This window comes from Pantherophis guttatus, chromosome 1, assembly GCF_059756535.1.
Source record: "Pantherophis guttatus breed Tessera chromosome 1, ASM5975653v1, whole genome shotgun sequence".
NCBI lineage: Eukaryota > Metazoa > Chordata > Lepidosauria > Squamata > Colubridae > Pantherophis > Pantherophis guttatus.
Window position 1 is genome coordinate 302204075 of NC_142063.1, and position 288358 is coordinate 302492432.

Consider the following 288358-nt stretch of genomic DNA (forward strand, 5'->3'; position numbering starts at 1 on the left):
CAGCAGTAAATGAGAAGCAGTGGATCATCCTCCCTGCTTCTACAGATGCCCCCAAATATACAAGCCTGACATACCTCTCTGTCCAATTTTCCTCTTTCCTGCTGTGCTTAAAGAGGCGGTGGTTCGACCCCTCCTTAAGAAGCCTAACCTGGATCCTGACGTACTTAACAACTACCGTCCAGTCTCCAACCTTCGCTTTTTAGCGAAGATTGTTGAGTCCGTGGTGGCACAGCAATTCCCTCAATTCCTGGAGGAAACTGACTACCTGGATCCTTACCAATCTGGTTTCAGGCATGGCCACAGCACGGAAACGGCATTGGTCACCCTAGTAAATGATCTCTGGCGGGCCAGGGATGAGGGTTGCTCCTCCATCCTGGTCCTTCTTGACCTCTCAGCGGCGTTCGATACCATCGACCATGGTATTCTGCTGCAGCGGCTCAGGGGGATAGGGTTAGGAGGCACTGTTTTACAGTGGTTCTCCTCCTATCTCTCGGGCCATCTGCAGTTTGTTTGGGCGGGGGGTCAGGGATCCTCCCAGAGGCCTCTCACTTGTGGGGTGTCTCAGGGCTCGGTTCTCTCTCCTCTGCTCTTTAATATCTATATGAAACTGCTGGGTGAGATCATCCGTGGTTTTGGGGTGAGGTATCATCAATATGCTGATGATACCCAGCTTTACATTTCCACCCCTGACCACCCTAGGGATGCCCTTTCCGTGATGTCCCACTGCCTGGAAGCGGTGCGGGTTTGGATGGGGAGGAATAGGCTTAGACTCAACCCTTCCAAGACTGAGTGGCTGTGGATGCCGGCATCCCGGGATCTGGAGGTTCCATCCTTAATGATCGGAGGTGAAACCCTTGCTCCCTCCGATAGGGTCCGCAACTTGGGTGTCCTCCTGGATTCTCGGCTGTCTTTAGATGACTATCTGACGGCCGTAACCAGGGGGGCCTTCGCACAGGTCCGTCTTGTGCGCCAGTTGCGCCCGTTCCTAGACCGGGATGCCCTCGCCACGGTCACTCACGCCCTTGTTACCTCTAGGTTGGACTACTGTAACACCCTCTATATGGGGCTGCCCTTGGGATGTGTCCGGAGGCTTCAGCTAGTCCAAAATGCAGCCGCGTGGGTAGTTACGGGGGCGTCTAGATACTCCCGTGTAACACCTCTCCTGCATGAGCTGCACTGGCTACCAGTGGCACTCCGGATATGTTTCAAGGTGCTGGTGCTCACCTATAAAGCCCTTCATGGCTTAGGCCCGGGGTACTTGCAGGACCATCTCCAGCCGTTCTCCCATCGTCCTGTGCACTCTCACAGAGTCGGCCTCCTCAGGGTGCCGTTGGCCAAACAATGTCGGCTGACAACCCCCAGGGGGAGGGCATTCTCTGTGGGAGCCCCGACCCTCTGGAATGGATTGCCCACTGAGCTCAGGACAGCCCCCGACCTTCTTTCCTTCCATCGCGAGCTGAATACGTGGCTCTTCCGCCAATTAAACTGATCTGTTTGGGGGTACACTGGTATAATTTTAAATCATTTTTTAATTGGGTTACTGATTTTAATTTGGTATTGTATTGTGATTTGTATTGAAGTTGTCATTTTGTAAGCCGCCTTGAGTCCCTAGGGAGAAAGGCGGCATATAAATCGCAATAAATAAATAAATAAATAAATAAATAAATATCATTACCAGGAACTCCAACTTACAACATTGTGAAAGAACAATCAAAAAAGCTTGGGCATCTCACAAAGAGAAGCACATACTTTACCAACTCCCCACTATAGTGCCTTCAAAGAATCAAAGGCATGACAATAGATGATGATGAAATCATGGTCTCATTTGATGTTATAGCTCTTTTCACATCCACTGACCCAGAATTAGCCAAATAATCTATGATAACATTGCTCTATTGCACACCCAATTTAACCAAATACATGAAGATTGAAATATCCAGGATCGTGGATCTTATCAACCTCTATCTAACCATATACTTTCAATTTGATGGACAAACCTATCAACAAAGGTACACCTATGGGATCACTGCTTTCAGGACTCATAACAAAGATTCTAATCCAATGTCTGGAATCAATAGCAATCCCAAAAATACAGTTCGAACTATGGATCAGATATATAGACAACACCTTCACCATAATAGAAAGGACCAATTAGAGACTACCTACAAACTCATCAACTTCAAAGAAATCCAATTCACCAGGGAAGAAGAAAAGAACAAGTCATTACCCTTCCTGGATATCCTGATCAGCATAGATCATGATGGCAATCTAAAAACACAAATATACTGAAAAATCACCCACACCAATCAAATGCTCCACTACCAAAGTAATAACTCAGCTTCCCATAAGAGAAGCTGCCTAAGAACTCTATTCTTATGAGCACAAACACACTGCAGCAACCCTGAACAGCAGAAAAAAGAAACAGATTGTAAGCCCTGGAGGCCATCTTTTTCTTTGGATCTTCAGGGCTGCCACACTTAATGCTGTGGGAAACTGGGAGGGGGGATTGAATGGAGTTGCAGGGCAGTGGTAGAATGCTGCCATGAGCATGCACTTCCAAGTCCAAAAGTAAAGAAGTAAACAATATCCCAAACAAGGAACTGCCAAACAAGCTAACAGTAAACAGCCAAACCAAAGGACCTCCAAGACCACTCTGACCAACAAGGCAAGCCACTAGAAGAGCGGTGTCAAACTTGCAGTGTCACGTTGTCATCACGTGATATATTGTGACTTTTTTCCCCTTTGCTAAACCGGGGGTGGGCATAGCCAGCTCATGACCCATCTGGCCCATGGGCTGCAAGTTTGACACCCCTGCACTAGAATATAAACTGAGATTAAACTTCATCTTTACTAGGATTTAAGGCCAGATAGTTCCTAAGTACGTAGATGAATCCTCAAGTAATCAAGCAAGGCAAAATGAAACACATTCATCTGGGAAGTGAATCAACAAGTTCACAGGCCATATCAAATGGTTAGAATATCTGAACCCATCAAATTGCAGCATTTGGTAGAATTTATTTACTTATTTAAACATTATTTATCTGTTTATTTAACCAAATAAGTAGATAAAGTATTCTCACCCTCCCCCTGAAATAATTGATGGGGTGAAAATGTTAATTAACTGAGAAGAACTAAGAATTGTTTGAGTAGGCTTAACCTCTGTAATGGTTGGTGCTTGTTTCCTTTTGCAATTTAGGGTTGAGTGAGGGAGGTTGGAAAGAGAAAAGAATAATTGGTGCTGGAGCTGAAGGTTGCATTACGAAAGGGAACTTAAATTCTTGAAGGATTGGGGAAGAGGAGATAATTAAGGGACCAATGAACAACGACAGGATCGACCTGCAGTAGTCTGAGAGAAGCTAGGATAACTTGGTAAATAAAATGCTACCTGCAATACTACCTGAAAAGTGCACTTAACCATAGTTTCAACTAAGAAACTCTGACCATCCTAGACTAAGACAAGTCCAAAAATGTTAGAGAATTTCTGGAAGCCTGGCACTCTGAAAAATTGATCATCGATAGACACATAGACATAAACATACTGTACTATGCAAAAGAGACAGTCAACAAGCCAAAAAGGCTTGTTGGGGCCAAAATGATAAGAACTATTCTTATCATTACTAAATTTAATATTACTAAATTTATTATTACTAAATTTATATGTGTTATGCAAACTAACATACAATTATACAAATATAACTTAAATTAATATAAAATGTGTCTTTTTTAACCTTAAACTTTATTCCATCTATGAATGTTCTTTTTTTTTCCTGCTATTGTTATTTGGGGGAAATTAGTTGTTGCACAGGCTTTGGAGCTTCAGTTGTTTGCTTGTAGATGTTTCATTACCTGACTAGTTAACATCACCTCTGTGAGTGAGTGTGGGGTTTGCTCCCTGTTTATATACAGTAGCTTGCCTTGCCAATGTTGGTGGAAGTTTGGTTTTCTCCTTGATTAGAGAACTGTTTTCTGTTTGACTGTTTGTCTGGTGTTAATCCCTGCTTATCTGGATACTGGCTGCTTGATGTTTTTCTGTATTTTTGTTTCCTTCTTGGCTTTTTTTATTATCTCTATTGAACTGTATGTAAATGTGGCTTATTTCTATTCATGGCTGATGTGCATACATAGAGACTTTGTTTGTGTATGCATGCATGCATATCTTTCTATTTCTCCTTTTTCAGGAATTTTCTGAAACTTAAGGTAGGTTTTTTTTGGGGAGGAGGTAAACATTGTATAAAGCTATGAATAGTCTCTTTAAAAAATTAAAGTACTTGGATCCAATATGTCTTCAGGAGAGTATTTTACCATAAATACATTATGTAATTATCTTCTTTCAACTTTGTTATGGAGCCAGTTTGGTCTAATAGTTATGGCATCAGGCTAGGAACCAGGAGACTGAGATTTCTATTCCCTCCTTAGGCATGAAGGCCAGTCAGTTACTTTCAGCCAAATTCATCTGACAGGGTTATTGTTATGGGGAAAATGGGAGGAAAGAGTATGTTCACTGCCTTGAATTATTTATAAAAAAGTAATAAAAGTGGGATTAAAAATATCTAATATTAAAAAATTGAATATTAAGCTCTTCTTCACACATCTTCTTCCTGGGCAAAGAGATACACATTTTGCATGGACATTCCGACTATTTCAGTTCTTGCCATTTCCATGTAGGATGGAAATCCTGCTGAGACATTTGTGTTCCACAGGGGGAAATTTGTCCTGTCTTCAAGATTTGATTGTTTCTCAAGTTTTATGCATGGAACTGCATATCAACAGACTTAGCAGAGTCTTGTGTTGACATAGAAAGAAAGACTGAAAGAATCTCTCCTTCATTTGTTAGATTGCTTCGTTTCTCTTTGCATAGAGAAAGGTGCATTGCTGATAGTCTTACTGAACAATTAGTAGGAGGAATTGGATAGTGGTGTATATTTCTTTCCTTTAGGTCGGGGGTATCAAACTCGCATTATCATGATGGTGTCACATGATGTATCAGGACTTTCCCCCCCTTTGCTAAACTGGGTGTGGCCGTAGCCAGTGCGTGATGCATCTGGCCTGCGGGCCAGGCGTTTGACACCCCTGCTTTTGATGCATGTAACTTTATATTCTTACGTAATGGTTGAATCTGTTTTACTTTAGTCACTAAAGGGTTATACTTGGGTAATACTTTGTTTTGGGATTCCTATATAAAGTAGGATAATCTTTCTCATCCCCTCTCATCATTCCCCAAACTGTGAAAAACAGATACTCCTTAACTTTGTAATGGTGTCATCACTACTAGACGTAAACAATTATTTCTAAATCTTCTGATCTCATTTTGGCAGAACTAGTAAATGCATTCCAAGCACCAGATTTTGAACTCCAGTAAAATGAGACTATCAAAAAAAGGATGCAAGTGATGGTGATTTAAAGTCAATATAATTCCCATAGGATGGAACCTGGATGCAGATCGATAGGGGAGGTTTTGAAAACCATATTTGCTGGTTTTGAAGAAGTCCTCCCACTGCCATCTCTTTGAAGTTCCCTGAATGTCAAAAGGTATAAAGTCTTACTTTGGCTTATTGTAACCTTCAATATCCTTCAATATTTTTTATTACCATCCTAGCTTATATTTTTTAGTATTCCTGAATATTCTTTGACTGCTGTTTTATTATATTATTCTGTTATTTTTTTTATAATGCCTTGGAATAAAGCCTTAAACACTCACATTGTGTGGTCATCATTGCTCCTGAATCAAAAAAAGCTCATAACCTATTTCTGCTGGGCAGTAGCACCTTCCTCTGGGCACATAAGAGCAATAGAGGAAACCCAACCTCTTCATTCACTGGAAGATAATTGTATGCTCTGCATTAAAAGAAAGGCAACTTTATTCTCTATAGGTACATCAGTTCAGTAATACCTACAACAAGTGGCATAGAAATCATTCGATTGATTAAATGATTATAAGTGTTCCAGACATGGAATGGGGTTTTATGAAAGAGACTCTAGGGATATAGTGGATAAAATTCACTGACTGACTTTGTCTCAGCCTTGGACTGTTCCCCATCATTGCTCCAGATAATATTAAGTCAGACAAAGTAGTGAAATGCAATCCCAGTCAATGAATCAGAGAAGAAAGAGCCAAAGCTTTCCTTAAATGGCAAGGAAGAAAGCAAAAAGAAGAGAAGCAGTTAAGGAAGGTGTATTTCTACTAATAAAAGGAGATGAAGAACTATATGCAGTTACATACTTAAAGTTAAACAAAATTAATATATTTAACAGAGAGCCTTTGGTATTAAGACCAATTAATTAATTGGTAAGACCTGGTACAAAAGGTTTTTTTTTCTCATTTTTAGTCTAGTACATTTGTCCCCAGCCAGAATTGTAGCAGTTGAAGTCCACACAGGTACAAGTTGGTGAGGCTGAGAAACATTGGTCTATGGGAAAGCCTTTGCTTACTTGCATGCAAGGTGAATATGTTTTTTTGAAATATCTATGAATTTGCAATACAATTTCATTCTTATTTTATTTTTTTGTGGAAGGAGGACATTCAACATTCAGAATCAGCATCCAGAGAGAAGTTACTCTTCTTATAAAAATCAAATAAATATTTATTGGAGAAGAATATGCAGTGTCTCCTAAGGCAAAGAGAGAATTCACTATCTCTAAACAGAGGAGTAGAGTTGCTTCTGATCTCTAAATGACTGCTCCCGTTTATATAAATGCAAGACAACAGCATTTCCAGGTTCCAGTTCCCTAAAAAACCAGATCAAAGCTGATCTGCATTGTATTCATGTTTGCTGACCCTGAAATTCAGAGAAACCCATGTACTAAACAGTTCTTTTTCTCTTGGGGATCAATAGCAAGGTTCCTCACCATATACTAGTTCACTTCCTGGAGCAATAAAAATCTCCATAGCCACCATTAACATAAAACATCACACACACACAACACACACACACACACACACACAGAGAGAGAGAGAGAGAGAGAGAGAGAGAGAGAGAGAGAGAGAGAGAGAGAATTTCAGTCATTCCTAGTGTGAATTCCTATTCATGTTTCCAGAACAAATTGCATTTATTTTATAATTTGCAAAATCATCATGAGCTTTAAAGGGAGGATGCCAAGCCAACTTTTCTGTTACATTTAAAAGTTTACTAAAAGGATAAAATGTCAGCAATTTTGCAAATTCAGTTGATGTTTTTTTTAGAAGTTGTAACTGTGTTACATATTGCTGGAGTGGAGGAGATATCTTTTAAACAAGGGTAACATCCAGGAACAGGATGCCGAAGATTGTCTGTAAGGGGATAGTGATAGACTGTCCTAGGATTAAAAAAAAACAAACATTATTCCATATCCCATTCTATAGAAAATTGGTGGGGGGGACTATTTAGCATCTCCTCAACCACCGTTGAACAATCCCTAAGGAAAAAAATCCTTAACCTTTGGACACCAACTCTTCCCCTGTCAAAGAAAAGAAGGAAATAAAATTCTTATCAATTTTATCTCTTTCTACAAGAACAACTGCAAGCACCTGAAAATGGGCAAAACAGTCCAGGTCGATTTTATTTTGAAGAGAAAGCAGGAACACAGTGGTATTTTGTCTGGTTTCATGGAATCTATTTTTCTATCTCCACATTCCCTGCAAAAGGACTTGTCAATCCATCATGTGACATTTTCCCTTTAAGGATCTGTGAGCAGAAAACTATGGCAGCTGAAATCTGTGAGGTGGGAGAAGCAAGAGTTTAGGCTAATGGGAAAACATTCCCGCAAGTCCTGAAGAATTCCATTGATCATCCATCCATCCATCCAATAATTCAGGCTACACTACAACTGAGCCAGAAACAAATTGGACCAGCTAATAAACACAGAAAATGTCATGCTATTACAGAGGACCAGAGCTGATTCTTAAGCAGTGAAAGACCCCTTTTGGATTTTCTCAAAGTATGGTTGGGAATAAAATGTTATTTCATGCTACTGTGTAGTACAATTGCAAGAAGCTAAATTCATCAAGAGCTGGCTTCTGTAATTGGGACCCTGAATGCAAATGACTCACTGTAGAATAGTATTTTCTGTCTCCATATTCCAGAGATTATCCCATACAATTAATAGATGTTATCCCAATTTGAAATTGGGTGGGGGTTGGGGCTGATTAAAGATGATTCAAGCAAGCACCAAAGGTTATTTTACTGACAACTCCAGACCAGGGCTGTCAAACTTGCGGCCCACGAGCCAGATGTGTCATGCACTGGCCATGCTCATGCCCAGTTTAGCGAAGGGGAAAAAAGTCCCGATACATTGCGTGACACAGCTGTGATGATGTGAGTTTGAGCCCCTGCTCTAGACTGCCCTTCAAAAATGCTGAAGTTAGACTGCCACTACTTTCTTGGGGCTCTTTCCATAAAACATGCTTGACTAACTGTAGGGGTAATTGGGCATTAATTATCCAGAGATAAGTAGGAATTTTCCCCAGACATACAAAGATATGTTGATAATCTGGATTTCCCCATTCTTCTTTGAATAGTCCCTGGGACAAAATGGGAGTTTTGCATACCAGCTCCTCCCCATTTCCTTTCCAGGTGTCTCATTAGCTTTCCCCTCCCATCTCCTTGCTATTCCAGTTCTAATATTCTTTAATGTAAATTCCCTATTTTGAAGTAAATTTTAATATGATGTAGACATCAGACAATTTAAGCAGAATTTTAAAAATCAACCAACTTCCACAAGCTTGTGATTATGTGAAAGTTTTTGAAACAGGATCTCCTTATAATTAATTCTGTAGCAAATGCTTCTTACTTCCTTTTGCTTGAAATATTTCTTATTCATTGAATTTAAAGGTTAATGAGAAATCTGTTCATTAATCTTATTTTTTCCCAAAAGAGTAACTGAAATTATATCTAAATATTTTGTTAATTTTCTCTTTTACATTTTGATTTAAATGCCATATGGGGGAAAATATTAACACATGAAAATAAATATATTATTTGCACAGATGAACAGCTAACAGATGCCCCTATTACTAAGAAATCTCATTCTCCTTCAATGGTAGATCCTCTCTTAATTCAATACAACCAGATTTCATTCAGCCATGTTAAATTGATTTAAAAGATTTCCATTTCCTCTCATTATCAGAGCTAAGAAGATGGCCAAAAGATCATGTAAAAATATAGTTAAACTGATAATTAAGTGAAAACAATAAGTCAATAATACAATCTATTAAAACCCAGGAAATAAAAATGCCTTCTGCTGCTGTTAGTTAGATAACAAAATGCTGTCAATCTCATGGCCTGAAAGAGAAGTAATGTTACTACTGAGAAAGCCCTAATTTTAGTACCATCTCTGTATTTTGGAAAAGCTGTGAAGCCTCAAACAGGACACTGGAACAAAATTTCAATAGGAAGGCTTTAAAAAAAAAAAATCTCTAGTATTAAGCAAGAAAGAGTTTGGAGGTTTGGGGCAGGCAGTGAGATAATGAGAAAGTGCAGTATATGGAATATAACTAAGAAATCAGCAAATTAGGTTAATTAATATACAATCTATACTAGAGCCCTCTTTATTTCAGAATCATGGCTTCCCAGGTGGACGAGTTTCTCTCTTTCTCACACACACACACACATATACACACACAGGTTTTTAAATGTGCATTAAGCCTTTTTTTTTGAAGAAGTAAACAGCATTTCCAAGTATTGTAAACATTGTTAGAGTTAGATATTTTTGCATTTGGCCAGAGATCACTTATACTATTTATTGTTCTGAGTGCCATAGGAAAGAGAGGTTGCTCTAAGATAGGCATTGCTGGCATATGTTTTTTTTAAAAGAAACAATATTTGCTAAAACATGTTTGCCTGACAAATTAAGGAATGAATCTTCCCCTTTCTGCACATGATGACTCCTTTCTTTTCTATTGTTATGTCCTCCCTCTTCCCAAACCTTACTGAATCAGTACAGGAAGGTGATCTGCTTTGCTATTGCAACTCTTTTTTTCAACTTCTAAATTGTCCCATTCCCCTTTAGAAATTTGTAATTTTCTTTATTATGGTTAGTTGCACAGTCAGTCAGATGTTTAGACAAGATTTGATAGTTTTATAGTCATGTTTTGTTGCACAATCACCCAGATGTTTAGACTAGATTTTGCATTTTAATCCACCTATCAAGTCCTTCCCAAAGACCTGGGACAGGGAGATGTTGCTTTAAGGTTTAAAAACACTGTCTTAGGGTGTAAGCTGTTTCAAGTAGAGCTGCCTTTTGCAATTGACTAATGATTTTGTTTCAGTTCCAATGGTGTTCAAGTGGTGTTCCAGGTGTCTCCAATACTATTACTTTGCTTTCTTTTGTCACATTCATTCTACTTCTATTCACACACCTTTGCATTTTGTAATTTGCTCTAGTTCTTTTTCTTCTATTTTGCTGTCTATGATGTGCACTATGCAGACTTTTTTGTCTTTCTTATCAACTGTTAAGACTGTGTTGTTATGTGACAGGTGCTTGTCTGTTTCAATTCCAAAGTCTCAGAATATCTTTAGCTTTTTCATTTTCTATTATTTTATCTATTTTGTGGTCTCGCCAGTTGTTTGCAAGCAAATGGTATTTCTTACAACCTTCCAATGCACCATTGTGGCTATTTTGTCATGTCAGTGTTTATAAGTCAGTCTGTGCAATCTTCTTGTAGCAGCTAACTAAATGGTCTACTGTTTCTTCAGCTTCTTTAGGATGTAGCATTTGCTGTCTGTTGTTCTCAATTTTGAGTTGTATGAACTTTTTAAGAATGTTGTTCTTAATACTTGGTCTTGTGCAGCCAGAATTAGTCTCTCTGTCTCTTTCCTCAATTTTCCTGCTGTTAGCCATTGCCCTGTCTTGTTATCTGTTTTTCTTATTATTATTACCGCACAGTCAGCCAGATGTTTATAACTGGATTTGGCATCCAATATTATGTGTCCCTTAATGCATTTGTCTTACCTGGCACAAGCTCTCCCAGTCTTCTGAAGAAAAGATACCAGTGCTCTTGGAGCAAAGATAAAAGGGAGACTCTGTTTCAAGTAAAGTATTTCCATCTATAATACAATGAAAAGGTACATTCATCAACTTGTATTTGACTTATGAATCTTTCATTTTTGTTTCTTCATTTAGTTTCTTCCATATTTCTTGGATTGGAAATATGTCTGAGGAAGAAAATGATTTCTAGATTTTAACACATGAATGAAGGCATGTTATTTTACAAAAAGTGTTCATTTTGAACTTGAAAATAGACATTTATACTAGATTCAACTTGATTAGAAAGTTTTCTCAGCATAATCTGCCTCATAGAGTAGTTGTGAGGATAAAATGGGGCAGGTAGAACTTTGTATACTTCTTCTGTACCTTGAGCTCTTCAAAACAAAAGTGAAATCTAAAAACAAAGTCTTCCCCTCCGCTTTTGTTTTTCCTTGAGCATTCTGAATGAGAAGTACTTTAGGCATATCACTGACAACCAATTACATATTTTTTTCTTTTAACTTCAGAAACATCCAATGCTTAATTTTGCCACAACCAAGTAAGCCACTCTTAGTGTCTTACATTATGAATAAGTTCTAAATATATTTGAGATCTATGCAAAGATTTATTATAATTAGATCTGCTTTGGTTTCAAGAGTCTTTCACAAAAACTCCACTGCTAAAATGCTGAACATTGATCTGATGAGGATGTTATATTTCCATTACAGTGATTAGGAAGTAATTGTAATCTCAGTTTCATTAAAAAAAAAAAAAAACAGCACCCATCTGAACTCTGTAGGTTTTTGAAAAACACCAATAATGTATTTTCTGAATTCAGCTGGTTGAATATAACTTATACCATAAGCAGGAAAACAAAGCTTTTTCATTTTGCTGCTTTTCATCACATTATCTCTAAATCTGGTGTTCCTGTATGCAACAGTAAATACAAAGCATTTAAATAAAACACAGGACTGGCATATGCTGCATACAGCAGAGATTTCTTTGACATGTTGAATATATAAAAGTTTATCCAATTATATGTAACAGTACATCAGACACTTGAGGTATTTTTTGTCATACATATATATATTTTGATGCTGATTGCATCCTTTAGAAAGGTAAACATTGACTTTATACAGAAATTCAGTGCCATTGATTTTGACAGGATGAGGTCTGTTTATGACAATGATAAATGAGGAATCAAAAATCATCCAACCTGATCTGGGTAAAAGGTCTCCTTTAATGAAGAAATAATTTGCTGCCATGATATTGAAAATTACTAGTGAAGCAAAATTTTAACTTCATTTTGAATATCAATTATAATCATAGAACTTCCCCAAATACTTTTTAAAGGATGGGGTGGGAATATAAATTCTACAGTGAAGGAGTCAGAAGATATCCACAGATATGGCAACTCTTCCAACATACTAATTTCTAGTTGATCAAAAAAGTGAATGTTGTGCCATTTTTGCACTTAAGCAATCAGGAAATATTTTTCCAAGTCCTCTTCGAAATATTAGAATTGAACACTGCCAGAATTGTTTTCTTCTTAGAGTTTACAGTTTGAAGCAATGAAGTCATAGTTATAGTTAGCTGAATATTTTAGCCCTAAGCGGAGCCACAGCCACAAATTATGATCAGAAGAACTGAAGAGTATAGACAACTTTTGGTTAATCTTTCCAGAAAGTAAGACCCAGAGCAAAAGAATTTGCAAAACACTCATCCACTTCTGCCCCCCATGGTAAGGAATCACCACTCATCAGCACTCTACTTGTAATGCTCCCCTAATCTATTTCTGCTTTATTCTATAGTCTTATATAGTGCAAATGATGGATCAGCTGTTATGTATAAATGGAGTAGCAGCATGAATTACAGGTAGTCCTTGAGTTACAACCATAACGGAGTCTGCCCATTATGGTCATAAGTCATGATTGTTGTAAAGTGAGTTCATCATGTGACTGACCTTATTTTACAACCTTTTTTTGTGGCAGTTGTTAAGCAAACTAACTAAGCAAACACATGGTTAGCTATGAGCTGGTTTTGCAAAAACTGGAAGTAAATGCTGGTTTTTAGCAAAACCATCACAAAACAGTCATGTGACTTTGGAACATTACAAAGAAGTATAAATGCAGCATGCCTGAAGTGGAGTCATGTGACTGTGGGGGGGGGCAACCATCAGAATCCAGGTCATAAGTACCTCACCCCCCAGGTAGGCCCATTGTAACTTTGAATGGTCCTAATAGAAGAGAATGTTTATATCCAGGGTTGAACTGTGGAGTCCTTGATGCTCTCTTGAGCTTGGCTCAGTGGTGAAGTGTAAAATTTGTTACTACTGGTTCTGTGGGCATGGCTTGGTGGTGGTGGAGGTAATATGACTGAGTGGATATGGCCAACTTTTTTTTTTAATTTTTAAAACCATTTTTTCTACAACCTCTTCGGCTGAAGAGGTTGTAAAAAAATGCTTTTAAAAGCCTCTGACAATCCCAGCTGAGCCGCGCAATCATCAAAGGCTTTTTTTTTTTACTTTTAAAAGCATTTTTTTGGGCCGAAGAGGTTGTAGAAAAAATGCTTTAAATTTTTTTTTAAAAAAGCCTCTGATGATTGCGTTGCTCAGCTGGTATTGTGTGGGGGGGGGGGTAGGGATTTTTGCTACCGGTTCTCTGAACCAGCTGCAGCCATCACTACTGGATTGGGCGATCCAGTCCGAACTGGGAGCATTTCACCCCTGGCTTGGCTGGTTGTCAAATGGTTCCTAAGTGACTGACTAAAATTCTTGTGAGATTACTAAGGAGACCCATTTATTTTCAGAGGTGAATATTTGCAACCCTTCTTTTTCAAAATGAAATAAGAAATTTAAACACAATTTTGACTTCATATACATGACCAAAATGTAATCCATGGGAATTGTGTAGGCAAGTAGATCATATAAGTAACAAGCCTGAACTTGCCATGTCTGGAAGATTCAATTCATGAAGGAGTTTAATAAAAAGCATCTGGCAATAATAGGTTAAAGAACTTGCTGTTCGGGCAAAAGGGTGTGGCAGGAATAAAAAGCAATTTCTGGAATTCTAGACTAAATGTTGTCTCCATACCAGTCTCTCTCAGTCAGCAGATTAAAGTACTCTTCAACTTCTTTTTAACTTCAGTAAGAGCAGCAACATCTGCTGACAGAATGAGGATTAGCATTGACATTCTTTTCTCTCTTTTTTGGTGATCAATTTATTTAAAATTATCATCAAGCGGGCCTCGCCTAAATTTTCTCCCTTTTAAATGAAAATTTTAAATTTTTAATTGTATTTTAAAATTATGGGTATTTTAAATTATGGATATTAATTCAGCCAAATTTATTTAATTTATTTTATTTGATTTTAAATTTTGTATATTTATGTGTTTTATTTCATGGCTGTACACCGCCCTGAGTCCTTCGGGAGTAGGGCGGTATAGAAATTCAATAAATAAATAAATAAATAAATAAATCATAGTATCATATACAAATAAAAAAGATAATAGGGGATGTTGTAGCGCGGGAATAACGAGAGGCACAAGCAGGCTAGTAACAACAGCTCTTTAATTCAGGGTGAGATTTCAGCAAAAACTCACAGGCAACCGCCCTCTTTATATACTTTCCAGAGTATATAAAGAACCAATCAGAATTCACTGTGCATTTGAATTTCCCGCACAAAATAGATACATACACAACACCCCTCCCCTCCCAGAAGGCACTTATTCTATCTATTTACATATTTACATACAAAATCATGCAGGTGACCAGGGCGTGTCTTAATTCTGGTTGACCTGCACAGTTCAGTTGTTGGCGAGGCATCGAGCCGGTCGGAGGGACCTCCCGTCTCTCCCGGCTCCGCCAATGGAACCTCCTGGATTTCTCCGGAGGTGTGGCTATCTCCGGTTGGGAGTGTCGGCTCGCTGGGGCGGCGCTGGAGCTCAGGGTTGCCAGATAAGTATTCCGGCTTACTCGGGCTTGAGGTAGCTGTGTCAGGAAGACTTGGATAGTTAGGACACGAGTTTTCATTTGGTAAACATTTACGCAATTGATCTATATGTCTCCTCCAGATTTTACCATGCCCTATATCCACTGTGTATGACTTTGGACCGGTAATTCCTACGATGGTTCCCTCTACCCATAAGGGCCCATTTGTGTAACTTCTAGCAAAACTGGTGATCCTACTTCAAAATGCCTTAGTCCTCCCCCTTCCCCGGTGAAGCTATCGGAGGAATAATTAGGATGCAGTCTGTCTAGAATGCATCGTAGCTTTCGGCCCATTAAAAGCTCGGCTGGGCTGCGGCCCAAAGTGGGGCACGGGGTGGCATGCTGTACCGCTAAGAACTCATCTATTCTAGCCTGCCAGTCCCCTGCATCGAGTCGGGAGAGGGCTTCTTTGGCTGTTCTTACAAATCTTTCAGCAAAGCCGTTAGAAGCCGGATGAAAAGGAGCGGATAATGCATGTCTTATGCCTAATTCGGCTAGGTAGCCTTCAAATTGAGTCGCCGCGAATTGGGGCCCATTGTCGGATACCAGGGTGTCCGGCAACCCGTGTGTTGCGAATAGTTTTCTGAGTACTTTGATTACGGCCTCAGAAGTGGTAGATGGCATTAAGGCAATTTCGAGCCACTTAGAATATGCATCTACAATAATAAGAAAGTTCTGGCCATGGAACGGGCCAGCGAAATCGATGTGAATCCTCCCCCACGGCCCTTTTGGTTTTTCCCATTCCCGAACGGGCGCTATGGGAGGATTTGGGCGGGACTCCTGGCAGGGCCTACACTTTCCCACCCACTCAGTGACATCTTGGTCGAGATGTGGCCACCAAACATAGCTACGAGTTAGGCCTTTCATGCGAACAACACCAGGGTGTCCCTCATGCAGCATTTCTAGAACTCTGTGCCTTAACCACGAAGGAATGACCACCATGTCTCCCCACAACAAGCAACCCCCCAACATTGACAGTTCATTTTTTTTTGTTAAAGTACAATTGGAAGTCACCACTGTCCACCTTGGTCGGCCAACCCCTCGTTACCCAGCCCATTACTGTGCGCAAAACAGAATCTCTGGCAGAAGCCCTCACCACCTCGTTCGAAGAAATGGGGCCCGGGGAAACAATGTCAAGCAGTAAAATCGGGGCTTCCGGGGTCGGGTTGTCCAATAATTCAGGCAATGGACATCGGCTGAGGGCGTCAGCATGTCCTAAGGTTTTGCCCGGCCGGTGGAGCAGTCTGTACGAATATGCGGCCAAGAAAATGGACCATCTGGTCATCTGGGGGGAGAGAGCCGCCAGGGTCGGATTATATCCCGCCAAAAGTCCCAAAAGAGGCTGGTGGTCTGTAATAAGTTCAAATGTGCGGCCAAACAAATACTCGTGAAATTTTTTGACCCCCGCTACAGTCGCTAGTGCCTCCCTATCTAGCTGGCTATAGTTCCTTTCAGCACTAGATAGAGTGCAAGAGTAATAGGCGATGGGCGCCTCTAACCCATTCGGCAGTCTATGGCTTAAAACCGCGCCTACGCCAAAGGGGGAAGCGTCACAGACCAATACTAGAGGTAGTTCAGAATTGTACTGGATGAGGAAACTGTCCTCAGACAAAAGTCTCTTAACTGCGTTGAATGCGGTCGCTTCTCGCTTGCCCCAAACCCACGGAACATTTTTTCCCAGGAGCCTGTGCAGAGGGTCCACAATGGTGGCTTTGTGTTTCAAAAACATCGTATAGAAATTGAGAAGGCCCAGGAAAGCCTGCAGCTTGGATTTCAACTTGGGGGTGGGCGCGCTTTGGATGGCCCTCACTTTGCTTTCTGTGGGGTGAATGCCTGTGCCGTCGATTCTGTAGCCTAAGAATTCCACTGATGGAACCGCTATCCTGCATTTATTTCATTTGAGTTTAAGTCCCGCTTCTCTGAATCTGGTTAGGACTTGTCTAACCCTTTGGCCCAACTGAACTTCGTCTTGGCCACTAATCAAAATGTCATCAAAATACGGGACGACACCTGGGAGGCCTTGTAGAAGGCGCTCCATAGTACTTTGAAAAAGTCCTGGGGCGATGCTGACCCCAAACTGAAGCCTGGTGCATTTAAAAGCACCTCTGTGAGTTACTATTGTCTGTGATTCTGCCGTAGCGTCATCTACTGGCAGTTGCTGGTACGCCTGCGCAAGGTCTAGTTTTGCAAATAGCTTGCCAGGCCCCAGGGAGTGTAGTAGATGGTGGACTATTGGAACCGGATAGGCGCTCTGCTGCAATGTCTTGTTAATAGAACACTTATAGTCAGCGCAAATTCTAATTGAGCCATCCGATTTGACTGGCGTGACTATTGGGGTTTCCCACTTAGCGTGATCCACGGGAACTAGCACCCCTTGCTTAATGAGCTTGTCGAGCTCCGCATCAATTTTGGGCTTTAAAGCAAAGGGAACTCGCCTTGCTTTCAGTCTAATTGGCGCTACGTTGGGGTCTAAATTGAAAGATATAGGGGTCCCCACGTACTTGCCTAGAGTCTCTTCGAAAACGTCCTGAAACTCGTGGAGCAGGGTTTCTTTAAGTGATGATCCGCTGATGCTGTGAACGCCTATGAAGCCCATGCTGAGGGCCCGGAACCATTTCATGCCCAGTAGACTAGGTAGGGGCTTGCTAACGACGGTCAGGGGCAGCTCTTTCTGGAACTCGCGTAGGTGAACCGGAGTGTGCCCACGCCTTCAACAGGAACTCAGTTTCCCTGGTAGTCGAGTAGGCGGATTTTCTGATGGGACAGCTGGTTCTTCTGAAGCTTGGGTAGGAGTGCCTTGAGGGTTGACCAGGACATGATCGATAACGTAGACCCGGTGTCGATTTCCATTTCGCAGGATTTGCCGTTGATTTCTACTTTCGTGTAGACTTTCTCGTTGTCAGTTGTGCTGGCTTGGCCGATTCTCGTGCTGTAGGTCTCCCGCTTTTGAGGTTCGCACCGTTTTCTCGCGCCGTCATCTTTGATTGGCTGTTTTGAACGAGCCGATTCTGGTTGGTCGCGGTAGTCACGTGGCTTATGACTACGCAGAAATTGAGCTCTGCAAACTCGTGCTAGGTGGCCTTTTCTATCGCAACGCCTGCAAATGGCTTCTCTGTATTTACACGACTGCCTCTCGTGATCCCCGCCACAGCTAGGGCAGTTCTCGTGGCGGTGGCTTTGTTTGCTCGATTTCTTGTCTGTATGGAAGACGTCCTCATCCAACTCTTCCTCTGTGCTGGTTCGCACCTCTTCTCTGTGGACGGGGGCTGTTTTCGGCCCGTCCTTGCTTGAACTTGGTTGCTGCAGCGCTTCCGAAGCTTTCATTGAGGCCTCGTGTGCTCGGGCTTTGTCTAGCGCGCCGGCTAGCATTAGGTCTGGCTTGGCTAGAAGACGCCTTTGTACCCGGGTATCTCAAAACCCCGCAAATCAGTTGTTCAAGCAGCACATCGTCTAAGTCTCTGTAGTCACAATGCGTTGTGGCTTTTCGAAGTGCGGCCACATAAGCGCTGACCGGCTCTCCTTCTTTTTGAACTCGTTGCCGGAGTTCGTAGCGCTGAACGAATTTAGACGGGACTGGAGCGTAGTGGGCTCTCAGGTTGGCCTGGAGGACGTCCCAGGGAACCATCTGGACGGGGGTTGGCTCACAGAATGATTCGGCCATCTCTAACACGTCTGGTCTGCAGTGGCTTAAGAACAGGGCCCTTTTCCTGTTTGGCGAAAGCCCTTGCATTTCGCTCGCTTCCAGGGAGCACTCGAACCTGGTCAGATATGATCCCCACTTCTCTCGGGTCGGGTCGAAGGGTTTTGGCGGAATGTAGGCAGACATGCCGTGTCTCCATGTTCGCTAGTCACCCTGGCTGAAACTCCAAGCTCTTTTTGGATTGCCTCTTGTGGCCTCAATCCCATCTTCGTCGCCAATGTTGTAGCGCGGGAATAACGAGAGGCACAAGCAGGCTAGTAACAACAGCTCTTTAATTCAGGGTGAGACTTCAGCAAAAACTCACAGGCAACCGCCCTCTTTATATACTTTCCAGAGTATATAAAGAACCAATCAGAATTCACTGTGCATTTGAATTTCCCGCACAAAATAGATACATACACAACAGGGGAAGGGGAAGAAAAGAAGGGATGCAGGTAAAAGGGAAAAGAAAAACATAGATTTCTATTGCTGCAGTAAACTACAGAATAGAACTTCAGATATTGTTAAATTTGATGAATGATAGCAGTTACAGTAATATTCTGATCCCACGTATCTGGAAGGCACAAGATGACAAACAGTAAATATGCACTTTTACCAAGAAGTAAGTTGTATTGTATTTAATGGAAATACTTCCCAAATAAGTGAGCACAGAAGTACAGCTTTAGTACTACAGTTCCATTACTGGCTTGATTCATTTAGAACAGGGGTGTCGAACTTGTGGCTCGTGGCCCAGATGCGTCACACACTGGCCATGCCCACGCCCGGTTTAGCGAAGGGGAAAAAAGTTGTGATATGTCATGTGATGATGCCATGATGACGCGAGTTTGACACCCCTGATTTAGACAGTGCACATTTGTTCTCTCCAGTAATTGGAATACTGCTGCCTTTACAGAGATGTGATTAAGTTTCACTCTAAAAAAATTTGTTGAATTGTAATAGTGCTTGAAGTGATCAGTAATAATCAGAAGAGTTTCTTGCACAACTTTACAGTCCATTATGTATAGAGAAAACAGCAGCATTCATCATCCTATTTCCAGTAACTGCCATTCCCTCCATCTTGCTTAACTTTTACTTCTTTGAGGCTAATCTTGTCTAATTTTATTACATTTAATTATCCCAGTATCTTCAGCATTGGCCATGCTGGTTCCCCTCCCTGCCTTAGATTAATAATTGGCATGATCAAACAATGTTCCATGCAAATAGAGACAGAAATAAAGCATTGGAACAAAATAAAGCATTAGAACAAAATTGGCCATATAAATCCATAGCGTACCAAAATGAATGAGCTGTGTTTTTGAGAGAGTGAGGTCAATGCTTCTTTAAATATGGAAGAAGCACTGCTGAAAGGTAACTGCTCAATTCTAATCTATTGCAAAGACAGTCACACAAACCTGAGCCCAGCCTTTCCTGTTACTAAGAATCTCCAGCTTGATAAAAGGAGAATATGGAGGGGTTGCTAATCTGGTCTGCCATATTTATCTTCACATAGCACATTCTTTATTGGTTCTAAATGAAGCAAAAATGAGAAAAATATTTGTAGTCTCCAATGCATTCCCTTGTGTCTCTCTGATTCTTAGAAAAGAGAGGGGGGAGGGGAAACCTACCCAAAATATTGGTTTTGGAATGTCTCTGTGTTCACAGAAATGGATATTATACAATATGTATAGAAGAGTGGAAACTGCAGTGAGAGATGATGATTATATAAAATATAATTTTATAGCAAGGAAAAGGAAGGATCTTTTCAGTATATGAAAATCCTTCCCCATGAAAGGGAGGCTTGTCACTGGATAACACATTTCAATAAAATAGAGAGTATGTTACTTAAAATCTAGATGCTTGGTGTATATTTACTGTACCTGTTTATTTGTACTTAAAATAGTAACAGGCTGCAGTAGCATCAGTACTAGGCTATAACAAAATGTAAACAGCCCAATGCTGCTTTACAATATTTGCTTTTTCAATAGGGTTACACAGATAAGGAAGCATTTACTCAAAACAGCTACATTCACAGGTAAATTGAATCTTTGTCCTCTTTCTTCTCTCTGGCTCTTTTAAATGCCATAACCATAATTTCTCAGAAATCCAACTGCCTCGACTTAGTGTTTACTTATGTATGCTCAATCAGGTCTTCCCAATCTTTGCATGCTCAGCCTTTACTGTGAAAAGAGTTGTTAAACTTGACATTTATACTTGAAAGTAGCCAATTCTTATTTTTTCATATTTTTTTCATATATATATATATATATATATATATATATATATATATATATATATACACACACCGTGTTTCCCCGAAAATAAGACCCCATTTTATATTTTTTTGAACCCTGAAATAAGTGCTTGGCCTTATTGCCATGCACTTAAAAGCCCGATTGGGCTTATTGTCAGGGGATGTCTTATTTTGGGGGAAACAGTGTGTGTGTGTGCGTGTATGTGAGAGTATAATTGAAATATGAAAGTAAAGTGAAGCAAAATAATATTTCGGATTTGGGCCATTGCTGGCAAACTTAAGGATGGCCATATCTTTTAAAAAAATAAGTGGAGAAAACAGAAGCCTTTGCTACAATTATAAAATTTCCAGTGTCTCCCATTTGCCATGGTTATGAATTTTGCCAGCTCAGCAAACAATGTTTCTTTTCCCCACTTTTCTATTTCCCATAACCCTTATGAATATATCCCCAAAGATTCTTATAAAATTTACAGCAAAGCAGAACCTTTATCTGTTCAGAAAATATTAAAGATTATTTAGGGATACTCAGCTTCTTTTGTATTAAATATTTAACTTCCATTTTAAGTCATTTGAAAGCCAATTCACATCCATTTATATTTCAGGCAAGCATCTTTGCCAGCCTTAGCTGAAACTACCCAGAACTCAGTTTGTGGCTGTCACTATTGCATCATGTTCACAAGCACTGAGCTACTGCTTTCCCCCTATTCTATCCAATAGGTATTTTATTTGATCAAACATGGTAACATGGACACATGAATTAGATTCACACATTGCACAAAATAATATTTATCTTCACTTGTTTACTATTATATACCAACATTGATTGGATTGTGCATATTAGTAAGACATGGCTTATCACAGTGGCTGAGCTCATAACATATTCAAGATCAGCATTAAATAAATCACCTATGAAGGTTTACAACAATAACATCAGAGAGAGACAGAGAGAGAGAGAGGTAGGTAGGTAGGTAGGTAGTGGGGAATGGACCAGGGGCGGGTTTCAAAACCCGGTTCGCTCATGGGCGCTCGCTCGTGCACGCATATGCTTCTGCGCATGCGCAGAAGCGTCCGGATGGGTAGGCAGAGCCTCCCGCCACTGCCGCTACCGGTTTGACCGATCCAGGGTGAACCGGTAGCAACCCCCTACTGGAATGGACATGGACATAGGAAGCAGCAAGTGAGAACCAGTCCATATTTACCTTTGTATTTAGATTCTAAATTTCTGAGAACACAAATAATACAAAACTGAATACAAATTCTAGCCATTATATATAAACTTATTTCCATTATTTCTTAAGTGAATGTAGTACTTTAGAAGGAGGCAGAAAAGATAAATTAAAGCTACAGTGAAATATATAGAGAGGATAATATCTAATTTAATTTCCAGTGAAGCTAATTAAAATGAATATTTCATAGTTTATGGTTGTTTCAAATTAAAAAGATGAGCAATATTTGTGCTGATAATGTGCTACATTAGAATTTATAACAGCCACAAAATATTCATTTGCAAGTAACGATTCAATATTTGATACATGCTAATATATATGTAATATATATGTCTTACATATAAGATATAAGTATATATCTTATATACTTACAAAATTAGAATGGTTTCAATTGAAGTTGCTCACTTTTTTAACACTGGGTTTGCTTACTTGCTTGCAGTCAACAATTTTTATGCTTTCTTTAAAACTGATTTATAAAAAGTTGATAAAACAGATAAATAAGCAAACTGCTGATGTATTTTAATTATTTTTGTTTAATCATCATTGCACAATTGCACAGTTAGAAGGATGTATTAGGTATTTGAAAAAGATCTTTATAAACCTGATAATATGCAGGTATATTGTAATATCTACTTCACTTTACTTTACTTTTATTTGATTTATATACCGCCCTACTCCCGAAGGACTCAGGGCGGTGAACAGCCAACAATAAAATACATATATACGAAATTTAAAAAGCAGAAATAAAATCGAATTAAATAGTTTGGCCCAGACAAATTAAAACCCCAATCAATTTAAAACAAATTTAAACTTTGAGTATTAAAAATATTAAAAAATATTAAAATTATTAAAATTATTTAAAGAGAGGGATATATATCCATAACACACATACACAAACAGAGCGAACAGGAAAGTTTTGCTTTCTATCATAATATACAAAGTGTGGGCAATGTTTGTCTTCCTGCCTGAAAAGAACCTACACCATATCTGCTGCAAATAGTATCTACTGGAGGAGTTATCTGAGAAGAATAAAATGGATAGATTTCAGAAAAACAGATTTTGATGAACTCTGAACTGAGATCACGTAACTATAAATCAAATAAACTAACTAAACTAACTAACTAACTTGAAATTATGAGGCAAAAAAGTGTCCAAGAATAATGGGAAATCCTATGAAATGAGATATTATAAGGTGCTCTATTTCAACAAAAAGAAAAAATGGGAAAGATGCTAGCATGAAGACATGTAATTCCCTGAAATGTTACAATTAACAGGAGTCACCATGATTTAGATGAAATTATTTCCTTCTTTTATTGCATTAATAGCTTAGATCAGGGAAAACTGAAGACATGGCATATCTTGACCTCCACAAAACTGTCAAAGACAATCATATTTATAAATCTTAATAAAATCATAAAATATGGCCTGGATGAAATAACTATGAAATTCCATTATTAACTGATTTATCACTGACCTATGACTTATTAACTAAGAGAATATACTATGCCAGGTCTTTTTTCCAGAGTTTTTTTTTTTTTTTAATATAATAGCGATAGTAAGAAAGCAGAAGTCAGTGAATGCATATCAACAATGCAATGCTTCTCCCTTACTTCCTGTTTGCCTTCAAAGGAGGTTAAAATATAGTAATTACTGTATAATCTAAATAATCTTCAATTCAGGGGTCATCTCTGATTAACCATGCTGATAATGTTACCAATACTGCTAAAAATGACAAGTGTGTCTCTCATAATATTTAGTTGCTATTGAATTCTAGAGTTAACTAAGCTGGCAACTTCTCACAGCTAGCAACACTTGGGAGTTACTTCCTGATGTTTTTAGTTTCTTTTCAATCTCTTTATATTTGTGCAGGCTTGATAGACGTCATGCTCTGGTGCCCTTATTTGATTATTCCTATTGCAATTCCCCTTTAGTGATCTTGAATCCCTCTGGAACATGCGTATCTTCAGCAGCCCATCTTTGCTTACTAGCTATTTTTCTTTTGTTTCTTACTTCAACTCAACTTTCTTCTCAGCGTCTTAGTTCATTTCAACTCCTCACACCTACCCAGTATGATTCCCTTTATGTTGTTTTCTTCCCCCAGACTCAGGGGATCAGCTACAAGTAGAAATTGTGTATTGGGATGATCATTTAACAGATTGGCAAATGTTTACCTTTTCACTCTCCTTCACCTGAAGAGTGCTTATTGGCTCCACTTCAGTTGGAAGGGAATGTATTTATGTATTTATCATTATTTTTACAAATAACTCAAGGTGCTGAACAGATCTAACACACCTTCCTCCTTCTATTTTCCCACAACAACCCATAAGGTGGGCTGGGCTGAGAGAGTGTGTTTGGCTGGCTTTCATGGTTAAGACAGGTCTTGAATTCATGTTCTCTCACTTTCTAGCCTGGTGCCAAAACCAGGTCTTTTTTCACTAAAACAAATTTTTCAATAAAATGCTTTACCACTTGTTTTCAGAGTAACTTCGTCCCAAGAATTAAATATTTCTCCTTATCAAAAAGACAATCTATGCCCTCCAAAGATTTCTCACTGTTTGCATTCCTAGTAATAAAACCTTTTTGCTCTGTTGTACCAAAATTCTCCCATGTCCACAAGGGAAATAGATAATAGCTTTCCAACATGACCCATAAAGTATAATATTTCATTACATTGTCATTTCATAAACTGATAGCTGATAAAATATAAGCCAAATGTTATTTTTGTAAATATTTTCTTCAAATGGTAATCTCAATTTAGTTAAAGAAAACCTTCGCCTACTAACTCAAATTTTGTAAGTAAAGTATCGATTTGAAGGAAATATTTATTTGGTATTAACATAGGAATATCTCAGAACCGTAAATCAAATGAGGGATATTAATTTTAATAACACTAATTTTATCCTGCAAACTTCAGGGAATTTTAAGTCATTTGTAGCCATCTGTTCAATCTTTTCTGAAAGATTCAACATATTTATTTCCACATATGGGGTATGTAAATTCCAAACTATTAAACATAGTCATAAAAAATACAAAGCCCAATTTTTTAAAAAAAAAACTTTATTGATATTAGGACCTAATAGAAGTAAACAATATTTATCCCAATTAATCTTATCAGTAGAATAGTTTCCAAAACATTGCACTATCTTTACAAAATTATGGAGAGATAATAATACTGTTCATAAATTGCCAAAATATCATCAGCATATAAAAATAAATTATATCCATTCCCTGCTAAATGCCAATGTAATACACTTAATATCTAAAATCTGTCCTACAATGGTGGTCAGAGGTAAAAAGGTCAAATTAAACAGCAAAGGTAAAAGCAGACATCCTTAATAAGTGCCACATTGTAGCTCAAGAGTCTGAAATAATTCAATTTGGCAGAAGTTTTCATATAATAAATCTCAACCCACTGAATAAAGTCCCATATCTAATTATCACTTGTTTTAAAAATTTAATCAGAATCAAATCAAATCACTTTTTCAACATCTGAAGATACTAATACAGAAGACTCCATTCTCTCCTTGTTTAAATCCAATACAGTATATCAATAACATGTCTGATGGTTTTTGATAAACTCATAAAGGGAGGCATGAATTGAATTATTATTTATGAAATCTATATACCACTTTACTCTCAGCAACTCTGGGTGGTTTACAAATGATTTCAAACATGAAAAATATAAAAATTAAAAACCATAAAAACAAAAAGCCTGAGTAAAGATCTAGCTCTTCAGGCCCCTTTGAATAACCAGCATACTGGAAGCCATTCTAAATTTGGGATGGCATCTCATTCCAGAGTATAGGCTCTGCTGCAAAGAATGCACACTTTGGGATCCCAATCAATGGCATTGCTTAATTGAAGGAACACGAACTGCATCCGCTGGGCAGATAAACAATGTGAAATTTTCTGCAACTATCTAGCCAATATAGTGGTAGTTGTCTCAGTATTGACCTTAATTAATGAAATAGAGCTGTTAAGTAGCACAAAATTTAGGATTTTCCCCTAGTTTTAAAATCAACCTTATTTATATTTCTTAAAAGAGTCATTGTACACATCAAAAAATATAGGACCTTGCAAATGCCTTATAAATAGATGTATGGATTGCATCTCTACCCTGGTCTTAATTCTTCCAGATTTTTTGGGGAAATTGTTGGGAATCACATTAAGTCAACTCTAACCCCAAGGTGGATTTACAAAGATCAAAACAGGGGCGACAGTTCAGTCTTTGGTCCTCTTCCTCCCTGGAATTTCACATCCTCCATAAGGAGCCTTGTCCCATTATTTGCAAGCAAGGGACAGGGATGCAGAGCATAGATAGATAGATAGATAGATAGATAGATAGATAGTTATATATAAACTGTTTGTGTTAGTTCACAAAAACAGTTCAACTATGACCTCTGCCATGTGCAACAATGGAGCATGGAATAGGGAAAAAAACAATAAAAAGGTAAAACTTGAGAGTAGGATGATAGCCAACGTGGATTTATGGTCCACTTTGCAACCCAAAGCTCTTCTAGGCTTATGGTGCTCTCTTTTCTCTCAAACTCCTATGGATTTTTGCCAACTATGCTTCGTAGTTGCGTCCCATTTTTGGGGGTATCCTGACACCCTTGGAGATGTAGAAGGTACCCGCGACCACACTTTCTAACCAGGTCAAACCCGGACTTGCCGGTGCTTGCTTGCTTGCGCGCACAAAAACGCCCCCAGTATGCGACTCTTATATCCCCCCCCCACACCCCGATATCCAGAAGAGCTTCCTCTCTCTCTCTCTCTCCCCCACTTTCCCGAAGCCGGGAGGGGGGGCAAGCTTTTAACCCTTCCTCTCCCGAGGATGACGACGACGCTCGCCCACAGCCAACAGCCATCTCTCTTTCTCTCTCTGCCCAGCGACGCAGGCCTGGCCCGCTTTGTTTTAACCCTTCGCCTCCTGCGCTTTATTCGGATCCTCTCCCCCCTCCCCCAAAGCGGGTTGGCCAGAAAAGCTGCAGAGCCGCCCGGCACCCTGATTTGCCCGGGGGCGAGTGGCGTAAAAAGTAGCAACAGCAGCGAGAGCGACTGAACGCTCCTCCCCCTTCCCCAGCCTGGCGGCGGCGGCGGCAGCGGCAGCGGCAGCGACAGAACAAGGAGGGCGCAGAGCGCAGACATGGCGGCTAACATGTATCGAGTGGGAGGTATGTGGGGGTCCTCGGCGGACGCGCCACGCGCCCCCGCCACTGGTTTGCATCCGCCACAAAGGCCCCGGCTCCCAGCCTCGGTCGGTGAAGGGCGCGAAGGGACGGAGATATTGGAGTGTGTGTGTGTGGGGGGGGGGACAGGAAGGAGGAGAGGGGCGTGCAGGTTGGAAGCCGAGCTTAGCCCAACCACCCGCCTTCTTTCCCCCCCCCGCTCCCCCCCCCGGGAGAACAAGCCCCGTGGTTCCTTCCAACGAGAAAACCTGACGAGAGAGGCCGCCGCCCACCGTGCCGAGGTGGTGATGGTGGCGGTGATGAAGGGGGAAGGCGCGAAGTCCAAAGCAACCCCTCCGCCCGGGAATTGTAGTCGCTGGGCGAGAGGAGGTGGGGGGGGGGCGGGAAGGGAAGGGAAACCGAGCATCCGAAGTGAGCTTCGGGTTGGAAACCTTCCCTTCCCTCCCTCCCTCCCTCCCTCCAGTGTGGGGACTCTCAGCCGTGAAGAAACGCTCTCTGCAAACGGGCAGGCGGCCTTCCCCAGTGGGTCCTTTAAGGGATAACCTTCTGTCGTTGAAGGGCGATAATGCAGCAGGGCCCAGTGTTTCCTTGCAAGCGTGCTTGGGATGGCATCCCCTTGCGCGTTGATTTGCATGCCAGTCCCATTCTTCCAGAGTGATGAAGCAGTTTAAGCGTTGGCCTAATGGGTAGCCCAACTAGGTAGACTTGGGTTCAAAACTCCATTCAACTACAAAAGAATTGGAAGGGTTATTTTGGGCTGTTCCCTATCTTTCGTCCCAGGCTGCTGCATAAAATTGGAGGGAAAAGGAATAACCAGTGTGCTGTCTTGAACTCCTGGATATAAGGAAAAGCGGGATATAAATGTGATAAATACATAAAACAAGCATGCTAACAAATAGTTGCCCTGTGATAAGATGAGTGGCCAATACATTATATAAATAAATAAATAAACAGGGGGTATTAGAATTGAAATTCTAGCAAGAACATCCACCAGCAACAGATAGCTGAAGAAACATCTTATAGAAGTTACCAATGCAGTGGAATTCTTTTAAAAACATTAAAAAACATTAAAGTGAATTCTATCATTCACTCAGTGACACTAGTTTGTAGTAGAAGGCAATTCTCTTTCATGCAGGGCATGATTAATCTATTAAGTCTGCTACCCAGAAAGCTGAGATGGGCTCCATAGAAGATAAGTGTGACAAAATGCTTGTCTTTGTAGCTTCTGGCTAGTGTCTAGCATGCTGTAGTTTGAAATAGGATGAACTTCTAAACATCCATTACCTATGTTGGTGTGTGAGTTATAAAAAAAAAAGTTTAAAAGGCTAGTAAGCAATCATTATACTTGCTAGCTGCCATAGAAACAATTCAGATCTCATCCCACTTTAGGCATGAAAGCCAGCTGGGTGACTTTGGGCTACTTTCTTTCAGCCCACATCAACCTCAGCAGGCAAATTGGTTGGTCAATTTTATTTTTTATTTTATTAAATTTATTTGCTGCTCATCTCACTGTAAGATTATCTGTTGCAATGGATCAACCCTCAGTTGATTTGAAAAAAGCAGACCTTGTGGGCACATCCTCTTTGGGAAAAACACTAGGAAGAAAAAAACGTTTTCTGATCTATTACAACTTGAAGCCATCCAATCAAAAATCAGTAAAATATTACTGTGAGTGCCTGACTCTATTCCAGATGCTGTTCTTCACCTTGAAGTAGAATACCTTTCTGTAGCAGCTTGTTTAAGAATCAGCTGCCTTAAATAATGGATAAATCAAAAGTTTCTGGAGTGAGTCATTAGTTCAGCTAATGTACAAATCTTTCTTCCTATGGGCTTTCCATGCCATATCTAATACCATTTGGCCCCAACACGAAGTCAAGGATTGGACTAGATTTTCAGAATGATACATTAAGAATTTCTCTGTACTGTTTCAGGGCCTTTTTCATAGCTATTTCTGATCCTGAAATACTTCTGCAGTAGATATATTCCACATAAGAGAACATACTAATGGGGCTCAGTGCCTACTCTCTGCTAAGATGGAGGGCTTATGAAATGTTTTATATTTTTCTAGAGGTAACTATTGAGTAGTACATGTTTTACTTCTTTGCCTCCTTTATTCCTTTTTGTACCTGGAACTTATATCTTAACTTTTCACCTGATGTGTTGGTTGGTCAAAAAATGAAAGTTGTTCATTTCTTACTGGTACATTCTAAATGAAGATGTCAAGAATTGGAGTAAAGTTATACAAGTACTGTTGGCTTTAGGAGATGGTAAACCTGGTCCTTATTCTAATTGGATGTGTATGATTATTTCTAATGGCTTTAGATTATCATCACTGTCTTTATAATGGACTCTTTTTGGTCCCTAAGTTGTACAAAAACACAGCAAATAAATATTTCCTCCATGGAAATGAAAACTTGAATATGAAATAATGTATGAAATAATATCTGTCATGGGAAGGCCTTTTCTGGTCATAGCTGTTTTGCAATTGTGTGGAGAAATGTTACATTCTGTGACTATAATATAAATCCAAGTTCTTGTAAGTATCAGCTGGAGGATGAGTTACATAGCTATATAAACAAATTGGAGCAATATAAATTAAAACATTGAAAGAAATGTCCTTCTCCCTAATATTTCTAATGCAAAAAAGGAAAGGTGGACTTGGCTTTTCTCTGGTACAGTCTTGCTGTATATGCTGGAAGTTTGCTTTCTTTACTAAAAAAAAAATGACTGTTGAGAGAAACATGCCACCAATCTTCACCTAGAAGGCAAAGAGAAATAGATCCACCTGTCCAGGCCATAGCTACATTCTCAAATAATGATGCTAGAAAGTAATAGTAGATTGGAACAAAGGCAATAGTGGAGAAATGGAAGAAGTGAATGAAAGAACTGTCTGTTGAGGAAACAGAAGCAATGGAGGAGCACAGAAAAGCTATATTTTGATTCTTGAATCTGCAGTTGGAGAAAACCTTGTAGATCCAACAGCCAGGGATTCCTGTTTTCTTACTTAAGACAGATACCGAGGATCAGGACAAAAGTACCAGAATTTAGCAACACTGCCTGGGTCTGAGACCTTTCAGTCTGTGACTCTTTGTGCGGGAATGCTATGGGCACTTTTGATGTCCCCCCCCACCATTTAAATGTACCATTAAAGGAATCTCCAGTACAATTTGTGGTGTTTCATCTCAAGCACACATTTAGCAAATTCTGCTGTTCATGGCAATTAGACATATTTGTTCCCAAAATTAAAAATAAAAGAAGTAGCAGCACAAGCATCCATGATGCCAAATCTGGCCAGAGGTGTGTCAACTTTGGTGATGAGCCTGACATGGAATTACTGTCACTCCTTTTATGGTTATATGTAGACTAGCTCAAGACCAACAGGTTCTTCCTGCTTTTAATAAAATTTATTGGAATAACATGCTGATTGGCTTTCCTTATAACATCATGAAGCCAACGAACAGACTACTCTGACAACTGCCTTTCTCTTGTTGTGGAACAGCATTTGAAATGTACAGCTGAGATGAAAAGAAAAAAAGGGAAGTCATTAACCTTAAATATTCTCCAGATGTGTTTAATTTCTATCAGTTACTGCCTATATGACCAGTCACAAAAATTTTTTGTAGGAATTGTAATCTAAAACTCTAGAAGGCATGAAATTACACTAAATAAATCTGCTAAATTTCCAGTGTCTATCAATGAGAACTGCAGAGTATTTCATATTGCATTTGAAGCTAGAGATGTGTAACATAGAGAAACAAAGAAAATAAAGTGTAACAAATTAACTTATTCACCCCATACCATTTTTGTTTGATCAGGGTTTTCTCACAACATACTCTAATATTATACTCCCATCCATGCTTATTCAAAATTAAACCCAATAAGTTTAAGAGGAAAGTATTCCCTAATAAATGTGAAGGATTGTGGCTATAAATTGTGGAATTTAGGTTGGCCGAAATGTGTTTCTATTGACTTAAGTTTCTTAAATCATACCTGAAGGAAGATGAAGCAAATTCATGCAGCATTGTCCCAAGATAGCAATAGGAATATATAATAATTGATTTCCTTTAGGGAAAAAATGAGTGGTTATAACTTAGCTGACAAACTGAGTTTTCATCTCCAATTTATATTAATTTTTCTCCTCTCCCCTAATTCTTCCTTTCAAACTTGATGGACTCTATAGGCTGCCCAGAGTCACTTTTTTTACGAAACTTGTAGATTTCATAAATAAACATATAGATTTGATAAATAAATAAAAATATTTGATGTCTATAGGAAAATTTCATTGTTGCTTTAATTCCTCTTGGAAATTTTATTAGGTATGTACGTAGTGTACGATAATTTGATCCACCCAACCACAGTTTTACTTGTTTTTCCTCACCCCACCCTCCAAGGTGATACAGTTTCATACAATTCACATATATGGAGATTATGTTGTGGCAATTCATATATCTCTGAAGTGTTTGGCATGTTGCTAAGTGGCCATACGCATGCTCCAGTATTTGCCCAGTTTATTAACACTTGCTGTTGCTCTGGCCCTTTTCAACAACTTTCTAAATTAATCAAACCAAGCATGTTTCACCAGATACTGTACCTTGCTCATCATCACTTTATCCGCTGAGTATTAATTTATTAGTTTAATATTTTACTCTGATCTCTGCCAAAAATGCCAGTATTCTTTCTTTTTATATGTTGTATTTCTGCATATCTTCATAAAATTCATTTAAATGTTCTAGTACAGTCTTTAAGCAGGCTGTATTACATCTAATAGTGGCAAAGGATTGAATATTTGTTTGTTTCCTAATGGAAATAATGCCCTGCTTTATGAAAATCAGAAGAAAGGATTTGGAAATAAAAGTTTTAATATTGATGGCCAAAATTAGTTCAGTTCAGGATTGTGCCCTATTTAATTTTTTGTATATTTGCACTAGCTTAGAATTTCAACTTAGATAAAAAAAGCTTTGGTGAAAAAATGTGCAATTACAAGGTATTTATATAGCAATAAATGCCCTTATTTCAGAATGTCATAAAAAAACTGAGTTTGCCACAGTAGAATAATATGTTTAATTTAACCTAGCCTTATCTTAGCTTTAGATGAATTAGGTGGCTTTTAATAATTCCTTCTCTCCTCTGAATTATAAGTGAATTCAGTTTAGAATGGACTGAAGCAAAGCAATGTATATCTATCCAAATGAAATACAAGTTTTGGTTGTCTTCTCTGAATACAGGAAACCAGGATACTATTTTGCTTTCTCCTGAAAGCTGTGAGAAGGATTGTTAAGACTTTTCTCAATCCTGGAAAATAAATGCTTTTGTTTTTCATTTTAAGGAGCTTTTTACCTCCTGCACCTTTTATCTTTTGATGTACCAGGAGGCCTGCAATCATGCCTCAAGCTTCTTTAAGGTGTGGGAGAATGGAAAGGAGGAGGTAGTATGGCTACTTAATGCTTGCTGTTAGATTATTGCTTTGGGCAATTGGGTAATTGTACCTTTGCACTTCATGTCAATTGGAACAAGGAATTAGAATCATTACTTGGCCAAATTTTGAACAAAGTATATTAGCTTGTAGGCCATATTGGTGCCCCAAAACGTTCTCTTGCTTTCTATTTGTAAAAGTGTGTTGTCTAACTGGTCCAGTATGCAGTTTGTGCTGTTTAATGGGGATGTACAAATCATTTCAAGACATTTTGTATGAAATTTCATAAAATGGAACTGTTACTTTGAATGTGTAGTGGAATTTTGAGCACTTTATCTAGAGTTTGGAATAGCTCTGAAATGAATTGAAATCTCCAAAATACATAAAGTAGTAGATTCATATTCAGAATTAGACGTTTTTTCAAAGTTCATCATGTATACAACTTTTCTAAATGAAGTGTTTTGTATGCTCTCACTTTGTCTTTTACATTGGCTATATCATCAAAGGGTGGCATTTAGGAAATGAAGTGAAATTATAATTGTAATCCTTCGTGCCACTTACTAACGAATAAGGATATTGTGTTTAAGAGAACACGTCGAACAGGAATCTTTCCTACATTTGTGGGCATACTTGGAATATTGAGACCGGGTTATTTCACCCAGTAAATACCTAGAATTATTTTCTTGATTGTGATAGCATACAAACTGCTAAATAAAATGAAATAAAATAAAAAAACCATAGATACCAAAAGGCAAAATGGTGAGGTTGCTGCCCACTACACTAAGTAGCTCCTCAGGATACCCCACTCACACAATCGGCTGTTATTTTTATGGTAGTTGCACACAGTTCTGAATAGAACTCGATTGCAGTTAACTACTGTTTTATTTATATTAATGCTCCTGTGATCTGTAGGGAATACAGTAATGTGAAAAATGCAGTGTATATCTGACTATATACTCAGTATACACGGTAACTTACCTAGCATTCTAGATTCCCACTATTTTAAGATTAAATAAAAATAAACACATGAGAGTATAAATGTAGTGGGTGCCAAAAATTTGCAGGCATGTTGGAGACCAGGATGTCTTGTAGTGTCATCCTAAGAAATAGCTGTATCATAAAGGGTACTTTAAAGCTCTCCTGAAAATGCAGAATTGGGTAGAGGTGAAAAATGATGAAAAGGATTCAGATATGAGTTTAGCTTCATAGTCAAATCCATGTTGGCCTCCCTCCCTCCATTTTCATCAACTACTGCATGATTAATTAACATACAAATATTTGGTAAGAACTGCAAATGACTATTAATATCTGTCAGTCCCATATTCCACATATTCCTTTCATATTCCATGAAAGGATGCCTCTTCCAACTTATTTGGCCGCTCAACTCATAGATGATTCTGGGCATCTTACAGCATTAAAAACCCCAACATAAAAAACATAGGGTGGAAGAGCGTGGCTGGGGTTGGTTTCTGGCCCACTGCATCCATATTTGTTGTTCTGGAAGCTGACCCTTCACTTCCTTCTCCCAATTTACTTTCCCTCCTTCATCTTCAGGCAGGTTTGTTGTATTGACAAAAGTTCGCAACTTGAACATTCATTAGTATAGTAATGTTCATACTGAACAAAAATATAAATAATTGTACATTGAAAGAAAGACATTTTTTCCAGAGAGCTAGATTGGATGCATTGGTTTCATGGGTATAATGCTGCAGATTTTTTACTAATATATTGTGGATGCAGTTCCATCCAAAGAAAATTCCCTTGAAGTTACGGGAACTTATTTGTGAGCAAGTATGTTTGAAATTGAAATGAGTCCTGATTTTCTTAAGCTTTTAAATTCCATTGTGCATTAGTGATTAACTTTTATTGATTACTCTGGATAGACATCTATATAGTGGCCTACAAATCTCTTTTCAGTCTGCTTTCAAACAATCTTACAGGAAGCAGTCCCACTGAACTCTCCCTATAAACTATTATTAATTATTTCAGTCTCCCATAGTAAATGATTTTTCATATAAATTGGATTGCAATTTACAATTGTTCTATAACCCTCCCACAGGCTCTAAAAGGATTATAGAATAGAGCAATACTTCTAAGAATCCCTGGACGGGGTTACCCTGACATAGATTATGAATTCTCCATTCCTGAGTGTAACTCTCATAAAGGATCACAAGCATTTCTTAACATCTTCCTTATTGTTACTTCACTTCTTTAAATTGTTTTCCCCAAGACTAATAAATACCAGCTGTGGCAGAGCTGTTTTAAGGAGCTGTAGAGAAGCAATGTGGTCTACACCTTAGTTCAAAATATCTTTTTTCTTTTGAATTTAAGCACTATCCAGCCCTAAAATTTAATTTGAAGATTAAAGGGGGAGGGGTACATAAAATTGGCCTTTAAATTCTTAACCTTGTCATATAGAAGAGAATAACTATCTTTTGCTCTAGAAAAAAAGGCAAATCAGTTGTGGAAATTGAAAATAAGCAGATTTTGATAAAATTTTGGGAGAATCTTCCCAAGGATAATCAACAATGGAACTGACTGGATTGGATGGTTCTCCTTTGCTACAGTTATATAAGGAAGCAGTTATTAAAGCAGGCACTTGAAAGGCTTTTATCAACTATCTTATAGTCACAAGATTCTTGCATGCATATTATGGTGGCCGGATGGATTGTGTCCAAGATACTTCACAACTCTGTGGTTCTTTATAGTATATGCTATTCAGAAAAAAAAGCCTTATTATTGGATTGGATTAATTATCAACCATTTTTTGGAATGAAAAGCTACAGTCTTGATCCAAAACACAATAGCTTTTGAAACTCTTGCAAAAATATATTTAATTATTACAATAAAGGCCTATAATTCACATTGATGTAAATCTCAGATGCATTTGATAAACTATTTTGCTTTAGCAGACGTCTCTTCCTCCAATAAGTGGCTAAATAATGATTTATCCTATAGTGAAAGTTTATTGTACTAATGTTTGAAATACTACTGAAGAATCTATGTTTTGGAAGGCTAACATATTAAACATATTAACATGAAAGTCAATTTTGTGCTATAACTATTTTTTTCTGAACCTCTAACTTTATAAGTTAGTTAGAAATTGCCATTTTCAGGCCTTATTTGGTGGAAAGCCATTTACACCTACCTAATTTTATGTCGCTCATGTAATAAATTTGTTAGCACCTGATTAATTAACTTCATTGTTAAAAAAATAATTATTCGAGAATTGATGTAATATGGGAACAACATTTTTGAAATTGATATTTTAATGGAATGCCAGTCATTGCTGATAGAATGATTAATGATGTTTTCTTTGGTTAGGCCTAGGAGGTGAGAAGATAATTTATTTATAAACTATACATTTTTTGAAATAAAATAAGACTACATGTTTAAATTGTAGAAATAAGAGCAGTGCGTACTTGAACTTTAACATGGATCATCTGATTTTTTTATTTTGTTGTAATACTGCTTTTTGAGGAACTTTAAATTTATTTCTTTTTTTTTTTACAGATTATGTTTATTTTGAAAATTCTTCAAGCAATCCATATCTTATCAGGCGAATAGAAGAACTTAACAAGGTATATGATGTTTAGGAATTTCTAAAATAAACTATAACTTACTCTTTGGGAGATAGTTTCTTCATTGCTATCAAACTAAGGAACGGATTTCCTTAGAAAATGTATTGTGTTTGATCATTTTCTGCCTAAAAAGAATTAAGAAATATCTTTTCAATTAGCACTTTTTAAAATAAATACTTTAGGGTTTTTTCCTATTTATAATTTTAACTGTATTTTATTAATTATTTTATGCTTATATATTTATTGCATAGTTCCGTGATGGCGAACCTATGGCATGCATGCCACAAGTGGCACGCGTAGTCATATCAGTGGGCACGCCAGCTGAGCTCTGGCGTGCGCCGGCCAGCTGATTTTCGGGCCTTCTGGGTCCACCAGAAGTAGGGAAACAGGCCGTTTTCTGACTATGGAGGGCTTGTGGGGAGGCATGGGGAAGGCCCATTTTTCTTTCTTACCTGGTTCCAGATGCTCTCTATGCATCTGTGGAGGGCGAAAACAGCCTTTCCCACTCCCTCGGAGGCCCTCCAAAGGCCTGAAACAGCCCATTTCCCAATTCCTGGTGGGACAGAAAGTGGCTTTTTTGCTGTCTCCAGACTCCAGGAGTCTCTGGAGGCTGGGGACAGCAAAAAAGTCACATTCTGTCCCATCGGGAGTTGGGAAATGGGCCGTTTCAGGCCTTTGGAGGGCCTTCGAGGGAGTGGGAAAGGCTGTTTTCGCCCTTCCCAGATAAATAGAGAGGATCTGGAACCAGATAAGAAAGAAAAACGGGCCTACCGGGCCATCACGTGCCAGGAGCGGGGGGGGGGGGTGTTACGCGCACATCCACAGGACAGGGCACATAGAATTATCGGTGTGGGTGCGTACGACCATCCTCCGTTCCCCCCCTCTCCTGGTATGCGATGGCAAAAAGGTTAGCCATCACTGGTATAGTTCATAGTTGTAAATATATAAGGAAGGGTATTAATCAAAGAAGGAATATTAAATAACATGGGTATGTTATTAATTCTGCTGTACATAATCTTGTGACTACTATGGTGTAGACAAGCTAGAAAGTTGTTCCAGATGAAATCTAGTTGCAGAATTAATGCGTGAGAACCAATGAAAGGCAGTAATCATGATAAGAGGTGTTGGGTAAATTAAGGTAAGGAAAATGGAAAGTAATCACCAAGATGACAAAGCAGTCCAAGGAAATGATTGCTGCTATAACCAAAACTGATCTGAGTTTTATTAATTGGTAATATCTGGGAAAACCCCACCCACTGATATAGAGTAACTCCTAAAACTACAGGTAGTCCTTGGGTTATGACAGTAATTGGGACCAGAATCTCTATCGCTAAGCGAAATGGTCATAAAGCGCAATGTCATATGATCGCATTGCTTAGTGATGGCAATCCAGCAGTCCTTGTTACCATTGTTAATTAAACCCCACTGGCTGTTAGGCAAGGACCAACCCCAATCCAAGACCAATTCCCAGTTTGGTCCCTCCCCAATCTCAATAGAGTAAGGAACTGCCTATTCTGCCGCCTCTTACAACTCTCCCCATCAATCTCTCTCCCCCCATCTCTCTCCTTTTGCCTAACCTATTCTTCGATGGCAGTGGTGCTGAGGCTGAAGTAGAGGTGCAGGGTCTTTAGCAGTCTGACAGCCGCCACTGCCCCTGGACCTCTATTTCAGTCCCAGTGCCACCACCACAAGGAATGCTGCCTCAAGCCCTGCACTGTGACCAGCTACTTCAGCACTACAATACAAAGACCAAACACTGTTCTTGCAATGCTTTGGAAAGTTGCTATGTTACAAAACATAGCATGAACAGTGTGTTCTATTTGGAAAACAGCATAAGTGTTTCACCTGGTCTGGCCAGCAGCTGCCTTGCATAGGGTTAGGCTGGGGATGCCTTGTCAACAGAGGTAAGAAAATAGTGGTCAGCTGGATGTGGCAGGACTTGCAGAACGCAGGGTGGCAAGGGTGGCTGAGGCTTTGCACTGTGGCGTTGGGGCCTAGTTGCAGTGCAAGGCTAGAGGATGGGTGAACAGGTTGGGTTTAATCCAGGCTGATATGCCGTATTTTTTGGAGTATAAGACGCACCGGAGTATAAAACACACCTTAATTTTGGGGGAGGAAAACAAGAAAAAAAGAATTCTACCTCTACCTACCAGCATTTAAGGTGGCGCTGCTTTACTCTGCCCTCCTCCTCCTCCTGCAAGCGAGAAGTGCCTCAGAGACTTGGCTGGGAAAGAGGCAATTGATTACTGATAAGTTCTTTTCCGGAAAACTTATCAGGGTGCTCCTGCGATCCTCAGGGACTACTCGCTTTCCCCCAAAGAAACCCCTCGCATGCTCTGGGGGGAGGGTCAGAGCACAGCCTGAGGAACAAACCTCTTTGGGACGGTTGGGGGGGGGAGTCTGTCCGGCAGCTTCGGGGAACAAGGCGGGCCCCGCGATTTGCAGCTAGTCACCCCTCTGGCTGCCCAGTGGGCAGCTCAGCAGACTCACCTTCTCTTTCCTCCTGGCCAAATCCGCCGCCTGAAACGCGATGAACTTTTTTTGCCTCTGGACACCCCATGTTTGTAATTGGGAAGGGGATTGTGGCTCTGCCGCCCGAAAACGCTTTCCTTTGGAATCGAGAAGAAGGACGAGGGCATGCAGCTCTGCAATGTGCAATGGGAAGAAAGCATTTTCAGGTGGCAGCGCTGCAATCCCCTCTCCGAATCCAAAACGGTTCACGGTTCCCTGCTGCACATTACAGGGGAACTGGCCGCCACCTGAAACGCGACTCTGAGAATTGGATTGGGGAATCCGGCCAATGGGCAACGGTGGTTGGAAAGGGATGTTTCACTTTAGGGGGTCCCGTTCGGCTCAGCTCGGCTCCTGGGCGCGGAGAGGGCTTAGGCGGCGGCGGCTCCTCACATTGTTGGGGAGTGAAGTCATCGCAACCATTGTCTGCCCTGAGCTGCCCTCCCTGAAACTGCCGGGCAGATTCCCCCCCCCCCGACCATCCCGAAGAGGTTTGTTCCTCAGGCTGTGCCCCAACCCAGATCCCCACCGCCTGGAACTGCCCGAAAATGTCCAAAGGGTGGGGGCCGACAGGTGGACAGGGCTACATTCGGACTATAAAATGCACCCAGATTTTTACCCTCTTTTTGGGGGTAAAAAGGTGCATCTTATACTCTGAAATATATGGTATATCCACAAATGTGGACATTCCCTTCATGTAGCATATATTGACTTTAGGTCAGCTTTCAACACAGTGTCTAAATCTAAACTGCAGTATACATTTAAATACACAATAGAGACAAATGTATGTTTTTGCTGCTCTTTGAAGTTCATGAAAACATTAGATTGATGTTCAGGTGCAGTAACCAAGGACAAGTCATTAAGGAAGTATAAGTCAGGAGGGGAATTAGTGTATTATTTATTTTATAAACTCCTAGGTTCTTCTCTTAAGTAACTCTTACTTTCCATTCTCCCAGATTAGTCCATATAGACATACCAATTTACTATTGTATACTGATGATGCAGTAATACTGTTATCGAGTTCCACTGGCTTTAAAGTTTTCACTTAACACAATATAGTACTGAGGTGAAATTAATAATAAATTATTCCAAGATCAAGATTCTCATTTTTTCTAAAAGCCTGAAATAGAAATGCTGGAAATTAGAGCGGCAGTCAATTGAGCAGGTTAAGATTTTTAAATAAAACATTTTGGAATATTTTCTCAAGATTTAGGAAGCAGAATTGCCCACCTGGATTAAGTATCTCTGAATGCACAGAGATCTGCCTCAGCTATTGAAATTTATTTTGTCAGAGGAGCAGTTTGTTACAATTAAACTGTTTACAGCCAGAGTCTGAACACAAGTGCTATAAGGGACTCAGTAAGGAGTATATAGCAGTAAGATTGCCTTACAAAGAATTCAAACAAAAAATTTGAGACGTATCCTTCAGATTACCCAAAGGCAGCACTTTCAAAGGAGCACTTTTAGGAGTAAACCTGAATTTAGTCTCTGGATAAATATATTTACCTACTAGCTAATATTATATTACAATCCTGGTGAATTGACTTAATACTGGTAGACAACTTCAATTTTTCTTGGGAAACAGTTATCCCAAATTACCAGTGATGTGACCTTCATATCAAACTAGATATGATATGACTTAAGGCAAAAGAGTTTAGACATAGAAGGCCAAACAGGACTTGCTGCTTTGTTTTACAACATATTCATAATTGTCAAATTTTATTTCCAGTGTCAGCTTTATCATCAGATTACAATTCCCAAATTCAGGGGAACTTTAACTTGATTTAGTGTTTTCCCCACATCTGTTTTGGAAAAATCTCTTGTGAAACTTGACACTGTCTCTGTAACTCTGGTGGTATAGAAATATTATGTCCTTCTGTACATAAGGTTTTACAGTAACATTCAGTTGATTATGACTTTTAATCTAAATTTCCAGAGCACTTCAATAATTTTTATTTCCATTATTTATATTTAATAATTATTTATATTAGATAGCAAGGATATGTCTATCTTTCTAAAAATAGCAAACTTTTGCTACATCATGAGCAAGCTTCACCCACAAATGGTTGCCTGTAATCACTAATGTTAGGAATTAATTTTCCTTTGTTTTACTGAATATATTTTTAATGGTCAGTGAACAAAATAAAATTTCATCTGTTGTAATTTATAGGGAATGGGCTTGAATGAAACTCTTTAATAGTTTTCTCAAAAATCATTGCTTCTGTATTAATTTTCAGCCAATATTTCCTACATGTTAAAGTACCATTGATTCAAAGAAAGATGTGTTTGTCTTTTCTAATTTAAATCTGACAGGACACAGACACAATTGAATTAATTTATAGTTTATAATATATAGGAATACAATAATTAATAGGTACTGGAAAATATGGACAAAAAATATTTTTTTTTCCATTTCCTCAAAAACATTTGGCCAAGATAAATAATTAAATAGGCATTTCAACCAGAGATAGTAACACATAGTGATTTAATTATAACTCGTCTAACACAGAAAAGATTTGATTAAGATAATGTAATTTTAAACAACTTTTGTAAATCAAATTCATAAGTCAGAGAAACTGCACAGTTGTATGTTGCTTGCAAATATAGAGACATATTGGTCTTATGATATTAGTTAGACCAATGGATAGATTTTGAGTTACTGTTAAAAAGCAATGAAAGAATGGGATTTGGATTTTCTGTCTTTAACTTCAAATGTTTGAAACTTTTTCTAGTCATGGGGGTATACAAAGCATTTTGTACTTTTCAATACAGTGCCAAATAAAACTGTGAACAAAACTCAGACATTTGAGGTTGGATTCTTTGAGAACGTTCCAAGTGCTGTAGTTCGAATTTTGTGTTGAGACTTGCCATGGAGAAGTTCTTTAAAAATCTCAGAGAAAGAGAGAGGTCCAGTAGTTACCAGAGTAATTTATCTGTCTCCATGGCATCATCATGCAAATGGCATAGATTATGTAATTGCCATCAGTTATGTCTTCATGTATTTTGTGCCATTTATACAACAATGTCATAACTCACAATATCACTTGACCCTCCGTCAGAAGCCTATGGTGGTAGAGCAGTAATTGGAAAAGAGAGAAGGCAGATTAAGATTAAGGGGGGGTGAAGAGACTTGATTTTACCTGTGTCAATAGTGACCTGCCATTTTGGTGGAAGATATTGAAGCAAGGCCCAATTGTGGAGGAGGGAATTCTGCCACCCAAAGAAGGTCACTTTGACCATGTCATTCCATTCCCTTCATTTTAGGTTTGGTGGGGGTGACAGAAGAGGAGGAATAGCGGTAACAAGTCAGGTTCTCTCCTTGGTTGCTTTTTAGAAATTATGAGGGAATAGATTTCAGGGGAAGTTGGAAGTCAAGGACAGCAAATCCTGACATTAGAGTTTTGTGGCTGCTGAAATCCTTGGATGACAAACAGCCAATCATGCTTTGCCGCCAGTAGCAGCCAGGGCCCCATTTTTGTCCTAGGTTTCTTCTTGTTGGACCCAAGCATGTCACTCTCCTTTTGAGGTAGCAAGCGTAGCTCACTGCCAGAGTAAAAACAAATGCAATTCATCAGTTGGCCAGTAATGGTGGGCCAAGGAAGGTGGACCCACTCCTGGATTGGGCAGGCAGTGCTAAGGATGCCCAGTAATTTTCTTGCTTTTAGCATTTTAAGATGTTCTCCATGGCAACGACATGATGAAATGGCAAAGTCTCAACTGGAGACTAACTTTTTTGGAGCAAATCATTTTCCGTAAGATGAATTGCTGTCTTCTACATTTTCTCTGTTAGTGCTGGTGAGGACCTGAGAGAAAATTTTACTTCATTCTCTAGACAATTGGCAGCCACTTTCCACTCAGATGTGAACTGATATAAAAGGTATCGTTAGATACTTGAATCTTCTCAGGCGCTAAGTCACCTAAGCAAATCATAATGGTTCATGGTTCATTGACTTCTCATGACATCTGAAATGAGCATTAAATGTGTTTAACTGGATGTCTTTGTGGTTCATGCAGCACCATCCATAATGCCCACAATTGAATAAAGACTCCTGTAGCCCAGCTAATTTATGCAAGCTGGCCACTGTCTAATCATAGCATCACCTAAACTGAAGTGGGATTTAGCTTTAGCTTTTAACTTCTTTGCAACCTTTCTCCCACTCTCAGCCCCATTCCTATGACCCATTTTCCTTTACACTTGGCAATCAATAAAATTGATTGTGTAGTAACACCTACAGATTCTCAAAAAAAGAAAAATATTTAATTTTTTAAATATGTTTTTGGGAGGTTCTCAGCCAACACTCTAAGCTAGACGAAGAAAGCAGACTGTCTCATCAACATTCCTTAGCCAGCAGTTAACTCACAGAAGCCAGCTAATTAAGCCAGTAGTCAATTAGCAGTAGACAAAAAATTAATGTACTGTTTCCATTTCACTTGTGTTTCTGTTGTTTTGTCTTCAAATAATTTTTAAACATAATTCTTAAGCCAAGTACTGTCTGCATGCTGCTTAATTATAACTCTTACAATAAATTAATTGAACATGATCATGCAGTATGAGACCAAAGTCTGCACGTAAGCTCTGTATAGGACAAAAATCATGGAAGCTCTCACTCATCCTGTCCCCACTCCCAGAGCTGACTCAGTGGAAGTTAGCAGGATGAGGTATATATCAACAGTTCACCAGAACGCTGTCTTGAAATTTTAGATATACCGTGGAATCTAAGCAGCGTCATGGCACAAAAAAATGTCTAAAATGCATTCACAACCCAAAGTTCAGCAAACAACCCAACCCAATTTATGGACTTTGCAGTTTTAAATAGACTCTGCAATTTTAGCATCAGAACTGAAAAGCAACAGAAGGCTCATCTCAGAACTATCAACCTGCCCAAGCCAACATTATATTAAAGTCTTTGCAAGTACAAACTCAACACATTAGCAATACATGTGTGTAAATACTGTTTTCTGATAGTAATTTTTAATTTAATATGATAGGCAGGTTGCCCAATTCTTTGCTTGACGATGATGATTGTAGCAATCTTTCTGAAAGTTGGCTTCATGAACTGATATTGACTTCAAATCTTGTTACCTGTGCTGCAGAGTGAATGAACAAAGGGCTTGTTCTGAGTTTTTATTATTTATTTAAAAGACATATGGCCAGCAACAACTCTGGGTGGCTCACAAAGCCACACAGCCATAAAAATAAGAAAATCAATACTCAGAACATGGTATCACAACCATGCCTCTCCACTGCAGCCAACACCATCATCTTCAGACTCCAGCCTCTCCCTATTCTAGTGGTTGGGAGAAGAGCCAAACATATAGCCTTCCAAAAAGTTAAAAGAGGCAAGGCCTGCTGGATCTCAAGGAGAAAGGCGGGATCCTTGATATTCTCTGATCTTGGTGGTTTTCTTGCAAGACGTCTTTTGCAGTGCTGATGATGTTACTTAGTTTGCTAGCAAAATGTCCATAAGAAAACCACCAAGCTCAGAGAGCACCAAGGACCCCATAGTCGAACCCTGAGCTACAAATATTCTCTTTTAAAGAGAAGGTTGCAGAGCAGAGGCTGTTACAGAAAAGGTACACTTCTAAGATCCAATAGATGGCAGCATTTCAGGGCAGAGATCTGGAATGTACCTACTCTATCTGATCTGGTGAAAGAGGCAGATATCCTCAGGGAAGGGTGGTTCCACCAAAAACCTGGCCCTATATCATGTCGGACTTTGAAAGTGATAAGCATACTAGAATTGCTTTTCCATGTGGAACATTTCAAGTCTTGTTGAGTTTTTTTTCAAGTTTGAAACAGAACTTTTTTTTTTTTTTTGTCTTTTGGGTACACTCTTGGTCAGGGTGAATGAAGTGTGATTAGAAGGATTAGCAGACTTTATGAAACAAATTAAATTACAATGTTACTAGGTGTCCTTGGCTAAACCTACTTTGCTTCACAAAATCTTGAAAATAAAATTGTGTGTGTGTGTGTGTGTGTGTGTGTGCGCGCGCGCACGGAGGAGAAAAAGAACTGTATAGATTACTATATCATATACCACATATGATTAAGAACCAAATACTAGGGTTTCTTCCTTCCTTCATTTTTGTGTTATATTTTGTGTAAGACCCTGTCTTATATTTTTTTGAACCCCGAAATAAGCACTTGGCCTTATTTTTGGGGAGGTCTTATTATTTTGGGCACATGGAGCAAGACGGGGCTCCTCTTGCCGTCTTACCTGATTTCCAGCTCTGCATTTAAATATGTTCAGGGAGGGCTTATTTTGGGGGGGAGGCTTATTTTAGTACATGCGCTCAAAAGCCTGATTGGGCTTATTATCAGGGGATGTCTTATTTTCGGGGAAACAGGGTATTTAAATAATAAACTGAGAACAAGGACTGTATGGGATTCTTTTATATTGAAGGTCCAAATGTTTTAACTAACTAACTAGAATAATAGGACTGTGCAGGCTTTGAAAATGGTTAGAAAGAAGTGCTTTATATTTCAGGTGAGCACAGCATCTTTCTGTTACTTATCAAAACAGCCTGGAAACTTCTTTATGAGGCAATGCTATAAAATGTGTGTGCACGTTTGATAGCCTTAAAGACTGTCTTAAAGACAATATGTGTAACTTGATGAAGATAATAGGAATGGATTGTTAAGGGAAGAAGTATGCAACCTAATCCTGAAAAAGTAGATAGCATGAGAAAGAAGTTCCAAATAACCGCGCCTTAATTCTGTTTGGCATAAGATGAAGAAGACAGAAACTCTGACATCTTTTAAAATTCTGTTACTATGATGCCCTCTAGTAATAAGTACTGTTCCTGAAATCCTTGGGTTTTCTGACCTGTCCTACTTTGATGGATGATTTCAATCTTGTTGTTTAGCAGTTCTTCCAAAGAAGCAGGCTCTGCCCTCATAAATAATTAAATACAGGAATAAAGATATTTTTTGAGGCTCTAACAGTAACAAATAAACAAACAAAACTCCTCAAGAAAAATGTATCAGGTTTAATGGCAACTGGGCTTAATCCTTACATAAAGAAACAGGTTTTCAGTCTCAGAGCAAAGCTAAGAGTCTAAGGTTAAGGGTTCTCTTCAGAAGTTTTGAATGCTTTGTCACTAGAGCTTTTTAAGAAGAGATTGAAGAACAATTTGTCTGGAATGATATAAGGTTTCCTGCTTGGGCATGGGATTGGACTAGAAGTTTTTCAAAGTCCCTTCCAATTCTGTTATTCTGTCTTCTGTAAATCAATTTTGGTTCAACATGATTACTCTTATCACATGTGCCAACATTAAAAAAGATGAATTTTGGCTTTGTGGAAAGTCGATGGTGAATGTTAAGGTTTACTCTTTAATATGTACTTCATTAATTAATTCTGTCATTTTCCAGACTGCCAGTGGTAATGTGGAAGCAAAAGTAGTATGTTTTTACAGACGACGAGACATCTCCAATAGCCTCATTATGCTTGCAGACAAACATGCAAGTAAGTTGTTTTTTATTTTATTTAGAAACAAATAGCATGAATTATGCATTCTTAAAATAATATTTTGTGTCTCTCTATATGAACTCATTAGACTCTGCATGTGAAACTGAATATGCATGCAATTTATTAACACTCCATTACCCTTGGTGGGATGTGCATTCAGAATTTCATGCCTGTCTGCATTTTCATACAAGTAATCAAATATATCTTTACAAGCAATTAGAGTTGGAACTAAGGACTAATAAATTTGCTGTTTTATTTTTCCCCCTTTTTCAGCTACAGCATGATTGATCTAGATAATTTAGTGCAGAATTATTTTTTCTGTATTTATTCATATTGTTAATAGTTCAGTAGAAGAGTGAAATAATTCAGCACATTTTTCATGGTTTCTTTTGTTTCAAACCCTGAAAGATTAACATCTTGACTTTTAAATTTAGTTAATTTAGATTTTGCTTCCATGATTTTTTTTTAATTCTTAATTTGTATTCCATACATCTCGTGATTTCTTCATTTAAAATGTCTCCCCAAAGTTGGGGTGCAATAGGGGATTGCCAGGGAAAATATAATCAAGATTAAATAAGCCTCTGCAAAATTTTGAACGATTTCCCTTTTTTCCAGTATGCTTCTGCCATATTGCATCTGACAAACATTAGGAGGTTGCGAAGATGCTGGTAGGAATAAAGCAGGTGATTGCTAAAGGTGGAGAACACAAGAAACTGTAGGCAGTTTCATACATTACTTCAATTTATTCCAGTGTTTTAGTTATGGTGAATTGGGGATCATACGGTTAGAGATCATGTTGTCCTTTGGTTGATGCTAATTTAACATAATATTTATTTTAAGTTGTGCAGCCACCCAGAATTGTTCTGAAGGTGAGCAGCCTAGAACCTCAATAATTAAATAAACAATTAATTAGAGAGAGTTCCGTGTGAACTGTGTGGTCACTTTTCTGAAATAATTGTTGCTTACGATTTATTTATTAGTTACACTTGCTTTTATGGCACTGCAGTCATTATGAGTGCCATTAAGCCGCTCATAAGCAAGAGTGACAATGCAATATTCATAATTCAATAATTAAAAATCAAAATCATTAAACATGTCCCAACATAGTAACAATTCATCATATCAACAGCACAAAAGATACCACCATAAACCTTTACAGTAGTCTCATATCTCCAGTATCTTTATTATTAATGTCTCAGTTGCTGATTGCTTTTTGAAATATCGCATCTTTAACAGCTTTCAGAATTCCAGGAGTAAACTTGTGATTTTAAAGTCTTTGGTGAGAGGGCATTCAACAGAAAAGAAGCTGTTGCAGAAAATATTTGCCTACAGGTCTCCTCTTGCTGTGGGAGGATTGTCAGCAAGCACTTTCTGCACTCTCCCATAGGCAAGTAGGTTCTATTTGGTGTAAGTGGATATATAGGTAAAAAGGCCCCAAACCACAGAGGGCTTTAACACCTTCAATTGCACGTAGAAACAAATCGCAATAGTGCAGCTCACAAAACACTGAGGCATAGAGTTCTTGCTATTAGTATGTGGATTACTACTGTTAGTATGTGGATTGTTTGTTTTACAGTATTGTTTCCTCAAATGGTAGTGATCTTAAAAATGTGCTATGTTTGATGGCATGCTATGTTTACCCCTGGAGGCCACTGTTCAAAAGAAATATAATAATGAATACTTTTTATTGGCCTAACAGCCATTTCTCCATAGTGGTGGAGATAGCATCCAGGAATGGGTTGACCTTGTCTGCTTAGCTGATTGGACTGAGTCTGTCAGAGCTGTTAGGATACGCCTCTGTTGCTAGGGCTTCCCAGCTTTTGACACAGTAGGTCAGCTAGGACAGATGTGTTAAGAGTTTCTCCCGACTTTTGACAGGAACATTCCTGGATCCTTTCTTCATCAAAAACTTCAAATTCGTGAGTGTGTAACCCAGCTAACTCCCAAACATCTGATTGAGTCGCTGGGATCACCTCAGCAGCGAGGGCTTCGGCTCGAGCCACCAGACAGTGACCTCTTGGCTGGCAGGGTAGCTGGCAGGGTTCTCTCCCACACAGCTAACCCCAGGATTGTCATTTGCAGACAGCAAGAGGCAGCGGAATTTTCACGCTCCCATTTTGATAGCTAGGGAAGCTGGATTGTGGAGCTTCCACGCTCCCGCACGTCCCACCAGGCAGCTGAGCTTTCACGCTCCCATTTTAACAGCCGGAGAGGCCGGATAGTGGAGCTTTCGTGCTCCCGCCATTGATCGAGTCAGGCGGCCATTGCAGGAGCTTTGTGCTCCTGTGCTGTGGCGCCCAATATTTTGAAGTGACAGGAGCTGTTGTGCTCGCCACAAACAGCACAAGGAACCTGTGTGGAGCTTTGTGCTCTTGTTAGGCCCAGGATAGCGGCATTGCCTGGAACCGTAGCACTCCCTTTCAAGCAGCTGTGCTATGGCATTGAGCGGAGCTTTGCGCTCCCATTGTGATAAGCCCCAATGATTGCTGAAATTGGCAAGGAGCTGTAGCATTCCAAATTTCACAGCTGCGCTGCCAAAGGTGCAAAGAGCGTCACACTCCCATTTAGCCAGCCACAGGCTAACAATCCGCAGGCAGGGGAAAGGGCTTCTGCCCATTAGTGCTAGCCAAGGGCTCTCCTAAAGATTCGAAGTGAGCATTGAGCTCCAATAGCCCTAGAGATATCTGAAGCCCTAAGAGCCCTTACCAAGGGAGGAGAAAAGGGCGCGAAAAGTGACAATCTAAAATGGCGGATAAAGTGGCAGCTGACAGCATGGGGAAGCATGCTGCAGAAACAGCAGCTAACCGGGCAAATGCCTCGACAGGAGCCAGGTGTGAGCACAGATCTAAGGCTCACAGCTTGGCTGCACTGTCCAGCAAGGGCTCTAAGGCAGCCCAAAAGGATGAGTGGCGCAGAGATAAAGCTCTGGAAAAAAATTGTGCCAAAGCTGACAGGGCAAGCAACCAACTGTCAAGAGTTCAGAGACGAGCGAAGCCAGTCCAATAGGCTGCATTCTCTGGGCCTGTCACCAGGGGGAGCTGGAGATTAATTTTCTCCAGAAGGCTCATTATTACCTGCCAACAATGTAGGGCTATGGGACTGAATGTCAGACTTGCAAAATACTGAAGGATTTGTAAGCAACCCTGTAAAAGTGCCAGAGCTGTTCCTGAGGCCACCTTCACCCCAACAGCGGCTGGGCTGTGCCCAGAGATGGGGGCAGAATCAGTAATTCCAGAGAATACGCAGGCAATTATCACTGAGGCCATCAGGCAGGGCATATCTGCAGGAATGCAGCAGTCCAGATGTGCATCCTCAGGGGCGTCTGTCTTCTCTGTAAATCCCAGCCAGTGCCAGGCCCCTCAATTCCAAGGGGAATTTCCAACCATCCCTGAACCATTCTCTCCAGCTCCCTCCCCAAAGAGCCAGTCTCCACTCTCAGAGGAGGGAGAGACCAGGGAATTGGACGTCTCAGATGATGATGGTCTAATTCCAGATCAGTCAACCTTTACTGGACTTTTCCAGCATGGCCTATTCAAGTGGCTTCTTTTTAAGGTGAAAAATTCAGCCTGGCTTGGGGCTCACTTTGCAGAGCCAGAACCAGAGGGCCCGACCAAACCAATGGATTCACAACTATATAGGATTGAACATTGCTAATGTAGGTACCTTTCTTCATTCTTTAGAAATGTCTGTCTAAAGTGTTCTGGTGGCTTTTAAAGCATGCTTGAATAAACTTTGTTTTCCACCATAAAGACTATTGACTTCAGCTCCTTACCTGACATTTTAAGCTTGATTTAAGAAATTAAGTAATGCAGCCAAGCATATCATTAGGGGATAAGCATTCTTGCTCTTGTTTAATATCAATCCACTCAAGCAACTGCTGGAGCAGAATTTGAACAGGCTGGCCCATATATCTAGAACTTGAATAATTTCTTCTCTAATAAAGGAGAACATTTGTAGCTCAAAGTTGAAATGAGGGGTCCTTGGTGCTGTCTGAGCTTGCTTGTTTTCTTGCAGACATTTTATTACCCTAACTAGGTAACATCATCATCATAGATAGGATAATGAAACAAGAAAACAAGCAAATTCAGTGAATACCAACAACTCCTCTAATTTCTTTTCCTCCTCCTCCTCCTCCTGTCTTGGCAGTGCAAAAAGTAATTTTATGGAATTGAGTGCTTGTTTGCAGTTACGATATTTGGTTTAGACAGGTCAGAAACAAAGTTTGGAGATGGTTCTTAATTCTTTTTCAAGTTTGGAGACAGTAGTTCTTTTTAAAATTTGTTTATTGGTAATGCCTGGCTTACCACTCTCACGTTTTTCAGTTATTTCTCTCTTATTTTTAATGTTGATTGTAATGCTAGTATTAGGTAATGAGGGCTGAGTCAGTGTAAAAATGTCATGTCGAAATACTTAATTCAAAATGAGTTGGACAACAGACTCCCTATTCTACAAATATCTGGGGCATATGCTTAAACTTTAGAGGTGGAAGTCAGTTAGTTAACATAATGTAACTCTATTTTCTTGGAGTTTTTTTTTTTTTTTACAAACTCCTTGACAAGTTTCTAATTTTAGTTGCCTAAATTGTGTATATCAGACATAGGCCTTTAATGGCCCACAGGCCGAATCTGGCCCTTCGGTCGTCCTTATGTGGCTTGCGGCATTGTCAAGAGGGCGCAAAGCATCAGCAGGGCATTGGCAGAAGGTGAAGTATCAGCAGAGGCATTCTCACCCTGCATAACAGTCCCAGTTTCTCATATGGTATCTTGGGAAAATTCATTTTCCACCTGTGCTGTACATAGTCACTTTCCTAGTATAAGCTGCACTGTAAAATTGGCATCTTCTGATTCTAATTGGTGAAAAATCTCAGTTATTTTGCTGTCAAGAATTTATAATAAAGTGGGAATACTAGGAAAAGTGAAATATTAAAAATTTGCCTTTCCTTTTTTTTTTTTTTTACCAAATTCTGTATTTTATTATGCTCAATTTATTATGCTCTTTGGTTTTTGTAAATAGTTTGTAGCATAGAAACTGATCTTAAATATGGAATGTATTACAAGTATACAGTTTCACCGTTTTGGCTAGAGAGAACAAAAATTTAGCTATTTTGGAATCCTAGTCTCAAGAACAAAAAGGTGAAGAAGACAGCGTGCTTAAAAGCAAGAAGTCAATAAGATTCTCACCAGCCCTATCCTTGTTGGTTAAAACTGTTGGATTGAGATGGAAGGGAGGAGAATGCAGGCAGAGATGTAATCTGGTGTCTCTCACATCAAGGTGTTAAAAAGGAAGAACACAGATCAAGACATTTCTGTTCCCCCTAAGATAGATGGTAATTGCAGGAATGTGCTATGTAACACAGAAGCTGCCCCAAGGCATTAGAGAGGGCCACAGTGTGTAAAATCCAAAGGACTTCTGAGAAGGACTCTTCTCTCCAAACTTTGGTTTTACATACTTGTAGCCCCTTTCTTCTATAGGCCTTTTTCACATTATTCCCTATTAATTAATTACTTTATATGTATGGTGAGAATGTATGAGCATAAATAGAAGCTATACCCAAGGATGAATGCAGATTTGAGCAGGCCCTAGGGTTCCACTGGTATTAGGATTCTTAGATTATGACTGTAACAATCTCTAGGGCTAACAGATTGGTTTTTTAAAAAAGCAAGGATTGGATTAAAGTGCCTCTGAAGACATGCTCAATCTAGACGTTTGTGTAATATCAGCCCAGAAACTTGTATAGAAATTGTTTTTCACATGAATCTTTTCCAGTTTTGTTGTTCGCAGCAATATAACTAAATAGGAAAAGGTTTCATATGGGGCTATTATACCATTAGGAATCGGAGAGTTTTGATATAGAATTATATAGAGTTTTCCTTGTTCCATTAACTTGTCCTTGTCCTTGTCCCATTAACTATGATTTTCAGTCCACATGGAAAAAGCAAGATAACTGAAATCTCATCCTTGGGCTTCTCTCCAGATCCTTCTACTCAGCATGGGATATAATCAGGCCAAAGCACTCGTTTAAGACTTTTGTTTCTTTATATATTTCTGTTCTATATTTTTGAGCTCTTTATAATTATTCTTCGATACTGATATATTTTTATACATTACATTGTCTATACCTCATCCTTCTTATGCTGGTCTATGACCATAAGAAATATTTGCTTGACTGATATAAAGAATTCTTCCTGACATTCCTGACCTGTGATCATCTGATTTAAAATAAGTGCTGCAATTCCAAATAATACTGAATTATTTGATGATATTAAAAATCTAAATCAAAATGTATAAAATCTACATTTATACACCAGCTATTTAAAAATGTATATACAGTGCAGATTCATAAAATAAATGTAAGATAAGAATAATGGCTCAGTCTCAAAAGTGGTATTATAGGTTTTATTTTAAAGAGCTAAATTCAATATAATGAAAGGGAATTTCTTCCAATACATTTAAGGGCCAAGAAGAAATAAAAAGATTAGGAAAAGAAGTTTTCTTCATCTTTTTATTTCTTCTTAGCTCTTAAATGTCTTTTGCCAGTTATACCATTATGCTAATAGAGAGACACAGTTCACTCCAACTCCAATATGATTATAATTGAATTGTAAAAAAGCTCAAGGGTGAAAGGTAGTTCTATTATTTATTGTTGTTGTGTTATAGAAAATAATTCTTGTAAATAGACTTTTCCTGTTGAATATTGTTTTTTGTTGTGATCAGTTTGATTACTGTTTTGAGTTTTTTGCAGAAACAGAAAGATGCAATTCTATTAAAAATAAGGTGGAAAGTTTCATAGAGGACAGAAACCTTCCTTGAAAAATGGTTCTAAAGATAACACCAGGCCTCTCTTTTCTTTTTTTGTGTAGAAGAAGTTGAGGAAGAATCTGAAATTCCCAAAGAAATAGATCTGACCGATAAACAGAAGCACCAATTGAAGCACAGAGAATTATTTCTGTCTCGTCAGTATGAGTCCCTGCCTGCAACACACATTCGGTAAGAAGTACTGTTCCAGTCATGGATTTCTGTGTTTGCTGCTAGCTAAATGATCAGAATAAGAGGTTTTGATGTTTTCATGGGATTCAGTAGTGCCACTGTAGAATTTGAATTTGTAAAATTCAGAAAAAGGATGCAAATGTCCTTATGTCATCTCACAAAATTACTAATTTACATTTTATTTTATTTTATTTTATTATTTCATTTCATTGTTCCAATGTTTTCTTTCATCATTAGCACATCATTAGCACATGTGTAATGCAAATTACACATCCCTGTAATGCAAAGCAGCAAAACACTTCTGAAAATGTAAGTTACTAAATAGAATATGTAGATGAAAACATGCAGTTTAGAAAGTATCCAACTTGGTCAGGTATGAATCTTGGAGGCTGAACCAGCAAGATGAACACATAAATGGGAGAAGTTAGTTCTCTGTCAGATGAGAAGAAAATATTCTGAAGGTTGTTCATTGGCTGGAGGTGAAAAGAGCCTTTCTGCTTTCATTATGTGGCAGGCAATATGTGGAAATGTATCCCCTAATCTATTATATCTGCTTGACCCTTGTCCCCAACTCTCAATTTTTTTCTTTCTAGCCACCCTGAGTAGTGGCAGATTGCTGAACCTAGATAACATTTTAATTCTTTGAGGAACTATAGAAATTAAAGGATAAATAAACCTACCCCCTTCCCCCTTAGTAGGTTTTTGATGGAAAGCAGATGAACAAATTCATATATGTGAATATGCATTCAGGGGATAGAAGAATAAATAAGGAAAGCCTTTTAAGATCACTACTCAGTTCTCTTGGATATCTGGCAATCTTAATCCATGCAGAAAATAAGTAATATTTTACCAGTATTATTTATCCATTTTGATTGATTTTTCTTTTGTAGTGTGAAATGCTCAGTAATATAATATTAATAATTAATATCCTTTAATGAATTATTATTTTTGCAATTATTAGACTATTGTAAATATAATATAAGTCTTGTGAAAAAATAGAAGACAAAATAATTACTGCCTTTATTTTATGTATAAAAGGTGGGGAAAACGTAATAATAATACACATAAATTGGTTAATATTAAGGTTTCTAATGAAAGTATTGTCTTTACTGCAACTATCATAATCTGAATGTGTGACATATCACTATATAATAAAAACTAATGTAGTTTCTATGATTATCTTGGCTTTACCTTTTTTCTTTGTTTCTTAAAGTATGATTCTTTAAAATGCAAATAGTTACTAGAGATTGATGTGATCTGAAGGATGTTGCAGTTGTTGCTTATTTGGGTATTTGCCTCCTCAGGTGTCATTTTGTTTTGACTGTTGTTCATGTACTGTTGAAATGAAATTGTGATACATGATTTGCAAAGAGATACAATTACCCTGCCATGAAATATGATCATCTACATATTTTTAGACATTCCCACTGTTTTTTTTCCAGATGTTTCTCTGCTTTGGCAAAGTTTAAGTTTATTTAGCATTTTAAATAATGTTTTGTAATTAATTGTGAAAAGCATGTAAAATTTATGTAATGTCATAAAAGTGAAATGAAAATAACTAAAATCTGAAATGTTACGGTGAGATTTGCGATAAGTAAAAAAATTGGAATTAGGATTACCAGACAATTTTATTTGTCACAAATGCTTTCATATCACTTGAGTCTCCAGACTCTAAATGCAAGCAAAGAATTAGAATGCAATAGAAGAGAATATATGTAGCTCAGGATTACACTATGGAATCCTTCGTGCCCGTTGATCTTCTTTGTTTGCTTGCTTGTAGATATTTCATTACCCAACTAACTCATCATCAGTGAATGCAGGGTTTGCTACCTGTTTATGTACAATAGCTTGCTTGCCCTGTTTTGGTTGGGATGTGGTATTCTCCATGGGAGTTCCTTGATTAGGAAAATGAAATAATCAGGCAAACAATCAAGCGGAAAGCGATGGATGGATGGATGGATGGATGGATGGAAGGAAGGAAGGAAGGAAGGAAGGAAGGAAGGAAGGGGAAAGCTTCTCATGCTACCTGCTGACTTCCTATAAGGAAACTCAGTGGGGAAACCAGCAGGAATTTAGAAGTTGTTTCCACTTCTACTGTTTCTCTGTTTGTCTTTTTAGGTAAGGAAATATCTCTGAAATGATGATACAACAGGACATGGGTTGTCTAGTACCTAAAATAAAGTTAATACAATATATATCTTAATCTAATCCTCTATGTAATAGAATAATGTGGGGACGGAATGGCTATTTTTCCCTATGACTATCATTAAGTGTTGTATCTTATGATTCTAGACGAATGTATCTTTTTTTTTATGTACACAGAGAGAGTATGCACCAAGACAAAATCCTTGTGTGTCCAATCACACTTGGCCAATAAAGATTTCTATTCTATTCTATTCTATTCTATTCTATTCTATTCTATTCTATTCTATTCTATTCTATTCTATTCTATTCTATTCTATTCTATTCTATTCTATTCTATTCTATTCTTACCAAATTTTACTTAACTTTTATTAAAGGTTTGTTGCATTTGTCAGAGCCAGCAGCAGATTAGAAACAAGGAGATTGCGAGTTCTAGTCCTGCCTTAGGCATATAAGCCAGTTGGGTGACTTTGGACCAGTCACTCTCTCTCAGACTATCTCACTCACAGGATTATTGTTGTGGGTAAAAGAAGGATAAAAACAAATACATAACAGATGAGTTATACATGCCTAAATTGTATATTGAATATAAAATTATATATAAAAAGTATATGTTTATGAAAAGTTTGAACAATATTGTGTGGACTGATATATCAAACAATGGACCGTGTTGTATCCTGAAATTTAAGTTTTATTCATTATGTCAAAAATCTGCTGAAATAATTGCTGTGTGTTTAATAAAGGGGGAAAGGAATTCATTTTTGGCTAGGTATTTCAGTAGTGCCTGAAACATATGAGGGAGGATGGGCTTATGTTTAGAAGACAAAGAAAATGAAGCAAAGGTTATTAAAAGGTTTACAAATCTAGAATGATGGGCTTTTTCTTAGAACTCTTTCTGAGTCAAAATTGAACCTTTATAGTTAAACTGAAGCATGTTATTGGAGATTGAGTATTGGCAATAAAATGTTCATATGAAATTTCCTTAATATTCCTGTTGAACTTTATGTGTAATTCCCCAATGGAGACTCAGTACATGTGCTAGGAACAGGTAAGCCATGTCACTAGATAGCACTGCCTTCATTATGAATCCTGAGAATTTATGAGGGATCAGTTTGTGTGGCAAAATATACATCTAAATCTGCAGTTAAACATAGTTGCTAAGAGAACAATGGTTCAGTTTTGTTTGATCTAGTATTTGATTGAGCTTTTAAACTGCTTTTAATTTTTAGACTGCCACAGAATATTATTAATCCAAAACAGGATATTTCCCTTACTACTTGACTTCAAAATGTTTAATAAAAATAAAATACAATTATTTTTAATATAGTATATTGGAGCACTACAAATCATATCTATCATATATTACAGATTATATTCCCTCTGAATTGTGTATTCATTTTTGAATGATCTCTAACAGTAATGGCTAACTTTTTTGCCATCGTGTGCCAGGAGTGGGGGGAGTGTGTGTGTGTCACGCGTGCACGTGGCCACACCCATAATTCTATGCGCACCGCCTCTGCACATGAGCGTGCGACCCCCCTCTCCCCGCTCCTGGCATGCAATGTCCCGTTTTTCTCTCTTCCCAGGCTCCAGAGTCTTTCTAGGAATCTGGGTAGGGTGAAAATGGGCCTTTCCCACCACCTCCCGAAGCCCTCCGGAGGCAGGAAAAAGCCTGTTTCCCTAATTCTGGTGGGCCCAAAAGGCCCAAAAATCAGCTGGCTGGCGCATGCACTCGCGCTGGAGCTGAGCTCACATGCCCACTGATATGGCTATGCGTGCCACCTCTGGCACATGTGCCATAGGTTTGCCATCACGGATCTATAACATACAGGTAGTTCTCATTTAGAATCACAATTGGGACCAGCAACTCACTTGTTAAGTAAAGTAGTTGCTAACAGAAACTGTGGCTCTGTTTTTGATGTTATTTCAGCTTTCCTTTGCTTTACAGATCTGCAAAGCAGGGGTGAAATGCTCCCGGTTCGGACCGGCTTGGGCGAGTAGGTAGCGATGATGGCCGGTGGTTTGGAGAACCGGTAGCAATGGAAGCTGGAGGCTCCACCCACCTGCCCCATTCCCCGGAGTCAGGGAATGCACCATGAAAGGTATCGGAGTCGCTCACTCTCCTTCTTGAATGAGCCACTCTGGTCCACATGCCAGCTGCACAAGCGCACATCCAACCTGCCGCTGAATTAAATAAAAGTGTGCGCTTCAAGGAGAGTGAGCGACTCCGGTCCCTTTCGGGCGCTTGCCTTCCCTGACAGCCAGCTGCAGGAGAAAGGTGAGCAGTAGGAGTTGGGGAATGGTGCATTCCCTGACTCCAGGAGATGGGGTGGGTGGGCGGAGCCGCGGGAGAAAGGTAAGGATATGCCAGCAGAATAGAAATTTAAAAATTTTTCTTACTGGGTTCTGTGGGCGTGACTTGGTGGGAGGGGGTCTTGTGACTGAGTGGACGTAGCTGAGTGACTGAGTTGGCCGCGCCCACTCAGTCACAGGACACTCCCCCACCAAGCCACGCCCACAGAACCGGTAGGGAAAAATTTTAGATTTCACCCCTGCTGCAAAGGTTGTGAATGCAAAGATTGTTTGCAAAGTTACTTTTTCATCACTGCTGTAACTGCAAACAGTCACTGAATGAGGCAGAGACTAAACAAGGACTACCTATATTAAGCTGTCTCTTTTTATTTCTATGTAGACCTTCTACCTGTTTCAGTCTCAGAAAAAGCTACCACATAAATAACTAGCTACTCTTGCTTATGTATACAGAACATAAAGTTTACAAGTAAGATGCATCCTATTGAAGCAACTTAACACTTATATCTCAACTCAGATATTGATTAAACAGGTATCTTTACTGGTCTCTGCTTTTCTGTTTTTACAGTAATTCCTGGGTCTCTTATCTGATCTAGACTTCTAAGAGCTAGAAACAGCTGGTTAATTCTTCTTTAGACAAATGATACTGTGATTTTATTCGAAGACACTAATTAGTCTTAAAAGAATATTGAAGCCCTTTGCTCACTATTGTATTGATAATCACATTTTGATTGATTAGCAAAAGACAAAATTTGAGTAATTGTAATCCAAGGCAACTTCACTGGACAGATAAAAGGCTTTAAAGATCTGGGTGGTGTTTGATGTCTCAGATAAGAAGACGACTCAGTCTGAAAATGAATAAACAGCACACAAAAGTGTTGTAGGTAATTTAAGATCCTTTTGCTTGAAATAAAAGTTGTGTGTCTGCTGCTATTAAATTATTTATGACTAAAGTAATCACAGATTTTGGAAAGAGCTTATTTTGGACCATTCCTGCATTCTAAATTCCTGAGGGCAATATTTTAGATTCTCGAGTCCTTCTCTAAATACTTTTTTGCAATTAAAGGGTGTTTATTTTCCAACATGGAACATTGTGTTCAAGAATTGTTACTTTCTTACTAAATCTTAACTTCTGTCCAGTGGATGTGATTTAATATTTTATGTTAAATTTCATAGGAACAAGAGTGGCACAGAGTGCATGTAAGATTTGGGCGGATTCAGAATTGTATTTTTGTTGTTAGTTTAAACTGGTGATGAAGCAGATGCAAGAGAATAGCAAAATACTTTTGATTTTTCAGTGTCAAACACAGCTAATTGCACTGCCTATTCTCTGTGCTCTCCTTATAGTTAATAAAAAGTAATGGGAATGTTATTTGTCTTTATAATACATCTAACCGAATAGGTTCTTGAAGCCAATATTTCAGTGTTAAAACAACTCTCATCCTATATATAGAGGGAATTATGATAGAAGATTAGTTATATTTTTAATCCTTTCTGTGTCCTAATTCTGGAATTAAGGGCTTCCTAGAAATTCATGGCAAAATTTCTCTCAGATGGTCTGGTAACTGGCCTACTAGACTTTCGTTTTCTTCTAGTACTGTAATGGCGAACCTATGGCACATGTGCCAGAGGTGGCATGCAGAGCCCTCTCTGTGGACATGTGCGCCATCGCCAGCTGCTCTTCTGGTTTCCAGCACATGCATATGAGCTGGCCAGCTGGTCAGCTGGCCAGTGCGCTGGAGCATATGTGTGTTGGTGTTTGCCAGCAGCCTGTGGAGCTGGCAGCGGAGTTGGACAGTGAGGAGGTTGGGAGGACCATGGGCCAGTCCTGGGGTCTGGGAAGGCTTGGACGAGGGCTCTTCGTCAGAGACAGAGATGGGGCCAGGGCTATCTGGGAGTTATGCACGGACTTCGGAGCCTCCAGAGTTGGACATCAGAGAGGCAGAGGAACAGGAAGAACCTGTTCCTATTGTGCGCATGCACAAAGCTGCCAGAAGGCAAGAACAGTTAAAACAAAAGGGACTTGGGAGTAAGGCCTGGAGATAATTGGCCCCTCCCATAAGGCTTAAAAGAGGAGCAAAGGCACGTTTGGGCCCTTTGCAGGAAAGCAACCTTGTTAATTCTGTTCCCAGTTGGCATCTCTGTTTGATTCTGGACTCCCTGTGGCTTTGCCAAGTAGGTCTTTGGCAGTGTATCAAGGGTGATAAAGGTTGGTGATTATCCCGAAGGACTTCTCCCGAAGGACTTTTTGCAAATAATTGGGACTCAGCTGTGAATGAACGTAATTCACAGCTGTTGCAATAAAAGAGGTTTTTGGGACTACTTGTGTATTTTAATGACTCAGGAAACCAAGATCATAACAATGTGTGCTGACCAACTGGTCTTTGGTTTTCCAGCATGCACATGCATGTCGGCCAGCTGGTTTTTGCATATGCCAGAGTGCTGGAAACCCGAAGACCAGCTGGCCGATGTGCATGAGTGCACACTTGTTCCGGTTTGGGCACTCAGTGCCGAAAAGGTTCACCATCACTGTTCTAGTATCTCATTGCACCCTCTGCATTTAATAGTTATTGTCTTTCTTTAGCACTCTTCATCCTATTCTGATCTTCAATTCACTTCTTCAAATTGTGACCATCAATTCTTTTTAGCAGTACAAATATTCCCCAATTTGACTTAGGTTTACCAGGGCATGTTGTCTTTATTAAAATCCATTTTCAAAATGCACAGCTCCCTATGTCCATCTATTTCCCATACCTCAATTCCAATTCCTTTCCTAGAATTCTGTCTGATTGTTTCACATTTATGCCAGCTCAGTTTAGTAGCCTTTCCTTTCTTCTATGAGATAAACTTTTCTCTGGTAATCTAAACTGTTGCACTGCTTTTAACTTCTTGTTATCACCAGAGCCCCCAAACATTTGTTTGTATTACAGCATGGAAATCTAGACAGGCGGATAAGCTAGAAGGGAGATACGGTGCATCCCAAGGATGATGTTGTATAAGCTACTAATCCTTGCCTGTCCTCACATTTTTGTTGTCCATGCACTATGATCACTTCAATGCTTTTTAAACAGCAAGTCTTGGATGCTGACTGGCAACATAAGGTAACCCTAGTCACTGAGAGTTTTAAGTTCCACATACTGGATCTAAATCTACAGCTAGCTAAATATCTTGGAACTATTTGTCCTTTTTAAAAGTTTAATTTAACATCGTCCCATCTGCTTTGCTGGAAAGTAAATTTCTTAGAAACATATACATCACTTTAGGATCAATATTTTATGTCGATTTTAAGGTTTAAATGTAGCCTTGATGCTCACATTTCTACCAATCTTAATACTGAATATTCTATTTTTGCTTGTTGACTCAGTAACATTGAAGTTTGAGATCACAGGGAACTGTTATCATTTTAATCTGGGCTATTAATATTTTTGAGGTGTTGAAATCTATTCTCATGCCAATAACAGTCAGTTAATTTTATTGGGCTAATAATATATTTCAACATAGATTTCAAATAAAATTATCACAATGTCTAATAACTTCTTAAAGTTAAAATTATACATCCTTTTAATGTATGCATTTTGATCTGGAATTTGTAAATTTTTGGAATTTTCTTGGTTTGTAAACTTTCGAATTCTCTAGAGCTCTTCTGAGTTCTCTAGTGGTCTTCTGCATGTTGGGTTTTAAGCAGAACAATAAAGGGAAAAAAAGGTTGATATGCATGATAGAAAACATCTATATGGTCTGTATGTTGTTCAGAATGTAAGATGACTTAATAAGATTTAACTGTGCTACAAGCAAAGCAGATTTCCAATTACTTCAAGAACTAATGGAACATAAGCAAAAATAATAGCTTTTATATAAGTCTATATAACAAAAAAGCCAACAAGTAGATCTACAGTACCAGGCAGAACAGATTGATCCCTTATGATGAAGAGAAAAGAAATGTATAGTTCTTATATTAAAAAGAAGAAAAATGCAATATGATTGTATGTTAATTGAAAAGGAAGAAGGAAACCCCCCCCCCCCAATTAACTGCCATATTTCGGTGTGAAAATGTATATCCTTTCAGTTTTGTGATTTTTCTTTTGAACCATTAAATATTTATATGTCCACGTAAGCATAACAGACTATACATTTTCATTCATTTCTAAATCTATACTTTCATTTCAACACATCTATTTACATCACTTTTCTTTTCTTTTGGATCACATTCCTTCTAAATGCAGTTAGAATTTTGAAGCACTTGTATCAATACAATTATACTGACTTACTCAAGTCATATCCTGCATATGAGTGGTCAATCAGATCCTGAAGAATGGAACATACTTGCTGTTCTCCTTAACCCACTGTACTGATTATGATAAATATGCATGAGACCTCATCACACCTGTCTGCACACCTCTTTATCCATGGCCAGTGTCTAGTCTTAGATTAAGTATGACATGCAAATACAGAGCAACCATCATTTGTAGTTAATGCCAACCAGAATTTAGAAAGAATGAAGATTTCAAACACAAGTCTATTCACAAATATATTTCAACATGCACAAAATGATACACAAAATAAAATAAAATAAAATAAAATTGATTATTCAATATGGTGTATAGTGAATGGGTAGGCAGCTCCTCATCCCACATTCACTCTTGCAGTCTGCCTTCTTGCCAGGCCTCATGTCAAAAAGCGAATTGCTGGCTCGGACATTCAGGTACAATTTTTTTCCATCTCAAATAGAAGCACATAGATTTTAGCAAACAATGCACCAGGTTCTTCCAAAGCCCTCCCTTTTGGTTACAGGAGAAAATGATTTGTTTTTAAAAATAAAGCCAAAGTTGGCTTTGGCTCAAAGATGAGAGGCTGGAAACCAGGTGGGATTTATTATTTCCCCTTGGCTTCTGATACAAATTGGAATTTTCAGGAAAAATATTTTACCGCATAATTAAATTGGTATAGGGTTAACATTTATGCCTGGAGTTGTCTATTCTGTACAGGAATAAGAGAATACTACTAAGAATATTAATTTCTTTTCTATATTAGTTAATGCTTTATTGTCTCTAGAGGTTATTGTCCCTGTTTACCTACAAAATCAATCCTTGTATGTTTTGACATTACTTTAAAAATGTATGGTTTCCAGAATTTTATTACTTTCTGTAAAGTATCCACGAGAGGTTCTTTAAATATGTCTGTAATTTTATCAGATCTGTATTTTTATCTTTTGCATTATTGAATGTCTTGCATTAGACTACTCAAAATTGAAGAGGAATTTAAGCATAAAGAAAGAATCCTTTCCCTTTTTTTTTTTAATGAAGGATGGGTCTGTGTAAATGTCTTTTAAAACAGTGGGTGCTGATTTTCCTAGCAACATGTCTCAGTGCTCAGGATGAGGAGATGATGTTATAAACTGTTTTAGATTTATCATATCTTTTTCTTTTACTTCCAGTAAGCTAGTTTAAGCACATGCTGGAGGTGTATTACAAAGGAATTTTCCTAAAAGATAGATGAGGATAACAGTGACTACCAAGATGCTACACCAAGGCAGGAGATGAAGCCAAGGTGTGTACCCCCAGAGGATTTGTGAGATTTTTTTTTTTAATTTGATTTATATGCCGCCCTTCTCCGGAGACTCAGGGCGGCTTACAATGCGTTAAGCAATAGCCTTCATACTTTTGTATATTTATACAAAGTCAGCTTATTGCCCCCACAAACTGGGTCCTCATTTAACCTACCTTAGAAAGGATGGAAGACTGAGTCAACCTTGAGCCTGGTGAGATTCGAACTTACAGTAATTGCAGACAGCTGGTGTTAATCACAATGCTTTTAGTCTGCTGAGCTATCAGGCCCGGTAGAGATTGGTAGTTGAAATTGTGAGCCTTTCAGGCTACACACTCAGCCCTGCTGTTACAAAACATACCGAACAGTTTATTGGGAACCTGGAAAAAATGGAAATTGTTGGCCTCTTGACTGCAACATCCAATATAATATCTGCACTGGAGGATTTCACAGATAGCAGCACATAATAACTCTGTTTGTAATAGTTGCTTGACTTGATAATTGTTCAGTTACAGGTTACAAACAAAAAGAAAAATTTACTTAATAATCTTGAATGTTGTGTCTGATTCTCCTACTCAAAAATTATTAAAATAACAGTGTTAATAAGGGCAGTTACCTGTTGGTGCAGGTATAACAAGAGTGAGTGGTTAATCATGCTGTCCACCTGTTGAAATGAAAGCTAATAGAAAAATGCTTGAACATGTTGTTAGAGACTAACTTGAAGAGCTGAATTTTAAAAAAGTATACTAAGGAATCCTTTCCCTACTCTTATATTACTAAGCAAAACAATGTGTACAACTCTAACCAGCAATTTTCAATTAATTCCAAATGGAGCATTTTTACAATTTTACTACCTTTTAAAAAGGGAGATGTTGTATTCAGAACATTATCTTCAGATCTTAGCCTTCCATATTATTTTTATAATTTGGCCCCTGATTGCTGGGTTTTATTTGTTATGCTCTCCTAGTGGTGCTGTGGCTGTCGTTGATACAATAATGTTAATCTGGAATGAAATAGCTTATTGAATGTTTTGCATGAGACTACTCAAAATTGAACTTCTTTTATTTATCATCTTAGTAAATTAATGGATGATTTTTGCATGACATTTTATTAAGTTGATTATTAGCCTTGCATTAATAATATATGTATACTGGTTGTTTTGATTGAACACTGTATATCCTGCCATTTTTCTTCTTACAGAGGTCCAGATACTGTTCTAACACATTACCTATTACATTTTTGGAACATATTATGAGAATAAATGAATTTCCCTTAACTTTTATTTCTTGGATTAAAATTATTGCTTTTGCTGGACAGTGAAAATGGCTCAATTGGAACATAATTGTTATTGTATATTGAGTATATTTGAGGTCTTATTAGCAATTATCAAAGCTCTCAATTTTTGTGGGTGTTATACAATAATGTTGCACATTTTCTCGATAAACTGAAAGAAATCTAATGTGCTGCCAATTGGCAATAATGATTTTGTGAAAATATGGCAAAAAAATGGGTGTGGTTTATTGTCGGGATTCTTAGGAATAATTTATCAGAAAAATATTTTAATTAGTAAATGTCAAAATGGTAAACTGTGAAGTTCTGAGAGACTGGAGAAAGGAAACATGGAAGAAATGCTATTTAGGTGAGAAGACATGATGCAGTCCAGATGTGAAAACTGCGGGAAGGAAGGACTTTGAAGAGTTTCCATCTGAATTAACTCACTCTGAGTCTGAGTGGAATTCACTCTTACAGTTTTCAAGATTATTTTCTTACTTCAGGCTAGCATTATATAAACGTTTCTGAAATTTGTGTGCTTTTTGAATTCTTGGTTTGCCAGCTATATAGGGTGTAACTGTGACAATAACACAGATGAAAAATGATACTCATGGGTGGTAGGAAATGCCCATGTGTTTTTTGGGGCAAATTACGTAAATTAATTTAATGTCCAGTATGTATTTTAAGAAGGATACCTATATAAATTCTATTTCTATAAACCAGTATAGTTGAAATTGATTTTCATGGATCAATCAGACTATGAGATTCTTTCTTTCTAAATTACAGCTGTATGACAAAAACAAAACAAAACAGTATGACAAAAAATGTTGAGATTCTGGAAAGAGTAAAGAGAAGAGAAACAAGAATGATTAGCGGGGCTGGAGGCTAAAACATAGGAAGAACGTTTATCGGAATTGGGTATGTCTAGCCTAATGAAAAGAAGGAGTATCGAGACATGATTGCAGGGTTCCAATATTTGAGGGGCTCCTACAAAGATGAGGGGGGTCAAACTATTTTCTAAATATTCTATGTTCTATGTATGAAGATGAATTTAATTTTACAGAATTTGAAGCAAATACATTTCTGTTTCCTTTGGAATGTGTTAGCATTTGAACATTGTGTTATTATGAGCATTATTAGCTGCCCAGAGTTGCCTTATCCAGGAGATGTGGGGAGGCATATAAATTTAATAAATAATGAATAAATGATTAGAGTGATATTATTTAGATCCTTTGAAACAGTAGGAGGTACTGGGATCTAATTACAGTAGGAATTAAAATGTGTTGTCCTTAAGGCAGTAGGACATATTTAGATGTTATTGGAAAAGCAATTTAATTCTGACTTATTTACTGAGAGATTAATTCTCTGGAATATTCCTTATTTAAAGTTAGTGGATAAACCTTTTGTTTATTATTTTGGAAATCTAAACCAAAAATGTGGTTAACAACTTTAGATTTGCTTCTTGCTGATTGCTTCTTTAAGACTTTTGGAAAATTACAAACAGAATAAAGTGTATCTAATTATTGATTGGCAATATATTTAATTAAACTATTCGTTATATTCCCAGTCTGGGCTTGATTTATTTGTAGTCACAGAAATTTCTACAGTTTTGAGTGTATTATATAACCTTTTTTTTTTAAAATAAAGCCAGTGATTTAGTTACATCAACAGATGGAGATTCTACGGAGATAAAATATTGATAATTTGAAATTTGCAATAAATAATTGAAATATTGAGTTCTAACAAATCTATGGTATTGCATTTTTAAAAAAGTCATATATATCTTTTTTATTTTAAAATGAAAATAATCCATTAAATTTTTTTATAGGGGTTCATTAACATCTTGATGCTTAAAAGGGGTTTGTAAACTGTCTTTTTATGTTTTTGAGTTAGAGATAAAGTTGAAAGTATGTTTATACATATGATTTTCATGCTATTCCACATTGATTGAATTGTTGAATTGTCAGTATTATTATTATGGATATGTTAATGTTGTCAATTAATATTTAAAACCATATTCCTAAAATTTGGAATCTATTTCCATATGAGCTTTGGATCTAGCACATCTAGATTGTTGCAAAAAAAGATGAGTATGTCTTCTTGGATTGATGCTTGTAGAATAGATACTGATGATTGCTTGACAAAATGTGGGCACTGTCAGCCTTTGAAGTGGTTCGTTATCAATATAATAGACAGGTAGAACAATATGATTCCAAGGTTTAATAAAGTATCCCTGTAAAAATGTGTGACAGCATTTAATGAGAAGCATTTAAAAATTTATGTGTTAAATCCAATTCTGTGTATGTGTGTGTGTATACGTGCATATACCTTCAAGTCACACTGATGATTGCCTGGGCAACTCCCTGTAGTTTTCCACCTTGGGCAAGATGTAATTTGGGATAAAAGAAAAGGTTTGTATTTGTCAGTTGAAATCCGGCTAGGTCTGTTTGTCTAGGTTTTGAGTAGTACAACAAGTTCAATCCCAAAATGGGCAAATGATGTTCAATTGTATAATGGGAGGGAGCACTACTTCATAGGTATGTCTGTATTTATAAGGTTAGGGTATAATATTTTCTTGGAAACAATAAAGGACAAACTGAAAAAAAGGCAAATCTGAAAGAGGTTCATAAGGATAAAAAAGATTGTTTATAATTTTGCTTACAAAGGAAAATTCAAAGTAAAACCAACAAATACTTTTTTAAAAAAAATGCATATTCTAATAAAAATACCTAAAATCAAATTCATTTAAACAAGACAATTTCCATATTTTTCACAAGAATGAAATTCTTTTCAAGAATTTCTAAAGTAAAGGACTGTCCTTTATAATAAAAGATTTGTGGTCATTGTAGGTTAGGGCAGAGGTACAAGCTGTCTCTTCAGGTCAGTAATTACTCCCACATCCCTCAAGCTATTCACTCTCATTACAGGGATGGTTGTGGATTCACTCAGATTGCTAGTCCTGGTATGAGAATCATGAACTTGTCCCAGAACTGAATGTCTTATTTTCTTCCTTCTTTCTTTTCGTTTGTTGATCTCTTACATTTAAGCCAGTTGTAAGGTAATGCATTTAATATAATTAAAATTTAATGGTCACAATGGCTGAATATTATTTCCACAGAGAAAATCAAGTTAGCTTGAATTAAAAAAATGCAAGGAGGAAAACTATTTTTGCATTAAGACCTTGTTAGTTTCCTATCAGCATCTGCATAGCCATTGTGGGAATAGAAACTAGAGTAAAATGGCCTTTGGCAATTCTGCAGAGCTCTCCTGAAGTCTGTATGTTTGTAGAAATGATAAGATATACAGTAACTGAACTGTTCAAACTATGAACTTGGTTGACAGATTTGTTTCCCTTTAGCTTGCAAAAAGATATTTCTAGACATAAACACTTCCTTTTTTCTGCTTCCATAGGGGAAAATGCAGCGTTGCCCTTCTGAATGAGACAGAGTCTGTATTGTCGTATCTTGCCAAAGAGGTATATAATTGGTTCACTTATCAATATCCTTTTATTCACATGTTATTGAGTATTTCATTTTTAACAGATTGCTGTAAAACCAAACTGTAATTTTGCTTAATAGTATATTGCTGTTATAAAGGTGAAATGGTTTGGTATTTGTTTTATTGTTTTGTGGTGTGGTAATTTGGTCTCCTGAATTATTGATGCTTTATTGAAATACTACTGAAGCTATTCATTTGATTTTCCACCAGTAACTTGCAGCTCAGAATACCAAAGGTGATTTTCTTAAACTAATACTTTTGTTTTGTTTCTCTTACTACTTATTAACACTAGGGTTATATTTAAATATGAGAGAGCTGTTACTGGATGGACAAAGAGGGATCTTTGCTACTAAGAACAGGAATTTTACCTTTTCAACATTCTAAAGAAGATTTAAGATGAGCATATCTTTATATGCATATCCTTATAAGCATGACAACTAGAAATCTCAGTATTACACCATAAAGATTGTTTACCAAACCTATTTAGCAAAGGATTTAAATTCAGTCTATTAGGGATAATAAGTTTTTATGGTATATACCTATCAGCCTCTACTCATAAATTAATATCTGGCTCTCTAAACTTCGTACCAAATTAGCTCTTTGCACAAATTCTCATAGTAAAATTTGAAACAGATAATGTTTCATAACAGATAATATTTTTATTATTACAGATTTTTGAAGGACGTAGGAATATGATTCATTGGAACTTTTTGTTATTGTCCATAAGTATGCATAAACTGATAAATATTAAATATCTTGTATATAATTCTCAAAAACAATTTAAGTGCCCTTTGGTATATGAGAGAGTATGCCTACCTTATACCCCCCCACCCCACCCAATTTCTACAATGTCTTAGTAAAAAAAACCAGAACTAATTAATTGAATCCTCTGCTTTTTGATTCATAGACTAAAGCACTGTAATTCTATAGTCACTTTTGTGAGAATGAGTCCCTCTGAATTCAGTGAATGTCTTTCTGGATAAAATATATATCATGTATTATTGCTATAGTAAAAATACTGCTAAAATATTTTTGCCTAAAGCTTGTTTTCTAAAATATATATATATATATATATATATATATATATATATATATATATATATATATATATATATATATATATATATATTTATATATATATATTTATATATATATTTATTTATTTTTCAATATTTAATAATTTAAAGAAAAGAGAAAGTGATTCTAAGCTATGCTGGAACTTAATACTTTTGGATTGGATCAAGATAGCCCATTCACATTGTGTTAAACCTCAGTTATTTTTAGAAGAGCTGTAAACATCAAAAGATATACTTCACAAGGCATTTTAGTGCAAATGAAGCACTACTTTTTGAAGCATTTAGGCAGCTTTGCCCTTTGCAAGCTCATTCAGGTGCTTAAAACTCTTCCTGCAAACACATTTTGCAAAGCACCTCTTTTAAATGCTCCACACAGTCTGAGTACTTAAAATAGGCTAATGGAAATTACTTGGACAGGTAAATCATAATAATTTAAATACAAGTAGTTGTTGACTTATAACCTAAAACACAATTGTAATATTTTGCAAACCCCCCCCATGGTCACATGATTGGGTTTTGGGACTGGGTCACATTTACAACTTTTTGCCAAGTGCCCTGCAATCATGTGATACCTATTTGTAATCTTCTCTACCTGCTTACCCAGAGAGTGCGTGGGAAAGCCAACAGGAAGGATTGCAAGCACAGAGGATCAAGGGGAACTAAAATAGCTCAGTGGCCTGCAAGAATGGAGCTGAAATACGAAAGAAGGATTTTCCCTCTGCACAGAGAGGAGCAGAAATTCCCTTAACAAGCTGCAGGAATGGAGCTGAAATCCTGCTGAAGGATTTTTCCTCCATATATGGAGGGGAGGAGAAATCCTTCAGTTGACTACAGGAACATCTGGCAGCAAAAAGGCTGCCAGCCAGGAGGATTTCACCTCCACACAGAGCTGAAATCCTCCTGGCAGGCAGCTTTTTCACCATATCCATTTAACAACTCAGGAGATTGCTTAATGACTGCAACAGTGAGTGTCAGGATTGTGATCGTTGAGTGAAACAGTCACATGTCTGTCTGTCTCTGAAATGCTTCACTCAACAACCAAGATTCTATAACTCAAATTTAATATCCCAAGGATCATTTTAGTATTATCTTTAAAAAAAACTTTTTAGTGGAGGAGGTAGCAATCGCCATGACTCTCCAGATTTGCTGAGCTTTGGAGCCTAGCAGCCTCAATCACTGTTTCTATCTTTCAGCTATTTAGACTCAGAACGTTTAGAAGAAGGGTATAGATTTTTCCCTGCTTTGGTTTTATTTATTTTATTCACTTTTCTCATTTTAGGATACTTTCTTTTATTCTCTGGTGTATGACCCATCATTGAAAACACTTCTGGCAGACAAAGGTGAAATCAGAGTTGGACCCAGGTATCAAGCTGATGTACCAGATATTCTCTCAGAAGGTAAGCATGCTATATTTATCATTTTCCAGTTCCAGATTTTATTGTAATTGATGCAGTTTTCAGTATTCCAGTTTGTAAGTAATCTGAATGTGTACCATGCGGATCCAAAGATGTTTTTTTTAATGGTTTAAACATCCAGTTTCTAAATAGAAATTTTAAAAAATACCATAATATCCCTGTTTTTCCTTGTGTGTTGGGTTGTTTGGTTTTCTTTTTTCTTTTTAACTTTTGATTTATTCTTTTGTATAATAAAACAATAAAAATAAACTCCAAAAAGTATGTTAAAAGTATGTTGCTTGATGACTTAGGTTACCAGTACATGGGTGTGTTTATCTTTATTTATTTATTGAGTTTATAGCCTGCCATTCATTCAGGAACCAAAGCTGTATACATAGCATTATTTCTTTAATTACTCTCTTCTTCCCCACACCTAACAATCACTCTGTGAGATAGGTTGGACCAAGAGATAGCAGCTGGACCCAAATCACCCAGTGGTGATTTCCGTGGTTGAGCCTGAAGAAAGCCTGGGTCTCCCTGATTCTCATCCCATACTTTAGGACGGGGTGTCAAACTTAAAGCCCACAGCCCGGATACTGAAATCCGGCCTGCGGGGCCGGGGTGCTGAAATCTGGCCTGTGGTGCCAGCCTGGAAATAGCAAAGGACCAGCCTGCGGTGCCTCTGGCAGCCAAAACTTGTGGGGGGCCACATGAAGCATCCCGCACCCCGTTTTGGCCAGCAGGGTGCTGCAGGAGGCTGTCCAGGCCCAAAACGGGGCACGGGGGACCGCGGCAAGGCCATGCACGGTCCCCCTGCGCCCTGTTTTGGCTGCAGGAGGTGTCTGTCCTGTCTCCCTCCCCCCCTGGCCGGCCTTCAGAGGAGAGCTACAATGCTGATATGGCCCTTGAAGAAATCCAGTTTGACACCCCTACTTTAGGGCTCTTACAAGGCCATTCAGCCTGTGTCTAATTGGATGAATAGCATAGCTTGAACAGTACTTGTTTGTTAATATTCAATATTCAGGTTTAATAAAAACCTGAAAGAATGAACACAAATTTAAAATAGATATTACAATTTTAAAAAATATATTTTATTGAAAAAATTAATATCAATCTCTCTCTCTCTCTCTCTCTCTCTCCCTCTCTCTCTCTCTCTCTCTCTCTCTCTCTCTCTCTCTCTCTCTCTTTAAACAAAAAGTCCATGAGGAGTTTCCAATCACTAATATATCTTTCTCTAAGCAAACAAGTTAATTTTACCATATCTTCTAGTTCATCATCTTCACTAACCATTCCTGTATTATAGGAATATCAGAGACTTGCCATTTTTTTACATATGTTAGTCTCACTGCAGTGGTCATATACAAAAATAGTCTTCCATGGCTCTTTTTTTAGTTGTCTGTCCATTAATCCCAACAAGAAAATTTCTGGTTTCAGTTGAATCTTAGTCTTCAGAATTCTTTATCAGGGTATGTATTTGAATCCAACATTTTGTGGCTTTTTTACAAGTCCACCAGACATTATAAAATAATCTTCAATGCCTCCTAGATTCTCAACATAAAATTTGAAGTTTATTTATAATTCTGGCTAATTTTTTGGAGTTATATACCAACAGTATATCATTTTATAAAAATTATCTTTTAATGTTATAACATAATGAAACTTTCAGTCCTTTCAACCATATGTTCTCCCATTGTTCCAACATTAATGGTATATCCAAAGGTGTTAGTCCATTTTATCATACACTTTTTCACTTGTTTGTTCACCATTTCAGATTTCAACAAAAGATTATGCAATTTGACAACTTCATGTTTATTTGTACATAATTCAACCCCCAATTTTATCTATAGTTTTTGCATGTTTCCTATTTCAAAATAGCGAGAAACTGCATTGCTTAATTTCAGCAACTACATCTCTGAAACTTTATAATGTAGTCCGAATTCTGAGATATATTAACAAAAGTAATGTGTGCCTGCATGCAGCCTTTAGGACACAGATTGGCAATTCCATGTCCTGTGAAATTAACTTTCGTGCTTGAACAAATAATGTGAAAGCTGTATGAAGAAATAGACTCAGTATATGTTTAAAGGATTTGCAAATCTTCTGGTTGCTGTACTTTTTCTATATAACAATGGATTTGTATAGATACCTATATTTGTGTGTACACTCTGGTGATATACTAGTTTTAGTATAATTGATTATGGAATATTGTGAAGATAATTGTCTATTGTTTCTCTGATGAAGCTAATTTTGAATTTTAGCCCCTAATTATAAATGACACTTAGAATTGTTTTTGGGTTTTTTAAAGTTAAAATTAGCATGATGGAAATCATATTATTGTTACAATTATTATTACAAACACCACACACACAGGGAATATATTTGGAACAAGTTCCCATTTGTGCATCTGGAAACTTTTTCTATTGGTATTTGCAAGGAACAAGTTTATATTTTTAGTCTTAATTGAAACTGACAAAAATGATTCAGCGATTCAAAAATTAGAACATTTTAAAATAAAAATGAATATTGGTATTTTTATGTGCTTCTTCATTTTAATAATAACAATAAAAATGAAATCAACCAATCTTGATTATGAGTTTCTGTAAAGAGCAAAATATTTTATTTATATATTATTTATTTATCAGATTTATTTCCTGCTTAATCAATCACAGACTGCTGACAATTTACAGTAATGATATGGTTAAATATAAAAATATAAAACATAATATCATAATAAAAAGGTCAATAACAATTTGACATGAATACATAAAAATTGAAAATTATATAGAAATAAAATAGCGGAAATGAAGGTGACATACTTCACATTAAATGTCCTCCAGAAAAATTCAGTCTTTAATATTTTTTTGCAATACCACTAAGAAAGGATCAAATCTGATTTCTGGGAAGAGACCATTCCACAGGACTTGGCACCGTAAAAGGAAAGCAGCACTTTCTGGCTCAGCTCTCATCACTTCATGAATTTAGAAAGCAATTAATAGTTTTTCCAGGAAGAATGTACCAGACAGGTAGATTCCACTTGGAAGAGACAATCCTTCAAGTACCTAGGTATCAAACAATGGTGCATGTATCTACCTTCAAGTCATGGTATACTCCAGGCAACTACCTGGACAAGCCCCTGCAGTTTTCTTGGCAAGATTTCAGAAATGGTTTACCACTGGTTCCTTCCCAGGGCTGTGAGAGAGTGACTAGTCACAGTTACCCAGCAGGCTTTGTAGCTATGGCAGGACTAGAACTCAAAGGCTCCTAGTTTCTACCATGATGCCTTGTATCAGATTGATACAACCACATAGGGCTTTATAAGTCAAAGCTAGCACTTTGAATTACATCTATAAACCTATACTTAGCCAATGTAGGGCATATAACAAAAATATTTTATGCTCCTTATAAATACCACCTGCTAGTAAGCAGCGCAACACATTCTGTTTCTAAGTGCCAGTAGAAGAGAATATATGTAGCAGAAATTTGAACTTTGGAGTCCTCGGTGCTTTCTGAGCTTGGTTGCTTGCTTTTAGATGTTTTATTACCCAACCAGATAACATCATCAGTGCATTGTTTTCAAGTTGTCCACATATGGAGCCTCGTGTAGAGCCCATTGCATTAGTCTAGGCAGGTATTGATTATAGCAAGATCCTTGGGCCCTAGAACTAGTGTAACAGACAAAGCTGGGCAGTTGCCCTCCAGATCACAAGCTTCATCTGCCATTCAAGCAATAAGAGGACACTCAAGATTTGGATATCTCTCAGGAGCCTTCCTCTCAAGAGACAACTCAGGGACAGACTGAAAACTATGATGAAACAAGAATAACTCCATCTTGCTCTAGAGACTCTCTTGAGCACTGAGAAAAGATCTTTGTAGCATCCCCCAATCAAGGAGTGTGAAGTATAATTGGATGATATCTGTCCTGAACCAAAGGGTGGCCTCTCCCTGAAACTTCAAATAGATATTAAACAATAGAGGAAGAATTGAATTGTCTGATACACAACATATAGATGGACATTGTCCAACCTCGCCTTCCTTATTACCAGAGATTGGGACTGCCTGATGAAGAAGGAACTGAACTATTGCAAAACAGCCCTTCCAGTGTCCAGTGATCACAGGCAGTCCATATTGAATCATGGCCTGGTATCCTTTAGATGCGCCCCACCACCACCACAAGGGGGCCAGAGTAATTCAAATGATCTGCCCCCAGCAACTGATTGGCCCAAATGGGTTTCAGAGGGAACTGGCAGATATTCTGCTGAAGCTCTGGTTATGTCCTAGAATCAAAGGGCAGCTGAAGCTTTGGATAGGATCACATCTATGTGGCCTCTATTGACCCATTGCCCATGACATTCCCTATGGTTCACATAGGAGCTGTGGATTCTGAAAAGGGCAAAGAGATGTCTAAAGAGCCGCTTGAGGAAAACAAGGGATGAATCTGAGTGGACATCCCAAAAATCCCAAAAATTAATTGATAATTGATAATTTAATTTATCAAATTTATACATTAAAACTTGGTCTAAAATATTAACTACAGTTTTAATTATTGGAAAATGTTATTGCTGGTTTCCTAAAATGAAAATACGGAAAATATTTACCTAACTCTCTAGAACAGTGATTTTTCCAACCTTTTTCCATCTCATAGCACACATCTCATATGTGAGATTTCTAGGTCACGAAACTGGAATTCCTTTGACATCACAGGTTTCTTGGGTTTGGAAGGAGAAATATAGGCAGTCCACCCCTGATGATGTCACGGTTCTGGCTGCACAAGTGTGCAGCACTTCCTGCTCCTTGTTGCAGTATACCTGCAGACCTTTCAGAGCACTCAAATGAACCTTGGCACAGTGACTGAAAACCACGACTCTAAAAGATAAGATAAAATTATCCTGCAAGGCTAACCATGACTTTATTTTATTTCCAATAGTAGACAGTTTGTGACTGTTTAATTTACTGGTAATTTTTTCAAGCAAAAAAAGACACTTGGCTATCTGGTTCTCTATCCATATTTATACAATCTCCAGAAAATGCTGATATGCCCAGAAAATGATAATAGGTGTTATAAAAGGTTTATTTTGAAGTGAAAGTCAAATTTTTAAAATGAATTATTTAACAATGCAGCCTGTATAAATAAAGATTTACAACTTGAACTTTGCATATTGTGTTTTCATTTGCACAAGTCGGAGATGCACTGATGTTTGGTCGTTTTTTTCCTGCAAGAAAAATTAGTGGAAGTAAAGATCAGAGACAAGCTGTCTAGCCACAATCTAGCCACAGAAACAAAGATATGGATTACTGAACTGCACAAATATAGTCTAATTGCTTTTTGTTGCAAGGACAAATGACACTGCATTCAGGAAAAGCTATAAATTACTTTTATGTTGAATCTGTGACTAAGAAGCAGAGATCTATAAGTAATTAAGTTTGTGGAGTAAATATATAAGTACTGTCGGGACTGTGTTGAAACAAAAAAATTGGATGTAATTATGTGATTGTGGGTTGGATATCTATGAACTACTAAAACTCTTGTGTCTCTTTGTAATCTTCAGATGAGAAAAAGTGGAAGGTCTAGGCAACAGTAATTGAACCAGGATAGCTCAAGTGGGCTAATTTACAAAATGCTGATATCCATGACTCCTATGGGAATGAATTTGTGATTGCTTAAGCTCCATCACACCTTCCAACTACACTTCACAGAAATCTGCAGGTTGTGTGGCACATGGGAAGATGGGATTTTTGTATCTTCATCCTCTTTCCTGCCTCCTGATCCCTGCACTCAATTACCTGGTTGACTGGCCTGACTGGCAAGCAGTGATTGGCTGCTTTAGAATAGAGACTGAAATCTAAAAATTTTTAACAATAGTGGGCAGTGAGGCTAGAATGAAGGAGTGACTATGCCTGCTGGCAGGGTAGAGCTGGACAGGGGATGCTGGTGGTTGACAGGTGACCCCTCTTCCTCCCTAGAGAGAGGGCACCCTTAGAGATTGGGAGCACTTTTCTTGCAGCCACAGCTCTCTTTGTTTCCCTTCCCCTCACCAAAGTGGCAGACAGTTCCAAAGGGGGGAGAGAGAGGAGGAGGAAGAGAGATTACCAAGCTCCTGCCAGCTTTCCGCAAGCAATATTAATGGGGAAACTGGCAGGCAGTTGAAAGTCTTACCACTAGTTTTTTGCCCACTCATGGTCATTCTATTTCTCTATTTCTGAAATATCTTTGAAAAAATGACCAAAGAGATCCTGGATTGGCTTAGTTGATAAAGTTTTAGAAAAATTTGATGTGGATGTAAGATTCCCAATTCAGATGTTTATTATCAAATGAAGGCATCTGTAACAAATGTTATATTTTACAGGTTATGTGATAACAACTGTTTCTTACTGAAAAAATATTTTGATTGCTTATTTAATCTGTTAATTTTAATCTGATATATATTTCTCTTCCAGGAGAAACAGATGACAGGGAACAGGCAAAACTTGAAGTAAAAGTTTGGGATCCAGATAGCCACCTCACTGATCATCAGATTGACCAATTTTTAGTGGTAGCACGGTAAGATTTACATACCCAATTTGGACTTTGAATATGTAATGGAATGTGAAGTATTTGTTAATTTTTTAATAGTCAGGCTTGATGACATACTGAAATAAATTTAATTTTATAATCTGGTGAGATTCCAGTTTGACTATCAAATTTACCTCTTCCGTTCTGTTGCCATACTTTTTGAAACTTTGAGTACAGTCTTAAGCACAGTACTTTGAGTACAGTCTCAAACATAAGTATTACTCTGCTGGATTGGACATGTGGCCCTTATAGTCTAGAGGTCTGTTATTACCGTGATCAGCCAACTACACAAGGGAGCCTACTAGTCTCCCAGCAGATGGCCTTCAGAGGTACTCACATGACCATCAAGGCTAATAGCTATTGATCCCCATTATTTACACAAATTGACCTAATCTTTTCTTGGGACCAACCAAGCTAGTTGCCAGCACCACATCTTGTGGTAGATAATTCCAAATTTTAATTGTGCATTTTGTCTGTCCCATTTCTTCCAGAATTCAGTTTCTTTGAATGAACTCTGGTTCTAGTATTTTAGAAAACATAACATAGTTTTCCCTTGTCTACTTTATCTATGTACACCATACAAACTTTCTATGCCTAAATCATGACCACTCTCATTCACTCATTTCTAAACAAAACATTTTCAAATGTCACATCCATTCTTCATAGAGAAGCTGCTGTCCTCTATAACATCTCTAATTCTACTATATCCTTTATGATGTATGGAGATCAGAACTTTACACAGTATTCCCAGTTGACATTGCACCATTGATTTATATAATAAATAACTTGCATTATGATATATCTCTCTCTTATTTTAGTTTTTTTAAATTTATATACTGTCCAACTCCCAATAATTGTTATATTAATGCCACTTCTTATTTCCGTAACATGACCTTTTATTAGCAGAGCCATAGTCTGTTTATATCTTCATTGAACTGTTTATATGACTTCAAGTCACTACTAGCTCCGACCTTGGATGTAAGAGCGAATACAGGTCTTAAATGACCTTTTCCGAGGCTATCATAGCTTTAGTCATTAAACAAACAGTCGTAAGTTGAGGGTTATCCCTAGTTCTGTGCCTACATCTTGAATTTTCAGTATCATTTTCGTTTCTTATACGTTTCATAAGTTAACCATTTCCCTGGGTTATTTGCAAATATTAGCTGTTGCTGTAACAGTTTAATTCGATTAGAGATATTTACCTTGCCTGGAGGTTCCTTTAATTCTTCTTCGTTTTCTTTTTATCTTATCCAAAATAGGCTGTATTTTCTCTCCACTCTTCTTTTTAACTTCAGTATTACATTATATGAAACAACCTCTGATAAAAGCTTTACTTGCATCCCAAACCATTACTAAATTAGTAACCTTTATTTAAGTTGTTTCCAAAAAATTCTGCTAATTTCCAATTAATTATTAATATTTCATTTCATTTTTGTGTAAAAGAAGTACAAAATAATAAGAGTTGGAAAGGACCTTGGAGGTCTTTTGGTCCAACCTTCTGCTCAAGCAGAAAATTATACAATTTCAGACAAATGGTTGTCCAATCTCTTAAAAACCTCCAGTGTTGGAGCACCCACAATTTCTGGAGGCAAGCCGTTCCACTGATTAATTATTCTAACTGTCAGAAAATTTCTCCTTAGTTCTAGGTTGGTTCTCTCTTTGATTAGTTTCCATCCATTGTTTCTTGTCCTGCCTCAGGTGTTTTGGAGAATAGGTTGACCTCCTCTGCTTTGTGTCAGCCCTTTATATTGGAACACTGCTATCTTGTCCTTGCTATCCCTGGTCCTTCTTTCATTAAACTAGACATACCCAATTCCTGCAACTGTTCTTCATATGTTTTAGCCTAAAATCCCCTAATGATCTTTGTAGATTTCCTTTTATAACCCACACACAAGGGGTTGTAATAAAAAAAGTCTTTGGTAGAATCTCCATTAAAGATCCTATTAGCCAAATTCTTTGAAACCCACAATGCATCTGTTCTTGAGAAGGATCTTCATGTTTCTGAAAAGTAAGTATATTCTCTGGCATTACCATTTTTCTGTCTCTATGTATTCACTAACCCTAAACTGTCCATCAAACCAAAAGAAGTGTTTGTCAATTTGCCTTGAGTGACAGTAATGTATAAGTTTTTCCTTGTATGACTGCTATCATTTTGGTTGTTATCTTTTAAACCCACTTATTTCAGCTGTGGCCTTAAATGGGCAGCAGACAAAAAAAATATTTAAAAAGCAAAGTAAATACTGCTTAAGGAAAGGACGGATATAAATGCAACAGATAATTAATTACTTTGCTAATAGTGGTTGATAGACTATATCTCTGTGAAGGTGACTACCATTTATATTTCATAAGTAGCTAGTTATTCTCGGGGCAAGAATGTTGTTAATGTAAATACATAACTGTCATACATGAGCAAATGTATGAAAAGAAAGAAAGGTCAGATTACTGTTATACAGAGAAAAATACTCATGACAATCACTACCAAAAATAAACTAAAAATGTCAGCCAAGCAGCATTAATCACTCAGTAGTGGTCTTTCAATAAAGTGAAAGTAGTGGTCCAATTTCATATAAAAGTCCTCTTAAAATAAGAAAGATTGAGGAAAATGAATAGTTGATTGCCTCACCCACTTTTGTAAATTATTACAAGAAACACAGTTTACCTTACTTTACAATATAAACCACCCAGTTGGAAAATACTATGGCATTTCTTTTGAAAGTGGATCTTAAAAAAATAAATTAAAAGAAAATATAATTTGAAATTTTTCTTGAAGTTGAAGGTTGACATATTGGAATAATTCTGAGAGTGGGTTAATTCATATATTTACTTATACTACAATATATTCTAAGGTATTCTTTGCACACTCTTGTTATGTGGGAAGCAAGAAATATCTCACAGTAGTTCACAAAATCCTACCAAGTGGATACATTTGACTGGTTCTGATATTACATGTTCTCTTAGCCATAGAAAAATAATGATTGCATAGTTGAGAAATAATTTAAAGAGTGTTCTTAAAATGCAATGTTTCTCTTTGTGTTATTGAGTCTTATAAAGTCTGTGATTGTATTGGAAATTATAAGAATCCCAATACAATACATCTGAGAAGAGCTTCTGGATTCAGAAATAGATGAGTTGTGGTGATCTTCAGTTAGTTGATTGCAGTATGTTGGACATGGGATTATTTTTGAAGACTATCCAGATATTACAGTCTGGACACAATTGATTCAAATTGTGTCTGCTAAGTTTCTATCTGAGAACATTCTTTGGTCACCAATATCAGAAGCAACTTAAAAGAGCATCACAAACCATTTCTCATTGTTGGTGCTTTTATTATCATGCATTTGTTAGCTGTTGGAACTGAAGCTTAAATTTTCCCAAATACAAATCTCACATGGTTCTCTTCAGTAAGTTTTATTAACAGCACAGCAATAGCATTTAGGTTTTTATATACTGCCCCATAGTGCTTTACAGCACTCTTTAGGCGATTTACAATATAAGCTTATTTGGATATTGTCTCAACAATCTGATTCCTCATTGTACTGACCTTGGAATTATGGATGGCTGAGTCAACTATGAGCCCCATCAGGATCAAACTCCAGGCTATGGGCAGAATTTGACTGCAATATTGCACTTTAACCACTGCGCCACCAGGGCCTTAAGATGAAAGTAGTATTGATCCAAGGATTCTAGAAAATGAACACAAATCAAATTATCCCTCTTATTGGTGCTGCTTCTCACAGTTTGTGAATTATTTCTCATAAGGAAGATGTGTCTGTTCGCTGATTCCAGGAGAGTTGTAGCTGTAGTTATCTGAATTCTTTTCAGCTTGAGAACCAATCCTTACACCTATTTTTCCAAGATCCTAATTGTATACTAAGGACTATAGACTTTATGCAAAGTGGAAAAAGGAGAAAAAGAGTGAAAAAATTAAAGTAATTAAAGTAATTAAAGTACTAAGAACTACAGTGCTAAGTGGAAAAAGGAGAAAAAGAGTGAAAAAATTAAATTATTTAACGAATGCAAGAATTAACCTAATCTATTTTTAAAAATTAGGAGTAAATCTGTTTAAAAAATTAAATGAAATAATAGCATTTTGTTGGTATTCTGTGTATCAAAATATAGATTAACATATAAATTAACATATTTTGTAGTAAAATTTTGCTTTTCATTGCCCAGTTTTATACATGCCATTTTAAAAGGAAGTCCCATTTAATACAGTGTACTAAATAAGTATTCTGTGCTGGATCAAATTCTACAAGTGTTTTTGGGAAAGCTTTGAAGTTCTATAATGCAGTTGAATGTGCATGCTAATCAACAATATATTAAGGAGGTAAACGGATGAATTTCTGTCACTGTTTTAAAATTATCTCAGTTTCATTGTTCTCATAATGTTTCCCTTCTTCCTTCAGTGCTGTTGGTACTTTTGCACGAGCTCTAGACTGCAGTAGTTCTGTAAGGCAACCTAGTTTACACATGAGTGCAGCTGCTGCTTCCCGGGATATCACTTTGGTGAGATACTCTTTGAAATATACTTTCTTTGAAAGAATAGTTTGCTAAAGAGATAAATTAAATCCTGCCCTGATATGATTGATGATAAAGGCGTTTTGAGGGTTTTGCATATATACAATGGATGTAAAATATTCAACCCAATTCTTGCTATTTGCTTTATTAACTAATCTTAGCAGGTGGTGAGTTGTACTGGTTAATTGCTTAAAAATATTCTTTGATTTATTTAAAGAGAATTAGTATTTACAGAATGATGATGATTTTGCCAGGAATATTTAAAAAATAAAATTGTTATTTTTATTTTTTTTCCTATAGTAAATAATTTAGTATCTCCCTATGTTTATTGTATGTAGTGAAAAAATATGCAAAATTAGTATGCATATATCCAGTTGAACTGTACAAAGTATTCAGAAGAGGTATTTGTGATGTTTGAGAACATGAACAAATCACCAATGTCAACTGGTCCGTTGACAGTTGCAAAACAAAATGGCAGCTCAAAGCTGAAACTCCGAGGCTAGGAGGGAGATGTTTCGACATTTTCAAGAGTGTGGGGGTCAATTAACCATCCACAGACCCCCCTCCCAGCAAGCTGAGGTATTTTCGGCTCAATAGAGCTGTGGATGGAGCCCAAGGATAAAATCCGAGCCGAGCCCGAAGATCAGCTGTTTGTCAGTAAAAAGACTGAGGACGGTGGGGAGGATGTCAACATCAAAGCCTGGCTGTCATGACCGGGTCAACCACTGAGTCTAATACAGCTGATGAAATGGTTGGCGAGACGGTGGCAACAGCGACTCCGGATAGGGTGTTGATAATGATGCCTGGGCTAATAGGCGCTGCATGTAGCAACACGGCGGCGATGATGTCTATGGCAAGGGGGGTTACCACAATGGCGAGGGGAATGGTGCTAATGGCAGCGACAGCGACGGCAACACCAGGAGGCTGCAAGGAAGCCCTCGTTGTTAATAGAGGAGAGGGCAATGCTGCAAAGGCTATAAATGTTAGGATCCCTTCAACCTCTAGGGATCTGTTGCACTCCTCTTTCTTGAAACTCTGAGGACTTATTAAACTAATTGAACTAAGTAGCCTGAGCAAAGTGATGGATAGGGACTGAGGATTACAATCTGGAGATGATGACTTACTCTCCCCCTCAACTGTCCCTCTCTCCTTTATCAGATCTAGATCTATTACGACCACTCAGCGTTAACTTGCAATGTTAGATCGATCTGCAGCTTTATTTACCACCTATTCCCCCAAGATTACCCTGATTATTTAACCCTAAATACTTTGTCCAGTGGCTCTGCCTTACTTTTTTGATCTAATCCTCGGCCATTGCTGGTATCAGGACTGGAGGAGATACAGACATCGAGAGTCTTGGATTATGGGGAAATAGACCACCTTCTCTTTGTTTGTTTCAAATGGTTTGGTCGCTGTGAGAGGACGACCCTTTGAGACCTCTACCTCCACTTCCTTTGGATGGACTTACTACAATCACAAGACTTCCCATCGTCGTGAGAGGGCGATGATGTTGTGATGTATTGACATTTGTAACATACTGGTCTCCCTTTTACATCTATTTCCTCCCTTATTTTAAATTACCTGTCTTAACCATTTCTAACACTCTTAGAAGAAAATGATCCTTCATCTCCTTCAACTCGCTCCTATCTTTGATGTATTCAACTGCGGAGCTCCTTGCACTGCGAGATTCCCCCCTCTCGCATGTCTGGCCCTCTCAGTTATCAAGGGCCGCCCTTGAGGACGGGTTTTGGAACCCTGAGAGGTGGTTTGCAAAAAACCGACGGCTTTGGGGTTTTTTAGATAAATCTTTAAGTTCTATTTTAAGGGGTTCTGGGAGGGATTGTGGGAATGGATCTGGGGGGATCCATAAATCCACTGAAAGGGGTAATGGGTCTGATAATCATGGTGGGGAGGATGGGGACAGAAATCTGACAAGGATGCAGGGGGATGAAGCGATGGGCATTAGTATAGTAAGTGGGAGGGGCAGATATGACGGCTGCAGGGGGCCATATTATGTTTCGGGATTGCGCACTCGATGTTTACGAGCGATTGCCCACTCCGACCCCCAAAGCACTGCTCGTTTCCCGGGTTGTTCAGAGTCTCAGACCCTGGGTCTACGGCTGATGTTATGTAATGCCAGGTCAGTGGTAAATAAAGCCCCCCTCATTCATGATCTTATTTCAGAGGGGGGTGCTGACCTGGCAGGGATTACGGAGACCTGGTTAGGCCAGGAGGGAGGAGTTCCCCTTGTGGAAATGTGCCCGCCAGGTTTCCGTGCATTCCATCAGCCAAGGACTCAGGGAAGGGGTGGGGGAGTGGCAGCAATCATTAGAGAAAGTCTTTGCCCGAGGGAGGCCACTGTTCCTCAGATAGCTGGATGTGAGTCCCTCCTTGTGAAGTGGGGTCGGGGGATTCAGATGGGCCTACTGATTGCGTACCTGGCTCCCTGCCACGTAACAGCGGTCCTGCCTGAGCTGCTCGACATTATAGCCGGGGTGGCGGTGGAAACCCCCAGACTTATTGTTATGGGGGATTTTAACCTGCCATCTGCTGGTGAGATGTCGGAGATGGCTCGGGAGTTCATGGCTTCCATGACGGCCATGGACCTGACCCAGGTAGTTCAAGGCCCCACCCACTTGGGGAATCACACTCTGGACTTGATTTTTGTCTCTGATCAGTGGCTGAATGATCTAAGAATAGGGGATATAGACATCAAGCCCTTGTCATGGTCTGATCATTCTCTCCTTCACATGGACTTTCAAGTCACTTCCACCCACCGCAGGGAGACAGAACCAACCAAATGGTTCCGTCCCAGGCGCCTGATGGACCCCGAAAGGTTCCTGATGGAGCTTGGGCCATTTCCTGAGACTCTGGCTCACGACTCGACTGAGGACCTGGTAGTCGCCTGGGACAGGGCGGCTACTGGGGCCTTGGACCGCGTCGTGCCTTTGCAGCCTCTGACCCGATGCCGATCTCGTCTAGCTCCTTGGTTTTCCGAGGAGCTGAGAGAGATGAAGCGTCGGAAAAGACGCCTGGAGAGCGATTGGAGGACAAGCCGATCTGAATCTGACCGAACACAGGTGAGATCTTATATTAAGACCTACCTAGTGGCGATAAGAGCGGCGAAGTCTAGCTACTTCTCCGCTCTTATTGCATCTGCAGAGAACCGCCCAGCTGCGCTGTTTAGGGTGACCCGCTCCCTACTTCAGGTGGGGGTACGGGAAGATCCCTTAAAGGGTCGAGCTGAGGATTTTGTACAATTCCTGCATGATAAAGTCGCTCAGATTCGGGAAGGCCTGGACTCCGATTCGGTAGATCCAGGGGAGGAGACCGGGGCAGGTCTTGAGACCGTTATCTGGGAAGAGTTTGACTCTGTGGCTCCTGAGGACGTGGACAGGATTCTGGGCAAGCTTAACGCTGCCACATGTTTATTGGACCCGTGTCCCTCCTGGTTGGTACTGGCCTCCCGGGAGGTTACACGAGGCTGGCTCCAGGGGATTATAAATGCTTCTCTGAGTGAGGGTGTCTTTCCCGCCGCCTTGAAAGAGGCGGTTGTGAAGCCCCTCCTCAAGAAGCCTTCCCTGGACCCGGCTATATTATCAAATTATCGTCCAGTCTCCAATCTTCGCTTTGTTGCGAAGGTTGTTGAGAGTGTGGTGGCGCGACAACTACCCCGATACCTGGATGAAGTTGTCTATCTGGATCCGTTCCAGTCGGAAATGGCATTGGTCGCATTGGTGGATGATCTCTGGAGGGCTCGGGACAGAGGTTGCTCCTCTATCCTGGTCCTATTAGATCTCTCAGCGGCTTTTGATACCATCAACCATGGTATCTTACTGCACCGGCTGGAGGGGTTAGGAATAGGGGGCACCGTGCTTCGGTGGTTCTCCTCCTTCCTCTCTGACCGTTCGCAGTTTGTGTTGGCAGGGGGGCAGAGGTCGACCTCGAGGCACCTTATTTGTGGGGTGCCGCAAGGGTCAGTCCTCTCACCCCTTCTGTTCAACATTTATGTAAAACCGCTAGGTGAGATCATCCGTGGTTTTGGGGTGAGTGTTCATCAGTATGCTGATGACACACAGCTATACATCTCCACCCCAGACCACCCCAATGATGCCCTTGCTATGATGTCCCGTTGCCTGGAGGCCGTGCGGATCTGGATGGGGAGAAACAAGCTCAGACTCAACCCCTCCAAGACCGAGTGGCTGTGGCTTCCGGCGTCCTGGTATAGTCAGCTGGTACCATCACAGACAATAGGGGATGAGATCTTGCTCCCCACAGAGAGGGCCCGCAACTTGGGTGTCCTGGATTCACGGTTATCTTTAGAAGATCATTTGATGGCCGTGGCCAGGGGTGCCTTTTATCAGGTTCGCCTGATCCGCCAGTTGCGTCCCTTTCTGGATCGGGACGCCTTGCGCATGGTCACTCATGCCCTAGTTACCTCCCGTATGGACTACTGTAATGCTCTCTACATGGGGCTCCCCTTGAAAAGCACCCGGAGGCTCCAACTGGTCCAGAACGTAGCCGCACGGGTGATTATGGGCGCAGCTCGTTACGCCCATGTAACACCTCTCCTACGCGAGCTGCACTGGCTCCTGGTGGTCTTCCGGGTGCGATTCAAAGTGTTAGTTATCGCCTTTAAAGCGCTCCATGGCTTAGGACCTGGGTACCTACGAGACCGTCTTTTGCCACCAATAGCCTCCCACCGACCAGTTCGTTCTCACAGGGAGGGACTACTCAGGGTACCATCAGTCAAATTATGTCGACTGGCGACTCCCAGGGGGAGGGCTTTCTCTGTGGGGGCTCCAACCCTTTGGAATGAACTGCCCCCGGAGATACTGAATATCCCTGATCTCCGTGCTTTCCGCCGTGCCTCAAGACCCTGATGTTCCAACAGGCAGGGCTAAACATACAAACATGTGAATGATTTTTTAAATGTTATCTAATTCTGGGTTTTATTTAATTGACCAAACTAAGTAATAATTTTAATTAGCAATTTTATGATGTTTGTGTGTCTATATTTTTCTTGACTGTACACCGCCTTGAGTCCTACGGGAGAAAGGCGGTATAGAAATATAATAAATAAATAAATCATCTGAACAGTGCCTATTCAGACAAAATACCTATTTGTACAGGCATTTTTACACACAGACATTGCAATAGGATGAAAGCAAAGTGAATAGGCTTCAGATACATTCTTCTTGGTGAAAACATGAAGTGGCTGTGCATGTACACACATACCAAAATAAGTATTTTCAAACCAGTTGCATGAGTCTTAACAAAGAATATGTCTGCTTTAGTGATTGAATAAGAGGCCTTATTCACATTCCTCATTGTGTAGCGGTTCTTTCAAAATTATTGTGTTGCCCTAATACACAGTAATTTGAGTTTTAATTTGTTTTTTAAACCAGAATTAAAGACTAATAAATGCACGTATCAATAGTATTGAGTGCCTAATCTGTGTTAATGACAGAATTCTAGATCAGTAAAAGTTATGTAGTCGTGTCCCCCCGCAACTCCCATATCTTTTTTCCGAGCACAGATAACACACATTAGTGTTTAGATGTTTAATCTACTAGAAGTAATGTTTGGATTCCTAAAAATTGGTATTTTTTTCTGTATTTTTTAAAAATTTCTGTCTACCTACCTCTCCTGCAAAAAAAAAAAAAAAGCAATAGTTATGCTATAAAGCTGAATATTGTAGGATACCTCCAAATTATATTACATTAAAATATTACAACTTTTGTACTGAAATGCACAGAGAATAGAATAACAGAGTTGGAAGGGACCTTGGAGGTCTTCTAGTCCAACCCACTGCCTAGGCAGGAAACCCTACACCACTTCAGACAAATGGTTATCCAACATCTTTTTAAAAATTACCAGTGTTGGAGCATTCACAACTTCTGCAGGGAAGTTTTTCCACTGATTAATTGTTCTAATAGTCAGGAAATTTCTCCTTAATTCTAAGTTGCTTCTCTCCTTGATTAGTTTCCCCCATTGCGTCTTCTCCTGCCTTCAGATGCTTTAGAGAATAGCTTGACTCCCTCTTCTTTGTGGCAACCTCTGAGATATTGGAACACTGCTATCATGTCTCCCCTAGTCCTTCTTTTCATTAAACTAGACATACCCAGTTCCTGCAACCGTTCTTCATATGTTTTAGCCTCCAATCCCCTAATCATCTTTGTTGCTCTTCTTTGCACTCTTTCTAGAGTCTCAACATCTTTTTTACATCGTGGCGACCAAAACTGAATGCAGTATTGCAAGTGTGGCCTTATCAAGGCATTATAAAGTGGTATTAACACTTCCATTGATCTTGATTCTATCCCTCTGTTTATGCAACCCAGAACTGTGTTGGCTTTTTTGGCAGCTGTTGAACACTGCTGGCTCATATCTAAATGGTTGTCCACTAGGACTCCAAGATCCCTCTCACAGTTACTACTATTGAGCAAGGTACCACATATACTGTACCTGTGCATTTTGTTTTTCTTGCCTAAATGTAGACCTTACTTTTTTCACCATTGCATTTCATTTTGTTAGATAGCACCCAATGTTCAAGTCTATCAAGATCCTTCTGTACCTTAAGCCTATCTTCTGGAGTGTTGGCTATTCCTGCCAGCTTGATGTCATCTGCAAATTTGATGATTTTCCCATCTATCCCCTCATCCAAGTCATTGATGAAGATGTTGAAGAGTACTAGGCCTAAAACAGAGCTTTGGGGTACTCCACTGCATACTTCCCTCTATGTAGATGCAGTTCCATTGAGGACTACACATTGAGTGTGGTTGGTCAGCCAGTTACAAATCCATCTGATGCCAACCATCTTGCAGTATCTTCCATGATGGCAGTTAACTGGTTAATCAAAAGAGTAATATCATGCAAGTCTATTTTTATATAGTACAAGTATAGTTTTTTTCCAGTAGAAAAACTACTGGGCAATTTTATCCTTATGATCATAATGCCTACTTATCATAAATCTTAATATTCCAGTTGAACTCTTTGGATTTGGAATATTGTCACAAGTAGCATATGACAAGAGAAATCAGGTTAAGAATGTAAAGACATCTATGTTATAATGCATGTTGGCTCAGGAATTCTGGGAGTTGAAGTTCACCGATTGTTAAAGGGACATAGTTCCCCACCCCTGTTATAAATGGGGGACAATCTCCAATTTGCAGCCACTTGCTCATTAAAATTCACCTGCCATTGGCTAACATTCCACATCTAAAACACATACACATACACGTCTTTGCTCATTTTGTGTGTAAAGACATACCTTGGATTCATATCAACTATCCCTAGCTTACTCCCAGTTTTTAACCAACAGTTATATAAACTTTATAACTGTTCTGTCATTTCTTGGCAGCTTCTGTAATGTATACATATACACATACTTATGTATATATATATACATAATGTAGACATGTAAGATACATGTTCCACCTTATATGGTGTTTGCTTCTATGTTTATCTCCACTTCCATTCTTCTGAATTATCCCAGTACAATGCAGCCAAAAGAATTAGGGATCTGGAAGGAGAAGCCCATGGGGGTTTTGGGTAGAGCCACTGCATGCATATGAAAGATGAGACTTCACTGAGTCATAATAGTTACCTTCAGGTATCCAAAAAAGTGATATATATAAGACAGGACAGAATTATTCAGAGTTGTTCCTCAAGATAGGGCCACCAATGGGTTTAAATTGCCAAGAAGTAGATTTTGATTGGACATTAGGAGGAACTTCTAAGTATAATAGCTGTTTAACAATATGAGAGTCTATCTTTGGAGATAGTGGCCATCTGGAGGTGGAGGTGTTTTAAGTAATGTCTGCATAGCCATCTATTATAGATACTGCAATAATAGATCCCTAAACTTGACAGAGAGTTGGTCTAGATCAGGGCTGTCAAACTCACGGCCCACGGGCTGGATGCATCACCTACTAGCCACACCCACACCCAGTTTGGTGAAGGGGAAAAAGTCGTGATACGTCACATGACGTTGCTGTGAGGACGCAAGTTTGACACCCCTGGTCTAGATGTTCAAAACAGGGTTTTGCAGATCCAGTGAAGAACCAAGCAAAACTGTCAGTGAGAAATGATTGGTTCCTGGCAGACTGCTACAACTGTCTTCCAAATGCATAGTTTGGGCCACCTGAAGATTTCTGCGCTAACAAATAATGAGAGAAATGCTTGATATATGTTTGGAATGCCACACTGCAATTGAGGATATCCATCGTCAAATTCCTCTTCACTCACTGAGCTAGTCACTTCTTTCAATCTAACTTATTTATAAGAGTTATTGTGAGGATAATATGAAAAACCAAAGAGAAAATGAAAGACAGTATTGGCTGCTGAACTATAGATGGTCACCAACAGTGACCATGCAGTTGCAGCTCAGCTGCTTCTTGTGGACCATAGGTACAAATGAGACACTAGAACAGCAGTTAATTATTTTTCTATTTTTAATTACTCTTTCTTATTCTTTTTCTCCTTGGGATAATTACAATTCCTCTCCTTTTTTTCTTTTTGCTCTTTAACTTAGGAAAATACAAAATATGTTATTTCTCAATTTTAATTGTTTTCTTTTTTTACTTTTATTACTTGGGTACAAAGACAAATAGTAAAATAAGAAAAGCAGAAAAATATTTTTAAAAAGAAATAAGAACAAATAAAAGAAATAAAAGAAAAATAAATAAATAATAGAAGTAATAACAAAAAGAAAAAGTGAAAGACATGCAGCTGCTTTGTGTAAAGCCAGAAGGGTGACTATGGGCCAATCACTCACTCTCAGCTCACCCCACCCCAGAGGGTTGTTGTGGGAAAATAGGAGGAAATATACTGCCAACATACTTTCTTCATGAAAGGGACGCCCACTCTCAGGAGTCATTGCAGAAACTGTCCTGAGCAAACTAGAACAACATATTTCAAAACTACACACCAAAATTTATTTCTGTTGTTACATGGATTACATGTTTGTCATTATTAAAAGAAATGCACTGAAAGACTTTCATACCCTACTCAACTCCATCTTCCCAGATATACAATTCGCAATGAAGGAAGAAATGACTAGACAGTTACATTTTTAGATGTGCTAGTCAACAGGCAAGAAGATAGAAACCTAGAAACTATGGTTTATCGCAAGGCCACCAACACTCCACTCATTATTTAGTTTCAACAATAACTATCCACTGCAACACAAAAAGAGTTGCATCAAAACACTTCATGGCAGGGTGAGAATCCACTGTAGTACCCAGCAAGCTAAACAAGTACTGAAGTGCACAGTTCAGCAGAATGGGTACCCACAAGCATTTATTACAAGATGCCTGCACAACACATACAAAGGAAAGGAAAGGAAAGGAAGGAAGGAAGGAAGGAAGAAAGGAAGAAAGGAAGAAAGGAAGAAAGAAAGAAAGAAAGTACAAGATCAACTTTATGTCATATCTTGCCATACATCAAAAACATTTCAGAAGCAGAAGAACACAGCTTCTGAGATCTCGAATGGGCATTACACACTGCCAGAGGCTACCATACAAGGACAAATCATGATCGCTTGGAGCAAAGATCGCTTGGAGGTGGGAGATACTTCTAATGTAATCTACTGAATCCCCCACATAGATTGTCCCTGTGACTATGTAGGACAGACGGGTAAGAATCTAACCACCAGATTGCAAGAATACAGGCGAGCTTTCAGACGAGGAGACCCAAATTCACTGGTAGGCTCACATTGCAATGAATAAGGATGTACATTCAATTATCGCAGTTACTAAGATTGTTGGCCATGCAGGTACAAAGATACCCAGGGAAATGATTGAAGCCTGGGGAACAAGTCCCTTGTCAGTCAACAGGAGTGCTGATTTACCACCACTTATTGGATACGTAGGAGCCAAGGACTTGGCACCACAAAGAAACAACAGCTAATTGCCGGCCATGAACATACCAATCAACCAATAGGCAGGTACCACATAAATATGATGCATACAATATAGCACAAAGCACATATTCCAGTAGAGAGAAGTTCCCTGAAGATGTACTCCAGCATGAATCCAGAAGCTTGGAAGATTAAACCTCATCCCGGTGACCAACCCAGATTGGATCTTGTGTTGGATATGTTTGCCACCTTGAATTATTTGTAAAAAGAATAAAAGGTGGTATCTAAATAAATAAATATTTTAAATAGCATAGTACAGTGATGGCGAACCTTTTTTACCTCAGGTGCCGAAAGCGAGTGCTGACACCCATAATGCAATGCCCCCCCGCAGACCCCTGCGCATGCATGCGTGACCGTGCTCCCCCGCCCCACCGCATGAGTGCATGACCCCCCACGCTCCCCCTGCCCATGTCCCCCCACGGGCGCATATGCGCGCAACCCATTTTGGTGCTAGCAGGCCTCCCTGAAGCCTAGCACCAAAACCGGAGAGCAGAGGGCGCTGCACCCCACCCCACCCCACCCATAATGCATGCGCACGCGCCTCCTGGCAGGGACCCAAAAATCAGCTGGCCGGTGGGAGGCGCACAGGCATGCGCAGTGGAGCTGACCTGAGTGTCGGCTCACGTGCCTGCAGAAATGGCTCCACATGCCACCTATGGCACACATGCCATAGGTTCACCATCATGGCCATAGTATGTATCCAGAAACTCATGAGTTAGTTAACTCATGAATATCTAGAATGAATGTGATTCTTTTTTATCATTATATCCTTACATTAATGACAAGAATTGTGCTTATTTTGTCCTACTTCGTGTTATTGCCTAGTGGCACTCAAAGCCAGGATTATATTTTCCTGCAACTAATCAAACCAGAATCAGAAGCCAAAGAATTTATTTTATTGTTATTTCAGCTTCCTCAGGTATGAATTACTAGCTTATGCTTGTATATTACACAACCTTCATTAGTTTTCCCTCTATGTAATGAATGGAAGAGAATGAAAGTAAGAATTGAATTTAATACATGGATTTTTATCATTTCTCCTTAGACCAAGACAAATCCATGCATCATGGAAAGGCAGAAGTAATGAGGATGAGGAAATAAAACACAGTTATTTCTAAATTACTTCTGTGGTATGCCTTATTTGGCATACTATGAACTGAATTATAAGAATGAGAAACTTGTATATTGAGGAAGTATGGCAGCAAAAGACTGATCCATGTTTTGGTGTCAAGTCTGATAGGTTACACCATGTCAGGGCAAAATAAAGCTTGTATAAAGAAATTGAGAGCTAAGATAATTAAGTCCAAAACAATATTAGGCTTACCATCCCGATTAGATGTTAAAACCCATTGGGTAACTATTAATGTTGGAGAGTCTTCAGTCAACTCTCATCAGCATTTCCCAAGGAAACAGTGTTCCATAGAAATTGCCAGCAACTCCAGATGAAGCAAAATAGTCATCAAGCCTGACTCTTCATTACTGATTTGCTGTACTGAAATAAATTTGCACTTCAGTTCATGACTCTGCTTTGATAGGTTGATTTGCTAAGTCATAATACCATGTTGAAGATATACACAGTCCTAACAAAACACATGGCAAACTCCTTGAACTGAACTTGACTATAAATCACAGTCCCAGCATAGTTTGATAAAAGACACGTAAACAATTGTATGATATAAATGTTGAAGGTAAGAATTCCCTCTAAAACCTATGGTAGTTTAATTCTATTAATTCCATTGGTCTTATTTCCTGCCTTTCCAGTGTTTCAGCAGTGCTCCTTATCCATGCTTCCTGACCTTGAATCAGTGATGTTTAGCTTCCTGAGAATTACTGGTTCATTGCTTAATTCTTATACATGACAGGTCAAAATGATTCATAGTAACATTTAATCCAAAAATGCATTTAATATATTGTTATTTAATACTTTTATCTAATCCTTTTCATTCCTAGTTTCATGCAATGGATACATTACATAAGCACAACTATGACCTGAGCAGTGCCATTAGTGTTTTGGTTCCCCTTGGAGGTCCTGTTCTTTGTAGAGATGAAATGGAAGAATGGTCGGCATCAGAGGCTAGTTTGTTTGAAGAAGCCCTAGAGAAATATGGTAAAGACTTCAATGACATACGACAAGATTTTGTAAGTAGACATATCTAAATTATTATTAAATTGCCCTTAAATCTTTTACAGTGTTGTGTTCTGACCCAGCTACCCAAACCCAACAAACCCTTTGTATTTAAATCAATTATTCCTTTATTAGGAGCGCAAGCAGCCCCGGCAAAAAGTTTATCTCTCACCTTAGGCTAACAAGTCTGCCTGGCAAGGAGATGAATAGTTGTCTGCCACATCTATTCATCTCCACCCCCTTCCTTTTATCCCCAGAGCTAGGGTGGGGCTTCGCTAACAGCAGTGGCTCTTCCGTCCCAAGGATCGGCCCACAGATTTCCACTCCTCTCCTCTCCTCTGCCTTCTGTGCATCCGCACATCAGGCTCTGGGCCCAGCTATTCCTCCTCTTCCTCATCAACCGCCTCCAGACCTGGGTCTGTTGACTCTCCATCTGAGGACTGATGGATGGTCCAGGTTCCACCTCTGTCTCTCTCCAACAGCTCTATTCCCTCTTCCCACTCAGAGCTCTCAGGTTGCCTTGATGCTGACCCTGACTCCCATGCCTCCTCATCTGATTAAGCTGTTGGAGGGGCTGGCGGCCAACAGGCCACAACACGTTGTTTTCCTATTCCACAATCAATTAAACTAAAGATCTGTTACTATGAGCTTATTTTTCTACATAAGGGCAGTCTACTACAGTACCTGATATGATGGAGGTACTTAGGCCACTAAAATACAGTAGTACAGTGGTCTAAAGCACCTTGTTATTAAGACCAGCTGCCTGCAATTACTGCAGGTTCGAATCTCGCCAGGCTCAAGGTTGACTCAGCCTTCCATCCTTTCTAAGGTAGGTAAATTGAGGACCCAGTTTGTGGGGGCAATAAGCTGACTTTGTATAAATATACAAAAAGGATGAAGGCTATTGCTTAGCACATTGTAAGCCGCCCTGAGTCTCTGGAGAAGGGCGGCATAGAAATCAATTTTTTTAAAAAAATCTTCAACAATTCTTGCTATTAGGGCTGGGGATCTTGGAAAACAGCAAGGGGGCAGAATGGATAAATCTCCAATTGAAAGTGTGCAATACAACTTTTTTTAATACATCTGTAAAACATTATACTTTTCAGAGGTATAAGGATTACTGTATTCTTGTATGCAGGATTGAGGGACCTGGGATATTGCTGAACTATACTTCCATTATGTCTCGTTTGTCGTTCTGAGTAGTGCTTTTGTCATTTCTAGTTTAATGATATTAGACAGGCCGGAGGTTTTCCACCTCCTTCATAATGCCACACTTTAGAAATAAACAACCTGAAGCAATAATCAAAACATTTGTAGTTTCTAATAATTTTATTTTTTTATAAAAATATTTAAATAGTATTAGATATAAATACATTGAATTATGCCCATTCATTTTATTTATTTATCAGGGTTATTACATGGTGCAATCCCAAGTGTAGTTTATAGTAATGAAACATAAAAATAAAAACATATACAATAAAACATTAAAAATTACAGAATTAGAATATGATAAAATCCAAAGTGCCAAAAAGTATAATCATCTTTCTTAGGCATTATGCATTACATTAGAATCTCCAAAACAGTTCTGATGTTGCTGGTTTCTGGAAGGTTAAAATGTAAGAGCCAGTCCTGGTTGAAGTAGGAGGCTGTTTCCAGTTGTAGGTGCTACCACAGAAATTCAGTTCCTGTGACTTTCCCCAGGTATAATGCCTCATGGAAATTGGGAACCAGCAACAGTTTCTGTCAGGACAAATGAGTTAAGCAGGCATTTTCTAGTTGGAGAAAACAGTCGTGAAGATATTTCAATGCCTAGCATATAAAACTTTATAAACTACAACCAGCACTTTGAATTGTCCTTGGATGTTAATTGGAAGTCAATACAGCACAGGTGTAATATAAATGAGCGAATGAAGGTGAATACACGTGTACCAGGATAATGTTCCAGGATTCAACCTGGGCTTCAGAACGAGTCCAAAAGCTTTGAAGATTAATCCTCTGGTCCCGGTGACTGACCCAAATTGGATCCTGTAATATAAACTCATTTGAAGTTTCTAGTATTTTTGGAGATGAGGAATGTTGTTGGCTCTGCATGATTAAGCCAGTTTCCTAGGAGTTGGATTTGGCTGCACCAACTCAAGTTCATAGTTTTTGAGCTTGGAAAAAGAACGAGATTTAACAAATCTCCCTAAACTTGAAATTCAGAGCCAGGAAGAAAAGGAGAAAAAACTCTCCTGTTTTATCTTTCATAATAGAAACATTTAAATAATTGCTATTTAAAAATCAGAAATCTTCATAGGAAACTCTAGCCATCTCTGATATATATAGTACATTTCCCCTTTGTTTAGTACAGGAACAGATTGCTCCTGAAAAAGACCTAAATAGAAGAATTATTTTTCCCCTGGGGACAAAGTTTTCCAACCCTTTAACAGGATTTCTTACAGTTTTAAATTCCAAGAATAGTGGACAAGCGTACCATATTTTCCAGTTCTTAGAAGAAACGAAATTATATTTCGGTCAAGAGTTCACAAGCAAGCTCTTAATATATATTCACCTGAAACTATCAGAGGATCTTCTCTTTCCCCAACTGCGCTCATTGACATCAATTCACAAATCGCATATAGCTTAAATGACCACCAGGAGGCATTATATGACAGTTTTTGTCTCATTAGGAACTTGTCAAACATAGATAGTTAGAACCTATGGGGGTTCTATGAGTTCAAAACCTCTACTGGGAATCAGATGTATGGATCTTTGCACTTTAGATAATAGCATGTTAGTTTTAGAAGCTGTCCATTTACTGGTGTTCAGTGGAGATGCATAAAAAGATCCATTAGAATAGTATATACGGTCTACCTTCCCTTATCCTTCAGAGAAGAGTGGTACAGATGTTACATAATGTTATGCCCTTATGTCTAGGTTTTACGTGACTTTCATCTCTACAAAAAATAGTTTTTCTCCGATAGCCCAACTGTTTTTCATCATTTTCATTTTTTAAATGTAATTTTGTATTTAATGTTTTTCAGCTTCCTTGGAAATCTCTGACTAGCATCATTGAATATTATTATATGTGGAAAACCACAGATAGATATATTCAGCAGGTAATTTTTTTGAATTTATAACATTCAAATCTATTGTGTGATATAAAACAATATCTAAATGAACATTTTTAAGATGGGGCTTTCAGGTTTTACAAAATCCCTACATAAAAGGTTCAACTAAATGGGAATGTGCATGTAACATAAAGCCTTCATTGTCACTCCAGCTGGTTTGCTCTAAATCTGTGATGGTGAATCTATGACACCTGTGCCAGAGGTGGCACGCAGAGCCCTCTCTGTGGGAATGTGTGCCATTGCCAGCTGCTCTTCGGGTTTCCATCGCACAGATGCGCGCCGGCCAGCTGGTCTTTGTGCGCACCAGAGCGCTGGAAAACCTCTGTGGGCACATGCCCACAGAGCATTTCTGTCCTTTCAGTAAGCACTGTATGCCTGCATGTACTCAAGGCATGGGGGCTGGGAAGTTAAATGATCTGTGAGACATTGCTATTGAATTTTTATTGGGTTTGCTTTTGGCTATTTTAGATTTTTACACTTTTGTTGATACTGTGTTTTGTATTGTTTTGTAGTGTGTTCTTAGCCACCAGGGGTCACATCTGTGAGATGGGTTGCAATGTAATTTGAGTAAGCAGATAAATCTGGAGGAAACCGAGTTGAGGAAGGCCATGTTAGGTTACCATGCATAATAATTTCAAAGTACTAATTTCTGTAATTTCATTTCCCCCCCTAAGGGTTTAATTGGACCTGGAGGCATTCAGGATTTGCCCTGAATCCAGAATAGCTGTTATGCAAAAATGAATTTTTATGGGAGGGCAAAACATCAGGAATTTGACCAATTCTTTTATTGTCATCATGCCAGGATATCTTTCAGGCTTTTCTGGAGGTTTTCCTAATTAGAATTTTCTTCCCTGGATCTCAGGATTCGAGCCTTTTTCATTGAAGTATTTCAGTTACACTTCCTGAAATTTGATCTCTTGCCATTAATGGCAGCTATGCAGAGTTTAAACCACCCTAGCCAAAGTTGTCTCATAAATGAAGATAAGAAATCATAGTTTGAATCCAACTTATTTGAATGATTTATTATCTAGTAGTTTATATAAATAATATGTGATCTACATTTTCAGGATCCAGGCATAGTTGAGAAAGATAACTTGTCTTTCACTTTCTTCCTCTTGTAAGCAGAATAAAAAAGGGTATATACATGCCCAAAGTCTTCTACAGCTTGATTTCAGTCATCTGAATCCTGGGAGACAGTGAAACTAAGACATTGGTTGTTGTTGCCTTTCTCCATAAAAGTTAACTGTCTCATTGTGGCTCACTCTTTAGCAAGTCCTTATAGAATGAGCCATTTCAATTGCATTATACTTATACCTTGTTCTTTGGCTGTTTGTGATCCAATAGATGCAGAACAGAGTTTTTTCAACTCATTGTTAAATTAACTAATTCAACTAATATGTTTCAACTAATATGTTAAAGAAGCAGTTAAAGAGCAGAAGGGTCCATATTATTGCTACATACATAGTGGAAAACATTGTGAAAAAGCTTATCAGAAGTGGTAAATAAGGATTGGTGCGTAACTAAATTTTATACCATATGGATATAATCACACTTTCCAACTAGCTTTCCTTAGTTTCAATTAGTACAGAACATTATACATTCTTTCCATTTAAATAGATTTCTTCTATACCATACAATGGTATTTTAACTTGTATGATGAACTTTGAGCAAAAATGTATCTTAGCTTCTGGGGGTGTCTTAGCAAGATGTGAGTCAATGCTAATATGATTAGTTTTAAAGGTATGTCTGCCCTAGGTGTTTAGATGGGAAAACCTAACAGTGATTATGATATATTATTTTTAATGTATTTTTATTTACTGAATCTGTCCCCCCAACCCGAAATTATTATGGACTTTGTTATTTAATAAAAACTGTAATATGTGTGTGTGTTATACCATATTTGTGCATGTATATGTATTATAGTGATGATTGCAATTACTTGGAACATTTTAATAATTACTTTAGCAACATCACTGTTTTTTGTGTTATTGTAAAAACTCACCTTAAAGAATGCTATAATGTTCTTTCTTTGGTTAACAACAGGGTTTTTGTTGATACTCTTTTAAGCATAAGCAACAGATCTAGTTTTGACAGTACTGACTTTCAAATGTGTAGAAATCTGAGGATCTTATAGGAATTATTCTCGGCCAGCTTCAATTCTCCCTTATGTTTGTAAGCTATAAATATACATAAGGAAACCCACATTTCATTTGAATGCAAGTTCAACTTAAATTTGTACAAGAAATTTTTAGCTTAAACTATATTGTCAATTGAGAGAAACCAAATCTTTCAATAAAGATGTTAATATTTTTAAATATTTTTTGTTAAAAGTTTAAAAGAATAAAATCTAACACAATCTAATAGAGAATAAAGAAAACAAAAGGAAAAAAAATCAAAAGTGCAGAAAGAAAAGATAAAAAGAAATAGAAGCTTCTAATTTCCTTTGCAGCAAATATAAGCATGATTACAAAGTGGTTGTATGGTTACACCCCCCCCCAAAAACCCCACACTTTTGTCATTATCTATTTTTTTTTCTAATCAAATTTGCAAGTCATGTGCACTGTTTTTGTGTTTCATGCAAAAAGTCTATAAGCATTTTCCTTTCTCTAATCAAGGAAGTGCATTCAACTATCTGTGCAAGAAATGTTATTATATTGACATACTGCTTTCTTCTTATGGGATGCCTACAATGACTGAATGATTCTTAAAACAGCTTTGTTAAAAGTTTTCATTAAGGCTGCTATTTTTAAGTTGTAATTAAATTATTCAAACCCAATGAGAAAAATCCAACGATGAGTACTCAAGTAAATAAAAAATCTGGTATAGTCTAATTGTATCTGGAAGGGATATCTAGAAGTGAAGTGTCGCTATACCAAAATCCTTTCCTTGATTGCCTATGCAGCCAAATCTCCATGGACAGAAGCCTCGGAAGCCTCTGATATAAGTCTTAAAGACTAAGCTGTTTAATGTAATATTTTGTACAACATTGTAATATTAACATTGTGTTATGCGCTAAATTATTCATCTTTTCTATTAGAAACGTCTAAAAGCTGCTGAAGCAGAGAGTAAACTCAAGCAAGTTTACATACCAACTTAGTAAGTATAACAAACACTAATACTTTTATTTTAAAATTAATTTCAGTGTATAGACAACAAATCTTAGGTTTTTTTATTGAAGAAGCAAAAAATAAGCATTGATAAAACTTTATTTTGACTCAGGGTTGACTCAGCCTTCCATCCTTTCCAGGTTGGTAAAATGAGGACCCAGGTTGTTGGGGACAATATGCTGACTCTAAACTGCTTAGAGAGGGCTGTAAAGCACTGTGAAGCGGTATATAAGTCTAAGTGCTATTGCTATTTTAACATTTAACAAACTTTGGTAAAATCCAGTAAGACCCAGAATCATGTTTGACATTAATAAAATAAATTTTGACTATTTTTATGTAAAGGTATTACTGGACATTCATGGCTTTTTCAGCTTCAGTTGAGCTCCACAGAACTTTATTCTCCCCTGGTCCTATTTAATGTCTGTACAAAGCTGCTTTTTGAGGCCATTCATTAGTATGGGGTTAAAATCATCTGTGTGTTGTTAGGTCATTTATACACCTCTACATATTGATAATCTAAACCAAAGTCAGTTTGGTTCACAGCTCAGTTGAGTTGCCAACAAACCTTTGAATCAAACTCTCACATAGCTCTAGTAGTTAGCTAAGAATTTATTTAAAAATGTCTCTGCCATATAGCTCATGGAATTAATGCATGTGTGATCATTTTAAAGCAACAAACCGAATCCCAGTCAGATATCCAGCAATAATGGAAAACCAGGCGCCATGAATGGGGCAGTTGGAGCACCACACCAGACTCAGAACTCACTAATAGGCCGTGCTTGTGAAAGTTGCTACAGTAAGTAAAAGTATGTGTGTGTGTGTGTGTGTGTGTGCACATCCTCAGAGATGTGTATGGGTCCTTTCTTCTGGAAGGAGCTTCCTCATAAAGGAAAATGTGAAGTGAATGGAGAAATCTAGTCACAAAATGTTCTATGTGTACATCATTCATCAAGAGTTTTAAGTATACATCAGTATGTATATATCATTTGTAAAGAAAGAGAGCGCAATTAGTCTATACTATTTTTGAAAAAAGTATACTGTCATCCTGTGCCTCTATATTTATGTATAAATATGTTAGTAAGTATTTATCCTACATATATTGACTAGATTTTATTTTCTTCTTCTTTTAGTTACACAGTCGCATCAATGGTATTCCTGGGGTCCACCCAACATGCAGTGTAGATTATGTGCACCATGTTGGATTTATTGGAAAAAATATGGTGGTCTTAAAATGCCAACTCTAACAAATGAAGATAGATTTTCACCCAATCAAACCACAGAGGTAATGCTTCTTTGCTGGTGGTACTTAGCATCTTTGCTATTTCGTCTTAATTCATGTGCACATCTTTGCTATTTTGTCTTAATTCATGTGCTTCATTTTCCTTTGTAAAGATACAGTGTACATTTTAAAATTATATTTAAACAATTGTATGGCTTAGTCAGATAACTTTTACAAGTTTTGTGTATGCTACTAAATTACAGTATTTCCCAATTTAGTACTTTCCAAATGTGTTGGAATTATATCTACATCGTAGTAGTTACGTATGTATTTAGAGACATAACTTCCTTGAATAATTTCCTTCTTGCACTTCCCACTTACTTGGCCAACCATGCTGTACCCACATTCCATTCCCCATTCTGTCTTGCCTGTTTTCCTCCTGATACAACTCCAGATCATCAGTCTCAATTCTGACTCCTCTTCCTCCAGCTTGGGTGGCCTGATAAATTTTCATCATATATCTTGCCTAGTAGGGAAATGAAGTTGTTTTATTCTTCAGCCACAGCAATATGTACATCCAAGAGGCCATGGCTAAAGAAGAGGTAGCTGACGGAAGAGCAGGGAGCCAGAACATCAGAACCTCCTGTTGGATATTGCAAAGCGTCCACTCGGCCTCAGCCTCAGCCTGTCTCTTGTAAAACTCCTTTCTATGGAATGAACTTTTAGGTTTGTTCTTGATCATTTCAGAGGACCAACCCAGACGGAATTCAATGCATAGAGGAGATTCCAGACAGAAATGTGTTTAACTTCAATGTAATTTTTATTGTTGTTACTGTTATTATTGCTATTGTTATTTATTAAATGTATATGTCACGAGTCTCCCAACAACTCTGGGCAGTTATAGACTAAAAATATTAAAAACAAGAAATACAATGATAGACCAAAAAATTAAGAGTAATTTATATTTAAAAAATTGATTTGTATAATTGCCCATCTAAAACCATTGGCTTTGGGTGGCAGTATTGTTATTATTGTTATTATTTCTTTCAGGATTCGTGTGTCCGAACACATATGTCACGACAAGCAACTCAGGGCATACCAGTCCGGAACACTGGTAGTCCAAAATCTGCAGTGAAGACACGTCAATCTTTCTTTCTTCATACTACATATTTGACTAAACTTGCCCGCCAGGTTTGCAGAAATACCTTACAACTGAAGCGAGCTGCAAGAAGACCTTTTGCCCTTATTAACTGTGCTGCCATTAGGGCAGAATGTAAGATGTTTCTAAATTCTTAGTTTAATATGTCATTATTCCAGCCACTTTCTGTTGTCTTTTTTTGTCCATTATTATTATTATTAATATTATTTTGGCAATAAACATATTTCTGTCTGTATTCCCTTTGTGTTAATTTTATTTTCATTTGTCTTGTCACCAAAGAAAGTTTTCTAAAACTAATGTAAGATTATAGAAAAAATAAATTTATTACTTACTGAATAATAAAATAGGTTTCTTAAGCAAATGATGGGCAGACTATCCTAGATTTGTGCACCTGCTTCAGATCCTTTTGCCATATATTTCCTTTAATTTCTCAATATTTAATTTATCTGGTGGAAAACAGGCTCACAAACTATTTCTTGGTATAGTATGGAGATTGATTAAATTGATTGTAGATCCAAACATATTGTCCATTGAAAAAAAACCATCCCATTAGTTTAAAAATGAAGAATAATATTCATGGACAATATTCAGGTTAATGGCACTGCACTTTATCTTTGGTAATAACCTTGTCTACTGGAACAGCAAGAAAGCAGGTCCAAAATACTTTTTGAAAGACATATACTAGGACAAATTTCAGGATAATTTTATGAGTTGTCCTAATGACCATTTCATCACAAGAAATGAACCGTTTTTGAGGCAGCTGTAGGTTCTTGACAAATGTTAACATCTTTGTGTAATGACAGTAGCAAAAACATAGGACCCCTGTCACATAAGACATCCCAAAGGTTAATCCTTTCCTTTTTGTACATTTTGTACTTCTCAGTTCACTTCCTCATCATTGGTCAGCTAATTGTTGTCATATGATTCTCACATTTCTGAGTGATGGACAAGGGAGTCAAAATGGAGTGGATTTTTTCAGTATCATTTTACTGGAAAGTGACTGAATAGACAGAGTTGCTGGTTTATATGATTTTTTAAAACATTTTATTTTATTCATAAATTTTATGTGGTCACTCATCTCACAAACAAGTGACTGCGCGGTGTACAACAGAGCTAAAAACAATGTATACCAAACTAGGGAGGGAGGATATTCCATAAAACGGGCCACCCCAGCAGAAAAGGCGCACTGCCTAGGACCTACCAACTGTAGCTCCTTAGCCAGTGGGAGCCACAGCATACCCTTTCTGCTGGATCTGGTAAGATAGGTAGATGAGGGAGCCATGATACCTCATATAACCCAATCCTATGCCATGTAGGGCTTTAAAGATCAAAAAGAATATCTTGAATTGGAGCAAGAAACAGACTGGTAACCAGTGCAGTTTGTGGACCAGAGGTGTAATGTGTATTCTAGAAGAACTGGTATCTATGCTGCTGCATTTTGCATTAGCTGAAGCTTCTGGAAAGTTTTCAAGGGCAGTCCCATGTACAATGCATTAAAATGGTCTGGCTGGAAGGTGACTAGAATTATTTTGAAAATGTGAATTTTTTAAATGTTAAAAGTTGCCTCTTTTGCAAATTGAGAGTTGAAGCAACGGGGATGAAGTAGTATTTTAATCATTGAACACTTTTTCCCCAAAGTGTTCGGAAATTTTTTTAAGACTGTTTTCCATATTATTTTTAAGCCTTTTCTCATGTGTTTATTTCTTTTCACAAAACATAGCTCTCACACTTTTTCATTTATTTAAATTTTTCATTGATAGCTTTGCTTTTAAAGTGGGCAACACTTTTATGTAATATAATCCTTTTCTATTGCGAAAAAGGTAGAATTAATTCTAGGCATACAATAAATAACACACCATGTGGTACATTAGTGGATATGAGACTGAGGGAGACATAGCTTGATCCAAAGTCTATTCTTTGTCTCTAAGCAGGTTATACAGATTTTTCTGACCCTTCTACTACCCGTTTATGGTTCTTCAAAACCAGGTTAACTTATATCCAGTGGGATGTGATCAGTAATGTCCAAATGAACTAGTAATAAACTGCTCTACAATATATAGAGTAGTTTGTAAACATTAATTTATATAATTCATTTTAAGTTATTTGTACCATTAATATTCTTACAAGAGCTGGGTTAGGACTATTTTAGTTGGATCCATTTTTCTATAGAGATTTGGATCTTAATTGCTTGTGCAATGTGACAAGCATCCATCACAAGTGAACATAAATTCAGACAACACCTTAAAATTGTTAAGCTTTTAAATGTTTTATAAACCATGATAGAATGAGATAGATTGTAAATAATATGCAATATTATTTAACCTGTTACAATTTATTTCATTGTTCATGTTCTATTCCTTTATTTTTTATTGTTTGTGGATACTTGCACACAAAATCAGTATCACTGTTCTTGACAGTTTAATTATGCCATGTGATCAAATAGCAGCAAAATAATAAGATATATTGAGTATGATCAAATTTTGAGAACCTGAAAGTGTGTAAATTTAGTTTGCATGTCATTTAGTTACACCGTTTTCCTTTGGTTCCATGATTTTATTGGGCTTTCTGCAGAATAGTGCAGTTATCTTTTTTTACTATTATATCTGCAAAGGAAAAGAAAGGTATACTATTAAGGCAATCAGTGTCTGGAGCTCAAGGGAAATAATAAGTAAACATTCAACTTTGTTCCTCCAAAAATATTTGGTCTTGAAATGCCATCTTTGAAAATGGCTATTTGCATACTTTAGATGTTGCTCTACAGTACTATCAAATTGAATCTTGAAGGTTTTGCTATTGTCAAAAAGTTTTTAAGTAGTTAATCTTGATCCAACTTCTGGCAGACCATAATATAAGAATTAGTGGCATACAGTATATTTAGCTTCAATTACAAATTGCACCAATTGGTTTTAGAATGGTGAGAACTAGATATTCTGTTTAGATATCTTGTTAGATATGAAGATCTCTAAACATGGTGAAGCAGACTGGCGCCAGGTCAGCAAAGGAGACACCTTTGAGTAACCTTTCCTTAGGTATTCAAGCTACATGCTAGATATATATTGGAAGATGAGCATGATTTTAAAATTGGAGGAACGAACAATAACCTGCATATGCTGGTGATGCTACCCTGATAGATGGAAATAATATGATCTGCAAGTTCTAGTAATAGAAGTCAAGAAGCACAGTGAAAAAGGGAGTAAGATTAAATATAAACATTAAGGCAATAACAATAAATGTGAGGCCAGTTTGTTGTGATGGTTAAGGAATCACGCTAGAAACTGCAAGACTGAGTTCTAGTCCCACTTTAGGCACAAAGCTAGCTCGGTGACCTTAGGCCAATCCCTTTCTCTCAGCCTTCAGAAGGAGGCAATGGCAAGCCACTTTTGAAATCTTGCCAAGAAAATTGCAGGGACTATTCTAGGCAGTTGCCTAGGACTATTCTAGGAGTCAAGGCTGACTGGAAGGCAGTGATAGTAGAGCAAGCAGTATTAGAACTGACAAAATACTGAAGTTTGTGTCTTTTAGGATCAACTATAAAGGAGTCAGATGTCAAGAAATATGTTGCAGATTAACGGTAGGGTAACATCTTGCACAGTCAAATGCTGTGATGTGTCTTATCTTCAAAGAAAAGAGAACAGGATAAAAAGAGCATTGGCATTTTTGAACTTTAATGTTAGAGAAGACTCCTAAGAATTCCATGGATAGTTGAGAAAAAACAATTGTAGAAGAAATCAATCCAGAATTCTCACTTTGAGGAACAAGTGTTCAGGCTCAAGTACTGTATTCTGCATACATTATGCAAAAGCCCATCCTCTATAATTCTGGAAAAGGTGGAAAGAAAAAAATATAACAGGATGACCATTAGAAAGGTGGATAGCAATAGGTACATTCTTGAAAAACCCAAAAGACCAGATTCGGGATAGATCACCCCAGAAAAGAACTGTTTCCATGGTTGCTAAACATTGTAACTGATTTAATGGCACATAATCAAGACTACAGAACTAAAAATAATTCGGTTCCTCAGGAATTTGCACAAATGGCAGTGCCGTGGGAATTTCTAGTTACTAGGAAAGTGTTAACATTGAGCTATGATTTGTGATTCTCACTGAATCGAGCATGGTGCAAAAATCTCCCTGTGTAATATATGGTGTTGAAAATCCATTCTTTGCTATTCATATACCTTTACTTACATCTTTTTCCCATTCATTCTTTTAATGTGTCTTGCCAAGGAATCTCCCTGAGCTTGTAAAATGTCAAAATGAAGAATTAGTTGAAAGTGAAGATAAGGAACAGTAATAACATGGAGAGCACCTTCAGATGAATAGAAGGCAAGCGGAAATGAAGAAGGTCAAACAAGAGGAATAAGTTAGCAAGGGAAATAATTTAGTTTGCCAATTTTCAGCATAAAATTGATCTATAATGAAGTTTATTACATTTGAGAGTAAAGAGTTGCATACTAATGTGTTTTTAAAAGCTTTTTAAAAAGTGTTCTCATAGTTTTTAAGTGTGTGTTTGAAGATAAGCTTTTGCAAATGATTAAAAATGCCTGCAGTAAACCCTGAATCCCTCAGAAAAAAAAACTACTAACTTTGCAACTAAAATATGTTCAAATATCTCCAAAATATTAAACATAAGGATTACTGTTTGCATCTTAGGCTGTTTGTACATGTATATTTGCACAAGCTGTTATGAAGTAATATTCATAACATTCTAAAGATTTAACTATAATACTTTTTGCAGCAATGACATCCTAGTAGAATATGACACTGCATAATCACCTGTATCCCCCAAGAAATTATCTTTTTTCTCAGTGTGCAACCCTGGAGAGAAACAGGTTGCTTAAAACAGTATTTTTCAAACTTGTCAACTTTAAGATGTGTGGACTTCAACTCCCAGAATTTAAAAAGTCCACACATCTCAAAATTGCCAAGTTGGAAATAACATTAGAGATGTTGATATCATTGTTGATACCAATGGTACCATGAATAATTGGGGAATCTCCAGAAGGGCATTATTGTTTTTAAAATATTGTAAATGTTTTTACTCTTCAGGGAAATTGGTGACAAAAATATGTTCAAATCCAATGTTTAAATAATATATTTAATTATATTATTAATGGGAGAATGGAGAATGGGACAAATTCTTTGCTGCTATTCTTGTATTTAACTGCAGTGTTTTCAGCTGTTATGTCCCTCAAATGCACGCGCGCACACACACACACACACACACACACACACACACACACACGAATGAACAAACAAACAATACTTAAAAAATAACAAAGAGAAAACTAGTATAGACTTGAATTAGACCACACCCAGGGCAGATTAACTATTGTTCTACTAGAAAAAGTTAATTTGATATTCAGTGATGACAGTTTAGAACTTTCAGCATTAGTTATTAGTTAGACATTTCTATTTCCAGGAACTTAATATTCATGCAGGGCCATTTCTGGCTCAACAATAACTCAAAATGATTTGCCACTCCCACATTTCAAATATTTTAATAACTTAATGGATTTTCTATCAGGATACATATATAACAGTGGGAATTGCACAGTAAATGGGCTATGCTTAGTTTGGTTATAGGAAAAATGTGCAAACATTTTGTCTGCCATGTGATCATTTCACATAAATGCATTTTCAGCAAAGCCATTAAAAATACTATCTAATTTTCCTAGATTTGTCATCTTGCCATCTATAAAGCAAATGAGCATGGGTGTGAAGATTAGATTTTTGCGTTTGTTAGCTTGAATTGCTTTCAAACTGTCCAGTCTTTCAAAATAATATTTGCATGAAATTTGGAGAAAGCACTGTAGAGGCAGGAGGGGTTATGAGTATAAATATTAAAATTAGGCCAATAAGAATAACTTGTGTAAATGTGTCTTATATAAATAACGCATTTGGAGACAGATGAATGTAGTTATCCCACATGCAGTCATGGACTTTTCAATAAGTCCCTACAACATTTCTTTTTGGGTAGAAGTAGGATGAAGATGGGGTAGAGTTTGGGATGTTGCTTTGTAAAGCAGAAAAGTGCATGACCTTCTGAATCTCCACTTGGAAATCTTGACTGCATGACTATGTGCCATTAAGTCATTTTTGACTTCTAGCGACCACACAGATTTTCATGATAATTTGTCCCTTACCTGATCTTTTAGATCTCCCAATGGTGCCCTCATCACCATTGCAACTGAATCCATCCACCTTGCTGCCAGTCATCATCTTCTCCCCCCCCCTTTTTTTTACCTTTCCTATCATCAGAGCCTTTTCCTGAAACTTGGAAATCTACTAACATCACCAATAAACAACTGGGACTGAATACAATTTTCAAACAAAGTAGATGTTCCAGGGTGACCCTAGTCAGATTTCAAAGAACTAGAAACAGGATTTCAACATTTTGATTGTCCTTGTTCTTCTTTTAAAGAAAGGTGCAGATATGTTCCTAGGCAGAAATAATTGAGGACTTTGAGGAAAAAGCCAGACAAATTTAATAAAGTGTGGTGGAGATACTTTGGGTAGAGGGAAATCTTTATTGTACAAGAACTCTGGTAAAAAAAAATGCAGCACAGCTAGGGGCCAGGGGCAACAATGATTTGGAATTCAAAGGTAATGATTTAACTTTCTTCAGCCCCAATTTGGGATTGAATGGACTTGGCAACCAAGAAAATTCAGTGCTTCAATATTGAGTAGAAACACAAATGGAAAGTTGGAAGATCAATAGAAAAGCTACAGCAAAGGAAGAACATGATACCTGTTTGAAATTGCATGAGTAAAAAAACAATTTTGGTTCTTACTAGTTTGATGAAAAATGACAAGGAAGAATCTCAAACTGAATTTATCCTGGGTGGAAAAGAAGATATACAGTATTTTAAGATGCTGAACACCATTTTCAGGCACTGGATTGAGAGAAAAAAATGGGTGAAAGTATCTCAAATGTAATTGACTCTAGATGCATGCTGAAAGAACATTTTGATTGTAAACAAAGCTACTAAAAGTCAAATTTTGGAAATGAATAAAGAAGAATTCCAAAGATGGATGAACCTGTGTGTTAGCAGATTATTCTCAACTCTGTTAAACTCAGAAAATATTTCATTTCCTCCCTTGTAGAGAAATCCATTACTACAGCATTCCCAATAAGTGACCACCTAGCCTCTGTCTAAGCACTTCCAACAAAAGCAAAATAGTTTGCTTCATTGTTGAGCAACTTTTACTGTTGGGAAAATTTTGCTATCTTCTGCCCTCCCTGTTCCAAGGATTTAGGGTTACGGTTAGATGATGCTCAATACATTCTTACTACATAATTGTCTAATCTCATAGATTTTATCAATATTTTTAATTCTTTTATCTAGAAATGAAGACTTAACAAGATCTTATAGTAAATTCTTTTTCTAATTTATTTATTAATCTGGAATAATTATTGGAGATAAGAGTCAGGAAAAGAGAAACAGAAAAAAAAAGGAAAGGAAAATATAAAATAACAATCTGAACCATTTGGGATTCATATATTTCAAATCTGTCCATTGCCTGATTTTTCCAAAGATATTCTTCCTCATGCTGATGTTATGAAGTGGGGAAAAAATTGTACCAAAGTTCATGTAAGCTATATAGATGTATTATGTATTTGTTTCAATATTTAAATGGAAAAAAGAACTATTGTAAGCTTATGAATGAATTCAGTTATTGGTTTTATGCTGAATGCCCTACAGTTTTTCTTTTTTTATTTCTCATAACAAATTGTGCTCTGGCATACAAAAATCTCAAACCTGGAAAGTATGCAGTTCAGATAAATTATTTTTCTCCGTTGTATCTATGGTTTCTAGAGAATTTGGAGTGCTATTATTTTTCATATGCTGAATTAATGAAGTAGGAAATGTATAATCTTGCTTCTCTGCTTGTGAATTTCTACTGAAGCAAAGTTGGCTTACACTATTTCCTTTTTATCTGAATTTAAAAACAATTAGCAGATTGAGCAGAATATAGGCTGATAGAATTATATTGAAAATGCTTGGGCAAACTATTCAGTTTTGAGTTCCAATGTTTTAGTGCATCAAAAGCATAATAAATGGCCATTCCTAAAAAAGAAATCAGTCTTACAATATGCATAATACTTGCATAACAACTCATCCATTATTTAATTCCATAGTTAGGTGAATTAAATGCATTCTCAGATCCAGTAAGCCTGACTTATCTGAAGCTTCTTATTCCTCAATACTTTAAAACTTTGTCTCCTTGCATAGCAATTAAAATAAAAATAAGGTTATATAGTTTACATGCATTATCTGGGTTTGGCAAATGGAAAGATTTTAAATTCCCTTAATATGGCATCATGGTGCATCAAATAAACTTTTAAAGGTTATTTACATCCATTCAGATTTAAAAATCCTCTTCCACCAAAATTTTGAACTTTGAAAAATTTTAGAATGTCTTGGTATTGTTAGTGCTATGTGCTACACTTTTAAGTGCCTTCAATATTTGCTTTGAACATCTTCAGACTTTGCTGGTATCTTAATATTCCTGAATTCAGAAGTTGCTCTCTTGATACATGACTGGGCAACAGTATCCATATTTCTCCCTGATACCTTTTTAATGAGTATTTTTCCAATATCATTTTAATGTACTGATATCTATTATATCATTGCTTATGTTGTAATCTGCTACTAGATGCTTTGGCATAGGAGATTACTTAATAATAATTTTGAATGTATTGATGTCTTCATTCCCAAACCAGGCACCCTCTAATTCATTCCCAAACTAGGTACCTTCTCTCTGTCTTCTCCTCAGAAAGAACAAACTCATCTAACTGAAAAACAAGGCTAACTGAAATGAAAAATAACAGAGCATCTAAAACTCCACAAAACAAGAGAATAAGGCTGCCTGCATTGAAGCTTGTTCTAAAAAAAAAGTTGGTACAACTTTTAAAATATGCCAATACTGTAATAGTGAATACAGGCACCAGCTCACTGCAAGAAATAAACCAACTGAAATACAGTCATAAGTGAAGACCTTGGATGCAAAATCAACAAACGAGAAACATGGCTAAGTAACCCATCCCCAAAATGGAAGATCAGGTTGGAAAATAAGATCAGCAATGTAAGATCAGGTGCAAACAAGATAGGACAGATGAAAGGGAAGAATAAGAAGATCAAAGAATACCTGACAAATATCATCTAGAAAAGGAACCACTGAAAACAAGAAAGCAGCAAATAACAGGTATAGCCAAGAAGATCAGCAGATATGAAGCTCAAATTGTATGCTACAGGCAGAATCTCTAGTTTCATTTGAATCAGAAACATTTCTCCCAATCCATCAGTAGAGGAGAAGCTGCAATGACCAACTAAACACCTATAACAAATAAGAAATTGTGCAGTTCTGGGACCAAGTTTATATTCTTTGGAATATCCAAAGAAATGCAACAAGAATGCAGCTTAGATAAAAAGAAGTTGGATAGGAATAAAAATAAACTGAAATGAAAGAACTTGTAATAACAGCAGAAATGGTGGAGAAAAGGGCAAGAAAGATCAAGAATTGGTCAGCATGAGGTGAAGAAAAACAGCTGTCAGCACTGGAGTGAATGCAGCTTGGAGCGTTGCACCGAATCCTGACAACAGCATGAAACATCTGATTGGTCAGCACCCACTCATAGCCAAGCAAATTAACATCATAATTCAAGAAAGTGAAACTGAAGCATGGCTAACATCTGGGGAAACTTATCTGATAATGAAAGAGCTAACAAAGGGCAACACCAGGTAACTACCTGCTTACCAACAACTTTCAAATTGCTAAGTGATGTTGTACCTGAGGTAGTCCAACAGCATCTGGTTGAAAAGAAGGTCTCTCCATCTCAGCAAAAAAGAAACTGACCAAACAGCAGAGGAGGAGGAGATTGTAGCTCTCTGCCACATGATTGGCTAGTTAAGTGCCTAGAAATGACAGTAGAAACATCAAACACTTCATGCAAAAATCAATGGCACAATGGAAGACACAGTTTCTGATCAATGATGACAGACTGGGAGAGGCTAATATCAAGAAAGGAATCTTTCAAGAAGGCTCACTACAATCCATGCTGTTTGTCATTGCATTGATTCCTCTGTCAACAATACTGAACAAGCCAGACCATGGATATTAAACATCAGAAAGATTTGTCAGGCTATCCCATCTCCTTTACATGGATGATCGGATGTAATGTGGAAAAACACCATCTGAAATGGAATCACTGCTCAACACTGCCCAAATATGCAACTTAAGTATAGCAATGGAGTTTGGACTTGACAAATGTGCCACTCTCACCATCATTAGGAAAAAATAGTGAAAACTGAAGGAAAGCGCTAGGTGCTATGGAAATAACTTGATGTCTGGATGAAGACCATCACTACATATACCTGGGCATCATCCAAGATGATAACATAATGCACACTGAAGTCAAGAAGAACTGAATAAATCATGAGAGTGAATAAGATATTAAAGTCCACACTCAGTGGCGGAAATGCCCTCTAAGTGATTAATGCCTGCACAATTCCAGTCATTAGATACTGTATCTAGCTAGAATAGTGGGCTGGACTCAAGCAGAACTAAAAGCCTTGAATAGGAAGAACAAATAATTAATAACAACCATTCCCTTCATCCATGTAATGAAGTTGACAGACTCCACTTGACAAGAAACATGGGTGTGGAATGTTGGAAGTACACCAAACAGTTGAACAAAAAATTGGCATTGGAAGAATATCTGAAGGGCACAAAGAAGATCCACTGAAGCTAATACAATATGAAGATTTACTGAATACTGAGCAGAACAAACTGGCTTACAAGACCAAATGAAGAACAGAAAAGAGACATGCAAGTCAAAGTATATATGGCCAGTACACACACACACACACACACACACACACACACACACACACACGCAAGCAACAATAAAACCTGAAAATGGCTAAGAACAGGAAAGTTGAAGAAAGAGACAGAGGGGCTAATTCTGACTACACAAGACCAGATCTTAAGACCAAATGCATACAAAGCCAGAATTGAAAAGACAGCAACAGACAGCAAATGTCACCTCTTCAAAAAAGATGAAGAAACAGTGGATCACCTAGTTAGCTACTTCAATAGGATCACACAGATGATTGATTACAAACAATGTCATGACAAACTAGCAACAATGGTGCATTGGAAGATTTGCAAGAATCTGCCTATCCTAGGTCCTTGGAAAGAAATCAATAGGCGGATTAAAATGCCAAATTTAAAATGCCAGTCTAAACATCTGGTGGAGTGTCCAACTAATCATAATGGAAAAAAATAGGAAGCGGTGATAACATTTAATAGATTTCTTAAGCCCAAAGAGGTGGAGGGAATACAAGAGAACTAATATCAGATCAGATGGTAAAAGTGACACTATTATGAATTCTTCCTGTTTTTGTTCCATAATTGAGTCTTATTAGTGATATTGTGATGACATTCATATGCCACTGTATTTCAGTTCATGTGACAGCTAATTATGGAACATTTCAGATAATTGGCCAGAGTTTTCTTCCTTCTCCTTGTCTTCCACCTGAATCTTTTCTCAATACGGTATGTGTTGCTGATGATACATTTCCTCCTGGATCTAAAATGTTACACCCATGTATTGTCTGGAACCAGATAACAATTCATCCATCCTCTGTGTAATTTCTTTAATACAGTCATAACCAATATTTATAGTTCTGTAGCTAACCATTTTCATAGTGTCTCCACATGCACAAAAAGTAGTCATTTTCTCATTAGATCTTTTATAGAAGTAGTGGAACGCAAAAGGTTTTATTTAAAGACTGTAAGATACTCATATGTCACTATGTAATTGGTTGAGGAAAGAAAATTACTTGCGTAGATCATGATTATGAGTGTTTCTGGAAGAAGTGGAACCCAGAGAATAGTTAGCATACCAGTCAAGACAAAGGTAGCCACCGATGGGTAACAGGAACTTGAATAGTACTTAGTCCTGTTCAATGAATTTCACTTTTACTACTAGACTAGAATAGTAAAAGATTGTTGCCTCTGCAGGACTAACTGAAGCCTGACATAGGTTTCCAAAATCTATAGCAGCGTGCCTCAAACTTGGCAGCTTGAAGATGTGTGGACTTCAACTTCCTTATTCTGGGAGTTGAAATCCACACATCTTCAAGCTGCCAGGGTTGAGAAACAGATCCATAGTGTAAGTCACCTGCAGGCTACCAAGATACAAATTGCACAGATGGAGGACAGACAGGAAGTGTTAGGTTAAGAAAATCTTTAAAATGGGATTTATTGTGATTCCTTGAGGCCATCCCCATCTGGACTGTCTATTATATAATGGTAAGGCTGGAAGGTATGGTTCTCTTGAACTTCTGCAAAAGATCTTTCTGTTACAATGATCTCTAGATCTTTTTGCTACACACCTTTGATTAATGAAGGGACAACAGACTACTTGCTGTCATTCTACATGATATGTGAGTGTTCTTTCAAGAACATCAAGCCTTGGGCAGTTTGCCCAATGAAAAGCTTATATACAACAACTACTACTACTATCACCACTACTACTAATCATCTTATTAAGAGCAGTTGGCAGCCAGAGCTGCTTTTGGGTTTGTATTTTTTCCTCTTCATTTCAGACTAATGTTTCCTCTTCAATCCCTAGATGCTGATAGACACTGTGAATTTATTGGGAACCCTTTGAAGATTAAAAGCACCAGGAAATCATTATCATGTATCATTGGATACTTAGGTGAGTGTTTCCAGCCAAAATGAATTTAAAGGTGAAAACCATTGTATACAGGTTAACTGAATATTGTAAATGCAGAATATTTAAGAAAAGGGAAAGTGCAAACATTAAGCATTGATCAAAGTACTCTTGAAGCTATTCTATGCAGCACCACAGCACCTCACTGGTAATTTACAGCTTTGTCACATTTCCTTTACCCATCAAAAATAGCTTTTCTACATACATGAATACTACAGTTTAAAAAGTGAAGTAGCCAGTTGAGGCGAATGAGCTATGCATCAATGATTCCAATCAAAGCAGTGAAATGGAATATATCCTGGCCCAAAGCAGTAGATCAAATGGAGAGTGCTTAATTTGCAAAATCCTAATAAACCCAGAACTCTCCACATGTACTTGGTCTTTACAGTGAAGACATATAGGTCTTTACTGTAAGATTTGATAAGTATCTACCTTTTCATGGGTAGAATCTCATGTACATTTGCTCAGCTGGAACAGTATACAAGAAACAAACTTTTTGCTGGTGTTTGGGGGCCTTTCTCTTGCTTTCCCTTCTTGTGGTCAGGGAGTTGCAATGGCCAAAGCAATGGCATGGTAATCTTGCAGAAGTTACTAAAAGGAAGTAATTTTTAGTTTTTGATTAAACTAGTGTTTGTTTGTTTTTCTAACCACTAACAGTAAAAAATTGGCATTTTTTTTTGTTATAACATGATAATATTGATGACTCTACATGATGCACAAAGAACTTTATAATATATTTATTCACATTTATTCTGCAGATTATGAGTTATTTCATATTTTTAAAAATCTAATACATTATCAATTTCTGGATATATTTAGAAGTTTTGAGATATACTACACGTATTAAACTTCCCTAGCGTATAGGTCTTCTAAGATCAGAAGCACAACATTAGTCTTTCAATCATTTTCTGAAGTAAAGTGTGTCTTTTTCTTTTTCTTTCCTTTAATTAAAACAGATCTATTCTGCTAAAAGTTAAAACAGGTTATAATATTATTAATAGATTACAAGGGAGGTTAATATAGAATAGAAATTACTTATTCAGATAGAATTTACCATGTTATTTACCTATCATTTCTATACTGAGGCTTATCAAAGTAATTGCTTGCCAAAGTTATCTAAACCATGCAAACTAAAGGAAATTGTAGCTATCTATCTTGTACAGCTGAAATGGCTTCTGTATAATTCCCTTTTATAAATTTTCCCAGCTAATCATTTACTGAATTTCTCATGTTTGACTGACAGTCATAGATAGATAATTGGAGATAATTCTATCTTCTTCCCCAGACTGTAAAAAGATCTTCCGTCAAAGATTTTTACTGACATATATATTCCTGAGCTAAATTGATATGGTAACCTTTGAGATTTCTCTGACCTGACTTTATTTCTTTTTGTAACTTTTTCTGGAAATTTGCTATTTAAAAAGTGGATTTAAGACAGCTGACTTTTAAAATTCCAGGTTTACAGAAGAGATATAGGTGATGTTTCTAAAGGGTCTTTAATATTAATGTTTCTAATAATTTCCTAAGCAGTCTCATTTCTATAGAGATCTCATTCTGTAGCACTGCTAAACAGAAGACTGGCCAGCTTGGCTTCACTGACATCATGGAAATGTGGTCCCACATTTCCCACATCTCTCCTAGCCAAATCCAATCAGAGTTCCATAATTACCTACTTGCCAAGCCTTGAAAAGCTTTATAGCAGGGGTGTCAAACTCATGTCGTCATGGCAGTGTCATGTGACATATCGGGATTTCCCTCCCTTCACTAAACTGGGTGTGAGTGTGGTCAGCACGGGACGCATCTGGCCCACGGGCCGGGAGTTTGATAGCCTTGCTTTATAGTATAGCATCAAGTGCTACTATAGTATAGTAGCACTTTAAATAGTATACTGAACTGAATTGGCAACCCATCTAAAAACCATGATGTAGGCATAATATTCTTCCAGTTTTGGAAGCCATACATGGGTATGTATTCTGAGTAGCATTTAAAGGATGGGTAAGAGGTTTCATAAGAGCATGAATAATTAGTATTAGGTCTTCCCGCAGCAGGCAACAATGCAATTAGTACATCAGCTGAAGCTGGTCAGCTATGTCCAGTCATGCCCTTCTCCTACTGTTCAAGTCATGAATCTAGGTTACCGGTGGTCCTTGCTTAACCACCCTATTTGGGACTGGAATTTCCATCACTAAATGATGCAGTTGTTAAATGAAACATCATGTTCCTTAGTGTCAGCAGTTGCCAGGTACAAGGACTCAGGATGACACAGCTACAGTATCAGCTGTGATCAGAATACCATTGATCAGAATGGTATATTTATTACTGCTCAACAGGAATCTTGCTAGACAGGGAAATTACTAGATAAAATAAATTTAGGGAGTATCTGCTTTCCACTTCTTCCTCCCACTTAGCGATTCCAAGCTAGCTGGTCTTTTTACTCCTTTCCTCACTTCAACTCCAGATTCCACTGCATTAATTTCAGTAGTCCCAGTTGCAGTTGTTAATCCAAATCACTTCTCCTGTCCTGTCCTGCTGTGCTTGTCTCTGTCTCTGCTGTTTTGGCCACCCTGCCACCTATCACTGCGGTCCTCCACAGCACCAGATGACCTTTGTTAACTTCTTCCATTGCTGATAAGGCCACCTGGCCAAGACAGCTGCTGGCCCTTCTGTGGAGTGCAGGGCAACCGAAAGGACAGAAATGGGGAGGCTGCTGCAAGCTGCAGTCAAAAATGAAAGTGAACTATCAAGCCCTGAATTTTTAATCATGTGACTGTGGGGCACTGCAATGGCTGTAACGTCAAAGGGTGGCAGTGACAATCATTTGTTTAGTGCTGCTGTGACTGTGAATGTTTCATGAATGAATGGTAGCTAAGCAAGTACTAGTGGTACATGTTTGTTGAATGCCATACACTGTGTATGCTTTACATGTGTCTTGCATGCACAATGGAAGAAATTTTATCCATTTAAAATGAATTCTGTCAAGTCACACCAAAGTTTGTTTGTTTAGTTTATTGGTTAGACCATCCATCCGTCCGTCCGTCCATCCGTCCATCTGTCCGTCCGTACAGTGTTGGGTTGCCCCTGGTTCGCACCGGTTCTATAGAACCGGTAGTAAAACCGGCAGGAGGCTCCACCCACCGACCCCAATGTCATCAAAATGCTTCTGCGCATGCGCAGAAGAGCACGTGGCCCTGCTGCGAACCGGTAGTAAAGTAGAACCCACCCCTGCATCTGTACATACATACATACATACATACATACATACATACATACATACATTATCTACAGATCATCAGATTCTTCAAAAACAGCTTTGCAACTCTGCTTATTGTAAGTTTACCTTTCTTAATGCAAAGCATATCAGACAGGAACAATACAGTATTAATTATATGAACAGAATTCCTGCTAACAACTGGAAAACTTGCAAACATCTCTCTAAATATGGAAGTGGTTTCAAAAACTTTTGCAAACTTCAAGCAATGTGCATTGTGTGCGTGTGTGTGTGTGTGTAAGAACAAGTTATCTAAAACATGCTACTTTAATGGCTAAACAAGTATTATGTCTCTTTTCACAGTGGTAGATAAGCTCAAGTAAATAATTTCCACAGATCCTCTGATTATGATAATGGGCGTCCAGGTTAATCCAACATTTGTCAATTTCCTGTAAGAAACCAGGAAATTTGAACTATGTAAGTCCTCAATGTGATGATATGATTCTGATTTGAAATAACTGTCTCCTTTAACAAAATTACAGAGATTCATCCTGCAATGAAGCCTAATATAATCAAGTCAACACCAAGCCTTCAGAGCTCAATGTCAAAGCGACTACTTGCTCCTCCTGGTCATTCGTCATTAAGTATTTTGGGAAAGAGAAATTATAGTCATTATCACAATGGCCTGGATGGTAAGTATGAAGGCCTGATATCTTAACCTTCTTCCTCCTTGTTCTTTTTATTATTATTATTATTATTATTATTATTATTATTATTATTATTATTAAAAATAAAATTTGGGAGAATGCCAGTGGCAATATTTATTAGCTTTTCACTGACCTTTACACTAAGGAGTTGGTATAAATAAAATTTGGTACAGGAAATAAATCAGGTTTGAATAAAAATCGGAACTATTTTTAATCTTCCTGTAAGAGAATATAGCTATAAAATATCTCAATAGTGTTTGAATGAGAAATCTATTAATCTTTCCCACTGAGAAGTTTTTAACCAATTTCTGCAGATTACATCTATGATACAAGCAATTTTAAAATTTCACATATCTCTAATTGTAGACTTAGTTTCAAGGAATGGATTTTTTCCCCCCTTCTCTTCAATTGTATTTATTTTGTTTGTTTAGAAAATTCATGTCTGATTCTTAGAAGCTGCCAGGACAAGTTTCTGCAGTTTTCTTGGCAAGGTTTTTCAGAAATGACTTGCCATTGCCTCTTTCCTGGGGTTGGAACCAGTGGTGGGTTGCTCCTGGTTCTGTCCGGTTCTTTAGAACCGGGAGTAAAAGCGACGGGAGGCTCTGCCCACCTGCCTGGCCATCATAATTGACAATCTGCGCATGTGCAGAAGCTTCTGCGTATGTGCAAACGTGAGCTCCCATTGCAAACCAGTAGTAAAGGTAAGTAGAACCCACCCCTGGTTGGAACATGTACAAAATAGTACAAGTAGTCCTTGACTTACAACCACAATTGAGCCCAAAATTTCTGTTGTTAAATGAGACATTTGTTCAGTGAGTTTTGCCCCATTTACGACCTTTCTTGCCACCGTTAAGTGAATCACTGCAGTTGATAAGTTAGTAATTTGGCTGTTAAGTGAAACTGACTTCCCCATTGATTTTGCTTGTCGGAAGGTCACAAAAGGTGATCATGTGAACTTGGGACACAGCAAGGGTCATAAATATGAACCAGTTCCCAAGCATCTGAATTTTGATCACGTGACCAGGGGGATAGTGCAAAGGTTGTAACTGTGGAAAATGGTCATAAATCCCATTTTCATTGCTGTTGTAACTTTGAACGGTCACTAAAAGAACTGTTGTAAGTTGACAACTACCTGTAGTAGTTCTGAAATGTTATGATTGTGGAAGGTAGGAACCAGCTACATTAAAAGTCTTTCTTTGGAAAGATTATCCAACTTTTTCAGTTCTTGATATGTTAGACTTTTCCTCTAAACAAAATGCTTCACTTATTTGATTGATTACATTTTAAAAAAACCAGCTTTTTAAAATGAAAAATCAAGAATAAATTCTTAGCTTAAATTTATACCACATCAATTTTCATCTCATCAGTTAGCTTTTGGGAAGCAATGATATCAATCTGAACACCTGAAGGCCATCATACTGATTTATTCTACTATATGTAAAGAATACTGATGCTTAAAATAGTATGTGTTTACTATGGGTGATGCTTGGTATCTGAGACTAGATTGCCAATACCGAGTGTCAAACATGTAATGATAGAATTCATTACATCCTGGTTGTGCCCTTGTGATTTATGACTCTTGGAGACAAGATTGTGGGTTTCCCTCTTTTAATTAATTTTGGTAGATTTCTATCTCACCTTTTTTTCCATCATGAAAGTCACTGAGCACATGAGCTTTTCAAGTAGGCTCTCCTATGTGGCAGAAACCTATTAACTTTCAGCAGGAAGGTTTTCTCATAGTTTCCCTTGCAGATGGACACAAGGGTTAAATTCATACAGGAAGCTTATCTAGAATTGAAGTGGCTTTTGAAACCAGCTACTTTGGGTAAACCATATTTATAACTTAATGTGATCCGTGAGCTTAAACAATTGTAATTCCCTAAATCATGATTAAATCATGGCTTAACATGACAAGGAAATCCTATTTTAGTATCATACAATACATACCATTTAGGTAACATGCTGGTCTATAATCTGGTTTATAACAGCCCTCCTGCAAATGAGGACTCAGCTATCAACATATATCATCTTTTCTCACTCTTCTTTTCTTTCAAGGATCTTTGGTTTGAAGAACTAACATAAATATGTATATTTTTAAGGTAGAAAATCTGGAATGAAGAAATTTAAAAGAATTCCCCCAAACCAGTTCAGTTTCTTTTCTCTTTCCTCACTCTTATTCTTCCCGATTAACATAAGGAGAACACCTGACATTTATCTCTGCAATCTATGTTTATTTCATAGCTCATCTGCTTAAAATTTTAAAAAATTCAAATGTACAACCCTGAGCCACCACGGGTTTTTTTTATGATGAATAATTACCGTGATAGTTGCTGGAAGGAGCTAATCGGTTGGTTGGCAATTGGTTTATTGGAGAATGGTGGAATTTTTCATATTCCCACATTTTATTTATGTGCAGCCTCAATTTGATATGAAAATGCATGTGACCTAAACTCTGTGCACTAACAATTTCTTACCTGAAATTGAAAATAAAAATGATACATTAAATAAAAATAATGTAATATATATTTCTCTCAAACATTATCTCCCATATAGAGGCAAACAGGCACCCTAAATATATTGATGTTTTTCTTTCAGTTAAGTAAGTTTCATCTTTGATCACAATTACACATTTCTAAGTACACTGTGAGATTATCACCTCCTGACTTTTAAAAAAAAATTAACCTGGGGTTAAAATAGTAACAAAACAAATAGATAACAACCACATCACATCCTCCATGTAGACAGAACTGCAAGGGAGAGAATGGGGAGGAATGTACTAGTTCCACCATTACGTGGTATGACCCATCAATCTCCTTGTATCTGAAGGTGAGCACCTCAATGGGGAAGCGTTCTACTTATTTAGGCCCCACTCTGTGATTCAGAATCCTGGGGAGCCAATATTCTAAATTGCATCAAGAACCTACATGAGTCAAACACTCCCTGCTGCCCTAATTCCTAATTCATTCTTCATCTCAGCAGTGGAGGAGCAGAACACACAATCCTTCCCCTGCTGTTTTTCATGTGCTTCTAATTTTGTGAGTGTTTTTAATGCCCCAGTTGGGATCCAGTAGTACTATATAATTTTAGCATACTGTAGTCTTCATTTGGGATACATACTATTTTTCTTTAGCTGTTTTACTGAAATCTTAGAAACCAATGGATTCTTGCAGAATGTTTTGTACCTTTTTTTTTTTAAATGTACAACAAGGCACTTTAATTTCTAGTCATGTTTACCCAAGGGATTGTTTTACTTTTAGCAAAATGGATTAGTCATTTAGCTAAGCTAAATGTTCACTTGACACAAAATTGTCAAAGTAGCTATGTGTTTATATATAGGAAAAAAAGAAAGGACACAGAGAATGCTTCAGAAAAAAACAATATGACTTTCTTTTTTTTAAAAAAATGAAAATCATGTGTAAACTCCCAGGCCTCTGATTACTAACAGCCAATATAGATTTATTCAGGACAATTTGATTTTTTTAGTGAGAAATAATTGCTTCACAAGACAAGGCGGACTATCATACTCAGCCAAAGCATAGCTAAATATTCAGATTGCAACCATTTTTACTTCTGGATTAATCTGCTATTTAAGCAGAAGATCATGTGTCCAGTAACCCTATGCAAGTCATGTTCAGTTCTTTGGAGAAAAGATTGGAATGAAATGAAATAAAATAAGAATATTTAATAGGCATTTTACAGGAGCCAGCAAGACTTTGAGGATGCAATCAAATAATTTTTGATTCTGGAGTTATGGTCTTAGGCATTCACTTTTTTCAAAAGATAGTATATATGGCTTAGGCCCAGGATATTTGTCGGACCATCTGCAACCAGCACAACTTCCCATTGCCCAGTGCGTTCTCACAGGGAGGGCCTACTCAGGGTGCCGTCGGCCAGACAATGTCGGCTGGTGGCCCCCAGAGGTAGAGCTTTCTCTGTGGGTGTGCCCACCCTTTGGAATCGACTCCCCCTGGGGCTCCGGTTGGCCCCTGACCTTCGCACTTTCCACCACGAACTAAAGACATGGCTGTTTAAATCACCCAGCCTGGACTGATGGAGTTTGATTATTTTAATGAGTTTTAACATACGTTTAATTTGTATTTAATATGTTTTTATCTAATTTGATTTTAATTGTTGTGAGCCGCCCTGAGTCCTATGGAGATAGGGCGGCATACAAATCAAATTAAATAAATAAATAAATAAATAAAATAAATATGTTATTTCGAAGTGGTGTAGCATATCACAACTATGACTGGGACTCTCCTAAATGAGATTCTGGATTCTTCCCCAAAGTCCTGCCCTTACTAGATTGCTGTCCAGCTTTTGCATCATCTTGTAGGAAGAAGCTCAATTATGAAAATTGGAAAGCAATCACTCAGAAAGAAGGCTGTTAGTCAGTGGTGGGATTCAATTTTTTTTACTACTAGTTCTGTGGGCATGGCTTATTGGACGTGGCTTGGTGGATGTGGCAAAGGAAGGATACTGTAAAATCTCTTTTCCCTCCCCACTCCAGGGGAAGGTTACTGCAAAATCCCCATTTCCTCCCGATCAGCTGGGACGCGGGAATAGATGGGGGCGGGGCCAGTCAGAGGTGGTATTTACCGGTTCTCCAAACTACTCAAAATTTCTGCTACCGGTTCTCCAGAACTGGTCAGAACCTGCTGAAACCCACCTCTGTTGTTAGTGCAGGCAAAGAAAGGGTCCTATATGCTTCTCCAGGACTGTATTCCATTCCTACCTTTGAAGGAATAAAAATTTCAGGCCCCTAGTTTCTTCCCTGTTAGGCTCTATCAGGGATTGGCTCTAAAGGACAGGAGGAAGAGCTGCTATCAGATTAATATGGCTTCATTCCATTCCAAGGAGCTAATTGGAGAAAACATCTCAGACAAGCCCCTCCCTAGTTCACACAAAGATAAAGTGCAGGAAGAGGGAAATACATTCAGACTTGCAAGATTCTGTTACTTATAGCTATTCCAGTAAAAGTAGTTTTTTTTAACCTACTGTATATAGTTTCTTAGTCTGGCCTACTTTATAGGATTGATGATATTCATTGCAATACCAAATCATTTTGGTAGTCAGGGAGTAAGGCTGTTCTTCCTTTTAGTAGGGCATGCTGTAGCTCCTTGATCTGCAGGGGTTTTTTCCCCCTTGTGTATTTGGACTCAGCACTAAGGACACTTTTTGTAGGCCAAGTGACAGGGTAGAACAGTTTTCTCAACCTTGGCAACTTTAAGATGTGTGGACTTCAACTTCTAGAAATCCCCAGCTAGCACTGGAGTATCTGTCTGGCTTCTTTCCCAGCTGTTCAGTTAGGCCAGGAACAAGGATGATTTCAGGATCTGACCTTTCTGATAATTTGCCTTTTTCAGCACGGATACTCGGATATTCCTTTCACTTCTACCCTCCCCTTGTGTTTCTATTCCCCTTCATTTAATCTCAAACTATTTTCCCCCCTCAAAAATAATGAGAAACAGAGAGGGATCCATCCAATTGAAAAATGAATACGCAGTTTTTAAAATACACTTATCCCAATAGGCGCTTTAGATGGAATAATCCCAGCACATTTATGGCTCAGATAATTATCAGTGGATGTAATGTACTCAAGCAAAAACAATCCTTATGTGGAAACATAAGGATACACCTATTCTTGATATATAAGGTGAGATATGAAGCAGACATAAAGCAGATAGACATGAGTACAAGAAGTCCGTGGAATGTGTTCATTTTAGTTGAAATAAGGGCTGAAAGGAGTAGTAATGAATAAGCACATTTCTGATGCTCTTAATGGAAGAGTGCAGAATGATGAAATTGATATTAATTAAAAGGCAAAACAGCAAAAACTGAACAGAAGCAATGGTATATTGTGATAATAGAGCAGGAGAAGAATATACTTTTAGGGTTGAAAGGCATTTTGAAAATTATAAAGCAAGTTCACCCCCTCTCCCGCTGCTCAGTCCAGATGTTTTGTAAGTATATCTTGTGTATTTACAAAGTGTTTTCTTTGGAAATGTTTAAATTATTATTTTCATGGTACAGTACTTAGTAGGACTCAGTGTGGATGGAGAGAGTGAGCAAGCAAGCCCCATCCAGCTTCTATTTAAATGTCTCAATTGTTCATGATGTATTTCTCTGTTCTACTATCAACTAGCCTATAGTTAAATGTGTAATATTTCAACCTCCTTACCTATAAGTTTCATGTTCATATTCAGCTCATTGTAGTAAAGAAAACCCATTTGTTCCATGTTCAACATAACAGCTTCTCAGATCTTGTAGCTCCACTATCAATGATACCTGCTATCCTGGGTTTTGTATCTGTTGTGGCTACTTTTATGGAGAGGGAAGATACTTTGGCCTCTTATGAAAGTGCTGCAATTCTACAATTGTTAACCCTAGATTTGCTTTCAAGTAGATTGTAAGAAAAATAATACTTTCAAAAGCAAATGTTAATTTGGGTCTAATTGATTCTGTGTATGTATATTTTAGGGCTCTCCAGTTATGCACATGGAACTAAAATGGTAAGTATTCAATTTTTTAAAAATTCTAACCTCTTTGAAATGCAAAATATCCAGTGAAATCTCATGCAGAGTTATTTAGAAAACTCTGAATTCAGCTAGGCTTATTCTCAGATGAAAGGGCTTAGGAGTGCAACCATAACATTTGTGCCTATTCTTTAAAAATATTTATTTATTAGCATTGTAGAACCACCCATCTTGCATACATGACTCTGGGATTCTGGGTGGCTTGCAACAATTAAAAACAACAGCAAGAACAATAAAAATATAAATAATATATATATATATCCCTACTAAAATCACTATTGAAACTAAATCAACAAGCCACACATCTCATTCAGTCCAACACTGTAAAGCCTCACCACTACCACTGGACCCTGAAATTTTGTGGCATAGTCATGCCATCCTAAAGGCCAGAGACGCCAATTTTAAGTGTTGGGGAGGATGATGTTCCAAAGAAATGGCATAAAAGTCAAGGCAGAAATGTAATGTCAGAAAAGACTCTTTTCCTGGGTCCCTGATGGCATTCCTTAGTGGAATGCCATCAGGGACCCTTATGGGTCCTTAGATCCATAGCATGGGTCTTGCCCACTGTGAGATAGGATGGGTAGGCTATAATTGTGAATAATTATTTTTTTTAAGTTGGAAGGGAGGGAGGGAGGGAGGGAGAAAGGGGAAGAAGGGAAAGAGGGTGGAAGGAAGATCAAACCCTTTGTCTATAAATTGTTGGAAAAGATTAGGAGAGAAACCTACAGAATAAAATATTTTAGTGTTTCTTCTACCTGTTTCCTCATCTCATAATCTTATTCATGGAAAGAATTATGCTATAAGTCTGGAAAACCCAAACAAAATGAATTAAATAAACAAAACCACTAAAGTTCCATTAGGGAAAAATTGGCATGGCTTCATCAATAGCTTCTTAATGAAAAAGATGAGTAAAGCAAGGATTTACAATAGATGGAAAGCTGGAAGGATGGATTTATATCACAGTTAAGTCCCAGAGATGACATATGCATATTACAGGCCATCAATCAAAAAGGAACTGGAGGCAATTCATAAGAGACTTTGTAACAAAATGAAAACTGCAATATCTAGATATCTGTCAACAGGCATTTGGATTATGTTAAGTGGTGGTTTCATACACTTGTCAGAGATGTTTAGAAAGCCAAATATATATTCAGCATTGCTTTCAATGTTTGTCCTTTTAATCATTCTTCCTTATTCTGGTACTCTCCAAAAGGTTTGGGACTACAGCTACCAGAAATTCTAGCCAACATGCTGAATCAAGCATAGGAAGGTTACTCTGCCTGAATAGTATTAAAATTGACTTGAATCAAGCTAATCATCTTCTTTATCATCCTAGACTTACTCTAATCCTCTTCTTTTTTTTTTACTGTATCACTACCAGTTACAGTACAGTATGTATATATACAATTTCATCTTCCTTTTGTGTACAATGTTCATAAAAAAGGAATGTTAATCTTTGTTCGAAGAAGCTAAATATCTGAACAAGAAAAATCTATTCATTCTTCCACACAAAAAGTGAAAGAAAATGAAAAAGAAAATGTCATAGCTTGCCATTTTGCATGTTAGCTGATCATTTTCAATTTCAGTCCTGTTCATTTTGTCTGGATGACTGAAAAGGAACTGCAAAAACCATCAAACTAGCTTTTCCCTTATAGGACCTAGTTTAGGAATGAAACAAAGAGTTCCCTCCAATACAGAAATAAAGAGGCAGACTTAATATAGAAAAAGAAGACATAGCAGTTTGAAAATAGCAAAATTCCTAGTATAATTTATGTTCTGCTCATACACACAATACACACCCAAACATAACTGTATGTGGATATATCCTTCTAAGCATCTTAGCTAGTACAAATGTTAATGATAAGAGTATGACTCAATTACTCAATCTATATTGGTTGCCTATGTTTTCCACTAGATCAAAGTGCTGGTATTTACATTTTAAAGTTCTAAATGGCCAACTATTTTAAGGATTGCCTTTGCTGAGATAGGCCTCCTGATGATGTCTGTTCAACATCTAAAATATTCCTTCCTGTTAGGTCAGTGATGACTAACCTTTTTGCTGTCATGTGCCAAAAATGGGGGGAGAGCAGGGGGTCACGCATGTGCATGCCCACACCCATAATTCAATGCGACCTGCCCCACCCCGTGCATACATGCTTGACCCTCCCTCGCTCCCCACTTTTGGCACATGAAGGCATGGTGGGCCCAGTAGACTCGTTTTTCAATTTCCCCAGGCTCCAGAGGCTTTCTAGGAGCCTGAGGAGGGCCTTCCCCATCCCCCTGGAGGCCAGAAATGGCCAGTTTCCCAACTTCTGATGGGCCTGGAAGGCCCGAAAATCAGCTGGCCGGCTTGTGCATGCGCACTAGAGCTGAGCTAGGACAACGCTCGCATGCCCACAGATATGGCTCCATGTGCCACCTGTGGCATGTGTGCCATAGGTTCGCCATCGCGGTGTTAGGTTGTCCAATGACCTTCTCAAAAGTGTATCAAGTTTGTGAACCCCTGATAGGGACCTGTTTATACAATATATGCTGTTTTTATGCACAAAGAAAAACTGGCACTTCAAGAATTTCATGGGAAGTTGTATACAGTAGTTCTGTTTTTTCCCCTCCTCTTCAACCTCTTTTCACTCTAGATAGACATCTCATATTTCTAGAAAATAAGCATGAAAGTGAAAAAAGGTCAGCCCCTTTGAGATTTTTTCCAGTATCAAAGATTTGGGAGGCAGGGGAAAGACAATTTGCTTCTTATGTTGGATGGCTGGCAGGCTGACTGGTTGGATCCATCTTTTTCCTGTCTGCCCATTCATTACAAGCCTGTACTGGACAGACTTCTGTTCATCTTACAAATTGCATTTTGAATTTCTGAATATATTTTAATGTACTTTCTCAACAATATGCATTTTTAAAGACATTTCTTCTTCAAATATGTATTTTAAAACTTGTCTATACCTTTTTGTGTGGATTTGGCAATAATTCAGCAATATGTTCAAGTTGAAGGATAAATTCTAGACCGTGCATTAAACTAACTTTAGGAAATATGGCCACTTTGTTTTAAACTCCAGACTAATGAAACCTCTGCCAGTGGCTTCTCTTCCTTCAGGGTTTCGCCTGCTTGGTGAGACATGATGGCCCAAAGAAATATAGATACACAGGTGAATATCTGGGAAGATCAGAGGCACTGGATCAGGGGTGAAATGCTTCCGGTTCGGACTGGATCACCCAATCCGGTAGCAATGAAGGCAGGTGGTTCGGAGAACTGGTAGCAAAAATCCCTGCCCCCACCCCCATGCCCAGCTGAGCCGCGCCATCATCAGAGCCATTTTTTTTAATTTTTAAAAGCATTTTTTCTACAACCTCTTCCGCCGAAAAAATGCTTTTAAAAGTAAAAAAAAAAGCCTCTGATATTTGCGCGGCTCAGCTGGGATCGTCAGAGGCTTTTAAAAGAAAAAAAAGCCTCTGCTGATCAGGCAACTCAGCTGGGATTCTCAGAGGCTTTTAAAAGCATTTTTTAAAAAACCTCTTCGGCTGAAGAGGTTGTAGAAAAAATGGTTTTAAAAGTAAAAAAAAAAAAGTTGGCCACGCCCACCCAGTCACATTACACCCCCCCCCCCAAGCAATGCCCACAGAACCGGTAGTAACAAATTTTAGAGTTCACCACTGCACTGGATCCTTCTAAAGAACTCAGGTCATATTAAAGACAAAATGGCTTTGAAATGGACTATGTGTTCCTATACCCTACAATATATCAGAAAAAGCCCACCAGCCATTAAATCACAGTCCTTTATCTCAGATTATACACAGACAAGGCAAGCGGTATTTTGAAAAGCCCAGTTCACTTGAAAGTTGTCAGGTAATAACACTCAGTATGGAATTGTTTGTGCTAATCTGAACCATCGTTATTGTTTTTTCCTTTTGGCCAAATATTTATGAAGCATGTGTTTTCTTAGGTTGGACTTGCATAACTCCTGCCAGGATATAATTTTCATCATTGGGAGAAAAAAAAAATCCTTAAAAGCATGATATATGGATATGTTCTTTTCAGTCCTCTGTAAATAAGAGAGCAAAACAGCCTGGGGAAAGCATTCTGAAGGTTGTAGCTGCAAAATTGCTTTTTATGGAAAGGCCAAAAAATGAGGTGGAAGGATTTTAGGAGTCCTTCCTCTATGCCTTCAGCATAAAAGGAGAGCAGTTTGGCATCAATAATACACAAAGGTTGCCAAAACAACCCTAGAACATCATATTTAAGTACTTAAAGTCTTAGCTCATTGATTATAATTTAATTGATTATATGTGAGGCAATTGACAGATATGTTTTCCAGTGGTTTTGGAGAGAGCAGTCAGTACTCAGGTATCTGATGACATTCTATTTATATTAAGAAGCAGATCCCTCTGTTTCCTCTCACTTTACTCTTCCTATTAATGACCTTATGTTTGGTCTTTCTCATTTATTTGAACACATCTTTAAAATATATTTCACTCCATAGTCAAAAAATGCATTTGCTAGATCTAATTCAAGGTGCCATCCCATGGCCAGTATTGCCATGCCCCAATCTCCTGCCTGCACCTATTGTGGGAATGGTCAGAGATAACTATGATTTATGCAATTGACCAATGCAGTATAGAAATCAGCTCTTAATCACTGCCTCATCCTTGCCTTGTGTTTGCTAGTGAAGATGGTAATGGTAGTGATAGGAAACAGCTGGTTTGTTACAGTTACATTATTTGGCCTTCGTAGCTGAGGGGAAGGCAGAAAGAGGGGGAAAAAAGGAAATTCTGCAATTTGAGCTGGGGAAAAAAATCATTTGATTGTTAAGTGTGGATGTGAGCATGCAGAGTCATTGGGGTGAGTGGAAGTGTCCTTTAAATTAAACCTGACAGATGTCTACATGCAGAATAGTGACTGGAACTTTGAGATTTGCCATCCAGAATGAGATACAATTTAACATCCAGATTGTTCCAAGTGCAATAAATTCATCTGTTGTTAAATTTCTTACCATAATGCTGTGACAAAACCTGGACCGTTTGTTAATGCCTAATTATTATTAAGTGGAATTCATAGCTACTAGAAGAAAAAAACAAGGTAAAAAAAAATAGAAGCAGCAGGAAACAAGATTGTTTTTTTATTGCAGAGGGTTTCACTGAAATTGAGATAAAGCATTTGTCACTTTTTAATCTTCAGAGTCCAGAAGTGAAATGAAATATCTGAGGACAAAATGCAGTGCAGGTCACCAATTCTTTATCCATTGCAATTTGTGAATGTTGCAGTATTAAAAGTTCGTCATATTTATGTCCTGAATTACAGGATACAACTTCTGCTTAAGTTTTACTTAGTGTGTAGTTCAGACCATTATACTTATGTGCTACTTTCCCCCGAGTCTAACAGACAGTTTTCAATTAGGGCAAAAGTGGAAAAACTGTGCCTGTCTAGAATTTCTGGAATTTCAACTATTCAGCTCTACTCAGCCTGGTCAAAATTATAGTCAGAAACATTTGGATTTTCACAGGTTCCCCAATCCTGTTTTAAGGATAAAAACCTACTGTATGACTTGCAGTTAAGGCAAGAAATACACTCCCCAAATTGGGTTTGGTTTATCTGCGAGTGGGCTTATCCATAAACATACTGTAAATAGTAATACTTCTTAAAAGTACACGCAAAACTTCGCAGATAAGCCCATCTGCAAATATGCTTAATCCTGAATTTTTAACCAAAATATCATGAAAAATGCACCGCCTACAGATAAGCCAATTGTAAAAATTAGAACATGAACATTTTGAGAGTCAGTTTATCCATTAGTGGTACATTTTTTTAATAGTATTTTGTTTTAAAAATTCAAGGGTTGGCCTATTCACAGATGGGTTTAACTTTTATATACTGAACTTTGTTTTACCTGCAGAAGACCTGATCAGCTAGAAACCAATAAGCAGCAAAGGTGTTTAGAGATTAAGATCTTGTTGCAGCACCAGTACATCAAATTAAGATTAAAGATTTTAAATTAAGATATTTAAAAGTTCAGGAAGGATAGTATGGTCTTGGGCTGCTGTTGGTTTCCCAAAAGTGAGCCCATGGTTTAGACCCACAAGCAGCCCAAAATTGACCTCCAGTTAACCATATTAGAACTAAGACCAGAGCTGTTTGTCCTGGATAAAGAAGGAGGCAACTCTCTATACTGGATGGTATATATTGCTGATATCTCTCCCTTTTATATTGATTTCAGCAAGCGGCACATGATTTCTATACAACTAATGGCAAAACTCTACAAGTCGGCACAAATGACCTTATGCCAAGTGTTATGCCATTGCTCAAGAGACAGAGACAGAATTGGCTCAATGCTCCTGATGATGGTTTCTTTATTGCTACAGAAGAGACCAGGTAAGAAAAAAAGGGAGCAAGAGCCTACACTGGGGGTGGTGAATCCAAATGTTGCTGAACTACAATTCCCAGCAGGCCTCACTTTTGAACATACAGGTTGGAGTTGCTGAGATTTAGCAACATTAGCAGTGAGGTGTCCCAAATTTTCTGTCCTCTTGAACCAAAAGCATTGGTAGCCCCTGTTATTTAGTATAATTTGGGGGGCAACTAAAAATGCATTCCTGTGCATGTGATGACTATGCATATATAAACTCCAGAAAGTTTGGCAGTTTTGGGACCAGTTCTATGGAGTGTTACAAACAAATGTATAGGTTCATACCCAACAGAAAGCCTGAAAGCAGTTATCGAGTAGACAATTCTGTTTAAAAGTATCTTCATACATCAAAGGCTTGCTTTGTAAAAGATTTTATTCTTTGGAGAAGGGCATGCAAAGAGAAGGATTAGGACCTGCATGAACTCTTAAATTCATGCCATATTAGTTGATGGTGCAATTAGTTCCTATGGAGAAAAGTAATCAACTACCCTCAGGGTCAGTGCTGGCCACTTGTCTTCTGAGACTTATTATGGGCCACTGATAGTATAATGACAAAAACAGTGACTTTGCTGGAGGTCTCTATAGTATTATACTAATAAGAATAAAATCCCTAATTTTCTTCTACTAACTATTAATTCAATCATTCCAGAAAGGAAGCTATGGCTCTTTGGAAGCAAATGCCCTTCTGTGTACTTTGAGTCTCTAATGTTTGAGTCACAATTGTATGATTGTGTGGATTTTTATTCTTTTTAATTTGCTTGCCAGAGCCTTATTTGGTTCATCTTTGTATGAAGAACCAAAGGGAGCAAGTTCCTTACTTGGCCTTTTTTTAAAGCCCTTCCATTCATATTTATAAGCTTCCAGCTTTACCAGAGAAGATGCTTTCAATGTGCTGATTGCAGTGGGAAAGTGTCAGTTGTAATTCATCACTTGATGGTCTGATGGTGGAACTCAGTCTCCAATATCTAAGAGAAGCAGGTGGATTTAGTTTAGGCTTATATGCATCTAAGAACTTAGAAAAAAAATGTGCAGCTCAGCCTCATTTATCCCAAGAATTTGAGAACAGTTGAAAATTGGAATGTCATCCTGAGTATCTACTTAATCATTTGTTTGGAAGAACTGACAGCTTCACATTTCTGATTCCTGCAAACAAAACCATCTGTACAAGTGGGGTAAACAGGTTTTTTAAAATCAAAGTAGAACTGTAATCATATCCCATCCTCTTTTTGTGACTGGGTAGGTCGGTCTAAGATGGTTGAGGCTCAGTTTTGTGATCTAGTTTGAGTTTGGGTTAATAAATTTGAAGAAGTGGACAAAGAATAATTTTGGTGTGGCTTAATTCAGCTACCTGTTTGTTGGTGCTTCCTGATTAATTAAGGTGGCCAGTGAAGTGACTTGCAGTTGGGTTCAAGTGATGATGGTGATGGCCTCTAGGGATAGGGTGGTATCTTTGGCTCTGAAGAACATGGTGGTGTTCTTCATGATGAAAAAGCCAATCGAAAAATCATTGACAATTATCGTACTGTCTCTAACCACTTTTTAGGGAGCTTTGTTGAGAGGTTGATCTAACTGCAATTGAAGAGGACTCTAGAAGTGGGTTATCTAAATCTCTTTTAGTAGATTTCAGGCTGGGATTCAATATGGACAGATATAATAATAATATGGACAATATGGACCTGAGATGGAGGTGCCATATCCATTCTTATGCTCCTTGAACTCTCAATGGTTATTGATAGTGTTGACCATAGTGTTCCTCTGGATTTGGTTTATGGATTTAGGGATGGGTTAATCATCATCTACAGTAATAGTGATTCTCCTCCATTTGGCATCGGTTTCAGTTGGTGTTGGCTGGAGTGGGAGAGATGTTACTCTCTAGGTTTCTCCTTTATCGAATATCACAGGGTTTGACATTCCCTTCTTGCTCAACATCTTTAGAAAAATGTTGGATTATCTACAGCTTTTTGGTTCAATATCATCAGTATCTTAATGATATCTCATTATATCTTCTGATCCCAGGTCAACCAAGTGAGGCTGTTGAGGTTTAATTCCAGTTCTTGTGCAGATTTGGGTAGGGAGGAACCAACTCTGACTGAATGTTACTAAGACTGAATGCAGGCAAACATTATGGCCATTTGAATTTGGGAATATTCCATCTTTAACCTTGGAAATGATTGCACTTTCTTGTTCAAGAGTGTGCAAAATCTGGGGAATCTTCTTGAACTGTCAGTTGCTGTTCAATGAGAAGGTGGAAGCTTTGGCCAGGAAGGCCTTTGCATAATTCTAGTTATACCCTTTCCTGGCTCAGGACGTCATAGTCACAGTTTGATAACCGAGATGCACTATTCATGGGATGCCTGTGAAGTCAATTTGGAAGCATCAATTGGTTCAGAATGTAGCAGTCTGGGCAATTACGGGCATGCTTCATGAGCTATACAGTTACTAATTTGCTTTCCGATGCAAATCAAGATGCTGGTTATGACCTATAAAACTCTGCATGGCATAAGACTGATTATCTAAGTGACCACCCTTCAAATGGTGTCTGCCTGGCCAGTATGAGCTGACAGGGTGGGCATGCTCCTTCAGTCAAATAGTGTCATCTATTGGGGTCCAGGAAGTATCTTCTCAGTTGCAAAACCTGCCCCCTGGAACGAAGTCCCCCAGATGTACTTGTGACTTCCACGCTGATACCATTCCAGAAAGTCCAGAATACCTGGATGTTCTGCCAGGCCTTGGATTAAGGTGGTCGGGGCCCTGGCAGACATGCTTAGGGGTATAAGTATTTTTAGTACACTCACTATCTCTTCTTATTCTTTATTCCTTCATTCTTATTTTTTGTAATTATATTATATTATATTGAATTTTCCTTTTTTGCTTAGCTTTTTTGTTCACTGCCCAGAATCAGTTTGCAGCTGGGTAGTGCTTAAATTAAATAAATTAAAGTAAACCAATTACAGAATCACAACCATCATCTAGGTTGTTTTGATTTCCCCTGTGACCTCCCCAGCTGCAGGGCATTGTTCTTATTAGGCTGATGTTTTTCTAAAGTAGATACATTGAATGTGAGCACACGCAGATCCCTGATCTCTTGAGATCCAGGGCAATTAGAGCATATGTGCATTTTATTCACTTGTATGTCTAATCCAAGAAGCACCAGTTATAAGTAATAAATATATAGTATATGTTTTATCAGCAATTTTCATATCTATTTGTTAAAGCCTAAAAGAGACAATAATGTGGATTCAGTGAGGGACTTAGGGACATGAAGGAATCTTTCTTAAAAGAAGTGTGGCCTCTTTTTTGTTTTGAAGGCTTGCAGCTTCCCTCAGGGAGGCCTTGCAGGGGGCACAAATGGCTAATTTAAGGGAGCAGCCCAAGTAGACTACAATTGGGATTGGCAACTAAGTAGGCAGTTACTAAACAAGGACTACTCAGGCCTGACTTGAAGGCCTGAGTAGACCCTAGCGACTACTCCCTAGGATCATACATAAAAAGATCCTAGGGAGAAAGGAAGTTTTTTACTATCCTATTTCATTCATAAAGCTACAAAGCAGTTGCTTTCCCAGTACATAATGGATTCAGCTCATACCATCACTAGGTATGAATCAGATAAATCCTTTCCTAAAATTCAGGCGAACCACTGCCAGCCATTGGAAATCAGTAGTAGCCAAACTGGCCACTTATTTTCAAGCCCAAGTCTACTATGTCACAGCCATATAACATATAAATCTATTACTCTGATCTGATTTCTTCTGGCATTGTAGTCCAGGGGTGTCAAACTCACATCATCACGGCGGCATCACGTGATGTATCAGGACTTTCCCCCACTTCACTAACTGGGCATCCAGCCTATGAGCCGGGAGTTTGACAGCCCTATCATAGTCCATTCTAGATGGTCTTCTTCTTCTTCCTCCCCTTCCTCCTTCCACCAACCTCCTCCTCTTCCTGCCTTGAATAGGGTGCATCCCTAGCTGTTGACTCTACCCTACTGCCACATTTCTGTTCCTTCTCTTCTATATACACATTTTAAATGAAGGCCTCAGATGGAAAGTGTCCTTTGAGTTCTTAGTTATGACCTAAGTGGATGGATAGGAAATGGACAAGGTTATGCTTATTCAACTCGCTGCTATAGAGTAGCATATTAAGCTCAGAATGTCTGATGATCTGCATTTAGTAATTCAAAAATAGTTTGCCAACTAGGCATGTGAAATAAGATTTTGAAACTTCAGCCCCACATGCATGTACACACACATAAAACACATATACTGTACAGAGACAGAGGGTCAACATTTGGAATCCACTAATTAGTTGCAAATGTCCTTGGATTCTGATCTACAGGTGTTATAATAGGCTTAGGTAATATAACTTTGTATTTTATTTTTTGTGTGTTGATTCTTAATGTACTGGTATAACATTGAAGGAGGGTTTGACAGCAGTAATAATCATTAAAAATAAACATAATGAGGAGAGAAAATATATGTGCGTGTTTGTCATTCACCTGATTGCTATTCCAACTTAACTATACACAACAAAAACACAGATAATGAACCATTCTTTGCTATAATATTTGAAGTTTGTTTTTATTTTTGTTTGTTTGTTCCTGTTTCTGTCAGGCTATAGGCCAAACCGGGCAACTAGTTGAAAAGAATAATAAAACTAAAGATTGAATGATAACTTCAAACCAGAATAAAGCCGTATAATTACATAAGACCTGCTGGATCACATCAAAATTAAGAAGTTTAGAGACAAAACCAGGAAAATATCTATTTTAAACATTTTGCATTCAAAACTGAAATATAAAGTTCCTATTTAACCATCGTTCTCCATTAATTGGTTTCCAATCAGCTTCACTTGTTTATCATAAATTCTCCAGAAATATATGTTTAAAAGCTGTAACATAAGTAGCCATAATTCTAAACATTTCCTTGATCAAATTAAAGCTTCATATTTTTATTTTTAAGTTTTTAAAGATTCACTTTTTATATTGCAGATGCTGTTCTCTTAATTAAAAGATCATTCTCCCTGGCTAGTCACTCTGTGAATTAAAAAAAAAAAAGTAAAAATATAAGGGCAGGCTAGGATTATGCAAGGCAGGGAGCTATTAATGAAGAAGAAAAAGCTCACTATGAACTTCCTCCATTCCTCTAAATACAGAACTTGTTTATTCAGACAATTCAATTGTTATATCTAGTCTGGTACAGAAGTTAATTGGCACTTTTGTGTGTATTTATCTCTTTGATTATTGCCATATATATTAAATATTAAATATTTATTAAATTTATATGCCGCCCCTCTCCGGAGACTCTGGGTGGCTCACAATACATTAAAAAAAAAAAACCATTCTAAAAACATTAAAAAGATTAAAAAACATTGAAAACCTTAGAACGCATTCACACCATTCATGGCCAGATCTCACCAGATCACAAAGTGAGATCAACGGCCCCAGGCCTGCCGGAAAAGCCAGGTTTTCACCGCTTTTCGAAAGGCCAGTAGGGTGGGGATGGTCCGGACCTCAGGAGGTAACTGGTTCCAGAGAGCTGGGGCAGCCACAGAGAAGGACCTCCCCCGCGGGCCCACCAGCCGGCATTGTTTAGCTGACGGGACCCGGAGGAGACCAACTCTGTGGGATCTTACTGGTCGCTGGGAGCTATGCGGTAGAAGGCGGTCTCGAAGATTATATTATCTTTAATACCACAACCTAGTCTTATATAAAACAGAAAGAGACCCTAAGAAGAATCAGCATTTAATGGCCACAGTCTTGACTGATAATTTTCTCCTGCAAATCTATGACTATAGACCTCTTTATGTATTTAGAACTTTGTATTATATCAATAATACATTAAGTTACTTATTGATATTAAGCAGTAAGTAACCTATTGACATTTATTTGCAACTATAGTGCAGGGAAAGCAATCTATATTTGGAAGCAAATATATGGAAAATTGGACATGGGGTGTTTGAACACTAAATAGTACTTTGCAGTGTGATTATTTCATATATTGGCTGTCAGACATTCAATACGGTATAACAATGTTATATAGTACTGAATGTTATTTATAACAATGTAATAAATAAATCAAGTTATGATTTATGAATTATGAATTAATTAAGTTATGAATTAATTATTATAAACCTATGTTAGAATATGGTGGCTTGCAGTTGGGGTATGACTAGAAACTGCATATTCCCCTGAAGAAGTGGTTTTTAAGAATTAAGTTCTGCATCTGTAGTGCATTGTTGTACAGCCATTTATTAATTTCTATATATTTGTAAGGACTTCAAGATACCATCAATACACTTATTTATTTAATATGTCTCTATTTGCAACAAAAAGCTTTGCTTTAGTTTTTTTGTCCTCATATGAAAGAATTGTAATAAAGACTCATTTTTTTAGCATGGTCTCAGGAGCTTTGGGACAACATGATTTGGACTTTCCTTGTGGTGAGAAAGATTCACTAATAAGGGTCTCATAGCTTGCCCACTAATGCCCACTGTCACAATGACAGTGATAATGAAATGATAATGATAATTTCTCGCCTATGAGGATGGAAGTTTTTAAGAAGAGATTGGACAGCCATTTGTCTGAAATGGTATAGGGTTTCCTGCCTAAGCAGGAAGACTTTCAGTTCTGTTATTCTGTTCTGTTCTATTTGTATTACTGTGGAAAAGAAAGGCCCTTATTTTTAATTTTTGAATCATAAATGCCATAGTAGACTTAAATAAGAGTCTCTTCATGATATAACACAAAGACTGGATTATACACATTAATTTTAGCCAAATCTGGTTCAATTAAATGAGTTAGAAAATGAATAAGAGGAAATCCTCCAAATTTCTCTGCCTCTATAAGAATTTTTTTAAGAGTGTGGAAATTAAAAAATACTCTTGAAAAAACACGCACACACACAAAGAATGAAAAAAAAAAAAGATAACCCTGACAGTGGGAAGCTAAAAACAAATTCAAGTGAGAGCTGAAGTAAAAATTAAGAGTGGCTTTGTCTGCTATACAACAATCCTGTTTGTTGTGGCTACCTTTGTGTTATATTGGGGTTATGTTACTAGCAAACATAACAGCATATAAAAGATAGATTTTCTACTGTAATATTTATTCGTGTACATCTGCCTCATTGACTTTGGCCTGTTGGATACCAAAAGCCATGCATAATTTACACGTTATGTATTACTTCACGAAGCAATAGTGCAATATCCATCTTTATCCCACAAACATGATTAAAAGCCAAAATAAGGCCTCCCCAAAATTCTATACAAAAAGAGAACAAAATTGCAGGTGTGATATGAAAGTACGTTTGGTGGAAATCCTATTTCCTTCAAGTATTACCTTCTCAGAACAAACATGGAGAGAGATAGGATAAAAATTGCAATATTATTTCAAAAATAAAATAGATTATAAAGAAATTCACATAAGAGCTTGGCTGTAAGTAATAGGTACAGTGGTGAGTTGCTGCCTGTTCGTACCGGTTTGGGCAAATCGGTAGTTCTGACTATCAGCTGGCCCCATCTACCCCCCCCCAATCCTGTCCTATATTTCCTACTTTCTGGCTCACCTGATTCACGTGGCACAGCTGATTTCCATGCCTCTGCTGTTCTACTCACCGGGGCTACCTTAGAAGGTAAGCAGATGAGCTTCAAATGGCTGTAGTTTAATGCTGCGTGGAAGTGCGTTAGGCGTGCACGCCAAGCATGCATTAGGTCCACGCGTGCTCACAGAACCGGTTGTTAAACCAGTTGCAGCCCACCACTGAATAGGTACATTTAAAAAAACTGCCTCTGTTTTATGATACTACTTTTGGGGAATTATACAATAAATTTGAAGGGCTGTCTGAAGAGCTTGAAGAGTCCAGCTGATTGGACTCCAAGTTCAATAGTCCATGTCCACTTCTCACACATTCTGAAAATCTCCTAAAGAATGCCAAGTTGCTATTCCTGTAAATTATGGCAGAAGTTTCAATCATGTTAGCCTACTTATAATTTTATACATCTGTTTATGAGAAGCATCCCAAATTTATATCCATATATGCCTAAAGAAATTTATCTCTCCTTTTCGCTCCATTATATTCAAATTAGGATTTGCTTACATTCTCCTCACACGGGTTTCTAAGTCTTGAAAAACTAACTGTTCCTTGCATTCATCACTTTCCAGGACTTTAGTGAAAAGGTATCCATCATCCCATCATTAATTCTGATTAATGTTTAAGGGCATTCAAAATTTATGTTGTTTTTTGAAGAGCAGAAGTATGGATTGATAATGTATGAAAGCTGAGCAAATGCAGAAACAAAACAGTAGCTCATTCAATTCTGTTAAGTGAACATTGTTAAGAACAAGCTGAACATTCTATTTACTGTTGTTTTTAATGATGTAAGATCATTAAATTACAAAATAGGGTACATATATGTGAAATAAAATATTTTCCAAGTTTGGAGATATTTCTCTCTTTAGGAATTTTTTTTTTTTTTTTACATCACTTGAATGTACTCTCTGGTTTGGTAGATCTTTTAAGCTGCTGTGTTCAGCAAGTTCCTTCAGATCTGAGCCCATCATATATTAAATCAGGAGGACTGCTAAGATTCTGAACTTTATCAAGGGGACAGAACTCAATCCATGAATTCTTCTAGAGTCTTCATGTGTTCATAAGAAAATGCTTGAAGACAGCTACAGTCACATGTACTATTAGATGCATTATTCTTAATATTTTTTCAGTTTTAATCAACTTTATGGACACAATTAGCACAGTACTGTATAAATCCAATGGTTATTTCAGTAGACTTTCCTTCAATGGGCCAATAAAAATATGCCTAGAACAACTTTTGAATGACTCAATGCTTGTTTCATTTCAGTGCGGAAGCAGTTAGAAATCTTCTCACGGTAAGTGTCAACTCTATTGTGAACATATTCAGTATAGCGCCAGCATGATCTTCCATTTAATATAAGTCTGCTGATCATACCTTTTAATGTTAGTAAGAGTGGCCACAATGATATCACATTAGAGAAACACTTAATATAAAATAGCTTTTGTTCTTAAAAATAGCTTTTGTCTCCAAATTATTGCCTTCTCTACTCTCTACTCTTTATTGTTCTATCTTTATGTATAACATTTGATCCCCACTACTTGCAAAGGATTCTTTTAAGGAATCCTTTGAAGTATTACTTAATCTTGCTGTAGTTATTCTTGAACTACCCACTTTGCGGGGGTGGAAGGGATATTGCTATCATTTCAGTAGCAAATGAGATTCATCTGCATTTGATATTATGAAGTTTGCAGTATTTTCCTCATCCATAGATCAGAATTTTATAATCTACAGCTAAACTAACTATTCTGGAAATAAATCCTACTCAATTCAGTGAAACTTGTATTTCTGAAAAGAAACCTATATAGAATTGCATATCAAGATCCCAACTCTCAGTTTCATTAGTCTTCAGCAGTGAAAGAAAATATTGTATCGCATTAACATTATTTCAAATTCATTAGTATTTGTTAAATAATGCCTTTGAAAACACACTGTGTATTGTTCTGTGAGTGCACATCCAGATGACTATATTTGTGTGAGTGTCTCTCAAGAACCAGAAATATCCAGAATTATTCAGTAAGACAACCAGAGCTACAACTTGTGCATACAAAAAGTTCCAATGTTTTTCCTCCTCAAAAAGGAGTGTTCAAGTTGGAAATGTCATTCAGATCTTGGAGAGAAAAATTCAGAATTAAGGTGAAAAGATAGCCTTTTCTTTCCTTGAGTGCCCATCTGCACAGCCCTGCTTCACTAAGAAGCTTTAGAGTGTGTAAGCATGCAACTTACTGTTACTGCACTTTCAAATCTATCTACCATAAACATTTCCCCTGATTAAGTGAACATACAGTACTTCTAGTGACATTGATTAAAATTGTAGCACTTCCTTTCTTAAAATGCTTAACAATCTTCTATATATGGGCTGATTCATTTAGTTATTTCACCATGAAAGATACTGGAGGAATCTGTATTATCCTGATAGTGAACTGTGTCTTTAGTCTGAAAGATTCAAATATTTAGTCTGGTTAGAAAACAATCAGATAATTTCATTTATTTATATCCTCAGTGCTTGTACTGCTTCAAAACATCAATCTTTTAAAAGGAATATTTGGGAAAAAAACACATTCTTTTTAAGGTTTTAAAATCATGCCAGTAATTTTGTGGAAGCATTGGGTTTTGTGAACCTAGTTGTTATACAGTCAGGCAATATTTGCAGTGCCAAAAACAAAGGCAAAACACACATGTACACAAAGCTGTAATAAAGTACCAAGAAACTAGATGATAAACTGTGTCAGAGTGAACCTAAAAAATTAGGCATTAAATCTCAAGTGAAATTTGGCACGTACAATAACGGAGGAAGGGACCCTTTATATATTAACTGAAGTCCTCCAAGATGTTTCACATGAACATTTGCAGTTGCAATTTCTGAAAAAAGAAATTAGAGAGTAATGAAGAATGCCTCCTTTGAGTCATGTTCAATTCTAGATGATTTCAGGGAAGTGTACATGCAATTTTCTTGGCAACAATTCAGAAGGGATTTGCCACTGCCGTCTTCCTGGATATTTTCAGACTTCCTGATCTAGCCTGGAGCCCAAAGATTCTCTTGTATTTTTCAGATCAAATTTTAAACAGTTCCAAGTCTGCCTAGCAAGGATTTCCTCCATTCTCTTTATAATTTTATTCTGCAAAATATTTTTAGAATGTTATCTTTTTTCTGTGCAGAAGATAGCTCTGATAGTTAAAAATAAGTCTGAAATAATAAAGCAAAGAGGGAAGTATGCTTTTCTCAATACCCTCCATACAGGTATCCCTAAATCCCTAAATGATTCTTCAAGCTTTTTTTCTTAATCATTCTATGCTATTATTCAAGGGCAATATATAGTATTTCACTAATCCATGAAAGTAAAAAGAAAGGAGTGGAAGAATGTTACATATAAGTAACATTCACTTATATGGTTATTGTATTTCTGGATTTTCTATGGAGTGCCTGCCCTAAGATTCCTGGGAAAGCTACTTTATTCATGATATATCTTTGTATAATAAATAATCTTTAAATACTTAAGAGTTTTTGGATCATTGTCTAGAAAACATAGTGTTCTTCTATGTCATAAAGATTCACAATATAAAGCATTGCGGGGGTGGAAAAAATATTTAAAAGGGTTGACAAGCTTATTAGGTTCATCATTCACTGAAACCCTCATCCTCTTCCTTGTTCACCTTTGTCCTGCAATTCCCACAGATCCATTGAGACTAGTAAGTAACAAGAAATAAGCTCAGCACTTCACTGGCTTATGTCCTTTGGCCTTTGATTCAGTTTCACACTGGAATAAATTGACCAATATAATAAACTAGTATTTTATAAAAAAAAGTCAGGTAAATGCTTTAAATTTGATTCTTGGTTCTAAAAAGACTGCAGCACCTCTTCTATTTTTGTTTATTTATTTTTGGTGCTATCAACTCATTGTTGACTACTGGCAACTGCCTGTACTAGTCTCTGTAGTTTTCTTGGCAAGATTTTTCGGAAGTTGTTTGCTATTGCCTGCTTCCTAGAGCTGAGAGAGTGTGACCGGCGTAAGATCACCTGCTGCAGTGGTGGGTTGCTACCGGTTCACCCCGGTTTGGGAGAACTGGTAGTAGTGGTGGCAGGAGGGTCTGTCCACCTGCTCGGATGTCATCAAATATGCTTTGCATATGTGCAAAAGCTTCTGCGCATGTGCAGAAGTGGCACACACATGAGCGAACCAAGTGTGAGCGAGTGAGCAAACTGGTAGCAAAGGTAAGTGAAACCCACCACTGCCCTGCTGGCTTTGTGCCTAATTTGGGACTGGAACTCACTGTCTCCTAGGTTCTAGCTTAGTGCCTTAACTACTATACCAAACTGGCTATATCTCTTTTACAGCTCTCTGGATTTCAGAATTGAATTTGAATACAAATTGTCCTGCAGAGCCAACTAGTCTAAAAATTAATTGTGTATGGGGCATCTACAGGTTGTATATGTGGGTTTGTGTATCAAATAGTCATGATGGTGATCATGGTCACATATAGAGAGTAAAGAGGATTATCTTGCCAGAGAAAGGGAAGATCCATTATAAAAACAACCAAAAGGAAACATAAAGCTTTATACAGATTGCTTTAATTCATAGTAGAGATCTCTGTTTAGCTGCAGCTTCAGATAGAGTGGGCCAAAGGAATTAAGGCAGGGGTGAAATCCAGCAGGTTCTAACAGGTTCTAGAGAACCGGTAGCAGAAATTTTGAGGAGTTCGGAGAATCGGCAAATACCACCTCTGGCTGGCCCCAGAATGGGGTGGGAATTGGGATTTTGCAGTATTCTCCCCCTGGAGTGAGGTGAGAATGGAGATTTTGCAATATCCTTCCCCTGCCATGCCCACCAAGCCTCACCACGCCCACCAAGCCACGGCAACAGAACCGGTAGGGAAAAAATTTGGATTTCACCCCTGAATTAAGGTGTATATTTCATTACAGCAGTTGAGGAACCAGGGAGCCAATTGAGAAAGGATAGAGTCCTATAGAGGAGCAGGGCATTTTTAAACTTCAGAAGTTGTAGAGACTCTAAGAAGTTCAGAGACTCAAATGATACATGATCAAATATGAAGGATAAGATAAAGGCATAAGGAACAGAATTAGCTATTATGTGCAAAGCTGAGTCAAACTTTTGGCATAGACTTTTCCTTCAGCATTTGGAAAAGATTAAAATACAATACAGACACATTTATGCTAAAAAAAATGCACATTCCTTTTTTTGACTCCCTCTCCCCTGCTTTAAAAAAAAATTGCCATATTTATTTATTTAATTAATTTATATACCACTAGAACTATTTCCAAAGAAAGAATGGTCAGTTTTTAAAGTGTTATTTTTTAAGACAGACAGAAATTTTCCAATATTCTTCTAGATTTGTTGAAGATCGTCAAAGAGAGAAAAATATTCCCGAATAATAATGAAGTGGCTGTTCATCTATTTATATCAGCTTATTGCGATGCTTAAAATGATGGCCATGGAGCTAGTCTCCTGTGTGCTTGCTTGCTCTTGAATATCATAAATTGCAAACTATTCAGGTTGTCAACCATAATAATATCACAATGGCCCGAAGGAATTTGCTTTTGTATTCCTATTCCTTCCATGCTAAAATCATGTTTACATCACTCTGCAAGAATGAAACAGTATCAAGAATTTATGGGACAGCGTGAAATCTGTGCCTAGCAACATCTCTTAGATTGTCCCAGATTTCAAGCTGCTTTTCAGATTTACAGGTAAAATAATGGTCCCTGGAGTTCAGAATGTCATTCAGTGTTAAACAGAAGATTCTAGCAGCAAACTAATGAACTGTTTACTTCTTAAAATTTCACAGGATCTAAAGTTGGGCAAGGCCATCAATCAATCTGGGACCCTTAGCTTGTCATCTCCAAATAGGTTTGACAAAAATTCCCTGGGGAGCCATTGCCAAGCATAATGTATAAGACTGAGGTAAATGGACCAGAAGATGGTTCAGATTCCTACAGCATGTTTTCTAGTCATTTCTAGGGTGCATAAAGAGCATTGTGTCTGTTTTGAGGCCTCAGTCCAGAGCTGCAAAAACAGCTTGATCAAATTGAGTCACTTCGGTGGTAGTCCAATCCATTCTGATGCTTGGATTGGCAGCTTATTATGCTTACTTGGAGAAATGTCTCACCTTTACTATTATCCTGACTATTGATTTCTCCCTTCCTCCATCTTGGTGCCTCATTATATGCATGGGTCTCTAGTTAATAATATCTGAAAAAGAAAGGATAAGCATGGTAACCGTGATAGGAAAAGAACAGCTAAAATGAACATCACGATTCACGCCAGGCTAACACTCTAGCATTTCAAGCCAAAAAGGAAAAATATGGCAGTTGGCAAAATTGTGTTTCGCTATCTTTTGTTAAGAATTTGTATTTGAAATGTATGAATGTCTTCATAAATGGGATAAACTGTAAAACCTATTTCATTCTTCAGTACAAGGTGTTTGGGATTTTAAACATGACAATATGTGAGAAAAGCAAAGCTGATAATTATTCGCGCTAGTTTTTGGCTCATTTATTCATAGGGTTTATGTGTTGTTCTAATCCAAAAGGATTCTGACGGATTACACTGCTCTCTTGCAGTAAGAAAGTTAACAATACAAATGAACTAGCATAACAATGTAGTTACAATTGCTCTTACAAATCCTTTGGGATCGGAGGAACAACCAAGCACCAAGGAAAAACCCATGATCAGGGCACATTACCCATAGCAGCATCACTCCTAGTGCTCCTTTAAAAATCCAGATTTATTAGTTTTACAGCCCTCTCTAAGTGGTTTATAGGGTCAGTATATTGTCCCCAATAATTTGGGTTCTCATTTTACTGACCTCGGAAGGATGGAAGGCTAAGAATTCCATGGCACATATAATATAATGAGAACCCATATTGTTGGGGGCAATATGCTGACTCTGTAAACTGCTTAGAGAGGGCTGTAAAGCACTGTAAAGCGGTATATAAGTCTAAGTGCTATTGCTATAAGGGAGACAACTAAGGCAATAGTGATGTGCATGGATAGTGGTTCCATGTACTAAGTAGTTCGAAAGATTTACTATTTATTTGTTAGATTTCTTTGCCACTCATCTCGCCTCAGGCAACTTTTTTTATTATGACACCCTCTTTTCCCAGACTAGCATTCTGTTTTTTAATACCAAAGCACATATGCTTTACATGCCCAAGCACATGAACTTGTCTTTCGATACACAAAGCAGCATGGTCTCCCAGTACATGGATCTCTGAAAAGTATCTAATTAAATCAGGGGTGAAATCCAGCAGGTTCTGACATGTTCTGGAGAACCGGTAGCGGAAATTTTGAGTAGTTCAGAGAACCAATAGCGGAAATTTTGAGTAGTTTGGAGAACCGGCAAATACCGCCTCTGGCTGGTCCCAGAGTGGGGTGAGAATGGGGATTTTGCAGTATCCTTCCCCTGGAGTGGGGTGGGAATGGAGATTTTGCAGTATCCATCCCCTGCCATGCCCACCAAACCACGCCCACCAAGCCACACCATGCCCATCAAGCCACGCCCACAGAACCGGTAATAAAAAAATTGAATTTCACCACTGAATTAAATTCATGAGAATCTGGCAGTCCCTGTCCTCTGCTCTATACACTTCAGGAATTCTCAAAATAACAAGAAGGGGCAACATGTAATCCCCCCTATTCAAAAATGGCTTCTCATAAGAGCACCAAATAATATGTTTTATTCTTAACAGTATTGAATTAATGGCCACTGTAAATTTTAAAAAAGGATAAAGAAACAGGAAATTGAAGTTCCAAGATTGGAGACATGTGCTGTCCCCAATTATTGCCTTTTTGATAAAAATATATTTCAAAGAGAAAATGAGCTAGACTCCTTATCTTCCTTCTTCCTTCTTTCATTCTTCTTTCATTCAAAACTATAACAATACTTTGTCAAGCTATCTAATCACAAACAGCATGTTGAATATAAGTAGGGCATCCTACCGTCCAATAGATAATCATCTTCTGTTAATGAAAATCAAATTTAAAGAGCTCAAAAGCATATGTGTGCAGGGATGTCTGTACTGTTTGGTCAAAAAAGTCACAACAGTACCACAACAGTGTGATTTAAACTGTGTGACATGTCCAAAAATGGGCAAAATATTAATTGTACCATCATGGTGCTTGCAAGCATACTCACCCACATATTTCATAGCCTTGATAGATCACACTTACATTGAACCAAATCACCATTTAGAGTCGACTAAAAGCACCTTAGTGTCAATAGCAATGCAGCATTTTCTGAATAATTTCTATAATACTTTTATGATGGCTCAATTCCTATCTGGCTTCCAAGCTGCCTTATTAACCATAATGAACAAACTGAATAAGGGCACAACAACGGTTATATCAAGAAAATAGGCTGGCTGCAGGAGGGCAATTTTTTATCTGGCTCAGTTATGTTCAAATATTACTGAAAATACTTCCTCTGAATGCATGAAATGATGCATGCTTGTGACAGAATTCCTGGTGACAGTATCAAGCTTGTAAGTATACTCTCCTCTCCTCTCCTCTCCTCTCCTCTCCTCTCCTCTCCTCTCCTCTCCTCTCAGAATTCCCTAGCAGCTCCTAGGAAAGAAGTGAAGAGAAAATAATAGAGCATAATATTACAGAGAAAATGTAAGGTCTACTGGTCTCCCACAAGACCATATTCCAGCATATGTAAGGAGCCTGAATAATGTCTGAATTGCAGGTGTGGTTCAGGCACTATGCAGGCAGCTATTTCTGTATAAAAGAAGTGTCTGGTCCCTCCTGCAGCCAAAGCATTGCCAGAGTTTAGGATGTAGTTCACTACAGCATCTGACAGGGAATAGGAACCTGGCAAACACCTGCCCCTGATCACTTTATCAATGAGATTGTGAATGAGGGATTGAATATCAATTTGTACAGTGAGACTCAGATCAGGAAAACACTGAAAGTTAGAAAGTTTAAGTTTAGTAAATGCTGAGAAGGATGGAGGCTGCATCATGTGGACTTGAACTTTAGAAATGATGAGGCAGATATCTTCATGTTGTAGTTAGTAAAATATATTGAATGTAGACGTGTAAGTGGTCCACTAAAAGCTTTATTTACCAAAATTTTATTTAGCAACTTCAATCAATCAATCAATTAAACCATGAATCAGGTTATATACAGGAAGTATTAATGTCCCACCTCACTATTTTTTGTGGCTTAAATAGGAAGACTTGACTATAATATGCACAATCTTATGCAGGCTGAACACAGAATACTCCCATGGTATTTCCTCATCACAATGATGGCACTGTTTGAACAACATACTTAACTCAAATCATATCTTCTTACTGGTAAGGTTGGCAGAGTATAATTGCATTAATTGGATAAAGAGCTGCCATCTGGGAGATGCATAATTCCTGCTCATATCTATTATGACCTTTCATGGTATTCAAGGAGTCTGGGCACCAGGAGGATAACTGCAAGTCTCGGTTGTATCTCTAGCTTCTTCCTTGATGGCTAGATGAACATTACAGTGACTGGAAAGTATGTTCTCTGTTGCCCGCCCTTGCCATTGAGTTCTGTAGTGAAGTAATGTGTTTTTTCAGCATCTCTGTATTTCCATATGTCTGTACCTTTTTCTTGAAGGACTGTCTGAGCTAGACAGCTCAGGTACCTCAGTGAGGTAAACTGCCTCACAGTTGACTGGGATTTATTCTTCGTTTGACAAAGCTGCTTTTTGCTATTTAAAATTATTTATCTTTTTAATTATTGGTTGTGTTTTTACTTTTTTAATTTTAGCCACCCAGAGTCATGTATGTGTGATTGGTGGTAACATCAATTTATTAAATAAAATAATAGTTAACTTGGAAAGAGTAGTTTACAATAAGACAGTTCCAGTTAAAGTTAATACCCTCTCCATGGCTGTCTGCATTTTGGTTTACTTAACATACTAGTCCAGAATTTGACACAATAACTTATTGTATCAATCCAACCAGATGTGCATATAATGGCAGAATTTGTACTTCTTTCTGAACAAAAGTACATTTTGGTTTTGCCTGAAGTGTGAAAATTGCCAGTGTTAAATTGTTTAACAAACTATGGCTAAAACTATCAATGGTATAGATTGATGATGAATTCATTCATAGGGGAGTCTTCTAAAAATTATGTCAAATTTTAAACAAATGAGTTCAACTATAATTATATGTGGTGGTCTATTTGAAATTGGGCATAAGTAATGGATATTTTCTCAAATTTTGAGATATTAATATGATGCAATTGAACAATTAGATCACTAATTTTAGTTTTTTTAAATGTATTTTATATCCAAAAAGGTGTGGGTTAGGCATTAATTTGAGATTGTATCATATTTACTGTTTTGTAAAAATTGAGATATTTAAAACATGTCACATTATTTATACAAGGATTTCAACTTTTTTCTTCCAAAATGATTCCTCAAAAAGTTATTTCCTTTATAATGTTTTCTCTGATCCTTCCATCAATTATTAACATTCCTCTTACAGACATAAGGACGATGCAATTATTCTTAAATAAATGACTTATCCCTCCTTTTGTCTATTTTCTTTTTCCCTACAGAAAACGTCGTAAGCAGTTTACGCGATCACAGCTGAAAAGAGCTTGTAGAATGCCGTGCACTTTAATTCTGAGGAAGGCAAAGTCCCTTATGACTCACAAAGAGACTCAAGAGAATTTGAGCAGTCATTCACAGATGAAGACACAACAGTGAAACTTCCTCTTTTGTGGTTATTTTAAAAAGCTCCGCCATCCAACCCCCCCCCCTCCATAATGAAACAATTTTGGAAGCTGGGCAGAAGCCTGTTGTTTTCCGGGCAAGTCTGGGGCTTATTTTACTAAGGAAGAAAACTCAGATTGGAGTCTTGTCCTAAATGCAAAAACAACTTTGCGATCAAGCAAACAAGGATATTGAATGATTTACCTAAATGTCTCTTCAGTGCGCTAATAATTGCAGCCTCTTTTCATTGCTGAAGAAACAGAAAATGCCTTTTTTTCAGGCAGATTCAGAAAATCTACTGGTTACTGATGAACTTTCTTCTGCCAAGACTCATCTCATAGTGATAATACATTTTGTGTATTCAGAGAAGTGCTGCCTTTTAAAGGTCTGCATATATTGCACTAGCCCATCCTAACTTTGGAGCTATGTCTGTTGAAGCACAATTGCCAAATTGCATTGCCTAATCTTTATTTTAAGGTGCTGTCCTTGAGACATAGCAGTTTCATCAATGCAGAGAATCTAATCTATTACTGAAGTGGAGAGGAGGGGGGGGAAAGGAGCAAAGCTGTCTGAAAATCAGCATATATGGTCTGAATTATACATCCAAACATCATCAGTAAAGATCTCTAAAAGTTATTTTTCTGTTATATCCTGAACAGGAGCAATGCTTCACTGTGTTTTTTATGGATAGCAACTGCTAGGGCTGAGAGTTATTTCTTTAATGGAACTTTAACTCTCTGTCTATCATTATTTATAGAAACAGATGCATAATTTAGTGGTCCTCTCCAGTAGCTCAGATAAACAAGGTTCCCCCTGGATAGTTGATGGGAAGTGGCTTTGAAAAATAAATTGTAATTGCCTAGGTTGGAGAAAGACATACATCTCAACGGACTCTCGACCTAAAGCAAAGCAGACCCTGCCTCCACTCAGCTCCACCTAAGATTTTTTCCACATGTAGCCTACAGAGCTCCTTTCTGTAATCCCCCAGATCCATCTTTCATTTAGACTGCAGCTAAACACCAAGAACAATGTCATCTATCTTGAGTGGAGCCAAATCCCTCTAACGCAGTGGTGAGAGTTTATAGTTCACTATGGCAGGCAGGCAGGCAGACAGGTTTTATTTATTTATTTACACTGTTTTGGTTTCTATAACTGTCCTTCAACTCATTTTTCTGATAGGAGATATTCTGGACTATAGTCAATATGAGGCAACTTTAGATTCTGGTCATGGATACACCATGAGATGACTTCTTCAGACTGCAGGCAATAAAAACATAAATTTTGGTCCCAAATATTCATGCGGAGGTCCCCAAACATTTCTCTTCGTTGGAGGGCAAAGTTGCAGCTGTGGAAGGATGATTGAGTTGCCTTAAACTTCTCATAATCCAGCTCTGCATTGAGATTTAGTGGTAATCCAATTTTGATATGTAAACTTTGAAAAAAAAATCCTTTTCATGAAGGACAATCAGTTGTAATTCAGAAATATCAGGAAGGTCACAGGTTGCTCACCTTGTTTCTGTTTTGTTTTGTTGGTTAATAATATTAACTTGTATCTTGATTGGGACTTACTTCTATTCCTGGCTCATAAGTATTCATCTAGAACTCTCCCTCTTCCTCACCTTTTACAAAGCTTATTAGCAAAAGGCAGAAGTTTGGCATTTTTAATAAGTTATGCCATACGGAAAGTCCCTGAATGGGAAAAGCTCATTTCATTATGATGTAAGGCTTACACCTTAGCAGTAATGTTTTTGCTCTCTTTTCCAGATGACATGTGCTAAATGGGATTTTATATCCCTATTCCCTTATCAAAATAAAACAAATGCATTGAAGCGAATCATGATACTCAGTGTGACCAACTTTGTAACGGTGGTGATGGTTTGGCATTTATATACTTCCTTTGGCAAATTGGAAAAAATCTTTCACTTGTTCGGTGACTGATCCCTCAAACAGGTTTATTTATCTTGCCTTATATGCAAGAATGGAATTAAGGTTAAAGTAGCCTGTGTGATAAATTTCATTGAATTCAATGGGAAATGCACAGAACCAGCCAGTAGATTACAAATCTAGAAATTCCAAGTTCAGAACTTGCATCTTCCATAAATTAATTCAGAACACATAATCAAATAAGATTCCGCATCACACCCTATAGCATGAGGATCAAAATTCTCTCTTAGTTTGCAACCTTGGTGAAGGATTACTGAAATGTTGAAGTTCGTTCAGTACTGTAAAAGAATAATATCACCACCATCATATTTGGAATAAAAGTTGATTAGACTCCCCCCACCTTCATAAAGCCTCCTATATCTGGGCTATAATATTTATGTAGTGGACTACCTGCATGGGAGTCTGGAACATGGTTCAATGTTACATGGAAAATTCTGTCATTATTTAAATTTATTATTTAAATCATGCAAATTACACATTTCATGTAACCTGTGTGATGATGTCATGATGTATATGATGACTTTTGTCTCCACTCCAATGTCCATGTTTACCTGGGAGTACCCTAGGAAAGCACCTTGACTTCTATTGAAGAATGGGAAGGTCTAAAGCAGTGTTTCTCAAATTTGGTAGCTTGAAGATGGGTGGACTTCAACTCCCAGAATCCCCCAGCCAGCAGTGCTGACTGGGGGATTCTGGGAGTTGAAGTCCACCCATCTTCAACCTTCCAAGATTGAGAAATACTGGTCTAAATGATGCCAAGAGAAATATCATTGTGTCTAGGTTCATTTAGTGAGTGTAGACGTGATAAGATTTGAAATGAGTTTTCTATCTGAAAATTTCAAATATAAGCAATCTGGGGGCATTACAAATATTAGCAAAGGCTAGTCCTACAATTTTCCCTTCCATTGCAACTAAAAGCAATGGTAGAAATGAGCAGAGAGAGTAGTGGTCTCCTTTAAACATTAGACACCTCTGCACTCATTTCCTTATAAAATCTGGGACTTATAGTCTATCTTGTTTTTTAACAAATGGAGAAAATTCCACTATGGCTGTTACCAAGGTTATTTTGCAGATAATCTCTTACTTTCAAAGGTAATATATTAATGTCATCAAGTGTATGTAGACTACCGATTGTGTGATATATTAATTTGAATCAGTGGCCCTCTGGAGATAGCAGGCCCATTGTGAAAGAAGTTAAAAGCACCTGAAATATAAGTATATTGTTGGTTTCTTTCTTTTTTAAAAAATCCACAATAATGGTAATCCATGCCATTTAAAAAAAATGTTTCAGCTGTAACAAGAAAAATAATCCTTCAGTTATAACAAGGTTGAAAAATTTATAACTCTGCAATATTGCAGACAAGGACCAATATTAATCATTAACAAGAACAAAATGACTTTTAATGAATTGCCTGTCTTGGAGTGCACCTATTTTTCTGAATAAGCAGATCCCATTATGCTCTCTAAGATGTAAGTGCTGAATGCCAACAAAACATTTTGTTGCAGATTCATAATACCTTTTTTGCCACAATACATCTTCCTATAAATTGCACTTTTGGCTGCAATTAATTTCACAACACATTTCTAGATCACTTGTGTTAATATATTATTTTAAAATTTGAATAAAACCAAATTTTTGCCATTATGCCAATGTCTATTATTCTTTCTATAGCTCCCCACCTTCTGGGTTAAAACAAACATACATACATACATACATACATACATACATACATACATACATACATACATACATTTCTTTTAGCCAGGTTTTTCCTACGTAACCAAGATTTTTCTGCAGCCCTAGCTCAGTGGAGTCACATCCACTCGATTCTGGGCTTTTTTCTTCTGGCAGCCAGCAGGTCCTATGCCGCCTAGTGAGAGACTTATATAGATCTATTTCTGGCTCAAGCCAGAAATAGATCTATATAAGTTCCCAACCATTAAAATGATTATTTGGAGAAATTCACTGTTTTTATGAGTGAAAAAGTGAATGTATTTTTTATTGGAATTATAAAGGCCAGGGTGTGTTAAAACTTATACCAGAAATGCAAACATTTTAAGGAAGACTTCCATGTAATGTCTACTGAACATGTTAGATATACATTTCAAAAACCTGAGGGATGAGCTGCTACAAGATTATTGCAACAAAAGGCTGACATGTTGAAACAAACTGTATCTTCACCAATTATATTTCAGTTGATTTACTTGAATGGAATATGGTGGGATTTACTTCTGAGTAAACATGCATAGCATTACAGTATTAGACTAATCAGGGCAAACTTTGCTGCTTTTCTATCTTCCAGATATATAGAACAAAATAAGAATTTAGACCACGGTTTTTGAAAGTATCATCTTGAGGAAAGCTATTTCAAGTCAACCATTAAGAGCTATCTAGACTAGGAGATGAAACATAAAAGAAACCAGGGGCATGTCAACAGAGATTTATCCTGCTAAAGTGTTGGTATTTCTAGCCTATTAAAACTCAAGAGCAAAAGCATAATTTTTAAACCCAATTTTCAATTTTGTAGCCTGGCAGCTTTTAAAAAAATTGATTCTGAAATTATATGCTTCATTTTCAGAAAGAAAAGTAAAACTCTTATGTAAAGAAAAACTTGAGATCTTGTTTTCTGATTTAATCTCAAACCAGTCCAGAAGAGAATGCCTTGCCTTCTTCATCAATAGTTGAAAGTCAAAGCTAGGACTCTGGAGAATTTGGTGATGTATATTTAGTATCTGCTAGAACAGATATTGCTGGGCATTTATGTATATGTCTCTCTCTGTACAATAAAACTTCATTGTTACTCAAATGGGTCACTTGCTATTTGCTAAGTTTTGAAAATGTAAAATAAATTCGAACTTTCCCATAAAGTCATGCATAAATTTTTCCAATAGTTGCTAGAAGAGCTCGACAAGATGGAAATATATTAAATAAATTATCATATAGATGAAAATCTATGGCCTAATATTAATGTCTATTCCTTAATCACTGAGGATATAATGGGAACTATTATCAGAACTGTGCGATGTTGAATCTGTTAGCACCAGTTTGAAAGTACTGTATGTATTTTTGTTTCTGAATGAGACAGCAGAGATCAGAACAATTGATCTTTTACAATCAATTGTTGGTTTCCAAAACTTTTCTACCTTCCATCATGAGGATTTGGGATAGAACACACTTTTCTGGTTCCCTGTGACTACGGGGACTTATAGTAATCATCTGAATCAGCCAGTATGGCATAGCCGAGTATAATTCATTCAAAAGGAAGGTTGGATCAAAACCACCAGATAAGAAGCTTCTTTTGCCTTTCCACGTTTCTATTTTCTTTTGAAATAGTAGTATTTCAAATAGTAGCCGGTAGTAAAACCGACGGGAGACTCCGCCTACTGACCCTGATGTCATCAAGAAGAGGCAGAAGAGCGTGCGCGTGGCCCCTTTGTGAATCGGTAATAAAGGTAAGTAGAACCCACCCCTGATTCAGAGGCACCTATCGTGTCTAACAGTTTTATCAGAATGACAATTTGAATATTGCAACATCTATACAAGTTTGGTTTCATATGTCCATGTGTGCAACATCATGACCATAAGCTTGAATTATGAGGCCTATTTTTTTTTACAATATGCCTTCTTCTCTTGCAAAGCCTATATGTGTATCCTAACTTTTCTTTCAGAATGTAATTTAAAGAAGCATTTTCCCTAGATAGTATTGTCTACATCTAGAGCTGATCAACTTTGGAAAAAAATATGTACTTATTTATCTCTCAAATTTGTATGCAACCTAACTTCCAAGGACTCTGGGCAGCCCCCAACAAAAGAAACAAGATAAATACAATTAATAACAAATGGGGGGGGGAGAGATGGTAAGAAGGACAAACCAGACAGGAATGAAGCAAAGGGCCAAAGGCCTGGATGAAGAACTGTCTTCATGCCATGCTCTGTGATATTTGAAAGAAATGCTTAGCTGCAAGCAGCTCCAAATGACTTGATTCATGTTCAAATGTCAGGATTATTCACAGGTTTCACAGATCACAGCTTTAAAATTGATCTACTGTATATCCTAATTATTGTTCAAAGAATCAACCCCTTTCTCCCTCTTTCTATCTTCTATTGTTTTATCTATTTAATTTATAAATCGTTTTTAACTTGAAAGCTGTGAAGCCCCAGAAGCAATAGCAACAAAACTAATGTGTGCCTCACAGAATGAATGGTACCATAAAATACCTAACAAATATTCTTTGTTACAAACAAGCATTTCAGATTTTTATTCTTACAGCTCAGGGCAAAAAGAGCTAGGTTGTTCAATGCTGTGCAGCTTACGGCAAGTCATTTCTGTTTCGCTTCATAGTGCAATTTAGTTTCTTGGTGGAATAGTGGAAAACAAAGGAAACAAACTAAAACAAATAAATCTTACATGGGGCAAATCCTGTTGTCAAATACATATATATATTTTCTGAATAGTGCAGTTCAAACACTGGATGGCTGTGTGGGAGGATGAGTGAGCAGTCTTGTAGACACTGAGCTTGAGTCATGTAGGGATTTATAAGTACAGTCTTCAACTTACATCAGTTCATTTAGTGACTGTTCACAGTTACGACATTGAAAAAGTGACTTATGTTCATTTTTCATACTTATGACCAGTGGTGGGATTCAGCCAGTTCGCATTTCGGGAGAACCGGTTATTAACTTTCTGAGCTGCTTGGTGAACTGGTTGTTGGAAGAAATCATTAGGGCAGAGAACTGGTTGTTAAATTATTTGAATCCCACCAGTGCTTATGACCATTGCAGCATTCCCATAGTCAAGTGATTGGCACCAGGCTCATATTCATATTCATGATGGTTGCAGTGTCCCAAGGTCATGTGATCATTTTTTGGAACCTTCTTAGAAGCAAAGTCAATGGGAACGCCAGATACACCTAACAACCATGTTACTAATTTAAGAACTGCAGTGATTCACTTAATATCTGTAGCAAGAAAGGTCATAAAATCGGGCAAAATTCACTTAACAAATGTTTCAATTAGCAACAGAAATTTGGGGCTCAATTGTGGTCATAGGTCAAGGACTATCTGAAACAACCAGCACTTTGAATTTCACTCAGAAATCAGTACAGCCTCTCAGAAAATAACAATTCTGCACCACAAGTATAGGGGAAATATTAATTTTGGAGTTTTGATCCACCACATAATGGTAGAATCTGTTTAAATGAATTACGGTACTTATTACTATAGAATCTGCTTTGTTATCTGATTCTATGCAGTATTAAAACCCAGAAATACTTGCTTTCAGATTTTGCATCAACATGGATTTGATGCTTATTGAGTGAGCAGAGCTGTTAAAGTCTAGACCAGTGATGGCTAACCTTTTTGCCGTCATGTGCAAAAAGTGGGGGGAGTGCAGGGGGTCGCGCACACTTGTGCTCACACCAATAATTCAATGGCCCCCTGCACTCCCCCCGCTTTTGGCACGCAACGGCAAAAGGGTTACCGGTGGGCCCAGTAGGCCCGTTTTTCACCCTCCGCAGGCTCCAGAGGCTTTCTTGGAGCATGGAGAGGGTGAAAACGGCCTCTCCACCCCCCGAAGGCCCTCCGGAGGCCGGAAATGAACCATTTCCCGACTTCCGGTGGGACCGGAAGTCCCAAAAATCAGCTGGCCAGCGTGCACATGCATGCTGGAGCTGAGCTAGGGCAAAACTTGCATGCCCACAGATATGGCTCCACAGGTGGCACGCATGCCATAGGTTTGCCATCATGGGTCTAGACTCTAGAGCCTGCGAGGAAATATTTCTTATGACTTCCATGGTATCACAAACTAAGAAGCTATACATTCATTCATGTGTGTGCACAATTGCACACAGGCACACACACAAAGCAGAAGTAGAAGCTAGTACATCTGAAACATACCATAGCATAGTGTTTTGCAGCAGAACCCCAAATATTCTTTCAATATTCAGTTCCCATAATATATAACTGATATGTAAAATTCAGAACTTATATTTGACTTAGAAAAACCACCTAAGTACCTAATATATGAAAGTATTTGGTAATTGAGGAGGTCATCCCATTTAATAAACTTGTATAGTGACAAATCAACTCAACGAATCAAATAAGATCTTACCAGCAAACAGAATAAATTGGGATATGCATTTATTTGGATTTAAAGTAAAAAGAGGCGGGGCACGGAGATGGAACAAGCTCACTGCATTTGTAATCGTTAAATAATGGAGGCAATGAGAGGATGCAACCAATTAATTTAAGCAAAACTTAAGTCAAATGCATAAATTTCCAGGACTGTACTATCCAGAAATGGTGCAAGTTTTCAAGAAGGTATGGTGAACTTGCTCACAATCCCTCCAACGTAAATTTTCTTCTTTCGATCCAAGCAGCTGTAAACCGTTAGCTGTAATATAATAACTGCTTGAATTTAATAGCTGGCTGGTAGCAGTGATTTTTAAGCCTGATGATAACAAACAGATGGTGTGCAATGAAAATTTAATAACATTTGGCCTTTAACAGCGAATACAATTTGTTTATTTATTGATTCACTAAAGCCTATGACTGTGTTCCTGGGGTCAGCCTGAAATAAAATGATCCAATCATCATTAGAAACAGTAAATAAAAAATCTCATAGAACAAAGGACACCGGGAGACTGTAAAATATGGCAAAAATATTTCAAGCAAACTTTCAATATTGAAAAGATATGAAAAGTAAACAAAGCTAATGTCAGTTCATTATCTAGTGGCAGGACATTTGAGTGAAGACGGAACTCAATAAAAATAATTTGTCTCTCTTTCCATTCATCTCACATGTCTACTCCCAATATTGCTGTAGTTTCATTAATTATAGTTTTTTAATAATCCCCAAATGCAGACATACAACACTTTGAAACAAATCAAATAAGATGGTACCCATGACAAAAAATAAATTTTACCAAGCTATTACCTCAGCAATCTGAGAATTCCCAGAATTTCCCAGCCAGCATGGAGAAATCTGGAAGTTGAAGTCTACACATTTTAAAGTTGCTGAAGTTGAGAAACACTGGTTTAATTCACTGGAAAGTGTGCCTTGCTCCCAAAGGTTCAGTTTGTTGTTGTTGTTAGGTGTGAAGTTGTGTCTGACCCATCACGACCCCATGGACAACGTTCCTCCAGGCCTTTCTGTCCTCTACCATCCCCCAGAGTCCATTTAAGCTCACGACGACTGCTTCAGTGACTCCATCCAGCCACCTCATTCTCTGTCATCCCATTCTTCTTTTGCCTTCAATCTTTCCCAGCATTAGGCTCTTCTCCAGTGAATCCTTCCTTCTCATTAGGCGGCCAAAGTATTTGAGTTTCATCTTCAGGATCTGGCCTTCTAAAGAGCAGTCAGGATTGATCTCCCCTTGGACTGACTGGTTTGATCACCTTGTAGTCCAAGGGACTCTCGGGAGTCCAGCACCATAGTTCAAAGGCCTCAATTCTTTGGTGCTCAGCCTTCCTTATGGTCCAACTTTCACAGCCATACATTGCAACTGGGAAAACCATAGCCTTGATTATACACACTTTTGTTGGCAGGGTGATGTTTCTGCTTTAATGCCTACTAAGAACTTGATCACTTGAAATTCACTTTCTGATACAGATTTTATGGTCAAAGCTTCAATCTACCACTTGAAAGCAAAATTTCACATTTAAATTGCTAGTCTGAAAACTGAGGATTTTGTCAAATATCTTTGATCTGAATATCATTCAGATCCGATTTGAAAGTTTTCAGCCTGAATCTCAGCCATCTCTAATGTTTCTCATCCATTTCAGAGGAAGCTAATCATCAAAGATGCTGAATTCAATGGGATAAATGCAACTAAACTCTTTTCCTGTGCTGGGATTCATGTTCTTTCCTTTTATTCTGTCCTCTCAAAGAAGGCTAAAAAGAATATTATCAGTCCATCTAAATGTGCAGTACTTTTTGAAAGATCAGTTTCCTATACAGAGAAAAGACAGTGCACATCCTTACTGATAGCTTGTTTCTTCAGTATCATCCATCATATGATTCCCAGAATTTTAATGCAAGAGAACACAGTTCCTAGCAAAATAGTTACCCCACACTATGCTTGTTGCTTCAATCTTCATTAGCTGCCAGATTAACAAATTATAGTCTAGTTTGTCAAAGCTTTAATGCGTAGGAAGCCATCAGGAAAATCTGTTTCTTTATTTGCCTTACAAATAGAAATGTACTATGATGGATTGCTGGAGGCTAATAAAAAGCTCCCCGCTGAAATATCAACAATGTCAGATATGCAGATGATATCACTCTAATGGCAGAAAATGAAGAGGAATTAAAGCGCCTCTTGATGCGGGTGAAGAAGGAGAGTGCAAAAGTTGGCTTGAAACTCAACATTAAGAAAACTAAGATCATGGCATCTGGCCCTCTTAATTCCTGGCAAATAGATGGTGAAGAAATGGAGGTAGTGACAGATTTTATTTTCCTGGGCTCCAAGATCACCACAGATGGGGACTGCAGCCAAGAATTAAAAGACGCTTGCTCCTGGGGAAGAAAGCTATGGTAAATCTAGGCAGCATACTAAAAAGCAGAGACATCACCCTGCCAACAAAAGTCCGAATATTCAAGGCTGTGGTTTTCCCAGTTGCAATGTGTGGCTGTGAAAGTTGGACCATAAGGAAGGCTGAGCACCAAAGAATTGAGGCCTTTGAACTATGGTCCTGGAAAAGACTCGAGTGCCTTGGACTGCAAAGTGATCAAGTCGGTCAGTCCTAGAGGAGATCAACCCTGACTGCTCTTTAGAAGGCCAGATCCTGAAGATGAAACTCAAATACATTGGCCACCTAATGAGAAGGAAGGACTCACTGGAGAAGAGCCTAATGCTGGGAATGATTGAGGGCAAAAGAAGAATGGGATGACAGAGAATGAGGTGGCTGGATGGAGTCACTGAAGCAGTCGTCGTGAGCTTAAATGGATTCCGGGGGATGGTAGAGGACAGAAAGGCCTGGAGGAACATTGTCCATGGGGTCGCAATGGGTTGGACATGACTTTGCAACTAACAACAATAAAGAACTCATTATTTAACACAAATCAAAACATGTTTTGATGAATGTAAATACCATCTAGTGTACACTCTGTTTATGATATCGTTTTAATATTAAAACTGATAGGTACAACACTTCACATTGAAAGACAACTTCAGATAGGAAGAAGACAAATTAGACTCCCTTACATTTTTCAGATGTGTTCTGTTTTTAATTGAACATTATATCTAACACATATATTTCAAAATTAAGACAAATAAAACACACATTTTGTGGTTTAAATATCAGCCCCTCTCTTTTGCTTTGTCTTCTTGCTAACTAAAACACGTCTTCCTGTAGCTGTTGTGATCCTACATTTTGCTACTAAATTTCCAATATAATATGTTCTAATATAAATTTCATTTGTGCCTTGCAATCAGTATGGTTACTTTGCTTTTTATGATTCTCTCCTCCCTTTGCTGTCATTGCACTTCAGAATTTGGACTGATGCAAGAGATAAAATATTCTAAAAAGGAAGGGGATAATGGAAATAAATTTCTGCAGAACCATTTCCTTAGAGACAGCAGGTATCTTTGCGTCACAGATTAACCTGTTTTTTCTTCTGGATTCTAACCTGAAAGGACAGTACTTTCTCAGGACCCCTTGTTGTCATAAAAATCACAGTAATTCAGAACATTTTCTGAAGCCCATAGCAAAACATGTTAATTGCTATTTGTATAAATAACATGATCATAAAAGTGCTCATTTGTCTACTTGTACTCTTGCCATAGCATGAAAGTCGCTTCAACAATAATAAGCCATCTCATTATAAAAGAAAAAAAAATGTGCAAGATCAGTCATAACAGGCTTATGCACTCTTGTAACTTGTAAAAATAAACCAGCAGTATATTAATTGTTTGGCTACCAGCTGCTTTCCCCAATAATTGAACCATGGTTGCAGGTTGTCATGGCTGCTAGATTCAGGAGTGGGAATTATAAATTTAAACAATATATGCAGGAAGAGATAAGCTCTAGGAAACATAAATATTAGATATGGGAAGGTCACAGCTAGCTTGATTTGAAGAGACAGATTATGGGATGAGGCAAGAGTTCCTCTTGTTAATGGGGAAATAGGGTGCCCATGAGCAAAGTCCCAACTTGATCTTGCTTTCTAATAAAATATAGAACTAGAAATATATTGACTTAGAGCTTATTCACACTTCCTACTTGCCTCTATTCAGGGACAGGTCATCTACAATTTTGGGAAGGAAGGAAAAGATGGTATTCTCCTCAAGACTGCTGAGAAAGTGATCTCTTTTCTGGTTCCCTATAAAAATTAGTGTTTTGCCTCTCTGTTGGTGAAGTGGAGCAGTCTGTTCCACTTGCAGTGTTTTGCTTCATCTCTCTTTCCCACTGGCTGGTATCCCAGGTTCCTGCTCTCTGCCTTTGATGAATTTTATTTTTTTTTATTTTTTTTATTTTCAAAAAACCATTATTCCTTCTTGATAGAATGTATGTAAACACAATTTATGTCTTATTTTGATCTATATATTTCCTATTTTTATTTTCTATCCATTGATACCAGTTTTCCCAGTTTGAGTAATATTCCGAGTCTTCGTTGTTATTTAATTCTATAGTAAGTTTGTCCATTTCTGCACACTCAAAATTTTTCCAGATTATTACACAATTTGTCGGTGTAGTGGACATTTTCCAGGCTTGTGTGAGTACAATTCCTGCTGCTGTAATAATATGTATTACCTTTGATGAATTTTAAACCAGGCTGCTAGTGGTCTACTATGAAAGGTTGATTTTTTTAAAACAGGTAGAGCAGTGGAATAGTGAAATACTCTTTCTCTTTAATGGAGTGAAATTGAGCAGAGTTTTGGTAGCTCAATTGAGAGGAAGAACTGTAAAATTGTTATCCATCCCTCCCCCAAATTGAACTAGTGCTCAATGGACTTACCTACAGAAACAAAAGTATTTTTTTGCGTTTTCCTGGCATGGGTGGGAGAGGAAATATAGCAAAATAATCCACCAATCAAGCTCTATGTTAGCTACACTATGGACAGAATACCAGACCACTGACCAAGGTGGAGGAAGGGATTGAAATTCAGAGATTCCTTAAATTGGCTTCATTTTCAACTTGTTGTTCTATTAGGGAAAAGTAGACATGGAAAGGCTCTCAGTTCCTCAAAACACAATAGCCATCAGATGCAAAATGGCACAAAATACTAGTGTGAAGGTGTTCTAACCCTAAACTTATCATAGCCTCCAATTTATATGGCCTTTCATAATCTTTCTTCCAAAGAGATGCTCTTCCACAAGAGATGCTGTGATTTTTACAGATTAACCATAAAAAAAGTTTCTTACAGCTGTTGATTGATGATGACAGATATACAAGTTTATTTAGCTCTTTCCCACTCAGTGCAACATGGAAATAAATTCTGAATCACTCACAATCTATGCTTTTTTAAAGATAGCTTCTAAAAAACAGGTGCTCCTATTGAGTCAAGCTGTTCTACATAAATTAATTAGAGTCACATAATGCAGATTTGTGGATTTCTTCTTCTTTTGCAGGTAATAAAAGAATCTCAGAAAATCTTTGTGGGTGAAGAATGGGAAGGAGAAGCTTCTTGAACTTTCTGAAGTGGCTGATGGAATTCTTTTCTTTCTTTTACTTAAAAAAAACCCAGCATATTCTTCATGCTTCCTTTATTTGCTTTCCAGTAACGATCATAAGGGATATTAAGAGAGAAAGAGAGAGAGAGAGAGAGAGAGAGAGGGAGGGAGGGAAGGAGGGAGAGAGAGAGGGAGAGGGAGAGGGAGAGAGAGAGAGAGAGAGAGAGAGAGAGAGAGAGAGAGAGAGAGAGAGAGAGAGAGAGAGATCGGGAGGGAGAGAAGACGTCATGTATTCTCAGTTCCAAAAAAGATGAGTATATTTTGGAAGTTTCCTCTCATAGTCTGAGCAAAATCCTTGAGCCATTTGGGATTTTGTTTGGACAGTGCATAGGCAATAAAATTACATTTCTGATTTGTGCAGAACTCTGTGCCAACTGTGGATTACATAGTCATGTTTATTGCAAGACACTTTATTGCAAGACGCTGGAGGAGGAAAGAGAGGCTCCATACTGCTCTTAGTGAAAGGATTTTAGACAAAAGAAAGAATGAAACAATTCACTTTTATTCATACATGCACACACACTAGGATGGAAATTGTGCTTCTCCTTACTCTTCTTCCCTTAATTTATTCTCCCTGACCTTCACAAATAGAGTGAATTTTGAAAAAGCAAGTGCTTAGGAACAAGAATTGGCTCACATCTCCTTTTGTTTGTCCTGGACTATTGTCCAGGATTGTATCCCCATTTCAGCTTTAGGACTGAAATCAATATTCTGAATTAAAATACCTATCAAAGAAGTTGAATCTGGGCAGAAAAAGAGAAAGAAAAAAAAGTGAGAGCCTGGGAAGATTTTGTGAAGAAGAATGCAGTCCAAAAAAGGTCTCCATTTACTATGAATAAAAAAGACATGTCATTTTATTTTACTATTAAATTTATCTTGTTTCAAAACGACTCTGGGCTTTGAAATTGCCACTCATCAACTACATGTATGTACACTTTATCTATTAAATAAAGTATGTCACTGAATTTTTAAGACTTCAACATAGCTAAATACAATAAAAATATCCAGAATGTAATAAAACATTGAAAACATTCTAGTCAATTATAAGATCAATTATAATGCCAAGAAATGGTAAGTAGATCTTAAGTAGTGATCACCATAATCATTTCCCAAAGGCCATTAAGAAAAGTTTGGTCTTTAAAAGTTCCAGGAAGGGAAGGCCATCAGCAATGATGCAAATCTAATTTCTGGAAGGAAATTGTTTCAAGACTGAGGCACCTTTGATAGAGATTTCCAGCTTTTACAGTACCTCATCCAGGGGTGGGTTCTACTTATCTTTACTACTGGTTCACATCGTGCCCGTGCCCGCTCTTCTGCACATGCTCAGATCACCTATGATGATGTCCAGGTCAGTGGGCAGAGCCTCCCACCGGTTTTACTATCGGTTCTTGCAAACCAGTCCGAACCGGGGGCAACTCTCACTAACTTCATCTCACTAAAGCAAGTTATCACAAGTGGTTACCTCAAAGAGGTAGAAATAGCTGGATAGGCAGTCTTATAAATATCTAGGTACCAAGCCATACAGTATGTGGTTTTCTATGTCAAACATAGCCCTTCACATTATACAAGAAACTTATTGACAACCAATGCAAGTCCCACAGAGTAGGTGTAATATGTTTATAGTTACATGAAGATGAAGTTCAATAAAGGTTCTTTTGCTCATAGTCTTATTTTGCCCATCTTAGAAGAGAATCCCAAAGTCACAGACTACTGTAGTTCTCTTAGGAGCAAGGCCAGCCATATGAAAGACAACACATCAGCATTTCTTTCAAAATAATGGATAGAGAAAGATTATCAATGCAGATTAACTATGCCTTAGGTCAAACTTTATGTTGCAATTCAACTTGGAGCTTGTGTGACTTACCAATATTTTTTCTACATGTCTTTTCGATGTCTTGAAATTGCTCCTGTTCTGACCACACAAAACAAGAACAATTAAATTTGTCACTTGTTCTGCTGGGAAAACCAGCTTTGCTGAATTCTAAACTTGCATGGCATTAATTAGCAGTTTTTCCTATCAAAGCCTTGACACCTTCTCACAAACAATTCTTAAGCCTCTAGAGGCTCAATTCTGTCACTTGCTTTGCAGTGGTTGCAAATCTTGTTTTGTTTTCTTATTAGCATAATAACGTTGGGATGCTTTTGTTGTCTCTTCTGTTGGGATCTCTTCTGTTGTCAGATAGAGGCACGTCACCTCTATCTGACTAGCATGGCACATGGGATACTTCACCCATTATTTTACCCATTACTTCTAACATTTCTGTCCACCTCCTGTTCCCCCCCCCTACTACTTCTTGTGGGAAATTGGATTTTAGGATTGCCTCCCAATCTTTCAACTAAAAGACAGATCAGCCAACCTGCAAGTCGGATCAGTATGCGTCTCTCCTTCCAGTGCCACCAAATTTAAAACCAAAAACAAGGAAGAGAAGAAAAAGAGAAATTCAACAAGCAAAAGGCTAATTTGTAAAAAGAAGTTCAAGAAAGTGAGTGAAGCAATTTGCTTTGAACCTATCTGGGGAAAAGAGATTGGCAGGCAGAGAACTAGCTATTTTGTTTCCCGCAGCTGTACTTTCTGGCTTGCTACTGAACTGGGAAACTATGTAAAGTCTAACCATTTATCTCTCTCTGATTATATTTCTGTGTGGCTAAGAAGGTACATGTCAGACCTGGGTTCAGATGTGATTACTAAATGAATTAAATAAACTTCCTTGGAAATCAGTGCTATCACTGGGCACCTACAACTGCACTTCTTCCTGAGTTGGAGAAGCTGGATCCCTGTGAGAACTCTCTTACGCACACACACACACACACACACACGCGCACACACATACACACACACAGACACACACCCCAATGAGCTTTTATGCACCAATCAGTTATGTCTGCTTATTTTGGCTGACTTACACTTTCTTTGACTAGATTAATTAAGGCTAGGGTTGTTGACAGTTATCTCTCTAACTGCATATTCCCACAAGGAGGCTATCACTCCAGTGGTGGGTTGCCCCCGGTTTGCACTGGTTCTATAGAACCGGTAGCAAAACCAGCGGGAGGCTCCGCCCACTGACCCCAACATCATCAAAACACTTCTGCGCATGCGCAGAAGAGCACACATGCGAGCAAAACGAGTACGTGCGCGCGACCCAGCTGTGAACCAGTAGTAAAGGTAAGTAGAACCCACCCCTGTATCACTCCACTTGATTATGTCTATGATGGACCAAACCTTTTATACATCCGATTTCAATGCTATTTTTTTTTCTTCCTAGTAGTTTCCTGCAAGTGCAGGATATGCTTTGAAGAAAAAAAAAATCAGCTCTAATGGCAGGCAAAAAACCCGAAAAAGAGCCCCATTCCCTTCTTCTCAGCTGCTCAAACCTTGATCCTCCCACAACTGATTCATTGTTCAATTTCTTCACTGATGAAACTTGCCAGCCTCCCTCTCACTCAGCCAAGTTGCCAATGAATGTTCCAGATCCCTTTGCATCTTTCAAGCTGCCTTGTTAGTTGCCAGGAATGGAATCCTATCTGGGCAAAGTGCTTCAGGCTGAAACATCCCCTGCTTATTCACAAATAGTCCTTCCGTATATCATGACTTAAACACTGTCTCCTATTCCCTTTATCTCATCATTTTGTCCCCTTTCTCTAAGTTAAGCTTTTCCTTTCTTCCCTTTTCTTATTTTTTCCTAGTCCTGACTACAGCCTAACGTTCTTCTCTCATTTATCCCTAAAAATGTTTGGGTCTCTGTACATCCATAACAATTCTTCTTTCATTTTTCTTGTGTCTCTGTTTTTTTGGGTTTTTTGGAACAGACCACTCCCCTGTGGTGAAATCCAATTTTTTTTACTACCAGTTCTGTGGGCATGGCTTGGTGGGCATGGTGTGGCTTGGTGGGTGTGGCAGGGGAAGGATTCTGCAAAATCCCCATTCCCTCCCCACTCGTGGGGGAAGGATATTGCAAAATCTCCATTCCCACCCCCATCAGCCAGAGGTGGTATTTGCCGGTTCTCTGAACTACTCAAAATTTCCACTACCGGTTCTCCAGAACCTGTCAGAACCTGCTGGATTTCACCCCTGCCACCCCCCTTGAAGAGATTTCCTAATTCTGATTTCTTTACTGATTTAAAGCTATCAGCCAAGCAGATACTTGTCTCCTCTACCTTCTCACTTCCAGGATCCTAGTTCCTCTATTTATGACTTTTTTCCAGTTACGGGGGTGGGGGTGGGAATCTATGCAATTAGATCATAATATTCAGGTCAATTTCCTTACTTCTGGACTCTTCTACAAACCAATAGGATTGCATCTAATTTTTATTAGTGCAACTCCATTTAATTTTGAAGCACTGCCCTTTCTCTTTAGCATCCAGGATGCCATAACGCTCACCCAAGCCCCATTTTGTTCCAGGTTGCTCTGAACAATGGTTTGGCTTCTACTCATAATAGCTTGCCTATTTTTTTTCTTTCAATCAGGAGAGCTAGAAATGAAGTCTGCAGCAGGGACACTGGGCTCTACTACTGGCCATGTGATTGGCTCAGAAGGGGACAACTTCTGTATATTTTAAATAAATACACAGAGACATCTAGATATCTCTCCATCCATCCATATTATTAGGTTGCTATGTAACTGAATTTTTCTGCGGATTTTAATAAGCGAATAAAGAGCAGAGCCAGAATTGTAACCCAGAAAAGCTCTAACAACTGCTAACTTCCTGCACATGAAGTAAAAGCTTTTGTAAAAAGATTAGATGTTTGGCTTCCAAAATGCTGAAATCTTTATCATAATTTTCAAAATGACAGAAAAAGCACAAGTATTACTTGTAGATAGAGAGGAAAAATATACAGTGCCTATGTGACATATGGTGTTGATTTGAAAAGAAAATTATGTTTTTCCTAAATAATTTAACTTACCTTTAAAATGTCAAAGCCACTTCCAATTTGCTGAGAATAGAGTGTTTTTTCCTGCCTTTTGTCCTTTGTGGCAGGACTTTTTAAATTCATGGATATCTTTCCTTTAGTTAAAGAAAGGAAAGCATTATCTTGCACTCCTTGTGTTCCCAGCAGGAAGTGGTTTAGAAAAGCTTTCTTCTAAAAAAAAAGAAGTGAACATATGCAGTTGGTGCTTCATAGTGTATTATGGACTATTACCTATTTGGAGGATACAGATTTCAAATTAATATAATACTAGGCTCATGGTTCACTAAAATAACATATAGCTATCAGCATATATCTAGGGAATCTAATGAAATATATTTCATTTTCCTATGCCCCTTCCCTTATGGATAAATTAGGAATTCAAGCTACGGCAACAAACAACAAAGCAAAACCATCCAAAATTATTTGTAATTAAAATAATTTTAGACAAGTGCTGCATACTAAGAATATGCTACATCATGCTGACTCTGAAATATCTTCCTACAAAAAAGGAGCATCTTTGCACCTGAAACAAGGTAATTTCCCCGCCCCTTAATGGCCCATAGAATTTTTCTCTCGTGTTTTTTTCCTTTTTCTCCTAGTTCCCCATGAAAACAGGATGAAATCTGATTTACAAATACATCTAAAAGAACTCAGAAAAACACCCACAATTGGTATATTTGAAATGTCATAAAGTTACAGATCAGTAATTATGTGCAGACTGAAGAGTGAACACTTTTTAAAGCTTTGTCAAAATGATCAATGCATTGTTCTTCTCCACTCTTAAATCAACATGTTAAATTTGCTGAAAACAGTAGCTAACGAAGATGATGTTGTTGGCTTAGTGACAGTTTCTAATATATCCTCCTGGCTCTTGGAACATTAATTGTTACACTCAAATCCCAGGGTACTTACATTCATTTTTGTTAACTACCCATATCTGTACACAAATATGAAACAAACAGAATCTTTCAATATGAATATTTAATTAACTCTTTTATTGTTTACCTGTAGCATATAATTAAGGTTGTGAGATAACTGGATTAAACATGTTAGGTTGCTTGAAAAAATAACGACAACAGTAAAGGGATAAAACACAATTTAGTGAGTGCTCTCTCTCTCTCTTTCCCTCCCCCACCCCCCACTCACTCTCCATACTGTAGTGGCCAGAATTGTGGAAACCTTTTGGGGAAAATGTATTTTCTAAAACTAGTTAATAACACCACTTTTTTGGGGAGTAGTACCATAAAATTATATATCAATGGAAAGATAATTTAATCAAGAATGTAATGCAATAACTTTTATGAAGGATTTGCTATTAGAATAGCAGTTACAGTATAAAGAAGAAAAGTGAAACACGTAGAAAAAATGAGATATACAAAAACTATCATGTCGGTTAATACTTAGTTGGGTAACCTTTAGCATGAATTACGGTCTTACAACATCTTCTTAGATGATTTAGATTTAGATGAACTCACAGATACGGTAACATCATATGTCAGCTTCTGTGAAGATCTATGTGTACCGACCAGGAACTTGAGAATATACAGTAACAACAAACCTTGGTTCACAGCTAAACTTAAGCAAATACGTCATTCCAAAGAGGAAGCCTACAGAAAAGGTGATAAAATGCTGTACAATCAGGCCAGAAATGTATTAACAAGGAGATCAGAGCAGCAAAAAGAAGCTATTCTGAAAAGCTAAAGATTCAGTTCTCAACAAATGAACCAGCAAACATGTGGAAAACTCTTAAAATTATCACCAGCTATGGCAAACCTCCTTCCCAGGCTGAAGGAAATCAGCAACTAGCAGATGACCTGAATGTGTTTTACTGCAGGTTTGAAAGGAAACTACAGCCACCTATCTCCACAACCCCCATCTCAGACACACCAACAACAGCCAAGCCTCCTACAACTGACCACATCCCATTGGGTTCCCAACCCCTAGTGATCACAGAAAAGGAAGTGTAAGACCTATTTCACCGACAGGAAAAACTCCAGGCCCAATCAAAATAACTCCTTCTTGCTTAAAAGTCTGTGCTGACCAATTGGCCCCCATCTTCACCAGTATCTTCAATAAATCGCTAGAGATGTGCTATGTTCCTTCTTGCTTCAAATGCTCTACTATCATTCCAGTGCCAAAGAAGCCCACCATCAAGGAATTGAATGACTACAGACCAGTTGCTCTAACATCTGTAGTTATGAAAACCTTTGAAAGGCTAGTGCTGTCCCACTTGAAAACCATCATGGATCTGCTGTTAGACCACCTGCAATTTGCATACCGAGCAAATAGATCAACAGATGATGCTGTTAATATGGTTTTGATCCTACAACATCTTGAATCTCCAAAGACCTACGCAAGGATCCTCTTTGTAGACTTTGGTTCAGCATTCAACACCATCATTCCAGTCATTCTTCTAACTAAGCTAAACCAGCTAGCGGTACCTGAAGACACTTGTAAGTGGATCATAAGCTTCCTAATAGACAGGAAGCAGCAGATGAAGCTAAGCAGAATCACATCAGATACCTGTACAATTAGCACAGGGGCCCCACAAGGCTGTGTGCTCTCTCCACTTTTCTTCTCTCTATATACCAATGACTGCATCTCAAATGATCCATCTGTTAAACTACTGAAGTTCGCAGTGACGCAACAATGATCGGTCTCATTTGAAACAATGATGAATTGGCATACAGACGGGAGGTTGAACAACTAGCCTTGTGGTGCGACCAGAACGATCTGGAACTGAACATACTCAAAACCATAGAAATGGTGGTAGACTTTAGTGAAACCCTCCCATACTACCACCTCTTACAGTATCAACAGTAGAGACCTTCAAATTTCTAGGTTCTACCATATCTCAAGACGTAAAATGGACACCTAACATCAAAAACATCATCAAAAAAGCACAACAAAGAATGTTCTTTCTGAGCCAACTCAGAAAGCTCAAACTGCCCAAGGAGTTGCTGATCCAGTTCTACAGAGGAATTATTGCACCTCTATAACTGTCTGGTTTGATTCTGCAACCCAACAAGACAGACACAGACTTCAGAAGATAATTAGAACTGCAGAAAAAACAATTACTACCAACCTGCCTTTCATTGAGGACCTGTATACTGCACGAGTCAAAAAGAGGGCTGTGAAAATATTTACAGACCCCTCCATCCTGGATATAAACTGTTTCAACTCCTACCCTCAAAACGACGCTATAGAGCACTGCACACCAGAACAACTAGACACAAGAACAGTTTTTCCCCGAACGCCATCACTCTGCTAAACAAAGAATTCGCTCAACACTGTCAAACTAGTTATTAAGTCTGCATTACTATTAATCTTCCCATCGTTCCTATCACCCATCTCCTCCCACTTATGACTGTATGACTGTAACCTTGTTGCTGGTATCCTTACGATTTACATTGACTGTTTCCTAATATGATTTGATTGCTTATTTGTTCCCTATGACTATCATTAAGTGTTGTACTTTATGATTCTTGACGAATGTATCTTTCTTTCATGTACACTGAGAGCGTATGCACCAAGACAAATTCCTTGTGTGTCCAATCACACTTGGCCAATAAAAAGTTCTATTACTATTATATTATGCTATTATCTTCCTGTGGAGTGAACCAAGTCTTTTAGTTCTGCAGCTGTTATAATGTGAAATCAAGATTGAATGATTACTTCTATCAACTGGGTTTTATTGCTGGGTCACTTCTGATTAGCAAGTTTCTTTAGTCGGCTCCATAGATTTTCAATTGGGTTAAGGTCTGGGCTATTCCCAGGCCATTCCACCAGTGGAATATGATTATCTTGAAACTTGAAAAAAAAAAGTGATGTTATTAGCCATCAAATCTCAAAAATACACTTTTCTAAAAGGTTTCCACAATTTTGGCCACTACTGTATATTAATAAAAAGATAGATGATGCAGTAATTCAAGATCACAAGCAATTTATATTATTTACAAATACATACAGTATACCAGCTACATGTAATTTATATTTCTACTGGAATTTATATTAGCATTTTTTATTAACATTTTATCCTGAATATAGGTACAGATTTAATGGCATGCCTCACTTTAAGGAACTCCGTGTTTCAACACAAAATATTATGCTAAATTGGATGTGACATCTATTGTGGCATTTACCTTTGCAAGATAGCGTTAGCTGTTGTTATGACAGGGAAGAGGACAAGTTGAAGCAGGACAAAGGCACAACACTGAAAATTAATATTATCATTAGGTATGATATTTGTTGTAATTAACAAAGCAAATTAGAGCTTTTCTGGACCAGAATGCTGGTTTGATTATCATCCCTCCCCATATATTGTGGAATATTTGGATTCCATTCATAGTATTAGCATTTACCTACCTGTTAAATTGTACCAAAAGAAACAGCTAACCTAATGTTGACTTTGGCAATGTAATAATGCATTATGAGTACATTTCTTATGACAGCATCAGTCACAGCTGGAGCTGAATGCATTGGTGAGGTCAGATGAGTAGAATCCCATCTGAATCTTTAAACCATTCTTGGCAATTGCATCACTGTAGTGTAATGTCCCTGTTGCTGGGCTGGAATTACATCCATGTCTATTCAGAAGAACTTTAAAAATTATATACATACCTGCACATATACATGAGTGGCATCAACTTCATACAATGATTGAATCTCTTTCCTTTTCTAAGAAAGGCCATTCTAACTACTTTGTAACAGCTTGTCAAAATATTAAGAATTAAATTAGATGACACTGAAGAAACAATATGAGTTTTTGAAACAATATTCCTGAAAATATTATAAGCAAGATAAATCATTGCAAATCAAGACAGGTAAAAGAAAAATATGAAATAATTAGTTGGAAAAAATAATCCCAGTACTGAGAAATCTGTGAAAGTGGGAAAATGTAGGTTGCATAGCCAGTCTGAAAAGGCCCCAGGGACTTTTGGGGGTGAGTGGGGAGGAGAGGGCAACCAATCCATAGCTCATAACCTGATGTGCCTTATAGAATCACAAGAAGATAAGAAATGAATAGTAATTAAATATTTTATGAATGTTTATAATAATTTTTTTTATTGAAAAAGTTTTTCAAATACAAATTTCCCCCCCTTTTTCCCCCTCCCCCCACTCTCTAATTCTCCCTCCCCCTCCCCTCCCCCCATGGCTTCTGCAAGATGAAATCCAAATTAATATCACATTATATAATACTTTACCACCCTTTTACACCACCCCCTATGTGCTAAACATTTCTTTCTAACATTATTATTATATCCCCCGCATACTATACGTTTCAAACAACATTCGGCTATGAAACTATATAATAAATCCTAATTTGACATTTATTCTACTCATAATCCACCCCCATACATATATCTCTTAACTCAAATCTTTTAAGTATATTAATATCTAAACATAACATCCCTTTTCCTGAACTAAGCAATCAGTAACGTTACCTATCACCTTGTACCATATTAATTTTATTTCACCCACTTTCTTACAGGTCTACCATACATAATATATTTAATATCTTTATTCTTCTGCCCATATCACTAAAAGATATTTCCATATATAAATAAAACCCTCAAATGACTTTAAATTTATATTCCATATAGTATCTTCTGTAATGTCTTTCATCTAGATTGTTAATTCCATCGACCATGTTAGGGTAACATCAAGTCCTGCTTCCAACAGTATATTCAGTATCTTCAATTACCATCTGCCCCCATCATTAATAAGTATTTCTGTATATGAAAAAAAAAACCCCGAGTGACTTTATATTTATATTCCATATGGTATCTTCTGTAATGTCTTTTGTCTAGATTATTAATTCCGACAACCACGTTAGGGTAACAGCCAGATCATCTGCATGCCCCGATTCCATAATTCTCTTGCCTTGTAGCTCAACATATACATAATCCATTTTTCAGAGAGTCCAAAATAGAAAGTTCCAATCCGGTTAATCACAGGCCATCTTCCACATCCCAAAAACACCAGCGCTGCAGAGATCTGTTATTCTTCTCAAAATAGTATAAGTCTATAATTTGCCTCAGCTATATTTTCATGTATTTTTCTATAAATCCCGCTTATTATATTTAATCGTCTCTTAAATAACTGGCATTAATCTGTTGGCTAAGAAAGAATTGTAGTTTAAAATTTTTTAGTTTTGTAGAACCTGCTTCTTCTTTTCTTAACTTTTTGTGGTTTGGATCTCCACCCTGGTTGCCTTTCTAGGACTTGTATATCAGCTGATTGAATTACATGCTGGTCTTTAATTTGATAAGACATCAAATCGAGATCTGAAGCCGCCTCTCTTGTATTTATAGGTGATCCAGCTATAGCCTCTGAAGGAGAATCCAAAAGCGGCTCATCCAAAAAGCCCTCTATAACTTGTCGTTTTTCCATTACCTCCATCTCCATCTGCTTGGCCTGAGTTTCAATCTCTTGTTCATTTTGCTTTTCTGTATCCCCCTCCTGTATTCCTGACATTGATGACATACGTGAAGATGTTGGGCCCATTTTAAAAACCTTGTAGTAAAATTCTTCCGCTTTTTCAACAGTGTTTAATTGATATCTTTCTCCTTGATATCTCAATTATTATTATTTATTATTATTATTATTTATTCAATTTATATACCGCCCTTCTCCTAGTGGACTCAGGGTGGTGCGCAGCCAAAACTAAAATACATAACAATACAAAATTTAAAATTAATTAAAAGAATTATATACTTTGGCCCAAATTAAAACAATGCGAATTAAAACCCATTAACAGATTAAAACTAAACAATTAATAACCATTAAAAACTAAAAAAGGAGGTGCTTGCTGGAAAAGAAGAGTTTTCAGGGCACGGCGAAAGACCCGGAGATCCGATATCCTTCTTATCTCCAGGGGCAAATTGTTCCAGAGGGCGGGAGCTGCCACAGAGAAGGCCCTCCCCCTGGGGGTCGCCAGCCGACATTACCTGGCCGACGGCACCCTGAGGTGTCCCTCTCTGTGGGAGCGTACTGGTCGGTGGGAGGCTATCGGCGGCAGAAGGCGGTCTCGCAAATACCCAGGTCCTATGCCATGGAGCGCTTTAAAGATAGTAACCAACACCTTGAAGCACACCCGGAAGACCACTGGAAGCCAATGCAGCTCACGCAGGAGAGGTGTCACATGGGAGCGACCCCTCGCTCCCATAATCCCCCGCACGGCCGCATTCTGCACCAGTTGGAGCCTCCGGGTACTCCTCAAGGGGATCCCCATGTAGAAAGCATTGCAGTAGTCCAGGCGGGAAGTGACGAGTGCCTGAGTGACTGTGCGTAAGGAATCCCGATCCAGAAAGGGACGCAACTGGTGAATCAGGCGGACCTCTCAATATTATACCAACTGGAGCATCCCACCTAAATGGGATGTTTTGTTTCTTTAGCTCAGTCACCAAAAATCCAAAGTCCTTTCTATCTTTTAACATCTTGGATGGCAGCTCTTTATATATCCAGATCTTCTTTCCATTCATTTCTAGAGTGGAGTTAAAAGACTTTTGCACAATATCATTTCTTATTCCTTTATCAGTAAATAAATCACCACATCTCTAGGCAATTGTCTTTGCTTTGCCACCCAAGAATTTACTCTGTAGGCCTTATCAATCTTACAAAATACTTCTTCAGAGCTGACCTTTAAGATCACAGCCAGAGCTTCAGCAGACATCTTTCTCAGGTCCTCCCTGTTATTTTCCTGTATTCCTCTCATTCTGATCGCAAATTCCATGGATCTAAATTGCATCATTGTAACTTCATTTTCAATCCTTTGCTTTATATTATCTGCATTGTAAGTCTTGTGATCAGTTTCCTTCATTTTAGACTCTACTTCTGAGCTATTTTCTTGAATCATTGTCAAATCATTTTCAATTCTTTGTATTTTATTATCCAGATTATGAATCTTATAATCAGCTTCCTTCATTTTAGAGTCTATTTCTAAATTGATATCTTTATCCATCTTTAGAATTACTTCTGAGAAGCTTTTCAAAGCTGTTATAATATATTGCTTCAGGTTATCATACTTTTGTTGAACCAACTCTTTAATTTCCTGTCTAAATTTTTCAAGATTCTGGTTCATAATCTCATAACATCTTGCCAACTCCTCCACAACAAATTCCTTTAAATCTTTAAAACCATTCTTCTGCATCTGCGAGCTCAAAAATTGCTCTTGTGATTTATAAATGGGGGAGGCCCCCCCACAGCTTGGTTTTCTGGCTTTGTCAGTTTTAACGACATCCTGCCACACAAACAGACTCTTTTTAAAGAAAAAGTCTTCTCTCCTCACAATATCAATATCAAGTCTCTAAGAAAGGAAGAAGCATGAAACAGAAATTTTTTCTCTTCTCTTGTAGCCAGCGCTATTACTTCAGATACTTTGTAGCAAGTTAAACCATTCAAACAGAAAGACTTTCACTTTCAGCTTTCTTCTCAAGCCTCAGCCAGCCACCATTTTAAACTTTTTTTCCCCCTTTTCACTCTTTCTTCATTCTAGGAATCAATCATAGGGTTGTTACAAATACTTGCGGTTTAGAGTCCCAAATCTGGATTTCATCCTGCTTATTCGAACAGTCTGTTAGTTTTCGCTAGTTAGGTTGGTCACATCGTCTAGCTCTGCAAAGCGCAGAGTTCTCCCGCAGCCCAGAGCAGCGGCGAGCTGGATAGGGAGCCTCATCCTGCTTCCTCCCCAAGAGTAGAAAAAATACTCTGGGGACTTCGCAGAGGGCTCTACCTGCTCTCGCCGGCTCACCTCACATTTCCTTAAGGAAATGGAGTTTTTCGAGCCGCCTCTCAGCTGTAAAGGCGGCTCTTTACGGGCGGCGGGGGTGGCGGTCCCAAAAGACCGTCTAGCGACGACGGAAGCCAAACTGGAAGCCAATGTTTATAATAATTGTATGATTTATACTTTTAAAATATATCCATCTAAGCAAATGAAAAAGAAAAAGGGAATGATAATTGGTTAGGATTTAAGATTTAAGTAATGGGATAATAGCATAGTTAAATAGACAGATTTGAGGGAAATAACTGAGTAAAATATTAAGTTGTGTTAATTGAAAATTAGGATTTGTTAGTGATTTGTATTAATTTGTGACCGGACCAAAAGCTTTGTTCTGAAAAGATGTGTTTTATGTTTAAGTTTAAAAAAAATAATAAAAAACTTTTAATAATAATAAAAAAGAAGCTCATGGGAATAGTAAAGACTCACTTCTTGTGGAGTATCTGACAGATTATTAAATGTTACTTCCATTTCTAAATCATGTTTTAGAAGATCAAATTACAATACAGTATCCAGAAATATCTAGAATTGTTTTATTCCAACAACTTTGTCTATCTGTCCCTGAAGAGAAAACTGAACATTAGGATAAGACTGATTATTGAAGCTTTGTTTTTAAAAGATGTTTATTTTGCCTAAAATCTGTCACAAGTCAGTGGGACATCAGATTATTGAAGCCTGAAAATGCATGACATATGTTTCATGAAAACAAGTCCATATGTTAATATACAATAGCCATATTATATGCTATTGGGAACATGAAAGACAGTGTGATATTAGGGTTAAATATTAAAGCCAAATTAAAGATCCTGGTGATTATACATGTCTGTAAAAACACTTGAGATGTGCCACTAAAGTATCTTACCATGAGAGAAGTAATTTGTTCTCTTAATGCCAGTTAATGAATATGAGCTCATGTATAATGAGGATGTCTTTTTTATTATTATTTTTCAGAATTTTCATTTCAGGGTAAATTTGCTAGATAACTGAACTTCGTGTGAAAATAGAGGTCATTTTCTTCTGAATCTCTTGCTTTGTGCCAACCTTCTCTCCCGTACCTACCAATCTGCCATTCTACACTTTGTTTCTTTCCTTTAAAGAAATAGCTATATTTTGCTCCTTCACAATTTAAAAGAAATCCTATTGAGAAAAGGTGTTTATTATCTATCTATCTGTCTGTCTATCATCTGTCTGTCTATTATCTATCTATCTATCTATCTATCTATCTATCTATCTATCTATCATCTCTATGTCTCTATCATCTATTTATTTATTTATTTATCAGATTAATATAGTGGCCCATCTCATAGAAAGTGACTCTGGGTAGGGTACCGCAATCCAGTAAAACAGTAAATAAAGAAGACAAATATTTAGTTAAAATAATTTTTAAAAGAATTAAAATTATAAAAGCAATGAAAAAACAGGAAAAGAGAATAGTAGAACCAGAATCAAAATAGAGCCATAAGGGATCTTGGAGGTCTTCTACTCCAGCCCACTGTTCAAGCAGGAGACTCTATGCCATTTCAGACAAGTGACTATCTAGTCTCTTCTTAAAAACCTCCAGTGATGAAGCACCCACGTCTGAAGGCAAACTCTTCCACTGGTTAATTGTCTTCACTGTTAGGAAGTTTCTCCTTAATTCTAGGTTGCTTCTCTCCTTGATTAGTTTCCATCCATTGCTTCTTGTCCTGCCTTCTGGTGCTTTGGAAAATAAATTGACCCCTTCCTCTTTGTGGTAGCCTCTCAAATACTGGAATACTGCTATCGTTGTCCTTCTTTTCTCTAGACTAGCCAAGCCCAAATCCTGCAACCGTTCTTCATATGTTTTAGTCTTTTAGCTTTGATGCTAATTAGTTAGACGTTCTACTCTCCCTCCCAACTTGAAAATAAAACTTTGGAGAGAATGGGGTAGCATAGGACAGGCTTCTGTGGGGCAAGCCTCATGGAGAGAAGGGGCTAGAAAGCCTGAGGGAGAGAAGGGGAGAGGAGAGGCTTCTGTAGGGCCAGCCTGAGGGAGAGAAGAGGAGAGGAGAGGATCTATGGGGCAAGCCTGAGGAAGAGAAGGGGAGAGGAGAGGCTGATCATAACTACTCATTAATTTTCAAACTCTAAGTGTCAATTTATCAAGCCTGATCACATAGTTTCGTAGCAGAGCACGGGTATTCAGCTAGTATATATATATCTCATAATTATTTACAGAGTGTGTCCTTCTACTCTGACAGTTGCCCAGGTATTCCAGTAATTCATATCCCTAACCTTACTAGTCCACTGCACATTTAAGGCTGCAAAGATTGGATGGGGAAAATAGCTGGGCCAAAGAGCAAAAGTGCCATCTGTACACACAGCTGCTTATGCATAATCCAAAGTGGGTGTCAAAAAACCCACACGTCGTGGATGGTAGATTATGGAGCCATATGGAAGAAAGAAGAACAACCTGATTGACAGGCATTGCAGATTCTATAATATAAATGTCATGTAGACAGTTGTGCACAAATTTCAAAGCCTGCCACCTGCCACAGGGAAAGCTACCAAAATCTCTTGAAAATGAATGTTCGGAAACAAGCCTCTTCTGCGAGAAAGATGAATTTACCAAGATTAATCTCTTCAAATCCCTATTTAATAGATATGGAAGCAATGCCATGTCTGAAAAATTCCTAGCTGTTCAAAGGATCATGTGGACCTTTGGTCTACTTTGTAATCTTTTCTCATAGACCAAACGTGCACACGATCCTTTAAGACAGCTCTGAAGTGTTTTGGATCAAATGTGCACAGAACCAATTTAAAAAGCACTTGTGCCTTGTTAAAGTATCTCACTGAACACCACTGGACTGGAAGTAAAAAAAACGTTAAATACAGGTAGTCCTCGACTTACAACAGTTCACTTAGTGACCATTCAAAGTGACAATGGCACTGAAAAAAGTGACTTATGACCAGGGGTGAAATGTAAAATTTGTTACTACTGGTTCTGTGGGTGTGGCTTGGTGGGGGGTAATGTGACTGGGTGGGCGTGGCCAACTTTTTTTTTTTTTAACTTTTCAAAGCACTTTTTCTAATGCTTTGAAAAGCCTCTGCCGATCAGGCAACTTGGCTGGGATCATCAGAGAGGCTTTTTTAAAAAATGCTTTGAAAAGCCTCTCTGCCGATCAGGCAACTCAGCTGGGATCGTCAGAGACTTTGAAAGCATTTTTTTTACCACCTCTTCGGCCAAGAAGTTGCAAAAAAAATGCTTTGAAAAGCTTCTGACGATCCCAGCTGAGCTGCGTGATCATCAGAGGCTTTTTTTTTTTACTTTTAAAAGCATTTTTTCGTCAGAAGAGAAAAAATGCTTTTAAAAGTAAAAAAAAAAGAGAAGCCTCTGATGATCGTGTGGCTCAGCTGGGCATGGTGGTGGTGGTGGGGGGAGGCAGGGATTTTTGCTACCGGTTCTCCGAACCACCCACCGCCATCGCTACCAGATTGGGCGATCCGGTCCGAACCGGGAGCATTTCACCTCTGCTTATGACCATTTTTCACACTTATGACTATTGTAGCATCCCCATGGTCACATGATCAAAAAGAATCAAACAAGAGAGGATCAAAGTTACATCTGATTCTTTAGTTCCATTCCTATTAAATTACATTAAGTGCCTTCAAGATGGTTTACTTCACAGATATTTAAAGGTAAAACTAATAATCAAAGCCCTCTATTAACTATCTGCTCTTGTATCTGCCATGCAGAAAATCCACAAATGGCTTCCAGTCTCTTATAAACCTGTCTAATCCATTGTGTCTAATCAATGCTGTTCATTTCACCATCTCTGCTAGTTCAACCAGTTTTAGAAAGAAACCATTTCTGATGAGATGCCTGTTGTTTCTGATTGAGCTTTGAATCACAAGACACATTCTTGTTTTAAGCTGATGGAAATCCTGGTAAGATACCATCCTGGTCAGTTGGGACTGATGGGATGCCAATGATGTTGCCTCGTGTAGCACTTCTATACAAAACCATTTCTGGAGCTGAGGGACAGGGAAAAGACAGCAATTGTCCCCTGTGCTTCTGACATAGGCACAACATTTCCAAGGGCAAACTCCAATTTTGTGAGATTAAAAAAAAATCCTCTTTCATAGCTCTGTGAATGAGAATATTGATAAAGCAAATCAAAAGTGGCAGGACATTTCCAAACACTTTCTGTGTGACTGACTAGCAGTGTTGCTGCCAAAAGAAAGAAAGAAAAAAAGAAAGAAAGAAAGAAAGCAAATGTATAGGGAGTCCCAAAAAAAAAAGGATGAAATGCATTCTGTAAAAGTATGGCATGCATAAAATTGATCTCCTCGAGAAAGGAGAAAACCTATAATTCTTCCACTTTGACTTAAAAAATAAATGATAATATAAAGAACACCCAGTTTAATAAGTACATTTGAGACGGTGGCCAATTCCCTTTCTAATTTAAGATATTTTTTTATTAAACTATAATCACTCTGTATTCTTTCTTTCCCCTTCTTTCTGCATTGAGTACAATAAATGGAAAAAACTTCAGTATTGTTATCTGTCTCTGAATAATAGGTTTCTCTGCAGAATGAAAGATTTGCTTTCACAGCTACATGGAATAAATTGAAGAGAAGAAAGTTGTCTGTAGACAGTGATGGCACAGAATATTTAGCCAAAGAATTTCTACCCTAGCTTGGAGTAGAGACTGGATGGGGAGAACAAAAGCTAAGATGAAACTTGTAGGAAGTTGCATTACACATATAAGAGTATTTTACCAAGCGAATCAGCCAACATTCTTTTGGTATCTTGGATAAGTGAGAAAATAAGGAAACTAAAGATAACTGGAGTCTTTCCTTTCATTCTCCTCATAGGGAATCAAAATGATATGTTGTAGGAACAGAAAATTTGAAGTGAGCATTCTGTTCTGTTCAAGAACATGCCTTTGAGAATCTTGTAGAATCAAGATGGTAGAATTGGAGCCATATAATATCAGGGATTTATATCTAGAATGCTGAATAATCATTTCATGACTCCTACAACATGTTAGCGTTTTAATTGGGAACCAAAGCATGTAGAATAGAGACAACCACACAAGATCTCCTGAAAATACAAGATCAACTTCAGCCCCATTCTTTCCCATGTACCATTGTAAGCCACAAATGACTTATTTGCATGAGAGAGAGGAAAAAAAGAAGAAAAGTTGAATAAAATTAGACTGAAAGGACTGAGAAGCCATCCATATAAACAGCAATGTTTATGGTATGGAAAATACATGGTATTTTCCGATACATCAAGTTGTGTACACATGGTAGACTTCCTCAGCTTGTATATTTATGGTTAGAATGTTACGAAAATTGTTTATAATTCAGGCTTTTGTATACAGTATGCCATTCCTACAGATTTCAGAACCAATAACCTGGACAGCGATAATCATTATCTATAGAGGTTTTTAACTCTTCCGGATGTCATTTCCCCTTACAGTACTCTCATTCTTTTCTTTCAAACTCCTGCTTGAGACACCCATACAAGGCTAGATAGGGATGGATGAGTTTTAATAATGCATATTCCTGATCAACAGAAGGTGAGCGGGATATAAGATTAAGACTCATTTCTCCTATTTCCCAGAGATTCCCTGGTTCACCTGATATGTTCAGCCTTTATTTCCTACTCCAGGATGCAGACCCCAATATAACTCTAAAGGTGGCAAAAAATTTTGCTACAGTCGTGGCTGGGGAAAAACAGGAAAAGAGATGGGTAAGCCCGATGGCAGAGGATCACCAGTATTGACAGTACAGATTGTATTTGAGGCAGTAGATGGTGTATTGTCCCATGATCTATCCATATTTGTAAAATATGCTCCCTTTCTTTGTCTATTTTAATTTGGTCTCTGACCGCAATAAAGCTTACTTACTTGCTTACAACAGAAGGTGAGGAAAAAGGTGAAATTAATTGAATTAATTACTATCTGGAACGAGCTCCCCCCAGAGATACGGAGGATCCCGGATCTGCGCACCTTCCGCCGCGCTTTAAAGACCTTATTATTTCATCAGGCGGGCCTGGCCTAATTTTCTCCCTCTTTCATAAAAGATTTTTAATTTTTAAATATCTTTTAGTATTTTATACATTCAATTTTAAAATTGGTTTTAAATAGTTCGAGGTTTTAAATTTGTCGGAACCAAAATTATTTAATTTGATTTTATTCTACTTTTAAATTTTGTATGGATGTGTTTTATTGTTTGGCTGTGCACCGCCCTGAGTCCTTCGGGAGTAGGGCGGTATAGAAATCGAATAAAATAAAATAAATAAATAAATAAAATTAATTCTTGATCATTAATTATTGCATTAATTAGGCAACACATTTACAAGAGATACAAACCTCAGGTTTCTATGAAGTAATTGAAATACTGAAGAGGAAACATCCGGTATTCATAAAACCTTTATTAACTTGCAAAGTTTTTACAGAGTACTGTAGTTGGCTTAAGTATCACATACACTCTCATACACACATTCACATGCACATCAGTGGTGGGTTGTCCCCGGGTTAGCCAGGTTCACAAGAACTGGCAGTAAAACTGACAGGAGGCTCCACCCACTGACCTTGATGTCATCATAGGTGATCTGTGTGATGTGAACTGGTAGTAAAGGTAAGTAGAACCCACCTGTTCTGTCCCCTCCCACAAGTGGCCTTGCAGAGGCTCAAATAGCCCGGCAGTAACAAACGCAGGCTAGAGAGAATGAAGCTGGCCCTTTAATAAATAGTTCTCTTCCAAAATGTATATCAGTCCAATAGTTTCCAGGCAATGTTTCAAAGGTCTTGGCAGCCGGCCAGCAGGCTAATGCAGGAATGCAGACTCTTATCAAAAAACTCCAAACCTACAGTTGTAAATCCATTGCATCCAAAACACCAACAAATTGTTCACCACACTTTTCCAGCCCAGTCACACCCCTTTTATACTTTGTAGGGTGTGGCCCTATGTCTCCTGACCACACCTCTTGGACGTGGCAATAGCTGTTCTCTACGACGTCTCCTACGTCTCTCTCTTGCATCCAATAGGGGCTCCTCCTCCTCGTTACCGGCCTCTGTTTCCTCCTCAATTTGGCTGGGGTCCAGAGGCACGTCAGCAACTGTCAGTTCTTGCTGACTCACCAGTGAAGATGGCCCCCCGGCACATAGCTCATGACAGCTTCCTCCTCCTCCATATCATCCTCCGACTCAGCATGCGAAGATAAATCAGCCACCGGGGCCGGGGTCACAGCACCACCCCTGATGCACATGTGTTTCCAACTATGAATTAATCAACTTCATAAGGGGTATTGACAATTTCCAAATTTCCAAATTTCAGTGGCAAAGTATACAAATATTGAGGATTTTCAATATGAGATCCATTACAGCTTTCATTTTAATAGCATGCCAACATATCCTTTTCCTCCCTTTCCTATCCATGTCAACTCAGTTTTTCACTGATAATTATGTGTCCTACATCATATAACTAGTAGCTGTTACCTTTGACCTTCCTTTATGGATTGTTTCGCTGTGATCTGCTTTATAGCAATTCCTGCCTGGTAGCTGGTACCAGATTTGGTCTGATGCAGGGGTGAAATGCTCCCGGTTCGGACCGGATCACCCGATCTGGTAGCGATGGCGGTGGGTGGTTCGGAGAACTGGTAGCAAAAATCCCTGCCCCTCCGCCATGCCCAGCTGAGCCACACGATCATCAGAGGCTTTTTAAAAAACTTTTAAAAGCATTTTTTCTACAACCTCTTCCGACGAAAAAATGCTTTTAAAAGTAAAAAAAAAAAGCCTCTGATGATCGTGCGGCTCAGCTGGGATCATCAAAGGCTTTTAAAAGAAAAAAACTCTTTTTTTCTTTTAAATGCCTCTGACGATCCAAGCTGAGCTTCCAAGTTGCTTCCGATCAGGCAACTCAGCTTGGATTGTCAGAGCCTTTTGAAAGCATTTTTTTACAACCTCTTCGCCGAAGAGGTTGTAGAAAAAATGGTTTTAAAAGTAAAAAAAAAATTGGCCACACCTACCCAGTCACATTACCCCCCTCCCACCAAGCCACGCCCACAGAACCGGTAGTAATAAATTTTAGATTTCACCCCTGGTCTGATGTTTCATTACTTGTAACAAACATAGAGTTCAATTTCTGTAGAGTCTTGGTATACCTGACCAGAATTAGATATTGTTTGAAAAACAGTGTTATAGTGAATACGTATACAAACATTAGATATAAGAATAAATGGATTTATGGTAGATTTTTTAAAAAAAGGATGATAGATCAACACACTCTAAATGAAAGCTGTGATCTAGCTATTTGTCTGTGCAGATATTTCCAAGGAAGATAGGTGGTTAAGAAATATGAAATATAAACAAATATATTTCCACATACTCTACTGATTTTTTTATCAGTGTACCCAGTTCTTAATCTAACTTTCCATGCAATGTGGAATATCTAACTTCTTACAATCAAATTCCTTCCTTCCTTCCTTCCTTCCTTCCTTCCTTCCTTCCTTCCTTCCTTCCTTCCTTCCTTCCTTCCTTCCTTCCTTCCCCACTTTATTTTTACAAATAACTCAAGGTGGCCAACGTATCGGCTATTTTCCTTCCAATAATCCTGTGAGATGAATTGTGCTGGTAGAGAGTGACTGGCCCACGGTTACTCAGTTGGCTTTCATGATAGAATTAGAGCTCATGGTCTCCCACTTTCTAGTCTGGTGCTTAACCACCTGTGCTCAGAAGAAAATTCTTAAAAAGTAGTCAATTCATTTTGAGTACTAAACTTTCAAAATAACTATCCTGAGCAAGAAGCCCTCAAATATGATTAAGTTTTTAAAAAGAAAATCTCCAGTGAGATGGCAGAAAGGTTCTTCAGTTAAAAAATTCTTTGTCTCAGTTGCATTCTTCTTGCCAATATTTCAAAATATGGCCAACATAGTAGTTGTCATCTCTTGGGGATGGGGGTAATACATCCTGCTGCTGCTGCTGCTGCTGCTGTTGGGGCTTTGGCTGCCAGAGATTGTGCAGAGATTAAGGTAGGTACAGCAAAGAGAAAAGAAGAAAGGAAGGTGAAATAGTTGTGCTTAGGCAGTGAGGAAAATGATTCACAATCTCTCTCTCTAGCAAGCTTCTGGAAAGAAAGAAAAGCCAGTGAATCTCTACTCCATTAATGATGTTATGGGGAGGGGTGTGTGTGTGAGAATAGAAGGCAAAAATGTAGTGATTACCTGGTGGAAGATGGTATCAGAGGTTACTGATAGGAATAGCAACTTTGTGAGCTATGTGATTGCTATTCTTAGGTGAGACCTCAATAAAGATAAGAAAAGAGAAAGGGTTGTTGGGGAGATTCTGTTCTCTTCAGAAGCCAACACAGAAATATAGAAATAGTCATGGAGGCACAGAAATCCATAGCTAGATGGGACAGTCAATCATGCAAAGTCAACTAGAGCCTACAGAACACAGATTTTCTTTAGGTTCTTCTCCATGTAAATCAAAATGTTTTCTTAGGAAATGATAATGCATTTTTGAATACCAACTCCCTCTTGGATCACTGTGATCCAGGTTCAGCCTACCCTAGTGGCACCAATATGTGAGCAACAAGCACCATGCAGTCCATCTTGACCCTGGAGTGTCAAGGTGCATGGATGAAAATATATGGTTCACTGATAGTTGGTCCAGTTCCAAGTGCAAATCAAGTTATTGAGTTTGTTGTGTAAATATTTAGCCTGTGGATGGAAACCACTGACCTTACAACATTGTTACAAGTTACTTTACCACAGTTCAGTGGTCAGCACAGAAGGGAGTTTAGGTTCAACAGCATTTGATAGGGCATTGGTTTCCATTAACTTAAGGCCCAGAGTCACTTCATCAGTGAGATGGGCGGCAACTAAAATCAATCAATCAGTCAATCAATCAATTGGAACTTACTAAATGGTTTGGTAATTAGCCATCTAAGCATCTTGCCTATGCATTTATTTAGATAGCAGTGTATCTATTTGTTTATTTGTTACTTTATTAAACTATCATATTCCCCAAGAGTTTATGTCAAGGAAAAACAAATAGTCATTAGAAATTTATTTTCTGAAACTGTTTTCCAGATGTATAAACTGGAATTCCTCTCAGAATAAAAATTAATCTGGGAATAATATTCATTTTGAGAGAATTTATCAAATTTATTTGCCACTCGTCTCACAGTTCAGGCAACTCAGAACTTTCTGCATAGTATAAGGTTTAATTACTCCCATTTATCGATATCTGAAGAAATCTCTCTCAGTATTTGATTTATATTATATGTTACAAATATGGTGTGGTATGGTATGGTATGGTGTGGTGTGGTGTGGTGTGGGTGGTGTGGTACAGATGTATAAAATAAATGAGTTAACAAGGAGATTGTGAGTTCTCATCCATTCTCTTTTATATGCTTTATGTATACGTGATGCATCTATTTAATACCATTTAAATCTTTTCACACCAAAGCCAACAAGTTTTCAGAATAGCATAGATGAGGAAAAAAATGGAATGAAAGTGTATTTCGTGTTCTTGGTTCATTTCCCAGGTTATAATTTATATGCCAGGAATAATACCCAAAGAGGAAGAAAAGCACACAGATGGCGTGTGATGTTTTTGCTCACTGGGAATGCATATTGTTGCACGTAATTCAATGTACAGGAGGACAAAAAGCCTTGGGTTACAGAAACTATTCAACTGGCAAGGAAGCACAAAATAGTATAAATAGTAGGTTTAATCAGCTGCTTGGAGTACACAGTTATCCAAGGAAAGTTTTTAAGTCCAGCTCCAGAGCCAGAGTGAGAGTAACACCATGCTGTTGCTCTTCAGATTTTCAATAGTGCATGGATGGTGACGGATTATGGCTCAGAGAAGCTACAAGCACCAAGTTCTCCTTGGTCTCATAGCTACTATGTTTTGAGATATCAGATTTTATCAGACACCATAAATTCCTTGGTTGAAATGTTGTTTGCTAGAAAGAATTCTCTGTTATTCCATTGACTGATTTGAGAAGAAAAACAAATGTAATGGATACAATCTGGGTTTCATTAACTTCCTTAAACTAGATATACAATGGGTATGATAGCAGTGTTCCAATTTCTAAGGGGTTGCTACAAACAAGAGGGAATCAACCTATTTTCCAAAGCACCAGAAAGCAGGACAAAAAGCAGTGGGTGGAAACTAAGCTTCAAGGTGTTGGTTATCACCTTTAAAGCGCTCCATGGCATAGGACCTGGATACCTTCGAGATGGTCTGCTGCCACCAATAACCTCCCACCGACTGGTGCGCTCCCACAGAGAGGGCCTCCTCAGGGTGCCATCGGCCAAGCAATGTAGACTGGTGGCCCCCAGGGGGAGGGCCTTTTCTGTGGGGGCACCTGCCCTCTGGAATCAACTGCCCCCAGAGATACGAAGAATTCAAGACCTCAGTGCCTTCCGCCGTGCCCTGAAGACTTTTCTTTTTCAGCAAGCCGGGCTGGCTTAACACTTTTTAAATGTTTTTAATATGTTTTGTTATTGTTTTTTAACTTTGGGGCCAAACTTATATATATCTTTTAAAATTATTTTTAATGTTTGTATCTATGTTTTTTACTTTGGCTGTACACCGCCCTGAGTCCTTCGGGAGAAGGGCGGTCTATAAATTTGATAATAAATAAAAATAAATAAATAAATAATCAAGGAGAGAAGCAACCTAGGAGTAAGAAGAAATTTTCTGACAGTTAGAACAATTAATCAGTGGAACAACTTGCCTCCAGAAGCTGTGAATGCTCCAACACTGGAAGTTTTTAAGAAGAGATTGAATAACCATTTGTCTGAAATGGCCATTTCAGACAAATGGCCATTTGTCTGAAATGGCCGTGATGACGAACCTATGACATGGGTGACCAAAGTGGCACATGGAGCCATGTCACCTGGCATGTGCGGCGTCGCCCATTCCTCTTCCAGGTTTCTGGCACACATGTGCACAATCGATCAGCTGGTCTTTGTGCATGTGGCAGTGCTGGAAACCAGAAGAGCTGGTCTTCTCTTTTCCAGCATGAGCATGTGTGCCAGCCAGCTGATCGGTGTGTGAGCATGCGCGGCGGTAACCAGAAGACTTGCTGGCCAGTGCACATGCACTCACAAGAACCTGGAAGTATCTTATCCAGCATGTACATGCCCCTTGGGCAGCTCCTTTTCCTGGTCATGGCCCTGACGAGTGCGCAAAGTGCTCCCTTTTCGGCACTTGGTGCCAAAAAGGTTTGCCATCAGTGGTATAGGGTTTCCTGCCTAAGCAGGGAGTTGGACTAGAAAAGTTCCCTTCCAACTTTGTCATTCTGTTATACAAGCAAGTGCCTGAAAGCAGCTAAATAATGAAATAAGCACATGTTTTTATCCATGTTCTACAGAACTGGGTACGTCAGGAGAAATACATTGGATACATTGAGAAAGGGATACTGAAGAAGTACACAATGAAGAGGAAGGGTCCAAAAACAATGCTACATAAAGATGGATTGAATACACAAGTGATTGACTAGTCTAAAGGAAAGTATGGTGAAGTGGTTTGGTCATGTAGAGAGAATGAATGAAGATAGAATTGAAAACCAAATAAATGAGGGAAGAGGAAGAAGAAGTTCAAGAAAATCAGGATTGGATGGAGTGGATGAAATTCTCAAGAAGAAAAAAAAAGTAAGTTTAAAGCGCAAAAGTTAATACACCAAGCAATTTTGCAGTGATATTATATTAGGCTACAACTAGTTCTGGTGATAATTCATTTTTTTTTCTTCCTCTCATTCCCAAACATAGAAGACTGGCTACAAAGTTTATTATCCTGCTCTCTCCTCTCTACCCCTCAGGAGACTAAAAATCTCTTTTCAATCTACCCTGAAAAATTGTGATTGTTTCAAGTGTATAGGAGGCTGGATTCCAACAAGAAGCAGAACATGTGCAGGAGACATAGTGAGATTGGTACACAGGCTCAGGACTAGGCATGACACACTGTAGGAAGAGTTGAAAAAAAAATTAACAACAGATTTATACAAATGGGCTACTGTAATTCACAATTAGACAGATGGAGGAAATTATTACATGGGAATAGTCATAATAATGTTAAGTAAGTAATTAATTAAACAACCACATTGCAACATGGAGCCGCGGTGGTGCAGTGGTTAGAGTGCAGTACTGCAGGCTACTTCTGCTGACAGCAGGCTGCCTGCAATTTGGCAGATTGAATCTCACCAGGCTCAAGGTTGACTCAGCCTTCCATCCTTCCGAGGTGGGTAAAATGAGGACCCAGATTGTTGGGGGCAATATGCTGACTTTATCCACTTAGAGAGGGCTGTAAAAGCACTGTGAAGCAGTCTGAATGCTATTGCTATGTGAATCCACATATGTAAGACCATTACCACCATCCGTAATAATAATACACATTAGATGTGAAATTAGTTTGGCTTATTATTTTTATGCCATCATTTTGCTTCTATCATTCAGACACTAACTTCCTTTTTCCAATTAGTTATTTTTTTCTTTGATCTAATTTTGTATGTTGCTGGGATTAACCATTTCTGATTTCCTAACAATCTTTTGTGACCGAATTGGCTTGATCATATGTGCAATTCTTACAACATGGCTTCTAATCTGCAATTACTGAAAAAGGTAGGGAGAAAAAAACGCAGTAGGTCTTTGAAGATTAAGGAATTCTAGAAGAAGCTCTAGAAGATGCTAAAGGTGGGGAAATGTTTACCCCACTTGTAATGTAAATAATAAATGTAAATAGTACAGATATGTGGATTGAAATTTAGAATATGTAGATTAAGAAGAATTTACTGAATCTGAAATTGCATAGGAATGTGTCACCAAATACAGAAGCAGAAGTGGTTCATTAGACCAACCGCACTCAACAAGTAGTCCTCAATGGAACTGCATCTACATAGATGGAAGTATGCAGCGGAGTGCCCCAAGGCTCTGTTTTACGCCCAATACTCTTCAACATCTTTATCAATGACTTGGATGAGGGGATAGATGAGGAACTCATCAAATTTGCAGATGGCACCAAGCTAGCAGGAATAGTCAACACTCCAGAAGATAGACTTAAGATACAGAAGGATCTTGACAGACTTGAGCATTGGGCGCTAACAAAATGAAATTCAATGGTGAAAAAAGTAAGGTTCTATATTTAGAACCTTACAAAAGAAAAACAAAATGCACAGGTACAGTATATATGGTACCTTGCCCAATGGTAGTAACTGTGAGAGGGATCTTGGAGTCCTAGTGGACAACCATTTAAATATGAGCCAGCAGTGTGCAGCAGCTGCCAAAAAAGCCAACATAGTTCTGGGCAGCATAAACAGAGGGATAGAATCAAGATCACGTGAAATGTTAATACCACTTCATAACTTGGAATACTGCATTCAGTTTTGGTCACCACGAAGTAAAAAAGATATTGAGACTCTAGAAAGAGAGCAGAACAGAGCAACAAAGATGATTAGGGGACTGGAGGCTAAAACATATGAAGAACGGTTGCAGGAACTGGGCATGTCTAGTTTAATGAAAAGAAGGACTAGGGGAGACATGATAGCAGTGTTCCAATATCTCAGGGGCTGCCACAAAGAAAGGGAGTCAAGCTATTCTCCAAAGCACCTGAGGGTAGGACAAGAAGCGATGGGTGGAAACTAATCAAGGAGAGAAGCAACCTAGAACTAAAGAGAAATTTCCTGACAGTAAGGACAATTAATCAGCAGAACAACTTGCCTCCAGAAGTTGTGAATGCTGCAACACTGGAAGTGTCTAAGAAGATGTTGGATAATCATTTGTCTGAAGTGGTGTAGGGTTTCCTGCCTAAGCAGGGGGTTGGACTAGAAGACCTCCAAGGTCCCTTCCAACTCTGTTATCTATTCTATTCTATTCTATTCTATTCTATTCTATTCTATTCTATTCTATTCTATTCTATTCTATTCTATTCTATTCTAGCTTCTTTGCCACCTGAGAAAAATGGGATTCTTTCCCCCCACAATATCTTGTTTATCTGTGGATACTAATGTGAGAAGGCTTTATGACCAACTAAAGCTGAGATATGTTTTGTTGCTGGAGCATGTGAATTAAAGGAATAACATATACAGGTAGTCCTCGACTTATGACCGGTTGTTTAAAGACTGTTTGCATTTACAGTGGCCATGAAATGGTTGCTTTATTGCCCGTAAGTCATTCCTTACTGCCTATAAATCACTCATTTGACATTGTAAATGGTCATGTTGTGCTTCCATCCATGGTTATGTGACTGTATGTTGGGTGTTTGGCAAGCAGTCAGTTTATGACTGGTTTTGTCATTCCACAGACATTTGATTGTGAGTTGTGACCTTTTTTTTGTTGATTTCTATTTTTGGGGGGGGCAAAAAAAATGCCCATTTTTACAAGATGCTAAAAAATATACCATAGTTTTGGCACACAAAATAACTGTTGAAGAATTGCAGAAACTAGCAGAGATTGGGAAATGATGAAGTGCATATTTGTTATATGTATTTAACTGGGAAGTTCTTGATTAACTTCCCAGGCCTCATCCTGGTTGGTTTCAGGAAGCCAATCATCCTTCTAAGCCAGTGTTCAACTTTTAAGATGTGTGGACTTCAACTCCCAGAATGGGTAGCTAGGGAATTCTGGGAGTTGAAGTCCATGAATCTTGACAAGTCTGAGAAACACTGTTCTTAGATAAAGGACAGTGTGCAAAGTGGAATGCTGAGCATACCAGTAATCCATATCACGAGAATACACAGGAGACTATTTGGCAAAGCAGGAAGCTAATTGTAAAGGATAATAAAATGAACTATGAGATGCAACACCATGAAAAGGTAATTTTCAAGTTTGTGAGGTAAGGAATGATACTAAGTGGTAGTTGATTCTCATTACAATGGGGAAAAGTCCACTAATTTTTAACTTATGGAATCCTAGACTTGGAAGGTGCCATTTGGGGCATTGACTTAACTCCCCAGCTCTGTGCAGAAATTCAAATTAGAACATCCTTGACAAATGGTTATCAAATGACTGAACAGACTGTATCTTTTCATCACATTCTGTTTCATGTATTAATTTAGTAATTTTAAAAAATGCCATGATGCCATTTCTTATCTTGCTGAAATCTTAGTTAAACATTTGTCTTGTGCATAAGTTGTCTGTATTTATAACCAGCCTGTCTCCTTCCTTTCAAGAGGACAGTATGTTCTATTGGGAAGGTTGTGCCATAAACAAGATAAAAGTGGGAAAGTTGTCAAAAAATGCTGGAAAATAAGACATCTGTAACTCTAGAACTCTGCTGCGGTTCACAATTTGACCTCCCTGCACTTTGTGATGTCTCCACAAGGTCTAATGCTGTTCACAGGCAATTGGTGCCTTACTTCCACCTGTAGGTATGCACTTTAGATCTTGAAAAAGGGTATTGTACAATATGCAGCTTTTTTGATAGTCTTTGAAAGTAATTTAAAGTGTCTCTAAAGGGTAAAAGGAAAATTACTCAACGTTAAAGCAGAAGGAAGGAAGGAAGGAAGGAAGGAAAGAGAGAAAAGAGGAAGGAAGGAAAATTCCAAAACTTATTGCTTGACCAAAATGAAAACTAACTGTTTCTTATTTCTTATTACTCATAATTAATGCTCATATAACTTTCTTCGGAACAATATGAAAGTGGCTTGCACTTGCTATTATAGTCAGTACAGCTTGTCCTATGCCAACCTGGTTTTTTCCCCCCTTGCTCCCTTGCAGAACAGAGAGATTGGAGAGGAAGGGATTTCAAGAGAGTAAACTATTTAAATAGTGCATCCATGGCTTCCAATCTCAGGAATTGCTTTTGATGTGTCATTAAGTCATTAAGAGACACTGGATCATTCCAAAAGGGGAGTGGTAGGAGACAAACAAAAGTCAAGTGTGTGATATCAAATATATTTCTCTCTTTCTAACCAGAAAATATAGATGCAATCACATGATTTTCCACTTAGTAACTGCTTCACTTAGTGGCAAGCTTGCCAATCCCAATTAGAGTTGTTAAACAAGGACTATCTATAGTGTTATTTTAATTGTGGCAATGACTTTATAAACTTCAGTCTCAAAGCAGAACATTTCCTTTTTTGTTATATTATAAATCTTGATATATTGTATTATTTGAATACAACGATGTTCATGTGACATGATTAGAGTATATTAACACCCACTATTTAGATAGATTAAAATATTGAAAATAAAATAAGAAATTCTATCAATATTGGTTACTAATTGGGATGTAAATACCACAACCATAACATCATTTGACTTTTTTATCCAAGGTTAAATATAACATTAAAAGAGGACTGCTGCAACTCACATCAATGTATTTGCTTTATAATAACAACAGATGTATTAGATAACTTTGATTCATTTATTTCTCAATGTATTCTACAAAATATGAGCAATTACTGAGAAAATATGTTTTTTGGGAGGGAGAAAAATCTTCTGCTAATATAATCCACATACTCATATTGTTTAATTACTAGCTTTCTGTGTTTGCCTGAGTGCAAGTAGTAAAATCTGGCAAGCAAAATCTTACCTGAAATTTGGATTTGCATATGAGAGATTGCCAAATTCAGCTAAAAGGTGCCTAACAATCCATCTGCTGACTGTCTGCTCTTTGTCCTGAAGCCAATGCTTTGCAATGTCAATTCTGTAGAGCCAGGGGGCTAGAAGTATGGCATTTGACCTGCTAAGCACCTCCTGAAATTCACATCTGCCATGCTTTGAGGACCTATTTCAGTAAGAAACTTCAACTTCTTCTTTATTTGACTGTACTCTTCTATGCTGAAATGGGGGGAATAGATAGGAAAGTCATCAAGAATACTGATTGATTATGTGCCATCATTCGGGTTTGGGTTTCAATTCCTGGCAACCTCGTAGATAGATTTTCTCCATGACAATCTGTCCCTAACCCATTTTTTTCAGGTATTCCAACATTGCACCTATTGCCATTACAAGATGATGAGATGAGATGAGATGAGATGAGATGAGATGAGATGAGATGAGATGAGATGAGATGGGATGGGATGGGATGGGATGGGATGGGATGGGATGGGATGGGATGGTAAGGATCTTTTTCACTTTCCCAAAAAGGGAGAATAAGGATGGCTAAATGAGGTATTAGCAGTTACGGACAAGACGATTGAATGAAATAATGTTTGAAAATATGGTGTGAGGTATCAATTCCTCAGAAGATACATACTTGTTTACTTTTTTCCCCTTTTTCTCTTAATTTATTCCATCCAAAGAAGAGGAACTTCAAGAGAAAATACTGGACTGCGGGCCACAGGCAAGATATGGCACCATAATGAGTTCCTCTAATCTAGAAGTAAAAATAGAACATTTTTGTTGTGACCACAGTGATTTCTGCAACGAGAGATTACAGAAAGAGCATATATGTTCCTCTACCTATGCTTAATTGTCCTTATCTATGCCCCCTACAGAGCTACAAGCAAGAGAGAAGTTCTCTGGTGCCCTTTCTGGGGGATGAAGATCTTACTGAGGAAAAAGAAGAAGAAAGTACAGAAAAAGGACCAAGTCTTTCCCCCTTTAAAATAAACCTTTATTTGGTAGTGTTACTATTGTCTCTCTGGGATGCAAAATAGCTTATTTAAGTTTTTATTTATATAAAAATTCATATCCTAGCCTTTAATGCCTAGACACCACCCAGAATGACTAACAGTACTTAAAACTAAGACAAAATTAAACTCATTTAAAAGAAAGAAAACAAAAACAAGACAAGAAACAACATGAAAAGTTGAAGGATACAGTAAAAAAGAGAAAAATTAATACTCCCTCCCTGTGGTGGAAAAATGCCTTTTTGAATGGGAAGACCTCGACTGGTTGGCAGAGGAATGCAACAGAAAATGGCAACCTATTCTCTTGAAACCAGGTGCATCCAGGTGAAGCTGCTGAGGTGGCTTTTTCTATTATCTCCACCAGCAGTGCCTTAGTTAAAACTGGAACGAACAGAAATACTTCCCGTTTCTCTTTACAGTGCAGGCAGGCTGATATTAGACAAATATTCCCTAATCAATCCTGCAACTAGATGTTTTAAATAGCCACTTTGAATTGTGTACAAAAATCATCTGGCAACCAGCACAATTCCTACAGAACTAATACGTAGTCCTACTGTCATCTGTCCAACTAGTGAATTCAAAAGAAAGAAACACTCTCGGGAGCTTTGAATTCCCAAAAGTAAAACTTTATTGGAGACATCATTTTAGTACTGAAGAATCAAACCAGTTCTGGTTTTCCCGCGCAACTAATTGCTTAGTTAAACAGTACTTTCCCTTTCTCCCCATGCTGGTTGATCACATTGTCCAATTATGAGATATCCTTTTGTTATGGGAACAGTCCATTTCTTTCTCAAGCACCTGCAGTGATGACCTTGATGGTTACCAGGCTCTCACGGTCCATGGACACATTCTCAGCATCCTATTTCCCCCTTTCCTCCCCCCAGTTCATTGGTAAGTTGAAAAGCATTAGGTTTGAAAGAAACAAAGTGATTCAATCTTGACACCTATCTTCAAATGCCCATCAACATTGCTGCTGCTGCATTTGGGACCAATAGCAGTTTCTAAGAATCTTCCAAGAGAGGTCTAAGTACAACTTGTAACAATACTTTATCTAGATGTAAATAAGGCAGATGTTACTATGGCCCAAGTTTGATCTTGTCAGGAATAGAAGCAATTGGCTACCAACATATGATGGGAAAGACTAGATCCAGAAGCTTATTCAAGAGATAAACTGGATTACCCCATTCCATAATCCCATTCCAAACTTGAATTGCTTCCTGATATATACTTCAAATCAGGTAAGCTTTAAAGAGCTCCATTCAGACAACTCTGACTTATTGCATCAAAGCTTTTTAAGGTCAAAAGTATTCAGCTCACTTTCAGTGGGCAGATTTTACGCTGGTCCAATCTTTCATGAGGGCCAACATAATCACTAAACTCATGAATGTAAAAGGATTGGGCCTGCCCTCCTTCTTCCCTGCTGATGGGCTCAATTTCTACTGGATGAGAAAGAAAAAAAAATGGTGTGACAACAAGTTCCAAAATTAGGCAGAAAATTCACAAGAATACTAAAATGCATACATATATACTTTGAAAAAGCTGTATATTGTGAAAAACAGGCTGAACCAAATTATGCCATTTGTATTCCCTCATTTGGAATTCAATCATAATTAAACTGGGGCAAAACCAATGTAATGTTTTAACTGAAAATATTTTTTGCTACTCTAGACTTTCTTATCTCAAAAGGCCTTCATGAAAGACCAGAAATGAATTGTTACAAGTACATGCATAATTTACCAGGATGAAGGATTCAGCATTCTTGAAGGTCTTATCAGCACATTTTTATACTACTTTTCCCCTCCTCCTCCCACTAAATTTCAAGGGGATAATTTGTAGTTTTTCACCTCAGACAGGAGACAGTAGTTTAATCACAAATAAAAAGAAAACGTTTTATAGCTCATGCATTTTACTTTTGAGCATAAGTCTTCTGTAAGGCACCATTATAAAATGGTGAATGTATAATGCATGTCTGCTGATGGCATCACAATTGTGATGTTCACACAAGAAGGTATTAATCTAATTTCATTACTATACTGAGATTTATCAATCTAATTGTTATTACTTCAAAGCCATATATCCACCTTTCTTATATTAACAAATAATATAGCCATGCTATATAGAACCAAAGATTCTAGAACAATGAAGTAATGATTTCCTTCTGAAACATAGCCTCTTCTTGGTACCTAGGAAAAGTCTGCACATTCCTTCAGACTCTCAGTCACATAATTGCATAGTAAAAATGAACCACTTTAATGGAAACAATTAATTATACATCAGACAATTAGAGAGCTTATTGGTATATGTTGCATTTGTACATATCTTATTCTGGCAGCTATTGTAATTCAGTCTATAGCAGTTTAAAACACTGCATTGGTCAATGGCATCAAAAGTCACTGAAAGACCTAGGAGTATTAAGATGGGGACAGAAGCCCCCCCCCACCAAATCCTGACTTTGTCATGGGTCATTGACCAGCATAACCAAAGTTTTCTGAATGTCACCTACACCCTGACTGAAATGGGTCTAGATCATCTGCTTTCTCCAAGTTCTTTTGAAGTTCACCACTCTATCTGGCAGTGCCATTTTGTGCATCTTCAGCTTGTGTTATCTCAAATTTCTATACTACTGGTCATACAGATAACTGCAGTCCAAAGTGCCACAAGTCACAGATTGTTCATTCATTTCTACTTGGTATAAACACTGTTGTTAGAATTTTAAAAAAAAATTTTTGAGGAAGATTTTGTCAATTGGTAAACGGTATAATTATAAAAATATATTATTTATATTTCTTATGGTAGGCAAGCTGATCTTGTTCCTGCTATTTATTTAGATTTATATCCCCTCCTTAAGAATGAAATGCACACTGACTAGTGTACATTTCATTCTTTCCACCTGCCATGCCCTCACAGTGTCCTTAACTAAGGGCTTTAAATCAGTTTAAGTAGGATTACTGGGGAAAAATAATGCTTTTATAGTATAAGCAAAATGAGGCATTTCTAATTTCCATGAAAAACATGTATTGAAAGTACAAGAGGTTCCATCACGAACTGGGAATTGCAAAATTGAGACGTGGACTACTGCTTGGAAAGGAGAAAGTTTATTTCGAGAAATAAAGCACAGAAACCAGCTTTCAAAAGGCTGGCTACAAGATTGGGGTGTCGAGGTTGGAGATTTTACAGGGACAGGTGTGTGCATGTGTGAGAATGTGTTTTCCAGTCTATTTCTTCTGATAGATGTGCAGCCATTTTTAATTAAATTTTACCGAGAATGTAGATCTTTCTTTGATGTGTATGTATGTGTGGTGCTGGGTGCCATTCCTGTGTACCTAAGAAAGATAACAGTCTGATGGATTTGCTTATTCTTTACTTGATTTAATCAATACCAACATGGCTATCACTTATTGGCTGAAAGTGGTTATGCTGTTCTTGCAACATTGTATTTATCTTGCAATATTATGTCATCTTGCAAATTGTTTCCTCTGGTTCCTGGAATATCATATTAATGATGAAAAGGGTTCCTAAGGAACGTAAGGTAAAGGTAAAGGTTCCCCTCACCCATATGTGCTAGTCGTTCCTGACTCTAGGGGGTGGTGCTCATCTCCGTTTCAAAGCCAAAGAGCCAGCACTGTCCAAAGACATCTCTGTGGTTATGTGGCCAGCATGACTAAACGCCAGAGGCACATGGAACACAGTTAGCTTCCCACCAAGGGGGAAGGTAAGTATTTTTCTACTTGCATTTTTTACCTGCTTTCAAACTACTAGGTTGGCAGAAGCTGAGACAAGTAACGGGAGCTCACCCCATTACGTAGCATTAGGGATTCGAACCGCTGAACTGTCAACCTTTTGATCGACAAGCTCAGCTTCTTAGCCACAGAGCCTCCGCATCCCTGCCTGGGACAATATAAATAAAAGGAATTTATTTAAATAAATAAATAAAAGGAACGTATGAACAAGCTTATTTCTAATTAACTTCTATTTCTAATAGATGGATATTATGTTGGTAGAGTTCAGCAATGAGCCGAGCTGGAAGAAATTCTACAATTATAGTTTTGTCTTTTGTCTAGGATTATTTTCGTGCTTTTCTATGTATTATGTCACCTGCATTCTAGAATTAATCCCAGATGCTTGGTTGAGGTTATCTGTTACGTAACAAATTTATTAGCACAGTTAGATTAACTCAGTCTTTCAGATCTCCAGCTACATCAATGCACAGTGCTCTTCCCAGATCTTCTATATCACGGGTGTCAAACTCACCGTGTCACGCCATCACATGATATTTCATGACATTTTTCCAATTCATGGAGCTGGGGTGGGTGCGGCCTGCACAGGACGCATCTGGCCCGTGGGTTGCCAGTTTGACACCCCTGTTCTATATTGTGACACATATGTCACAACTCTTTCAATTTTTAATACAACAACAAGGCCAAATTGAATTGAATCCAAAATTGAACCCAAACTATTTTTTTCATAAAAAAGTAAGAACTTTATTATAAATAAGCTGTAATAAAATTGTAAATCCATAACAATATTAGCACTATATATCTTGCTACCTAAATATTTAAATTTAAGGTGATATATCAAATAGGTAAAATTATAACTGCCTATGCCCTGTTTCTAACCACATACTTTCTAACAGAACTATGTTGCTATTGTCAATGTAGGGCTGATATAACCATGATGATAAATAAACCATCACTAGATCTTGGTCAGCAGTATGAGCAATTTCTTCCACAATGGTGTGCTTGAGTTTCAGTTCTTGGGAATACATATCTAAGAGCTTGACCGAGACTTCATGGAAATGGGAAACAGGCCATATGTGAAATAACAGTGCCTTGGGTTCTGCTACATGTTTCTAAGTCACAGACCCCTTTAGTTATTGAACACAGTTTTTCCATTTTCTCATGTATTTTAGCCAATACATGAAAAATGTAGTTCTGTACAGCACTGCTCCAGTTCCATGTTATAGTTAAGTGGCAATCTTTCACTGTCAGAGGGATCCTCATGTTCCATCTCCAAATTGCTGTCTTTAAACTGTGTAGCATTTTTGATGTTCACAATCTTGGTGGCAATAGAAAACCCATTATCATTCAAGGTTTCCCATTTCATGATTAGGTTGTGCCAGTCTGCTGCATTATCTTTGAGTTTTCTTGCACTTATGGACAATGCAGGTGTCCTAGGAGTAGAATTACTAGCAGCCATCTTCCCCCTTCACCTGAACCCAAACTATCGATGAAAATATTGGAAAGAGAGGTGGTCATCTGGAGCTGCTGTTTCTTCTTCTTTTAAAAACAAACATGTTTAAAAAGATCAAAGAGAAAAAGGGCAATGGGGCAGAAGGGAGAAAAGTACATAGGCAAGAAAGTCTTGTTCAGAAAGAAGAAATCTTGTTGCAATGTGATAAAAGAAAAAGGGCATGACAACAAAGCAAAGAGCAGAATATTTTTCTCTCTCTGCAATCTCATTACTTTAGTCATGGTTATTTGGCCATTATTCTTACATTTCTGGCTTATTCTTGTTAAGTGTGAGATAAAATTCTCTGAAGTACTGATATTTTGACCCATAGAAACTGACATAACAACTGTAAAAGGATTTTCTCTAAAGAAATTTGGGGGAGTGATGTTAAAGGGATCAGAAGGGATCAGACAATGATGACTGAACAAACACACAGAGGACCATGGAGGAGAAAAGAATAAAAACTTTCTTGCACAGGGGTGTCAAACTCTCGGTCTGCAGGCCGGATGCATCATGAATTGACCATGTCCACTACTGGTTTAGCGAAGGGAAAAAAAGTTGCAGTACATCATGCGATAACAACATGTCATCATGAGTTTGACACCCTGTTCTAACATAACACAAGATACCAACAGCAGCTGTAAGTCAGGCACTGGTCAAGGTAGACCTACAATTCCATTCTAGGACAATATAGAGACCATAAATAATAGCTCATCTGCAGATAATTTATTTATTTATATACCAACAGCAGCTGTAAGTCAGGCACTGGTCAAGATAGACCTACAATTCCATTCTAGGACAATATAGAGACCATAAATAATAGCTCATCTGCAGATAATTTATTTATTTATATACCAACAGCAGCTGTAAGTCAGGCACTGGTCAAGATAGACCTACAATTCCATTCTAGGACAATATAGAGACCATAAATAATAGCTCATCTGCAGATAATTTATTTATTTATATACCAACAGCAGCTGTAAGTCAGGCACTGGTCAAGATAGACCTACAATTCCATTCTAGGACAATATAGAGACCATAAATAATAACTCATCTGCAGATAATTTATTTATTATTTTGTAAGCTGCCCTAAGTAACCTTAACAGTAAAATGGATGGCATATACATAAACAATGTCATTACTGGTTAATAACATCAAAAAAGCAGTATCTTCACTGAGGGTAGCAAAATGTTAAAAGTTAAAAAAAAAGTTAGAAGGCAGCAACTAGAGAGATCATGCAATCTGTCTTCCTGCTTGATGCAAGAGCAGGATTTACTAAAGCATTCTACAGATGGATGTCTAGCCCGGTGGTGAAATCCAATTTTTTTTACTACCGGTTCTGTGGGTGTGGCTTGGTGGGCGTGGTGTGGCTTGGTGGGTGTGGCAGGGGAACGATACTGCAAAATCTCCATTCCAACCCCACTCCAGGGGAAGGATACTGCAAAATCCCCATTCCCTCCCCATTCCCTACTCTGGGGCCAGCCAGAGGTGGTATTTGCCCTTTCTCCAAACTACTCAAAATTTCTGCTACCAGTTTTCCAGAACCTGTCAGAACCTGCTGGATTTCACCCCTGGTCTAGCCTCATGAAATGCTGTATCCGCTGATTGCCAGAAGAGCAGTAGTGAAAAAGTATGTAGCACCTAATGAGAGTCTGTAGCCACTGATTAACAATTCTGATTAACAGTTGTCTAATTAGGCAATTCCGCATACAACTTATCTAAACCTACTTCACTCTAGTTTCAACCCTTTGGATCTGATCCTGCCCTCTGGAATGACAGAGAAGTTCATCTCCTCTTTTATGACAACACTTTTTAGATATCTGAAAATTGCTATCACGTTTCACTAGTCTTCTCTGCACGCCTAGTTCCTTTCAATGGAGTTGATTTCTCATCAGCTGATCATTTTGGTCGCTCTCCTCTGAAACACAGTCCAATCAGTTACTGTCCATTTCAGGCTGTAGTGCTCAAACTGGCTAGATCACACTAAGTGCAGTCTGACCCAGGCTAAATACAACAGCATAATTACTTCCCATGTTGTTCTTAAGTGTTGAATTTATTCTTTTAAATAAATTGTAATTTTCTAGGGCTTCATTCCTGACATGTGTGTTATCCTTCCAGGTTTCCTAATGCTTATGACATCATTTTTTTTCTTCAAGAATTTCAAGATCTTCCTAGTTGTTTCTTACACTTTATGCACTGATGTAAAGACATATGAGATTGTAATTGGGGTCCTATATTGACTTTACTTCATTCATTTCCTGTTAATCTTTTAGTCTTGCTTTATCATGCTGCTTTCCCCATTGTCTTTGATAGCATTTGGCTCCGAGGCTTTTGTATCTTTCCCCTTTGTTCTGATTTTAACTGCTAAACATATTCTTCCTAGTGTATGTAAGATGCCATCCATGTTTGTCTAAGAATCTTTGATGTAGAAAGTCCATGAGCAAGTTATCTAAACCTTCTCAGTGGCATCTTCTCTGTAGCTAGTTGTTTATTCCAGGAACCCTGTTAACAGAATAACAGAGTTGGAAGGGACCTTGGAGATCTTCTAATCCAAGCCCCTGCTCAAGCAGGAGACCCTGAATCAGTCCAGACAAGCGGCTGTCCGTCTCTTCTTAAAAACCTCCAGTGATGGAGCACCCATAACTTATGAAGGCAAGCCAGTTCCCAGGTTAATTGTTCTCACTGTTCTTGTTCTTTATTCTTTGTTCCTTGTTCTTCTGCTATTTCTCTTCTCACCTAGAGTGAAAATCTGATATTGATTTCTTATTTCCCTTTTCTGCCCTTGTCCTGCTCACAAACTTCTCAGCTTCCTTTATTCTATTCCCTTTAACTTCTTCCTCAATAGATAAGGTAAGATAAGAGAACCTTTATTGTCACTTTTTTTCTGTGAACACACTGGCCCACATTAAAAAATGAAATTCTGATGCCTACTCTCTTCATACAAGAAGGCGACATTACACATACCCACAAAGTTTCCTTTGCAGTCCATATTACTTGGACAGTTGCTGTGGATTTCTGACAAGCTCCCTCTGTCAAACCACTGTTTACTTTCCCTGTTTAGTCATTCAGCGAGGTGACTGCTCAGCTAAATTAATAGCAAAGACTGCTGCAATCCCACACAAAGGACAATCAGTCACAATGAGTTGTAGCAGCAGTATAGGTAGCCCTCAACTTACAACCACAATTGAGTCCAAAATTTCCATGGCTAAGTAAGGTATTTGTTAAGTGAGTTTTGCCCCATTTTACAAGCTTTCTTGCCACAGTTGTTAAATGAATCACTGCAGTTGTTAAATTAGAAACATGCTTGTTAAGTGAATCTAGCTTTGCTTGTCAGAAGGTCGCAGAAGGTGATCACATGACCCCAGGACCAGGGGTGAAATGCTCCCGGTTCGGACCGGATCGCCCGATCCGGTAGCAATGGAAGCGGGTGGTTCGGAGAACCGGTAGCAAAAATCCCTGCCCCCCCCATTGCCCAGCTGAGCTGCGTAATCATCAGAGGCTTTTTTTTAATTTTTAAAGCATTTTTTCTACAACCTCTTTGGCCGAAAGAATGCTTTTAAAAGTAAAAAAAAAAAGCCTCTGATGATCGCGCGGCTCAGCATTTTTTCTACAACCTCTTTGGCCGAAAGAATGCTTTTAAAAGTAAAAAAAAAAAAGCCTCTGATGATCGCGCGGCTCAGCTGGGATCATCAGAGGCTTTTAAAAGCATTTTTTCTACAACCTCTTCAGCCGAAGAGATTGTAGAAAAAATGGTTTTAAAAGTAAAAAAAAAAAGTTGGCCACGCCCACTCAGTCATATTAGCCCCCTCCCACCAACCCACGCCCACATAACCAGTAGTAACAAATTTTACATTTCAGCACTGCCCGGGACACTGCAATCATCATAAATACATGCCAGTTGCCAAGCATCTGAACTTTGATTACTTGACCATGGGGATGCTGCAATGATTATAGGTGTGAAAAATGGTTATAGGTCATTTTTTCATTGCCGTTGTAACTTCAAATGGTCATTAAATGAATGGTTGTAAGTCATGAACTACCTGTAGCAGTTGTAGTAGCAACAAGTATTGGTTAGCCATTTCTACTTAATTCTTCCACTCCTTTCTTCCTCTTTTTCTTCTTCCTTTTCCCTCTCCTCAATAAAACTCCCATGCAGAACTCCCATATTTGCTTTCCTTGTTTGCTTGCCTAAACCTGTAATGATTTGAGGTCATTGATCTGAGTTCACCAACACTGTAAGTACAACACAGAAAAGATACGCTGCTAAAGTAACATCTTTCACACAAAGAATTTTTACAGAGAGTTCAGAAATGGAGTTCCCATTGCACATTCTGCTGACATGTTGCCACAAGTCAAATAAATCATCACAAAACGTCGTTCTTGTTTTCTGTTCTATTAAGTTATCTATTACTTTCTTCCACCATCTTGTCAGGAAACGTGGGTTGAAGTTACGATGTGTTACAGAGCAAGACGGACATTTCTTTCCCATTAGAATAGTTCTCTCCACAACAAAGGATTGTAATGGGAAAAGCAGGATAGGATCACACATTGGAACGTCAACACAAAATCAAAGGCATGAAACTGAATACACAATGCCAATCCTTAATCTCCTAACCACAGCTGCATTTTCCCACCTGCCTGTCTTTGCCTACCTAGTTCTGAATGTGGGCAAATGATGGTTGGAAAGGTGTATATAACAGTCCAGATTTATGCAGAGAAGTAGTTAGTATTAGCAACATCAATGCATCAGGAACAATGAGTTGTTTGATTATTCAAGCATAACTTCCGTTTAAGTCCACCTGTTATCCCCACCTACTTATATCCCCATCTTATTTCCGGAAGCTCAAAGTATTCCAATAGGTAACCAAGTAGATTAAGTCCTAGGATGTGATCATACAAGAATGGCTGAAGTATTAACTTCAAGTGATGCATATCTATATCTATAGTGCAAATGTTTAGAATACAACCTGGGACACCATAACAATTTATCACAGTCCATATGGATTTAATGTCTGATTCCAGAAGATCATTCAACTCTGGAGTCATTCTCTTTCCTCATTGGCCTTTTAAGCAAGCTGGTTTATATGAGTGAGATTCCATGATCCCCAAACAGGGTCATAGCAAGAAGATTAGTTGAGGATGTGGTTCATTGGGACTGAAGACTCTCTGTCTTTTTAACATTCCCCCAAATGCTATCATGGCCTAAGCATTTTCTCTCCCATTTCTATGAGGAAGGGTGTTTTCTTTTTAAGCAATAAAAAGAATACTGTATGTTCTTGCTGTACTTGGATATAGAAAAGTGTTGTAAATCATAGTCTTTTTTTTAAAAGAATAAACATATGGTTGCTCTGTTCACTACGCAGTCATTATATAAGTGCTAAAAATAATACTATCCAGAATCTCTAGAAACTCAAATGCTACTATATACTTCCAAACATTTGCTGAGAATGAAAAATTATTGATATGAGATTTCTAAATAAGTTTGATTTCTGCCTCACTCAATAGGTACATACCCTGCTTATTATATTATTATAGAACATAATAGCCTACAAATAAATATGGCATATATTTAGAGATATAATGGATAATTAATATGTAACCCTCTTACATTAATATATTTAATGGCCACATTATTGTTTTGCTACATATATGTGTCTCTGAGTTTTGTTAAAGTATTTTACTTTTAAAAGTAAAAACAGAAATACGTATTTTAACCCAGAGAAATCCAGTTAGAAACATGAACCAGTTGGATAAAAGTATAAATGAGAGGTCTTCAAACTTGGCAGTTTTAAGACTTGTGGAATTCAACTCCCAGAATTCTCCAGCCAACTATGCTGGTTGGAGAATTCTGGGGGTTGAATTCCACAAGTCTTAAAGCTGCCAAGTTTGAAGACCTCTGGTATAAATCTGGTATAAACCAAAGAAGATCAGTATGATACTAATTAATTAATTAAGTAACAGGCCCTGACTTGCTTTCAGGTCACTGCCCAATGTATTAATGAAATCTAATTTGAGTTTACCCAAATTACAGAACATATTACACCAAATATGTATTTGGTGAGAGAAGACCTGCTTTGTATGCTGAAGCCTCCAGATTAAATTTAAAGGATGTCCAAATAGCCTTCTTTCATTTGAAATATGGGATTATATTAGGCACAACAGAGAAATATTATTGTTGCAGCTAACTTCCTGCATCCCTTCTAATCAATTCTCCTACCATTCCGTATTTTAGTATAGGGGTAATTGTTGTTGTGGTCCTGTGGGTTTGAATATCAATTATGATCTCAGGGCACAACTGCCTCTATGACCTTCTCACCCACAGGATAATGATTAAGATATAACAGAAGTATGGAATGCCTCAAGGACAGGATGTTCCGATTGGTGCCAATGTATGCACGTCATCAAAAGGATAAAAACAAGCTGCTGGTCCACTTGTTACTCATCTAAAAAGTAAATAACAAACTGAATTTCTTTCTTTCCAATTTAGCATTTTGGGTAAAGTATTGAGATCTTCCAGTTTCAAGATGCCCTCCATGTATCAGATCTTACTCTTTGCAACCTGTGTCTTCCTCTACTTCATACCTGGAGGTAAGTTTTTTTTTTCTCCCCCCAAAAAGTTAGGAGAAAGGAATCCAAACAAAAATGTCATGTGCAGAACAATCCTAGCAATAAGATCATCTGATCAGCAGAACCAATTGCTCATTAAGATGACAGACTTCACTTCCTGGATATTGTTCTGCTTCAGACTGAACGTATTCGTGCTAGTTCGAATTGTAATTGGTTTAGTGCTAAATAGCAATGCAATCCAATGCAAAGGGACAGAGAGCCATCTGTGCAGGTGTATGCATGCCCTGGACAGATACAGGAGAGCAAGTTCTTATTTGAGAGCCAAGTGGCTTAGAGTTTGGTCCGAGTTAAACAGAGCACAGGTTCAGAATAGCAAACATGATCTGAATACAGTCCAAGAGTCATACATCAAACAAGTGAGTCATCCACTCTGGATCAAAAAGCCAAGATCATGGAGCACCACAGGAAGCAAGGACTCAGAAATGCAAATGCAAAAGACGGGCTGGCTATTGGCCACTGCTTTGAAATTGGCCAGATGCAAGTGTGGCTCAGTTATAAGCTTTGGCACTTTGGTATCTTGAGCAGACCATATATGTCTCTGAAGCTGGTGATTTATCTTGGGACTAGGAGCTCTGCCAGGATCTACCCTTCATCACTTGATCCCTCTTGCAGCTGCTTCAGTTAATGTTGTGCTGAGAACCTCTGAACTCTGCTTACTCCTGAGGCTGGCAACTTGATAGATCAGGCCTCTCAGACTCAGCTTCTGAGTCCGATGAGTCCACATTCATTCCTGATATCTCCAAGCACAGGGTGGACATTTGCCTGGATGCTTTAACCTGGATTTCTGCCTTGAACATTGGTTGGGTTCAATGATCTCAATGGAGCTATTCAGTTGTATGATTTTATGAATGTTGTTTGACAATAGCTTGAGATATTCAAAGGTAATCTTCCTTCAAAATAGACAAAGGAGTTCAGATTAGTTAAATATTTAAGCATGGAAAAAAAAAACCAATGAGAAATATGTGTTGCCCTTCCAACCACTACATCAGCCAAGTGTACTGTGATGCATCCCTGCCACTGCAGTCTACGGAAGTATATTCATTTTACCAATATTCCCTGTTAAAGACTATATACTTTTATTGTACTTTATATAGCATATTGCATATATAATATACTTTTATTGTAATTTCTTTGGTTGTTGTGCATTGCCAAAATAGTTGAGTTGGGTAGCGTACAAATTTTATGGTTCGTTGCATAGTCAGCCAGATATTTAGAATGGATTTGATATATTTACCAACCTATTGAGCCTTTCCCAAGGACCTGGGATAGATAATTATTAATAATACTCCGGCATGTTTTATAAAATAAGTTCAATCTATTTTATATCAGAAGACTGAACTGTTAAGCTGTTAGTTTCTTATAAACCCCTTAATGTATTAATTAGTAAAAGAAAAAATGCCTACAAAATATGTCCAGATTTATCTTTCCCAGTTTAGATAACTTTGTTTACAAGTCCAGGGCAAATATCTGAAGAATTCAACCTTGAATTATTTTTAGTTTCATATCCAGTTAATGTGAAACAGTGGTTTCTTTATTGTTCTAACTGTAACAAATAATATCCTATTTTCCTTTAAACAGAAATTAACTAGCATTAATTAGAATCATATTAAGAAATGGATTAGCAGGGAAGCCTTGCCATAAATATCTTCCACCTGCTTAACTAGTTTAACTATGCTCTCTGAATAATACCTTGAATTAAAAACTGGTTCTAATTACAATCCTTTGCAAACAAGTTTCAAATACCTTTATTTAAACAGGACTTGGAGCCCCACAGACCACTGTAGCCAACCAACAGACTCCAGGTAAGTTTTCTTACTTAGCGCTTTCTATTTAATGCTAAGTGATCTACAGTATATGACTATAAGCAACTACAATTTGCTCCTACAGTAATGTATAGCTTCTGCTGGTTTGAGGGCCACATCTGATGTATTAAGGGTTGCATTCCAAAAATGGGAGAACTCCTTTGGGAGAGACTTTCAGATGATCTAAACAGAAACCAGATGATTGCCGATGCCTCTTAAAAATCATATTACAGGTAGTCCTTGAGTTACAACCGTTCATTTAGTGACCGTTTGAAGTTACAACAGCACTGAAAAAAATGACATGACTATTTTTCACATTTATGGCCATTGCAGCATCCCCATGGTCATGTGATCAAAATTCAGACACTTTGGTAACTAACTCATATTTATGACAGTTGCAGTGTCCTGGGTCATGTGATCACCTTTTGTGACCTTCTGACAAACAAAGTTAATGGGGAAGCCAAATTCACTTAACAACCATTTTACTAACTTAACAACTGCAGTAATTCACCTAACAACTTGTGGCAAGAAAGGTCATAAAGTGGGGCAAAATTCACTTAACAAATGTCTCTCTTATCAACAGAAATTTTGGATCCAATTGTGGTCGCAAATTGAGGAATGTTCCCCACGCTAGAAAGGCCCTTTTGGAAAGTCCTTTGCAACTCACAAAAGATAATTTTCTGAAATCTCAATTTTTGCATATTGAGCTAGATAAGCGACTAATCTGGCATAATTTAGGCAAGGGGACTTTTGAGATATTGGTTTGCATAGCAGAACCAGTTTATGATGGGGGATTGGGGAAGGGACCAGCATTTTCCTTTGGAGTTCCATTTTGCTACTTTTCTGCTTATGAACTGGATCTGTAGTCTCATGCCAGAATACAGCTCCAGATGATGCTTCCTCCTCCTCACTGGTTTGTACACTTTATCCTGCATGTTTTAGGCCGTGCCTTTGCTCTGAAGAGATGATAATTTAGAATAGTGGTTCTCAAACTCAACAGCTCTAAGATGTGTGGACTTCAACCCCCAGAATTCCCAACCAACATGCTGACTGAGGAATTTTGAGAATTGAAGTTGACATACTGTATCTTCAAGCTGCCAAGGTTGAGATGCATTAATCCATCTTTACATTCTGATAGTATGCAGTGAGTGTATCTTTGTTCTTATTATTACTGAGGTCAGGGACAACAGTGTCTGGAGTAATTATCCCAGAATAGACTTTGTCAGTGGCATCTCCCAGCAGCATGCTGACTGGAGAATTCTGGGAGTTGAAATCCACACATCTTAAAGTTGCTGATACTGAAAACCACTGATAAAGAAGAACATTCGCTCTATTTCCAAGGTCAAAGCACTTCCTAGTAATATTGGTAAGTCACTTTAAGTCAAGGATATACTGTGAATCTAATGAATAAAAGTAATAATAACAATTACCATTCAGCTTATGGACCTCTTCACACAAAGATCCTTCCATTCTGGCTAAGCGTGTTGTGCAAAGGCCATAGAAAACTGAAACTCAAATAATTAATGCCTTCTTCAATATTAATTTCCAAACAGTCAATCTGCAATGCCGAATGTGCACGATCCTGAGCCCAGGAAGCCTCTGCTTCCCTTCCATTTCCTGCCCAATTACTGGAAAACAAACCTGCCATGCCCTCGCCGTCTATTTCAGTAAGAAATCTAAGTTCTTTTCTTTAGCTTTATTTATAAGGTGGGATAATGCATTCATATGATTCAGACTTGTTCATTATTGGTTAGCATGGCTACCTTCTACCGTGCATTTAAGTTTACCCTCCAGCATTGTCTACATAGACTTTTCGGTTGCCCATTTTGATACGGTATAATTGCAGCCTTACTTAACAGATGTTTCCTTCATTGCACTTTTTGATTTATTGACTTTTCAATTCACGTATGTGTAGATGTGTATATGCATATGGACACGTCTTTGTGTATTCCTTTCACACTATAGTTTGGAATGAGCAACATTATTCAAAGTGAAGAAACAAAACAAAAAAAGCACGTAGGAACCCGACAAAATCAAAGACATAAGCGAACAAAACAAAACAAAAAACAAACAGGCAATACAGTTAAAATGAGTTTGCTGCAATATCAATCAGTAAAATTGACCTTTTTCTATGCTTGCAAACCACTTCCATCCACCACTTCATACATTGCCTTTTGTTTGTTATCTTTTTCAGGCGTTCATAAACTCCATCTCATCAAGATTTGCTCAGTCTTCCTCTTCCTCTCAATCCACATATGTTTTGTGATTCAATCCTCATTTATTCTCTCTGAATGATCAACCACTTCAATGCATTGCTTTTTTACTGGTCACCTTTGTATTCAATCTACATTCATTTCCTATTTGTTCCATTTTAACCCTATTTCTTTGTATTTTACCACACACACTCATCTATTACCTTATTCCCATTGCACATATGTTTTCCCAGAAATACCTAACCCTCACTTTCATATAACAAAATAGACAGAAGCACACAGTGGTTAGTAAAACATTCCACCAAGGAACACCAATTTGTTTACTTACTCATTATTTATGCATACCTTGCAATCACTTACTTCATTTTCCTGCCAAACACCATTACCTTGATAGTCGATGAATTATTTTTCATGCCTGTATCACTTTCACATCATGCAATTTACCTAATTATTTGATACAAACTTTTTGGATTCTCAGACCAAAATATAGCATCACTGTGTACAAAGTACACATATATTCACATCTCCAACTAAAATACAGCTTACACCTCAACCATCATTATTTATGCTTCTATCTATAAATACTTTAAACAATCACAATATATTAGTGTTAGTTATCTACCAAGATATACAGTATTGTATTGATTGCTAAGAGTTGGCTGATTGTAACAGGATATAAATGTGACCATCCAACCAACCAATCACCTGAACCTCACATATCAATGCTTCAATTTCTGCTAATGTTGTCCTTGAGGGAGATGGGTGGTCCAGAAACTGGATAAACGATGAGATAGATGATAGATAGATAGATAGATAAGAGGGAGAGGGGGAGAGAGAGAGAGAGGGAGGGAGGGAGGGAGGGAGAGAGATATTAATTCTTATGCATGCCTTACTTCATTATGCACTACCCTTGTTGGATTCAGTAACCACACCTCTATTCCATATTTGTACAAATAATTAAAGTCTTCACTTTATTATACTGTATAGTACACTTTGTCTCAATCAATAGCTGGTACGATAAAATTTCCTTCTCACTTTCTTGCTTTTCTTTAAGGATTCCCCTTGCTTGCATAAAGTTGCACTGAACTTCCCAAATATTGCTGATTGTCACCTCTCATAACCTTTGATCAGAATTCTATCAAAACCGTCTGACACTTAACATACTAATGTTCCTGTATTGTTGTTAACCATTTTTGCACTTTTCCTCATGTATAGAGGAACAGTAACAACTTCTTTTAATCGTTAGGCACAGATCCAGTTTTCCCATACATATTAAACCAGTCATACAGCCATTCCATAAGCAACATTTCAATATTATTATACATTGATAACTTAATTTTCATCATTTTTGGACCCTAAAACTTATAACATTTATTTCACTGCAGCAGCATGTCTCTCTCATTCTTACACAAATTTGTAACATTTTTTCATACATTCCCTCATTTCAGTTTCAACCCAACAATTTCATCATTTTTTTATTTTTAATACCATTCACCCTACCAGAGAGTTTCTTTTTTGCCTTCTTTACCTACCTCCAGAATATTTTTTAAATTTCCATCAAAATCTCTTTGCATTTTATCTATTTAAATCTATTTTTATGTCTTTCATTACAACGATATATTTCTTTTCACACACATTATACAACGTTCTTCTCTTACCCTTATTCTTTTCTATCAATCATCCATTGAACAATTTTTCAGTGCCTTTTCAATGCCAATTTTTTACTTCATAATTCCATGAAGCATCCTTTTTCATATTGCCCGTTCAATTTCTTAGCAATAATTCAAGGCTAGATTAGATAACCCTTTTGGTTACTTCCAACTTCACAATTTTATAAATATGTAAGTACTTTACCACTGCCTTCTTCCAGATTTATTTGTACTTCCAATTTTCATTGACAATCCAAGGATTTCCTGTTGATATGTCATTCAACACTAAAATCTCTTATAAGTCTCATTATCGGTGAGATGAGTAGTATATAATTTATTAAATAAAATAAAATAAATCCAGCCCTGCTTAGCGTTTTCAACTCAATGAAGAGCAGTGGGATGGTGTCACCTGCCAGAGATTACTGTATGGAAATCCTTATTAATCTGGGTTTTTAATGTAATTTCCGTATATAAGAGATTTGCTTTTTCTTTTGCTCTCTTTGGCTTGTTTACTAGAATGGAGCACAATGACTCATTTTCTTTTTTCCTTCTCCCCACCTTCATTTTAGATGGAGAGCTTCAACAAAAAATCCTGTCCTGCAAACTCAAGTCAACGGCAAAATGTGGCACTTTTGATGAATTCGCAGACAAAGGCATTCGGTTTGAACATCAGTGCTGTGACAATAAAGACTTCTGCAATGAAAATTTATAGACAGCTGAAATGTCTGAAGATCCTCCCTCCAACAACTGATGTGCATGCACTTCCACTCAGTTTTTTTCTGTTTCCTCTCTCCTTCCCCCATTTTCCTATTTCAAGTTATAGTTCAGATTGTGGTTAGACACTTTCACAAACAGGACAGGTTTATGGAGAGTCTCAATACCATCCAGGTCATGGTTGTCCCAAAGATACTGTTCAAAAGGGAACTAGATGTTCTTGATTTTTTTCCCCCTTGAAAACATTATGCTTGTCATCCAAGAAGCTTCTTCAATTCTGGCCAGATCTGAAGAAGTTTCTTGGATGAGAAACAAAACATTTTGAAAGGGAAAAAAACAAGAACAAAGTCCAATTGCCTTTTGAACAGCATCTTTGGGACACAAACAAGAACAGTTACTCAGAATATTGAGAATTCCTATCTTTTAAAAATGATAACATGATAAAAAGTGCAATGTCCTTATAGTTTTGATTGTGAAGAAACTCATTCATGTGGTCCAAGCTAATTAGTACCCAGGGATGCTTAAGGGATCTTCCATTAACATATGTCTCTCCGGGTATGAGAGTTCCATTTTAGCATAAATGTTCACCATTAAAGCAGCATCTTTAAAGCTTGGGAGCACAATAGAAAGAGAAAGTCATCCAGGAGAGTTTCCAGAAGGCAGCATTTTGAAGAGGCATTTTCCCCCAAAAGGCTGTATTTCAGCATTTCTGAAAGGAAGACAATTTTAGTTTTATTGGGACTTTCACATAGAAACGTTAAAGACTTAAAAGGGTCATTAGCAATAACTAAACTCAGCAGGAGTTTTTAAGCACGGATTATGGTTTGTGTTGAAACAACTCCTAAAATTAGAGCTTGATATTGGTCTCTGCATCATAAGAGCCAAGGATGATGGGTACATGGGAGAGAAACCATTGTGGAAACTTTTTCTTCAGAGAAATCTGTCTGAGCGCTACATGTTTTTTCATCACCATCTGAATACTCTTTTAATCTAACAGATTTATAGACTATTGCAAATAAGACCTGATTTATTATAATGCTGTATTTTTCTTGATTGGAAATATATTGACCTGTTTATGGTGATTTGTTCTTCTTTTGTTCTTTCTTTTGTAAGCCACCTTGGGCACTTTGCAAAATCAAAAGGAGGATTAGAAATAAATAAAAATAAAAACATTTCAGTAAATAAAAGTTATAATGCAATATGGTATATGGTATAAGATTATTCCAAATCTTTCCATTTCCTAACTCAACTTTCTACACATTTTTAAATAACTAAGCCTAGTATAATTAGATGCATTCCTTAGAGATGGAGATAATTACAGTAGTACTAAATACAAGTTTGAACCATAGCTTTATGCACACATCTCCTGTTTTTCTAGAGCCAAGAATATTTAAAACGACATTCTGCCAAAAATACAGTATTTTTTTATGAGTACTGTTAAGTGTAGTGTGGAAGGGCGATAGAAAATACATTACAACTCAAGTTGGGTTAACTATCCTCCAACTTTTTATATAATTTACCCACTAATTAAATGGCAAAGGGAAGAAAAAAAATCTGCTTTATATAAGGTGATTGAGCCTTTTATCTCTCCCGTTTTATTTTTAACACCCCCAAAACCAAAATGTGACTAATTCAAGCAGTACTCTGGCATGTCCTGTCATGCTGTCTGATTCGAGGTATAGAATTCCCTGAGAACAAGGTATCTGAGTGGTACAAAGTCATTTACATGAATAGTTGCTTTACAAAGACTAATGGGATTAGTTCAAACCACTGATTTAAAATATCAATTCAATTTATTTGAATTGTAATTGCAGTGTTTCTATCAGCACCAGAGTGATTCATAAGGAACCCATGACATTAAACAAGGAGGATTACCATATTTAGGATTTCTCTAGGTTTTCTTATTCTGCTTTCTTCAAGAGTGATTAATTTTGGAAAGCATCCATAAAGTACCTGATTGGAAATCTTCTACTTTAAAGCAGTAATACATTACAGAAAACTGCAAACATGCATAGTTTATAAGAGGAGTGACAGAGGAAGAGGAATTATTACTATGGGAAACCTAGTGAGAAATTTCCTGACAGAGAGAACAATTAACCAAAGGAAGACCTCCAAGGTTCCTTCTAACTCTGTTATTCTGTATAAACCCACTATCAGGTCTGTAGGTCTATAGAAACAAAAATCATGTTATGTATGATTGTATTACGGCAGGTTGAATTTCTACAACAATAATAACATAATAAATCTGAAGTTTAAATTTATAACCAAAGTATATAAGCATTAACCAAAATGTGCTTTGTTTTACACAATATGTCTGCTATTGTGTAATCATCTATGTCAGGGGTCCCCAAGCTATTTTCGAAAGTACCTGAAGACAAGGAATAATGGATGGAAACTGACCAAGGAGAGATTCAACCTGGAAACAAGGAGAAATTTTCTGACAGTGAGAACAATCAACCAATGGAACAGCTTGCCTTTGGAAGTTGTGGGAAGTTGTTCATCACTGGAGGCTTTCAGGAAGAGATTGGACTGCCATTTGTCATAAATGGTGTAAGATCTCCTGTTTGGGCAGGAAGTTGGACTAGATGACCTATAACAGTGATGGAAACCTTTTTGGCACTGAGTGCCCAAACCAGAATGTGCGCCGGAGCTCCGCAAATTCGGAGACCAGCTGGCCGGAAACCCGAACACCAGGTGGCCAGTGTGCATTTGTGGACCGGTCAGCTGGTCTTCGGGGTTCCGGTATGCCAGCACGCATGTGTGTGCTGGAAACCAGAAGAGCAGCTGACGACAGTATGCGTGCCCACAGAGATGGCTCTGCATGCCACCTCTAGCATGTGTGCCATAGGTTTGCCATCATGGACCTATAAGGTCCTGTTGTGGCTCTGTTGCCTGAGCCTGGGCTATCGACAGATGCAGACTCTGAGAGTGAGGGAGAGGAGTTGGCAAGGCCTCCCTCTCCAGGACCCTCCTCTCTGGCAATGCCTCCGGAGGACACTGAAGGCCAAGAGATAGGCCCAGAGCCAAGCACGTCCCTGCAGCCACAGGTGGACAGCGATGAAGGAGATAAGTGTGGCTGGATCCTCGACAGCGGCGCAGGGAGATGCATGCGCAGCAGAGGGAAAGGCGTGCCAGAGATTAGCTGAGTCACTGGACCACACCCCACAGGGTATAAATTTATTTATTTATTAATTTATTAATTTATTAATTTATTAATTTATTTATTTATTTATTTATTTATTTATTTATTAAATTTGTATACCGCCCTTCTCCTTTTGGACTCAGGGCGGTGAACAGCCCAAATAAAAACATTTGTACACAAAAGTTAAAATAATTATTTAAAACTAATTAAATAGAATTTGGCCCATAATTTAAAACATATCAATTAAAATCAATATCAAACGTTAAAACCAACATGGAATCAGGCCAGCCCGGCTAGCTGAAAAAAGTAAGTTTTTAGGGCTCGACGAAAAGTCCGGAGGTCTGAGATCACTCATATCTCTGGAGGTAGATTGTTCCAGAGGGTAGGTGCCACCACAGAGAAGGCTCTCCCCCTGGGGGTTGCCAGCCGACATTGTCTGGCTGACGGCACCCTGAGGAGGCCCTCTCTGTGGGAGCGAACCGGCCGGTGGGAGGCAAGTGGTGGCAGAAGGCGGTCCCGTAAGTACCCCGGCCCTAATGTGGGTGTGATGGCCGGTTCAGTTTGTGATGAGCAAAAACTAGAAATAATCCATGATCTCTGCATTACTGGACTTCTGCTTGCCTTGTCAGACTGCATTTGGACTAATCCTTGTATTGCTGAAACTTTGCCTGCTTTATCGGAATGCTTGCAGTCTTATCTTTGTTTTGTGTGAGTAAAGTCTGAATTGGCAACTAGCCACTGGGTTGCTGCCAGCTTTATCTTCAAAGACTTTGTCGTGTGGCTTATTAACTCCGAGCCGTCTGTGGGGGTGCGTGTGTGGGATGGGGACAGAACAGGTCCCTTCCAACTCTATTAATCTAATATAGTATATGCATCCCAGATTTTCCCCACCAGAAATTTAAGAATGACTTTTCTTACTATCCTAAAATGTTCTCACCATCCAGTGCATTTATTTGCCATACTTAATAGTCATAACTTGTTTTGGAATTCAGCTGTATCACAGTTTACTTCTTGATACCTCTGAAAATTCTAATAATGCTGCTTTGAAGATTTCTTTTGTCAATGCTACTGTTGAATTAATACATTAACTTCTTTCAGGATGGGTTTCTGATGCAAATAACTAGTTTGACATATGGGATATTCATTCCCCATACTGCTATGTTCAGTATTCAACTACTTGTCTTCTCACCTCTGAATCATATAGTAGAAATCAACTTGTGCAGAGTTGTAAGTTCTAAAAAAGTCTGCTTTGGAGGTCATGCAATTGCAAGTCTATGTCTTAGTGTGAAACATATTTATTTTGGATTATCTTTACTAGACCCTCTTTGGTGTGCTGCAGCAAAATAACTGACATCACTGCTGCCCAGGGAATGCTCAGTTGGTGGGAGGGGTCCTTTCATGTCCCTATTAAGTTGCCCAATGAAGTGGTATCCATTTTCTATTTGTGGTCACTTTTGAACTGCTGGGTAGACAGGAGCTGAAGACTGTGACGGGAACTCACCCCATCCCATGGCAGCAACCAGTTCTTAAACATGAGCCTGCTGATCATCAGCCCAACATCCTAACCTCATGAGCCATCAGTCTCCTTTTTTAGTGATAAAACAGAGCCTTCCATGCAGTGGTGAAATCTAAAATTTGTTACTACCAGTTCTGTGTGTGTGTGTGTGTGTGGGGGGGTAATGTGACTGGATGGGGGTGGCCAATTTTTTTTTAACTTTTAAAACCATTTTTTCTACAACCTCTTTGGCGAAGAGGTTGTAAAAAAATGCTTTCAAAAGGCTCTGACGATCCAAGCTGAGTTGCCTGATCGGCAGAGGCTTTTTAAAAAAGCCTCTGCAGATCAGGCAACTCAGCTTGGATCATCAGAGGCATTTAAAAGAAAAAAAGGGTTTTTTTCTTTTAAAAGCCTTTGACGGTCCCAGCTGAGCTGTGCGATCATCAGAGGCTTTTTTGTTTTACTTTTAAAAGCATTTTTTGGCCGAAGAGATTGTAGAAAAAATGCTTTTAAATGTAAAAAAAAAGCCTTTGATGATTGTGTGGCTCAGCTGGGCATCGGGGGGGGGGGGCAGGGATTTTTGTTACCGGTTCTCTGAACCACCCACCTCCATCGCTACCGGATCGGGCGATCCGGTCCAAACCAGGAGCATTTCACCCCTCCTTCCATGTATTTCTTTATGCTTTATACATGGGAGAAAAAATGGATGGAATAATGGATTTAATATTTACATTTAGGATGTATCACCCAATCTAAGTGCCAAGAAAACAGATAGAATGGGATTTCTTATGTGTCCAATCACACTTGGCCAATAAAGAATAAAGAATTCTATGGGTTTTTTCCCATTCTGGCAGAAAGACACACTTCCAAAGCAAGAGCTGCTTTTTTTTTTCTTTTTTTTTTAACGTGTATTTCAGATGCAGCCTAGAGACTGGCAGGCACCAAGCCAGGTGTCAATATTATTCCCAGGCAAGCAACACTGAAATTTAGCTTTATACTTTCCGTGATACACTATAACACTGTGGGAACTTATTGGCAGAAACTTCATATGAAATCCAGCCACGAGTCAATAAGACAATCAGGGTATTATTCAAATTGTAAGACCACGAACAAAATGCATTTTTGTTATTACGTCTTCCTTCCAATGCCTTTCCCCAACCTCCATTATACCCATTATTCTCTCTATTGACTGTTCCGTCAATAGTCTTGCCATGTTATTGGCTTCTTATTCAATTTCTTTTGAAATGCCAGGAGACTGGATATATTCTCTAAATATTCAGAAGCTTACATAAACAAACAAACATATAATATAAAAGTCAAACATAGAACATAAAAGTCAGTTTACAATGCAGCTCTTGCAGCAGTTCCAAGAAGATTTCACAACCAATTGCATCATGATTTAGGTGATCTTGAGTACACAGATAAACCCCAAGACATTTTTTTCTCTCAGAGAGAGAGAGAGACCAAATGACTGCAAAGAAATACAATCTTTCCATCCCCTCCACCATCCTATCAGAACCTATCCTTCCATTTCCACACACCCCCACCCAGTCTCAATTGTCAGTACCTATCCTTCCATTCCCACCCCCCACCATCAGAATTGATGAAACTTTTTGGATGAGAAGTGAAAAGTTTTCTTCTTCTTCCTTCTCCTTCAAGGAAAAAACAACCCAGCTGCATTTTGAAGAAGAAAAAAAGCACCTTTGAGACAACTATCACCTAGATCAGGGGTCAGCAACCTGCGGCTCCGGAGCTGCATGCAGCTGTTTGGGCTCTCTGCTGTGGCTCCCTGTCAGGTGATCCCACCACTGGCTGCCCCACCCCTTGCCCTCCTCTCCCAGTCACTCCTCACCTGGCCTGAGAAAGTAAGGGCGACGGTGGGGATGGAGAAGCGGCCAGGGCTGAGACAGGGAGATACAGAGAGAGGGGGCGAGAGAGAGAGACATAGAGAGATACAGAGAGAGAGGGAGGGGGGAGAGGGAGGTAGAGGAGAGAGAGAGATGTCAAAAGGATTTTGTGGTTCTCGGTGTTTTTTAACAACTGGTTCTCTGCCCTAATGACTGGCTAGGTAGGCGTGGCTAGGGGGGGTCATGTGACTGGTAGAAGTGAGTGACATCAAGTTGGCCATGCCCACCCAGGTTTTGTGGCTCCCGGTGTTTTCTTTTCTGTGGGAAACGGGTCCAAATGGCTTTTTGAGTATTTAAGGTTGCAGACCCCTGACCTAGATGATTGAGAATCTCCAGAGACATAAAAGTCAGCCCAAAGACACTTACTATGCAAGCTGATTTTACTCTTTCAACTCCTTTCAGTCTAGACCTGTGGAATGCATATAGGCATGAATACATACACAAAGAGAGAAAATATTCATCAGATAATGACAAATCTTTATAAACCTTCATAATAGACAGTTTCAATGAGGATTCTACGTGTTCAGTTGCTGTGTTGTCTATGTGAGAGATCAAGGGGAAATGACATCAAATTATAGAGTGCAGAACAAGAAACAGGAGGGAAAAATCAGTGGAATGTTCATGTATTTGGTACATAGTGAGAAGATTAAAGAAATGTATGGATTATTATCTGAGCATTGTTTAAACATTACATGCAGTTGACATATACATCAAACATTGACTGCAGCTGCTTTTCTTGGCTTAGAAAATCCATAATTCAGATTTGTGAAGTCCTTTGAAGCTCTGGATTTGAATGCCTCCAAGAATTTGTTTCTCTGCCAATTCACTCTTTCAGTCCGACCTTGATTATGATTCTAGGTATGAGTGGGCAGTTTACACAGTCATGAACCACTTTATGAGAACCAGATGTTCCCAAGAGTGATTGTATGTGGGTATTATTAAAGAAATAAAAGGAATCAATTTCTGGCCACTAACACATGCTACTCTCTTAAGGAAGCAAAAAGTCAGCTGTGTTACAAAATTCTTCTGATGTCCCCCATAAATCAGATCCTGATCCTTGCCCTCTTAGTCTTCTCCTGTCTCACAGATGCTGGTGAGTTTTAAGCAATTCAGATGAAAGTTTAGCTTGGTGATCACTGACAGGAGAGTTTTCCAGTGAAGTCCTATATATGTTACTAAGGAGATGAAAGAGGCAATGTGAGTGTTATTCTCATCCATCTCTGATGTCTTTTTATGATCTGTTAGGTACTTCAGTAATATAATTTTAGTTGTGAGTCCTGGGGAGCACAGATAGGACAAGTTTCAGTCTTGATCCTTTAGGCTGGCACGTTTCACCTCAGTTCAGAATCTTATTTCAGAATGTGTTTAAGCAATGCCTATAATACTTTCATTATAATTATTTGAGACAGAATTGAATGACATTTGTAGATTCATACACCATACAAGGGAAATTGTAAACCTAATATGGGGTTTTCTTTTTGTTGGTATTTTCTTTTGGTGAAAGAAGTTTTAAAATTTGAACCCATTTAACACTATTTGAAGGGATGCTGTGGCTCAGTTGCTAAGAAGCTGAGCTTGTCGATCAAAAGGTTGGCAGTTCAGTGGTTCGAATCCCGTTACTCAGGGGTGAAATGTAAAATTTGTTACTACCGGTTCTGTGGCCATGGCTTGGGGGGGGGGGGTAAAGTGACTGGATGGGCGTGGCCAACTTTTTTTTTTTTAATGCAAAATGCAAAAAAAATGCTTTGAAAAGGCTCTGCCGATCAGGCAACACAGCTGGGATCGTAGCCTTTTCAAAGCATTTTTTTAAACCACCTCTTCCACTGAAGAGGTTGCAGAAAAAAATGCTTTAAAAGTCTCTCTGATGATCCCAGCTGAGTTGCCTGATTGTCAGAGAGATTTATAAAGCATTTTTTTCTGTAACCTCTTCAGCAGAAGAGGTGGTTAAAAAATGCTTTGAAAAGGCTCTGACTATCCCAGCTGTGTTGCCTGATCAGCAGAGCCTTTTCAAAGCATTTTTTTAACCACCTCTTCCCCGGAAGAGATTGCAGAAAAAAATGCTTTGAAAAGCCTCTGATGATCTGAGCTGAGCTGCGCGATCATCAGAGGCTTTTTTTTTACTTTTAAAAGCATTTTTTGGCGGAAGAAGCTGTAGAAAAAATGCTTTTAAAAGTAAAAAAAAAGCCTCTGATGATCATGCGGCTCAGCTGGGCATGGTGGGGAGGGCAGGGATTTTTGCTACCAGTTCTCCGAACCACCCGCAGCCATCGCTACCGGATCGGGCGATCGGGTCCAAACTGGGAGCATTTCAACCCTGCCGTTACTTGTCCCAGCTTCTGCCAACCTAGCAGTTCGAAAGCACATCAAAAATGCAAGTAGAAAAATAGGGACCACCTTTGGTGGGAAGGTAACAGTGATGGGTTCTAACCGGCTTTACTATTGGTTCTCTTTGTGCACATGCTTCGTGCGCAATCGCCTCTTCAGTCGCGCGCTTCACGAAGCACGTTGGGAATCAGCCCAGCTGAGGTGTGGCAATCCTCTCTGCCGCACCTCTCAGCTGGGTGAAAAAAGACAAAATAAAAGGTAGGAATACTGCGGGGGTGGGCGGGAGGGCCCAGCTCACGAAGAAAGGGAACCAGTTCGGTGATGTAATAGTATCACCGCTACCGGCTCGGCCGAACTGGGCTGAACCAGGAAGAACCCACCACTGGAAGGTAACAGCGTTCCATGCTCCTTTGGCATTTAGTCATGCTTGCCACATGACCATAGAGATGTCTTCGGACAGCGCTGGCTTTTTGGCTTTGAAATGGAGATGAGCACTGCCCCCTAGAGTCGGAAATGACTAGCACATATATGCAAGGGGAGCCTTTACCTTTACCTAACACTATTTGAAATGATCTACATTTTTAGCCAAGATAGATTTAATCTGTTGATGTAGCAGATCATTTGGTAAGTATGATACATGGTGAATTTCAAACTGGAAATGTGCAGACCTTTTCATGTCAAAAATTGTTGACTTTGAATGCAGCCACTTTTCTTCCTCCTTCCAATTTTATGGCAAATTGCTATTTTGTTGATGTAAGTAATGTGTTTTTGTGTGTGTCTATCACAGAAAAAAGGCAAAAACAGCATAGTGTTAGAAAGATAATGTAAAACTATACTTGTTTGAAAGCCCCAGAATACCAGTGGCACAGAGTTATTAGAGGCATAAACATTTTTTTCATGTTTTATTTAAAGGGAAATATTGATATTATAAAAGGCTGCTTACAATACAGGACCAGTCTTTCTCCCTCCATGTGCCCCCCTTTCTCCCAGGTCACCTGCACTAAAACTTTTGGTAAGGCCCATTACTTGTAATTAAAACAGAAAGCTGTAACAGCCTTTCCTCCTAGCAAATCAGAAAGTTTGTGAGATCTGTCCTTCATTTCATTTCACAGCCCACTGACTAATTTTATACAGACACCCACATCCTTCTCCTTTGTCCCATTGCCAACTAGTCTGAAACCAAAATAAATGCACTTTTTGTATAAAAGCTGAGCTATGTATGAAAGTTCAGTAGATATGTTTACAGCACATATTTCATCAATGCAGTTGCAACCCTGATGGTTTTCCCCCCTCATTTCAGTTATTTTTAACAGTTTATTGTGTGAATCCAGCAGACCTGTGCAAACTACCTCTTCATGCCTGCACCTCCTTGCTGCTTCTAAAGTTCAACAGAAATGGCCCCATTGTTTCATTTTGTTTATTAAATTTATTTCACCTTGTTTTAAGATCTCCTCGGGCAATTCCAAACAGCTTCAGTTAAAGGAATGTCTGCACAATGAATCAAGGGGACTTTATTGGATCATATTGCATCAGAACTCAATGAGTGAAAGGTTGCATACCTCTAGAACCAGTGCTATATGGTTGTTCAGCACTCAGTATCCAGAATGATGGCTTTATTCTGTTAGCAGGCAAATCAGTTGTCTTAATAGTTTCAGCATGTTATAAATGATGGATTGTGCCAGGGGTGAAATCTAGCAGGTTCTGACAGGTTCTGGAGAACCGCTAGCGGAAATGTTAAATGGTTCAGAGAACCGGCAAATGCCACCTCTGGCTAGCCCCAGAGTGGGGTGGGAATGGAGATTTTGCAATATCCTTCCCCTGGAGTGAGGTGGAAATGGAGATTTTGCAGGAGCCTTCCCCTGGAGTAAGGTGGGAATGGAGATTTTGCAGTAGCCTTTCACTGCCATGCCCACCAAGCTACGCCCACCAAGTCACACCACGCCCACCAAGCCACGCCCACAGAACCGATAGTAAAAAAATTTGGATTTCACCACTGGATTGTGTACATTAAAGTTATGCGACTCTTGATATAAAGGATTTCTTTGTTTCTGGACATACAATGCCCTACAAGCTATAAAACCTGAACACAATTATATCTAATGTGATATAATTAAAATACTCAAAATTTCTCTTTCAAAGCAGATGCCCTTCTATGTGCCAGTTGCCTACCTAACAAGTTTAATGTCTGTGATATGAAGACCTGCAGAACTAACCGTAAAGGAATCTGTGCTGCCACCGTCATTTATAAAGGTACAAAAACAATGCTAAGTTCAAGGATAATATTTAGATTTGCTAAAATTGTTCTTTTTTTTCTTGTCACATTCTTACAATGGTAATTGATTACTAGGTTTTTGCTTTGTACTCCAATTTAGTTTTAATGATATGAAGGAAAATGTACCTCAAAAAGATTTCAGTAGAAATCTTTTTCTACTTTTTCCCTTCCTTATCCCACTTGTTAAACTGAATTAGAAAGTTGCAGAATCAATACAGAGTAAATGTAAAATGGTCTGTCTGTTTAGAAAGAGATCTAATATCATGTCTGCCATGGCTTTCTCTTTTTTCATTGTAACTTGCTCCATCCCATCCCAGTCTAATCTAGAGAGTCTCCCACTAGAAGAAGTTAAATTTATATCAGCCATGTAAGAAACTACAGAAAAAAGGGAATAACACTCAATCAATCTTTCAATGATTAAGAAGAAATATGGTTGTGAGATTTTGTCCTGAAAGAAAAAAAGCAAACAGCCTGAAATCTGATTTATCTATAATCATAAAAAGGACAGGTAGAAACCAAGTCCTTTTGCACCAAATCTACTGCACCATTTGGATGGGATAAAAGGGTTCAAGAAATTGAATCTTGATTTCAGCACAAATATATTTGCATTTGATATATAGTCTTGCTGGATATCTTTCACAATGGCTTCCTTCATCCCCCCCCCCAATCTATATATCAAAGACCTGCATTCTTGTCTCCTTACCTGTACCTGTTTCAAGTTCTAATTTGGTATGAAGAAGTTTGATAGATGGACAGCTTAGCTAAATATGAAAAATTGGTGTTTTGTGGATTTTATTTAAAAATGTTTTTATTTTCCTCCTCTGCATTCTTTGTTTTAGGAGATGAAGCTGTTAACAGAATTTTAGCCTGCAGGTTAAAGTCAGAAGCAAAGTGTGGTCTCAACATATATAATGCTATAGAAGATAACCGCTATGAGTTTAAGTGCTGCAATAATCGTGATTTATGTAATATGGATTTTGCAATAGTCCAAGGAAAGTAGCCACAAGATCTCCAAGGAAGAAATTGGTTTCCTCTCTATATTCTTTCTCTCAAGTTTGATAGCTGAATTGGGGGCATCAGGGGGAAGAGGGTTTGATTTTATGGATGCAACCATCAACTTGCCTTTTTTAATTCCACTTCTACCCAAAACAATGTTTTACCAGTTCAGGAATCACTATAGTTTTAACATCTGCTAATCTATGGAAAAAAATTGAAAAAAAATCTTCTGTGAAGAACAACTTCAAGACAGTCTTAAAGTAGGCAAATATTTCAGTGGTTGTGAAGCTTTTGTAATATATTCAAAACTGTTTAAGAAACAGGCCAGTTACATGATAGAAGACAAATTTTAAGTCTAACCCTAACCCTAACTCTAACCCTAACCCTATTGCTAACAATTGCCGCTGCTGCGGTGGTGGAAACAGGCGGTGGCGGCAATCTCCGCTGCCTGGAATAGATTATCATAGGTATTCTGGGAGGCTGATCCAACTGCCAATAGGTGGTGGCGAATGGCAGTAATAAGCGTTGGCGTTGGGTGGCAGCGATAGGCAGCGGTGACAGGCATCTGGCACAGAGGACAAAAACAGGGTGTGCAGAGGCCGAAAACGGGACGCGCGGAGGCTGAAAATAGCTGCAGGGTGGGGGCTGGCGGGTGAGTGGGGCTTCGGCAATATTCTCTCCATAAGACGCACAGACATTTCCACCCACTTTTGGGAGACAAAAAAGTGTGTTTTATGGAGCAAAAAATACAGTACATATATAGACAAGATTGTATTCCAATATATCAAATTTCATTTCTACAGCAAGTAAAATTATTATGGTACTTTGTCAAACATTTACAAATTGCATCACATTATACTGATTCAATTAAAAATTCAACAAGAAATTAACAATGAAAATATTTATTCTTTTGTAGAATATCTAGGCCTTTTATAGCATTTGAAGAATATTTCTCACACGGTTCAATTAACAGCAAGCCCATATTAAAGAAAATTCTTACACTAAGCACTACAAGTTTTCTCAAAATTTTTCACAAATTTCTAGAACAGGGATTTGAAATGCGAACATGACTTTCACTGAAGCTGGAAAGTAAGGGGGAAGTAATGTGGATTTTAATACATTTTTATATTTCTTGCATAGATAAGTCACCTTGTGAAACCAAAAGCCCTTAAAGAAGACGATAGTGTTGTTGTTCTTACAGTGAAATAAATTGTGGCAATATCATCAGTGTAGAAATATTCCTGGAATGAAGATGGAAAATTAACACAAAAGAAAAGTGTGTGATGACTAGATTAGTCAAATTCAGAAGTTTTTCAAAGCAGACTGATTCATTACAAAAACAAAGTCCAAGAGTCTTCCCATTAAAAATTTCATATTCTCATCAATTAGGGTACCTAGGCAGAAAAAAAGAGATTTAAGGCAGTGGTGAAATCTAAAATTTGTTACTACTGGTTCTGTGGGCGTGGCTTGGTGGGGGGGGATAATGTGACTGGGTGGGCGTGGCCAATTTTTTAAAAAAACTTTTAAAACCATTTTTTCTACAACCTCTGATTGGCAGAGGCATTTAAAAGAAAAAAAGGGTTTTTTTCTTTTAAATGCCTCTGCTGATCAGGCAAATCAGCTTGGATCGTCAGAGACATTTAAAAGAAAAAAAGGGTTATTTCTTTTAAAAGCCTTTGACGATCCCAGCTGAGCCGTGCGATCATCAGAGGCTTTTTTTTTTACTTTTAAAAGCATTTTTTCGGCTGAAGTGGTTGTAGAAAAAATGCTTTTAAAAGTAAAAAAAAAAAAGCCTCTGATGATTGTGTGGCTCAGCTGGGCAATGGGGGGGGGCAGGGATTTTTGCTACCCCCCTGAACCACCCGCCTCCATCGCTACTGGATCAGGTGATCCGGTCCAAACTGGGAGCATTTCACCCCTGATTTAAGGTCCAAACTGTCTACATATCTTGAATCTTGATAGCAGTTGCTTCTCCCCTTTATTCTGATGCTTCCTCTAAACCTTTAACCCAGTGTTGTGCTTTGGAATCTCTTTCTTGGAGGTTCTTCTGCTGTGGTTAACATTATTCAGATCTGGTCACTTTCATTATTTTTAATCTACATTAACAAAGTATTATATAAAGCAATAATTTTATCACCATCTACTTCAGGTTCTTGTTTCATCTAAGACACTGCTTCCATCTAATTTTCCAGATCCTCAAAAATATATTAATTCTATGTATTAAATGCCTTATCTGTCCCTTGCCAAAGGGCAAAACCAAAACACAGCATTTCCACACTAGTAGTTTATAATGTCATTGGTCATAGTTATGGCAATATATCACTAAAGCAAACAGGGTTTTTTTATTATAACGTTACCCAACATGATGATTGGGTGATGTTATAAATTGCCAGTGCAGAATCCCACAGAGACACTGTATTATTGAATCAAGCTGTGCACTGTCAAAAAAAATTGGTGGTTCCCCTATGAACTGGTTATGCTGAAATGAATATTCTGCTGTACTTGCTAGATTTTTTAGTTGTAAAAGAAGTTTATATTGTCATAAAGCCTAGTCATGATAGGCTGATGACTGTGCCATTTCTAGCAAATACATTACATCTGCTCATGTATATTTTCTGTCAAGACAGACAAATAGTGACAGCCCTCGTCACATTGATCAACTGTATGCAATCTGTCCTCACTCTCTCAGCTTTCAGCATTTTCACCAACTCCATTGTTTTTATTCACAACTTATTTCCCAAGGTATTAATTTAGGCTTTTTAATAAAAAAAATAGAATGCAGTCTTTGTTATTTTCTTGCAGAACTCATGAAGGTCTGTGAGCTTCTTTTCTCACAGAAAAGACTTTTATCCTATTAGTACACAGGTACAATGGTAGTATTAATATTGTTAAGATATTTAACTCAATGGCAGTGAATCCCTTGCTCTTGAGCAGCTTGGTCTGTGATGGCAGTTTCTTCTTATCACATCCATGAAGAGGTAATTTATTTTAAACACATGGGCAGTCCGATGGAGTGGTCTCACTCTTGGCTGCTTGATTTCTCCTGAGCCTACTCTTTCTTGGCTCATCCAAATCCAGTCTCTTCTTCCTTTTCCTCCTCAGCTCTGTAAATACAGTCAACCCTCAACCAACACACAGCAGGTGAAACTTGTCACTGGCTGAGTCTGACAATTGAACCAAATCCCATGGTACCATCAATAGATCTCCTCACTTTGTAATCACTGAGCTGTTGCTCCTGTATCCCCTTTTAGCTCTAACTTGTGAGCAGCGTTAGTCTCTCTAACTCCCTTAACTTGCAACTTCAGTCTCTTTTTCCCTTTCTCTCAAGTAATTTTTCTGCCTTTCTGTCTGGTTCCTATCCCTTTATCCGATTAAGCTGTTCTTTACTATAGGTAAATCATGCCACCCCTTTTCCTTTCCTTTTCTTATCCACAACATCCAAGTTAACCTTCTTCTGTTTTTCTGCTTTTCCCCCCAGACAGTCATTTATGTCTCAGAAAAGGCCTTACACCAGGGGTGTCAGACTGGTGGCCCTTGGGCCGGATGTATCATGCGCAATGGGAAAATGTTGAAAAATGTCATGTGACAGCAATGTGATGCGGCGAGTTTGACACCTGTGCCTTACACCCTTAACTCCACAACAGGAGTGTTCTTGGGCTAAGGGTAAAAAATGGCAATTATAATTTAGTTATAATTAAAACCCCAATCCTTTTTAATGTGCATCACAAATATGGGACACCCAAACAAAGATTGCAATTGCCATCTTGACTTTTTTAAAACATAGACACATACTCCATGGACAGTCGTTTTGTATCCTTTCCAATACCTAGCTTTTTTCTCAATTTTTCAAGAAAAGAATTCTCCTCCTTTTCAGAGGTGCTCAAGTCTGAATTCCTTGCAGGCTTGCAGGTTTAATGCTATTTACTTAAAAAAGTAGCTTTTCCCATGAATTCTTTACATTTATTCCCTCCAATTCTGATTCTTTCCAATTACATGTCCCTGAGCAATTAGTTTTTAACATTCAGCATTTTTGTCCAGCTTTTAGGTTTTAGGTTTTAGGTTTTATTAAATTTGTACACTGCCCTTCTCCCGAAGGACTCAGGGCGGTGAACAGGCACAAAATAAAACACATAAATACAAAAGTTAAAACATGATTAAAACCCAATTAAATAATTTTTGCCCGAGACAATTTAAAACTCCCAATAATTTAAAACGAATTAAAATTCCAGTTTAAAAAATTTAAAAGAAGGGGAGAAAATTAGGCCAGGCCGGCCTGCTGGAATAGGAATGTCTTCAAAGCACGGCGGAAAGTGCGCAGGTCCGGGATCCTCCGTATCTCCGGGGGGAGCTCGTTCCAGATAGTAGGTGCCCCCACAAAGAAGGGCCTCCCACTAGGGGCCGTCAGTTGACATTGTTTGGCTGACGGCACCTGGAGGAGCCCCTCTCTATGAGAGCGTACCGGCCGGTGGGAGGCTGTTTGTGGTAGTAGGAGGTCCCATAAGTAGCCAGGTCCTAAGCCATGGAGCGCTCTAAAGGTGGTAACCAAAACCTTGAAGCGCACCCGGAAGACCACCGGGAGCCAGTGCAGCTCGCGCAGGAGAGGTGTCACACGGGAGTGCCATGTTGCACCCATAACCACCCGCGCGACCGCACTCTGCGCCAGTTGGAGCCTCCGGGTGCTCCTCAAGGGGAGCCCCGTGTAGAGAGCATTACAATAGTAATTCATTACCACTTTCTATCAAATCCATTGAGTTACAATATAATACTGAGAATGTAGGCTATTAGGGATAAATGGGGATAGAGACATCTTGGAATGATGGCTTGGCTTCTTTTTCCTCTGGGCTCAGTTTGAACAATTAGTATGAAATATAGCCCACAGCAAGAGGAAGATGCTATTTTGGATCCTGAATTGTGTTATTTCTTACATGCTCTTCATAAAACTGGCTCTGGTTCCAACAAAATCAAGGATAGGCCTTTGTAGGTAGATGGTTCTTCCAAGTATATGCCCAAGTATATCTCTCTTTGACCTTGGCCCAGAGGAAGAAGATGCTGTTGGTTATGGAGTTTTAACTCTACTTTGTGCTTCATTCATGCATTCATTCATTCATTCATTCTGTTGCATGCTGTCCATTTTACAGAGGCAGAGACTCATTGAGATAACTGTACTCCTTTTTGCTCTTTTTTCATATAATCAAATGTATTTTATGGATGCAAAATTTCTTGCACTGTCAAGAAAGATCTCAGCGTTCTGTCCACTGATAGAAGCCTATTTACTATGTATCAGAATCTTATGAAAGAATAAACCTGTTCCATCTAATGTTGGCGATAACATGCAATCATCAGGATAAACTAATCTTTTATGAATCCATCCAATCCCCATTTATAGCTTCCCAAACAAGTGGCCATGAATGTGTCTTAGAACAGCACCTTTCATTATTCACTCAGTTATTCAAAGAATGGTCTGAATTTCCCATTTCTTCCTAAGGTTTAACTAACGAAAACACTACCAATAATGATAATATTCTCTTTATGCCCCTGTAATGGCAAAGAGTTTCACTGTGGACTGGGCACATTTTTAAAAGTCTGTAACTCTGAACTGCAAAGCAAATGTTCTGGATGCAAGCAGCTGCAAAAGCCAGGATAGTAATAGCACTTAGACTTACATACTGCTTCACAGTGCTTTACAACCCTCTCTAAGCAGTTTTCAAAGTCAGCATATTGCTGCAACAATCTGGGTCCTCATTTTACTGATCTCAAAAGGATGGAAGCTGAGTCAACCTTGACAGAAATCTAAGAAAGATTTTGCTGGAGCAGAACAATCTTTACATCTAATAACCAACCCAGACATCAGCAAGGAGACCAGAAGTGAGATATGACGTACTAGCACTGCTTCCTGTTTATACTAAGATGCTGATATTGTTAACACACACACACACACACACACACACACACACACACACACCTCAAGTTGCACTCAGTTCCGGGAAGTACATTTACATTATATTTTCAAAGTTCTAAAACAAGCAGAACATAGACACTTTTGGTATATAAAGAGAATTGTATTAATAATTCTTGAGAGCAGGATATGAATACCAAACTCAGATACAGGGTCTTTTCCTCTCTGGATTCTGAACAACAGAAAGAGCAATGGATCCTTCATCTCTCTTCCAGTGAAAACTTGAAAAAAAACACCAAACAAAAGTAAAGAATGATGCATAGTTGTCAGAATTTTAATTATGAGCCATGGCATAGTACCTTTCCCAACTAGCTCCCTCCTAGCTCTTAGCTGGGAATTCTGAGAATCGCAATCTAGACCAGGGGTCTCCAACCTTGGCAACTTTAAGACTTGTGGACTTCAATTTCCAGAATTCCTCAGCCAGCTTTGCTTTGCTGGCTGAGGAATTCTGAGAGTTGAAGTCCACAAGTCTTAAAGTTGCCAAGGTTGGAGACCCCTGATCTAGATGCATCTGGATATACAAGGTTGGGAAGGTTGTCTAACAAGTGTAAAATCTGAATCTCCTAAAATACTGATGCACCTAACCCATTAAAAAACATATGTTATTTTTTTTTCAGTACAATTCCAAGAATTATTATCAGTTAAAAAGAAGCTTAGTGTTATTTTGAAGATGCTACAAATTTTATAGTGTAACTTCAAACTGCTCCTCCTCTTCCTCCTCCAAATTTAATTACAAGTAATTGAAGCAATAAAACCAAATAATTTGGGTGCTCTGGGAAAATATCATTACTTTAAGTACATAGAAAGTTTCCAAAAGATATGGAAACATCGTATTGAAATAATTAGAGCAAATTGCAATACCAAAGATGAATGGATCCCACCAGGAAGCTTGGCTGAATTAAATATTTAGCCAGATTTAACTTGGTTTAACTTAACTGTGATCTCAGTGTTAATTTTCCATTCCTACAATTGCCTCTAACAACATCAAAGCATATTCAGTGGACTATATGTATGCATCATGGGCTAGTTTCAAGAGTCTAAAACAAGGAATAGAGCCAGGAGAAGGCATGTCAAGAATCAGATTCTGTGCTATCAAGCCCTATCTTAATGCTGAGCCAGCAATCAGTCTCACTATTTCTGCCTTGTACCAGGTGCCTCCTCCGTTGAGGTCTTGGGGATGCCAATATCAGAAGATAGACCTTCATTAGTTAAAGGGTCTCAGATTTGCTGACTTATGCCAAGACATAGCTAGATCTTGCAGGACTGCTCAAGAGTAAACTCAGATAAAGAATGTGGTTCATGAGAGCAGTACAATATGTAAGCAATTCAGGGGAGATATGATATAGGTGACAAGAGGCATCTTTTGGGACTCATGTGTCCTGAATATACATAATGTTCATAGTCTGCCTACTTTTTTTTCAATGGTACTGTTGCATGCTTCCCAGTTAAGTAATTAAAAGCAAAAAATCTCTTGGATGAATCAAGCTTAGATTAATAGCACAGAACAGGTATTTCAGGAAATTAAAAAGCCAGCACAAATTATTTTTCTGGAAATTATTCGCCAAAAGAATAATATATATTGAATTTGATTCATGGCACATTTTCCAAAGGTAGTTAAAATCAATGCTTCATTGATCTAGAGCAGTCATGGCTAACCTTTTTGCTGTCGCATGCCAAAAGCAAGGGGAGCGCCGGGGGGGGGGCTGTTTCCCCTTGCTTTTGGCACATGACAGCAAAAAGGTTAGCCATCACTGCTCTATACACCCATAATTCAATGCACCCCGCCCCACGCATTCGCGCGCGACCCCCTGCGTTTCCCCCGCTTTTGGCATGTGGTGGCATGGAGGGCCCAGTAGGCCCTTTTTTCGCCTTTCCCAGGCTCCAGAGGCTTTCTTGGAGCCTGGGGAGGGTTAAAATGGGCTTCTGCCCTCCCCCCCTCGGAGGCCCTCTGGAGGCCGGAAACAGCCCGTTTCCCAATTTCCGGTGGGCCCGGAAGGCCCAAAAATCAGCTGGCTGGTGCGTGTATGCGCACTGGAGCTGAGCTAGGGCAATGCTCGTGTGCCCACAGATATGGCTCCGCGTGCCACCTGTGGCACGCATGCCATAGGTTCACCATCACGGATCTAGAGGAAACAAAATATGCAGAGATCATTTTAACATTACTGCAGTTTCTAAAAGATAAATACTTATTCAGCTTCAGGGGGAAAAATATAACCAATTTATTCCAATAGATTTTGCTAAACTAACTTCTGGCAATGTTTGCCTCTGGTCATGCTAAGTGATTAGGCTGTGAATTATAGATCATCTATGTCCAGAAAGCCACAAATTTAAAGCCACAAATTCTGCAAACCTGCAAAGAAATTATGTAAACCAGATCAAGCTAAGCATTAGAGACTTGGCATTTACTGGGGGTCAAAGACCTCTAAGTATTTTTTGCTTCCTTGAGGAACAAGGTCTCAGCTAGGAAGATTGTTGAAGTTCCTGCCAAAATTGCTGCTATCCTGGAGAGAGCGATAATCTATAGAACCTTATACATTAGGAACCTGTAAGTCTGCACCTGAAGACTCTGTTCATTTTAACCATACATTAATAGAAAATGGAAAGCAGGCATACTTGAGAGTATAAAAATGCTTTAGTCAAATGTGGGCAACAATAGATAGATAACAATATTTTACTTACTTAGTTTGCACTGGGACAAGAAGGCTGTCTCCGGCCCTTAAAATCAGGATTTCTCTATCAATAGTAACAAAAGATGCACCTTCCTAAAATGGTGGGGGAAAAGAGACAGACTTTTAATTCTTTCTGGTTTTAAAATGGAAACGGAGATAAAATTTAAAATGTAAATTTAAAAATTCACCAGTATATCTGAATAAACAAATCTTGCCTGTCTTGTACTCATCTTTGCTCTACTTCATCAATGACAGTAGGTTAATTATAGATACACACTTAAGCTGGTTGCTTTGGCAACATAGACACATTCTCACTGCTTTCCCAATGTCTACTGCTTACAATAATGTGGATAAAAAGTTTGGAAAAAATGCTAGTAAATGTGTTAGTATATTTCTGTCAGTTATCTACAACATTAAATACTTCCTCTTTCCCGTTTAGGATGCTGTCATGATTTTTAAATTTGGGGGGAAAAAATTCAAAAGATTAAGTATAATCTTCCCTGCTCCATAATAAAGCTAGCCAAAAAGATATGTCTATTAACTGGCACTGAGCAGAAACAATCAAACCAGGTGACTCACTAATAAACTAAGTTTGCAGTACATAGATTGGTTGGTCTGCCTGAAAATGGAAGGGATTACCCCACCCCACCCCCTTTCCTTTTCTACATTTCCTTTTCTACATTTCTCATCTGTTATTTGAAAAGCTTTTCAGACTAAAGAAAAAGTTCTCTAAACCCACAGCGACAGTGCAGACATTACTAAGAGGGAACCATTAGTGTGGGAAAAGGCCATCTTTATCTCATCAGAGAGATGTCGTGTCAAGCTAATTCACTTCTGCAAGAACTAAAAGAAGTCTGGCCTGAAGACAGCTGTACCTGAAGGGAAGGAGGCTCATCATCAGTAGATGCTCAGGCCCCTGCCAAGCATTCAGAGAGACAGAGTTTGTGTCTGGCTACCTTCCCTTTTTCCTACTTTTTTGCAGGGTAATTGCATTCCTTCAAAAGGAGAGAACTGATTGCACACTCAATGCTGTCAGCCTTCAGGCTTCCTGTTTTTCCCCCATTTTGGTTTCTCAAAGAGTCTTTCAGCCATTTGTAAATTGCTGGTTCAGACTCCAAAGTGATCATCAAGCAGGGGAACTCAAGTACTTTAGATTAGAAGACTGCTGCTATCTTGAGTCAAACACATCTATTCATGGATGAATTTACGGTAGTTTTTGCAGTAACTTTTCTAGAAAACTCCACCATTTGCATTCTTTTGCCAAGTTTTTTAGCTACTGCCTCCGTTTATTCATTTATTGTTATTACTTTTACTATTATAGAGATTTTTTGGCTTTAGGCAAACAAGAGTGACTTTTCTGGGTTTAAGGGCCTCATTCAAAATTAAGGCATTGAGGTATGCCTTCGTACTTACCCACAGGTAGACAAACCAAACAAGTACACCCATACTTTATTACACATCAGGATGCACAAGGTTACTGGGAGAAAGAAAGGAGAGGAATAGGTTTTGCTCTGTGAGCAGGAAAACTCAAAGAGCAGCCAAAGGGCTGCAAATGCAACTCAGGGGCTTCCACTTTTTGTGAATAAAAGCTATTTTAATTCTTTACAACACAACAGAATTTTGGAAATAAATTATGTAAATATGCTCAGAATTCTTCCATCTGCTTCTCCATTTGTTAGCAGGATAACTCTCTGGAAGCAGAACAGAATAGGATCTAATTTACTGTGGTGTGAGAATCTAACTATCAGATATTCACATTCAAAATGGGCCATATCTGGTCAGGGAGTGGGGGTGGGGAAACCCCCCCCCCAAATCTCCCCAATATCTCCACTATGAACAGAATGCTGCCCATTGTTCCATTCTTAAGCCTCTGCTTCCTTCAGATCACATGATCCAAAGTAGTGCTACTATTAAGGGGTTGGAACAAATTCTAGAAGTCATTCTTGGTATGCATTGTTATGCTGCTCTTTATCATGTTATTTCAATGGAAGTTTGGAAAGACATGATATATAAGATAGCACTAGAAAGTTCTTTAAACCTGGAACTGAATTAGATGAAATTTGGTGGGATGGGGAAAGCTGAGTTCGAAACAATCCTTAAAAAAACATTCTCTAAAACATCATTATCAGAGATACAAAAGGGAAGAAGCTGGGAATGACTGCTCCTGTCTAATGTTGCCCCCCCCTTCTCAGACCAAGAATGGACAGAAACTATGAAAGACAGGCCACAGAAGCAGGGTAGCAATGAATAAAATTTGCAACAAATTTCATGTCGGTCCAGTTTTCTGCTGACTCAACAATGGGTGGATGCAGACCCCCCCTTTTTTTAAAAAAAAAATTGAGGAAACATCCTTAGTTTCTAGTTACTTTTCAGGAATGTTTTAAAATGATTTTTTTAAAAAAGAGGAAAGTTAACTTTGCAGCAATAAACAGATTACTGCCAAGATCTCAGATCCTAGTGGTAAAACAAAAGCCGTAATAAAGGGAAAATAAATAAGGGGGGTTTATGTAGGATATGGACCACTGTGGTAGAAGGGACATTGTGAAGAGTGATTATTTTTGTAGTGATCCTCCATTACTTTGTACTGTAAGGGAAAGATCAATAAGAACAATGCATGTGTTGGTTCTGAAAGTTTGTTTGGTTTTTTTAACACAATCCTGTACATAGCAAGTAAGAAATAAAGTGTATATACCATCTGCCATATCCATATATCTGCATTCTTTCCTCCCTCTTCAGTTATTCCTGGTCCGAATATTATAACCTAAGAGACAACCAAGAAAATATGTTTTTATTTTAAGATTAGGGTTAGTGTATCTACTTTATTACAGTATCTACTTTATTTTAATGGAATAACTATGTGTGTGTATAAGAAGTAGACATTCTGCGAGTTCCGGAACTAAAATAATTAAAATTTTATTCTACTAAGCTTTCGTCAGCCATCTGCTGACATCGTCAGAGTATTAAACTACCATTACAGAGATTCTGTCTTTATATGCCATTAATCAATTTATAAACAAAGAATCAATTGCTGCTTCTTTGTTTACAAATATACCTGGAACTCGTATTTTTAGAATAGTTTGTGTTTATATATATATAATGTAATATGTGAGGAAACACATCACACTTGTTCATAATATAACTGAAATATATCATATTTCTTAGAAATAAGAAACTCTTTCATCATATAGTAGAAAGTAAAAAAGGAATATGCCATATACCCTTGTGACAAACCTCTCTTAGTTTAGTTAGTACACAGTTTATTTTTGACTATTCTTGAATTATGAACTCAACCTATTATATCCAAAATTTTCTCCTTTCAAAGATTCAAAGGATTAGCTTTTGCAGCATCTGTTTTTGAAATAATGGTTTTCACACCATTTCATTTTCCCCAGTAACTACGCTTACTGTGAGGAGTATTATCACTCCCATTGTGCATGGAGGCTGAAAATAACACCCAGTTCATGGCACAAGACCTGGTTTCATGCAAAATATTTCCAACTGATCTTCACAGCTTTATTAGCTAAGAGAGTTTGTTCAGAATAGAAAGTCCCGATTTAGACAGTTCTAAGTTTGGGAATTCCCAAATATGGCTTCGGATTTGTTTAAAGGTGAATTGACACGGCTCCCCCTTCAAGAGGTTGATGTAATCATTGGATATTTTCCATTGCTTCATTTCCTTAATTTCTCTTGCTGCAACAAGGAAGTTTTCAGCACAGGTGGCCCTGGCACAATGGAAAATTTCCAAGAACATTGTTGGAAAACTAACAAAGAACATACCGTAACTTGCCTCTTTGGTGGATCTGAAGTCACATCTGGTACTGTTTTTAGTACAAATAGAAAATAAGATGAAAATGTACCAAATACAGCACTAAAGGGTGCGTTAAGAATTGGAGATCTAAATCATACAACAACTCCGTTGTAATTATATCTTTCCTTAAGAGAGATTATGTTTCAATTCTTTCAAACTAAAATTATTTTACATATATATATTTTTCAAACCAAAACTGTGGCCAGATAACAGATCTATGGATTTTATTTTGACTTTACTCCAATGGCTGTAAAACTCCTTTCTTCTAGTTTTTAAAAAATCTTGAAATAAAGTTTTATTTTACTGATCTTTCAACCCCTAGCTAAGTTTTATCAGCAAGTACAATAATACAAAAATATTTGTGGTGTAGCATTATCCAGATTAGAAAGCGAGTTTTGTGTAAGGGTTAAGGCCATGAGTTCTAATCCCACATTGGCACAAAGCTGGTTGGATGACCTTGGGCCAGTCACTTTCTCTCAGCCCTAAGAAATAGGTAATGGCAAACCACTTCTGAAGAGTCTTGCCAAGAAAACTAAAGGGACTTGTCTAGGCAGTCCCTGAGAATTGGACATGATTTAATAAAAGGAACAAAATATCATCCATACACATTTCCACCTTGGAGATGCAACTGATGTTTATCCAGTGCCTTGAGTCTGGATGAGGCAGAACAGATGAAGGCTAATCCCTATCAAGGCTTTCTATTGAAATAGTGTTGTTTCTGCCAAATACTACTCTGAAGGAGCAAGTTTACAGTCTGGGCATCCTTCTTAATACATAGCTCCTGCTGGCACAGGTATAAATTGTAATTAGAGAGATCTTTGCCCAGCTTTAGTTAATATAGTACATAGTTTTTTAACCAGATATAAGAGCATCTCAATACAGCAACACATTCCTTCATTACAACCTATTTAGACTAAAACCTATTTTTTCCAAGGCTGCTGGTTACACTCTCAAGATCATCTCAATGGTCTGGAACCACCCCGCCCTACTTGCTTTTTAAGAGGCATTTGGTCGCACCCTTTATATTGGTACATTCACCCTCATGTTCTTATCATGTATGCTCGCTCCACCCCGGTTGTCCTTTTTTTCTCTACCTTTCACCTGACACCCATATATGCTCATTACCGTTCCCCTCACCGGGGTAGACCATCTAGTCCGGGTGGAACTATATTCTTGGCCTAGCACATTCCCTATACGCGGATATAAGAGATACGCGGATATTGAGATACAAGAGCATCTCAATACAGCAACACATTCCTTCATTACAACCTATTTAGACTACTGCAATGTGCTTTTCCTTGGGCTATCTTTAAAGAATATTAGAAGCAGCACTGAGCTTAAATGCAGTGGCCAGTGTGCTAACTGGCACCAATCCTGGGAAAATTGCAATATACCAAAGTGCTAGTTACTGAGGGAAATTTAAAGTGCTGGTTATGATCTATAAAATATTGTATGGCTTATGGCTTGACACCTGGATATCTACAGGACTACCTGCTCCAACCTATCCAGACTAGACCAACCTATCATGTCACCTAGAGAAAAACTACTCCTAGTTCTCCACTTGTAAGTAGGGAAGAAGCCAGGAGGTTGTAGCACCTGGGGTCTCTCTCTCTCAGTAATGTTCAGGCTGGCATCACCCCTGCTTGCACTCAGGAAGAATCTGAAGATTGAGCTGCTCCAGATTTCAAATTCTAACCCGTGTAGTTGATTTTTTTCTGTATTTTTCTTTGTTTTTGTTAGAATTTATTGTGATATAAAATACAATAGAAACAAAGATCAGAAAGAAAAGGGGAAAAGTCAAGAAGGGTAGAGAGATACAAGGTAAAAAGAAAAAAAGCAGTGATTTCTGAGTGTTTTTAGTGCAGTAGAATAGTCTATTTTCCTTGAGAGTGTTTTTGTTATTGGGATTAGAGAATTAGCAAATCAACAGTAGATAGATTTACCCATTTCTGCCTTTATATAGATGTAATTGTATGAGAGAATGACTTTGAAAAACAGGCAAAGAGATGCTGCCTGAGGAACAACAGATAAGAGGCTGCATAGCCCACAACTGCATAGTGGATGGAGCAAAGGGTTCAGGAGGGACATTCCCTAAATTATCAAGCTGTAAAAGTGATGGTGATTTGCAAGATTCTGTTAATGTAGCTTTACAATAAAGTCAAATTATTTTATAGAGCCATGTGTCCTGTCCGATGAATAGAAGAGTAGGGTCAGTAGGTGAGCCGGGAAGTTCGATTGCACATCAGGGTTAGTATTTATAATTTAATTAGGCATAAGGAGACATAATGTCAAGTGTGATGGGAAGATAAAATTTTCTTCTGGGAAACAAATTTTTGCCATGAGTACCAAAATCTACAGGTAATTTACTAATTGTAGATACTATGCACCAGTGGTGAAATCCAATTTTTTTTTTACTACTGGTTCTGTGGTCGTGGCTTGGTGGGCATTGCTTGATAGGAGTGGCAGGGGAAGGCTACTGCAAAATCTCCATTCCCACCCCACTCTGGGGCCAGCCAGAGGTGGTATTTGCCGGTTCTCCAAACTACTCAAAATTTCCGCTGCCGGTTCTCCAGAACCTGTCAGAACCTGCTGGATTTCACCCCTGCTATGCACCTAGACTTGTGTGTGAGAGAGAGAAGGAGAGAGAGAAAGAGAAGCAAAATATCTTGGTCAAAATAAATCTTCCAACAGGATATAATTTCTTCAATTATAAGAAAATCTTATTTGATCCTTCTAGTTCAGAATTAAAAATTGATTTTTTTAACCTCTGTTTCAAAGTTGTCTCCAAAAAGACTCAAGGATTGTTTCAGAGCTATATTTTCTTTGTAATCATTCAGCCAATCTTGCAAGGAAAAAGGATCCATGACCATGACATCATTGAGTGGGAAAGGGATTGCTCTTACGATTTCATCTACAAACAAATAAAAAATAAAAAGAGAACAAAGATATTGAAAAGACAATGTTCTATATTATACTTTTTTTATTTTTGATGATTCAAACCTAATAAGAGAAAATTGGAACACTAAAAGTAGTACTAATGAAGGAGAATATTTGTAGCTCAGGGTTGAAATGAAGGGTCCTTGGTGTGCTCTGAGCTGGGTTATTTTCTTGCAGATGTTTCATTAACCAAGACTTCATTGGGTAATGAAATGTCTGCAAGAAAACAACCCAGCTCAGAGAGCACTAAGGACCCCTCATTGAAAGTGTTTGATAGTATCTAGTATGAGAGGTGGTGGCAGGGGTGGGTTCTAACCGGCTTTACTACCGGTTCTCTTTGTGTGCGCACTTTGCGTGTGATTGCTTCTTTGGTTGCATGCTTTGTGTGCGATCGCCGCGTGCATGCTTGGTTCGCTCGCAAGCACACCAAGCTTTGCGCAAGCGCGTTGCGAATCTGCCCAGCTGAGGTGCAGCAATCCGCTCTGCCGCATCTCTCAGCTGGGCAAAAAAAGCAGACATATAAGGTCAGTATAACGCAGGGGTGGGCGGCAGGGCCTAGCTCCCGAAGACAGAGAACCGGTTTGGTGATGTCATATTGTTACTGCTACCGGCAGTAAATAAATAAATAAATAAATAAATAATAATTGTGTATATATATTCAGATGAACAACTATCAGTCACAAATGCTTCATTCTGAATATCTGACAAAGCAGGCGGTTGAATACAATCCAGAATAGAATTGTTTAGTGTTTTTCCAGAATGTAAGGAATATGTATACATTACAGGGAAGCAGATTTCAACTTCAACTTGACAGCAGAAAGAATTTCCTAATAATAAGAGCTGTTCATCAATGAAGCAAATTGTCTTTGGTAGGCTCTCTAGTATTTAAACAGAGGCTGGGTAACCCCCTTTTGGGGATACTATAATACTGGGTTCCAGCATGGGATAGGGACAGTGTGGGATTCAAGTAATTTAACAACTGGTTCTCTGCCCTAATGATTTCTTCCAACAACCAGTTTGCCAAACTGCTCAGAAAGTTAACAGCCGGTTCTCCCGAAGTGATGCGAACTGGCTGAATCCGAACACTGGACAGGGAGCTGGTCTAGACAATCTCCACATTTCCTTCCAACTCTAGCATTCCATGATTTTTCCAAGTGTGTGACTCAATTTTTTTTATTACCGATTCTGTGGGTGTGGCTTGGTGGGCTTGGCCTGGTGGGCATGGCAGGGAAAGGATACTGTAAAATCTCCATTCCCTACCGACTCCAGGGGAAGGATACTGCAACATCCCCATTTCCTTCCGATCAGCTGGACTTGGGAGGCAGAGAATAGATGGGGGTGGGACCAGTCAGAATTTTTACTACCAGTTCTCCGAACTACTCAAAATTTCCGCTACTGGTTCTCTAGAACTGGTCAGAACCTGCTGAAACCCACCTTTGGTGTGACTCTTTTATTATATTGCACAGCTCTGGGAAACAGAATGGGTTGAAAAATTAAATACTATTTTCCAAAACTTGTTGCTCTAAATACTGCTGTACACAAACTGCACTTCTTTCTGAAGTGCATTTAATAAACAATAGATGATTCAGTGTGATTTGTTATATACGATTAACGTTAACATAGTGAACCCTATTTCTATTGTTTATAAGCTACTTGGGGAGGACTGTTATCAATTGTATGTTGGAGCTGATTCATACCAGCTTGTGAGAGCCAATCTTACATTTTCAAGACATTTGTGAACCAATTTAGAACAGAGCTGAGCCCCAACCAATGTAAATGAGTAGTAGCTTTTAACTGGTTTCCCTGACTTTATCAGAGTAGAGAAACCTGTACACTCTCTTGTGCCTTGTATTTTTATAATAGATGTTCCATCCATTATTCACTTTATTGGGGAACTCCCCCTTTCAAACATTTTAAATTATCATGCTGCATAACACAGTCCATTTCCATATTCCCCCATACTACTCAGCAATATTTTGGAGACTCATGTCTCTCTGTGGAACAGAATTGGTTATCACCCTTGTAAATGAAATGTACTATTTTAATAGATTAACAGAGTTGAAAGGCACCTTGTAGGACAACTATTCCAACCCCCTGCCCAAGCAGGAGACTCTACCTAGGATTGAAGTCACAACCTCCTGATTGTGAGGCAAAAGCTCCATCTCTAGGCCACAGCAGCTGCTTCTGTTTGTATTTAAACTGTCTGAAAGATCAGTGGGCATTTTAAATTCTCTTCTGAAATTTTCAGATCTATACCTTATGAAATTAACTGCAACATTCTGTTAAGAACAATAATAAAATCCCAGTTCCCACCCACTTTTTACTCCTCAAAAGCAATGGGAGTGCTTTCATAATATGTCCTTGGGATGCTTTTTCAACAACGGCCCAAACATGATGCAGAAAAATATTGAGTATCTCAATGGTATCCCAAATGTTCATTAACAACATCCGCTTCTAATTTCAGCAGTATAATTGGCTGGGTGAGGTGGGGGTGGGGGGTGGGTGGGAATGATAATATTGCATTTGTTTTCAGCCTATTACGATGTTTCTGCTATTATGCTGTAATAACATTGCTTAATTGCTGCAACTTGTTTTTCCTATGATAACTTTTTATACATATTTTAAATGAAAGAGGTTGGTGACTGAAAACTGATGGAAATAAAGCAAAAACCAGTTTATATATGTAAGTTAACACAAAGAATTATGATTCACATCACAATGAACATCACATTAGTGATGAGATCAATAATCTGTTGCTGGGTACACCCTTTCATTTTTACTATTTTGAATTTTTATTCATTCCAGTGGTGGGCTGGGGGGGGGGAGTCTACAAAACTCTTTAGAAGAGTATTATGCCCTAAAAACTCATTTTATGTACTTAGTTTTATTTGTAGTCTACAATGCATTATTTGTATTTTGTAATAAAATGATTAATTTGGAAAAAAATCACTTACAACACCTTCACAATCTAAAATAATTTACAATGAAAATATAGAAGTTGACATCCTAATCTAGGATGCTAAATATTTTCATATGACAGCTTAGGGGTCTGGAACAGGGGTGGGTTCTAAAATTTTTTACTACCGGTTTTGTGGGCATGGCTTATTTTGTGGGCGTGGCTTGATGGTCATGTGACAATTCTTTAGGATTTAGCAGAGGTACTGGTCTACCAGGCTTTTAACTGCTTGTAGAGCTGTACAGGTCTACTCATGTATTTTTGCAGGCACTGGTCTACCCATTTATTTTTGCAGGTACCAGTCTATTCATTTGTTTTTGGAGGCACCGGTCTACCACCAAACTGCCTTTTACCACTGATCAGCTGTAGGGCGGCCCTTTGAAGCCCCACCGCAAGAGTTTAAACAGTTTTTTTCCTTTTAGCCCATCAGCTGGGACTCAGGAGGCAGCAATAGATTGGTGGTGGGGCCAAATAAAAGGTAAGAATAACGCGGGGTGGGGATGGGGTGGGAGGGTGGGGAGTGGGGGAGGGCAGAACCGGTTCGGTGACATCATATCGTCACCGCTACCAGCTCAGCGGAACCGGGCCGAACCGGGAGGAACCCACCACTGGTCTGGAGGCTAAACTGTATGATGAATGGTTATGAGAACTAGGTATATCTAGTCTAGCAAAGAGAAGGACTAAGAGTGACATGATAGCAGTCTTCCAATACTTGAGGGGTTGTCACAGAGAAGCGGGCTCAATCTATTATCCAAAGCATCTAAAGCAGGACAAAATTATTAAAGAAGATTATTAAAGAGAGATCCATCCTAGAATTAAGGAGAAACTTCTTGACAGTGAGAACAATTAATCCGTGGAACAGCTTGCCTTGGGAGGTTGTAGATGCTTCACTGGAGGCTTTCAGGAAGAGATTGGACAACCATTTGTCCAGAATAGTATAGGGTCTCCTGGATCAAGCAAGGGTTGACTAGACTTCAAAGGTCCCTTCCAACTCTGTTATTCTATGTCTTCTGTGATTTCTATTTTTTAATGCTAAACTGCATTCATATTTTCACTATATAAATTGTCAAAAAGGCAGCAGTACACTTGCTCAAGATGCTATGGAAAATTGGATATCTTTAGAAGCCAAGCATGCTGTTCATCATTGAAATACAACTGTTTCCCAAAATTAAGTATATTTTCTAGTTCCCAAAATGAATCCAGATTTTCTTAAACTGCCAAGGCTGCTAGGATCATATGAAACACTAAGAACAGGCTGTGAGTGTTCTCACAATAGCAGCTGGGTAAAAGAGAAGCATGTTCATACACACAATGGCTGCTAAAACTACAGTACACATTTGTACCTTTGTTCTTTTGTTGAGGTTGTGGGGAATCAGAAGTAGTAACACATTCAAGCAAAGCAGTAGATAGAAATTGTCTATCATTTTTATAGACAGGTAGGGCAGAAAGTGTTTGGGGACTTTCCAAGCACAAAGAAAAGTGTCTGGAGATACTTTAGTATTCCACTGATACCTATCCAGTTCATAATATAGTCACCTGTCCAAGTTTTCATAAGGATATGAAGGAGATATGTTAGGAGAGTAGAACAATATTGTGACTCTAAGCCTTTCCTTCAATTGATACATTCTTGGTAAGCTCGGGAGACCTTGCACTATCTGTTTCCCTTCAGGCCAAATATCTCTCTCTAAGGAGGTCCTTGGACAAAGTGCAATGCTGAAAATCTCCTCAGAGTGTGAGAAGACCCCTGTCACCAAATATGTACAAATACATCTGGAAGGAACCAGGCACAAGTGGCTATGGAGAAACAGTGGAAGGGTGTGCAGGTTATGGCTACCCTATAGTAATAGCCTTACTACTTTAATTAATCCTCCTCATTAATGGTTTTAGAATTAAATCTTTGCCAGCCTATTTCAAATCACTCAGAAGTCAACCAGAAGTTCCCAACTTATCCTCTGCCCACCCATGAGCCAAGTTACTCCATGCCCAATGTACGAAACCACCCTTATAGCATTCCCCAAAAATGGCTATCTAAAGAGGACCTTACAGATCTTTAAGGACCTAAAGGGGAGAGAACCCACCATTCTTTTAAGCTGACGTTAAAAAGGGAAGGTATAGAAAGAGAGTAAAAATAAAGCCCATTCTCTCTGGTGATGGATAGAGAAATCAAAGTAGAATTTTGCAGGAATGGTATAATCACTGTTTTTGCAAATATACAGAGTGTGGAGGATTTCCCTGCTGTTTGGGACTCAGGCATAATGATGACTGTGGCTTGGGACAACTGGAGATCTCAATCTGCCTGCTGAGTTTAGCTTGGAAAATAATTAATCCTTCTCCCTTTCTGTGGCACGTATTTTATTATTGAATAGAGGAAAAAAGGCAACTTTTCCCATGCAATGTTAATTCCATTTAGAGGAATATTAAAAGCAAGCAAATGATAAGAATGTAAGAAAAATAAAATTAGTTAAGCTTTTAAAATTATTATTGTTTGCTGGATGAAAAATTATTTTAGTTTCAAAGTTTACATCACCTGGATTGGGTTTTCCAGTTTGATACTGCATTGAACTGAAAAATCTGAAATAAAAAAGGTTAACAATTCTAAAATCCATCATCTCTTACTTCAGATTGTACAGAGAAAAACCATTGATTAATAGTGGAATCCCTTTGATTGATGAAATTATTACAGGATATAGTTTATATTCAAGCTTTATGGACATTTCTCATACTCATTTCCAAGATGCTCCATGTTAAGTTTATTGTACTTTGACAAAATTTAGGATTCTTCCAAGATTATGGATACCACCTTCTAGAATATTTATGGTGCCATTTGGACCATCTAAGGCACATCTCTCAAAGCATTGATACTGATATTATATGATGATATAGTTCAGGTATTTTATTAGTGTGGCTTTAGAATAAAAATGAGGCATACAGAAAAAGGGAGTAGCTTTGTATAAACAATTATGAACAAAATAAATACAGGACACAATTAGACAAGATCATTGAGAAATAAAACTACCTCCTTCGAATAATTCTGAAACAGCAAACTACTTTCAAACAAGTGCCAATACATAGTAATGCTATAAATCAAACCAACTATTAATCTGCATAATGAAATGGTTTCAGCTATGTGACAGATGATCTCAAAAAATTTATACAAGGAGGAACCTGATTAGAATTTGGACACCAGAAATTTCAGAGACATTTCAGGAAAAACATTCTGGGAGGGTGAAAATAATGGCCAGCCCTTTCTGTTGTGGCCAAAAAACCCCACATAGATCTTCCCAGAAAGTCCCAGGAATGAAGCTCAACCTGAAGAAGACTTACTCTTGAATTATTGGAATAAGTTGTATACCAAGATCTTCACAGTAAAACCATCTTTCAAAAAGGACATCTGTTGATTCTCCAACATAATATCTGAGAAAAGGAGGAGGGGGGGAAATACAAATCTTGTAGATTTCTTAATAAATATAGAATATCTTTAATATAGAAAAGAGAGGACAATTTCCTCTTTAAAATAATGTATTTTGTCATGAACATGAAAAAAATGAGTGCATAATGCTTTGAATTTAATTCAGACAAGGCTGAAAGTTTGGAAAAACTGTCTACGTGCTATCAAATGAGATTAACAGAACAGAAATTTGTAACAGACTAACAGAATAGAAATGGACTTGAAAGTCTTCTAGTCCAACCCACTACTCATGCAGGAGACCCTAAATCATTTCAGACAAATGGCTATCCAGTCTCTTCTTAAAAACCTCCAATGGTGGAGCATCTACAACTTCTGAAAGCAAGTCATTCCACAGGTTGATTATTTTTACTGTCAGGAAATTTCTCCTTAGTTCTAGGTTGCTCCTCTCCTTAGTTATCCATTGCTTCTTGTCTTGTCTTCAGGTCTTTTGTAGAATGACACACACACACCTTCTTTATGGCAGCTCCTCAAATATTGGAACACTGGAACACTGCTATCATGTCACCCCCTAGTCCTTCTTTTCAACCTTAACCGTAACCATACCCAATTCCTGCAACTGTTCTTCATATGTTTTAAGTCTCCAGCTCCCTAGATTAGATTAAATTTAACTCATTAGATAACTATAATTATATGGCAGCAAATCCATGATCTCAAGAATGAATGTTTTTCCTCATGGTAGGAAATGTGATACAAGGAAGTGACAGATGGGAGAGGATAATGAATCCTTCTCCCTCCAGTTGCATTAACATCAAAAGGATTTGATTAAATGATGTTTTGTGCCACCACATATTTAACTCAGCATTGATAAAAACTACATACCGAGAAAACTATGCCGTTTTCTCCAGTACTGGATTTCTGAATATTTTAAGCCCTATAATGTCCATCAAAGTCTGAATGCGTGTAGTTTGAGAAAGAGAATAAACTCCAAACATCCAAATATGCTACATTCAATTGCATAAAACACTGGGTCCACATCCACTAATACATTATAGTTTTCAGAGCTCTGACTGCATACAGACCTTCTTTATTCATTTAAATTTATTTATCATGTTTAGAAACCGCCTATCCCCCTGGACTCTGGGATGAATAAATAAAATGTTAAAAACATGTTAAAATGTTAACAATATAACAACGGAATATAAATGTAAACTGAAAATTCAAAGCAGGGTAAGAATATGTGACATTAAAAGTTAATTAAAAGGGAGGGGCTTTCAGAGTACTAACCAACCCCACAGCTACGTACTCCTCTGTCAACCACAAGCAAGATGGCAGAGTTAAGTCTTTAAATATTTTTGAAATGTCATGACATTAGGGGCTACCTTGACCCTTTGGAGAGAATATTCCGAAGGGCAGAGGCAACAGTAGAGAAAAATGTCTTCCTGGACCCGACCAGTCATAATTCTTTAACAGGGTCTGCAACATACCTTCCCTGTCTGACCTGGGGGAATAGGCTGAGGTGATGGGGGCGGGATTAGACGGTACCATAGGTAACTTGGCCCCATGCCATGTAAGGTTTTAAAAATCATAACCAACAATTTGAATTGGATCCAGAAGCAAACTGGCACCTAATGCAGCTCATACAGCAAAGGTGTTACAAAAGCCATTCTTTGGGTGCCCAAGATTGCTCATGCAACTGCAAGCTTCTAGATATTTTTCAAAGATAGCCCCATATAGCACATATTGCTATAGTCCAACTCCAAACAGAAGTTGACCAGGGCATAAGTGACCAAACAGAGTTTGTATACTTAATTCTTCTGTTGAATTAAAGATACAGTACAGAAAGCTTGATTCTAGTGACCCAAGACTCTATAGCCATGATGGCGAACCTCTGGCACATGTGCCACAGGTGGCACACAGAGCCCTCTCTGTGGGATGTGAGCTGTCACCCAGTTCAGCTTCACCCCACATGTGCCTGCACCTCCTGACTGCCAGCTGATTTTTAAGTCTCTGCCGCACATGCGAGAGGGTGGGGCGAATGCAGCAGATGTGCATGCATCCTGGGGGGGGTCCTGTGTGCATGGGGGGGTGGGGGAATGCACACACATGCACAGGGAGCTGAGGGTGCACGGGGGGGGGGGGGTGCGGCACCCCACCCATAGCCTGTTTTGGGTTTAGCAGGCCTCCCTGCAGCCTCCTGGGACCAAAAACAGGCTGCGGCCCATTTTTCGTCCCAGGAAGCTGCAGGGAGGCCTGCTAGACCCAAAATGGGGCAGAGTGGGTCGTGCGCACATGCGTGGGGGGGGGGAAAGTGCTTGTAGCATATGTACATGCATGGGGGAGGGTGGGGGGCATGTGCACAGGCGTGCGGGGTCGCACACACATTGCATTATGGGTGCAGGCACATGATGACAAAAAGGATAGCTATCACTGCTCTATAGAGAAGCCAGAGCATTTTCCACAGCATAGCACTGTCCATATGCTCATATAATTTATTAATGGAGATAAAGATTTTAGATTACTTTTCAACTCTAGCAGCCATCAGAGTGGCTTATAATGATAAAGTCAGATTTATAACAAAATTATATCTCACCTCAGTCCATCAGTTTCTGTTTCTAATCTTCTCCTTTCAATTACCAGTCCCACAGAGTTTGCATACCTTTGTGGAGAATGAGGAATCCTGGCTGGTAAAAGAAACATCTAAGAACAAAATTAAAGTTGAAACATGTAGCAACAGCAGGAGTTTGGTTACATCTTCTCTGTCATCTCAGTTGGCCTTTGTTCTTCCATTCTACTTTTCCTTGAATGCCTTGAGTGATTGAAAAGGAGTTTAGCCATAGGAGGAAATGTAATGGGAAGAAAGAACAACCTTGAGGAACAGCAGGAAGAGCCCCTACCAAGATAACAGTCAGATAAAAGAAATCTAAGTCTAGAGCAGAGAAGACCCTCCTCCCTAATTCTTGTGAAGATAAAAGGAGGGGGGGAATGCATTCAAACCAGTTGTAACATAATAATCACAGTATTAGCATTCATGACGTTTGTTTCCTAATATGGTCTAGCTTGAAAGGCTCAACAGGATGAGACAGAGGAATCATGCTTTCTGTGAGACTTATATGCTCAGCTGTACAGAATGAAAAGTTCACCTCTTGAATAATTGCTGGCTCAAAGGAGTGTGTTCTGATGCTGTTGATTGCCCACTATGTAGGATTGAATGGCTGCTTCCTGCTGAGCAAGCAGACCTTGTACAGAGAATGTGGGAAGAATATAAGGTAGTTATGAAGAAGAAAACTTAGCAAGTGAGCTAAGTTTTTAGGTTTGTAGTAAGAGTTGAATGTCTATCAAATTTTCCTTCTAAGAGGAAAATGGACATTACCTTAATCTGAGGGCCTAAGAAAGGTACAAGAAGAAATAAATGCTTTTCTAATGACAGTGCCTTAAGAAACAGAAGTGAAGATAAATAGAACATGGCTCTATAATTGTGACTTGCAGTGCTTTTGACATGTTCAAATCAAATCAAATCAAACCTTTATTGTCAATGCATAACATGTGTACAATGAAATTGAATGAGCCTCCCTTGGTGCAGCCCCTCCCCAAACACAAAATACATCTCAATAGAATAGAATAGAATTTTTTATTGGCCAAGTGTGATTGGATACACAAGGAATTTGTCTTGGTGCATACGCTCTCAGTGTGCATAAAAGAAAAGATACTTCATCAAGAATCATAAGGTACAACACTTAATGATAGTCATAGGGTACAAATAAGCAATCAGGAAACAATATCTATATAAACCATAAGGATACAAGCAACAAAGTTACAGTCATACAGTCATAAGTGGAAGGAGATGGGTGATGGGAACAATGAGAAGATTAATAGTAGTGCAGACTTAGTAAATAGTTCGACAGTATTGAGGGAATTATTTGTTTAGCAGATTGATGGCGTTCTGGAAAAAACTGTTCTTGTGTCTAGTTGTTCTGGTGTGCAGTGCTCTATAGTGTCGTTTTGAGGGAAGGAGTTGAAACAGTTTATGTCCAGAATGTGAGGGGTCTGTAAATATTTTCACAGCCCTTTTTTTGACAGTATACAGGTCCTCAATGGACGGTAGTAACTCAATAAATGAAATAAATAGAATCCCTAAGCCCAAATAGGTAATAACTAACATACATTCCCATATACCCATGTTTGTGTTTGTTCATGAAAATAACCTGACATATATTACAAAAGCTACAAACTTGTAGCAATGCTTGAAGAAAAAATTGAGAATTGGAAGAGAGAATGGTCATAGTGCAGTTTATGAGAAAGTAAAAGATTTATTAGGGCAAGCAAGAGTCACTGCAGCAAAAGCTAACAGTGGAAGTAATTCTACATAAGAAAAATAATCAAAGTAACGAAGAGTTGTCAAAGAGTAACAATTAATAACAAAAAACATAAAATATATTCTGCCAAGCAGAACTCAGGAAATTATATTGCAGAGGATATTGGCTTTGAGCTTCTGGGGAAGTAGAGAAACTATTTTCTCCTAAGGGAAGAAGAAAACAATAACACACTCCCTTTCCTAGATATACTCATCAGTGGAGGCAGTGATGGCAAATTAGAAACACAAGTCTATTGAAAAACTACCCAGATCACCAAGTGCTCCATTATCAAAGTAACAACCCAACCTCTCACAAGAGAAGCTGTGTAAGAACACTATTTAGACAACCATAAACACTCTGCAGCACCCTGAACCAATGGAAACAGAATGTCAGGCCTGCCTCCATTCAAAACCCAAGAACCCCCCGCTCCCCGACTCCATTGAAGTGGAAAAGAGATACTTTTATTGAGTTTGAAATGACAGTAGTGAAAGAAAAGCAAGATCTGAGCCAAAAGGCGCGAAAATTACATATTGAAAGTTTCTCCAAATCCCTCCCCCCAGGGACCTAGGCTAAAGGTCCAATCTACATCTTGTATAGTGTCGTGTGGGGCACATCTTCAGGTGTTTTCATCCATGTGGAGTTCTAGGACGGTTGGCCTTGACTGGGTATAAACAACTCCACTCAGCAGCACAGTAATTCTGGAAAGCAAAGCTCCCTTTTCGTTCACACGGGCCTTCATCACACCAGCACACTTCCCAAAACCCAGTGTCATGCCCCCACTCCCTGTTACTATTACAGCCGATAGCAAGCAAGCATCAAAAGGAAAACCCATGCTGGAGATCCTTGTTGACACAAAGCATCTATACAATGTGTTCCAACAAAATGGATATCCATACAACTTTATCAAAAAGCGCCTAACCATTGAACCTACCATCACTCAACTGACACAAGTTATGAAAAGAATAACACTGCCATATATCAAAAACATATCAGAAACCAACAACAGACTATTACAACCATGTGGCATCACTATAGCACACATACCAACTAAATCCCTCCAAAACATCCTAAGTAAACTAAAAGCCCCAGAAGAAAAAAAAACCCAGGAGTCAGATACAACATACAATGTAAGGAATGTAACAGTCACTATGTAGGACAAACAGGTAGAAGCCTAGCAGAGCACATCCATGAACACCAGCTAGAACAATCAGAAGGCATGATGAAAACTCCTTAATTTCACAACACATGGACAGACTTAGTCATATTTTCAACTGGGAATCTGTGAGCATCCTAGATCAAGCCAAGTCTAAAAATGCCAAATGATTCTGGAGCCCTGGCACTCTGACAAATAGGTTATCAACAGGCACAGAGAGATAAACAATATCTACATACCATTCAAAAGAGACAATCAAAAATCCCAAAACATTTCCTCACACAATCAACACCCATATGAGCAGAACAACCAAGAAGTAAGCAATACCTCAATCAAGGAACTACCAACACAAACAAACAAGCTAATAGTAAACAACAGCCTAATCAAGGAACCACTAAGAACACTACCATCAACACTGAGAGGGCAAGCCACTTGTATGTAAACAGAGAGCAAACCCCACTCCCTTCCAACACTGATGATGTTACTTAGTTTGGTAATGAAACATCTGCAAGAAAACTACCAGTCTTAGAGAGCACCAAGGACTATACAAACAGAAAAACTGCTAAACAGCAGATAGGAGGGTAGATCCTTGAATACCTGTCCCTTGGAAATGATAGAGTAAGACAGTGGCAATTTACAACTTGTGAGGAACAGGAGAAACTGTCTACTGATCTCATCCTTAAGCTTTTAAAAGGTATCTGGCATATCTATCATTTACGATCATGACATAACAATTTGAAGATTTATTCCTTCCTACTAATCCAAGTGGGGCAAATGATATTGACAAAGAATTAAAAATTAAAAATTAACACTGCTCAACAGTTATTTGCATTTATCCTGTTGGATATGGAAGAAGAAGGGAAAGAAGATAATACTGCAGGGGAATAACAGGCTTTGAAAATGATAATAGTGGGTTTCTGGGACCATATTAAATTGTGTAGTTCACAGGCTATTGGCATGAAAATAGATGTAGTTCAAAAGTACTAGTAAAATGTCACTGCTTGGGAAGGCTTTAAAATTAATATTGAGAAGACTCAGTATTTTAGTCTTTCAGAGGACTAAAAAATCTGAAGTAACAATCTCAGATAAGACTTGTACCCTTAGAAAGGTAGAAATGCTCCTCTGAAGTAGTCCAATAAACTATCTAACATCTAGCATTAATTCAAATGAAAATGTTTGTTGAACTATTGTAAACATTCCATTAAGAGAAGAAAACATAAGAACATTTAAGCCAACAAATAAACTCAAAATGTTTAGTGAAGATGTGAAAATGAAAAAGTAAAATGTAGGTGACTGAAAGAGTTAGTTCACCATGAAAGTATACATAAAAGGTAGCCCAGCTTTGTAGAGAGGGCATATGGAAAACAAAAGGTCAGAATAAACTAAGAATGGGGGGGGGGGAGTTTCCATGCATACATTCAGAAGAACTGCATCTGAGAGTATTATGGGAATTAATTGATGGGCTGGATGAACCTTACATATTATCTTTGCAACTGATTAAGTAAAGTCCAGATGATTGGAGGACAGAAAATATAATCAAAGAAGGGGGGATGGGAATCTGGGGACCTAGAGTCATATTAGAACAACATCAATAATTAGGAAGTTGTAGAACAAATTATAATGAGATCAGTCTATAAGCACCTGGAAAACTGTGTGATAATAGACATGAGACAGCATGTCCAAATTATTTTCACAGGAAAAAGAAATTAAATCCACAGGTACAGAAGGAAGGCTACCTGATGAAAGAGTTCACATACCAGGTATGGCAATAAATCTCAACTCTCCCATCAAGCCACAAGCAGTTGGACGAGATCAAAGAAGAAAATCTATAGAGATTTATTTAAAGATAGCCTGGAGTACATACAGAAACAGAAATCTGGAAACAGTAAAATACAGAAACCTGGTAACTGTAAAAGGGATTCCCTACTCTCTTTTATAGTGAGCTCATTGGGACAGATTTGAATAATTTGAAATGTTAAATTGCTTTTTATGGGTTATGTTGCCAATGGGCTTGCCTACTATTTCTTCATTATTTAGGTTTGCTCTCCATTTCATTCTTCTCTCAGCCTCTCCCAACTCTGTCAAATCTCCAGACATTCAACCTGTGTTCTGAACTTTATTATAAGGAGATGTTTCACAGACATACAGTAGTGGCCAAAATTGTGGAAACCTTTTGGAAAAAGTGTATTTTTGAGGTTTGATGGCTAATAACACCCCTTCTTTTGGAGTAGTACCATAAAATTATATATCAATGGAAAGATAATTTAATCAAGAATGTAATGCAACAAAGTTTGTTCAATTATCTGTATTCTATGAAAAGCTATAGCTAAATAACCAGAAAAAGGAAGTACAACTTGCTTATGTTAATATCAGGTAGCTTTCCTTCATCTGATTGTAGCCAATGAGCATGAGTGTTTAGAGAGCCAAACAGGTGTCATCTTGTTTTGGCAATGAGCCAATCAGATCCCAGTAGGATTCAGTTATTGATATCATGTATTGAAGCTGAGAGGAGGACGTTTGTCAGTGTGTTATGTGATCGCTATCAAGTTGGTTAGGTTTTTTTGTATTCTTTCATTTAGTGAGCTTGTAAAATGTAATAAAATTAAAGTAATGGTGCAAAGAGTTGACTGATCACCCAGAAAGCGATGTAAAATAGTATTATTAAGTCAACAAGGCTACAGTTATAAAGAAATTAGAAGAAAAATTGGTGGAAACTTAACCAAAGGTGGCATTTCTAAGTTTTTGAAGAGGTATAATGAGACTCAGTCACTACAAAACCACACTGGTAAAGTCAGGAAAAGGTGCACAATAGCAAGTGATGATAGAAGAATTAAGAGACTGTGCCTACGTGATAAAAGAAAATCATCTGGGTGTATACAAGTTGAAATGGTGCAATGCAATGTGAGGTTGAGTGCAAGGACTGTTCAGCGCAGATTGCAGGAATTTGAGCTAAAATTTAGAATTCCATGAAAAAAGCCACTTTTATCTCTCAAACAAAGGTTGAAAAGACTAAACTGGGCTAAAATCCATGTTACCTGGACTGAGGAACAATGGGACAGTGTTATTTGGAATGATGAGACCAAGATTAATAAAGTGGTGTTATTAGCCATCAAACCTCAAAAATACACTTTTCCCAAAAGGTTTCCACAATTTTGGCCACTACTGTAACATGGCTGGATAAATTTCACACATATATACACAGGAGCAGTGGTTTCTACTGGTTCACCCTGGTTTGGGTGAACCGATAGCGACGGTGGCGGGAGTCTCCGTCCACCCAGCCGGATGTCATCACAGATGCTCTGCACATGTGCAGAAGGTTCTGCGCTTGCGCAGAACTGCCACACACAAGTGAAGCAAGCACACACACACGCTCACAGTTCTGAACCGGTAGCAAGGTAAGTGAAACCCACTACTGCACAGGAGATCTGCCTACTGAAGAACATACATTAGAACAGTGGTGAAGTGCAAAAAGTTTTGCTACCGGTTCTGTGGATATGGCTTGGTGGGCTTGGCTTGGTGTGGGGGGTCATGTAACTGGGTGGGCATGGCCAACTTTTTAAAAAAACTTTTAAAGTCATTTTTTACTACCTATTCGCCCAAACCAGTAGTAAAGAAATGCTTTAAAAAATGTTTTTAAAAAAGGTTCCTATGATCACACCTGTGCCGTGCGATCGTCGGAATCTTTTTTTTTTTTTTACTTTTTTAAAGCATATTTTTACTACCTATTCGCCCAAACCGATAGTAAAAAAATGCTTTAAAAATTTTTTTAAAAGGTTCCAACGATCATGCGGCACAGCTATGATCGTCGAAACCTTTTTTAAAAAAAACTTTTTAAAGTGTTTTTTTACTACTGGTTCACCCGAACCGGTAGTTTTTATCACTACCGGTTTGCCCGAACCGGAGTAAACCGGTAGCATGTCAACCCTGCATTAGAAATATATATGTTTTCACCAGGGGTTTAAATTTTAGTTCTTTTCTTCCCTCAATGTTGAGGCGAGAGACTTTGCCCAACCTTCAGAGTCAGAATTATAGAATCATAGAACTACAGTAGAAGATGGAGGTCTTCTAGTAGAACCCCTACCAAGGCAGGAGACCTTATAACATCCTGAACAAATACTTGTCCAATCTTTACTTGAAAACCTTGAAAACGTTTTTTTGAAAATAAAATATCTTGAAAATATCTCCTCAGGGTTTATATAATGATTCTGAATGGTCTAAGTACTGATTCTAGCTTTAGTACCTTCAGATCTTCTGTTATCTTTGTAACAGCACTTGTGAAAAAGTTCTTAGAATAGCTAATTAAAATTATATCATGATGTAGTGTCACAATAATGATAATAACAATAATGATATAAACTTTAACATTTTTCAGGTTTTTCATTTATTTTTTTTTGCATGATGTGCTACCAAACTGGGAAATGGAAAATGTACTGAACTGTCTCATGTAATTATTAAATAAATTTTTATATGAAAATAATATATACCAAAACAAAGAAATATACTAGAATTACAGCCTGAGATTTGGTTGCTAGTTTATACACAAACCTATCTTTACCTCTCCTTCTTTAATGAGGATATCCTTGTGTTTTCCATTTTCTATTATCTTCAAGCACATGTCTCCCTGCAGCTGGTAAAACAACTGTGTAGGAAGGAGGAAAAAATTAGATTAAAAACATATCAGTGTTTTTAATACATTGTAGCCTAAGTTGATGAACAGTCATTTCTGGAGTTCTTATGGCTACAGAAAATTTTATAGCTCCTGGAAATATCATTTATACTATGAACCTGGCTCACCTTGTTATTCTATATTGCATTCTGTATAATACCACGAAAAGGCCACTTTGAGCTTTTTTCAAGTTGTTTGTTATGACACAGTGACATAGGAATCGTTTTTAACAGTGGACGCATTATCAAGCTTCTTTAGCAAAATGTGCAGCCTTGCATTTTATATAGTCCAAGTGAGATTGTGCTCTTTCTGGAGACAATTGCAAGATGGGTCTTTCCTTAGAATACCCATGTAGAGTTCAATTCTATTTTTTTTTCAACATGAGGATGATCCAATGGGAAACTGGGTGCTATGGGATCAGATAAGTTAAGTAACAAATAATGTACATGTTATTCTATACATATATGGAATCAGAAAAAAAAACTTTTGTTCTTTTAGCTTTTGTCTTTATGCAAAATGCAACATATAAGATTTGAAATATATATGTTTTTCTTCTAGCCAGGTTTTCCCTACGTAACCAAGGTTTTTGGAAGTTGCCCACGATGAAACAAAAGGAGGGCGCCTCTTGAAAGAAGCCTGGTTCTCTAACAACAACTCCCTCAATAGACATATTGACATACCACCGGCATACCAGGCTTTACGGCACCAGGAAAGACTTAAGGAGGACCGATCACTAAGACTGAATGGAGATCGGGGACAAATCTCCTCCTTTAGGCATGGAGAGTGGCCCAATGAAGGTGTGATAAACCCTGATAGAGGGCAAGAGAGTAGGTTAGGGAAACAGCAGAATGAGGAAGATGGGGGGGGGGGTAAGGAAGAACAACGCAGACCCATCACAAGATCATGGGTAAAACAAAAGGGTTTAGAGGAGGCAGCGTGTGTGCCTAAAAGGGAAAGGCATAACAATGAGGGAGAGAGAGCCGGGAGAAATATCTTCAAAGCAATGCCTGATAACCCTGCGTTACCCCACAGGGAGAGAAAGAGGCAACACACAATGGGGAAGGAGGCAGGGGAAAGTGCATTGTCATCAGTCAGCATGACTAAGGCAGAAAAAAAGATAATTACAGGGGGAAGGCAAAGGTGTGGGCCTGTTACATGCGCAATGACTAAATTGATCAGAATCACATAAAAGCAAGCAGCTCCTCAATGAGGATTTTATACTCTGACGAAGTCGGTAGGGGCCGACGAAAGCTTACAAATAACCAAAGACCTACATACAAACACCCGCAAAAACCTGAGAATATATATATATATATATATATGTATGTATGTATGTATGTATGTATGTATGTATGTGTGTATAGTTAATATTTCGGGTTTCTTCCCGTGTAATTGTGGATATATCCCTAAAAGGGTAGAAGCGACGTTTCGGCAGAATCCCATCTGCCATCATCAGGCTTATGCCAGTAGTCATTTTGCACTAACTGACGTTGGAATTTCAAATCTGGTGCTGGTATTCTGGGATGGCTCCACCTTTTCATTCTGATTGGTTGGGAGTCCCAGTATGTGTTTATTGGCTTGGCTTCGGGTGTATGGTCGGTTTTTCTCCACTAGGTGGCAGGGCTTTATCTTTGTGGCTGGTTTGAATATGATTTGGTTGGGATTTTTTTGTGCAATGTTGTGCAAATCCCAACCAAATCATATTCAAACCAGCCACAAAGATAAAGCCCTGCCACCTAGTGGAGAAAAACCGACCATACACCCGAAGCCAAGCCAATAAACACATACTGGGACTCCCAACCAATCAGAATGAAAAGGTGGAGCCATCCCAGAATACCAGCACCAGATTTGAAATTCCAACGTCAGTTAGTGCAAAATGACTACTGGCATAAGCCTGATGATGGCAGATGGGATTCTGCCGAAACGTCGCTTCTACCCTTTTAGGGATATATCCACAATTACACAGGAAGAAACCCGAAATATTAACTATACACACATACATACCCGTGAAAACTTACATAAATATATATATATATATATATATACATTTGCATGCATGTTTGCTTTCTCCACTAAATAAATTATTGAGATTGTATTTATTTATAACCAGCTAAAGTGTAGCCAGGAATACAACTTCACTGATGCATAGAAAGGGAGGCAGGGCCAGTAATCAAATTGTTCTACTCAAATAACTCCTTTTAACAATATGTTTCGTAGTTCCTCTATATCTTCAGATGGAGATGCCATGATGAATGAAAATCTGATTATAATATAATAAACTAGAATATATATGTGCTAATATTTTATGCATAGTTGAATCACTGTTTCGAAAATAATCAGTTTAATTTGGGAACAGAAGATGGTTAGACTGAAACTTCTGTTTACTCTTCAGTGTGAGGTTTTTAGACTGAGTTTTAAATTTGCAATGTAAATACATTTCAAAAAAAAAAAAAAGAGGTTTCCAAACTGAAAACTGACCTGGCATAACTTTCATTTTATGTCAATGTGTCAAACTCTAGATGAATTTGTTGTGCCAAATTCATTTCATTTAAGGAAGCAAGCCTTGGACAATGCTCAAGCTTCCTTGATGTTTGGCAGTGAATGTTTTGTCTTATTTTTATTACAGATAATAATACTGTACACATTATAAGTCTGTATATTTTGCTTTCAAGATGATTACTTTCAAGTCATAGAACTCCACAGTGTAATTTACCGTATTTTAGTCGTGTTGTTTATATTTCTGTTGCAACAAGACCACAGGAATTAATAATTGTAGTTCAAATCCAATTATACTGTACATAAATTCAGGAGAATGCAAACCTTTAAATCACTGTCAATACACCCATCATTTTTCTGAATGTTTGTTCAAAACTAGAATGGGTAAAACTAATTATAGCAAAAACCTCATTTAATCAAAATGGCAAATTAGATAACAAATTTAGAGGAAAATGTAACATTAATATAGAGATAACTGGACGAAAAATGTTCTATAAAGGAAGAATAAATTATATGGATTACAAGGAAAGAGGAACTTTTTTTTCTTATGGTGACCCAGTTGTATAACAACCTAAATATGGGTATGTCTGGTGGCAGTGTTTTAAAATTTTATTGTCTAGTATAAACCTGTTTGCATGAATATTTTAAAACGGTTCCTCTTAAATTTGTTGAGGTGTACTATTTATTATTTAGTGCTTTTTATTGCTGTAGTTAATGGTTTTCTATTGTTTTATTTTATTGTTTTAAAAGGGGACGTGGTGGCTCAGTGGCTAAGATGCTGAGCTTGTCGATCGAAAGGTCGGTAGTTCAGTGGTTCAAATCCCTAGTGCCGCATAACGGAGTAAGCTCCCATTACTTGTCCCAGCTTCTGCCAACCTAGCAGTTTGAAAGCACATAAAAAATGCAAGTAGAAAAATAGGGACCACCTTTGGTGGGAAGGTAACAGGGTTCTGTGCGCCTTTGGCATTTAGTCATGCCAGCCACATGACCACAGAGACGTCTTTGGAGAGCGCTGGCTCTACAGCCTTGAAACGGAGATGAGCACCGCCCCCTAGAGTCGGGAACGACGAGCACATATGTGGGATCCTTTACCTTTATTGTTTTATACTTCATTGTATTATACTTTAATTTTAATGATAATTGAATTTGGCTTTTTATCATAAGATTTGATTTTTCTTAGGATGAATGGAAAAATGAATAGATGCAACATTAATGGATATGTGAATACAGCTATTATTGAATGCCAGCTGCTACTCATTTTTGTTCCAGGTTTCCTGCAGAAATTTAAAAAAGGTAAGTTTGGTCAAACTATAGTTGTGTCAATGTAGTATTCCAGACTATCATTTAAAATCAAAATCACTGAAGAAAGCTAAAATCTGGACTATCGGTTCCTAAATCAAAATAGGAAGAATCATGTGGGAATGGTTGTCTCTTCTTGTTTAGGTTGGATGATGGCTCTTGGATGTTGAATGCATTTATGGATAAATGTATCAGGAATCCTTATGACATTAGGGGTGTATTAGTTGGCAAAATGAATACACCTGTACTTTTGGATGCAGATGATGTGTGTTATTGACCAAAAAAACCTAAACTATATCAAATGTTACATAGATTGTATATTCTAGTTCTGCTTTAGGCATGAAAGCCAGCTGGATGTCTTTGGTGCAGTCAATCTCTCTCAGTCTATAGGGTTGTTGTGAAAAAAATAGGAGAAGGAAGGAATATTAGGTAAGTTTGCTATCTTGAGTAATTTATAAAGAATAATAAAGGTGAGATAAAAATCTAAGAAATAAAAAATAGTGAATGAATAAATAAATAAATAAATCTGTGTACAAGATCAGGATCCTGGTCATTTTGTTATATAGAAATGCTGTAAGAGTTGGCTTCTCATATCTGCTTTAGACAAAGTAAACATACTTTGAACTTAACCAATCTATTTTTTTCTGCTTATGAAGATTTCATGAGGATTGACCTATTTGTGATGAAATTTAATTAGCCTTGATGTTTATGTCCTTTATACTTCTTAAATCCCTGTATACCGTTCTGTCTTCGTTGTAAATGTTTAATTTAACATTCAATTTTAGTCTTAGATTTCATTATTGCACTGATTTATGTTTTTAAGAATTCAAGGGATAGAAAGAAATATACTGACATCTATGGGATACACAGAAAATTGCAGGCAAATCATGTTTTAGCAATATACTAAATGCTTGTTCCTGTTTGTTTGTTTATGGCTTAAAAAATAACTAACCATATGGCTAGTCAGGATAACATATTGAGTTACTAAATCTGATTTGGCAAGCATTTTGCTGAGCTTCAGCTATTCAAATAAGTAGCTTCAATTATTAAGAATGTGCAATAATGAATAACAAATGCTACCAGATTTTTGGCAACCCAATCACTGAAACAATCTGTCTGACACAAATAAAAATAACATTATTTTAGTTTAATCTTTAATGATGGGATAAATATGTGCTTAATGTACAGACATATGATGAATGTATCAGTCACCTGCTGGATCTGTCTACAATTGATCTTCTGTACAGGTAGTTCTTGACTGATGAGCACAACTGGGACTGAAATTTTGGTTGCTAAGACATGCAGTTGCTTAGTAAGTAATCATGTGCCAACCAACCCAACTTTAAGACCATTTTTACTATGGTGATTAAGTGAGTCCTCCTTTTCCAATTGTCGTTGCTTGATGGAAGTCAGCGAGGAAGGTAGTGAATTGTGGCCTTAAGATTCTGCAACCGTAGTAAATGTAAGTTGGTTGCCAAATGCCCAAATTGCAAACATGTGACTATGGGAGTGGTACACCGGTGCAATAATCATAACTTCAAGGATGGGTTATAAGTCACTTTTCTAAGGCCATCGTAACTTTGAACCAGTATTAAATGAATAACTAAATGAATAAGTCAAGGACTATCTATATATCAGCCTTTCCCAATTTGGACTGATCTGTTGCTTTATATACAATATTTCATAATTCCCATCTCACTAATTGGTGAGATGGTATATAATGTAACTGAGTCATACCAAATTGGGGAAAGATGATCTACTCCAACTCTACTTATTCTAAAAAAGCCATTCAGATTTTCATGAAAAGCATATGAGTTTATATACAATCAATAGTTCTCATTTCTGCTTGTCTCTGAATTCTATATTCTAAAACAAGAAAATCTAAATATTACTGGTGGCCTTACCTATTATCCATTTCTTTTGTTATTTTTAAAAAAACATGAAGAAGATACTCATTGATGACAATGGGCTAGGAAACAGCAGCCAGAAAAGTCACTTTTGCCTGCAAATCAGGTGAGGCAGTTTGCAAGCGAATACTGTTATCTATTGCTGCCCAGCAACTGAACAGGGACAACAATAGTTCTGGTGGCTCAGCAGACTAAAAGCATTGTGATTAACACCAGCTGTCTGCAGTTACTGTAAGTTCGAATCTCACCAGGCTCAAGGTTGACTCAGCCTTCCATCCTTTCTAAGGTAAGTTGGGGGCAATAAGCTGACTTTGTATAAATATACAAAAGTATGAAGGCTATTGCTTAACGCATTGTAAGCCGCCCTGAGACTCTGGAGAAGGGCGGCATATAAATCAAATTAAAAACAAACAAACAAACAAACAAAAAAAACAATAGTGGTGAAGGAAGGAACAAATGCAAACAGGACAGTTCTCCTGGCCAAAAGCAGCAATTTGCTTCTCCAATGGCTTGCCTGTCATGTCAATAGTCATGAATTTGCATCTATGCATTACCTCCAAGCATCTAACTTCCTGCTGTTTTATTGTTTAAATTGCTGAAGCAGTAGCAGAAAAGTAATAATTCCTAAAGCATTATTTGTTTATTTGTGAGAATAGCTCAAGTGCCCCTTTTGACTTTAATCTGAAACAAGATATTGAAGATCCTAAAGAATTCCAGCTGTGTCAACCATTTCCAGAGTCATCAAATAATGCAATCTAGATCCCCAAAGCTTCTTCCAGAAACACATTCATGTTTTAAGTTGCCATTGAAATCTATATTATTACCGGTAGAATAATTAAATTGACATTATTATTAAATAATTAATAGTTAAATAATTAAAGTCAGACAGCTGATTTTCTTTCGATAGAAGTAGAATTGCTAGGGCAGATCTATAGAATATTTTGGCTAATTTTCTTTCTGTCATCTAGCTCATATATCAGCATTCTGTAAAGAAAAGGTTATTTTTAAAATGATGTTTCTTGACAAATCTTCATGTTCAATCAGAATAGCTTTTAAAAACTAGCAGGAATTGGAATCACTCATTACAGTACTACCAGTAGTATATATATAAAAAAACTTGCCCTCTACATCATCTTCATTTAGAAATACGGTAGTAACTGTGGGCTTCATATTCACACTTTAAACATAATGGAGACTGTATTACAGCATACTGAATGGATGATATGACTGAACTTTATACACACACAGAATTCCAGTACAGATCTTTAGAATTAGTCATAAGAGAAAGATGATCTGATTATCTTGTTCAAATTGAGCTAGCAATTATGATGATTTGACAAGGGGGGAATAGAATTTTTTATCACAATATCAAAGAAACCTGGATGGACAAAGGATCAATCTTGGCTACCCTACACTCAAAATGGGAAAGGGGTGCAAAGCCAATCTTGGAGGCCTACATCAGTGGTGGGTTGCTCCTGGTTGTGTCCGGTTCTATAGAACCAGTAGTAAAATTGGCGGGAGGCTCCGCCCACCTGCCTGGACATCATAAATGACGATCTGCGCATGCACGCAGCCCTGTTGCAAACAGGTAGTAAAGGTAAGTAGAACCCACCCCTGACCTACATGTACTTTTGAAGCTTTGTCTCTTTCTCTCTTTCCCTTTGTGTGTTCTGTCCCTGAAGCCAAACATGTTCTGAAGGCCTAAGCCTTTTAAGACACCTTAGCATCTGAGAGCTCCTGATGAATACAATGCAAGTTATGGCTGCCATTATAATATTTTATGTACTTAGTCATGGGATATTATGGGTATTTATATTATATACATTTTAACTAAAATTTTAACTAATTTTTAACCCTATTTTATATTTCATACACTTTCTGGACTACTACTATATGACTGATGATAAACATTTTAAGTACATATTTAGAAAGCACATGTACATGAGATGATAGGAAGTTCTTATTTAGATTTAGAGAGCGAGCATGCTGATACCATTGCATTATTTTTATTCCCCAAAATTGTTGAGCTATAAACTGCCTGACTGAGCTGCTGTAAGAGATAATAAATAATGTGAAGGTGTTGGCAGTATGTGGGATTATGGGGAAATAGGATTACAAGAGCAATGAAAAGAATAACATGCAAAAGAGTAACATGCAAAACTGGAAATGATTTTTTTTAAAAAATCTGAGTAATTTGAAGAATGGCTCTGCTGAACTGAACATTTTGAACATACTATATTTCCCAGTTGTCTACTGCTCTCATTTCCTTTTTATCTCAAATCTTTCAGACCAATCCAGATAAAATCTCCATTGTGAAGTTGAGTAAATAATTTGCTTATTGTTTCTTTAATGTGAAATATTTGGAATTATTTTAGCCAAAAATAATGGCTGTAGAGTTTGTACACAGTTTGAATACACATTCAGACTGTGTACTTCATACCATTGAACTTTTTAATTTATATTTTTCTAATGAAAAAGCTTTTTCTAATCTTAGAATATTATGCTTTAAAAAGTATGCATAACCAAGAGATAAATCCAAATGATTTCATTACCTCTTCTCCTTCTTCAATATGGTAATCTTTCCGTTGGTTTGGTCCACCAACAAACATTATATTGAGCTGTCGGTGATGCCTGCAGAACAATATTTTTTAAGCATCAACTTTTTGAAGACTTCATTCAATTTCATTGCTGTCCCTTTCTCATAGTAAAGAAAAAAGTGTCACATAACAATACAAGTATTTTGCTTTAATGTTAATAACCATAGACAGCAGCAACCACATAAAACACTGAAAAATTAAGGAATAAAAGGATTAAAGTATTTAAAAACTGTACAGAAAAGTGAAGAATGTGGGTGGGTGGGTTGTTTTACTAATGGTGCATTGCTTCATTCAAATCAGAAGTAACTTCCATCCTGAAGTGTATTTTCATGGACAACTTGAAGAAAACAATACTTGCAATATGTAATTATTTGCTTTTACGTTCCTTGGGAAGAAAGACATCTTCAGATCTACCTACCATATTTTGTTTCTTTTGTTTTAGCCTATTGAGCATTAATTACCCTTATTAAGAATACAGAAGCAAATAAGTGAAGATAATGAGGTAATCATATAATCTACAAGCAAAATTCAACCTAGATTGAATTCCCATTGGAGGCTCATTCAGATAGAATGCAAAATATATAGTTTTTTGCTATAACATTCCTATGCTTCTTCTAGTTTCTGCATTTTTTATGCCACTAACTTTTTGGCATAATTGTATGGACTTGGAAAACTTATGTGTCTGTTTTTGATTAACTACAGTTAACCATGTTGTCCAAACCAAACAGCAGTTACTGTCAGCTCAAGGGTAAGGACTGTAGTACACAAATGCTATTATGGCAAGTTTTATAAGTTCATTAATTCAACAAAAAATATTTTTGGTTGTTGGAACCTATACTGTATATCTTTTTAGGAAATGATACATGCTATGATCAGAATACAATATTGCAACATAAAATGTCTCGCTGTGTGTGTTTGCTTTAGTGATTCCCTTCAAAACAGATGTTTTCCATGTTCATTTGTTCTGGAAGAATCATTGATTGATTAGATCTTTAGACAATATATACTAATTTGTTCTTTTAATTTCCTACTTTTTTCTCCCATTAAATAAACTGATTTAACTGCTAACTTCATATGACAATAAATGTAACACAGGTTGATTAGTACATAAGATTATATTTTTATACAGGATGTTCTCTTTTTTTATTGTTTAAAATAAATAAAATATGTAAGCTGTGCAAGAGTAGGGAAAAAAAGAAGACAACATATGAATTTTTGGCAGGAGAAGCTTGTAACTCAAGGCTTGTGACTTCAGATATTTCCTATTTGTTTTTGTATCTTTTAAATACCATCTTATTATCTTCTCCATACCCCACTCTAGTTTATAACTTTTCTAACAAATAGTTGGAAAACAGTTGCAGAAGACATAGATTTGGAGATAAAGAATTACTGCAAACATGCACGTAGGCAGACTTAGGAGTTGGCAAATGGGAAGTGATGAAGACACTAACATACTGTATATACAATACATGAAACCTAAGTATGTGCAATGTCATGATACAAGTATGTAAGGGCAGTTTTGCTCTGGAACCTCAATAATAATTTTTGCATCATCACAGTTAAATTTGTAAGTCTAGATGCATGCATACTTTACTTATAAATTAAGATAACATACAATTTATAGGCTATTTTGAGTTGAGAAATGCCAACAGCTTCTGAATTAAAACAATACTTCTAGAGAGTAACGGCTATAGATTTTTGTTTAAATTAGAATCCAGAGTTGTCATTTATTGATTGACAAGTTTCCAAATATAAAGCAACCTTTAGGCTAGCTTAGGAAAAGAGACCATAGCCAAACATCAATTGCTTTGTCAGAAACATAGCAATTGACTTGTTCAAATCTTGGAAAAATAAGTAGTAGTAGTAATAATAATAGTACCCATCACTTACATAAGCTTATTGCATACTGGAGGCAGAAAAGCACCTTTGTTTTCTTCTACCCATTCCTTTACATTCACAAGTGTGTCCTCCATGATAGCAATATGCTCCAAAGGAATTGGTACACAAACTTACTAGGTCTGGCAACTGTTTTATAGGCTATTGCAAATGAGTGTCTCTGTATAACTGGAATGATGGGTGTATGACAGGGCACTCTCCTCAGCTGATGAGTTTAAGATCCAAAAGGTTATTTAGCTGATTACTTAGCTGAAGGGCATTCTCCACAGTTTAGCCAATGATCAACTCACACACCAAAAAGTACCGTATGTCTAAGATATCTTCCTCACAGAAATTTGTTCAATTTTAATAAAGAGAATGCATTGGTAGAGTGAATTATTTTTGTGCCCTCTACTCACTGTCACATATAATTATATCATTAATATCTGACCTATGTGTAACATAACATTTCAAGATAAAATATTTTTAAAATCATTTTTATCTCTATAAAATATAGCTTTCTGGAACTTGTGTGTGTGTATAATATACATTTTCAGATAAAAAAAGCATACCAATTCAGATTTAGATTTTATGCAAGTAAAGAAAACTTGTTTTACAAAATCTTACAGCTGACTTTACAGAACATGATTATGGAAACATTTATAGCAATTGCCACCAACTTGGATAGTTAAAAGGAAATTAAATAAGTAACGGGATAAAATTATTGGGAACTACTAATAATGATTATCACTAATAGTTTCATTTCTCATGATGGATCCTGTCATCCTGGAATGTACCCAAAAGCTTTCATTACAACTGAGCAACATTACAATTCTTGCTTTGAGGTTTCAAGGTTACTTTGGTTGACACTGCAAACAGCCACATTTGATTGTAAATGCAGAAGAAATAACTTGTAGAGCATAGATAAGTGAATCCCCATAAGTACCACATTGCATTTACTATTCTTTTCCTCTCACTCCTGGTTACTTCCCTCCCTTATTCCTTTTCCTTACAATTAAATTAATAAATCCGAATAGCAGAAAGATCCAAATGTGAGTTCATGTTGTTATTTTTTTGACTGATGCTATTGTTAAATAGATGGGTTTGAGTTGCAGAACATACTGCAGTTACATATTTTTGTTGTAATCTTACTCAAGTATAACAGGTAAAGCAAATTTATAGAAGAGACCAACTATTAGAAAATTATACATTGAGAAAAATTATACATTGTTCTTCTATGAAGATGTAGGCAGGGGACCAAGATGTCATTTCACTGTGAAAAGATGACAGGCACATTATGCATATGAGAGAGTTACTAATTCCTCCCATACTCTTATCTTTGGCCTATACCTCTTGGGAAAACTTGGGAGTGCTGTACAAAAGTGTTAGTGCTGTAGCAATAAATACATATACAGCAAAATAAAAAAAATATTTTCAAACCAACCTTGACTCCAAATGGCTAAATCAATTTCAATTTTTTGGGCGGTATTATAGAAGTGTATTTTCTTTCTAGGATTTTTAAAAACTTTTTAGTCAATCTGATACTCCCAAGTGGTCTCACATCCATCTAATATGATCAAAATTATTCTAAAATAGGATTTAGAACTGATTTGATTTCTTTTCTATTTCCTCACTGATTATTGACAATATCTGATTTCATTTATTAGCTCAATGGATCTTATAGCAGTAATGTCTGGTCACCTGGACTTTGTTTTTGGGTCAAGCTTTAAGAATTTAGTATTTTTGTTTATACAGTAAATTTTGAGTGTAAAACTCCTATTCCGAGAGCAGTTTGCTATTTGAGTTGATAGTTTAGATTAACAGAGTTGGGAGCAGGGGTGAAATCCAGCAGGTTCTGGAGAACCGGTAGCAGAAATTTTGAGCAGTTCGGAGAACCGGCAAATACCACTTCTGGCTGGCCCCAGAGTGGGATGGGAATGGAGATTTTGCAATATCCTTCCCCCAGGAGTGGGGAGGGAATGGGGATTTTGCAGTATCCTTCCCCTGGAGTAGAGTGGGAATGGAAATTTTGCAGTATCCTTCCCCTGCCATGCCCACAGAACTGGTAATAAAAAAAATTGGATTTCACCACTGGTTGAAAGGGACCTCATAGGTCATCTAGTCCAACCCCCGCTCAAGCAGGAGACCCTACACCATTTCTGACAAATGGCAGTCCAAACTCTTCTTGAAAGTCTCAAGTGATGAAGCTCTCACAACTTCCGAGGGTAAGCTTTTCCATTGGTTGATTGTTCTCACTGTCAGAAAGTTCCTCCTTATTTCTAGGTTGAATCTCTCCTTGGTCAGTTTCCATTCATTATTCCTTATCTGGCCTTCAGGTGCTTTGGAAAATAGCTTGACCCCCTCCTCTCTGTGGCAGCCCCTCAAATATTGGAAGACTGCTATCATGTCTCCCCTGGTCCTTCTCTTCACTAGACTAGCCATGCCCAGTTCATGTAACCGTTCTTCTTATGTTTTAGTCTCCAGTCCCCTAATCATCCTGGTTGCTCTCCTCTGCACTTTTTCTAGTCTCAACAACTTTTCTATAGTGTGGTCACCAAAACTGGATGCCGTACTCTAGGTGTGGTCTTAAAAGAATTGTGTCAGAAGTGGGATATGAACCGCCTCCATTCAGAGACCAGAATGGTAAATAAACTAGTAAATGGCATCATTGCATAGTAATGAGGCTGACCGCCCTAGAGATTATCAGCATAAGTGCTTCAGTAACCCCCTCAAAGCCAAAGGGTTGAGGTTCTTGGTAAACTTTTTGGCAGCTGTTTGGGCTTGAATGTCTGTAAGCAAAGAAAGATTCCCCCCTTTACTGTGGGGAGCAAAAGCTGAATTATGAATCTGAAAATGTACTGAGAGCACATGCACCAAAGACAAATTCCTTGTGTTGGCCAATAAAGAATTATATTCTATTCTAAAAAAAGTGAATATAACCTGTTAACAGTTTGAATTATGAATACTTTCACTTATCTGCCAAAGATGCCTATGTTTTGTATTGTTAAAAGAAATAAGGGGTGGACGGTGGATCATAGATGCATTTTTTAAATTTCTTGGGCATCTTGAGGGACAAAAGTTTTCATTGTTATTTTCCAAATGAAAGAAATTTCTAATCTGAGAGGAAAGTTCAATCTTTCCTTTGCTCCTACTTCTTTGAACGCCTGCGACAAAGTGTTCAGACCCGGGGACGATCCTAACGCACCCACCCCAAAGGCGCTGGATCGAGGGCAGTCGATGCCAGCCACGGGCAAGAGGCAGCGCCCCTCTAGGGATTCCGTGCCGACCAGTTGGGGAGAAGCCCAACTTCCCCCATTCCTCAGCGGAGTTTTCTTTCGCGGCCACGACCTCCACCCGTTTCCCCCAAAAGACGCGAGTCCCCTGGAGCATATACTGAGGCTTTTCTTCAGCGCCAGTCCCACCGGCCGGCGCGCCTTCGCTACTTAGGGTCTATTTCGCGTCCTGCTCTTCTCCCCTGCCGGGGAGATGGTGGTCAATCACAGGCCCCATCCCGCGCTGCAATGGAGTCTCGCAGCGTCACGGCCGCGCCAGGGCCTAGTAACAGCCGTCACCGCTAAAACAACGCGACGGCTGAGGAAGGGGAGAGAGAAAGCCGATCGGCCGGCAACAAATAGAACTCGTTGCTTCTGCCTCTCTAGTGCGGGACTTCTTGTGGCCCGGAAATTCAGAAGAAAGAAAGAAACGGGGAGAAACAAAAAAATAAGCGCGCTGAAATGGCGTCCGCTGCGGTTGAGCCCTTGATAAAGCGTTCGGGAAGAGTTGATGTCAGGGCTCCAGTGGCGCAATCGGTTAGCGCGCGGTACTTATACAGCAGTACATAGCAGAGCAATGCCGAGGTTGTGAGTTCGAGCCTCACCTGGAGCACAAGTCTTTTGGGACCGTTCGCTTTTGGGATATTTCCCCGCATTTATCTGCAGCTCGCTTGCTTCGTGCTATCACGGATTCATTCTACGCGGAGAGCTACCAGGCGAACGCAAGTCATGACAATTGCAGAGGCACCAACTTCAAAACTGCTTATCAAACTGCAATTTATTGTTAGTGAATCTTTTCATTAGTATAAGTGCAGTAGTTGTATGTTTTAAGTATTTCATTATTTCATTATTCTGGAGGAGAAATATTCATGTGATTTGATTTCATAGTATAACTAATTGTTTTTTTTAAAAAAAGATATTACATAGGATCTCATAGCTAGATTACAATTTTAGGTTGAACATGACAATGGGAAAATTAAACCCATATTGAATAATGCATTTTCCCCCAATGAAATCCTTGTGTGTTCATTTTACAATTGTTACAGGAATAGTTAAAATAATAACATAGGGTAGTAATGGTTAAGCTATGTACTTCAGTGTTTCCCAAGCAATCTATGGTCAACATTTGAGAAAGAATACTTGTTACTCCTTTGGTAGATTTGCATCCATTCAATTTCAGTTGTCAAACAAGTACTTTATCCATGAAGAAGAAATGTTCATAAATGTCTCCTTAAACATTAACAATAAGGAAAATTATTTTTTAAAAAATAATTATTAAAAAAAATTAAAAATGGTTATCCATAGAGTATCTAAGTTTTGAAGGTCTTGCCACCATTTCTTTCAGCCTATCATTATGAAAGGGTATTTTCAGCAACAAGTATTAATGTAGGTGGATTTTTTCAGAGTCAACCAATTCACTCCAAATATTGATACAAGTACAGGTAATCCTTGATTAATGACTGGTTGCTTAGTAACCATTCAAAGTTACAGTGGACTCTCCAGAGCTACTACTTATGACCTGATTTCAAAGTTCCAACCGCTACAACTTTCCCCCTGCCCACGGTCATGTAATTGCATTTTGGGCGCTTGGCAACCGGCTTGCATTTAGGGTTGTTTGCAGTGTCCCACAGTCTTGTGACTGTGATTTTTTACTGGCTTTTGACCAAAAATGCCCACTGGGGAAAATGGGTTTGCTTACCAACCACCTCATTTGCTAATAACCACTGCATTTGCATTTGCTTAATGGCCATAGCGTTCACTTAACAACTCAGAGCCTGAGTGGCGCAGCAGACTAATGCTACTGTTAAGATATGTAAAGAGCCTTGGTAGTACAGTGGTTTAATGCACCCTGTTATTAACACAGCTGCCTGCAATTTCTGCAGGTTCGAATCTTACCAGGCTCAAGGTTGACTCAGCCTTCCTTTCTAAGGTAGGTTAAATGAGGACCCAGTTTGTGGGGGCAATAAGCTGACTTTGTATAAATATACAAAAGTATGAAGGCTATTGCTTAACGCATTGTAAGCTGCCCCGAGTCTCCGGAGAAGGGCGGCATATAAATCAAATTAAAAAAAAAATGCATTATGTGTAGCAAAATAATTGTGTGGATGCAGTGAGAAATCAGGTTTGCCTAGAGCAGGCCTGAAAAACATGAACATGTGGCTACCAAGCAGCCTTGTGAAACTGTTGGCGTTTTTGGAAAATTCAATAAATCTGTTACCACCAAACAGTGCTGCTTCCTCAAAAGACAAATGACTGAGCATCTCCAACACCTTCAGGCCAGGGGTGAAATGTAAAATTTGTTACTACCGGTTTTGTGGGCGTGGCTTGGTGGGGTAATGTGACTGGGTGTGGGTGTGGCCAACTTCCCCCCCCTTTTTTCTACTTTTCAAAGCATTTTTTCTAATGCTTTGAAAAGCCTCTGCTGATCAGGCAACTCAGCTGGGATTGTCAGAGGCTTTCTAAAAAATGCTTTGAAAAGCCTCTGACGATCCCAGCTGAGCCGTGCGATCATCAGAGGCTTTTTTTTTAATTTTTAAAAGCGTTTTTTCGTCGGAAGAGGTTGTAGAAAAAATGCTTTTAAAAGTTTTTTAAAAAAAGCCTCTGATGATCGTGCAGCTCAGCTGGGCATGGTGGGGCGGGGGGCGCAGGGATTTTTGCTACCAGTTCTCCGAACCACCTGCCACCATCGCTACCGGATTAGGCGATCCGGTCTGAACCGGGAGCATTTCACCCCTGCTTCAGACCTCGCTAACATCACTAACTGTCATTACTGCTATACGGGTAGTTTTCAATCCACAGCCATGATTGGGACCAGAATCTCAATTGTTTGAGCAAAGTGGTCATTAAACAAACACATGACTTCCTCAATTAACAATCGCAATCCCAATTCTCCAGGTTGTGATGTGATTAAGCAGTTGTGCTGGTCATTTAGTGGATGGAGCGAAATAGTTGCCTGCCTTAGGGGGAGACAACTTCCATCTGTGTGCAGTAGGAATTCATATGCTGGGCTGGAGAAATGGATTTCCATCTTGTTTTTTCAATCTGTCTTCTTTGTGTGCAGAAGGGAAACTCCTGCACTGAGCTGGAGAAACAAAGCAGGGATTATGAAGAACTTTGTTTTGTTTATCCAGCCCAGTGTATAGGATCCTCTCCCCTCCCTTATTTCTTCAGCCCAATAATGAATTCTGCCCCACCCCTGCCTGGTGCATGAAGAAATATTTTGGCAGGTGATAACAGTTTGATACCACCTTCCCTAATGACTTTCTCAAGAAGTTAGCAGAGACTGCAAATAGTCATCACATGATCACAGGGAACTTGCCAGTCTTGCCAGTAAATGCGAAAAAGTTGCCAAACTTCCAGATTACGATCATGGGATGCAACATTTTACAACCAGTTGTAGATGGAAGACTACCTGTACCACCTATTAGCTATTAAGTGCACTAGCTGTTCTTTTGTGGCCTGTGATTATTTTAAATTTATCAACATGGCTCTTTCCCCTTTACAAGGTGTGCAGACCTAGATGCCCTTAGCTTCTTTATAGCTCATAGGAGCCACAAAGAAACATAAGGTACACAATGCTTATTTAAAGGATCTAAAGATAGAAAAAGTCCCATCCAATAAAAACAGAAATCATCCATAGCAATGTTTTTTTTAATACAAAACTGAAGGTAATGTATTTTTTTTTTCTTTTAAGTGACTCCAGGTATTCCTCGACTTACGACCACAATTGAGCCCAAAATTTCTGCTGCTAAGTGAGACAGTTGAGTTTTGCCCCATTTTACGACCTTTGTTGCCACAGTTAAGTGAATCACTGCAGTTATTAAGTTAGTAATACAGTCGTTAAGTGAATCTGGCTTCCCCATTGACTTTGCTTGTCAGGTCGCAAAAGGGGATCGATCACATGACCCTGGGACACTATCATAAATGAGTCAATTGCCAAGGGTATGAGTTTTGATCATGTGACCATGGGTAGGCTGCAACTGTCACAACTGTGAAAAACAGTCGTAAGTCATTACTTTCAGTGCCGTTGTAACTTCAAATGGTCACTAAACTGTTTTAAGTCGAGGACTATCAGAAGTAAATGAGATACCACAGTGGACAGTGCACAGATTTAGCACATATATATTTATTTTTAAAAAGCAATTCAATTTCTATATTTTTTTCACACAAATGTGAGTCTGCATTAAGTGGCACTATTTTTAAGATAAGAGTTAAATGACCAAACTTAAGGACAAAAGTGAGCGTTTGAAAAACAAATAAATCTAAAGGGCAATTTTCTGAAATAAAGGGCTACCTATTGTAGAAAGGGCTACCTATTGTAATAAAGGACTTATGGTCACTGTAAACAATTCTGACTTTTCTCAGGCAGAAAGTTAGTGGCGAAATGAAATGCAACAATGGCAGATACTAGGGAAACAATGACATTTTCATTATCAGAATTGCTCCCCACACGGGTAGAAAAGTCACCACCTTCTTCCCCTATGCAACTCCTGTCAAAAACCCGCTGGTTTAAAATGAAGAATTGCCTTCATCCCGCCCTCGTTCTTCCTTCCAACCCCGGGAACTTTGACGTGCAGCTCATAAAAGCGCGCGATGAAATGAGTGGGAAAAACAGACAACAGGAGAAACGCCACTGTGCCTCCTCACTCTTTCGCCCTGCTTGTCTCCCAATTTCCCTTCTTCGTAGGCCTCCTTCCTAACGCGTTTTCTGCCACCGACCTCCCGACCCGCCCTTCCCTCCATGATCTCTCGGGCTGCGCCTCCGCCCAGCTCGCATCCTCAGGCCGGGCTCGGCTGGGTGAACGCAGCGCCTCGGCGGGAAGTGCTTCCGATTCGTCTCCGCCCAGTTTCGGGGGGGTGGAGGGAGGGGAGTTTCCAGACATTTTTCTTGGACAGGCCTCTGCACATTGCAGGCTTGCAGCCTTCCCAAGGCGCGGCGAAAGAAAGGAACTCCTTGCTTCACTGCCCCGCGCCCACCCCACCCCCGGTTCCTTGGAGACTGGGAGCTCGGTGGTCTCGGAGGGTTTCGTGGCTTAAGGCAGTCTCTCTATCTCCCCCTCCCCGCTCACACACTTTCTGCATGCGCTCGTATTGTACAGTTTGGGAAATGAAGAACGAGTTGAATATTCTCAAACTTGGCTATATTTGCGCCTACCAATATTAGGTAGGTCAGGTTGGCCTACTCTTCAGGACGGCTTAGAAATATGTATCAACATGCTTAAGACAAAACAGCGAGGCGCAGATGCTGCTGTTCTCTGCCTTCACTTGCCCATTACATTGGGGGAGGAAATGAAATAAAAATGCGCACACCATCTCCTGATTGAATCCAGATTTTCTAGCATAGGTGGTCCTCCGCCTAAAACAGCTCGTTTAGTGACTGTTCCAAGTTACAATGACACTGAAAAGTGAGGTGACAATTTTTCACACTTATGACCGTTGCAGCATTCCCATGGTCACATGATCGGGGGGGGGAAAGCAGGAGCTTGGCAACTAGTTCATATTTAGGACAGTTGCAGTGTCCTGGGGTGATGCGATCAGTTTTTGCAATCTTCTGATAAGCAAAGTCAATGGAGAAGCCAGATTCGTTTAATAACCGTATTAGTAACTTAACAACTTCAGTGATTCACTTAACAACTGTGGCAAGAAAAGTTGTAAAACGAGGCAAAATTCACTTAAAAATGTCTCGCTTAGCAAGATAAATTTTGGGCTCAATTGGGTTGTAAGTTGAGGACTACTTGTATTCGTTAGAACACAACCTCAACTTATTTAAGAAGTGTGGTCTCTGGCTGGAGAATTCTGGAAGTTCAAGTCCACACGTCTTAAAGTTGCTGAGGTTGAGAAACATTGCCCTAGAAAAACCATGCAAGGAAATTGTGAGTTATCTTGAAGTTATTTATGCACACATTTCCTGATTTTTGGTGGTTGTGCACAAATCCTTATGTTTTCCCAATAGAAATGCGAGAAACATAACAATTCTTGAAGAGGTTAATGATAAAATTTTAATATTTGAAATATTTATATGTTTTTCTTGTCTTGTGCTATTTTGTTCCATTGTTATTGGATAGCGCTCATGACATTACTCTAACATGGGAACAGAAGTATAGGTAGTCCTCGACTTATGTTTTTATTTATGTTGCTAAGTGAGAAATTTGTTAAGCGAGTTTTGCCCTATTTTACGACTTTTCTTGCCACATTTGTTAAGCGAGTTTTGCCCTATTTTACGACTTTTCTTGCCACATTTATTAAGTGAATCATTGCAATTGTTAAATTAGTGACACGGTTGTTAAGTGAATCTGGCTTTCCCATTGATTTTGCTGGTCAGAAGGTCGCAAAAGGAGATATATGACCCTGGGACACTGCAACTGTCATAAATATGAAGCAATTGTCAAGCATCCGAATGTAAATCATATAACTATGGAGATGCTGCAAAGGTATTAAGTGAAAAATGGTCATAAGTTCCTTTTTTTAGTCCGTTGTAACTTCGAACAGTCACTAAATGAACTGTTATAAGTTGAGGACTACCTGTATAAGCTTTGCTTCTTTTGTCCTTGGCATTTTGCTAATTTTTCAATATTTTAAGACATCCACAGCACAACCTCAAATTTTCTTTAAAAAGAATAGATGAAATAAAATGGTAAAAATAACTGCAGAAGAAGTTAAGAGTGGTATCCTTCTGTGTTTTCTTCGCTCCTCAATAATGTATTTTCATCTTTTCCCAGAAAAAATAGGTATCAATTTTGATACCTGAGCAGAAATGAACTACAGAGCATTTACAGAGTGGTGTTTAATGTTTATCTTGCAAATAAGGTGAGAGGAAAGTTCTTTGTTCTATTGAATGCACAGAATAAAAATATGCAATAGTGAATTTACAGGATTAACTGGCCTGTCTTCTTTATTCATCACTGATACAGAAAGCAATTTATCCAGTTTCCTTACGTTATTGTGCATCTGCATATTAATAATTTATCAAAGCAAGTATGGCTTCTGAAGAGTAAAAACCTGCTTTTGCCATAAACGTTGGGACTGTGTTTCAACATGGCAATTATTTGAATTTATATTGTCTGCTTTCTACAATTTGGACAATAGATGGCGGTGTGATCACATGGATGGATAGGAAATTCACCCTCCCCCCCCACCCACCCTCCCCAAAACAAGGAGAAAACTGTTCCAAAGTTTCTAAAAATAATACAGGCGGCTTGCCAAGCATTTACAATGTTTGTTCCTCAGAGCAAAAAAACAATAGGCCTGCGTTCCAGTGGTTAGAGAAAAAAAAACACTATAGCAATAATTGGATGGACCACAGGGATTGTATATGCCTGCATGCTTGTGTGTGAAAGAGAAAAAAAATCTTCCAGAACCAATGTTTTAAAAATGAACTGTTAGAATTGAACAAGATTGGAAGCTTTATAATTTTGAATGGTATTTGTTTTATTTCTGCATGTATTTAGCAAATGAATCCAGCTTGAAAATGAAGTGAAATGAAAATTGTTTTGTCCGCAATTAAATGTTCAACAAGTAAGATAACAAAACCTTTCTGACCATTATAATGTAAAATATATGCTTTTTATTGACCATATTTTCTGCCAGTACCTTGTAAAGGAGATTTAAGTGAAACAATGTTATTTTACATGGAGGGAAGCACCTCCATGGGTACCTCAAGGTTCTATCTTGGGCCCTGTGCTCTTCAACATCTTCATAAATGAACTAGATGAGGGGATAGAATGGGAACTCATCAAATTTGAAGAAGATACGAAGCTGGGGGAATAGCTAAGATAGACCTAAGATTCAGAAGGATCTTGACAGATTTGAGCATTTGTACCTATGCAACAAGATGCTGTTTGGTAATGAGAAAATTAAAGTCCTGCACTTAGGCAGAAAAAAACCAAATGCATAGGTACAGAATAGGCGGTACTGGTTCAACAGTAGTAACTGAAAGAGATCTTGGTGTCCTAGTGGACTACCACTTTAAGCTGAGCCAGCAATATGCTGCAGCTGCCAAAAAAGCCAATGCAAATTCTGATATCCAGAGGGAGAAGATCAAGCAGTGACAATACCACTTTATACTGTACTACCGTGTTTCCCTGAAAATAAGACCCACTCCAAAAATAAGCCCTAGCCTGATTTTTTGGGGGTGGGCCTAATATAAGCCCTACCCCAAAAAATAAGCCCAGGAGATGGGTGTGGCCAGCACATGAGGTGATGAGTGTGCAGGGGCCGATGGTTGCTGGCAGCAGCCTCAGCTCACCAGCCCCTTGGTGCAGCGTAGATAAATCCAAGTGCGGAGGCAGAGGCGGGGAGGGAGAGAGGTGATCTGGATATGCTGCATGGCTACCTGGCTCACGAGAAGCTTGCAGGCAGAGGAATGGGAGGGAGGGAGGCGATCCTGACGCCTGTACAGGTGCCTGCACAAGTGCGGCCACGGGCAAGCCAAGAGACAGGATGGAGTCAGCACGTTTGGATTGCCTGCTTCCCCCTGTGCCTCTGCCTCCGCCTGCTGCTGGTGCCGCAGTGCAAGCCTCCTACGAGCCTCCCATGAGCACATCCGGATCGCCTGCCTCTCCCCAGTGCCTCTGCCTCCGTCTGGCTCCACCGCACACTTTTCACCCAGAGGAAGACTGGAAGCTTCGTCTGCTTGCAGATGGGGTGCTTTGAAACAAAACTAACTGCTCTGTTTCAAAGCGCCCCATTTGCAAGCAGATGAAACTTCCAGTCTCTGTCATTTCTCTGTCCAGGCGAAAAGTGCATCTGCCCTGGGAAGCCCTGTAAGCCGTTGTGGCTGTGGGCAAGCAGATGATGGGAGGGAGCGGATGGGCAGCTGCAAAATAAGACAACCTCCCAAAATAAGACCTAATGGGTCTTTTGGTCAAAACAAAATATAAGACCCGGTCTTATTTTCGGGGCCACATTTAGAATACTGCATGCAGTCTGGTCATCACGATACAAAAAAGATGCTGACACCCTAGCAAGTGCAGAGAAGAGCAACAAAGATCATAAGGGGACTGGAGGCTAAATCATATGATGAACAGTTGAGGGAGCCTATTGAAGAGAAGAATTAGGAAGGACATGATAACTGTCTTCCAGTATTTGAGGGGTTTGAAGAGAGAAGAGAGAGAGGCTTGACTTATTCTTCAAACCACCTGAGGGCAGGAAAAGTAACAGGTGGAAGCTTGTTAAAGAGAGGTTCAACTTAAAAGTAAGGAGAAATTTCCTGACACTGAGAACAATTAATCAGTGGAATAGCTGGCCTCCCAGGGTTGTGAATTGTCCTATCACTGGGGGTTTTCGAAAATAGACTGGACAATCATTTGATCAAGATGGTATCAGTTCTCCTGTCTTGAGCAGGTGGGTTAGACTAGAAGACCTCTAAGGTCCCTTCCAGCCCTATGATTCTATGTTTTTAGTAATGATCAAGAGACAAAGAACAACCTCTAACTTTTAAAAATATTTCAAGTCAGGTTTGGCTCATAACCATTGTGGATTCTTATTATTTGCTTACATTATACTTTTTTGTCCTGCTAGAATGAATACAAACAGACCTTCACATGGATGAAATGTACTGGATTACAAATTGCTGATAGAGAGGCAGAAAAAGCTGCTTCCAATTATGTGCTGAACATATGTGCAACTATATGCACACACCTTGTTGAATGTACCTACTTTTCTGTTGTTACTTTTGCACCCTGGATATGGATGTGTTTTACAAATCATATCTTATTCATCTCCACCACAAACCCTTGTTCTCTTCAGCATAATGATGTCCTTTGTGGAAAACAAATTATACTGTATACAGTATTCACCAGAACTTCCTTCCAAGTTATAGAAAAAGATAGGATGGGCTATCTTTTAAGCTCTTGTTCACAATCTTTCAGGAATAAAAAAAACTCCTAGTATCTTTCACAAACATATCCTGTCACCCCAAATGTTATGGAGACCAATTCATTTCTCCCCCTTCTTTAAAAAATAATAATAATAGAACTATAACTGTAAAATAATAGTTTTCCAAATGCCTGTTTTCATGCATGGCTTAAAGCAGCTCTATATTCAATTATAATATAAGAGCAGCATTGGGTAAAACGCCAGCTATCTTGCAAAAGATTCTACTATAGTTAATTTTCAAACATGAACAATATCAAATGTTACTATTTTTATTCCTACTATTCCTTCAAAAGCATTAGAGCAGTGCACAAAACAAGTTTCCCAAACAACAGTAAACGATACTCAACTTAAAAGCAATAAAATATAAAAGGATAAACTAAAAAATTATGCAGAGTAATTAATACACAATTGAAGCTTTATGTGTAAAGGTGTTTTTCCCAAAGTCCTCGAGCTGGGGTTAGACAAGAAGGACTTAGAGGGTCATCTTAGATTGTATTACTTTAACTGATTTCCATGGAAGATAAAAAGCAAGTTAGCTCCAGAAAAATCAGCAACAAGATTAACATGAGAAGATGAAGAACAATAAGCTCTTGGGTGAAGTGGTTTGGATTAATTTTTTCCTTTGAAGAAAGCTACGCCCTTTGTTTTCCATGCAGAGCCAAACCCTCATGGGGTTTAGTGTAAGCTAGTGCTTGGTGGAGAAATTCTCTCGAGTAAGGCCCAGATTATAGGTCACAGTTTGGAGGTAATACAGCAACTTGTTGAAGCTAAACTGGTGGGATGGGAAACATTCCACAAACCCTATTCTGTCTTGAGAGAAATGCATATATTAATAGTGTTCCCAGTCTAACTATCTGCTCAGAAGAAATCCTAACAACTTTAGAAGAACCTTGGGAACCTGTGATATAAGACCCCAAACATTCCAATAAAGAGATAGTATGCTAAGTGACCACTGATTAAGTGTTCAGAGGAATCCTTAAACAAAGCACCTCAAATAAGACTCTCTGTTCACAAAAATTACTAAAAAACTCACTACCCCTTTTCAAGGACGTTTTAAAGGGGGAAAGTGTCGTACAGTACTAGCATTACAATTGTTTGTAATTTGTTTTCATTGGGGTCTAGAAATGGGAAATTGAACATTTTCCTTATGCGTTCTGGTTCTCATAAAAATACCTTCACCATGTTCTATGGGAGGAAGCTGTCTATCAATGAAACTACCCCTCCCAAATCAAATACCAATGAACCCTTTCCCTATACACCTTGCTTTAATCCAGATCACTGCTTTCTGAAGCTGTGAAAAAAAGTGAAACCCTACCATAGTGACATAAATCCATAGATATAATTTCACATGCAGTCTGGTCTCACGTGCAACTAAGCATGATTACATGAATAACTAGATAATATCCATGAAGATATGCAAAAAAAGTCTGTCCTGATTTAGTAAGAGTTACTCACAAAATAAATGTAGATAGGGTTTCAATCTTATACAATGGGTTTAGTAGAAGGCAAATTACATCTGCAACAACTCCCACATGGTTTTCAGGGAAAAAGCACAGTATATCTCCAACCTCAATATACTTAAGCACTTTAGGTAAACTGAATTTTTAAAAAATGTGTCATAAAATGCTTCCCCCAGCTTTATAACATCAAATCCTAATTTGGATTCTTTCTTGCTTGGAACATTTTCTTCAAGAAACCAATTTAGAGCCAAAGCTGGCCTGGAATTTACACAGGCCAAATTTGAAACTTAATTTAGTATAGGTGAGCTAACTGTGTGTTCCATCTCTAGCACTTTCCTAAAATATAGTTGTTCCAGAAAGAAAACTGGCTGCAAACTTTGGGGAATAATGATTATATTTGAAAAAAGTTTCTGTGTTGAAAGATAGGTTGAAGTTGTGGTTGGTACATAATTCCATTTTCTCTTTCCCTCTGAAACACAGGAGAGTTAGCATGCCGAAAGGAGAGGCCCGTCTATTCTCTGAACACCATGTGCATCAGAAGAGAAGAAACCTATTGGCTGATTGCATATCTGAGCAGAGATTATCTTACTTTATTTCATTCTTCAGTCACCCATTTATTTAAAAAGAAAGTGATTCGTTGTGTTCAGCATTCACTGATCGCTCTTGCTGGGGATGGGAAAATGCTGAACACGATAATATATCAATTTTCCTTTGCAAGATGCGAGACATACAATAATGACAAGGATTACCAATAGCCATATTTGTCTAACTGTAGTAAGACTGGCTTTTTCCACCTCTTCAGAGGTGTTGGGTTAGAACCCCATAACTTCTTGCTGTATGACCAAAATGCATGGGAAATAACAGAGTTGCAATCCACAATCTCAAATCTCATAAGGACCCAATTAGGGAAACAGGAGATTAATTGTTTAAAAAGGGGGGTTGGAAATCTGGTTTCATCTAAAAAGAGGCAGTAGATGGCAATATTGCACTCTGCACTATCTCCTGTGGCTAAATCAGGCCCCTTTGTTTAACTCCTCCATTACTGTTTAAAATAGCAGCAATCTGCTAAATCAAAATAATCCAAACTTTATTGAAAAATGTTTTGCAAAGCAGATTTTTACAGATTATGCTAATTGTATCTTTTGGAGCTTGGGGAAAACTCCCCAGTTGTCATCTTGGAAATTCATCATTTGAGTCTTAAAAAGCAAAACTGGAATTGGTCAGTTTAATTGAAAACAAAGTTTGCACATGAAAAGTCTGAAAAATTACTTGGAGCGCAGGAAACTATGGCAGATAGCAGATTTAGATAGAATACTCTCATCTGTAAAGTGTTAATGTTCCTCCTGGTGCTGTTCCCCTTTTCCAGCTTTCTCATAGATGTGAATATTCAAAATTAAGATCATATGTGAAAGAGTGCAAGTCACTTCCTTTGCTGAATATTGTGGAAGTAAGTAGATTTATCACTAACTATCTTTGTCTACAACAGTGTTTCTTAACCTTAGCAACTTTACGATGTGTGGACTTCAACTCCCAGAATGCCCTGGTTAGCAAGCCCACTGTCCTAGAATGTTTGGACCCCTTAGGGCAAAACATTTAAGCACAGTGTGTCAAAATTTTTGAAAATGTCTAACTTGACTCTCTCTCTTTCTTTCTCTCTCTCTTTCTCTCACTCCCTCCAACACAGAGACACAAACTAAAGAGAAAAACATCTCTTTCTCCACCCACCACTATTTAAGACGTTCTAAACAACAACACTCGACAGTAGAACCTATGCTGAGCCTTGACTTCAGCCGTAGCACCACTGCTGCCACTTAAAAAGGGTGCCTTGTGCTGTCCCCTGGGATTTGCCACATGCCACATATCTTCAGGCAATGTCCCTTTTCTGTTAACAGATCCCTGTGGCCTACCTAAGGCTGCTCTGAGCCGCATGGGCCTTGATTCTTGAAGTGGGTTCACATAATGTTCTTCCGTGGCCTCTGCAGCCTCCAAAAACAGTGTAAAACTATGCCTTGCTCTTGCACAATTTTTGGAGACTGCAGAGACCATGCAACTTCCACAGAACCTGGAGAGCCACGTGGGAGCACAAGTGCACTACCTATTCTTGCATCACCTCTGTAGCCTCTGAAATCATGTGAGAACAGCATGCACATTCAAGAATAGTTGTTGGGTATTGGTGAACAATCAGTGATGGGTTGCTCCCAGTTCGGTCCGGTTCTTGCAAACCAGTAGTAATGGCGGCAGGAGGTTCCGCCCACCCACTCGGATGTCATCATGAACGATCTGCACATGTGCAGAAGCTTCTGTGCATGCGCGCTCCCATTACGAACAGGAGGTAAGTAGAATCCACCCCTGTGAACAATGGCATATGACCCAAAACATTGTGGGGTGTCACCTTTGACACACATGCCATAAGTTCTTCATCATTAGTTTAGACTATGAAAAATGTTTGGGGAAAGAAGGGAAAAGAATTATAATCCACTGTTAGTCTAGAAGTAGCATCATCACATGTTGCACAAAAATCACTTGTTTATAGTTTCAGCAAAATCAGTAATTAAATTAAATCTAGGTATAGAAGGCAAAAGCTAAATATTTGAAACAGCTGCCTCCCCCAAAAGTAACTCTTGGTTTGCAGAAATATGAAAAAAAAAAAGGGGGGGGAGTTGTGTTTTATACTTTGCTTGACAGTGAAGTTTTGCATTCCCATCAGATAAATGTAACTATTGCTGAAGGATCAGGCAGCACAACTGCAGATGAAGTATAAATATTCAAAGAAATGTAAATATTTTCAACTGGGCATGAGGGAGGGCAGCGGAGAAAAGGAACTGGCAAAGTGGAGTTCTGCTTGGCAGGAATGGACTTGAGAACCTAAATGTCCCCTTCCAATGCCACAATTCTATGATTGTAAGCATAGAGGGAGAATTCCATGCCAGCATCTCTTGCCATGGTCTGACATGGCCAGTCCAAGAGTTTTGCCTGAGGCAAAGTGCAAGATAGTGTTGCATGTGGAAGTTGGCTGAGCTATGCGACTACTACTGAAGGTTTTGAGGGGATCCAGATCAGGTTCTATGACTTTTATTAATCTGCCCTTCAACAGAAAAGAATGGGTGGGTGGAAAGCTGGCACTCCCACCTGAAGTAGTGCCCTCCCACCTGAAGGGCTGAGCCTGGGTCCTTCCTAAAGAAGGATTTCCCTTAGGACCATATTATATATCTACCGCAGATATAATAATCATTAACATCTCATGTTCTACACCAGGGATGAGCAATTAATTTTCCCAAGGGCCACATGAGAACCTGGGACTGTTGTGGAGAGCTGAACCAATAGGATGAACTTAATCTGCTACAAATGCCCACGTGCTGAGTTAGGGTCTCTTTCTCTCACTAGCCAACTAAAGGAGCACGCTTGGCTTCTTCTCCTGCCCCCTGCAGCACACTTATTTACATTTTATTTTCTAACTTCCGATTGACCTCATGTGGGTTAGACAGGGAGAGCCAAAGGGCCAGATGTGGCCCGGGAGCCATAAAATGTCCTGGTTTGCGCTATATGTTTTAAAAAATTTTTGCATGTTACATACATGTTTGCTATGGCCATCAATTGTAAAACAATCAGGCAGCTTTATAGCATTGGACAAAACTTGCTTTGTTTTTTATTTATTTGGATTTATTTATACCCCCTACACACACCTTTTGATTGCCCAACCCATGTTTTTAGGATGAGGCAGGTTTTGTATCTAAATAAACAGCTAAACAAAGCAAGTTACAGATGCAGATGTTGAAGATAGAAGGAAGGAAAAGAAAGCAGGGTGATTAAGGGCAGGGCACAGCTGCTCTAAGCTCTGTGCTGGCAGAGAGCCAAGGCATTATTGTGGTAAATCTAATGGAGAGACCTACTGCTAAATTCGGAGCGCTGGTGTGGCTCTTAAAAAAGTTCCTCTCAGTTCCAGCAAGCAGCACAGGAAAGAGAACAAACAGATGGAAATTAGTATCTACTGGAAGGATAAAATTATGACATAAGAGCGGGCAAAGAAGAAACATCATTTTAACTTTGCTATTAGTGGCTTGTCATTAGCATATTCCAAATGAACACTACACCCTCAGGGGCATTGGGGATTTGGAGGGGAGGGGTTTTCTAAAAATTCAAGAGTTCAAACAAACAGATGTAATTAAAATATTATTTAAAATGCCCATGCAAAATTTAATAACACAACAGAGAATTAAGTTTACAATCAAGAAATATAAAATATCCAGGTGGCATCTATCCCCGTCGAGAATAGCCAGAGTGTTCCAGAATAAATCAGAGAAATGTTGGAAATGTCATCAGATCCCAGGATCCTATTATCACATGTGGTGGACATACGTAGAAGCAAGGAGATATTGGACTAAGATACACACGTGGTTGGAAAAAATGATAAAGAGACATATTGACTTTAAACCAGAGATATTTTTTTAGGGATCATACCGGAGACGTATAATAAAGAACTGCAATACTTAATTGTGAATCTTTTGACAGCAGCCAGAATTGTATTTGCTAAAAATTGGAAAGGAGAAAAGTTACCTAATGATGAAGAAATTATTATGAAAATGATGGAATGTGCTGAGATGAGTAAATTGACATTTGAAATAAGAGAGCAGGAAGATAGACAATATTGTTTGATATGGGATTTATTTTACCAATGGATAGAGAATAAGAATTGGAAATAATTATGATATAAATGGATGTTGAAATCTTTGGAAATGTTTAGTGATAAATTGAAGAGAGGAGGAGACAAAAAATGCCACCGACTGAAACACTGTCTTTGATTGTATGGAATGATAATGTTTTTTTTATGTTCTGTTTTGTTTTTGTTTTTGAAAAATAATTTTTTTTTATAAAAAAAAAAAGAAATATAAAATATCACAGGTGTGTAAAAAGCAATTCCTTATTTAAAGGCCTAGAAAAATCATATCTTTTCTGAAACTGGAAAGATGGTAAAGACAGTACCAGGCATATCTCACTGGGAGGACACCCCAAAGTTGTGAGGTGCCACTGACAAAGTCTGTTCTTAGGTAGTCAGCGCATGCAGTATTGACCCTGATCTTGGTGGTGATAAGAGCAAAGATACACTCCCTGCAGAATGTGCATCAGAATATACAGTATATCTTAACCTTAGCAGCTTCAAGATGTGTGGACTTCAACTCTTAGAATTCCTCAGTCAGCATGCCAGCTGGGGAATTCTGGGAACTGAAATCCACACATCTTCAAGTTACAAGGTTAAGAAACACTGCATTAATGTACTAAGTTTCCTTTCGCCCTGCTTCTCTCTTTTTTTTTAAATATGACATTCTTCTTATTTTTGTACTTTCTAAAAAAGAAAAAAAA

The 288358-nt window shown here is 38.1% G+C and overlaps 3 protein-coding genes, 3 long non-coding RNA genes, 1 other non-coding gene and 1 pseudogene across 9 annotated transcripts; 6 read left to right on the forward strand and 2 right to left on the reverse strand.

Annotated features, from left to right (window-relative positions):
* The first annotated feature begins 25138 nt into the window (after positions 1 to 25138).
* MTA3 (metastasis associated 1 family member 3) lies at positions 25139 to 150628 on the forward strand. The gene is made up of 19 exons (XM_034427684.3): positions 25139 to 27259; positions 36201 to 36268; positions 46152 to 46245; positions 53109 to 53235; positions 67915 to 67978; positions 70357 to 70474; positions 76907 to 77009; positions 81428 to 81527; positions 93409 to 93597; positions 96607 to 96681; positions 99731 to 99789; positions 100472 to 100596; positions 100931 to 101082; positions 102070 to 102292; positions 114821 to 114907; positions 118673 to 118822; positions 125318 to 125349; positions 131592 to 131746; positions 149924 to 150628. The coding sequence occupies exons 1-19, from the start codon at positions 27232 to 27234 to the stop codon at positions 150072 to 150074; spliced, it is 2100 nt and encodes a 699-aa protein (XP_034283575.2). The 5' UTR covers positions 25139 to 27231; the 3' UTR covers positions 150075 to 150628.
* Positions 150629 to 193067: 42439 nt separating this feature from the next.
* On the forward strand, positions 193068 to 195652 carry LOC132711988 (uncharacterized). Its single transcript, XR_009622693.2, has 3 exons — positions 193068 to 193178; positions 193536 to 193733; positions 195612 to 195652. It is a non-coding gene; the product is annotated as an uncharacterized LOC132711988 (long non-coding RNA).
* Positions 195653 to 200471: 4819 nt separating this feature from the next.
* LOC117671413 (cyclin-dependent kinase 2-interacting protein pseudogene) lies at positions 200472 to 201138 on the reverse strand (annotated as a pseudogene).
* A 6398-nt stretch (positions 201139 to 207536) lies between these two features.
* Positions 207537 to 215374, forward strand: LOC148116915 (uncharacterized). Its single transcript, XM_087883227.1, has 4 exons — positions 207537 to 207758; positions 209555 to 209599; positions 211153 to 211266; positions 214031 to 215374. Exons 1-4 carry the CDS (start codon positions 207695 to 207697, stop codon positions 214171 to 214173), a joined length of 366 nt encoding a protein of 121 aa, XP_087739353.1. The 5' UTR covers positions 207537 to 207694; the 3' UTR covers positions 214174 to 215374.
* Positions 215375 to 221679: 6305 nt separating this feature from the next.
* On the forward strand, positions 221680 to 231648 carry LOC148116916 (uncharacterized). Of its 2 annotated transcripts, XR_015731542.1 has the most exons (3): positions 221680 to 221812; positions 225187 to 225294; positions 226156 to 231648. It is a non-coding gene; the product is annotated as an uncharacterized LOC148116916 (long non-coding RNA). The 2 variants fall into 2 exon arrangements; XR_015731541.1 differs by having other exon boundaries at positions 225187 to 231648.
* Positions 231649 to 232350: 702 nt separating this feature from the next.
* Positions 232351 to 272306, reverse strand: HAAO (3-hydroxyanthranilate 3,4-dioxygenase). Of its 2 annotated transcripts, none has more exons than XM_034427683.3 (10): positions 271602 to 272306; positions 266473 to 266551; positions 258108 to 258191; positions 250638 to 250744; positions 247963 to 248052; positions 247166 to 247209; positions 241511 to 241656; positions 237630 to 237698; positions 234948 to 235030; positions 232351 to 232489 (listed from the first exon to the last, which is right to left on the reverse strand). In XM_034427683.3, exons 2-10 carry the CDS (start codon positions 266527 to 266529, stop codon positions 232411 to 232413), a joined length of 759 nt encoding a protein of 252 aa, XP_034283574.2. In that variant the 5' UTR covers positions 266530 to 266551; positions 271602 to 272306; the 3' UTR covers positions 232351 to 232410. The 2 variants fall into 2 exon arrangements, with proteins under 2 accessions (XP_034283574.2, XP_034283573.2); XM_034427682.3 differs by lacking the exon at positions 271602 to 272306 and adding an exon at positions 268408 to 268689.
* Positions 259786 to 267066, forward strand: LOC117671645 (uncharacterized). The gene is made up of 6 exons (XR_015731543.1): positions 259786 to 259874; positions 261895 to 262007; positions 262340 to 262442; positions 263261 to 263325; positions 263959 to 264026; positions 266960 to 267066. It is a non-coding gene; the product is annotated as an uncharacterized LOC117671645 (long non-coding RNA).
* On the forward strand, positions 272184 to 272277 carry TRNAI-UAU (transfer RNA isoleucine (anticodon UAU)). Its single transcript has 2 exons — positions 272184 to 272221; positions 272242 to 272277. It is a non-coding gene; the product is annotated as a tRNA-Ile (tRNA).
* Positions 272307 to 288358: the final 16052 nt, after the last annotated feature.

Coding starts and splice junctions, on each gene's coding strand:
- MTA3 (XM_034427684.3), top strand. CDS start 27,232: ATGGCGGCTAACATGTATCGAGTGGGAG. Junction 81,528..93,408: donor CTTCCCGGGATATCACTTTG/GTGAGATACTCT, acceptor TTTCATTCCTAG/TTTCATGCAATGGATACATT. Junction 125,350..131,591: donor ATGCACATGGAACTAAAATG/GTAAGTATTCAA, acceptor TATTGATTTCAG/CAAGCGGCACATGATTTCTA.
- HAAO (XM_034427682.3), bottom strand. CDS start 268,490: ATGGAGGACACACTTGTGAATGTAAAGGAATGGGTAGAAGAAAACAAA. Junction 266,552..268,407: donor CCAGTATGCAATAAGCTTAT/GTAAGTGATGGG, acceptor ATTGTTCTGCAG/GCATCACCGACAGCTCAATA. Junction 232,490..234,947: donor CTTGTCCCAGTGCAAACTAA/GTAAGTAAAATA, acceptor TTTTTTTTCAAG/TTTTCACTGGAAGAGAGATG.
- LOC148116915 (XM_087883227.1), top strand. CDS start 207,695: ATGCCCTCCATGTATCAGATCTTACTCTTTGCAACCTGTGTCTTCCTC. Junction 207,759..209,554: donor CCTCTACTTCATACCTGGAG/GTAAGTTTTTTT, acceptor TTATTTAAACAG/GACTTGGAGCCCCACAGACC. Junction 209,600..211,152: donor AGCCAACCAACAGACTCCAG/GTAAGTTTTCTT, acceptor ATTTCCAAACAG/TCAATCTGCAATGCCGAATG.